The sequence below is a fragment of the Phascolarctos cinereus genome, unplaced genomic scaffold, assembly GCF_003287225.1.
Source record: "Phascolarctos cinereus isolate Bilbo 61053 unplaced genomic scaffold, phaCin_HiC Scaffold_2;HRSCAF=192, whole genome shotgun sequence".
In the NCBI taxonomy this organism is placed as follows: domain Eukaryota; kingdom Metazoa; phylum Chordata; class Mammalia; order Diprotodontia; family Phascolarctidae; genus Phascolarctos; species Phascolarctos cinereus.
Window position 1 is genome coordinate 121,992,355 of NW_027555625.1, and position 259,294 is coordinate 122,251,648.

Below are 259,294 nucleotides of genomic sequence, written 5' to 3' on the forward strand. Positions count from 1 at the left end.
GCGTGGTGGATGGCCAGTAAAAAGGCGTGGCCAAGGGATGGAGTGCCATGTGTGAGGAAAAGAGAAAGAGGGTCAGATCGGCTGGGTTGCAGAATATGTGAGAGGGTGTAATATCCAATGAGCCTGGAAGGATAAGACAATCAGGGGACAGACTGTAGGCTTTAAAAGTGAAACAGAGGAATCTATATTTTATTCTACGTAACAGGAAACCACTGCGGTTGGGTGAGGACAGTCACACGGTCAGGTCTGTGCTTAAGGAAAATCACTTTGGCAGCTGGGTGGAGGATGAACTGGGGTAGGGAGAGACTGGAGGCAGGGAAGGATAGTGGTGCCATGAACAGAAACAGGAAGTTTGGAAGAGGAATAGGTTTGTGGGGGAAAAGACTTAGGTTGGTTTTGATATGCGAGTTTAGGATGTCTCTGGGACATCCAGTTTGAAATGTCTACTAGGTTGTTGACGATACAGAATTGAAACTCTGGGGATATATATACATATACACATGTATATATGTATGTACATTACATGTACGTACAAATACTATTATATATATGCACATATGCACACAGGTACACATATAACTATATGCATATATATACAAATACTCTATATATGCACATGTGAACATACACGTATTTTTGTGAATATATAAAATGTGTGTGTGTGTGTGTGTGTGTGTGTGTGTGTGTGTGTGTGTGTATGAAAGTACAGAGAGAGAAGAGGGCCTAGGACAGAACCTTGGTGAATTTCCATAGTTATGGGCATAATATGATGATTTCCTAGCAAAGGAGACTGAGGAGTGGTTAGACAGGTAGGAAGAGAACTAGGAAAGAATTATGTCCCTGTTTCCTAGGAAGGTGACATGACTTCCCCTCAGGTCAAACAAACAGGTACTAAGGTACCCTGCCTTCTTGCTTTTCATTCCAGTCTGCTGGATACTCAGCTGTCAAGTTGATCTTCCTAAAGTGCACTTCCCAGTTCATTAAAAGCAGTTAGATGGTGAATTGGGTAAAGCTTTGGCCCTGGAATGAGGGAGACAAGTTCAAATTCAGCCTCAGACACTAGCTGTGTGATCCTGACACTTAACTTGTCCTCCTTAATATCCTCAGTTGTAAAATAGGGATCATAATAGTTCTTACCTCAAAGAGTTATTGTAAAGGATCAAATGATATAATTTTTATAAAGTTCTTACTTAACACAGTGCCTGGACTTTTTTGTTGTTCAGTCATTTTTCAGTTGTGTCTGACTCTTCATGACCCCATTTGGGGTTTTCTGGGCAGAGATACTAGGGTGATTTGCTATTTCCTTCTCCAGCTCATTTTATTTTATTTATTTATTTTTTTGGTTAGGCAATGGGGTTAAGTGATTTGCCCAGGGTCACACAGCTATTAAGTGTTATATGTCTGAGGCCAGATCTGAACTCAGGTCCTCCTGAATCCAGGGCCGGTGCTCTATCCACTGCACCACCTCGCTGTCCCCAGCTTATTTTATAAATGAGGAAACTGAGTTAAACAGGGTTAAGTGACTTGCTCAGGGTCACACAACTAGTAAGTATCTGAGGCCAGATTTGATCTCAGGGAGATAAGCCTTCTTGACTCCAGGCCCAGGCACTCTATCCACTTCAACACCTTGCTGTCTGACACTCAGTAGTCACTTAATAAAGACTTGTTACTTGGGGCAGCTAGGTGGTGCAGTGGATAGAGCACCAGCCCTGGATTCAGGAGGACCTGAATTCAAATCTGGCCTCAGACACATAACACTTACTAGCTGTGTGACCCTGGGCAAGTCACTTAACCCCATTGCCTAGCCAATAAATAAATAAATAAATGCTTGTTACTTTCCCCTTTTAATAAACATTACCTCAAACATAAAATCCTCCATTTGGCTTTTTCAGCCCTTGATAACCCGGCCCCTTCTTACCTTTTCAGTCTTTTTACACCATACTTCCTCCCGCATAGTCTGAGATTCAATGACTCTAACATCCTTACTGTTCCTCAAACATAACACTCATCTCTTGATTCCGTGCATTTTCCCTGGGTGTCTGCCCCCCATTCCTGGAATTCTTTCCCTCCTCATTTCTACCGGCTGGCTTTCCTGGCTTCCTTCAAATCTCAGCAAAAATCCAAGCTTCCCAGTCTACAATCTTAGTGTGTCCCTTCTTAGAGGATCTCCAATAGATCATACATGGTTGTTTGCATGCTGTCTCCCCCATTAGACTGTGAGCTCCTCCAGGGCAGGGACTGTCTTTTGCCTTTCTTTGTATCCCCAGTGCTTAGCATTGTGCCTGATACATAGTACATGCTTACAAAATGCTTATTGACTTGATTAAGCATCAGAGGTAGTATTTTAACTCATACCCTTCTTTAACACACATAACACTGTTACATAGCCTTCGAGGGTCCAGTACCACCTCAAAGCATGAGGAGTCATCAAAGGAGCACATTAATGCACAATATACAGTCATGGGAAAAGTTTCTCCCTCTCCTCTGAACTGTACTACGTAGAAATAACCTGAATAAGAAAATAAGAAGGTTGAAGCAAAAAGGGAGAAGAGTATTCTTATGCCTTGGGTTATGTTTCTTTGGTTTTTTTTTGTTTTCAAAATTTGAAACCCCTCCACACAATTCTAACAAAGAACAAAGCTGGAGAGGACCAGTTTGTACAATAACATTTCCCTGAGGAGGCAAGCAATCAACTTCATAAGTACAATATGGGAAGGTGTGTGTAGATAGTTGTTCTTGTGAAAAAGAACAGGGATGGGGGGTCAGTTGGTGGATTGCTAGCTCAGTATGAGTCAATGATGTGATAGGAAAACCAAGAAAGCTAATAGGATCTTGGACTAAATGAAGAGACCAAACATGGAAGGTGACAGCCCGCTAGGTACCTTGCCCTGGTCAGACCATACCTGGAGTGTTGTGTTCAGCTCTAAATACACTTTATTTTAGTGAAGACATTGGTACCCTGGAGAGTATCCAAAAGAAGTCAACCAGGATGGTGAGTGGCCTTTATACCATGCTAAATGAGAATGGATAGAAAAAAACTGGAGAGTTTAGCCTAAAAAGACTTTGTTGGGGTGGGGATTAGAGTTGCATTTAGGTATTTTAAAGCCAGTCTCGTGGAAGGGGAATAGATATTACTTTGTGGCCCCAGAAGGCAGAACCATGAGCCGTGGATGTAGAGTCGGATTTAGCCTTAGACCTCTAAAGAGGAAACAGTTGGAGATATCTCACAGTGAAGTGGGTTGCTTCAGGAGGAAGTGGATCATATTTTTATCATTTTGAGGTCTTCAGGGAAAGACTAGATGACCCCTTGTTGGATATGCTGCAAATTATTTCTTGACCAGATAGGTGTTGTGTTGAGTTTCCTTCCAGTTTTGAGATTATGTGATGGCAGCTAGGTGGCTCAGTCATTAGAATGCTAAACCTGGAGTCAGGAAGACTTGAATTCAAATGCAGCTTCAGACACTTAACTATGTTACCCTGGGAAAGTCACTTAACCTCTGGCTGCCTCAGTTTCTTCAACTACTAAATGGGAATAACAATTCTACCTCTCTCCTAGGGTTCATATGAGGATCAAATGATATCATATTTGTAAAGCCCTTAACACAAAGCCTGGTACATAGAAGGAGCTCAATAAATACTTGTTTCCTTATTCACTTCCTTTCAGACAGAGGAGATAGAATGCATAAAATTGCAAAGGAGTTAAAGTATAAGATATAGGTGGATAAATTACTTGTCCCCTACTATTGATAGGAATTCTCTCCTATTACAATGAAATCATTTTGTTGTGCTAAAATGGTTCACGACAGAATCTAGACTCTTGCTTCTGGAAAATTGGGTAGGAAGGGAGAGATTCTAAGGGATGAGTAGTAATTTAATATATCAAAATACAGGTTGATACTGCATTTTACTGTTTACAAGGTGCTCACAGCATTTTAAAGATAAAGAAACTAAACCTGAAACTTTAAGTGGTTTGTCTAGGGGTCCCACAGCTAATGAGTCTTGGAGTCTGGGAGCAAAAGCCAGGTATCCCCAGTACACAGCCAGTGTTCTTCCCACTGAATCACACGGCATCTACCAAACAACACTGTTTCCCTAGAGGAGCCTAGGTAGACAAAGACTGCCATCTTAGACCAAACTTGAATGGGTATTTCCCAGCCACACAAGCTCACACACAAGGTGAGGAAGGGGCATGATGCTCACAGTAGTGAAAGTGGACCTTCTTGAACTGTCTGCCTGCATTAACTAAAAATAGCCGTTACTATGGTTGCTGCTGCTACTGCTACTACTACACCACCACCACTACTACTACTTACCACTACTACTACTACTACTACTACTACTACTACTACTACTACTACTACTACTACACCACCACCACCACCATTACTACTACTACTACTACTACTACTACTACACCACCACCACCACCATTACTACTACTACTACTACTACTACTACTACTACTACACCACCACCACCACCATTACTACTACTACTACTACTACTACTACTACTACTACTACTACTACTATACACCACCACATAAAACTTTAAGGGTTACAAAGCACTTTATATATTATCTCATTATATCCTCACAACATCCCAGGAAGATAGATGCTATTTTTCGTCCAGTTTTACAGATAAGAAAATAGACAGATTAATCTGAGACAGATTAAGTGACTTTTCCGGCCTCATATAGCTAGTAAGTGTTGAGGCAGGTTTTGCACCCAGGTCTTCCAGATGCCAACTCCATTGTGCCATCTAGCTGCCTAGGTGGCATCACTTCCATGGATGATTTTTTGAGCTTTAGTATTGCCTTTTGCTTTTACATAATAATCATTTTCTTTCAAATTCCTCACCCCAGCCCCTGAACTCTTCTTGTAATAAAGAAAAGCATTTAGGCAAAGGCAACCAAAGCATTGACTGTATCATGGGTAACACATTCCACATGCAGAGTCCTCACCTCTTTGCAGAGAGGGAATCGGTGCTTCATTATGTATTCTCCAAGGCTAAGACTGGTCACCACAATTTATCTGAATTTCGTTCTTTAGCACTGTGTGCATTTACATAATTGTCAGTTTTCGAAAACCACATCGATTTTCCACTCTGCAGAACTTGTCTCAAGGAGGCCTCAGCAAATGGCAAGACTCTAACATGAGTGTCTAAGCATTCGTCCCTGCTGCTGGCTTTCAAGGGTGGGCTCATTTCTTTTAGCAGTGACAACCACTCATGAGAACACATCCAGCCTGCATTCCTTGGGCTGCCAGGTGTGTCTGCTCCAGGCTTGGGCCTCTGCTTTCTTAGCCCCACCGCATGGAACCACGGAGTCTTTCAGCTAGTGCTTATGTCATGGGCAAGGCTTTCACCAACCACACGTGGTCTTTTAACTTCCTGTCGACTGCTTGTGTGTCAGAGCCCTTGTTGTCCACCATGACTTTGTTCCCTGGAGCTCTGACTGTTCTAGGGAAAGAGGAGAACAGTTTGGCTGGAGCAGAGAGGTCAGGAAATGAGTAGTTAGGGATGAAGCTGCAAGATTGTGGACATTATTGAAAACTGAGCATTTCATAATTTTCTTTTGACATAGGATTTATTCATTCAGCATTCAACAGAAGTTGTATCAAGTGTGCATTGTAAACAGTACGCTGTGCTAGGCACTAAGGGGAAACGAAGTTTAGACAAGACATAGCACCTGCCTTCATAAAACTCATCATCTAGTAGGGGGAATAAGATACAAATACAAATAATTAGAGTTAAAGATTTAGAGCCCAAAGAAACATTAGAAGCCAATTAATCCAACCTTCTCATTTTACAGATGAAGACATCAAGTCCCAATGGTTAGGTGATTTGCTCAGGTCACACATAGATAGAGAGATGGGGTTTAAAAAGAAATACTCAGACCACCTCTAAGGCTATTTTCCACTACGATCATAATATGCAGTATTGCATGCCAAGTGTATTAATCAGGGAGGTGTGATGATAACAATAACTAAAATTTGCGTAGCACTTTAAGGATTGCGTAGCTCTTTATAAATATTATCTCATTTGATAATCACAACAACCCTGGGAAGTAGGTGCTATTATTCTCCTTTTTTGGGGGGTGCCTTTTAATTTAGTATTTTATTTTTCCCCAATTACATGTAAAAACAATTTTAACATTCATTTAAAAAAATTTTTGAGTTCCAAATTCTCTTCCTTCCTCCCTTCCCTCTCATTGAGAAGGCAAACAATTTGATATATTCATACATTTATACATTATAATATTTATACATTTTATACATTTATATATACATATTTATACATTATACATCCCTATGTTGGAGTCAAGGTATAGTATGTCTGATTGTGGCTGATCAGACCAATAAGAGTTAAAAGGCCCTACCACAGGTTGGGCACAAATAGACCATATGAACATTTGGAGTGGAGATGTCTCTAAAATTTGTGCATCTCACATCTATTTTTTGAGCTACTGCAATTCTGCTTTGCTCATAGAGTATAACACCTTCTTTGAGGTGGGCATACCGTACTGGGTGGTTCTGTGTCAGTGTCTTCCATGTTAGGCAATTGATTCCAAGGTTCTTCAGAGAGACTTTGAGAGTGTCCTGGTATCGCTTCTTCTGACCACCATGTAAATGCTTGCCCTGTGTGAGTTCTCCATAAAATAGTCTTTTTGGCAAGCAGATGTTCAAACCCATGTACATTTATATATATTTATACATGTTGAGTTATTATTATCCTCGATTTAGAACTGAGAAAACTGAGACAAATGGAAGTTAAGTAACTTTCTTAGGGTCACACAACTAGTAAGTGCCTAAGGCTAGATTTGAACTCAGATCTTCTTGACACCAGGTCCAGAATTCTAGCTACTGCCCTACCTAGCTGAAAAACAAAGTGCTATGTGAAGATCATGAGACAAGGCAGTTTTCGAAAGTGGGAGATCATATTCTTTGGGGTTGATTTTCAAAGAACTGGTAGGAATTCACCAGGGAGAGGAAGAGAGAGAGAGAGAGAGAGAGAGAGAGAGAGAGAGAGAGAGAGAGAGAGAGAGAGAGAGAGAGAGAGAGAGAGCACCTTCCAGTCATAGGGAACAGGTTGAGCCAAGACATAGAGGGGGGTAAGCTCAGAATATGTTGGAAGAGTAGAGTGTAGACCAGTTTAACTTGAGTGCGGAATGCACAGAGTGAAACTAACATGAGATAAGACTGGAAAGGTAAGGTGTCACCAGATTGTGGAAGGCCTTGAATGCCAGGTTAAACAAGCCTCCTCTTAGTGAGTCAGAATTTACTTCCACCAACTTCCTTTAACACCCTGTTTAGAGACTGGTGCTAGTCACTCCCACATGAGTTCTGTCAGTGAGCCAGTAACTCACTCTGGTGCGAATCAGCTTTGACAGTGATACCCACTGTAGAGGAGAACAGAGTGTCTGTTCACTTAACGCTGACCAATCAGCTTAGATTAAAGCAATAGATTTCTTATCTGTGATACTTTATTTAGAAAATGCCTTCCTTGCAGTGATGATCGAACGTAGGGAAAGGAGAATACAGAATATGTATACTAAACTATAATAATGTATAATATAACATTGTGTATAATATATGATGTATATATATAGTATAACATATTGTGTATATGATGTATATATATAGTATAACATATTGTATATAATATATGATGTATATATATGTATATAACATTGTATATAATATAGTATGATGTAATAGTATGATTAATAATAACTGATATTTATGAACTTTATAGGTACAGAATATAGTACAAGTATTATTATCATCCCCATTTTACAGATAAAAAGTAATTGAGACTTAGCAAGTGTCAGAAGCAGAATTGAAACTCAGGTTTCTTGACACTGTGTCCAAAGCTTTCTCCACAAAATACATCGTTACCCAATTTGTTACAACATGGAACTAATGCTTAGGCCAGAGGCATACCTTCAACCTCCATTTGACCTAAACATCTACTTGTGAGTGAATTCACTCCATTCTCCTTCACAGACACTGACACAAGTGCCAATACACCCTGAGCTGTTATGCCACCACTGGGCTCCCCTGATCAGGGGCCACATGAAGGAAGAGCTTGTGGGTGAATGACTTAACCATAAACACTCCTGGAAACACCATTTCTAGGGCAAGCATGTGTCCTGCTGACAGGTGATCCATGTGGTCCAGAACATCAGTACTGAAGAAGGAGAAAATGGCTTACCTAAAGTCACCAGGTGAGATATTCTAAAGAGTAGCTATAACATAGAAGGAATATTTTTTTTAATTGTACCTCCACAATATCTCTCACATCAGATTTCTTCTCACCATTCCCACGGTCACTACTCTTGTTCAGACACTCAAGCCTCTCAACTAGACTATTAATATATATATATGTGTGTGTGTGTGTGTGTGTGTGTGTGTGTGTGTGTGTGTATGTATGTATGTATATAATATACATATTATATATGTATATACATATATTACATATGTATATACATGCATACATACATGTACACACATACAAATACACACACACATAGTTGATTGTTGTCCTTCATTCTTGAAGAGGACCTAAATGACATCCCTATGTTGGAGTCAAGGTATAGTATGTCTGATTGTGGCTGATCAGACCAATAAGAGTTAAAAGGCCCTACCACAGGTTGGGCACAAATAGACCATATGAACATTTGGAGTGGAGATATCTCTAAAATTTGTGCATCTCACATCTATTTTTTGAGCTACTGCAATTCTGCTTTGCTCATAGAGTATAACACCTTCTTTGAGGTGGGCATACCGTACTGGGTGGTTCTGTGTCAGTGTCTTCCATGTTAGGCAATTGATTCCAAGGTTCTTCAGAGAGACTTTGAGAGTGTCCTGGTATCGCTTCTTCTGACCACCATGTGAATGCTTGCCCTGTGTGAGTTCTCCATAAAATAGTCTTTTTGGCAAGCAGATGTTCAAACCCATCAAAGCTACACTCTCTGCAGTAGAGTTTGAATGCTTGGCAGTTTAGCTTGAGAAAGGACCTTAATTTCTGGTATACACACATATACATATACATATACATATACATATACATATACATATACATATACATATACATATACATATACATATACATATACATATACATATACATATACATATACATATACATATATATACACATATATATATACATATACATATACATATACGTATACATGTACATGTATGTGTACCTATATATATATATATATATATATATATACATGTATATGTTCTCCCTGCCTCAAATATCATTCTTCTCCAATTCATCTTAGCTACCAAAGTGATATTCCTAAAGTATTTTACTCCTCAAGAGGCAGCTACGTGGTATAGAGAATAGAGCACTAGTCTTAGAGTCAGGAAGATCTAGCTTCAGACACTTTAGCAAGTCACTTATCTGTTGTCTGCCTCAGTTTCCTCATCTCACAGATGAGGATAACAATAGCACCTCAATAAGATCATTGGAAGAATCAAATGAAATAATATTTGTAAAGTGCTTGGCACATAGTAGGAGTTTAACAAATGCTTGTTTTCTTCCTTCCTTAGACAATATATTCCAGAAATGTCCTACTATCTCTGGAATAAATATTAATAATTATTGATGGGGGCATCTAGGTGGTGCAGTGAATAGAGCTCTGGCCTTGGAGTCAGGAGGACTTGAGTTCAAATCTGGCCTCAGACACTTAACACTTACTAGCTGTGTGATCCTGGACAAGTCACTTAACCCCAATTGCCTCACTAAAAAGCAAAAATAATAATAATAATTATTATTATTATTGATAACAACAACAACAACATTATCGTGCTTTAGGGTTTTCAAAACACATTACAAACATCTCATTTTGTCCTCACAACAATCCTGGGATGTAGGTGCCATTATTGTCCTCATTTGGTATTTAAAGCCCTTCCCAGCCTGGCTCCAACCGACCTTTCCAGTTATTTTATACATTACTTCCCTTCACAAAGACAAATTGACCTTATTCCATAGCTGGAATTGATTCTCTCCTGATCTCTGACTTTTAGAATCCCTTAGTTCCTTTAAAACTCAGTTCTAATACCACCACTGACTAGAGGCCCTTCCTGATCTCTACAGTTATTATGGTTTCCTTCTTGCCACACACAAATTACCTTTTTTTACAAAAAAAAAATTCTTATTCGTATGCTGTACATGTTGTCTCTATATAAAGTAAGCTCCTTGAGGGTAAACACTATTTCATTTTTGTCTTTGCATTCCCAGAAACTAGAGCAGTATTTGGCACATAGCCTGCTTTTATTAAATATTTATTGATTAACTGATTAAAGAATAAATGTGGATATTGTGTTGTAAGAAATGATGAATAGGGAGGTTTCAGGGGACCCTGAGAAGTTGTATGAAATACTGCCAGGTGATGTGAGTAGAATCAGGAGAACAATTTCTACAATAACAATAGCACTGTAAGAACAGATAACTTTGAGAGACTTAGGAAGTCTGATCAACACAACAACCATCCGGAATTCCAGAGGACCGATGATAAAACATGCTATCCACCTCCCAAAAGAGAGGTGATGGGACTCAGAGTGCACAGTGAGCCATTTTGGGATATAGCCAAGATGGGAATTTGTTTTGCTAGACTATACATATTTATGACAGGAGTTTTGTTTTTCTTGCTTTTCAATGGTGGTGGGAGTGAGAGAAGGTGGACCTGAAAATAAAGTAAAATTGAATTTTAAAAAAATAAACAAAAAGAGATAGAAGTAGAGACACCCAGAAATTAATAGGAGCCAAAATCTAAGAAAGGTCTAGCAGTGACCTCTTGTAGAAGGTAAGATCTGAGTTGAGTTTTGAGGGAAGCCAGGAAAGTCATGAGACAGCATTCCAGGCATGGGTGAGCAGCCAGTACAAAGCAATAAAAACCCATGGCCTTAGCTATCTCTATACAAATGCAAAAAGTATGTGTAATAAGCAAGGAGGAGAACTTGAAATCCTAATGCAAGGAGACACATGAAACCTCTTAAATATTGCTGATAATTTATATGATAAGATCTGTAAGTGGAATATGACTCTGGATGCTTAAGCCTTTTTCATAAAGGAACTGGACAGAGAAAGGGGCATGGGGTGGAATAATGTCATATATTGAGAATATATATTCATGTGAAGAAATCCAGGAAACATAAGAGGAATTAATGGTGGAATGCATGGGGGGGGGGGAGGCAATCAGAGACAAATGATTTGTCCATGGTCACACAGTAGCGAATCTCTGAGATCAGATTTGAACTAAGGTCTTTCTGACTTCAGGGCCCATACTTTATCCACTACACCACCTAGCTGCCCCAGAATTCATTCTAACAGAGGTACACACAGAAACAATATGGTCACTTGAGTCTACCACAAAAAGAACTAGATGAGTTTCAGAAACAGATCACAAGCCTAGTATAGGAGTATAACATAATAGTGACATAAAGACTGGAATTAATCAGATATTTTATGGAGCTCTCTCTACAACAAAAAGAGATCAAATAATATATATATATAATATATATATATATATTTTTTTACTTACCTTAATGATAATGTCATTTTTCAAAAGGTAGGGACATCAACAAGTTGAAATTTACTCTGATTCCAATTCTCACCAATAGAAGAAACTTTTTGTTGGAGTGGAAATAATGGAAACCTTTGGAGGAAGTGAGCCCTACCATCTTTGTGACAGAGCAGATGAGGAAAGTGGAAAATTATCTACCATGTCTCCTAGATTTGGAGAAAGCAGATTTCAAAGAGATAGGTAGGGAAGGTACTGCAGACTCAAGTTCTTCAGGAGAAGTCAATGTAGGAAAGATGGGAAGCTCTAAAGAATTAATTTCTAAAGACAAAAACAAACATCTCCAAGGAAAAGGAGGACCTGGTTAAAGAGATCTGTATGGGTATCAAGGGAACACATTAATCAATCTAGATCTTAAAAAACAAAATAAGGAAGCAAAGAACTGGTAAGAAATGATGAATTAAAAAGTATGGCATAGTCTTGTAAGAATAATACCAGAAGTGGTAAAGCTTGGAACGAACTGAGGTAGGAAAGAAAAACTAAGGGCCACAAAAAGAGTGGTTTTAGATACACTGGAGGAAAGAAGGGATGGAATGGCTGCTCAAGGAGAATGGGACTATGGTCACTGGGGATAGAAAGAAAGCAGAGCTGGTCAGAGTTTGTTATACTTGTGTTTTCTCTGCCAAGGAGAACAATCTTTAGACTGGCAAGAACGGAACAAAATTAGCTAGCAATTAATACACAAGAAAAGTAAAGAAACAGAAATCACCAGGTTGCCCTTGATGAGTTCAAGAAGAACAGGCAATTGTGATGGCTGCACCACTGTCTGTGTTTTTTTGACAGATCATGAACAGTGGACAAAGTAGTACAAAATAGAAAAAAACCCCACAAAGATCTTGACTTTAAAAAAAAAGCTGGGGGAACAGAACAGTCTGCAAACTGTGGGCCAGTGAATCAGACTTGGATTCTTGGTAAAATGCTAGAACACGTGATTAAAAGGATAGTGAGTGTGCATTTAGAAATGGAAACAACGATTACAAAGAGCCAGTGTGGCTATATTAAATACAGGTCATGCCAGACTAACCTCATTTCCTTTTGGGACATGGTTACTGCCCTAGTAGATGAGGACAATGCTTTAGAAATAGTTTGTTTAGAATTTAATAAATGATTTGACCAATTCTCTCATGATATTCTTGTGGAACATATGGAGAGATTTGAGACAGCTGATAATTCAGTTTGGTGGTTTAGAGGCTGGTCAAAAAGGCCATAACCAAAGAGCCATTCATAATGGGACACTAGTGTGCAAACAGGTCTCTACACTTGGCCCTCTTCTTTTTAATATTTTGTCAAAGATTCAACAAAGGCATAAATATCATGGTTATATTTTTCAGAATGCAAAAGCTCAGAAGAATGGTTAACATGCTGGATTATAGAATGAAGATCTAAAAAGATCATGATAAGCTACGAGATTTGGCTGAATGTAATAAGATGAAAATTAATAAAGATATTTATAAATTATATATGTGGGTTCAAAAAACAAACTTACATGCAAAAGATTGGGGAGACATGGCTAGACTGCAATTTTTCTGGATAAAAAAATCTGAGAGTTTATTGGACTGCAAACACAAAATAACTCAACAGTTTAATGTCAGCCCCCAAGATTTAGCATTTATGTGGTGCTTTAAGGTAGCAATTTACAAATATTATCTCATTTTATCTCCCAGCAACCCTGGAAAGTAGATATTAGTATTGTCATTCTACTTTTACAGATGAGGAAACTGAGGCACAGAGAGGTTAAGTTATGTGCCTAGAGTCACATAGCTAATCTCCGAGAGCAGATTTGAACTCAAGTCGGTCTGACTTGAAGCCTAACACTGTTTACCTAGCTGCCTAAAGGGCTCCTCTGAAAGGCATAGTATCAAGGACTAGGGAGGGAAGTCTTGCTTGTATTCTGTTCTGATCATACCCTTGGAAAGAAGGGTGTGTGTGTGTGTATGTGTGTGTGTGTGTGTGTGTGTGTGTGTGTGTGTGTGTGTGAGTGAGAGAGAGAGAGAGAGAGAGAGAGAGAGAGAGAGAGAGAGAGAGAGAAAGAGAGAGAATAGTGACATTTATTTGAAGTCAGTTGTCATGTGAAAGGTATTCAATTTATTCTGCTCTGTCCTAGGGACAGGAAGAAGACACAAAGGAAAAATTAAACTTAATGTAAGGAAAAATCTTTTTTTGACAATGAGAATGGGCTGCCTTGGGAAGTAGTGGGTGCTCTTCCAGTAAAGGTTAGAGATCTATCTGCCCATTGGGTACGCTGTAGTGGGGATTCTTGTTCTGTCCCAGATCAGACTTAATGACCTTGATGGTCCCTTTCAACTCTGGGATTCTGGGATTCTTTATCTATGAAGAACAGCACGGAATGTTACATTACATATTACGTTACATATTATCACTCTCGGGCAAAGGTTCCTTCTCCTGGGGATATCGGGAGCAGCAGCATCTAATGGGTTATTTCATGTTTACAAAACATTGGGAGATAGGTCCTGGATTACTGTAACTCAGCGTGCTCTAAACCCCGGGACCTTGTTCCTTTCCTATACCATAAGGCTTCTAATAAACTCATTGATGACTCTTCTTTTCCCACCCTAGTTAAAATTAGAACATTTTGTTTTACTTCTGCCCCTTGTTGCTGATAAAAATTGTGTCCCTTCCCAGTAGTGATATGTTATCCTTGGGCACAATGCAGGGGTTAGCAATAATGCTGAAACTAGACTTATTTTCATTCCTCTCAAACTCACTTCCCCTTCTGATTTCTTGTTTTGTCAGTAACAGCACCATTCATTTAGTTGTTGTTGTTTAGTCATTTTTCAGTCGTGTCTGATTTTCCATGACCCCATTTGGAGTTTTCTTGGTAAAGATACTGGACTGGTTTGCCATCTCCTTCTCCAGCTCATTTTTTTTACAGATGAGGAAACTGAGGCAAACAGGATTAAGTGAGTTGCCCAGGGTCACACAGCTGGTAAGTGTCTATGGCTGAATTTGAACTCAGATCTTCCTAACTCCAGGCCCAGCACTCTATCCACTGCACCATCTAGCTGATCCTGTAGTGATATACTAGATGACAGATGTAAAGTGCTTCGAAAACCATAAAGCACTACATGAAAAGACCCCACCTCCGAAAGAACCCTTGCTTTAGGGTGATTAGTTTCAATTTTGTCAGTTTATCCTCCCATACCCCTTTTCAGATTTTAGGTAAAGGAGGTACCAGGGACATAGTTGTGAGGCCAGTCTCTACCCTGGGGCAAGTTCATTGTCTCAGGCTTCTTCATCTGCAGTTAAGCTATGGAAGCCTCACACCTCTTCTGGGTTGGGGGAGAAGGGGGGGTCTGTCTGCATCTGAGAGCCTTTGTCTTTCTATTTGAATGTCTCCATCTTTTGACCCTGACAGATCTTCAGCTTTTGCTAAAGTTTCATTAGGCCACCTCCTCTTATATGTTGAATCAAATTGAATTGAACTGACTGCCCCAAAGAGCAACCCATCACTTACTAGAGGGCCTGTTAGGGTAAAATGAATCATTTATTCTTTCTTATATAGTGTCACCTCATTGCTTAAGGATCTGTAATTTCCTTGTGTTGGTCCTCCCTCAGCCAACACAGGTCACAACCTGTCTGTAAATTAGTAGATGAACTTTGAGAATTACAGTGGCCAAAAAAAATCCATCCAGAAACATCATTGAGCCCTTGTTCCAAGCCTTTCTAGCCAGAGACTCAGTAGAACCTGCCCAAGCTTGCATTCTGTTGGCATAGACATTAAGAATTCAGGGCTTTCTCCATGCCATGATGGGACATGGGGTAGGAAGGCCTTTTATTGGAAGATGCAGGGAAACAGCCTAGAAAAGATGGTCTACTGCTATAAAAGCTCCACTAGGAAGCTGACCAAAGTCATCACGTTCCTAATATCCTGCTTCAGGCAACCAATGATTGGCCCATCTCTCCAGCCTCCATCTGCCCCCTTGAGGTCAGTTTTCAATCAGTTGTTCCACAACAGTGGTGATGCTCTCTTGAGATGGTAGTAAATCAATTATGAAATTAAGCCCCACCCTTAGTTGTGAAGGTATTGTCACCGGTCTGGAAGCCATCATGGTCTTTGAATGTACTGGCACCAAAAACAAACTAAATGGAGGGTTTTAATCCGGGCCCCATGAACTTATTTTTAAAATATTTTGATAACTGTATTTCATTATAATTGGTTTCCTTTGTAATCCTTTTGTTGTTCATTTGTTTCAGCCATGTGCTACTCTTCGTGACACCATTTGGGGTTTTCTTGGCCAAGATATTGGAGCAGTTTTCCATTTCCTTCTCCAACTCATTTTATAGATGAAGAAACTGAGGCAAACAAGGTTACTGTTAGTAAGTGTCTGAGGCCAGATTTGAACTCAGGGAGATGAATCTTCTTGACTTCAAGCCCAACACTCTATCTACTGTGCTACCCAGCTGCTTGTAATTCTATGTATTTTATTTTATACGTTTAAAAACATGTTTATAAGAAGAGATTCATAGGTTTCACCAGCCTGCCAAAGGTGCCATGACAAAAAAAATTAAGGACCCTTGAGACCATAGAATCCTGATCCTCTTTCTTATAGGAAAATTTCCTGAGCCACTGAGTTTTTAGTATTCTCTCTCTTCCTTCTTAAATTATATTAAATCTAATTAATGACATAATCCCCTTGGAATGCAAGCTTCTTGAAGTCAGGGACAGTTTTCACACAGTCTTTGTGTCTCTAGCCTAGCACAGAGCCTTGCACATAAATGCTAGATGACTTGAATGGAAATTAGTAGAAATGAAATGAAAGGAAGTGACTTATGACTTATGAAAGTGAAGAAAAGTGAAAGAAAAAGTGAAGAAAAAAAAGAAAGTGAAGATGAAATCTTTCTTCTTACCTCCTGGTATATTCACAGTGAATCTGTAGGATTTCTTCCCACTACTGCAATGGTATGAGACCTTCCACATTTTCTTCTCATTGCTACATATGGTGAGAATAGCGGCTCCACCTAAGATTTCCCCTTCTTGGTTGCTAAACATCCTGAAAATCCTTGCTAATTTGTCCTCTTCCCTATACTTGTACATCATACAAAGAAAAAAAATCTAGCAAATTTATCACTTACTCATTCAATAAACATTTATTAAGTATCTACTATATGCCAAGAGCTGTGTGAAGTGCTAGAGATACAAATACAAAAATGAAAGAATCCTTGTCCTCCAAAATCAAAGGTTGTAAATCCTGCAATCAGGCCTCAGTTGTTCAGTCGTGTCTGACTCTTTGTGACCTCGTGGGCTGGAGTCAGGTCCTTCTGCTATCTCCCAAAGTCTATCCGAGCTCATTCAGGCCTTGGTAAAGTAGGGCAATTTGCATTTGATAAGTCTTGTAAATTAGTGCCTGGCTAATTCCAGGTCTCCGTGTCTGAGGGATTAGCCAGAAACCCTTGGTCCATAATTGTATACTTCTTTGGCCTACAGGAATTACCTAGAGCTATATGGCCTTGGGTTCTAAACCTTCCTCATCCCTAACAAAGTTTGTATCAGAGCAGGAGTCCCAGAGCCACCCAGAGGCTCCCTACAAAAGGAACAACTAGAATTGGAATCTTAATGATGAAGCAGTCAGAAGGACAAACCTGCTCCCTTCCTAGTTGTCTGGGGATTCATATACCATCCCCTAAAATCCAATGAGGAGCTTTGTCAGCCTGGAGTACCCTGATCAGCTCTGCAAGGCTCTAACTCCTGCCCCAGCCTGATAAGGTCTGGGCATATGATGGGTTCACATCTGACCCTAGTACAAAGCCCAGGCTTGCTGTGTTAGCTATGGTGAAAGAACAGCTGACATCCAAGGTCCTACAACCTCAGCTGGTACTACATCTACACGGGAGAGAAGGCTTTTTTCCCAGTTGGCCCTACAGAACTGAACCAGGAACAAAGAGTAGGAGTTGCCCGAAGACTAAGTATATCATAGCAATCCCTGACATTACATGATCTGCACAGCTTACAAATTCTGTTACATTTATCTTATTTGAGCCTCTTGACAACCTAGAGAGGTAGATTTTTCAAGTTAATATTCCCATTTTGTGGATGATACTGAAGCTCTGAGAAGTTAGATGAGGTGCCCATCAGGGCATGGCTTGTGGTAGAGACAGGATCTGACACCAGGCTTTCTTGCCCTCAGAATCAGCACTCTGACCACTACATTGACCCTCTGTCTCAACTAAGATGGACCATGGTCCATCAGCCATGGTGAAATGGGAAGAGTTCTGGATTGGGGATCAAAACACCTATGTTTTAAAATCCTGACTGCCTTGAGCAAATATTTAACTTCTCTTGACCTATGTTTCCTCAAGGAAAATGAGGGAGGTGGAGTAGATAATTTAGATAATGGAGGCTATTAGGTAGACCTGAATTCAAATCCTGCCTCAGACACTTTCTAGCTCTGTGACCTTGGACAAGTTGTTTAGCCACTGTCTGCCTCAGTTTCCTCATTTGTAAAAAGGGGATAATAGGACCTACCTCCTAGGGTTGTTGTGAGGATGAAATGAGGTAATGTTTGTAAAGTGCTTTGCAAAACTTAAAGCACCATATAAGTGCTAACTCTTATTTTTATTATCTCTAATGTCTTTTGCAGCTCTAATAAAAATGGCTCAATCTTGTATTCAAAATATTCTGCTGATGCCTAAAAGAATGCCTTCTCCACATCTCTAGCCCCAGTGCTAAAACAGTTCCAGACATTCCTGTTCATCCTTTGTTCTTGAAGAGGACCAATGACATCAGGAGGGTGATGTCTTGATTTGCGCATGAATTGGGCTTGAGTGAGGCAGAGCTGTGCAAAGTCATCAGCCTCACTCTTTCCTCAGGAATCATCAGAGTCCTGTGACAAGACATCAGTCAGGATAACTGGTGATGGCCAGGCAGTTCTAGACCTGTTGCTTACATGGCATAGTGGAAAGAGACTGAAACCTGGAGTCAGGAAGACAAAGGTTCAAATTCCACCTCTAATCTGCACTCTATATGATTATACTTGTATTGTCTCCTTCATTAGAATAAAAGCTCTTTGAGAGCAGGGACTATCTTCCTTTTTTATTTGCATCTCCGGTGCTTACCACAGTGCTTTGTACATAGTAAGTGCTTAATAAATGCTTTATTCATTCATTCATTGTGGACAATTGACCAAGTAGCATTTATTCAGTGCCTGCTATGGGCCAGGCACTATGCTAAGTTTTGGGGTTACAAAGAAAGGCAAGACAGTCCCTGCTTTCAAGGAGCTCAAAGTCAAAACACCAAGTATGTACAAACAAGCTCAGTGGGAAGGTGAAAGGTTAAAAAGAAATGAGAAAGGCTTCTTATAGAAAGTAAAACCTGAGAGAAGCCAGGGAATAGAGATGAGGAGACACACACACACACACACACACACACACACACACACACACACACACAGAGACAGACAGACAGACAGACAGAGGCAGAGAAACAGAGAGACAGAGACAGAAACAGAGATAGAGACAGAGGCAGAGAATGAGAAAAAAATGAGAGACAGACACAGAAAGAGACAGAAAAACAGAGACAGAGAGAGAGACAGAGATAGAGACAGAGAAAGACAGAGACAGAGAGACAAAGAGAGACAGACAGAATGAGAGAGAAAATGAAAGACAGAGAGACAGAAAGAAAGAGAGAGACAGGGAGAGAGATAGAGACAGAGAAAGATAGAGACAGAGAGACAGAAACAAAGAGACAGAAAGAGGGGAGAGAGAGACTGAGAGAGGGGAGAGAGAGACAGAGAGGGGAGAGAGACAGAGACAGAGAGAGATAGAGACAGTGAGAGAAAGAGAGACAAACAGAGAGAGAGAGAGAGAGAGAGAATTTCTATTCCTTCAGTTTTACAACTGGATTAATTTAATGACTTAAAGAAATGAATTTCTTGTTGGTGATGGCCCTCTCTCCATAGGAGTCACCAGTGTGTCACCCCTGAGAAGTGGTCCCCCAGCCTCCACTGAAAGATCTCCCAGAGAAATGGCCGTCTCCCAAGGCAGCCCATTCGACTTATGGACACTTGAACAGCCCCAATTACTAGACAATATTTGGAAACATTTCCCTATAATGAGCTGAAAACTGCTTCTCTGCAAGTTCTGTCTATTTTTCTTTTTTTCTACCATCTAAGGCCAAGAAAAACAGGTCCAATCTTTCTTCTATTCAACAGCTTCTCAAATATGTGAAACAGAATGTGCCATCTAGGTCTTCTCTTCTCCAGGTTGAACATACCTAGTTCTCTTCGTTGAACTGGATTTGGCATGTATTGCAATCCCCTTGTCATCTTGATTCCCCTTTCCAGGATGTCCTTCCTAAAATGTGGCATCTAGAAATAACATACTTTGTGCTCTGACCAGCACAGAGTACAACAGAACTATCACTTCTCTGACTTCCAGCAGTAAATAGAGCTAGGGTTAGGCAACACTCCACCCCACCCACCTTGTGTTAGTGTTGGGACTATCAGTGGAAGGAAGTAAGTAAGGAATGGGGAAACATGTACCACCAGTCTGGGGTCACCTGCTTATAATTACACCTTTAGAGGATAATTACAGGCAGTATAGAAAAGATAGAGCCAGTAATTCACTAGTGATGAGACAGTATAAGTGAGACAGCAGTAGTCTAGTGCTTTAGGTGTGGTAACTTGGGATCTGTTTGAAAACTCGGATTTGCAATGTATATCTATGTTGAGTTGGGTTCCATTCCCTTTTCATTGTTTTTTGTGTGAATTGCAAAGCTCCTCTGTGTTTTTTTCCATGAGGATGGACCATGGGGGTAAGTATCTCAGAGAAAGACAGGAAGGGAAGCACCAGCAGTCTTGTTCTTTGGACTTAGGGAGTACATACCAGGTAAAAGACTAAAGTCAGTTATTATTATTCAGATTTGCCCATGATGATAGACCAGCCCCCAGTTTGGCCAGGTGGAATATAGCTGAGACGTCTCCACTGAGGTATTTAGTGATGGGTAAACAGTATGTAACAAAATCTGTTTCTTGACATTCAGTCTATAAATCCCATTTCCCCCTTTCATTGCCTTACAGGTTTCCCAATTAATATTCTCTTAATATTCCTTCTGACAATCCCTTACCAATCTTTGAGTCTTCCTTTACCATGTGTCATATCTCAAGAAACCTTTCATGGATCATGGAAGACCCTCAGGGGGTTTATCATGGGAATCATGGGATCTAGAATTAGGAGGGATATTACCAATCATTTAGTCTGATCCTGTCATTTAAAGATGAGGAAAATGAGTCCCAAAGAAGCCATAGGATCATAGATCTACAGCTCAAAGGGACCTCAGGGGCCATCATGTTTCCCTACTGCAACATGGGCACATTCTCATTCTCTCTCTCTCTCTCTCTCTCTCTCTCTCTCTCTCTCTCTCTCTCTCTCTCTCTCTCTCTCTCTCTCTCTCTCTCTCTCTCTCTCTCTCTCTCTCTCTCTCTCTCTGTCTCTCTCTCTCTCCCTCCCTCCCTTCCTCTTCTCTCTTTTTCTCTTCTCTCTCTACCTTTTCTCTCTCTCCTCTTTCTCCTCTCTCTCTGTGTCTCTCTCTCCTCTCTCTCTCCCTCTCCCTCTCTTTCCAAATGAGGAAACTGAAACCCAAGGATGTCGCACGTTAGAGATATGATTTGAACACAGGTCCTCTGACTCCAGAGGCAGTGCCCTGTACGATACTACCTCCTGTGAAACAATTTATCTAAGGTCACAGAAGTAATAGTGATTGGAAGAAAAAAGCTTTGAACTCAAATTTTTTGACTCCAAATCCAGTTTTTTTTTCTGCTCCATCACACTTTGGGAAATAGACCTATGACAATGATGTATTGATATTTTTTTGACAGGATCTACATAAAATATTGACCTCCCTCTTTTCCTGCCAGCCTGTTAAATGGGTTGTCTTTTTTCCTTTCTCCATTGTAATACCATTCCAACTTGATCCATCACATTAAAATTCAGATTTTAGAGGTGATGCTTTCAAAGTGATGAGCAACGAAGTGAGATGCTGATTATGAGCCTTCTGATTTTTAATAGTGTTTCTAGTTAGGGCTTGATCTCCATAACTGTTAAAGAAATATTGCAAAGTATATCCTCAGGGTCTTTTCTGAGGCCAACGGAGTTCAACATCGAAGTAGATTGTGGATGTTATTAGGAATGCCCTAGGAACTTTGCCACATAAATGGTACAGACTATGCTGAATTAAAATATAACTAGTTAAGAACAGTTAGTTATCTGGCAGGGTCAGAAAACCCTTTAGGGCAATGGAAAGAGAAGAAGCTCAAATTTAAGTTAAAAAAAATCAGTGAAGTAATTCTTTTCATCTGAGGGAAAAAAATCAGCTCTTATCTGTGATTGATTAATTGCTTCAGTAAGATTTACTGCTCTAACAAATGACTAGTTGAAATTTAACAACTAGGAAAATTAAAAACCATGGGGCTTTTTCTTCAAGGAGGGTAAGGAAATACAGCTGAAAATCTATGACTGCTTCTCATAACAGTGCTGCCAGATGTTAGAGAAAGATAAGGTTTCCAGACTCAAGAGAAAGAAGAATTCTGTTAGGTCAATGATTCACTTTTTAAAAATTCCTACTGATGGTGTTTTTTTCCTGTTAAAGCTGATTTAATCATCTACATTGGAAAAACAAAATGGATGATAATGCATATTGCCCAGATTATGACGTAGAGCTGGAAGGGCAGTCTTTTGAGGAAGTCCATCAAAATATACAAAAACATCTTGGATAAATCCTGAATGTGAACCTAGAACTAGGTAGCAAAAGGATAAAAATAATTTTAACTGACAGTTATATTGCCCTTTAAGGTTTTCAGAGCAGTTTAGGTATTAACTCATTTGATCCTTACAACAACCCAGTGAGATAGATATTTATTATTATACCTACTTTACAGAGGAGGACATTGAGGCACAGAGAAGTTACGTGACTTGCCCAGGGTCACATAGTAAGTGTCTGAGGCAGAATTCAAACTCAGGTCCTTCTGACTCCAGGTACTGCTTAGAGTCTATCTGCTGTGCCACTTTGTTACCTAGAGTAAATGGAGATGGATCAAATCTGAGAAACTGCAGAATTTAATTTACCCCACCCAAATTACTCACTATCACAAGAGTCCATCACTCTCTTTAATGCACATATGCTATGAATCATGAAGGATCTCAGAAGAATCAAAGTTATATGTAATCCAAAAGACAATGGAAATATGTATAGTGGGTTTAAGTAGGCATCAGCATAGTACCAACTGTGACTTGCTTATAGGGAGTATAAAAAATATTATCAAGGAGCAGCTAGGTGGCGCAGTGGATAGAGCACCGGCCCTGGAGTCAGAAGGACCTGAGTTCAAATACGGCCTCAGACACATAATACTCACTAGCTGTGTGACCCTGGGTGATATAGATAGATAGATAGATAGATAGATAGATAGATAGATAGATATAGATATAGATATTATCAAGGACTTGTGTTAGCCACAAAAGATGGAGGACTGATCATATAGCAATAATGAGAGACAACAGATGGTTAGCTCAAGTACTTCTCAGACACTTAATAGCTGTATGACCTGGGTCAAGTCACTTAAGTCCATTTGTCTTAGTTTCCTCATCCGTAAAATAAGCTGGAGAAAGAAATGGCAAACTACTCCAGTATCTTTGCCAAGAAAACCCCAAAAGGGGGTCACAGAGTTGGACACAACTGAAAAACAACTGAACAACAACAAAATAACAATTAGGTGCTAGGAGTAGAGAGACAAAGGCTTGCAGATGAATTTTCTATTGAAGATTTATGGAAAACTTGCATAGGAATCCACAAGATGAGAAGACATGGAAAGGCATGATCTGCATTGGTGGAAAGAATGTTTAAACTGATATAATCCTGGATCCAGTCAGTCAACTAGCAATTATGAAGCACCTAGTATATACCAGGCCCTGTGCCAGGTGCTAGGGAAACAAAGAAAGATAAAAAACAACCACAACAACAATGCCTGCCCTTAATGAGCTCACAGTCTAAAGGGAGAGACAACATGCAAGCAACTATGTGCAAACAAGAGATATGCACAGCAAATTGGAGATACTGTCAGAGGTAAGGCACTTCTGGCAGAAGGTGTGACTTTGGCTGAGATTTAAAGGAATCCAGGAAGTGGAGATAAGGAAGGAAAGCATTCCAGGCATAGGGGCCAGCCACTGAAAATGTTCCGAGACCAGAGATTAGAGTATCAGAGGAGGAACAGCCAGGTAGCCAATGACATTGTATTATTGAATATGTGAAGGGGAAAGTATCAAAATACTAATGCTCTTTATCTTACCAATAACCCACAGAAATCTTGACTAAATATTTAGTACATTTTTAGTGGAGCCCCTGTTATGTAACGAATGTTTAATAAGTTCTTGTTGACTGATTGATTACGGCTATATTGAAAAGGAAAATGCCAGATCTTTCAGGGCAAGAACTATTCCTTTAAATAGGAGCATGCTCTTACTAAACTCTGTAGAGCATCCAGAACCTAGCACAGGCTAATGATTATTGAATAGAATTGAATTATTCAGTGGCCACTAGAAGAAGCCTCCTTAGCAGTAGTTTAAGTGGATGGTCACCTGTCTGGGGTGAACTAAGGAACCTGGCAAGCACCTCCCTCTTGAAGATCTGCATCTTTCATTTTCCGGTGCCCCAATGCTAAATACTCCTTTTGTTTGTAATAATCACTGCCCTCTTTTCTTTGCCCCCTCACATCACCATATCCAGTTAGATTCCTAGTCTTAACAACTCTACTGCCACCACATCTCTCTAATCTGTCCCCTTCGGTCCATTCACATCATCACCACCCTAGCTCCGTTTTCATCACTTCTCACCGAAAGTCTCACAATCGATCTTCCAGCTTCTAATATTTCTCTTCTCTTTATATTCCACAAAGCTGCCAAATTGATATCCCTAAAACAGAATTCAGTCTTAGGCTCAAGAAGCTCCCTATTGCCTCTAGGAAAAAAGACAAACTCTTCTGACATGGAAAATCCTCCACAAACAACTCTGTGATCTAAGAGCTCACTTCAATTCCTTCTTGTGTATTTCTGTCTTTCCACTCCAATCTATCTATCCAAATGGATTTCACACTGTATACTTAAGCCAAACTGACCTGCTTGCTTCACTTATGCCTGGCATGTTTTTTCACCTCTTCTTGCAATCCCTCCCTCTCTTCAAGGGTTAGGTTGGATGCTACCTCCTACTCCAAGTCTTTCTTATTTCCCCCCCGTGGTTAGTGCTCTCCTCTCCCACTAAAATTGATTTATCTTTACTGGAACCATATTTCATATTTATTTTTCTGTGTATACATTGCAACCACCAAGTATGATATATAGAATATCTATCTTGAGGATAGAGATTATTTTTTTTTCTGTGTATGCTCATCACCTAGCATAAGTCCAAGAACATTGTAGGTGTTTAGTAAGTGAATTGTTATCTCATGCAAGGTTTCAAATGTGAGGCTAAAGGATTTAAATTTTATCCCAGAGGCCATTAGGAGACATTTGAAGGGTTCTGAGTAGGAGTGTGACATGATCAGACCTGTACTTTAAGAAAATTAACATGACAATGGTGTGGATGGATTAGAAGAGAGAAAATAATAAATAATAATAAATAATATAATAAAAAATAATAGTGATGATAGCATTTATAAAACCCTTTACGGCTTGCAAAGCATTTTACATATATTATCTCATTATCACATATTATCACAACAACCCAGTGAGAAAGGTGTTGTTATTATCTTCATTTTATGAGGAAGCCAAGATTGAGAACCGTTGAGTGACCTTCCTAGGGTCACTTACATAACTAGTAATTGTCAGATACACAATTTGGACTCAGGTGTTCCTGGCTCCAGCTCCAGTACTCTGTCCACTAAACTAATGTCATGAAACTGAAACAGAAACATGGGCCACTAAACCTATATAAGGATCCTTACTGGCAGCCTATTGACTTAGTAAATGACACAATAACATTAGCTAATGTTCTACTGAATTTTTATTTATTTTGTTAATTATTTCCCAATTACATTTTAAGCTGGTTCAAGCCTCATAAGCCTCCCATCCAGGCCTGTGGACCATGGTTTTGACACTTCAGTATGTTACCACATAATCGCCTAGAAATAATTGAAGGCAAGGAGTTTGGAGGCTGCTACAATAGACTGGGCAGGAGATTCTGAGAATTTGAAGAAGAACGATGATGGTGATAAAAAGAAAGGAGATCGAGTTAGGAGACATTGGATTATGCAGGGAAAATTGCCAGGACTGATTGCATGTGGTGTGAGAGGGAATAGGAAGAATTGAAAATGAGACATTGAGTCTGGGTAACGGGGGGGAGGGGTGCCATTGACAGAAAAAGAGAAATCAGGAAAAGTAGGGATTTTGGAGGGGAAGGGTGAACTTACTTGTGGACTTGGTGCTTTTGGTACATCTAGGTGAGCACATTCAAAATGGATTTGCCCTGAAACTAGGTAGCATGGACCTTGACCTTCAGCAACTCTCAGGAGCCTGGAAGGAAAGGGAGCACAGGATGCCCTGTTTATCACATCTTGGAAAACAATTCTTGTACTTGTCCTCTCCTCAGAATTCCCAGTCACCGCCCTCATTAGCATCTGCCTAGACTATTACAATAGCCTGGTGAGCAGTCTTCACCACTTCCACTCCCTTCTCCCTCTTCTGCATCCTTCATAGTGCTGCTGGACTAATCTGCTTTCCACATTGCTGAATCCTTGACCAGAATCATCACATCATTAAGAGTACCAGTCATTCTGTTCACTTCCCTCCTAATTCACTCTCCAGGTAGGCCACCTACACACTGGCTGCCTTGTGCCTCTAAGAATGACTCCATATCCCCTCCACCTGCTTTCTGCTTCCCCTTTATATGATGCCTTCCCCATTAGAAAGTAAGCTCTTTGGGAACAGGTACTGTCTTGGGGTGGTGTTTTTTTTTTTGTTTTTTGTTTGTTTTTTGCATCCCCAGCACTTGGCACAATGCCTAAAATACAATAGGTGCTTAATAAATGTTCTTTCTATATCTGTCTAGTTCAACCATTTTACTCAGCTCAAAAAGCTTCAGCAGCTCCCTATTGCCTACCAAGAAATAGTCCAGCTTCTTCTTCAATATCCAAGGCCATCCATAATCTCCAGCAAAACTGAATTCCTCTTTGCCCCATAATATACTTGTTGCTGCCTTGAAGTCTTTGCTCATACTATTCCCTGGGTCTGAAGTGTCCTCCACTTCCTATGTGCCTGAAATATTACCCTCTTCTCTGCTGACATCCTATCCTTTCTTTAAAGCATAGCTGAAATGCCTCTAACCTCTAACCCAGTTAGTAACAACATTCCCCTTTCCATCACACATAACATTTTGTTCTATGCCCCTTTAAAACATTGGTCATGTAATGTTGTATATATATTAGCATAATCTGGGTTTATGTACTAGACCCCTGTCAGGCCCTAAGCTTCATGATTGCATCACTCCCAGCACCTAGCCTAGTGTTTTGAATACAGAATAAACTTAATGAATGATTGATGAATGAATGACTGGATGAATGAATGAACCAAATAAGGGACTTTACTTAGGAGTGGAAATTGTCAAGAAAGGCATATCCAAAAAGACAAAAGGTTAAGTGACTTAGTGGTACTGATAAGGCAGTGAATCACTAAAATGGTTAACCATGGATGGAACACAGGCCACATGGGTATGGGAATGGAAAGGAGGTTATTGAAAATCAGGATGATGATGATGATGATGATGATGATGATATTTGATGATGATGAAGAAATGGGTGGATACTGAGGAACTGAGAGGAAGGAGGCAAAGATAAGAGGAAAGGGTAGGTCCTGGGTGAGTAGGAAACATGGAAGAATAAGAGATGTAGTCAGAGAGGTTAATTTCAGAGTTAAAGACAGTGTGAACCTGGGGGTGGAAGAAATTCAGGTATGAGATCAGGGTGGAAAGGTAAGAGAATAAGGGTCTCCAAAATGGGAAGGAGGGTTGGCTGAATACAAATTTCACAATTTAGACTAGGAATGGATATTAATATGTTCTCCCCATCTTCCTTTTCACTTTAGGTATATATTTTCACCATTTCATCAAAATCATTCCATAGTTTAGGAGCTATACATTTTCCTGAGCTAGTAGCAGGAACAGAGATGGCTGGGAAGAAAGAAAAAGAGAGAGGGAGGAAGGGAGGGAGAGACAGAAGGAAAGAAAGAAGACAGAGAGAGAGGGAGGAGGGAGGAAAAGAAAGAGAAAAGGAAATAAAGAGAAAAAGAAAAAGTAAAAAGAAATAAAGAGGTTTAATTCCCTGGCAGACCCAAAATGCCAACTGGGCCCATTTCATACCCTGGAAAAGCCAAAGCTCAGGCTGAGAAATCCTCTCAAACAGGGGTCATTAAGCTTGGATGTCCTTTTAGTTAGGAAAACATTTTTTTAAAATTAAATCTCCTTTGAAATGAGAACTTTTAATTAAGGGGCAAATTTTTTTTCAGCTTGAGAGTTCTGTGAAATATAAACCTGGCCCATCAGCCTCTGGTTGAAACACATGTTTGAGATCAAGGCTCAAATTGGAAGGGAAGTAGAGAGAGTGTGGGAAGGATGGATAATTATACTAACCAATAAGTGATTTTCTCCTGCAACCCTATAATCAAGTCAATATGTATTTTTTTAAAGTGTCTGCTGCGTGCCTAGCACAGGGCTAGGGGATGTGGGGTAAACAAAGACACAGAGCATGGCAACCCTGCCCTTAGGGGTTCCTGCCTCTACCACTTACTCTGTGACCCTGGGTAACTTCACCCCATTAACCCAACTTCTTCATCCACAAGAGAAGGATAATACTACCCCTATTATTTACCTTACAATGTTGTTGAGAGGGAAATACTTTGTAAATATGAGTGTTATTATCATCATTAAGGAACTTCCAGTAAAATTGTGCAAATGAGACATATTTACAAAAAAAAAGTAAGAAACAAGACAAGGAATTCACTCCAAGAACATAGAAGGTAACTTAGGGGCCATCAGGTCAGTTGGACTCATTTATAGATGAGGAAACAAGCCCAGCAAAGCAAGATTTCTCATTGAAATCCACACAATTCAATTTAATAAATTTTTATTTAACACTCACTATGTGCAAGACTGCATTAGATACAGGGGACATAAGACAAATATCCGAATGTAAGAAGGTTACATTCTTCTGAAGGATATAACACCTCCTCAGGTGAGTAAATAAAAGACAGCATGAGGCGGGAGGGAGCACTAAGCATTGGGGGAGAGGGGTTAGGTAGCAAGTAGCAGAGCAAGTCTCTGAACCCTAGTTCTTTGACCCCCAATCCAGCTCTCTTTCCAGTATGCCATGCTGCTTTCTAAGGATGAAGAACTAAGAATGACTAGAATGTCATACATTCCTTGTGCAGGTACTCTCAGTATTCAGCAGAAAGTATCACCTTATACTGAGGAACTTAGGAAGGCTTCATGGAAGAGATTAGGCTTGAGAATCCAACTTGATCAAGTTGGAAAGAAAGGAGAGGAGAGGGTCAGAGGGGAGCAGGGAGAGCAGGCCATAAGGAAGGAGGAGGGAATTGTGGGTGAACAAAGACATTGTACCAGAACTGAATATCACAGTTGATATGGAAGAGAGGGAGGAGACTGACCTGGCACAGAGAGTTTCTGAATTTGCGTGAGTTTTAGTAGCTCAGGCTATTAAGTCACAGAATCATGGAATGGTAGAGCTCAGAGCAACCAGGAGTTCATAGAAACAATTAAAAATATTAGAGAGTTTCGCTTATATTTGACTTTCCACAGGATCATAGATTGAGAGCAGGAATGGGCCTTGGAGTTCATCTAGTCCTCTTACAAATGAGGAAACTCAAGCTCAGAGTGGGAAACCAATGTGACTTTTCACAGGATCATAGATTGAGAGCAGGAATGGGCCTTGGAGTTCATCTAGTCCTCTTAACAAATGATATTACAAATATATTACCACTGGACTTCAGTGACTCTGGAAGAGAGAGTGAGGCTGATGAGTTTGGGCAACTCTGCCTCACTTAAATCTAATTCATGCACAAATCAAGACATCATCCTATAGGCTTCATCAGACTACCAAAGGGGTCCATGACATAAAAATGGTTAAAAATCCCCAATTCTGGTCCAATGGCCTGATCTTACAGAAGAGGACCCTAAGGCTAAGGGAAATGAAGTAACTTGCCCAAGACCATGCAACAGTAGATGTAGTAGAAAAACTGGGACTCAGGCCTACATATTCTTACTTGAAGCCCAAGCCACTGCATGAAATCTCCACTTGGCAGCATCCCATATGCCTCACATGGGATTTGTTGTTCATCCCACTGCTTGATATTTTCCTGGCAGAATTTTATGAAATAGAAAGTCCAGTATCTTCTAGCATGTTGGATAGATATCGTATGGAAGGACAAGGACCAAACAAGAGGATGAGGACTGGCAAACCATGCCTGTGGAGGGAGTATTCATAACAACAAAAACAAGGAATGCTGAAAAGTATCCAAAGGAAGCAGGGTGGCATGGTAGCGAGAGAACTGGGCTTGAAAATCATACCCTAGCTCTGTCACAACTGAGTGACCTTGGGCACATTGGTTTCCCACTCTGAGCTTGAGTTTCCTCATTTGTAAGAGGACTAGATGAACTCCAAGGCCCATTCCTGCTCTCAATCTATGATCCTGTGAAAAGTCAAATACAAGCGAAACTCTCTAATATTTTTAATTGTTTCTACGAGCAATGTTCTGTGATATAAATGGGAAATGTACTCCTCAGTGTCCACAGAGCACCTGAATGGAGTGCAATGGACTGAGGCGGGGAGCCCACTGATGTGGTATGAAGTGGAACCCCTCATGAGTCCTAGGTTGGAGTTCCAGCTTTGCCTCTTACAATTTGGCCTGGAGCAGGTCACTTCCCTGGCCTTAGGTATTTTGAATGAATGGACTCTTGGCACCATCAAGGTCTGCCTTCAGATTCAGCATTGAAAAAACCCTTTTTGCCATCCAGAAGTGGACATTTAGCAAAGTAACTATCTGGTCCGCGTGTTGAGTGACTAACCAAATAATATTCATAGGCTTTAGAACTAGAAGGGATCTTTGAGAGCACTGGACCAACCTTCTTATTTTAAGGATGAGAAAAGTGAAATGACCCACTCAAATAATACAAACCATAAATAATTAGCAAATAATGGAGGAGGATTTGAGCCTAGGTCTCTTCATAGCTCTAAAAATCTAGTGGGCTTTGCTTTATACTACTCTCTTCTAGCAGAATTTCAAACATTAATGTGGAGTTTTGTGCTAAGGTATCAACAACCTTACTGGAAGGTAATTTGGCTGGGGCAATGTTATATGGGGTATGCATACAGGTTGGTGGGAGGTGGGGTCTGGACCTGTGATTTTATCAGTGTAGAGAATAATCAGTGTAGAAATATCCTCCACCCACATGGATCAGAAATTCACCTGTAATTTATAGTCACAGAGTTGCCTGGAGCACTGAGTAGTTGGGTGACTTGCCTAAGATCACAATCCGTGTTAAAGGCAGGACTTGAACCCAGGTTTCCCTGAGTCTCAGTCTGGCCCTCTATCTCCTATGCCATGTTGACTCTTAAATGTGACTTAGGACATGTATCTTTCTTATATACATACATGTAGTAAGGCTGGGTCAGTCTTCTATAAAGCAGGCTGGGAGCCTTCCTATAACTTGATTCAATTTAATAAATGTTTATTAAGCATCTAACCTGTGTCCAACACTGTGGTAACACTGTCAAAGGATTTTTTTTAAAAAAAAGGCTCTTTGAGGAACAATTTCACGCTGGAGATAAGACATAGATAGCAATATGAGAAAACAAATGATTCATTATCTGGTACAGACACTAAGTGCTATAGAAATCCAAATAATTCCATCTTTCCCTTATCCTACAACAGCGTGGTTAACCCCAATTACCTCCTACCAGCATCCAATCCTGAACCACATTGTGGTTGTTTCTTCAATGCTTCAGAGAAATGTCAGTTAAACCATGTAGACATTCCCTCCACAAATGCAGATTGCAGCATCCCTGAGCTTTGGTAGATGGTGTTAATGAGTGGCTCTGAGCACAACAAAACAAAACAAAAAATCAGTTCATTGCCAGGTGGCCAAGCTTCTGGCTGAGAAGCCCTTGCAAACAGCTCAGTTGCTCTTCAGACAACAGACATCTTTTGTAATGGAAAGGGAGCTTGATTTGTATTGGGGATCTATGTCCAAACCCCAGCTCTGGTATTTAAGAACTGTGTGATCTTGGGCAAATCCCTCTGTGGACCTCATCTGCAAAATTACAGAGCTGGACTGGACAGTTTCTAAGCTCCCCTCTATCTCTAAGTCCTATGATTATCCAATGATTATCAGACTATTTGTTGTTGAGTCGTTTCAGTTGTGTCTGACTCTTTGTGACCCCATTTAGGGTTTTCTTGGCAAAGATGCTGGAGTGTTTCCATTTCCTCCTCTAGCTCATTTTTCAGATGAGGAAACTGAGGCAAACAGGGTTAAGTGAGTTGCCCAGGGTCACACAGCTAGTAAATATCTGAGGCTGAATTTGAACTCATGAAGATAAGTCTTTCTGATTCCCAGACCAGTGCTCTATTCACTACATCACCTAGCTGCCCCATCAGACTGGTACTCAAAAGATTTCCAGTGTATAGAACCTGCTATACCTTGGGCTCTGTTGGCATAACCTCCCAGAAGCCCAGGGTCCCTTTCCTGCTCTGCTGAGGCATCAAAGGAGGACTTCAGTGGAGTGCAATGTAGTATTCGGTCAGGATAAGCACAAGGTACAGAGTTATCAACAAAAACAAAGTTATCCTGATTATGGTATGGATTCTTTAGGTGCAGGAAGAGAGGGATGTTGTCCACTTGTCTCAGGATCAACACTTGTTTCTAATAAGAGAGGAGGAGGAGGAAACCCCACCTAGCAGCTCTGGAAGAGATAAATGAAGTAATGACAGGAGTGATCCGGATGAAGATCACACCTCTCACAAAGCAATCAGCCAACAGGCTAATGGAAACCAGACGGAGAAAGGCTCTTTTGATGGACCTGCTCTATTAGTGGGCATGCTGTGGTAGAATCATAGAGCCGGGAAGGACCTTACAGGTCATTTGGTCCAATCAAGGAGGAAGTATGGCTCAGTGGAAAGAACATTACATTTGGACTCAAGAGAGCCTAGATTAGAAACCTAGCTCTGAGACTTATACCTGTGAGACACGTGGAAACACTTGGCATTCCTGGGTCTCAGTTTCCTCATCTGTAAAATAATGGGGTTGAACCAAATTGCCTCTGAAGTCCCTTCCAATTCTAAATTTATGATCCTATGAACCCCATTACATGGGGTAGCAGAATATTAGGGATGGTGGACACACCCAGTGGACTGAAAGCTTTCTCTGTATAAGCTGAAAACCATCTAGCCTCTTCCTTCAGTACCAGCCCTTGGCTAAATTGTGAAGTAGCCAAAGTGGCTACATTGGGGCATCTAGGTTGTACAGTGGATAGAGTGTCAGGCTTGGAGTTGGGAAGACACGAGGTGTGTGACCCTGGGCAAGTCACTTAACCCCGTTTGCCTCAGTTTCCTCATCTGCAAAATGAGCTGGAGAAGGAAATAGCAAACCATTCCAGTATCTTTGCCAAGAAAACCCCAAATGGGGTCAAGAAGAGTCAGACATGACTGAAAAATGACTGAACAACAACAAAGACAAAAGTTTGTCTTCAGTGCCCCTAGCCTCTCCTTTCTATACCCTCTCCCTCACTGCATAGCACACTCCACCTCTCCTCTTCTTTAACATGCCTTCTTATTCTTTCTCCTTCTGCTCCTCTCAAAACTTGTTTTTACAGAAGAATCTATTCAGTATGTCAAGGACATATTGTGACTCTGCAGGTGTATGAACATAATCCACTTATGGAGATCACAACCAACTTGGTGAGTTATAATCTTAGAGAGTCACCTGAGAATCAGAGGAGTCCAGTGACTTTGCCATGGCTATTGAATTAGTCATTGTCAGAGGGAGGATTTGAACCCAGGTCTTTTGGCTTGGTCCAGCAGTCTACTCATCCAGCCATACTGCCTCTCAGATCAGGAAGATACCTTACTGTAAATTCTTGTGTATTTAGATTTTAAATCTTATCTCTAACTATGGTTTGAAAAGTTTATCCCTTGTTAAAACAATTCCTAAGAATTATTAAGCAAGTCTATGGGGTGGTGGTGAATAGGGTACATTTCCCCAATGTCCCTGAAATCCCATATGTGTCGACTCTATCCAAGCAGAAGATTGGTCATATCTTTATTCCATCCGGACTCTACCTGCTGCTGTCACTTATGAACTTTTCAAAAAGTCAAGTACAAATGGACTTAATCCTGAAACAGGTCAAACTGTATAATTAAAAATATATATACCATTATAGTCTGGTGTAGAAAGTGCTGGATTTGAAGGCAAGAGTGAACAGGCTTCAAATCCTGCTTCTGACACAATGTGAGGCCATGGGCTAGTCACTTCCTGACCATTTCTAAACTATGCTACCAAAAGTGGACTGCCTCTCCTCCCTCACCCCCACACATCTACCTCCCCTTTATACATGGTCTTACCACACTTGGATGTTAAGATCCTTGAGGCAGAGACTGGCTGGCTAGTATTTGCATTCTTAGTGCTTAGCACAGTGCCTGACAGAAAGTAAGTGCTTAAAAAATGCTTTCTTATTCACTCAAGTCACGTAACTTCTTTGAGACTCATTTTCCTTATTTGCAAAATGAGGATAATCCCACCTGGGACATCTTTTGTACATGGTTATTGCAAGTACCAAATGTGATCCTGTGTGTAATGTGCTTTGAAATACACAAATCCTTATTAGAAATATCAAGCATCGTATTATATTATAACTGGACAGAAGCATCTAGATCTGTGGGAATCTCTAAATTTAATTTAGCTTTTAAAACTGAGAAAAACTGGAATTGTTGCTTAATCTGTACCTGTAATTGTTTACCATTTACACATTAATTGTAGTGAAGTAGACTTTGTTCTACTCAATATACAGATGACAGGGGCAGGTAGGTGGCCCAGTAGATAGAGCTCCAGCCTTGGAGTGAGGAGGACCTGGGTTTAAATCTGGCCTCAAACACTTGACACTTACTAGCTGTGTGACCCTGGGCAAGTCACTTAACCCCAACTGCCTCACCAAAAACCAAATATACTATCTACCTTACCCTTCACTCAATATGGCACCACATTGTGGTGGTGAGGTGACCCTGGGTTCTCAAAAGTTCTACCAGTACAGCACAATATTGGGTAAGATTCTTCTAGGCTGTCAAAGTGGTAGAGATATAAAATACATACCCTTTGCTCTCAAGGAAATTACTATCTAATTGGAAAATCATGTGCACAAATACAGTTCATTTCTTACCAGGCTACACTCCTGACTTGTCCACCATATCCCATAAATCTTCATCTCTAGAATTCACATCTCAGAGGTACTCTTAGCTGTTAAACCCCTACTTCTGACTGGTTAGCTTCTCCTAGAGACTTGATTCAAGGAAGGTACCCAGGCCAGCCATGTCTTCATTTCTCACCAAGCTGTAATCCAGACTTCTCCATCATGACTCTTTCCCCTCTCCCCTCTCTTTACTTTTCAGCATCCTTTTATGTGTTGTCTCCCCCCTCCCCCATTAGAAGGTGGGGATATTTTTTTTCTGGCTTATAATTATCTTCTCAGGGCTTAGTACAATGGCATATAGGAATCATTCAATAAATGGTTGTTGACTGACACAGTGACACACTGAAGATTGAGACAAGACCCAATAAGAATTCCAGGGAAAGTGCTATGAGAAATTTGAGGAAAGATATATTGTTTTCAACTGAGGAGAGTTGGGGGAGGGCAGAGTCAAGAAACATTTCATGGAAGAGGTAGCACCTGAGCTGTGAAGGAGAGAGGGTTTTCAGGAGATGGAGAGGGCAGTGGGGGGACCCTTCTAATTAAACTAACTTTAATTCAACAAGCATATATGAAAGCCTACTATGTACAAAGCACTGTGTTAGACTCCCAAACAGACTTTTTAAAAAGATATAGTCCCTATTCTTATGCATGGTACACAGACAGGGAATCCCCAAAGGTCATTGCATCAGGCAAAGCACAATGACATTTCATTGGCCATTACCCTTTCAACTGGCTGAGATATAACACATAAAGTGTGAGGGAGATAAAGCAGAGAGCCAGACTCAAATGACAGAGGAAGGCTTGGAGGAGGGGGAGAATACTTTCAGCTGAAGGAAATTGAGAAGACTCAATCAGGAGAGGCACCAGTATTTGATCTGATTCTTGAAGTTAGAGGTAGAGCACTCAAGGAATGGGAAACAATTTGCATGATCCGTGGATGCTGATCAAGCCTGGAAATAGCTACCTGTCCATTCTGGCTGAAAATTAGAAAAATGAAGGGAAGTACTGAAAAATGAGACATGAATGTTAGGTCGTAATCATATTGTGGAAGGCTTTAAATGCCAGGCTGAGGAATTTGACTTTTTCCTACAGGTAATAAATAAAGAGCCACTGAATATTTTTGAGCAGAGGAGTGGGATGGGTATAAGGTACATAAGGAAGACTATTTTGGCAGCTGGGTAAAAGACAGATTAAATAGAGGAGAGATTGGGGGCAAGGAGACTTGTTAGGAAACTATTATGATAGTTTAGGTTCCTGGTCTAGTGTGATAGCTGTGTAAATGGAGAGAAGGGAACAGATATGAAAGACGCTGTTGAGTTAGAATTGGCAGGTCTGGTATGTGTTTGGTTGTAGTGGGTAAGGGAGAGCAAAGAATTAAGAAGGACTCCAAGGTTTTTGAGCTTGAGTAAAAAATGACTTCTCTGAATTGAGGATATTATTCCTAAAAGTAACCCTAAGCTCAAGCTTTTCTTCAAAAGGAGTGAAACCAGATTTCTATTTCACATCTCCTGGGCCTAGCTGGGCTTTCCTTTATAAAAATTATTCTTAGGATATCCCTGTGATATAGATACTTGAGTGCTTGATTCTATAGGCCTAGGTATTCCCATTCTTGGTGCAGAAAAAATGCTCCTCTAAAACTTGGCGGATGAATGTTTAGCCTATGGCCAATAATTCATTATCCTCTAGCTAACCTGGATAGTTGACTCTCTGAACTCAGTGAGGCTTTTCACAGGACATCAGGCATATCACTCATCCCATACTTAAAGTCTTGACAGCCTAGAAGAGTCTTACCCAATATTGTGCTGTACTGGTAGAACTTTTGAGAACCCAGGGTCGCCTCACCACCACAATGTGGTACCATATTGAGTGAAGGGTAAGGTAGATAGTATATTACTACCTCTATTTCAGAGATGAGTAAATCGAGGCTCGGGGCAGCAAGGTGATACAGTAGATAGAGTGCCAGGCCTAGAGTCAAGGAGACTTATCTTCCCAAGTTCAACTCTGGCCTCAGACACACCAAGCTGTGAGACCCTGGGCAAATCACTTAACCCTGTTTGCCTCAGTTTCCTCATCTGTAAAATGAGCAGGGGAAGGAAATGGCAAACCATTCCAATGTCTTTGCCAAAAAAACACCAAATGGGCTCATGAAGAGTCAGACATGACTAAAACAACTGAACATCAACAACAAAAAAAACCCCTGAGGCTCAGATAAGTCAAGTGACTTACCAAAGGTCATACAAAAAGCATTAGCACTGGAGTTCAAGACTAGCCATGTCTTCTGACTCCAAGAATAGTGTTCTGGACTCCATTAGCCCTTAGGTTTATGTTTATAGGTATGGTTATGTTATCTGCCACAAGCAAAGTTACAAAGAGGGGAGCAGGGAGGACAAGAACAGTGCCAGAGTGGTCTAGTTTGGCTAGAACAAAGAGTACACAGAGGAACGTGGAATAGGATGAGTCTGGAAATGTAGGTTAAAACCAGAGAGCCCAGGGCCTCAAATACTAGAGTGAAGGGTTGATCATTTGTTTTCATGAGGCAGTATAAGGAGAAATGGGTAGAAGATGCAGAGGGCTGGATTTAGGCTTGAAATAAGGAAAAATGTCCTAATACTTAGAGTTGTCCAAAATTGAATGGGCTATCTAGAGTTAAAGTGATTTCCCCATCACTGGAAGCCTTCAAGACAAAGGCTTGCCAGTCACATCATGGATATAATAGAGAGAATCCTTCCTTAGGTACAGTTGGACTCAGGTTGGTTTCTGAGATACAAGATGCTATGATTCTGTAATGCTTTGTGAGGCTGGCAAATGGGGAGCCCCTGAAAGATTTTGAATTAAGGCATGTCATGAATAGCTCATGTTCACCTAACACTTTTGAGTTCCTAAAGCCCTTTATATACATTATCTCATAGGGACGCAATATTATACATTGGGAAGTGTACTGGCTCTGAAATCAGAGGACTTGGGTTCATGTCTCATCTCTGACACTACTTGTGTGTGTCCTTGAGTCAGTTATTTAACCTCACTGGACCTCAGTTTCTTCATCTGTGAAAGGAAGGGGTTGGACTAGATGGTCTTTGAGGTTTCTTCTAGCTCTAGACTTCTGACTGAATGAACACAGAGCAATACATTGGGAAGCTTATTAGGGTGTGTGTGTGTGTGTGTGTGTCTGTGTGTGAATCTGTGTGTGATTATGTCCCAGGCACACACATAGGACAGGCTCTAAGCAAAGACACAGGGATGGGAGAAGGAAAGACTAACAGGCAGCAGAGAGAAGAAATTGGAGCCAGAAGGACCAGTTCAAAAACGTTCAAAATAGTCCGTGGCAGAAAAGATGAAAGGGTCTGAACAAGAGTGAGTTAGATGGGACTAGAGTGGAGTGGACAGATGTGAGAGTTTGTCACTCTTGCTCACTTGATCCCAAAGTAGGTATGGGAGATAAGGGAGAAGATGCATTCTGAGGACATAGACAAAGATCTTCAGAGATGGCCCAAGGAAAGGAATCTCTTGCTTACTCAAATACAGGCTGCTTTCAGATAGAGGATCAAATTAACTCCCAGGCTCTGCTCCTGAAGTAGGGTTCACTTCAACCTTGGGTTTATTATGTACAGGAGCCAATAAGGATATTCCCTGAAATGCAGGACATTTTTTTATTGAATGAATACACAGGGAGATGTTTTTTTCTTCTCCCTAGACGGCTGTAACTCCAATCTTTCTTGGCAGCCCAGCAAATAATTTACATAGCTCTTCCAAGACTTTTCTTGTTCTGTTCTGTCAGCTTCTACAAATCCCAGGCAGAAGCAGGGTCATACATCTTCTCCTCACAGAAATTGTCGTTTCCCCTAACACAGCCTTCCTTCTCTAGCCCCCCCGGGCTTTTCACCCCCACTCCAGCAGCCTGACGTCAGATCTCATTGTGGGGGCTCCGTGGAGCCTTAATGAGCGTCTTGTGGCTGAGCTCTGCTCCCCCTCCCCCTTTCAGGAGTTTTAAATGAACATCTTAAAGTGAACGAGACAACAGGCACGGACGTCGTGCCAGCCTGCTCTGGTTGTCTGGCCTGTGAACCCTCAAGGTCGCTGAGCAAAGTGCTGAGTTAGCATGAGCTTCTACAATCCCAGAGGCTGGGGCCTCCATCTGGGGACAATCAACATCTTTGTCTAGGAAACTGATTGGATGGATAACGAGATGCAAGAAGGCTGGTGGCAGGGAGCTCTTGTTATTACCTGACCTCATCTGATTCGGCGTCCAAACAAGGCAAATTCCTTTCTTTTCCTTTCCTCCAGAATAATGATGCTCAGCAAGCTATCCAAGGCAGCTAATAGGGAGATGTTTGCAGAGAGAGCTTATTGGATTATGGATTCAGAGAGACCTTGGAGATTATCTAATGCAAACCTCTCATTTTATAGAAGAGGAAGCAAACTGAGACCCCCTAGAGTTTGTGAGCTGTCCAAGGTCATACAGGCAGTTAGTGGCAGAATTGGGATTTCACCCCAAGTCTTCTGACTCCAAATCCTTCTCTCTGTCTTTCTCTGTCTCTCTGTCTCTGTCTCTCCTCCCTCCCTCCCCTTCTCCCTCTCTTCTCTCTTTCCCTCTCTCTCCACTGTGCTGCCTCCAAACTCTTGATCTTACAGATGAGGAAACTGAGGATAGGTGAAGTAATTTGTCCAAGGGCACACAGCTAATTGGGGCAGCTAGGCTTAGTGGATAAAGTTCCAGGCCTGGAGTCAGGAAGACTCATCCTTCCTGAGCTCAAATCCAGTCTCAGACATTTACTAGCTATGTGACCCTGGGCAAGTCACTTAACCCTGTTTGCCTCAGTTTCCTCATCTGTAAAATGAGCTGGAGAAGGAAATGGCAAACTGCTCCAGTATCTTTGCCAAGAAAACCCCAAAGGTGGTCACAAAGAATCAGACACAACTGAAAAAAGTGACTCAACAACACATAGCTAATGAGAGACAGGTAGGACATTCAAATCCATATATGCTGACCCCAAATCCAATGCTCTGTGTAAATCCAGCACCTAAATCTATATAGTTTATACTAAATTTCCCAGCCCATATTCAAAAGATGAAGAATTCTTCCTGCTCTAATTGACAATGTGATGCCCCTTAAGGCCTATGAGGTTACACCCTAAAAAGAGGCTGGAATTGGGCCAGACACTGCAATGCTTTCAGAAGGGTTGGGAAGATGCCTGGACTAAGGTGGCAATAGGAAATGGAAAATGAAGTTATTATTCTTCCATTAATTATTATCATTATGGTCTCACAATTATAGTGTCTGTCCAGTTTCAGAGGTCCTGTTATTATACTAATGTATGCAAGAAGCCTTTGTGTATTTCTTTGACCCTTTGCACTGGCACATCTCTAAGAGCTTGGAAAACAGGGCAAGTCCCTTTCCTTCCATGAGCCTCAGTTTCTCTATCTGTAAAATAAGGGAGTTGGATTAGATGATTCTTTGAGCTCAAGATCCTATCATCCTATGATCTTGAAGATTTTATCCAGCTCCAAATCCTTTGTTACACTGATTTTGCTTTTGTTATGGTAAGAAGCTGATACTATGTTAGAGGTTCTTTAAGCTCTGGGGGGGACAAGTGTATTCTGTATCATATGTACATTAAGAAAATTACTCTCTAAGTCAATTATAGCATCACCTGTATTATTATGTGCTTTAGACTGGAGCGATGGATTTGGAGTCAGAGAAATTGGGTTTGGTTCCAGTTCTATTTCCTCTGTGATCTTAGGAAATTCATTCCACCTCTCTGCACCTCACTTTCCTGAACTGTAAAATGAAAACATTGGACCAGATAACTTTTATAGCTATGATCCTCTAGGCCAGAGAAAACCCAACATTCCCAACTTCTCTGACTTCGCTATGCTATTTTCTTTTTCTCCCTGGACCCTCAGCTTGCCTTGTAAACCTGTTTTGTTTTTGTTTTTAATTTTTCATCTTTAAATATTTTTCTTGGCTTCTTGGTTTCTTTTTTCAGCCCTCTCTTGACTTTATATTTCTCCTGTCTCTTTTCTTCATAGAATGTAAGCTCCTTGAGGGTAGGAGACTGTTCAATTTTTGTCTTTGTACCCCTAGCACCTGGCACATAGTAGGCACTTCATAAATGTGTATTGATTGACTAATTTGTTATACCGTATGGTTGCTCTGTAGCACCTTGGATTTTTTCCATCCAGCAAGAGAAGTGGGCACAAATGATCACTCCATCTTCCTTCATGATGACATCATGGCTCACCCACCTTTAGAATCTTCAGGAAAGGCCCTTTGAAACATGATTTAGAGAAATGGGCCATCCTTGCCTTTTCCTACCCTTCAAATGACACTGCCTCTGACAGGTTCTCAGGCATGAAGCCAAAATTTTATATTGTGTTGATTGCATTGCTCCTATAATCAGGAAGCAAGCACATTTATCTAGCTGCCCTTGCAGTTTGGAAGCCTATGAAAAGGAAGAAGCACCCAGGCCCATGGAAAAAGCATTTAGGGAGAGAAAGGAGACAGTTAGCTGGACGAGTCAAAAGCAGGGAAGCCTTGTAAAGATTTGCTTGTGAGGCCTGGAATTTAAACTTATGCCCGGGTCAGGAGATCTGAATTCTCACAGTCCCTCAGAGAGGGAGGCCTTGTTATCCTTATTTCCTGAGTATTTAAATTGAGGCAGAGAACCATGAGTGAATTTGCCCTGAGAGGTCACCAGTAAATCTTTCAGTCCCAGGAGCTAATTTCACATTAGGTCTCTCCCCATAGAGATTCGAAAATTTAGAAAAACGCGTTAGTTTCTTAGGATTTCATATCCCAAAAGAGAGCAGATGTTGGTTCTCTGGCACTTTCCAGTTGCACTTTGCAAGAGTCAAGGGGCTGAGGTAATAATAATAATTCACATGTCTCTAGCACTTCAAGGGATACAAACTGTTTTTCATAAGACAACCCTATGAGGTATGTAAGGCAGGCATTATTACCCTTGTTTTACACATGAGGTAACCAAGACTCAAAGAAATTAAGTGGATTACCCAGCTAGTAAGTGTCAGAGGCAAGATTAAAACCTAAATGTCCTGACTCTTTGTACAGTGTCATAAAGCTTAAGAGAGGTTTTCTTCCCAGTGACTGTGTGAAGTTGGTAATAAGAATAATAGCCAACATTTGTCTAATCTTGTCACTTAAGGTTTACAAAGTACACTTTATGTTTTAAACATTTTCCCCTTATAACAAATATGCATTGCCAAGCAAAATAAATCCCCACATTGGCTCTATTTGATGTCTTATTCTCTGCCCAAAGTCCATCACCTCTCTCTATAAAGAAAAGTGTAGCACGCTTGATCATTGGTTCTCTGGAATTGTGATTGATTGTTGCATTAATCAGAATTCTTAAGTCTTTCAAAGTTTATCCGTGTGTGTTTTTATACATATGTACATGCATATATAACACATACATGTTATAATATGAATCATTGTTCTGGTTCTCCTCACTTCACTCTTCATTAACTCATATAGGTCTCACCAGGTTTTGCTGAAATCATCCATTTCAACATTTGTTGTGGTGTAATAGTATTTCATTACATCCATATACCGTAGTTTGTTTAGCCGTTCCCCCCACTGATGGGGGCCCCCTTAGTTTCCGGTTATTTGCCATTGCAAAAAGAGCTGCTGCAATTTCCCCCCCTACATACATGTCCTTTCCCTCTTTTCTTTGATCTGTCTGGGATACAAACCTAGTGTAGGTTATATACGACATATAATAGTATATGTAGTGTTATATAACTGAGTCAAGTAGTGTTATAACTGAGTCAAAGAATATACATGATTTAGTGGATTTGGCAGCATAGTTCCAAATTATAAAGTGTCATTTACATCTATCATCTCATTTGATCCTCACTCTAAACCCAAGTAGTATTTTATCCCTACTTTCCAGATGGGCAAACTGAGGCTCAAAGAAGTTAGTGGCTTGCCCACAGTCATATGAATAATGTCTCCCAAATTCTTAGAATTTTTCTGAATAATCCTCAGAAGACCCTAAATCTTTCCTAGGCTTTTCTCAGTTCTGTCATCGCTGATTTTTCTGAATGAAGAAAGAAAAGGAAAAGCACTCACCACCACACATGCTAGGACACATTTCTGTCTATGAAGAGATACACAGGTAATACTCCTCCCAAGGGGAACACATGCTCATCATTCCTAATTCCCTTAGTCACAAAAGTTTTCCATTGAGTTCTCTTATAGTCTCCCTTCGTTGTAATATATGCAACTATTTGCTCTTTCGGGTTTTTTTTTAAGTCCCTTTCTTTTGCATGCAGGTGGTAATTATCATAAGATGCCTCATCAGGTGGGAGGGCAGGGATAATCCAGAGAGAAGAGAGATTTAAGCCTTGATTAATGATGGTCCCTGGAGGCTCATTTTCATAAATTTCTTTTCCCAGGGATATATCATTTAGCTAATTCCCCTTATCAAGTGGTCTTGCTGGTAATCATGTAACATAATCAAAGAATTTCAGAGTCGGAAGACACCTCAGAGGCCCTAAGGTATAAACCACGTGAAAAAGAATCTACTCTGTAGCATTCCAGACAAATGGTCATCTACCCTTTGCCTAAAGACCTCCAATAAGGGGGAGCCCGATGCTTCCTGAGATAGGCCGATCCACTTATGGGCAGTTAGCAAGTTTCTCCTTCCACCAAGCTTAAATATACCTCTTTGCAATGCCCATGTATTATTTTCAGTTCTGCCTTCTGGGACCAATCAGAACAAGCCTGGTCCCTCTTCCAAGTGACAGTCCTTCAAATACTCTAAAACAGCGGTCCTACCCTCTCAATCTTCTCCAGGATAAAAAATCTCTGTTTTCTTCAGCTGATTGCCTTAAGGCATGACCTTAAGGCTCTTCACCATCACAGCTGCCCATCTCTGGATGCTCTCTAGTTTATCAACATTCTTCCATAAATGTGGCACACAGAACTAGCTGTACACCATACTCAGGATGTGGTTTACTGAGGGAGGGCACAGCACAAAGGGATTATCATATTACTCATGAAAGCCATGTCCTTTTCTTGGGGTATGCCTTTACAAAGAAGAAACACTGGCCACTGATGGGGTTGGTTCACACAATCCTACCATAACATAACTCAACCTGTCAGGAAATCAAACAACAAGCATTCCTTAAGACCCTGGGACGTGCCAGACAGGGGAAGCTAGGTGGTGCTGTGGATTGAGTGCTGGGCCTGGAGTCAGAAAGATCTGAATTCTGACTTCAGACTCAGACACTTACTAGCTGTGTGTGACCATAGACAAGTCAGTTAACCCTGTTTGCCTCAGTTTCCTTATCTGTGAAATGAACTAGAGAAGGAAATGGCAAACTACTCCACGATCTTTGCTAAGAAAACCCCATGGACAAAGTCTTTATTTTTTGTTCTTGTTCAGTCTAAGAGAAGAGTTTAAATTTTAACCTAGAGGCAATAGGGAGCCACTAAAGCTTAAATGGTGAGTGGCTGACCTAGATTTCTAGGATCCTGACTGACTGGCCAGGTTACTTGCCTGGCCCATTATTGGAGGCTTTTATGTATTAGGAACAGTCTGTGGTGGTTGCAGGTTGGGAGACCAGGTTCAACAAGAATCAAACAACTGTTTATTGGTTATTAGACCAGATCCATGGCAGCATTGAAGGAAGGTACATGAGGAAGAGAAAGAGCTTGCTGAAAGAAGAAGCTTACCAACGTACATGCCTATCAGAGCTAAGCCCTGGTTTCCAGGCATTACTAACTGTAGCCTGATTCCTGAATAAAAAGAGAATTATGCCCAGGCTGGGTCTGAATGGGTTTGCAATCGGATTCTGGCAGTGTGCTCAAAAGTCAAAATTAAAGCTTTAAAGCCCTATTGTCTGGAAGCTGGGGGTGGGGTGGGGGTGGAGTGGTGGCAATGAAAAGTAGCTCTCAGATAGGAATATGACAAGGGGGAAGAAGCTTTTCCTAAGTTGGGGTCATTGGGCCAAAGAGGAAAAATCAATAAAGGCCACTGAAAAAAGAAAGGTAACTTAATTTCATTTTGTTTTGAGAGAAACATATTTCCTACTTACTCTCTGAAAATTAAGGACAACTGCTAAGATTACTTTACACTTTCACTTCACATATTCCATATGTACCTAGTTATTTGCATGTTGTCTTCTCCATTAGAAAGCGAAGTCTCTGAGAGCAGGTTACATGCTTTTACCTGTTTTTGTATCCCCGTGCTTAGCATGGTGCCTGACACCTAGTAAATTCTTAATAAATGTTTGTTGATTAACTGAAAGAAATGCACAACAACATTCAATAAAAACAAGTATAAAAAGATATTGTTAGTTTCACACTTTTGTTAGATAAAGAATAGAGATGGAGAGAAATCCCTAGGGGAAGAGAATAAAAGGGGAAAATGTAATGCAACAGATGAAAAAAGAGAGAGTGAAAAGACAGAAGGAGGAAAAAGGAAAAGAAACAGAGCAGGAAAGGAGACCCAGAAGAGAAAAGGACAGAGAGAGAAAGTTCAACTGGTTTTGAGTTAAGTGTATTAAGCAAAAATAAACTGCTCATCGTTTCTATTTGGGCTATGGGCATCAGAAAAAGTTAATACTGCCTTTTGATAGTCTGATCAGTTCTCTACTAGGTTAAAAATAGTCATTTGAGCCCTGGGAAATAACCGTCAGGTTAAAAAACCCAAAACATTGAAAAATCAAAAGTTTCTTTCCTTTTGGAATTCTAAAAGTTTTGCAGTAATTTAGGTTTTGTAATTTTAATTTGGAATCTCAGAGCTGTCAGTCAATTTCCTTATTGTACTATAATCTCTTAGACATCCAAAATTGACTATGTCATCTTTGTTCTTTGAGAGACTGAGACTCCATCATTAAACAATGCCTAAAAGGTTACATTTGGAACTATTACTTCTTTCATTGTTTGGAGCCTTTTCCCCTAAAAAAAAATAAAATCTGGTTTTTGGTTTTTAGTGATGGTAATATATACATATATATGCACACACAAGATATACACCTATGTGTATATAAATACACATATACATATATAAATGTATGTGTGTATGTGTATATGTGTGTATACATGTATGTGTGTGTATCCCAATAAAAACTCAGAGGAAGGGAAAAAAAAACCCAGGGCCAAATATATTAGCTACTGTTCACAGCTCATTGAGGGCACTTACCAAACCTTCAAAGGCTCCACATGAAATGGGATACCTACAGCAGTCGATTTAGGAGAAAATTATTCTCTGAGCTGTTGACTGTGTCCAACAAAAATCACCTTAGATATTTGCCTCTGGATAAAATGAAGCAACAGACTAGATATGACTAGCCAGAGGTTCCACACCCCTGATACAGATAATATAAACTATCATAAGAGAGAACATCAAAGTGTTTTCCTGGAAGCTGTGCTTCTCCACCTATTCTAGAATATGTGCATCCCTTTAGTAAAAAGATACATGCAGCATGCTATAATGGACAAAGAACTGGTCTAGGTGTTTGGAGCCCAGCTCTGTCACACATATACTCATTCTAAGTGACCCTGGGCAGGACACTTAACTCTGTAGGTTCATTTGTTGATTACTCAATACCAAATGAGACAATATTTGTCAAGTATTTATTTAGCCCAGTGCCTGGCACATAGTAAGTGCTTAATAATAAATGTTCATTTCCTTCCTTCCTTTTTTCTTCCTTCCTTTCTTCTTCCTTCCTTCCTTTCTTCTTCCTTCCTTCCTTTCTTCTTCCTTCCTTCCTTCCTTCCTTCCTTCCTTCCTTCCTTCCTTCCTTCCTTCCTTCCTTCCTTCCTTCTTTCCTTCCTTCCATCAAACATTTATTAAGCCCTATTATGTGCAAGGAACTGTGTTAAAAATGGAAAATACAAAGATAATATTTTAAAATAGTTCCTGCCCCTATGGAGTTTACATGGAGGGGCAGGAGAGGAAGAGGGAGAGATACATTTACAAAGATAAATAAAATTTAATTTGAGGGAAGAGAGAGAACTAACACCTACAGGGATCAGGAAAGGCCTCCTGTGGAAGGTGGTACCTGAAATGAATCTTGAAAGAAGGTCAGGATTCTCCAGCCTGGGCTTTAGCTGGTGCCAATATACCTAGAATCCATGAAGGCTCCTACAGATTTGGACAGTTCCTCCAGGAAGCAAACACCCCATGGTACCATGTCTATCTCTGCTCAAACACCTTGACTAGCCAAGATCTGAAAACTCTCAGACTAGTGAATAGCAAGCTTTTAATAAATATCTGTTGACTGACTGATTAAAAAACCTTGCAGGAATAACAACACATATATTTTAGATATGGTCAATGGGAGGATTTGTTTTGCTTGGCTATGCATTTTTGTTACAAGGATGGTTTTGTTTTGCTTTTTTTCTCTTGAGTGGGTAGGGGGAGGGACAGAAAATTAATCCTTGTTAATTGGGAAAAAACCAAAATTTAAAACCTCAAAAAAATTTTTAAATGACCAATTTTCCAAGGAACTCAGAGTTAGAACTGGGGGTGGGGTGGGAATGAGGATCAGGGAAGTGGATGGGAGGTGGGAGGAGATGTAGGGAGAGCAAATCCCTGCCCAGTTCACCCATGTTCCCAGACTGCAATCAACCTCTTTTTTCCCTAAAGGGGAAAGGTCATTTTACCTGACTGCCTCTACTAATAGAAATGCCACTCTTCTGATAAATGAATACTTCATCAGCCAAGTCAGTGCTACTTTTTAACTTTCAGATCATAAATTTTTTAAAAATAAAAATAAACATGGAAAACTGAAGGCTTCGTTGGCTGATCTAAGCTGATTGATTTTCATTCAGCGAAGATGCCAAAAAAACTTGTTAGCTACAATTTGTTTTTGTTTAAAAAACTGAAAGGGGGAAAACTCAAATGTTTTTGCTTTTTCTTATTTGAACATTCACCATCCAAAGTAAACAGGGGATCTATGTCTTTTATGTTGGGCACAGACACACATAGAACCCTTGTTAAATTCTGAACTTTTTAACGGCACAGGAGGAGATTGCCAGTTCAGACTAAATGATCCTGTGTCCAGGGTTGGGGGGAATAAACAGATTGACAGATTGACCCCAAATACTTTCACTCTATGATGGATAAGTGGAAATGGTTGACATTCACCATCTTCCTTTTTCTCATACATTGCTCCCTTTACTTCTGACAGATCCCCCATCCCCTTGACTTGCCCCTTCAATGCCCTCTCTCTCTTGTTCTCAGCTGGGGCTATCTCAAGGACAAACATCAGTCCTTGCTGATTTCAAATCCATCCCTTGCAAACTCTCTGTCATGACTTCATGAACCATACAATTGTCTATGCATCCTCATTTCACAGGATCATAGGATCATGGGTTCATATGTAGAGAGTTAGAAGAGACCTTAGATGTCATTGATTCCAACCCCTCATTTGACAGATAAGGAAACTGGAGGCCAAAGAGGTTTGGTGTCTTGCCCAGTGCTAACATATCAAGCAAATGTCAGAACTTAAGAATCAGAAGACCTGGGTTTAAATCCTGACTGTGACCTGACCTGACCCCTGTGACATGGTGGGAAATGTACTGTATACTTCCCTGGACCTCAGTTTCCTCCTCTGAATGCCAAAATACACCATCAATATCAGCAGTATTGTACAATGAGCAACTATGCCTGACTTAGCTATTCTTAGCAATACAGTGATCAAAGACAATGGTTTTTTTTGGTTCTGTTCACTTCACCTTGCATCAGTTGATGTACAACTTTCCAGGTTTTTCTGAAATCATCATGCTCATCATTTCTAATAGCACGACAGTATTCCATCACAATTATATACTACAACTTGTTTAGCCATTCCTCAATTGATATGAATCCCCTCACTTTCCAATTCTTTACCACCACAAAAAGAGATGCTATAAATATATATATTTTTTTACATATGGGTTTTTTTTCCCTTTTTAAAATCTCTTTGGGATATAGACCTAGTAGTGGTATTTCTGGGTCAAAGGGTTTGCACAGTTTTATTGCTCTTTGGGCATAGTTCCAAATTTCTCTTTAGAATGTTTGGATCAGTTCCCCAATAGTGCATTAGTGTCCCAATTTTCCCACATCCCCTCCAACATTTGTCATTTTCCTTTTCTGTCATATTAGCCAATCTGTAAGGTGGTACCTCAGAGTTGTTTTAATTGACATTTCTCTAATCAATAGTGATTTAGAGCATGTTTTCATGACTATAGATAGCTATGATTTCTTCTTCTGAAAATTGCCTGTTTATATACTTTGACCATTTATCAATTGATGAATGACTCATCTTTATAAATTTGACTCAGTTCTCTCTATAGTTGACAAATGAGGCTTTTATCAGAGAAAATCGCTGTAAAATTTCTCCCCAGTTTTCTGCTTTCCTTCTAATCTTGGCTGCATTAGTTTTGTTTGTCCAAAACTTATTTTAATGTAATTAAAACTATTCATTTTATATCCTGTAATGTTCCCTATCTCTAGTTTGTTCAAAAATTTTTCCCTTATCCATAGATCTGACAGGTAAATTATTCCATGCTCCCCTAATTTGTTTATGGTATCACCCTTTATATCTAAATCATGTAATCTACTTTGTTATCCACTTCTGTTTTGTGGGTGAATTCATCCCATTCACATTCACAGTTATGATTACTGACAGTGTATTTCTCTCTATCCTACTTTCTCTCTCTCTCCCCATTTATCCTTCCCCCCCTTTTCCCTTCTCAATAGTGTTTTCCTTCTGACAACCACCTCCCCCCATCTGCCCTCTTTTTAATCAGCAGCCTCCCCCCTTCTTTTATTTCCTTCCTTTCCTACTTCTCTGTAGGGTAACAAAGATTTATATAGTCAACTGAATGTGTATATTATTTGAATCCTCTTTGAGTAAATTTTGATGACAGTAAGATTCAAATATTGCCCACCCCTCCCCTTTCCCCCTCTGTTGTAAAAGCTCTTTCATGCCTCTTTTATGTGAGATAATTTAGCCCATTTTAACTCTCCCTTTCCCCTTCTCCCAGTGCATTCCTCTTTCTCATCCCTTAATTTTACTTTTTTAGATATCATCCCATTATAATCAACTCACAGTTATGCCCTCTGTTCATGTATATTCCTTCTAACTGCCCTAATAATGATAAAGTTTTTAGGAATTACAAGTATCATCTTCCCACGTAGGAATGTAAACAGTTTAAACTCATTGAATCCTTTATGATTTTTCTTTCCTGTTGACCTTTTTATGCTTCTCTTTAGTCTCATAACTGAAAGTCAAATTTTCTATTCAGCTCTAATCTTTTCATCAGGAATGCTTGAAAGTCCTCTATTTCATTAAATATCCATTTTTCTTCCTGAAGGATTATACCCAGTTTTGCTGGGTGGATGATTCTTTGTTGTAATTCCAGCTCCTTTGCCCTCCAGAATATTATATTACAAGACCTCTGATCTCTTGTATTATTCTGACTGTGATTCCATGATATTTGAATTGTTTCTTTCAGGCAGTTTACAATGTTTTCTCCCTGACTTGGGATCTCTAGAATTGATATTCCTGGGAGTTTTCATTTTGGAATCTCTTTCAGGGGGATTCTTTCAATTCCTATTTTACCCTCTGGTTCTAGGATATCAGGGCTTAATAATTTCTTAATAGATGATGCCTAGGCTCTACTTTTGATCATGGCTTTCAGATAGTCCAATAATTCTTAAATTATCTCTCCTTGATCTATTTTCCAGGTCTGTTGTTTTCCTAATGAAATATTTCTCATTTTCTTCTTTTTTATCATTCTTTTAATTTTATTTGATTGTTTCTTGATGTTCCATGAAGGTATTAGTTTCCACTTGCCCAATTTTAATTTTAGAGGAATTATTTTCTTCAGTGAGGTTTTGTACATCCTTTTCCATTTGGCCAATTCTGCTTTTTAAGAAGTTCTTCCCTTTGGTGGATTTTTGTTCCTCTTTTACCCTTTGGCCTATTCTGTTTTTTAAAGTGTGATTTTCTTTAGTATTTTTTTTTGTTCCTCCTTTACTAAGCTGTTGATTCCATGATTTTCTTGCATCATTCTCATTTCTTTTCCCAATTTTTCTTCCACCTCTTTCATTTGATTTTTAAAACCCTTTCTGAGCTCTTCCAGCAATTCTTAGGGTGGGGTTTGAGACCAATTCACATTTTTCTTTGAAGCTTTGCATGCAGCTGATTTGATATTGCTGTCTTCTGAGTTTGTGTTTTGATCTTCCCTGTCACCATAGTAACTTCTACAGTCTGGTTCTGTTTGTTGTTGTTGTTTGCTCATTTTCTAGCCTATTTGTTGACTTTTTACTTTATGTTAAAGTTGGGGTCTGCTCCTGGAGTGGAGGGTACACTGTCCTAAGCTTCAGGTTTTTCATGACACTGTTTTCAGAGCTAGTTCTGGGGGTCTATAAGTTTAAGTTCTTCCAAGGTGGTATGATCTAAATAGAGATATGATCACTGCTCTCCTGGCCTGTACTCTGGTCTGTGAGTGACCACAAGTACTCTTTTCTGACCTGGAATTGTGACTAGGGTCCATGCTCCTGCTAGTCTTTCTCCTGGCCCTGGGATTGTGACCCAAAACTTTGTATGGGCAATGTCACAAAGTCTTACACCCAGTGCTACCGAAGGGTCCCCTGTAATCTCTTTTTGACCAGTTGTCTGACCCCCTTTCTGTCTGTAGGCTGAAAGCTCTGATACCTGCTGCCCTCAATTAATCATCCCCAAGGCCTGCTGCTGGCTTGCCCAAGCATGGTTTGTATTGGACTGTGCTCCACTCTCACCCTAGTGAGACGGACCTTTCATACCAACCTTCAAAGTTGTATTGGGTTAGAAAATTGTTTCATCCTGTCATTTTGTGGGTTCTGTGGCCTCAGAATTCATTTTGAGGCATCATTTTAATGCTGTTTAGAGAGGAATTTGGGAGAGTTCAAGCAAGTCCCTGCCTTTACTTCATCCCTCTAAGGTTCTTTTGACATTTGAATCAGTTCCTTTCTCCCAATTCTTCTCCTGGAAGATCAAACTAGTAGTATTTCCTGGTGTTATAAGTAGAAGCAGAGCAATGGAAAGAGCCATGCATGAGGAGCAGAAGATATGTGTTCAAGTCCTAGTTCTACTATTTATTTGACTGATTCCAAATAAAATGCTCTTTCTAATGAAGCTGGGGCCAGGCCAATTGCTCTCTCTGTGTATGTATGTATAAATGTATGTATGTATGTATGTAATCTGAGTCCCTATGGGACTTTCTCTTCATTGGTGGAGATCAATGCCTTTAGACTGTGAGGGGCAGGTACCGAGAGTTGGTGAGAGCAAGAGAGATCCATTCTGTCCCATCTCTTTACTCTTTTCAAACTGCTTCAAGTCTCTTCATTTTTCTTTGAGCTTCTGGTGCTTCTGGCTTTCAGCTCTGAGAGTGAAGGTGAAAGAGGCCAATCTCACTTCAGGTTGCTGAAGGAAAAGATATGAGAGGAGCTGGCAGTCTCCAGCATGGTCCCTCTCCCTTGTTTGTTGCACTAGACTTCAGGGACTTCCCCATGGGTGAAATGTGGGTCTCTTGATTTACCTCACTCCCAATAGAAGAGTTCCTTCACTTTGTATTGCATATTCTCCTATGTATACTTTTCCTGACATTTTTTGTTGTTGTTACTAACTTCGATTTATTTAACTTTGATAAATGAGTTTCTTTGCTACTTGCTATGTATGTTCATTGTGAAAGTATGATTTAGTGGGAAGGAAGACAAGCCTTGGATATAAAATTTGAGGTCCAGCTTTCCCTCAATTAATGAAACAGCTATCAGAAGTTAAATTGAACCTGAAAACCACATCCCCTAGATTAATAATAATAGTAATAATTTAAGGGACCAAATAGATATAATTTTAGACCCATAGCCTCTCTCTCTGAAGAGAGCAGAATGGTCAAGCTTATGGGCCCAATCTCTTACTTCTCCTGGCAGGAAATTAAATCTCCCTCAGAGAAGCATTGGGGGAGAAGAGGCTAGAGATAAATAGTCTGTCTCCCTCCCTCCACACAATGACACCCCCTGCTACATGTGGAGGAAAGAGCCCTCACAACATTTACATGTATGTGTATATGTGTGTATAGGTGCCACTACCTTCGCAGTCTCTTAGGCCCACAACCAAGGGGTTAGCCTCAAATCCTCACTCTCGCCTCCTCCATGGTCTATTTCCAAGGTCTGTCATTTTCACCTTTGTAACATCTCTCTTATACAACCCCTTTTCACCTCTGACATTGACACCAGCACCTCTTGGCTAGACTACTGCAATAGCCTACTGGTGGATCTGCCTGTCATAAGTCTCTCCCCACTACAAGCCATCTGCCACTTAGCTGTCAGAATGATCTTCCCAAAACTTAGGTCTGACCGTACAACCTGCCCCAAACTCAATAAATTCCACTGGCTCCCTCTTACCTCTAGAATCAAATGTAAAATTTTCTGTTTGGCATTCAGACCACTTTATAACCTGCCCTCCCCCCCCCCCACCTCTCCAAGTCTTCTTATACCTTACACCCTCATCTCTGCTACTCTGCAATCCAGGGACTCAGGTCTCCCAGCTATTCCTTACACAAGACATACCATCTCCCCACCCTGGGCATTTTTGCCAGCTCTTCCCCTTGCAGGGAATGCTCTTTCTCTTCATTCCTTTCTGGCTTCCTTTAAGTCCAGTTCAATCTCACCTTCTGCCAGAAATCTTTCCTTAATCCTAGTGCCTTTCCTCTGTTGCTCATCTCCAATTTAGTCTGTATACAGGGTGTTGGTACATAGCTGTAAGCATGTTTTCTCCCTCACTAGAGTATGAGCTCCTTGAGAGAAGGGATTGTCTTTTACTGTCCTTTGTAAGTGTTAACACAGTGCTTGGCACATTGTAGGTTCTCAATAAATGTTTATTGGTTGACTTATTGTGTATGTGTTGTTTTCCCTTAGTAGAAGGTTGAGGTTTTATATATCTAACAACAATTTCAGTTTTTCTTTGTAATACCCACTCCTTCCACCCCTAGCACAGGGTTTGGTACATAGTAGGTGTTTAATAAATAATTATTGAATGAATGAATGAATGAATGAAGACTTGCATGGTGAAGTAGAAAGAATAAAGGACTGGGACTTGAAACACCTGTTTTAAGTTCTAGCTCTGTGATTTTGTGGGAGTTATTTATGACTCTCTGTGCCTCAGTTTCCTCATCTATAAAAAAGGGGGGGGAGTTGGACCACAGCAGGGAACTCTTTACTTTTTTTGTATTATGTAGACCACCCTTGGTGGTCTAGTGAAGCCTAAAGACTCCTCTAAATAATTGTTTGTTGTCCACATTCATAATTGAAGGAAATGTTAAATTTCAGTTAGAAGTTAATGAAAATCAAGAGGCATTTTTTTTCCTATCTAAGTTCATGGACCCCTTTGATTAAGGACCGCTGGACTAGCAGATTGCTAAAGTTGAAGTCAGTTCTAATATTCTGGAATATAGGGTGTGGCTACTATTAGACAGGGAGTCTGTTGGTCATAGACTTGGAGATGAAATAGACCTCAGAGGACATCTAGTGCAACTGGCTCATTTGACAAAGGAGGAAACTGAGGCCCAGAGAGGTTAAATCACTTGCTTAGAGAGCTGATAGAATTAGAACTTGTAACCTCTATTTTACCCAGAACATAAGATGGGATAGTTTGGTATTGGTCAAACCAATTCACTTCATTCATTCACTCATTTATTCATTCTTTGTGCTCACACTATAATTCTGGTAGTGCTTGAGACACTAAAGGAAGTCATATTGTTTTAAGACACTTCTGGGTGCTACTTACAAAGTGGGAAATTCAGGGATTATAGTATGCCCTCTGATTTGGGACTACAGGCTTAAGCCAGAGCAATGCTAAGGAAAGGGTTGGGTCACTTTGTGGACAACATGGACAAACACATATACACACACAATGCTGATAATTGAGGCCAAAATAGACCCCTCCCTTGCTGTCCCCTGTGCTTGCTTAATTAGGCTGGTAATTATAGCTATCTAGATGTGATTTCAGCATACCTATTCTCTCTTTCTGTGGCAAGGCTGAAGATAAAAGATCCACTAAAATGAATTGAGAGAGATCTTACCGTGTGATCAATTCTTAGTTTCCCTAGCAACACACACACACACACACACACACACACACACACACACACACACACACACTAATTCACACAGAGCTATTTCTGCATTACAACCTACCTGAATGTTCTCAGTGAGTTTAGTGGTCATCTAGTCTAATCCCTACATTTTATAGATGAGCAAATTGAGGGCCAGGGAATTTAGGTAATTTGCACAAGGTCACAAAGGTAGTAAACATCAGATCCGGGATTTGAACCCAGATATTGTAACTCCAAGGCAGCTAGATGTCTCGGTGGATAGAGTGCTAGGCTTGGAGTCAGGAAGACTTGAATTCAATTCTGACCTCAGACAATGACTGGCTGTGTGACCATGGGCAAGTTACTTAATCTCTGCTTTAATCCATTGGAGAAGGAAATGGAAAACCACTTCAGCATCTTTGCCAAGAAAACCCAATGGACAATACTGGTGTGCTATGCTCTACCAGGTCACAAAAAGTCAGACACTATTGAATGATTGAATAACAAATGAAAACTCCACAGCCAGTATTCTTTCCACTGTGCTATTGGACCAATGCCTTCAACTCAATTCAATTTACATTTGTTAAGTTCTTACTGTGTCTAAACCATTAGCTGGATGACAGACTCCATGGAAAATGTATGTAATATCAGGTCCCTGCCTTCATAGAACTTACAGTCTCCTGGCAGATAAGACCAAACACAAATAACTCGAACGGACAATAACGCATGATAAAGACATTTAAAGGGTTGAAAACAAACTGCTATGTGTAGTCTTGGTGGGTGGAGGATGTTATTGCTGACAGGGAGATCAGGGAAGATTTCCTGAAGGAGGTGGCTATTTATTTAGGCTTTAAAGGATGGGTAGGAATTAAGCTGGCAGCTAGGTGGCGCCACGGTGCATAGAGTGGCAGGCCTGAAGTCAGGAAGACTCATCTTCCTGAGTTCAAATCTGGTCTCAGATACTTACTAGCTGTGTGACCTTGGGCAAGTCACTTAACTAACCCTGTTTGTCTCAGTTTCCTCATCTGTAAAATAAGCTGGAGAAGGAAATGACAATTCACTCCAGTATCTTTGGCAAGAAAACTCCAAAATGGGGTCACAAAGTCAGACATGACTAAAAAATGCCCCAAAACAGGGGCAGCTAGATGGTGCAGTGGATGGAGCACCAGCCGTAGAGTCAGGAGGACCTGAGTTCAAATTCAGCCTCAAGACACATGATACTCACTAGCTATGTGACCCTGAGCAAGTTACTTAACCACAATTGCCTTGCAAGAACAAACAAAACCCAGGAATTCAACAGAAATTAATTGTCTTGCATCTATTTCATTTATATTTAGAGAGGTACATGTTGTCTATTGTAAGCTCCTTGAGGGCAGGGACATTTTTGTTTTTAGAACTTAATACAATACTTGATTCTAACTAAAAACTTGTTGGTAAATTGATTAATCAGGTGAAGACTGAGAGGGAAAAGGTAAAGTGGGGGAGGTGGGAGAGGTATTTCCACCATGTTGAAGCAGAAAGAATAGTGGAATTGTACTGTCAGAAGGACCTGGGTTCAAATCTGGTCTCTGCAATTCACCACCTGTGTGACCTGGAGAATATGGTTGAACATTTTGGTCCCAGTTTCCCGCTCTATAAAATATGGGCATTGGACTAGCGGACCTCTAAGGCTCATTCCACTTCTAGCTCCTTTGACTTGCTAGTTGGACATAGGAAACAACATGAGTAATGGTTAAGAGGCAGAGAAAGCAGATGGCATGAATGTCGGGTTAGGTAGACAGTCCAATCATTTGTTTCATGGATCAGCATCTATGTTGTGCTTTCCGCCCTTTCCTGTCCTCACATTTATGCCCATCAGTGAACTGTGCTTTCTTGGCAGATCTTCTTATAATTTGCTCCAGGCAGAATGTCTACATCTAGCATGGCATAGAGGAAAAAGCCCATGATGCACAGTCAGAGGACTTAGATTCATACCCCAGCTCTGCCACTTGGTGATCCTGGACACCTTACTTCCCCTCCCTGGACCTCAGTTTCCTTCTCTAAAACTGAGGGCAGGATGATTTCTTCAGCCCTTCAAAATCTTATGATTCCACAATCCATTTCAGGAGCCACACACAGCCTGGGCTTGCCTTTTGAAAGTGTAATTCTGTCCACACAGCTACTGATAACTATTGTTCACTCCCTCACAATATCTAGGCTGTTTACTCACTAATATCTAAGTGATCTCCCATCCTAAACAGCCAGCTCAGCTGGCTTGAATCATTCCAGGATGAATCCAGGGCTTGTGGCCTGATAATCACTTCCACAAATGAATCAGGAAGGAGGGGGAGGCTGATTACAGTGAAGAAAGAGTCTATTTAAGCACATGCTTGGTAATAAGCATGTCGAAGAAAGGAAACACAGAAAAATGACAAAGGATTTTACTGGATTCTGAGATGAACAAAACATATTCATCACTCCCAACCCCAAACGAAGAGGATTAGGAAAGACAGGGATGGAAAGAAGTTCTGTTGGGGTTTTCCCAAAGTGATGTTATCAGTTGCAAAGCCCAATAAACAAACATTTACATGATGGAGGTACTTTAAGTAACCAGGGAGAAAGCCACATTATGTGGGCAGCTTGAAGCATGGATTATAACAGGACTTTATGAACCAAAGCAAGACAGCTCGAATGTGCCTCTAGGTGTTCAAACTTACTGAGTCACCACCCAGTTTCCAGGGGCTTTGGCCAGAATCTTGCAAAGTGGGAAAATTAAGTAGGACAAGACATTCCAAACAATTAAAAACCCAGAATGATACCGAGGTTTAAGGAGAAATGGTCTCTTCACCCTAAATCATCTTTTGTGATTTCATCTCTCTCCCTTTATTCTGAAAGCTCGGAAAGAGAGATAATGGCATGTGACTTGTTTATCAATTGCCTCCCCTGAGCTAGCTGTTTTGTGTTTGCCTAAATGAAGTGTTAGCAAACGGCCTTGTTAAGGAACCATAAGGGACAGAAAGGAAGGAAAAATATGTCCCCTGACTGATCAGTAACAGTTTTAAGACCCATCAGATAAATATTTTTTAAAAAGAAAGATTTCTTGGGATTTTTCTCAAGTATAGATAAATGGCAAGATAAAAGTATTTCAGATTGTTATAAGCAGGATATAAAAATAATAGAGTAGCTTAGTGGAAACAATAGACCTTGGAGTCAGGAGACTAGGGTTGAAATCCTCACTACAGCACTTTGGATCTGTGTCACATATGTGAGCCTTAGCTTCCTCATTTATCAAATGGGAATCACCCTGGAGTATGCAGCTCACAGGCTTATTTCTAGGAAAGTGCTATGTAAATATGAATTATTACTCTTTTATTAATATGTGATATAACAAGTAATTATTACTATTACAACCAACTGTTGATTACCCAAACTAAGGAAGAACATTTGCCAAGATAACACAAAACTTGAAATAACTGGAAAAGTAGAGATTGAATACTGACTGAAGCAGACTTATGAAGTAATCATTTTTTCTTTCCCTTTTGATGACTGCTGTCTTTTTAGTTTCTTATTTACCTCAAGAAAAAATGACTTCTTGACTAACAAAAAAACACCCAAGCTACTTTTACCATGAATGAAAGGATAAGGGCGCTAGCTCACTGTTTTGACGTCGTTGCTACTTCCTCCCTTTGCCCTTTTTCTCTCTGACGCCGAAAGTGCCTCACTCAGCTGCAGCCAATTCTTGCCCTGAGAGCAGCCAACATTCTTCCTTCCGTTGTGTGAGTGAGCTCCAAAGAATCAAAGCATTGTCAATCCTGCTTTCCAACCAGTGAGATAGCGATGAGAGCTTAAAGGGTCAGAGGGAGAGCTGAACAAATTCCGAAGGTTTTCCTTCATCCCTATGCTCCTCGAACCGGGAGAGAAAATCAGCCAACAGGCGATTTGTACAAATTCAAGGAAGCAGGGCACAGTCTACCTAGGAAGTGTGTGGGTGGGGAAGTGCCCCCCACCCTAGCCCAGATGTAATCCACAAATCAGATTATTAAAAGGACTATTTTGAAAAGTCAATAAAGCAGGAAAAACGCCCCAAAGAGTTAATGGGGTTTAAATCGCCATCTGAAAAGAATTGTAAAACGTCTCATCAATGCAAGAAGCTTGGAATACTCTCCTTCCATTCCTCCAGCTAACCAAATTCAACCCATCCTTGAAGACTGACCTCAAATCCCACTTCCTCTGTGAAAGCTTCCTTGGTGAGGCACGCAATGCACATTGTAATGATTATATAGAGTGACTTTAGTACTTTATCACATGCTGTATCATTCCTTGATGGCGATGTTCAAGTCAGGACCTTACCTTAAACTTCTCTCTCTCTCTCTCTCTCTCTCTCTCTCTCTCTCTCTCTCTCTCTCTCTCTCTCTCTCTCTCTCTCTCTCTCTCTCTAGCTCTCTCTCTCTGTCTCTCTCTCTCTCTCTCTCTCTCTCTCTCTCTCTCTCTAGCTCTCCTCTCTCTCTCTCTCTCTCTCTCTCTCTCTCTCTCTCTCTCTCTCTCTCCCCTCTCTTTCCCCCTCTCCCCTCACTACACACACACACACACACACACACACACACACAGAGTTTTAACACATTGCTGGGCACAAAGTAACCATATAGAAGCAAAAGGTGGTACCGCTGACAGGGAGAGACCTTAAAGATCTTTTCTCTATTCTATTTCTATTCTATATCTATTCTACAGAAGAAACCCAGGCCTGAAGGGGGGGGGGAGTGGTGGGTGTTAATTTTCTACGGATCACTTAGTAAGTTATATAGCCAGGCATAGCCTCGGCTAGAGTAAAGAGGAGTTCTAACTTAGACCCAGTACCAAAGGACCCTGGCCAAGGCTAGATCCCCTACGTATTTTGCAAAAATTGTGTCTTTTGTTTCATTTCACGCAGCAAAAAGGGACCTTTTAGGGATCATCTGATCCACCTTCCATTTTACAGATAGGGAGACTGAAGCACAGAAAAGCGACAGCACAAGAAAGGGAACCCAGGTCTCCTGGCTGCAGGGCTTTTGCCCCTTCAATAGTACGCATTTTTAAACGAGATCTTAAAGGAGTGAGGAGGGACAGCGCAAGAACCAGAAGCTGGTAAATAGTGGACAAAATAGGAATAACTACGTACTAGCTGTGTGACTACTCCTCTCTGAGCCTCAGTTTCCTCATCTGTAATGCTAAGGAATTAGATGGTCTCTAAGGTGCTTTCCCAGTCTTAACTTTCCTCCAGCTTTCTTTGTGGCCAGCTGCGCAGGTGAAAGAGCCGAACGGCAGCTGTCCGCCTCACTACTGCCGCCTAGAGCCCAGAGGCCGCCAGGGGAAGCTTTGCTCGGGCACTAGGGCAGGCGGAGCAGTCCAGGCTGCCTATCCTGGCCACTGCGCTTTGAGAAAGCCCGCCGTAGCCGTTGGCGTCCCGGGCTGCCGGGAGCCGGAGCCTCCGGGGCTTATCCTCTGTTAAAACAGCTGCTGCTGCTGTTGCAGCAGCAGCTTATGCCCAGGCTGCAGCACTTCCTACTCCTCCAGTTCATACATACAGACCAGTGCGCTGGTGGCCCTTCTCCCGTCTAAGTGTCTCTGGTGTTGCCCTGTTTCCCTGTGTCCTTCTCAGTGTCTTTCCCCCTCTTTGTTTCTGTCTCTCCCTTTCACCTGGGGATCCATGCCGCAGGTAGCCAGCCCCTAAGCGCTCGGACTGGAAGAACGCTCAGTCCCCTCCCCTACCTCCCGCTGACCCATCCCCTGCTGGGCTTCCAGTACGCACCCGGGTGCGCCCAGCTGCTGCTGCGTGCCGCACCTCTGGCCGCAGCCGCCCCGAGATTCCCTCCCACCCCACTCCCACGCCTTCTGTGCGGCCCCCCCCCCGCTCCTCCACCTTCTCCTTCCTCTCCTCTTTCTCCTACTCGCTCAGCCCGCAGTCCCCACCCCCTGTGCCCTCCGGGGGGCACCCCCCAGGCGGTGGGAGGGTGGTCAGCCGTGCCCAGGTCGCCAAGTGGCGGAGAGGTGACGGTAACCGCCTTCCTATTTCCGCTCAGCCGGGTGGTGGGGTGTATGTGTGTGCGCGTGTGTGTCAGAGAGAGCGAGAGCTAGGAGAGACACGGAGAGAGAAAGAGAGCACAGAGAGAGAGGAGTTTCTGCCTCGCTCACTCCTTCTCCCACACACGGGAGCCTTGGAGCAGGGCCTGTCCTCCCGCCCCACTTACTTCCCCCCTCTCCCCCCGCACCGAGCCGCGTCTCAGTCACTTGAGCGCAGCAGGTTGGGGCAGGAGGCTCTAGCGCCTGCCGCCTGCCTGGAAAATGGTTACTCCGGCGGGGGAGCTTGCACTGATCGGGCTAGGTAAGTGCCTTACTTCCTCTCCTTTTCTCTCCCCTGTCCCCTTCTTTCTTTCTCACTCACCTCCCTCCCTCGGCCCCTTCCTCTTTCTCCCATTGCGGGGGTGTGGTAAGAGAAGCTGCAAATACCAAGAGTCGGCCACTTAGGGAGGCGGTGGGCAAGGGAGACCGAGGGTAAGGAGGCAGCCCGCTCCCGGGGGCTGACGTTTCTGCCCTCATTTCCAAAGACAGGCTGCATCGCAGACCCCCCTGTCCACCCACTTCTCCAGGGATGACCCCCTGAAAGGGCTTCTGCAGACCCAGTTGAAAGCTGCCACTGAAGAGGAGGTGGTTTCTAAGGGGTTTAACTTTAAATCTGTGTGCGGGCATCTTTGAATATGCTCACACACACCGACCTACACACCTCCCTCCTTCCCTCTCCTTCTCCCTGGAAGACTGCGTCTTCCCTCCCCTCTTCCCCCGCCGCTCCCGCAAGTGTAGGTAACCAACTGTATGTTGACTCTTTTAATGAACCAAGATAGGGTGCCCTGAACTGGGATCCTGCTGCTAAGGCGGTGGAGACTAGCCCTGGGTTGGGAGGCTAGATTTGGAGCCCAGCTCAGATACTCCCTATTTGTGTGACCTTGGATAAATCCCTTCCCCTTTTGGGGGTTCAGTTTCCCTATCTGTAAGAGAAAATTAGACGAAATGGTCTGCAGGGCCCTCTTCCAGTTCTAGATCCTGAGCAGGTGACATTTTTGCCCCACCCCCACCCGCTTCGTTCTCAGGTAAACTTTTCCCTCCTCCAAGAACTTTAAGAGTCGTAATTGCCTCTGTTTTCGATCTTTTCGTCTCATGCTTTTCATTTGATCTTTCATTTTTGAGACCTCGGAATTTGTGGTGTTTGTAGATCTTTTTCTGCAGATGAGTTTCCTTGGGGAAAAGATTGGTTTGGTGGCGGAACAATGGAGAGGAATGAAACTCTAGAAGGAGCCTGGCTAATTTCCTTTGAGTTTGTTCTTGGAAATAAGCAGGGGGTGGGGTGGGAGTGAGGCGGGGGGCGCCGGGAGAGGAGGAGAAGTTTAAACCCTTCAATTTTAGGAGTTAGGCTGCTGAGAGGTTTTTTGTTTGTTTGTTTGTTTTGTTTTGTTTTTGTTTCTATCTTTCATTGATCTGGTTCTCAAGTCCGTCTCTGGCGATAAGGTATCTGGATAGCAGGGACTGACCGAGAAGTACTGCTCGTTTACTTCTATCCTTTAAAAATACACATATATTCAATTAACTCATTTATTAAGCTTTTGAGGCCATCCAGACCTTTTCACTTTCATTTTACAAATGAGGAAACTAAGGCTCAAATCACTACATTAAGAATATGGGAGAACTTCAAAATTCAGTTAAGACCTGGCCCCTGTTCTCTTGGAGCTCATAGTCTAGTAAACAGATAAGACACCAATAAAGGGTTGTAATACACAATATTGCATGATGCTTGTATTAGATACAAAAGGAACAGACAAGCAAGAGAAGGGGTAAGGGAAGGGTATCTCGGGAGAAGGTGACATCTGACTTAGGCATTTAGAGTGTGGCTAAGAATTCAAAAGGAGCAGTGGGTCCTTTAGAGCTAGAGGTGACTTTAGGGGTTATCTAGTGCAAATCCCTCATTTTACAGCCGAGGAAACTGAGGTCCAGAGAAGTTATGACTCACCTGAGGTCACACAAGTAGTAAATTAGAGTCAGAATCTGAATCTAGGGCCTCTGACTCTAATGGGAGGGAAAGGCATTACATACATAGGGAGGAGCATGGATGTAGAAGAACACAATGCATGTTGGGGGGCAAAGAGAGTTGTCAGGTTTGACTTAAGCATAGAGTTTGTGAAGAGTAGTAAGTCATATAAGAAAAGCTAGAAAAGAGCTTTGCCAGATTGTTAAGGGCATTGGGGTGTGAATTTTGCTTTGTAGACAGTAGGGAATTACTGAAGAAGACTGTGGGGTAGGGAAGTAATGTAACCAAGTCTGAAGGTCAGAAAGATCACTTCTCTAGTGGGATAAAAGATGGTTGGCAGCAGGGAGAGGAGTGACTTTTCCAGTAGGCCAGAAGGAGTGATGAGGACCTGTAATAGGATGGTGACAGTAGCAATGGGGGGGGGTGCATAACCAGAAATGCCAAAAGTTGTTAACAAGCAATGATCTTACATACACAAGAATAAATTGTAGAGGAACTGTTTCTTCTGGGTTTGGAAACAATTAACCTTATAGAGGCACTGATGATTTTAATTGAAAATACTCCACTGAACAGAAGTTTAATGCTGATAAGGCCCTACTCTGGGCAGTGAGGATACAAAAGTTAAAAAAAAATTCCACAGTCTCTGTCCTGGGGTTTACAGTTTATAAAGTTTCACAGGAAAAGAATCTTTAGTTGGAGATCGTAGGTGTAAAAAGTCACCTGGATTCTGGGAGCTGAGAATTCTGTATGTGTCTTGTCTATCTCCAAGGCTCTATTGAAAGGAATGCTCTTTGGGGATTCACCTTACTGCAGGTTTTTATATTGGATTCTAAGAGTCTCAAGGTGATCTTAGAATCTCCAGTAAAAATGTAGATGAGGAATGAAAAAGCTGGGTAATTAATTTACTTTATCATCCACCTTCCAGTGGAAAAGGACCATACAGTTCTTGTTCAGTCCCCTCATTTTACAGATGAACAAACTGGGACTCTGAGAAGGGGAAGTGATTTTGGCAGGGGCATACTTCTATCCCTACCGTGGACACTGTGTGCTTCATATGTTCACACTTATGTATATTTCTTTCTCTTTCGGCCTGTTACAGAATCTTTCTTCAGGTTCATCTTTTTGGCTCCCCCCCCCCCTTCTATTTATGAATGAAAAAAAATAGTGCTCCATCAACACACACACACACACACACACACACACACACACACACACACACACACACAGACCCATTTCTAAAAGAACCAAATTAAAAGGCAGATGGAGAGAGTAAGGAGAAAAGGAAGGAGTGGTTTGCACTAGTGACAAATCTTTCATTTATCTTTTTAAAAACATTTGGAGCAATTAGCTGCACCAGCTAACCCCTTACCTAATTATGGCTGGAGAAGGGAGACCCCTTCCCCACCTTTAAGGAGAAAGCATTCTAGGACTGGGATTTTCAGAAATGTGATTAGTTTTCTCTGATGCCATGAACAAAAAACCAAATGTTTCTTTCTTCTAGCCTGTGGTTAACTGGAAGGGTTTCTTTCATCTGCAAATTTTAAAACCTTCTATGTCTTTCTTGCCCATGGCTGTGCTTAAATTAGTCCTGGGGGATGTCTGAGAGAATGGGATAATGTTCCATTCCTGGCAAGTTTCTGTCTAAGTAAAACTGGGACCTCCCATCCCCCAAGGCAGGGGAAGGGAATCATCATTTTAGAAGCTGGGCTTTATGCCCCCTTTCAGGTACTTTTTCTCATCTGTAAAATGATGTATTGGGACTAGGTGGACCCTAAAATCCATCCCTTCGAGCTCTAAGACTTATGATCCATCTTTGGAGGGTAAGCATCAGTGAAGAAGCTGTTGGAATTGTGTTAAACCTGAGTGTCCTAAATGACCATGCTGGGAAACTGTATACAGTTAACTGTGGTGGTATCTATGCCACTTCAGCCTTACTGTCCTTGACAGACCAACATAAATGTATCTAGCCCTTAGAGACCTGTACCTTTTTCTGTGTCAAAGGAGCACATTATATTAATGAGTAATTGAACTTCATATGATTTTAGATGTCAGGGCAAGTATCCTGATATAACCTTAACCTCTCAGAAAGTCCTTTTTAAAACTTAAAGATTTCTTTTGTTAAAAAATTGTTATTTCTCAAGAGTAAAAAATACAGTCTACTTCTATAAAAACTAAAGTGGAGAAACAGATGAAAAGAATAATGAAAAAGAAGATATGATCCAACCTTGCCTAGATAGAGGTTGAATGCCCTTTTCCTTCCAAGTGGAAAAATATGGCAGCCTCACATTCAATGTATGATGATGCTTCCCCAGTGATGTCCAGTTAATATCCATGTCTCACATAATTCCTCCTCTGATGCCATTTTCATACCATTCGGGTATTCTATCCAGTGAATATTGTTCCATGTCTCCAATGACTCCTCTGATGCCTTGTTTTGTTTTGTTTTGTTGATTTTTGGTGAGGCATTTGGGGATAGATGATTTGCCCAGGGTCACATAGCTAGTAAAGTTTCAAGTGTCTGAGTCCAGATTTGAACTCAGGTCCTCCTGACTCCAAGGCCAGAGCTCCATCTACTGCACCACTTAGCTGCCCCTCTCTGATGCCATTTTCATGGCATGGAGGTGACCCCATATTCTTGATACTGTGCCTGAGACAAACAAGTCCTATGGAAATATAGAGGCGGATAGTGTGCTCTTGGCCGGTGGACTGTGCCTGCAGTCTCTGAGGGGCAGCCTATCATTGTATAGAGAGTGTTAATTTCCAGCAGGGTAGTCTCTTAGACTGCCATAGTCTGGAGACTTTGAGTCCTTCCCTTACATCTTACTGATTTCTTTAATTTTTGTTGTCACATAGGGTTTGATAGCTCTTACTTCCATCAGTCAATAAACAAGTATTTATTAAGGCCGGGGGAAATGGGCAGTAATAGATATAAGGCTGCAGAGAGTTAATAATCTAGTTGAAGAGACAAGGCTAATACACGTGGAATAAGTAACGAACAATGAAAAGTAAGTAAATGACCAAGTAACACATTTCATAGCATTGACGGTGACTACCCATGTAGTTCAGGTTAGGGACAGATTGATGTGATCTGTTATACAGCCTCAGAGAAGATGGAGGACTTGAGTGATGGGCCTTGAATCATAAATAAGAGCTGAACAGGTGAGTTTCTGCTAAGTTTTGGGGGGGAAGGTAGACTTGGGGATCTCAAGATGGAGTTAAAGGTTTACTTTCTCCACTTTTGGAAAGGATGCCATCTTAGACATGCCTTCCCAAGCTCTGTAGATGTATCTGCCTGGTTTAAATATTTTCCTACCATTTTCTTGGTTACAAATATTTAACTTGGTAACATTGAACATAACTTAGAATCTTAAAATTTCTGAACTGGGAGGAGACCTTAGAGATTATTTAGTACAATCCACTCATTTACTGATGAGGAAGCAGAGGCCCATACAAAAGTGACTTATGTAAAGTCACATAGGTAGTGGTTAAGGCAAAGCTAGGGCTCATTTCCCTCCACTCACCCTTGTCTAGTACCTTTTCCACTTTACTACCCTTCTCTTATGATTAGAAAATATCTAATCCTTTTAGAACTTGAAGACTATGTGTGGGTGAGAGGGAACCCAAACCTGACTCTAACCATTAGTTGTTTGAAAAACTCCTGTGTAAGCTCCCAGATTTTTACTTGTGTAAATCGACAACATCACCTTTATCCACAATCAACTTTATATCCATTTGCTTCATGGATAATTTTTTTTTTCTGACTGCCCTATGACTTCCTTGTTATTTCTCACTTCAGTGAGAACACCACCTTTATAGTACATTGACATCTGTTTTGCAATGAGGCAGGGGTAGCTAGATGATAAAGTGAATAGAATACCAGGCCTGGAATCAGAAGGACTCATCTTTGTGAGTTCAAATCTGACCTCAGACACTTATTAGCTCTGTGACCCTGGGCAAGTCACTTAACCCTGTTTGCCTCCGTTTCCTTATCTATAAAATGAGCTGGAGAAGAAAATGGCAAACATCTCCAGTATCTTTGCCAAGAAAACCCCAAATGGGGTCACAAAGAATCAGACACTCAATGAAAGCTAGGTGAAATAGAGGATACATTACGTAAAATATGATAATTAGTTCCAGCCCAATGGAAATTCAGTGAGAATTTGAGTAATGAGAGTATTTCAGGGGAATTTATTATTTGCACTACTCTGATCCACCTGTAGAGTGCTGGACTTGGAATCTAGAAGACCAAATTCAGTCTTGTCTCAGTCACTACCTTTGTAACTTTGGGCAAGTTACTTTACCACACAGTCTTTGTTTCCTTGTTTGTAAAATGGGAATAATAATAGCACCTATCTCATATGGTTATAAGAATCAAATGAATTTATATACTTACATATGTATTTTATGTATGTATATATGTATATTCTTAAAGTGCTATATAAAAGTAAACCATTATTACTTTTATTAATGTATAGTTTCAGAGTTGGCTGGGAACATTGAAAAGTTAAGTGACTTGCCCAGATTCACACAGAGAATGTCAAAATCAGGACTTGAACTCATATCTTTCTGACTTGAGACCAACTCTCCATTCATAATGCCACTCAGCCTTTGGGGAAAAAATATTTCATGGAAATCAGACTTTTATATTCAAAAGAATTAAATGAACAGAAATAAGAAAATGTCCAAGGATTATGAAATCCCTCCCTAAAGTTATACTCAAATTTAATTTACACACAACTCATTTTTCAGTGGAGCCTCTTTTGTGGGGGAGGGTTTGGATTATTCTCTAAATCTTCAATACTTAACATTTGTGAATTTCATTTTAAAGTACATGGTATTTACAGTCCACTATAGTGAGTAGGGAACAAGTTGAGGTTAGGGTTCCCATACTTGGCTTTCTCAAAAATTGGTTTCTCAGGAGGTTCATATATTTACTGGATTCCCACTGCAAAGGTGAAATTCCTAGCCGGCTTAAGTTTGTTGCTAGAGTAACTAAAGACAAAAAGAACACTACAAAGGTTTAGTGAAAACTTTTTTTTTCAAAGAACATTTTACACAATGTTCTATTTTCTTGGGTCTTTATCCAAGGAGATTGGAAATGAGGATTGTGATTCACCAAAATAAATTTCTGTGAATGAAATTATCAAAGTTTTGCCCACTGAACACACCATCCCAATGATTGTTTCATGCTCCAAATCACTGTCATATCCACTATAACAAGGCTTAGTTGCTTTGAGAGAAAGTTTCAAGCTCCATCAATTGTATCTTATTGAAAGTTTGTAGTGTATTTGATAAATGCTGGCATTAGTTTATAATTCATAAAGATGTCTGCCGAACTAGGATATTCTGTGTGTTCTGTGTTCTAAGTTCCCTCCCAGTTTTGACATTCTATGTTCTAAGGTACCTCCCAGCCCTGGCATTCTATGATTCTAATTACATGAGCTTCTGCTATTAAGATACCCTTAACAGGGAATGATTTCTCAATAATCTGGCTGAAAATATTCAAGTCCTCCATTGATGTTTATTCTGTCTGTGTAAAACTGGGAATCTTCCAATCTCCCAAAGGGGATCTTTCGGTGTAGGGGGAAAGAAAAAGAGCAAGGAAGGAGAGAAGGAAAGAGAGGAGAGAGATGTTTATTTTAGAAGTTAGGATTTTGCTGCCCCACCCTTTTAGACACTTTGTTGTTGTTCATTTGTCTTGGTCACGTCCGATTCTTTGTGAGCCCACTTGGGGTTTTCTTGGCAAAGATACTGGAGTGGTTTGCCATTTCCTTCTCCAGCTCATTTTACAAATGAGGAAACTGAGGCAAACAGTGAAGTGACTTGCTTAGGATCACACAGCTATTAAGTGTTTGAAGCCAGATTTGAATTCACAAAGATGAGTCTTGCTGATTCCAAGCCCAGCGCTCTATCCACTGCCCACTTAGCTGTAAAATGAGAGGGATATACTACTTTAACTCTAAAAATCTCTTCTAGCTTGAAATCCTAAGTCTTTGATATTTCAAAGGATCACAGGATTTTAGAAGTAAAAGCGACTTCATTAGAAGTCATTTCAATCCATCTCCTTAATTTTCAGATCAGGAATTTAGGGCTTATTGTAATGGAGAATGACCTATTTGTTGACCTAATTGTTCACCTCTATTAGTCTTGGTGTTGTTCCAAGTCAAGTTTTTCTTCATATGAAGTTTATCCTATATATAAATAATTCCAATAAATAGTGAATTTTTTAATATTTAGTATAAATTTTCCTTTTACATGCTTTCTCCCTACCCCTTTTTCCACTTCACTTTGAAGCATTGTTTTTAATGCCTTTGTGTTTACACTTTTCAAATTTTGATAAATGGTTTTAGTGTTTCATACTAAGTCCTGTGTATGTGTGTGTGTGTGTGTGTGTGTGTGTGTGTGTGTGTGTGTTCTTTAATCTCACCCTTTCCTCCATTCAAGTTCTCTTCCTAAGTCTCATTGTGGTATAGAAGACATCCTGACCTCTTGGAGTCTAAGCCAGTGAAGTGTAAATTCTGCCAGTATATGGGCCCAGGGTTGGGATGTTTGTTTTCTATGGATCAGGCTAGCAAAGAGAGGTATGGTTCTTCATGAGATTGACCACCAGGTGATGAATTGTCAAAGCAATTCAAGAAGACTCTGAATTGAAAGAAGTGTAACCTATATCAATGGAAGGAGCCATACCCCCACTGATGAAGAAGTGAAATAATCTCACCCATAGTCCTTTGTCACCCTAATTAGGATATAAGCTCTTTGAGGGCAGACCTTTTTTTTTTTCCTTTCTTGTATCTCAGCCCAACTTAACACAATGCTGAGAACATAAGAAGCTCTTAATTAAGGCTTATTGACTGGATGACTAGCCTTTTCTGTCTTTTTTTCTCTCTTTTTTTTAAATTTTAGGAATTCCTCAGTACCCAAACCTTCTGATATAGAGGCAACCAAAGCACACTTTGCAATTACAAACCTCAATTGGCAAGCCTCTAGTTATGTGGTTGTTGTCAAATGTAATAAACTTTGAAATGGGACAAGGTGATAGGTGTAGTACAGACTATAAATGGGGGGTTTGATTTGATTCTGTGGTCAAATCAAGAAGCATTTTTAGGTGCCTGGCACTGTGCTAAGCAGTGATGATACAAAGGAAGGCAAAAACAATCCCTAATGTGAAAGAGCTACAGTCTAATGGCAGAGACAACAAGATATAGACATACACATATAAATGCATGTATATATATATATATATATATATGTATGTCTATATCTATCCATATATCTATATATACAGAGAGAAAGAGGGAGAGAAAGACAGAGAAAGAAAGAGATGAAATAATTTTAGAGGAAATACACTAGAATTAAGAGAACCAGGAAAGCATTCTATAGAAGATGGGATTTTAGATGGGACTTGAAGAAGAACATTCCAAGCATGGAGGACAATCAGTGAAAATGTATAGAATCATCATGAAGTGTACTATAAGCTTCTAACATAGCAGATTAGGGCTTTTTTTTAAGACCATAGAGAGATTTTAGTACATGATTTAGATATAAAGGCTGATAGTAAGAAGCAAAGTAAGAGAGCAAGGAATAGTTTACCTGTCAGATTCATGGAGAATGGAAGAATTTATGACCAAACAAGAAATAGAGAACATTATGAAATGCAAAATGGATATTTTTGTTACATTAAATTGAAAAGTTTTTGCACAGACAAAGCCAATGCAATTAAGATTAGAAAGGAAGCAGAAAGCTGGGAAACAATTTTTACAACCAATATCTCTGATAAAGGCCTCATTTCTAAAATATAGTGAGAACTGAGTCAAATTTATAAGAATACAAGTCATTCCCCAATTGAAGGATATGAACAGAGAGTTTTCAGAGGAAGAAATTAAAGCTATCTATAGTCATTGAAAAATACTCTAAATCACTATTGATTAGAGAAATGTAAATCAAACAAAACTCTGAGGTACCGCATCGCACCTGTCATATTGGCTAACATGGCAAAACAGGAAAATGATAAATGTTGGAGAATATGTGGGAAAATTGAAACCCTGATGCATTGTTGGTGGAGTTACAAATTTATCCAACCATTCTGGAGAGCAATTTGGAATTATGCTCAACGGGTTATAAAATTGTGCATACCCTTTGACCCAGCAATACCACTTCTAGGTCTGTATCCCAAAGAGATCATAAAAATGGGAAAAGGACCCACATGTACGAAAATATTTATAGCAGCTCTTTTATGTGGTGGCCAAGAATTAGAAATTGAGGAGGTGCCCATCAATTGTGGAATGGCTGAGCAAGTTGTGGTAAATGAATGTAATGGAACTATTGTTCCATAAGCAATGATGAGCAGGCAGACTTCAGAAAAACCTGGAAAGACTTACATGAACTGATGCTGAGTGAAGTGAGCAGAACCAGGAGAACATCATACACAGCAATAGCCACCTTGTGCAATGACTAACTTTGATAGACTTAGCTCTTCTCAGTAATGCAAGGATCTAAGACAACTCCAAAAGACTCATGATGGAAAATGCTATCCACATCCACACAAAGAACTATGGAGTCTAAATGCAGATCGAAGCATACTATTTGCTCTCTTTTTTGTTGTTTGTTTCTTCTTTCTTGTGGTTCCTCCCATTGGTTCTAATTCTTCTTTATAACTTGACTAATGTGAAAATATGTTTGATATTAATGTATATGTAGAGCCTATATCATATTGTATGCCATCTTGAGGAAGGAGGAAGGGACAAAGGGGGAGAAAATTTAGAACTCAAAATCTTATGTAAGTGAATGTTGAAAACTAAAAATTAATTAATGATTAAAAACCATAGAGAGATTTGAAACTAGTATTTGAACTTTTAAAATGCTGTTACATCAGGTATTTGGACTATTTATGTGTGTGTTTGTGTATATATACATATGTACATATATATGTGTATATATATATGCATATATATATGTGTGTGTGTGTGTGTGTGTATATATATATATATATATGTGTGTGTGTGTGTGTGTGTGTCCAAAAAAACCCCATAAGTAGTGACATCACCACTTTTACAGTGGGGCTAAATTCTCACTGTTCAATTAGGAATTTTTACTTTAGAGGTAGTTTTAAAGTTTCCTGTGAAAGGTAACCTTGACTTGGAGATATTACTAAAAATCTCCACTCTAGATCCTGTTGATATGACTTTATCAAATTTGAAACAAAAAGAGTTCCCAAAGTAAAGGCTATTTACAATTTCTTTTATTACATTTCTTGGCAGTGATCTTAAAAAAAAAAAACTTTGCAAAATCAATAAACTGAATACCACTGGAGATTTTGTGCTTGTTGTAGTTTCTGCAAACCTGTGTCATAACTTTATTTTGCCATTGTAAATTCATGTGCCAAGATTGTGACACTGTTTCTGAAGAATAGGACAGATGACATTGTTATAAATGTCGGAGACTCCAAAGCAGCTAAGTGACGGTTTATTGAGCTTTAAAAACCTCCCAAGTGCTGTGTTTTGTTTCACTAAGATACCACTATGGTATCTGAAACCATGATAACCCTGGATCAGAGAGGTGATTCATCTGTAGAGATGGAATGAATATTTGAGTTTCAGTTCCTGAACCTCAGTTGGAAAGAGGGTAGTAAACAATTAGGTTGTAACCCTTTTGTGATGATTACTTTGGTACCATTTGGGGCCTGTTGCATCATCTCTCACCTCTTTTTAATGACTCTACTTCCAAAAAGGTACAGGAGATGAACAGGTTTAATGTATAACACAGCTGCAGCGGAAGCTGATAAGTACTAAGAGGTCAGTTGGGGTGATACTCTGGTTTCCTCTCACTCTGGCAGCTCTTGATGTGCTGTGGTGGGAAGAATGCTTGACCTGGAGTCAAATCCAGGTTCTGCCATTTACAACTTGTGTGACCTTGGGCAAGGCGCTTCATGCTCTGTGGGCCTCAGTTTCCTCCCTTGTAAAATGAAGGTATGGGACTAGATGATCTATCTCAAAGGTCCCTTCTGGGTCTAAATACCTTACACCTGAGTTATTCGTCCAGGAAAACCTAGTGTTCTACTAAATTGTTGTAGTGGGAATGTGCAGAAAAAGATAAGTCTTAAGGAAGATTAGCCCTTGTAACTCTGGTAGAATTCAGATTTAGGAACAGAGGGGTAAAACTCATCCCCTTAATTATGCTACTGAATGTCTTTACTTTGGCCTGCCAGGGCTGTAATTTTATCACCTCCATGCAGTGTTCTGCGTGACAATTTTAGCACAAGAGGAGAATATTTTCGTGCACGTATACAAGCAGTCCGCAGACACTGCAAGTGAATGTGAACCATGACAAATGTTTTTCGTCGGCATAGCAGGCCTTTGGGTGTTATAATTAGGGCTTTCAGGGTATGATTCATAGGACCTGGACTAGAGAGACAAGCAAAGCAAATCTTGAGCCTGGGCATTTTTTTCTGGTTGTGAGGCAAGTTCGTGGAACAACCAATACCATGGTAAACAGTGTGGTTTGGAAGACCGTTTATAGGAGGGAAGGGGAAATATTGTGGTGCTAGTCTGACCCCGTGTTGTTCTAGCTGTAAACTTGAGGGTCTGATGAGAAGATAGTTCAGCGAATCTGTGAGTTGGTTGGCATGGAGGCAGCTCCCACAGGCGCACATCGCAGCCCCTCCACAGCACCTTGACCTGGCCAGTCCTCCTCTGTCTTTCCATAAAGCCTCCATAGAGCCTGAAAGCTTGTCTTCAATTCCTCTACTATTTAAAAGGCACCTTGTGGCATGCTTGGACTGTTTATCTGTTATTCTTTCAGTGCATCACAGGAATGTATTTATGAATTGTCTAGTACATGTGTCAGAAGGGAGAAGTATGACATGCTGCATAGAAGACTGACTTTGGAGTGAGGAGGACCATGGTTCAGATCCTGCCTTGGATGCACTTACACTATGACCATGGGCATGTCAGCGGATGCCTCTCAGGGCCCCACACACCTTTCTAACATTGTAAGTGACAGACCAGGTGCTGATCTGTGTAGATGGAGGGTGTCTCCACATTGGGAGTTTCCCATAATGATGAAATGACAAGTCTGGAGGAAAAAATGTACAACAAAGAATACTAAACCCTGGGGATGCAAATGAAAAATTACACAGTCCCCGTCAGCCCTGAGGGAGTTTACAATCTAGCAGAGGCATGTAATATTAGATACCATTAGAATAGAAGCTTCTTGAGGGTAAGAACTATTTCACTTTTGTCTTTGTATTCCCACACAGTGGGAATGTTGGCCGGGAGATTGGGCATGTATATATTCAGTCAGTACAAAAGTATTAAATGCCAATGATGTACCAGGTAGGGGTAGCTAGGTGGTGCAATGAATAGAGTGCCCAGCCTGGAATCAGAAAGACCTGAGTTCAAATCCGGCCTCAGACACTTACTAGCTGGGCAAGTCACTTAACCCTGTTTACCTCAGTTTCCTCATCTACAAAATGAACTGGAGAAGGAATTGGCAAACCACTCCAGTGTCTTTGCCAAGAAACATCAGGTGGGGTCACGAAGAGTCAGACTTGACTGAAACAACTCAGCAATGACATGTGCCAGGTAATGTGCCAAACACTGATTTATGCTACCTCTTGTACACAGGTCATTGTTGGCAACATGCTGAGGGCTTCTTTTATCCACAACTGCATCTTTTGATTGCCCTTTGGGACACCTGCAATTTTGATTTTTATGAGATCGTGATGTTCTATGATTCACGGGCATATAACATCATTAGGAGAATATCCATATAAGGGAGAAAGATAGAAAGCAAATAATGTAAAATTTTCCATTCTCTAACCTATGTTCTGTCTTTGTCATTTGTGATTTGAAAATATTTTACTTTTTATGTCATTGGATTGTTTTGATTCAGTTCCTTTAAACCCATCATAAATAATGTTTCAAGCTCTTTTATAGGCCCAGTGGTTATCAAGTGATAGCTTTTGATTAATTGAAACAGTATACACTGAATTAAAATTACACTTTTTCATCTTTTTTTATGATTTAGAGCAGTGGTTCTCAAAGTATTGTCCAGTCCTGAATCTCTTTTAGGGGGGTCTTTGAGTTCAAAACTATTTTCATAATAATGCTAAGATGTTTTAAATTTCTAATTTGGAAAATAGTAATAGATATAATCCACATAAGCAAAAGCTCTTTAAGGGTCTTCATTAATTTTTAAGAATGTGAAGGGGTCTTGAGACCAACAAGTTTGAGAACCACTGATTTAGATTATATTTCAGGAACTTGGGGCAGTTCCAGGTAGTCATTATAACCATCAGTTATCATTGCACAGAACTATAGATATATAGTAAAACCTTCATTAACTTGAATGTTTGGGGAATGAGATATTCTTATTCATTTGTTTTCTTGCATAAGGGTTAACCAATACTTTTGTTTCAACTTTTTTTGGAAAATATTAATAAAATGCATTGGTTCACTTTAATGCCTTACTCAGTATTGTTGGGATAATGGAATCTTTAATGATTGAACATTCCCAGGGCTATTGTCCTTAAAAGAATGTTTCATTGCAGAGTATTCTGCATGTAGCCAGTATAAGCAATTGGGCTGAATATACTTTGAAAGGTTTATTTTTTTTTCTTTAACTAAATATATTATGTGGTCTTGTATTTTTGCTAAAAGAAGAACAAAAGATGACCAGTTGTTTAAGGTTTATGTTTGGATTTTGGATAACAGTGACTTTAATCTTGCTTTAGTCACAAAAATAAATGTTTCTGAAACACCATAGACTTCATACTATATGTGTCAAAGCAGCTGTGATTTTATCCTGCTACCCATGCAAATAGAAACCTTTGTGTACCTTAGTAGAAGGTTTCATGAAATGCTATGGCCGCCAAATAAGTTGACCACCTGGTGGACAACTCTTGTGGCCAAGAACTAAGTGTTCGTCTTTGCACACTTAGCTAAGTTGGTCCTTGGCTGAAAGTCCATTATTTGACCCTTTCTTAAAGTGGGGCCAAAGAGCATGGTAATGAAGAAAAACGACTAGGTTTTAAATATGAAGACTCACTCCAAATCCTAGCTGTAAGATTTGCTACTTTTGTGACTTTTGAGTCTTGAGTTCATCTGTAAATTGAGAGGATTAGACTAGATGTTTATAATCCCTCCAGAAGTCATCAAATAGTTTGTGATGATTTCATTTTATGAAAAACGCACAACTTCATGACCAGAACTTACATTTGGTTCCTAACTCAATCAAATAAACAATGATGGAATGCTGAGCGAATTGAGTAGACCTTTGGTCATGGGACCAAAGAAGTGAATGAGATATCAGCTGGAATGCAATTGTGTTATTGGAGCTCTTATTTTAAAAATAAAAACTCTGAAGCATGAGGCAAATCCACATGCTAAAATCAGACATCTGTGCTAAAAGTAGTCTAACTTTCAGACAGCCTTTCATAAATATTTGCCATATAAAATCCTAGTTAAAAATAAATACTATAAGCTGTTGGGAAATGGTAGCAACATAAAGAAATGTAATGTAAAATTACATTACATGTAACCCAACTTTCACCAATAATTTATTTACAAACATTGGTCCTAGATCGTCAGTTATGGCACATGTTATTTCCATCGAGTTTATAGACTAGTCTGTAATTAAAAATAAATATGGCATTGTCTGTTTCCCCTAGTATGCAGGAGCTATCTTCTTTGTACTTTCGAATAAAGTTATCTACTCTTCATGAAAGATGAAGTCAGTGGCCAAAGGGCATTGAAGAGAGTAATGTTGTGACCCCATTTAGGGTTTTCTTGGCAGAAGTACTAGAGTGGTTTGCCATCTCCTTCCCCAGCTCATTTTACAGATGAGGAAACTGAGGCAAACAGGGTTAAGTGATTTGCCTAGGGTCACATAGCTACTGTTTGAGGCAGGATTTGAACTCGAGTGTTCCTTATTCCAGGCCCAGCACTCTGTGTACTATAGTGCCACCTAATTGCATAGTGAGCATAAGTATCTTAAAGCATATTGCCAACAAAGAATTGCATACAAAATGCATCATAAAAAATATCCTCAAAGAGATGTATGACTGGAAAATGAGTTGGGCCTGTCATATATTGAGTAAGGGATAACAAATTCCCATCCTCTGGGCTCCATTGAACTCTTACAGACTCCACAATGTTAATAGAAATAGAAGGATGTTCCTATTGTGGTTTGTAGAAGCCCTATGGAAGACTTACCAGAAAACCAGAGAATCACAGATTTAGAGCTAAAAGGGACCTTAGACGTCATCTAGGCCTATCTCATCCTCGTATGGATGAAGCAGCTGAGACACAGGGAAGTTTAAGTTGCCTAAGATGATACAGATAGTAAGTGGCAAACCCAGGTCTCCTAACTTCAAATCTAACACGTGTATAGGACGTTGCCCCAAGTCTTGAGGCATGAAAATCCATGCTGCACATTCTGCTCTGTACCCACATTGATGAGATCTTGGCGCCACTGAAGTATCTAAGCTATTTAAAAAGGTGTGTTTTCAACTAATGGGGAAGGTATCTTTCACCCACTGACAATTACTATTCTACCAGGAAACATGAAAGAGCAAATGTGGTTGAATGGAAGTCTTTGTTTTGCAAGCTATGAAAGAATAGGAAAAATATCTTTGTATTTTCAACACATATCATTTTTTGGACCTTCTAGGACAGGGGTGGGGAAGCTATGGCCTTGAGGCTATATGAGGCCCTCTAGGTCCTCAAGTGCTGTTTTTTGACTGAATCCAAACTTCACAGAATGAATCCCCTTCATAAAAGGATTTGTTCTGCAAAACTTGGACTCAGGCAGAAGGCTGCACCTGAGGACCTAGAAGGCCATATGTGGCCTCCAGGCCACAGGTTCCCAACCCCTGTTCTAGGATCATAGTATTTAGAGCAAGAAGAGACTTCATGTCATCTAGTCTCCACATTTTAGAGATGAAGAAACCAAGGTCCAGAGAGGGGAAGGGACTTGACCGATGTCACAGAGCTTGGATTTGAAATCAAATTCTTTGATTTGAAATCCCATGTTCTTTCTGTTATACCAATGTTGATGTGTACACTCGTGAACAGTCGTGGGATTTTGTCAGTTGAGTGCTTTGTGGAGTTTAGGGGAATTTTAAATTTATTAGACAGATGTATTATTAAAAGGAATTTTAAAAGCCGATAATCACTCTTTGATCAGTTTTATCATGGCTTTATATTTTATTTTTTTGAATAGGAGTATACTCATGTAACATCTTCCACTTGATGGGTAAATTCAATTCATTTCATTTGGATAATGATGAGGGAACCAATACAGTGAATGTTGGAGGGAATCAGAAGTTTGAACTATCCCTCTGGTTATTTAATCCTGATCTCCTTGATGAAAATCCTCCTGGAGTCTGAGCAAAGATCACTCTTGCATTTTCCATGTTTCAATATTCTATTTCTAATAATTGTACATTTGACTTGATGTTCATTTTGATCCCTGTTATACATCTCCATGACCCAGTCAGTGATGTTTAATAATAACAATAATAACAATTAGCGTTTATATAAAACCTACTATGTGCCAGGCATTGTGCTGAGTGCTTTTACAGATAATATCTCATTTGATCCTCACGACAACCCTGGGAGGTAGATGTTATCATTATCCTAGTTTTACTATTGAGGAAACAGGCAAACAGAGGTTAAGTGACTTGCTTAAGATCACACAGCTGATGAGTTTGTCTGAGGATGGATTTGAACTTGGATCTTCCTGGCTCCAGGCTCAGTGCCCTATCCACCATACTACCCAGCTGCCTTTTTAAAAACCTTTTCCAACTGGGAGAAAAAAGAAAATTAAACCTTTGGAGACAGACATTCTGTCTTCCTGACTGGCCTTTTCTGTTCTCCTCCTAATTCCATTTGAACAGATTAGGCAGGTACAGTTACCTAGCCAAGCAGTGCTGTTTATATTGTTTTTCTATTGTTCAGTTGTAGTGAACTCTTCATGCCCACATGGCCCACCATACCATGCCAATACTGTTGATGGGGGTTTCTTGGCAAAGATACTATTTTCTTCCCTGCTAGAGTAAGGCAAACAGGTTAAGTGACTTTTGCCCAGGGTCACACAGTTGGTAAGTATCTGAGGCCTAATTTGAACTCAGGTCTTCCAGACTCCAAGCCCAACACTCTTCCACCAAGCCACATATTGGCTTCCAGTGCTGTTTATATATGATTAGGGAAAAAAAGATGGAGCAGTTACCTAGAAAGAGTGAGATCTGATTCAAGCAATCAATAAACATAGATTAAGTGCCTACTATGTGCCTACTAAGTGCTGGGGATAGAAAGAGAGGCAAAAGATAGTCCCTGCCCTCATGGAGCTTACAGCCTAAAGAAGGAGACAATATGCAAACAAATATATACAAAGCAAGCTATATACAGATAAATAGGAAATAACAGAGGGAAGACACTGGAACTCAGAGGGGAAGGTTTCCTGTAGAAGGCTGGCTTTTAGTTGGGACTTAAAGAAAGTTGGGAGGTCAGTAGTGGATAACCTTCATACTCCGTTGTTCTCCTTACCCTGTTTGAAGAACCTTGTTCGAACTAGACTGACACGATGCACTTCCTTTTGTCCTGCAAAGAAATAGATATAAACGTATGCAGACCAGAACGGTTTCCTTGGAAGTGATACTAGGCGTTCTAGTGGATGAGAGAAGGAATGTTGGGCTGTATTCCTTTTGTTAAAGTGACATAATCTCAGCAGAGCTCAGAAAAGCCTCCACATGGAAAAGAGATTGGCCTGAGAGTCCATAGTCCTTGGTTTAGATCTCAGCTAGGTCAGCAAGTCACTTAATTTCTCAGGGCCTCAGATTGCCCATCTGTAAACCGAGCCAGTCGGACAAGATGACTTTTCAGCTTGCTTCTGGCTCTAGTACCCTGTGATTGTATTTTCTGCAGAGGGCTGTTGGTTGCCTTTGGGCATGTGGTAACATTTATTTGATTCTGCCTTATATAGCGAAAATGACATGGGCAGATCTGAAGAAGGGTACCACTGTTTGCCTTCGGTACCTGATTCATTGGCAGAATGCAAGGTCCTGGAGAGGAAGGACTATTTTTTGTTTGTTTTGTTTGTAAGTTTTGCCTCATATTCCCAGTGCTTCCCATGGTGGCCTGACGTGGTGAGTGCTTAATAAAGGCTTATTGGGATGGATTTGATTTGTGAAAAATTGGATTCCAAATAAGAAAACCAAAGAGAATTCAATTAATAGGGATTTGCATTTTCTTGCATTTTCACCAGCATTATATTCTTAGTTTTTAAGACAAGGTATACTGAAAGAGGGGTAGCTAGGTGGCGCCATAGTGCATAGAGTGCTGGGCTTGGAATTGGTAAGACTCCTCTTTCTGAGTTCAAATCCCACCTCAGATACTTACTATCTGTGTGACCCAGGGCAAGTCACTTAACCTTGTTTGCCTCAGTTTCCTCATCTGCAAAATAAGCCAGAGAAAGAAATGGCAAACCACTCCACTATCTTTGCCAAGAAATGCCCAAATGGGGTCACGAAGAGTCAGACACAATTGAAACAACTAAACAACAACAAATACTGAAGAACTCCAGAACAAAGGTTGGTGAAACACGAGTCTGAATCTTGTAACTAGCTGTGTCCTTGAGCTATTCGCTTCACCAGACTTCAGTTTCTTCCTCCTTAATGAGAGGATTGAACTAGATAGATTCTTAGGATCATAGACTTAGAGCTGGATGAGATCTTAGAGGCCAGTGATTCTAACCCCCCTCCTTTTATAGATGAGGGAACTGATGCCCAGAGAGGTTAAGTGCTTTACCCAGGGTCACCCAGCTGATGTTTGAGGTGGGATTTGAATTCAGGTCTTTCTACTCCAAGTCCTTTGCTGGATCCCCTACACTGCCCACAGTCTACATGTTGTTCTCAGTCCTGTGCACTGTTACAAGCTTTGGGTTCAGCTCAGTTATTTCCTTCACCTGGGCTATGGTTTCCTCCTTTGCAGTGGTATTTTTTGAGGTTCTTGGTTTCTGCACAGATTGCTGTTGATAGTTTCAGGAAACCCTGGGGCTTTTCAGTCTTGAGCTTTTGCCTCATTAATGCTCTTTGAATGCTTCCTTACTTTTCTCTTGTAGTGGAGAAAAAGTCTGGAATTATGAAAGACCTGTTCTATAGACCATCTTGACTTCAATAAATCAGCATGTGTTTGAGAACCCACTGCAGAAAGCATAGAATTACTCGTTAAATAAGACCCCTTTCCTGCCCCCACAGAGCTTACAGTCTAGTAAGGAGAATAAGATATCTTTCTTTATTCTTGAACTTTTGTTTCCAACTAACTTTCCCTTCCCTTTCTTGCCCCATTTTCTTCTCCATCTTCTCCCTACTTCTAGCCTTCATAATTCGAAGTTTAGATCCATACACACAATGGATGATCAGTAAACATTTGCTGCTGAGTTAGAATTCACTCTTAGGTTTGATTCAAACCAACCCATGGGCTTGTAACTTTACTTTAGCTACTTTCTTTTCCTTTTTCTCCTTAAGTGTGTGTTACAAAGGGTAACTTGCTGGGTGGGGGATGGGAATATATTCAATCAAACAATAAACATTTATTAAGCATCTACTGTGTGCCAGGCACTGTGCTAAACACTGGGGATACAAAAGGAGGTAAAAGACAGTTCCTGCCCTCAAAAAACTTACAATCTAATGGGGGAGACAAGAAGTAAACAAATATGTACAAACAAGCTATATGCAGGATAAATGGGAAATAATTAACAGATGGAAAGCACTAGAATTAAGAGGGCTTGGCAAAGGGCTTCCTATAAAAGATGGGATTTTAGTTGAGACTTCAAGAAGTATGGAAGTTAGTAGCCAGAGTTGAAAAGGGAGAAGATTCCAAGCATTGAGGATAGCCAGAGGAAATTCACTGAGCTGAGAGATTGGCATGTCTCGTTCATGGAACAGCCAGGAGGCCACAGTCACTGGAATGAAGAGAACCTGCTGGGGGAGTAAGGTGTAAGGAAAAGTAGGAGGAAGCTATGTTACACTGGGCTTTGGATACCAAGCAGGGCATTTTGTGTTTGATCGTGGAGGCAACAGGGCAGCACTGGAGTTTATTGAGTTGGGAGGTAACATAGTCAGAACCAGGCTTTAGGAAAAATCACTCTGGTGGCTGAATGGAGGATGGATTGGAGAGGGGAGACTTGAGGCAGGCAGACCCACCACCAGGCTGTTGCAATAGTCCAGGTGTGAGGGGATGAGGGCCTGCACTAGAGTCTTTCTGGCATCACAGGAGAGAAGGGAATATATTTAAAAGATGTTGCAAAGATGAAATCAACAGGTTCTGGCATGGTGGGTGGATAAGGTGACTCCTAGATTGAGCATTTGAGGGGCAAGGGGGATGTTATTGCATTCTACAGTAACAGGGAAGGTAGGAGAAGGAATGAGATTAGGGGGGAAGATGAGTTCAGTTTTGCATATATTGAATTTAAGATGTCTATTGGATATCCAGTTCAAGATGTTTGAAAGGCAGTTAAAGACATAAAATTGGAGGTCTGAAGAGAGTTTGGATAAACAGATTTGTCAGCAGAGAGATGCTGATTAAATCCATGATGGGGTCACCAAGTGAAGTAGTTTAGAGAAAGAAGAGAAGAAGGCCCAGGACAGGATCCTGAGGGACATCTATGATTAGAGGACATGATCTGGATGAGGATCTAGGAAAAGGGACTGAGAAGGAATGGTAAGATAGGTAGAAGGAGAACTGAGAGAGAAAGGGGCAGGGTATCCCAAAAACCTAGAGAAAAGAGAGTATCAAAGAAGAGAGTGTTATCAATAGTGTCAAAAGCTACAGAGTCAAGGAGAATGAGGATTGAGAAGAGGCCTTTGGATTCGGCAAATGAGAGATCATTGGTATCTTTGGAGAGAGAAGTTTCAGTGGAATGATAAGGTTGGAAGCCGGATTGTAAGGGGTTAAGGAGAGAATGAGAGGAGAGAAAGTGAAGGTACTTATTGTAGATGACCTTTTGGAGGAGGTTAGCTAAAAAGGGCAGAAGAGATTTAGGACAAGGATAGAAGGGTCAGGTGAGGGATTTTTCAGAATATTAATGTTTGTAAGCAGTAGGGAATAAGCCAGTAGACAGGGAGAGACAGAAAATGAATGAGAGAATGAGGATGACAGAGGAGGCAATCTGTTGGAGGAGATGGGTTGGAATGGGATCACTTGAGCAGCTAGAGGATAAAGCCTTGAAAAGGGGTAAAGCCATCTCATCATGTGAGACAGAGGTGAATGAGGAAGATTATTGTAGAAGGTATCTAAGTGATAGGAGATGAGGAAGTGGAGAGAAGGAGCTCATGGCAAATGGCCTCAATTTTTTTCTGTAAAATATGGGGCAAAATTCTCAGCTGAGAGGGTAGGGACAGAAAACCATAGGAGGTTTGAGGAGGAATAAAAAAGTTTGGAAGCATTGAAGTGGAAGTTGGAGTAGGGAGTTGATAGGTATAGAAGGATTGCCTAGCAGCAGTGAGAGCCCAATTGAGATTGTATAGCAAATTGTAGTGGATTCAATCAGAACAATTGTGTGATTTTCTCCCACTTTGTTTGGCAGTGAATGATAGGAGTGATCCAAGGCTGAGGCTTGTCAGGGTGTAATTGGTGAAATGATGGTGATGGGGTTAGGGTTTCAAGGGAGAAGTAGAGTTGAATTGGTTCACCAAGTGGTCAAGGTGGGGAAAAGAGAAGAGAGTGACTGGTGCTGGGAAGATGGCCTGGGAAAGAAATGAATATTCTTTTGCCTGAGTTTACCTTCCATTAACACAGTATATCTCTTATGTGTACATTGTTATTTACATACTGTCTTCCTCATTATAATGAAAGTTCCTTGAGGATGAGAACTGGTTTTGATTTTTTTTAATCCTTTTAGCACAATGTCTGGCACATAGTAAACAGTAAGTGCTTAATACATGCTTGTTGACTGATTAATTAAATGCATCTTTTTCATCTTCCCACTCTTTTTTAAATACAGCAACAATAATGATGATGATAACACATCACTCAAAATTGTTTTTCAGGAATAGGGGTTTTACCCATGAGGTAGAGAAATGATAAGTTTTACAAGGCAAGTGAAGGCTTCAATTCATGCTTTTTCTTAAATCCTTTTTTTTAAAAATATGGTCCATGAAACAAATACCACAGACATGTGAACCAACAGATCTGGCATGGGGCCACAACAGAGGCTTGTTAGGTAGGATCAGCTCCCCAGCAAAGAGAGGAGCTAGTGAGGGAGTAGACCAGTGTGCCAATGTGTTCTGTCATTGTGCAGGGTACACTGGGAAACATGCCACCCTGGAACAGTAGTTATGGTTTCCTGCTGCTTAATGACTGCATGATGAGGCTCTCCAGCTGCTCCCATCTATGCCTTGGGCCCTGCATTTGGGGCGCTCAGGTACATGTGTGTTCCAACACTGTCTTGGGTGATAGATGACCACTGACTTTGGTTACAGTGATTTCTGTCTCTCTAGGAGGGAATGATGCATTCCATAATATGATTGTAGACTGAGAGACACACGTTGGCATAGCATGTATCCCTGTAGCCATCCATGAATGCCATGAGGGTGTTATTCTAGGGTGGGGATGGACTGTATCTGTTAAACACCACCATTATTTAAGGAATCCTACAAAATCCAGTCATTTAAGTGCCAACTGTGTGCTAAATGTTGTAGAAGGTATCAAAGAAGTAGAATCCCAGAATCATTAGAATTTCAGATCTAGAAGGGCCCTCAGAGGTCACCTCTCTAGTACTACCCATACTTTCCACCTATTCCTCCTTCACATATGGTCATTCATCCAGTGTGTTTGACGATCTGCAGTGAGGGGGAACTCACTGCCTCCCAAATCTCTTCATTCCTCTTTTGGACACCTCTAATTGCTGTGAAGATTTCCCTGATATGAATGCGAAATATGCCACTTTGCAACTTCTCATTGTTTTTAGTTCTGCCTTCTGGGGCCAGGCAGATCAAATCTAATCCTCTTTTCACATGACAATTCTTCACATATTTGGAGACAAATGATCGTATTCTGGCTAAGTGTACTTTTCTGTAGGCAAAGCATCCCTAGTTTATTCAATTTATCCTTCTACAACAATATCCAGTTCCCCTAACCCCATCCTTCTTGCCTTCTGGCCAGTGTCCTCCTTAAACTGTGGCACCCACTATGACCATGGTACCCCAGATGTACTTTGACTAGAACAGTACAGCCAAACAACCCTTCCCTTCTTCTGGATACACTATGTCTCTATTAATGTAGCCAAGTGTAAGACTCAACCCTGCCTTCAAGTAGCTTCCAGTCTTGTTTGAGAGATAAGATCTGTAGATTAAATAATTAATGTAGTTGGAGAACAACACAGAGATAGATGTAACTTGCACTTTTCACTTTTTTAGGCCTTTTTAGAGCTTCAGCATGTTCTGATCAAAGAATTCTAATTTCAAGACTCTTCAAACAAGGATTCTTATGCATCTTCTGTTTTAGAGACTGGTTTTCCATCAAGCTTTGGGGGTACTGCTGTGAGGTATTCATTATGGAGCATCCTGGGAAGGTCTGGCCTGGCCTCCTGAACAGTTCTCATATGTAACACTTCTAGGAAGTCAAGAAGTTTGTATGACTTTGGGCCATCCATTTAACCTCAGTGGATCTCAGTTTCCATCACTCTATTTTTTTTCTTTCTTTCTTTTAAGGCAATTGGGGTTAAGTGACTTGTCCAGGGTCACACAGCTAATAAGTATCTGAGGCTAGATTTGAACTCAGGTCTTCCTGACTCCAGGGCTGGTGCTCTATCTACTGCACCATCTAGCTGCCCCAGTTCCCATCACTCTAAAGAAAGAAGGTTGCTAAAATCTCTTCTCCCTTTAACATACTATGATTCTACGGTTCATTAGTAGATGAGTAGCAATCTTTTGGTCAAATAGTCTAATTTATTTATTCTGGGGCATTTGAGTCTATTTCAAGGCAAGCCTGGGGTCCAAGTTTGAATTAAAACTTTTAGAAATAGCCAAGAGATCATTTGATCTTCTTGAGGTCCTTTAGATTCCAAATTACTATGATTTAGAACAAATTCTCATATATTAGGTATACCCACTAATAGTCCCAGCCCCTAAAGAGGTGGTGAGTGACAATTCATATCTAGTCAAAAGGCTGGACCTCTCCAGAAGGAAAAAGGTGATTGTTGATTGGACTTCAAATGGGAAAACCAAAGTAAGGCATTTGGTGTGTAGTGAAAAGAACAGCTGCTGCTGCTCTCTCATTTTGTTAAATCAGTCAAGCATTTATTAAGCTGCCATGATGTGCCAGGCACTGGGCTAACGGTTGGAGATACAAAGACAAAAATGAAAGAGTCCCTGCCTTCAAAGAACTTCTATTCTGTCAGCAGCATGGCTTAGTGGAAAGAGTAACAGTTTTCAGAGTTAGGAGACCCAAATTCAAACCCTGGTTCTGCCACTTAATACTTATGTGACTTATGGTGAGTCACTTAACTTCTCTGGGCCTCTGTTTGTTCATCTGTAAAATGGGGTTGGAGTTGAACTATATGACCTCTAAATTCAAGCTCTAAATTCAAAGATCTTTTAATTTTATTATACTTTTAGCTCTAAATTCAAACATCTTTTAATTTTATTATACTTTTAGGGGAGAATACATTTACACACACATGCAAAATAAATATAAAGTAATTTCAGGAGGGAGACAATAGCAGCTGTGGGGGATCAGGAAAAAGTTCTGATTCTGGAGAGCCGGGGCTAATCTCTGTGCACAGTAGGAATTCTATATGTTTCTTTAATCAAAGAAAGAAAGAATGAATGAATTAACTGGAGATCACCGGTGCCATTTTTTAATATGTTTGCATGTACACATTTATTGAAAGGACATTAGAGTAGAAATAAAAGGGTATACTCCTACCTGTTGCCTTTTCGCCAAGAGTGGGTGAGGAAGGGTACAGGGCTATGTGGACAGAAAAGAATTCTCTATAGCTTTGGCTTCATTTTGCTTTTGAAGGGGTTGTATTTGAGGTTTATCTATGTTAGCTGGAGGTGGAAATTCAAGATGACTGATAATCTCACTTTTACACCATGTCACTAAGCTATACACCAGGTCAAAGGGGAACCTATGGTTATCTCTAAATCGCTTTATCCATTGTGGAGAGAGGCACTCAGTCCTAGGATGTTGCAACTGTCTCTCCAGTAGAGCTAATTCTGAAACTATAGGAGGGAGGCCAGTTGGCATGTGATCAGAATGCTGAAATTTAAAGGCCAATTTGCTAATCTTTAAATCAGAGGCTCTTAACCTGGCTTCCATGACCTTGTATTTTATAGTTGAGTTCCAAAGGAATTCTATGTATTGTATTTTATTTAAAAACACAATTCAGAAAAGGGGGTCCATAGGTTTCACCAGTCTGCCAAAGGAGATCCGTGACATAATAAAGCTTAAGGATCACTGCTTTACATGGTTCTTTTGACTTCTCTGAGAAACCATGGCCAAAATCTTTATTGGTGGAAAGGCCTAGAAGACCAGTTTCTCCTATATCTACCTTCCTTTTCTAATGCCCCTTTTTTATAATAATAAGCATATCTGTAAATGTGTTGAGACATACCAAGTGTCTTCCTCTCAACTCTGTGAAATACACAGGGAAAATATTATTATTTCTACTTTTTTAATTAGGAAACAGAGTTAATTAAGTACGGTGAAGAGGAATGAGTACTATATTTGTAATCTGAAAAATTAGGTTCAAACCTTGCCCTTGTGGGACCCAATTTCTTCACAATTGAAGCTGAGCAGAGGTGGACTAGATGATCATAATAAGTAATAGTTATATAGCATTTTAATGTTTGCAAAGTACTCTGAATAGACTATTTAGTTTATTCCTCACAACAATCCTATGAGGTGAGCACTTAGCCCTGTTTTCAGATGAGAAAATAGGCTTAGTGAGAGGAAGTGGCTTGACAATGAAGATTTGAACTTTGCTCTCACTGACTCCAAGTTCAGCTGACTTGCATGTGCCCTACTGACTCAGTTTCTCTCTTGCTCTTATACCTATAATCCTGGGAATTGGCCAAGATCATTCAAACAACTTAAAGGTAGCTGAACCAAAACGGAAATGTAGGTCTTCTAAGTCTGTATCCAGGGTCGTTACCCACCTTATCCTTATCTAAGTCCTTATTCACCAGACCACCCTGCCTCCACATACTGTCAGAGGATTGGTACATCCATCAGGAGGACATGGTTCAACTGCCAGGTCCTGATTAGTGCAAATAATGAATCCCACAGAGTGGTCCACATTATTTAAATTTGTACTGTTTGGAGCAGTGGATAGAGCACTGGCCCTGGAGTCAGGAGGACCTGAGTTCAAATGTAGGCTTAGACAATTGACACAAACTAATTGTGTGACCCTGGGCAAGTCACTTAACCCCAATTGCACCCCCCAAAAGAAATCATACTGTTTGAAGTTATAATTATATATAAAATATGATTACTGATTCCAGCCTGGTGGAATTAGGCAGTGCAGATTCAAAGAATGAGACCAATTGACAGGATTCCTTATTGGCATTAGTTGGGATTTTGCTGTATTTTACCACAACCCCATCTGAAAATCTTCTCACCTTAGTTCATCTGTCATGAGACAAAGCCTTCTGGTTAAATAAGGTCAGGAACTGCACAAGAATCTTCATTTCTCCTCCTTTGGAGCTTAATTACTCAGTAAACATTTACTGCGGCTTTACAAAATAGATCCTGATGTTGATATTAAATATTTCATGTATATGATAAGGAGCCTGCATAGTTTTCAGTCTAATCAAATTAATAGTAAAGTCTAAGGTATGTTGAGGAGCATCTTGCATGGCCTGCCTTGACAGTCAAGTATCTCTGTCCTTAAGGATGAACCCCTTTCTACCTAAAGGGCAAATGGAAATCCTTTGAGCTTTGCAAAAAAAAAAAAATTGAATTTCAAGCCATGAGTAACCTCCGATCATAGATTTAGAGCTAGTAGTGAGCCTAGAGGCCGTATGGCCTGAGCTTCTCATCCTATAGATGAGCAAACTAGGGGACCCAAAGATATTAAGGGCCTTATCCAAGTTTACAGAAGTAGCAAGCAGCACAGTAGGAATTTGAATCCAGGTCTTAGATTCCGTATCTACTTCCTGCTGTTTCCAGAAGGAAACATTCCTTGAACTTGCCAGCAAATCATTTGGCTTTAAAATCTTAACTCTATCTTAGAGCAGTTTAGCTCCATGCTGGCATATATGTACATGAAGGGTCATGTTTTATGCCCATATAGTGCTTACTTGGTTGGGGAAGCTAGGTAGCAAAGTGGTTAGGGCACTGGGTTTGGAATCAGACAGACTCATCTTCATGAGTTCAAATCTGGCCTCAGATACTTCCTAGCTGTGTGACCCTGGGCAACTCACTTAACCCTGTTTGCCTCAATTTCCTCATTTATAAAATGAGCTGGAGAAGGAGATGGAAAACCATGCTAGCAGCTTTGCCAAGAAAACCCCTAATAGGGTCACAGAGACTCCAATACAACTGAAAAGATTCAACAACAACAGCACTAACTTAGTGTTTAGACTGTTTCATTCTGGATGTTGTCTGTCAGCTATTTTTGACTTTAAAATAGTTTGCATTGGTCAGAATCTGATAGTATCTGGGCCTTGCCTCCTGAATACGTACAATGCTAACAAGTCAAAAAAAGCTCTTTGTTTATTAGAATCTTTCTCAGGAATCATTACAGTTTAGGAGGCTGAATTCCGATCTCCCTATCCTGTGATATAGTAAGAGAGAGGGCTGGCCTGGAAGCCAGGAGAAGTGGGTTCTAGTCTGTGATTCTGGTCAGATGCTACTGGTCTGGAGGATCTTCTCAAGTTCAACAAGTCATTTCATTTCTTTTCTTTTCTTTCTTTTCTTTCTTTCTTTTTTTTTTAAAGCAGTTGGGGTTAAGGGACTTGCCTAAGGTCTCACAGCTAGTAAGTGTCTGAAGCCAGATTGGAACTCAGGTCCTCCTGACTCCAGGGTTGGTGCTTTATCTACCATACCACCTAGCTGCCCCTCAACAAGTCATTTCCTCTTTCTCAGCCTCAATTTCCTCCTCTGGAAAATGAGAGATTGGTCTAGATTATCACCAAAGTCCTTTTGGGCTTGAAATCCTGTGATCCAATCACTTTCCACTTGTCTTCTCCCATGTTTTCTTTCCTTTACCATTGGCTTAAGCTTACATCTTCATCCTTTTCCTGTTCCCCATCCAAGCCCAGCATGGTGGACAGTGGAATAGAGGAGATACACAAATCTCAGGCTGGTCCAAAAAGAAACAGCCCACTGGTGTGTTACTGTATTTTTTCCCTCAGAATCTCAAGCCTTAGCTTTCCCTTTCCCAGTTGGTTTTTCTTTATATAATTTCCCTTTCACAAGAACAAAGAAAACTCAATGCCCTTTGGACCAAGCCAGTCTGAATTGAGTCTGACTGATACCTTGCTCTTTGATCTGTCTTCATCATTAGTAATTTCTGTCGAATTGGGACATCTTATGTAAGATTCACCTTGGTTCATACAACTAAATGTGGTTAAGACTTTCACTAAACTAGTGGATTAAATATGCTTTGCACAATCACAAAAATGGCACTGTTATCAAAACTCCAGCCCCCCCCCAAAAACCCAAATCCTGCAAACATTAATTAGAAGCAATCAGCATTTGTAATAAGATACTGACCGAATCGATCATCAATAAAAAGAAACATTTATTGAGGTCCTATTATGTAATGTATACTCTGGTAGGTCCTAGGAATACCAAAAAAGGCCCCTCCCCCCAAAAAGTCCCTGCCCTCAAGATGTTCATAATCAAATCATCAAATACTGTCCTATAAGTCAAATTTTAAGTGACCCTCACATCTAAGACCCAACAGAAATATGGCAACAGTCCTAATCCAAATCAGGCAATAATTTAATTGAACAAATATTTATTGAGCTCCTGGAGGGTATAATGTTCTGTGCTAGGCAGGACATGCAAAATCTGAGGCTCAGGTTTTTTGGGATTTTTGATTTGCCTCATCCCAGACTGAGTTGTCTAGCTCTTGCACTCAACTATAAACCTCTGCTATAAAACCATCTCATCTTTGGAACTTTCTTTACTGCTGTTTCTTATGCCTTAAATGACCTTTTCCCCTGTTTTCACCTGTTGAGTTCCTAAAGCTCAAAACAGATGACACTTCCTTTATAGAACCTTCCTTCATATTTGGTTGGTTGATGATGATTGCAAGTCATGTTTTGAGTGTAACCATAGGGCTGTAGAGATGGAGGTTGGTCTTGTAGCCTGAGTGAGCACAGAGAATAGTGACACTAGTAGAAACTTTCCTTACCAGATGGGCTATGGATAGAGCACTGGGCTTTGAGTCAGGAAGACTCATTTTCATGAGTTCAAATGTGGCCTCAGACACTTCCTAGCTGTGTGATCCTGGGCAAGTCACTTAACCCTGTTTGCCTCAGTTCCTCATCTGTAAAATGAGATGGAAAAGGAAATGGCAAACCACTCCAGTATCTTTGCCAAGAAAACCCCAAATGGAGTCACAAAGAGTCCTATATAACTAAATAATGACTGATTTCCTTACCCAGGCCATGTGAGTTAAAGAGTGTAACTTTCATCATCCCCATCTGTAGATGAAGAAACCAAGGCTGAGGTGAAGAGGGAGGGAGCGTGAAGTAACCTGCACAAAGTTATTCTAGAAAAGTCAGGATTTCAATTCAGGTCTTCTTTTTCTACATCCAGTTTTCTTCCTACTATTCCATGCTTCTAGGGTGCTTCTGAGCACCTTTGGAAGTAAGCACTGGATCTGGAATCAGGAGCATCTGAGTTCAAATACAGACTTATTAGCTGTGTGACCTGGGTAAGTCACTTAACCTCTATTTGCCTCAGTTTCCTCAACTGTAAATTGGACATAATGATAATACCTACTTCCCAGGGTTGTTGTGAGGATAAAATGAGATGATATCTGTGAAGAGAGAGAGAGAGGGAGAGAGAGAAAGAATGCTCAGCGTAGTGCTGGCACATAGTAGGCATTATATAAATGCTTATTCCCTTCCCTTTTGAGCAGGTGGAAAGTGAACCATGGAGGCAGAGCCAAAGCATCTGTGAAGGTCTGTAGGGAAGTTTAACAGCCAAGTTTGTATTCTTCTAGGACTTGGAATTTGATTCCTGAAACAAAGCCAACATCTTTTCATTCCACAGTAGTTAGATGCCCCCGGCAATGGCTCACCAAAAAATGAGGGTCAGGTCACTTTATGTCGTTGAATCCCTTTTATTTATTTTTTTAAAGAAAAAAAGGACCTTGAGTCTCTCTGGGTACTCTGACCTCTCTCTCTCTCTCTCTCTCTCTCTCTCTCTCTCTCTGTCTTCCTTCCTTCCTTCCTTCCTTCCTTCCTTCCTTCCTTCCTTTTCCTTCTTTCCTTCCTTCCTTCCTTTCTTTTTTTGTTTTCTGGGACTCCAAGGAAAGCATATGAAACTTACCTCTCTTTCCTTCTTTTTTTTCTTTTCCTTCCTTCTCACTTTCTTATAAAGTTAACAATCAGATAAACAAGATGAGGAATAAAGTAATTTGTAAAACCAAACATTCTAAATAATTTTTCATTTTGATAACAGGAAAATGTAGAAAGAAACAAAATCTGGCCATTCGTATCTTATTTATTCTAAGCTCCTTTCTGATCTAGTTTCTGTTTCTGTACTTATCTGATTCACAGAATCTCATTGCTGAAAGGGAACAACCTTCTAGGACATCTAGTTCAGCCTGTACTTGAGCAAGACTCTCTTCTACAAAATCCTGAACCAGTGTTCATGTAGCTCTGTTTCAACACTTCCAATGATGGGAAACTCATTACCTTATGAGGCAGTCCTTTCAACTCCGGGGGCAGCTGTACTCAGCCTTGTTGCTAGGGATTTTTTTTTTTATATAGAATTATAGTCCCTGTATGCAAGGCTTTGATTCTGCTTTCTTTGCTTGTTTCCTTATATTCTTTATATTTATTCTTTTTCTGACACTGCAATATTTTGTTACATCCACATATACTATTCATCCATTCGATTGTTGTTCATGTAGATTTTTGAGAGATACTGGGATCTAATGGATGGAACACTGTTATAGTGGACCTGAAGTTAGGAGACTAAGGTGTAAGTTCAAGGCCTACCACTTAAAACTTGTGTTACCTGGGTAACCTCGGGAAGCTTACTTCTCCCTGAATCTCAGTTTCCTCACTTATAAAATAAGTGGATTAGATTCAATAAAAATCTAATGTCCATTCCAGCTCTTAAGATTTTACAATTTTCCATTTGAAGTTAATACAAATGAAGCCGCTATGCATTTTTTGTGTATACACTTCAAACAGTAGTTCAATGCCTTTACCTTCTTTATTGTTCACCATGGTATAGAGATGAGCTTGGTTTCTCAATCTCTGTACTCTAAGAGCATAACCCTCCTTAGTCCCTATCCAGCTGGCACAGCTTAGGATATGGACCACAGTAACAAACTGTGTGCATGGAAGAACACAGCTAAGTGTAGAACAGCTTAGGATATGGACCACAGTAACATGCTGTGTGTGCGTAGAAGAACACAGCTAAGTGTAGAGAGAGTAATCTCAGATTGCCATAGGGAGATGAGTTTTTCGAGCATAGCACCTATCAAAGAATATCTACCATGGAATGGAGGGGAGGTGGTAGCAATGAAATGACAGATCCATGAATTATTAGTGTAATATCCATAGGCTATTTCCCCAGAAGTGAGATTTATGGCTTAAAGGACAGGATCTGTTTTCTAAATTTTACTGTTGAGGATCTTGCTAGAAAATCAAAATTATATCAGATCGCAGAGTACATGGACCAGGTTTTTTGAGTGTCGAGGCTTGGCAGCAAAGCCTCTTCATACTAGGAGAGCCTTATGACTCAGTCCTCAGAGAACTTGTCAGTGAGTGATTCAGTTTTGGGGAAGCACCAGTCCAATCCCCCTGTTGCATACATGGAGATACCAGTCCTTCTAGGAAATAGAATTGGGATTCCCCTCCCCACCCCCCTTCCCCCCTTCTCCAACCCCAGCCAGTTCCTGGAGAGGTTTCTGACTAAGGGAATGGATAGTTGTAATTCTGCACATAACTTCCCCCTCCCCCTGCTGAGATCATTTGATTAAAACTTATTTCTGCAGAGAGGGCAATTTCATCCTAGACTGGAGGGTATAGATGTGGATCTGTGTAGAGACCTTAATAAATATTGATTGATTGTTTACTGTGATTTGCAAGAGAAGGCCTTTTCTTTATATTGGCAGAGTAGCTAGCTGGAAGCTAGCTGAACTATGAAACTAATACTCTGGAGAAGGGAAAGAAACATATAACAATAACAACAACGATTTAATGCATCCATAATGCTTTCAAGTTTACCAGGCATAACTCACGAAAACTACATTAGTGGAGGGAGTGGCTACATGAGTGAAATCATAGAACATTGAAATCTTAGAGTGTCCTCTTTATAGTCTTATGGGAATCGGTTTAAGACATAGAGTTTACTAGTTATAGGAAAAGTCCTCTATTCTTTTGTAGATGACTCAGAGGGCAGAACAACTAAATGGATTAAAGGGTTGTAAAAAATTAATGCTCCAAGGAATTGTTAAAGGAGTTGCGATTGCTGATCCTGGAGAAGTAAAGGCTGAGGTCAGCAATAATGTAGAATCCTCTTAGAGCATCATTGTTAAGTGACATGCATGATACCCATCTTAAGTCTTACATGTGATATATAGGGACAATGCTATGTACATGGAGGCTTCGTTTGGGGACCTGCCATAGCACATCAGAGTGTAAGGCAGGACAGATGCTTTATTGAGGCATTCATATGATTATAAATCTAAAGTTGGAAGGGACCCCTAAATATATTATATTTATATATATAAATTATAAATCTAAAGTTTAGAAGGGACTTCCAGTCCAACCCTCTCATGTTATAGCTGAGAAGACTGAAGCTCTTAGTGGTTCAGTGATTTGCCTAAGACCACAGAGAGGTGGTAAACATCAGAATCAGGATTTGAACCTGGGTCCTCTGACTTCAGAGTTAGTGTCCTTTCCACTGTGCCATGCTTAAGTAGGTGCTTGTTACAGCTTTTGTCTTATCTCCACTGAGATTACAACAAGAAAATGGACTTACTATGCAATAAGGTTACAAAGGAGGATAGTAAGATATCAGAAAATAACAAGGTTGATCAAGTCTGAAAGCAGATTCTAATTTCTTATCTGTCTCATCCTGATTGCGCCCAGCTGCCCTTACCTAACTTTGGTCAGCCGTGTCACAGAAGGGACCAGCTTAAGGCTGTCTTTAGCTACTAAAAAGGGCAGCTAGGTGGTGAAGTGGATAGAGGGCTGGTCCTCAGGAAGACCTGAGTTCAAATGTCACCTTAGACACTTACTAGCTGTGTGACCCTGGGCAAGTCACTTAACCCTGTTTACCTCAGTTCCTCAACTATAAAATGAGCTAGTGAAGGAAATGGCAAACCACTCCAATATCTTTGCCAAGAAAACCCCAAATGGGGTCATGAAGAGTCGGACATTAAAAACGATTAAACAACAAGCTATTGAAGCTCACAACTGCAGTAAGACTTTTAGGACACTCTGTATAAAGGTAAACTGAAAAACCATCCTTGCCTGTTACATGTAAGCTGTATTTATTAGGCATAGGACCATAGGTTTAGAGTTGGAAGGTACATTAGAGACCAGCTAGTACAAGCCTGTTTTTACAAATGAGGAACTAGATCTAGAGAGGTTGAGTGATTTGATAATGCCTGGTACACAGTTGGTGTTTAATGAATGCTTATTGATTGATTGTTCAAGGACAAACAGATGATAGATGTCACAGCTAGAATCTGAACTCAGGTCCTCTGATTTCAAATCCAACATTCATTTTCCTACACCATGCTAGTGTCCATTATCTATTGTGACTTGGTTGGGTATTTCAGCAAGTGGGTTGGTAAACATTCTAAAAATCAGAAATTGTTAGCAAAGAAGTAGCTTATTTTTTGGTATGTCTCCCCTTTCTCCTACCTTCTACCTCCCCCACTTTTATTACAATTAAAGCCAGACTTCAAGGGAGTGTCTGAGGGGAGGCTTGGCTTTGAAGATGGCAAACAATGGAGGAAAATAGCATTTCTTATGCAATCCCTGAAAATGTGTCACTGAGTATGAGGTCATCTTTAGCTGGGAGGAAAATTAAAAGACAATTTTACCCTAGTAAGAGAGGGGAACCTTAGCCAGAAGCCCTCCCCGCTGATCAATATTTCCGTAACTGTCAAGAACATGACACCAAACAGCCAGAGGGTTATAGAGTGAGAGCAACAGGAAATTAGGAAAAGAGGAAGTTTATCAAATCAAAATGTTCTTGGCCCAGAGAACAAACCTATTTTGGGCTAAAATTAACCAGCTGGAATTTCATTTTTAAAAACACCATCCTACTCAACTTTGCAAAGAAAAGTTTTGCCTTTTATTGAGAAATCAGATTTTATCAGAAAGATGGAATCCGTTGTGCTTTGTCAACAACAGTTTCAATCAAGGATCTGATCAGTGAAAAGCAGGCCCTGTGGCCAGTTACTGTAGTAAAAAGCATAGAAAGCCCTTAAGGAATTCACAGTCTAATTAGGAGTCAGGACAAACATAAACCATCAAGCATGGACAAAGAAACATTGCAAACTTAGAGTGCAATGTAAGGCAGCTGGGCTGGAAGAATCATGAAATCTCCATTCAAATCCCACTTACTTTACTAGCTGGGTGACATTGGGCAAGTAACCTAATCTGTCTGAGTCTTCAGGGACATTGTTAGGAAAATACTTTGTAAAGCTTAAAGTGCTTTACAAACATGAGTTATGGGTGGTGGTGGTGGTGGTGGCAGTGGTGGTGATAGTAGTAGCAGTAGTAGTAGTAGTTATAGCAGTAGGTGGTAATAGTAGTGGTGGTACTAGTAGTTATTGTCTGAGATGATGTTTTATGCTTAGGCTACATAATATAGAAAACTTTTATCTGAAATGCCATGAGAAAATACCATGTTCTTCCATGTGCTGAATGATAAATAAAGAAACTCTTGGAGGTGATATCGCTAAACCTGCATTTTACAATATTGAAAAAATGGATTTAAAATGTAATGATATCTTGCTACAAATATCACTCATATAGAAAGTATGTAACTGATATTACAAACCACATGGTGCCTTTTTCAGCCCTAAGAAAGCCAATTTTATAACAAATAAGTTCTGATGAGAATCATGGTTTAAAAAAAAAGCAAAAACAAAAAACTTAGCATCTTGAAGAGAAGCCTGGAGATACAGGCCTTTAAGAGAATAAACCAAAGGGAATTTTAATCTTTGAAACTTTTTTTTTGTTGTTTTGTTTTTTTCTCTCAAAGACCAGCCTTAACCCCAGATCTCTCCAGTGGAAGACCAAGCCCTACTTGATCACTGTTTGAGCCCTGATTGGGCTCAATATAACTGTTTCTGTTTTGGCCAGAAACCCTGGGGGTCTTCCCCTCCCAGATCTATTTTTTTTTAAGGAGGCCGTTCTTTGCCTCATTTTTATTAAGCCTTAATCACTGAATGGGCACTGCCTCAGTCAAGCTGAGTCCTGTTAAACTTGAAAAGGCTAAGGTCCCCCACTGCATCCTGGGCCATCTCCAATTGTCCTGATGCATATCTGGCCACTGGACCCAGCTGGCTCCAGAGGAGAAAATGAGGCTGGTGACTTTGCACAGCCCTCCCTCACTTAAATTCAATTCACTTGCATGTCATGGTGTCACCTCCCTGATGTCATCATCTTCTTTAAGCGTGAAGGACAAACAGTAACAACAGAGATATAGGCCAATCTTGGATCAGATTGAAAGAAATTTAACCAACGGACAATGTCCTTTGATACAAACTAAGTCAGAAAAAGACTAAATTGTGAAGTATTTGAGGGCAGAAGCAGTGTTTTTTTTTAAATTTCCTCACTTCTTTGCATACTTAGTAAATTTTTGTTGAATCAGATTGAAGAGGAAGAAGGAAGCCAATCTGGATTCAGAGACCTGGGTTCAAATTCTGTCTGACTCTGCCATTCCCAAACTAGCTATGTGACTAAGAAATACACTTTCCCCTCTCTGACCTTATTTCTTCCCATGTAAAAGGAGGCCGTTGAACAGCACTTTCTCTGAGGAACCTTCCAGTTTTATGATTCCATAATGTAAAAGTGACTGAACCAAAGTTATTGAATAGTCCTTATAATTCTTCAAGGTGCTTGCTATTGGACAGGCACTGGATCTGTGTTTTCATTATTATAGGAGAGGTGAGGAAACTCCCTCTACTAATACACATTCTCTGCAAATGACAGCCTTACTAGATTACCTAGAGGTCGTGGTCTTAACCTAGGATCACACAGCCAGTATATGTTAGAAGTGGGACTTGAACCAAGGTCTTCCTGTGTTCAAGGTCGCCTCTCTATTAAGCCATGATGCCCGAGAGACTGAGATGCTTTGTAACCTCTAATAACCTCTAATGGCCCTTCCAGCAGTAACATTCTGTGTTTCTATGAATCATTACCTATGCTGAGCTGCAGGTTGTCCTAAAATGTACTTGTGTGGTATTGTAGAATCAGTCAGATCTGTGTCCTTTGTCCTTAAAAATGCTACTTACAATCTTGACTTTTGAAAAATATCGCTCCTGCACAGGAAAAGTAGAATCATAGACTTCACAGCTGAAAGAGACACGAAAGTCCCCTGGTTTTACACTTTTGGACAGCCCTGAGTCAAGACTGATCGAAGAAGCCTCCCAAAGGGTGTGATTATTTTAAGCCATGCACCTTGGAAATCAATAAGCATTTTTAAATGCCATTTTTTCCTCCTTTAAAAAAAACTGTGACTTCATTAGTATAGTAAATAGACCCTACTATTATAGATAACTGTTGTGCAACTTATGGTCTTAGAGATTTTCCTAGGAAGACTGTGAGGAGTTATGTGTTTTGTGCGGCTACAGCCAGGTTGGCATCAGCTGGACTTGAACCCCAGTGGTCCTGACTCGCCAGGCTTCCTCCCAAATGTCAGTTGCTAACATTATTATCACTAATAATTAAAACGTTGATTATTATTCTGGGATTGTATAATAGATAGATAACATTAAGTACTTACTCTGTGCCAGGCACTGTGCTAAGGTTGAAATACAAGCAAACAAGATAGTTCCTAACTCTTAGGTGAGGGAAGACTACATGGAAAGGGAAGCCAGAAAAGGGAGAGGGAGAGCATATGCAAGCATAGGCATAGACTGGAGATGTCCTGGAAGGTATGTGGGGGACAAGTTCTGGGCAATATAAGCTCATCTATCCTATCAGAAATCTCAAGAATAGAGATTCAAGGTTTCAAAGGGAAACTATTATGTTTGGCATCTCTTTAGAATCAGTCAGTCCAAAAAAAAATCATTTATTAAGCACCTACTCTGTGCAGGTCCCGTGTTAAGTGACAGGGATACAAAGAAAGGCAAAAGACAGTTCCTGCCCTCAAGAAACTCAGTCTAAATGGGGAGAGAACATGAAAAACAACCTTGTACAAACAAGGATATATACAGCATAAACTGGAGATCCTTAACAGAGAGGAGGCACTAAAATTAATAGGGATCAGGAAAAAATAGGATTTTAGTTGGGACTGGAAGGAAGCCAAGAGGCAGACACGGGGAGGGAAAGTATTCCAGGCGTGGTAAATGGCTAGTGAAAATGCCCAGTCATGAGATGGGCTGTCTTGTTCAAGAAATAGCCAGGAGCTCAATGTCACTGGATTGCAGAGTACAGGGGAGTAAAGTATTAATTTGTAAGCTCCTTGAGGGCAGGGACTGTCTTTTGCCTCTTTGTGTATCCCCAGCACTTAGCACAGTGCCTGGCACACAGAAGGTGCTTAATAAATGTTTATTGAATTGAATTGAGTTCCCTTAGTCAGCCATTGTCCTCTTCCTGCTCATGGGATGCTCAGTAGGTTGGACTTTGAGGGAGGTTATTATTATTAGTAATAATAATCAATGTAAAGATGATTTTTATATTGGAAAGGATACTAGATTTGTTATCAGAGGACCTGAGTTTAAAGTCCAAGCTCTACTCACAGGGTTGTTGCTATTGTCTGTCCTTCATTCTCAGAGGACCATGACGTCATGGGCTGTTACTATTCACAAGCTGTGTGACTTTGAACAAGTCTCCAAACACCTCCTCCACCATGTCCTTTTCCCTTCAGTGATGGTGCTGGAATAATCTCTGTGCTTCCCTCTAATGCTGAATCCTGCCATCCTGTTCCTCTATTTCTTTTGCATCCCAGGCAAGGCCTAGCATAGTAGATGATCAAAAGATGCTTGTTAAGTCAGTTGATGCAATTGGGCATTTGCTGTAATTTGCTGAATTATAAGATTTTTGAATGTAAGACCTTATGGAGCTCTTCCAGTATGGTTGTATTGGAAAATATAAATGGTGGGGGCATAAGAACTGTTAAATTCTTCTCAATTGCAAACTCATGAGAATAATAGAAAATTAGAGCTGGAAGGGACTTCTTGGACCATCTACAGGTCATTAATGTCTGTAATTTTTTCAGATTGGGAAACTGAACCCCAGGAAGGAATAGTGACTTCCCTAGTATCACACAGTGGCAAAGCTAGGATTTGAACTCATATCTTTTGACTCAAAATCCAGTGCTATTTCCATGATAATATTAGCTAGGGCAGCTAGGTGGCACAGTGGTTAGAGTGCCAGGCCTGGAGTCAGGAAGACCTGGGTTGAAATATGACCTCAGACACTAACTGTGACACTGAGTTAGTCACTTAACCTTGTTTGCCTCAGCTTCCTCATCTGTAAAATGAGTTGGAGAAGAAAATTGCAAACTTCTGCCAAGAAAACCCCAAATGGGGTCACAAAGAGGCAGACATGACTGCACAACTGAACAGTACCATCCTTTTATACTTTTGTCCAAAGGACAAAACCTTAACACTAGAGGTATAGTTAGGAAATAGCTGGACCCTGGGAGAGATGTCCAACAAATGTGCATTTTAAGCCCAAGCAGCTACCTGTAGGTATCTTGCCTCTCTTTTATCACAGAGGAAGAACTGGGCAGAACTCTACCCCACAGTTTTGTATCACCTTCAGATTTGATAAGCACACTTGGTCATTAGATAGACCTTCATCCAAATCATTGATAAAAATGTTTAAATGAGGACAAGGTCAGATCTCTGTCCATTAGACATCATCTGAATTGATACCAATCGCAATTCTTTGGTTTTGGTCACTCAGCCACTTTCTGAATCCATCTTACCACCAAGCCCACATTTTACCATCTTGTCCACAAGCATACCATACATGACTTTTGTAAATGATTTGCTGAACTTCAGGTTTTCTATGGCCTGTATCATTCCCCTGATCTACCAGTCTAGTAACCCTGTCAACAAAGGAAATGAGGTTAGGCTGGCATTACTTGTTCTTGATGAACCCATGTTCACATTGAACATCGCTTCCCTTTCTATGTGCTCACAAACCATCCCTTGAAAAATATGTTCAAAAATTATGCTGGGAATTGAAATCAAGCTCACTAGTCAACTATGGGAAGAATATAGGTTCTCTCTGATTAAAAAAAATTGGATTATTTTCTCTCCACTATTTCTGTTGTATCTTTCTTATTTAATGTGATTTTTTTGGAAATCACTAGCAATGACTCTAACAATCATACTCATAATTTCTTTCAGTAAATTCACATGGGCCAGGTAAAATGAACACATTTGGGGCAACTAGAAGCTCTTATATTTATCTCAGATTTTAAATTCCTAGTTCATCATTTTTCTTCTATCCTACTTAATCTAAATATCATATTCCATTGTAGCAAAACCAAGCAAGACAGAGGCCAAATGTATCTGCCTTCTTTTTGTCCTCCCTTATCATCCCATCTACCCCAAGCAGTGATTTTATCCCTTCTTTAATCTTCTTTTTTGCCTTAGTACAGTATTATTATCCATAAATCTGAATCTCAGCTCTTTCTGGCTTTTAGTGTTCCTGCTACTTTTAAAAGAGCTATTCTTTTGTATTCATCTTTAATTATCATTCAAAAGAGCATTTGTTACCCTGCCTTATGTCTTTTTAAAACTTGAGTTGATAAATACTACCTTTGTAGCCACATTTTTTTTTGGACCCTTCTCCACTTTTACTCATTGGAATAATTTATTTACCAACCTAGTTCTCACAGATAATTCTTCTCTCCTCTACAGGCCTTAAAGTCTTTACCATGTTTTGATATTTAATGATGTCCTGACTCATTTACTATCATTTATACCCAGCATAGAGTAGATACTCAGTATTTGTTGATTGAGTGAGTAAACGAGAATGTCTTGTCTCCCTAGCAGACTATAGGCCCCTTGAAGGCAGAGGTGATAGGCCATCTTGTACTTCCTGTATCCCCCTTAGTTCTAGTACAGTGCTAAGGGCAAGTCATATGAAGCTGATCAGCATTTGGGGATTGGATAGTTGATGTATCCTGCCCTTGATATCTCTCCTTTGTACTGAGATCTGCTGGACCAGACTGGATTTCATAGTAAATACTCAGGCTGCTTCCACCTTCAGACACTGTACATTCCTAGAGATAGGGTCTTAAAAAGAATCACTGTAAGACAAAATTCTGCCTCTGAGTGCTACCTGCTTCCCTTCGTGCCAACCTCAGCGGAAGCTAGCCAATGAGCAGAAAGATTCAAAGAGAATATAAGAGTAGGACTTAATCAGATAGCACTGGGTGAGGGGAAGAGTGGTTACTTTGGAGTAGATAAAGCTACAAGAAACACCTGGCCCAGTGGAACGAGCAATGCCCGCAGGGAAGACCCAGGTTCAGTCAATCAGCAAGCGTGTGCTCACTGTGTGCCAGGATAGCAAGAAAAGTGAAAGATACAAAAACATGATCCCTCAAGGAGCTCAGAAGAGACAACAACCACATAATAGCTATCATGTACTTAACTTTGCCTAAGTTATCTGTTTGGTCCTCACAAGAAACAATCCAGTAAAGTAGATGCTATTATTATACCCATTTTACAGATGAGGAAACTAAGGCTGAAAGAGGCTCAGTGACTTGCCCAGGTTCATGTAGGTACTAAGTTGTCTGAGGCAGTATTTGAACTCAGGACTTCCTAACTCCAAATGCAGCACTCTGTCCACTGCATAACCTAGCACATGAATAATTATGTAGGAGCAGCTAGGTGGTACAGTGGATAGAGCACTGGCCCTGGAGTCATGAGGACCTGAGTTCAAATACAGCCTCAGATACTTATCAGCTGTGTGACCCTAGGCAAGTCACTTAACCCCTATTGCCTCAAAAAAAACCAAAACAAAACTATGTACCCACAGTATAAATGGAAGGTAATCTCAGAGGAAAGGCACTAGCAATTGTGAAATCTGAAAAGGCCTCCTGTAGGAGGTTAGAGCTGAATTGAGCTGAATCTTGAAGGAGATCAAGAAATCCAGGAGGTGGAGATGGGGTATTCCACACATGAGAGGCAACCATTGGTGAAACAAGGAGTCTGCTGATGTTGTGCTGTGTTCAACGACCAGCCAGAAAATCACTGATCACTGGATCATAGAGTACATAGAGAGCTATAAAGAAGAAGACTGGAAATAGACAAGTTTTATATTTGATCCTGGAGGTAGTAGGGAGCTACTGGAGTTTATTGAGTAAGAGTGGTGACATGATTAGACCTGTGTTCAAATCCTACCTCTGACACTTAACTACATGTGTGATCTCAGGCAAGTTGTTTAACTTTTCTGAGCTTCGGTTTCCTTGTCTGTAAAAATGAAGAGTTTAGGCTAGGCAGCCTTGGGGAGGGGGTTCCTCCTCAACTCTCTCTATATATTAAGGCATTATGGCACGGTGGGTAGAGTGTTGGACTTGCAGTTAGTAAGATCTGAGTTTGACTCTTTCCTCAGACACTTCTCCAGCTATGTGACCCTTGGCAAGTCACTTAGCCTCCTTAAGCCTCAGTTTCCTCATCTGTAAAATGGGAATAATGATAGCACTCACATCGTAGGGTTGTTTTTAGGATCAAATGAGACTATATGTATAAAGTGCTCTGCAAACTTTAGTGTGATATAGAAATACTAGCTATTATTGTAACATGATCATAGGATTCTAAGTGGAGAGTACTTGAAATAATATTTTTAGTTATCTCAATAGAGTGGGAAATTATGTTACACTCAGTAATAGGCATTTGATAATTTTTAAATCTAGTATTATTACACACACTTTCAGGGCAGAGATTGGGTCTCATTCACCTTCTATTACCCCCCCCCCCATTACCTGGCATGGTGAATGGCACATAGCTGTTTTTACTTCAGTGCTTCACAGATCAATGGTTTCATCAATATAGAGGGAATTCCCTCCATTGATACAGATTGTGACTCTTCTCTGCCCAAGGAAATGATTAATTTTCTTCAAATCTGCATCTCTAACTATTAGACTATGAGCTCCTTGAAAGGAGGGGTTATTTTTTTGCCTATTTTTGTACCCTCCAGTACTTAGTGGAGTGCCTGGCACATAGTAGGGCTTAATGGATGGACTAATGATGCCAATAAGACATGACCACCTGGATATTCCCACAACACCTCAATCTTGGCATATCCCAAGTCAAACTCATCATCTTGTCCCTGAGACGTGCTGCTTCTGACTTTACTGCTTCTGTTGATAGCACTACAATTTACCCAGTCTCTCCAATTTGAAACCTTGATGCTATCTGGACATTCTTAGTCACATTGTCCCTTTTCTGAGAGTACTGGTCTACTATTTGAGATGTCATGGCTACCAGCCATAATTGAGTCTTAGTCCTTGGTGATCCTAATCACCTTTTCCTGAGGTGCCTGTTACCCCCTAAAACTGGTTCTGGAAATTTTGTGGTGGCCCCATGGCTTTCACCTTTCACTGCTTACTGAACACTAACCGATCACTGAACCCTTTGCTTGAGGCACTGATTGGCCCTTGAGTCTGTTTGGCTCCCTGAGTTTTGAGTCTGCCACAACCCAGCAACCCATCCCTAATTATCTTTTCCCCTCTTCTGCCACTGTAATTGTCTAAATCTGGCCTCTGCTCCTTGGCCTGCTCACCCCTGCCACACACTGTGAACTTTAAGACTGGGTTTGCCAGGGTTTATTTGCAAAGGGAGAAAGACTATACAAAAGCACAAATAATATACTAGGATAAAGTCATTAGAAGTATATAAAAGAAAACTACCCAGTTTCAGACTGAATGGTGCCCAAGGTTTCTAACCAAATCTTTAACTAAAGTTCTTCAGGCCTAGCCTTTGATATGTTTTCTAAGCTGGAAAACCAGCCATTTCCCCCTTGGCTCCAAAAAAAGATGACAAATCCCCCCTTCCTTGCCTCCTACCCTTACATGGAATTGTTTGGAATTTGCCCACCTGGGTACACTAGTTCAAGCTGATTTGCTACCTCCATCTAAAATCCCAGGCTCACTCCCAGCCAGTCAGGAAGTCTCCTGATTACATGGTGGGTTTCGGGGTATTTTGCACATTCTTTATATAACTACTGGCTTTCTAGTTTCCCTCCCTTCTCCCCTCCCCCTAACAAGAGAAAATCAAGGGAAAAAAAAACAACAGGTAACTATTACTGTTAGCAGCACCTCAGTGGGGCCGGGGGTGGGGGGCGCCTTGAAGAAGGCTGTCCATTGTAATCTCATCCTCTCTATTCCCATTGTCACCACACTAATTCAGATCTGTATCACCTCCTTCCTGAAATAGTGTTAGTCTTCTAACAGCTCTTCCCACCTCCACTTTCACACTCCCTCCAATCCATCCTTCACACTAATCCTCCTTATTTATAGACCTAATCATGCTACCTCTCTGTTCTCAACCTTCTTGTTTATCGAGGAAAACTGAAAGCCCTAAGCCTAGGATTCAAGTTCTCCACAATCCTGTACTTCCTTATTTTTGTAGTCTTGCCTCAATTGCCCTGTACCATATATTCTGTTCTTTATATAGACGATTTACCAATTCCCATACATTCTCTAAAATTTCCCACTTCTTTGCACGATCTACTGTGCCTGCAATATCCTTCGTGCCTTGAACTCCCTTCCTCATTGCTGCTACCTGACTTTCCTCAAGTCTCAGCTAAAGTCTTTCTACAAGAAGCCTCTCCCAGTCCTCCTTAATCTTAGTGCCTTTCCTCCAACATTATCTGTTGATTCAGAGTTGTTGACATGTTATCTTTTTCTTGGGAGCAAGAATCGTCCCTTGCCTTTTTTTGTATCACCAATGCTTAGCATGGTACCTGGCACATAATGGACACTTAATTAATGTTTGTTGACTTGACTTGGAATTCTATCCAATTCCCCCTTTCTGCCCATCTGAATTCTCCTCTTATTCTTTTTTTGTCTGTTTTTTTGGAGGTAATTGGGGTTAAGTGACTTGCTTAGGGTCACAGGGCTAATAAGTGTCAAGTATCTGAAGCCACATTTGAATTCAAGTCCACCTGACTCCAGGGCCAATTCTCTGTCCACTGAGCCACCTACCTGCCCCACTTATTCTTTAAAACCTAAATTAAGTATTGCCTCCTCCATAAACCCCAGTGCCGGCTAAACAATGTTTGTTGATTTTTTAGTTTCTTCTGATCCCATTAGAACTTCACCTTGAACTTTGTATAATACAGTCAGTTTTGCTGTAACACAGCATGCAGTTTCAAAAAGCATCCCACTGTGTGAAATCATGCAAGAAAAACCACAGGACTTATAGGAAAAATGGGGTTAAGGAACATAGTACTCAAAAGCTTCCTCAGTGACACATAAAAAATAAAGATAAATCTAATAAAAATGGTAGCACAGTTTAGTGCATGTTCAATGGTGAAGAATACACAAATGCTACAATACAGTGAATAGTGTCAGCATCCGAAGCCTCAGCAGCTCCAATTCTGGGCCTCAGAGGGGATATGGACCAATCAGCCTGCTGCATGAAAAGATATAAAATAAGCATGGCACTTGCCTTGAAGAAGACCTGAAGTTTTCATGTGGAAGTGGGCTTCAGAAGGATCATAGAGTGTGAATTATTGTGAAATGGTTGTTTTCTACATTCTCACTGTTTCTCAAGGAAGAAAGTGTGAATAAACAAATTCTAAATTTTAATTACACTCATGTTGTTCCCTAATCTATCAGTTGCATTGGAACAAACTCATTTACAAAACAAGCATTATAATAGAACCAACGGTATATATTTGCTCTCGTGGACTTAAATGTTATCATTATTATTACTGTAGGTATCTGATTTATCATATCTCTTTACCACATAGTACACTCCTAAAGGGTAGGAACTGTGTCTCGGCCAAAGTCTATCATTTCCCACACCTAGCTAGCAGCACTCAGAATGAAGAAGGTGCTTACTGTGTGTTTGTTTAGTTGAGTTGAATTTACCCAGTAACGGAGACAAGTTTCTATCCAATGCCAGAATGACAAAATAAATGCCTCTGTGTTGTGTAGGCAGTTCATGACTTGTGTAGGATTTGTTTTCATATGTGCAAGGCAGTGCAGTGATGTGCATCTTGGGAGTCAGACAACCTGGTTTCCAGTCTTCGTTCAGGTACTGTGTAATGCACTAGCAAGTCATAGAATAATAGAATGTCAGAGCTGGAAACGTCCTTAGAGATCATCTAATCTCTCTTCTACACAATCAATGTGGAAATGAACTTTTGAAACATGAACCATTTATAAGACAAGAAATTACTTGTATTCATTACTTCAATGGATCCATGATTTCATCAGCATAGTACCTTCCTTTCCATAAACCTTCCAAAGAGGGTTTTTTTCCAAAGCAAAAAACAAAAAAACAACAACAGACTCCTTCCTCTGGTTCTTTGAATGTTTCACCAATAGTGGTGAAGTTCTCAATCTATCCATATTGCTACATGACTGGCCCATCTCTATTATGTCCTGGATGACATCTTTGACGCTACTTCTTGTATTCAAGTCTTTGTTGGTAATGTACTGAGCATGACTGTACCCACCATGCCTGTTGCCTTGATCTTTTGGCCATCTACAGTTTTGACGGTTTTTAAATTGTGAGGTTCAGTGGTTTACAGGGGTCATAGATGTAGAACAGAAAGGGTGAACATCTAGTCTAAACCCCTCAGGTTACAGATGAGAAAATGAAGGCCCAGACATTCCTCTATTCTTACTCCATTTTTATTTAGGATTATAATTTCAGGTTTTTATTTCTGATTTTCCTTTCTTAAATAAGACAGCATAATTTCATGTATTCTGAAGATTTCCCATTATCCTTTCTCAGATGTATCTTCAGGATAATGTTTGTCTTTGGCTGAGCCATGTTTCACGGAGGAGCTTGTTCAGACACCATAGAGTCTGTATTTCACCAAGCCCAACTGCTGGGTAGCCATGTTTGCCCCTTTAAGTCCAGCTTAACTTGAACACATTGGATAACATGCCAACCTAGAAATTTGGAATTTTGCTGTCCACTATCCCTTCATCATGTCTAGAGGGCTGCCTAGTAGAGAGGAAATTAGGAGAATTAGGAGAAATGGATTTGAGTCCTAATTCCACTACATTCTAGACCTGTGACCAGAAGTAAATGCTCTGTGATGTCATGGAGTAGTAGCTAGACTTAGAGTCAATGCTTGGAGTTCACCTTCCAGCTCTCCTTTTTTTTATGATTCTTTGGGGCAAATCACTCTGCCTCTCTGGGCCTCTGTTTCCCCATCTTGAAAAGGAAATAATTTTGAATAAAAATGGAGTAAGAATAGAGGAATGTCTGGGCCTTCATTTTTTCATCTGTAACCTGAGGGGTTTAGACTTGAAGTTCACCCTTCCCATTCTACATCTATGACCCCTGTAAACCACAGAACCTCACAATTTAACTAAATGATTTCTATGATTTCTCCCTACTCTCAAACTCATGATGATAACAATCACTTCTTCGCTATAAGCCTTAAATTTCCTCACCTGTAAAATGGGGAAAACAATGCTTGTACTATCCACCTCAAAAAGTACTTAGGAGAAAAGCATTTCTATAAATATTAAAATACTATAGAATTGTGTGTGATTATTATTAGGTTGGAGGTAATGATAAGAAAGTGTCCAATTACATCAGGAACCCCACTGGATTTAAAATGAGAGAGCCTGTGTTTGAACCTTGACTCTGCAATCTGTGTTACTCTGGGCAAATCATTTCACTTAGCCCTCAGTTTCCTCGTCTATAAAAGGAAGGGATTGGACTAGATAATTTTTTTTGGATTGTCCTTTATTTTTATTTTTTTCACATTTTATTTTCATATATTTGTCTACTTTCTTTTTAAAAAATTATTTATTTATTTTTAGTTTTCAACATTTACTTTTATAAGATTTTGAGTTCTGAATTTCCCCCCACTCCCTTCCCTACCTCCTCCCCAAGATGGAATGCAATCTGATATAGGCTATATGTGTATAATCATATTAAACATATTTCCACATTGGTCTAGATAATTTTTGAAGTCTCCTTTCCAGTTCTAAATCCTATCATAGTATAAAGACTCCTCATGTCCTGAGTATTCTGGGTGGGGAGTTCATCTATTCATTCATTCACGAAACATTTATTAAAGTCATTATTGTATGCAGAGCACTGTGCTGCTTCTTGTTAGGAGGAAATTTGAAGCTTAGGTGAGACAAGCTCGCAAGCCTATGGTCCAGTAGAGGAATAAGACACAAACACAAATAACCCTAATATGATCTCATCCAGGATGAGAGGATTCTGCATTTTATTGTGGTTTGCTAATTTGCTATATTGAGCCTGTGTTTCGGGATCTGTTGCTCGCCTGGGTACACATCTGCCACCATTTTCTCACTTGGCCTTCAAGTGAGATCTCCTTACTGGAGAACTCACTTTGTCTGGTGGTGGTAAATCACCTAGAAAGGGAGGGAAGCAAGCTCATAAGCAAAGTAGAGGAAATCCAAGGCAAGGTGGTTTTCATTAAGGAAATTGATACCATGTGCTTACACCTCTACTCCCTGTTTGTTCCTACGACTCACTCTGGAAGGCCCAACAGGCAGGGGTGGTCTTCTTCCCCAGCCTTGCATCAGCTCCTGAGTCTGTGGTGTTAGCTGAGGCCAGACTTCCAAAGGGAGTTCAGCAGGCATGGCTCACGAATGAGGCTTACAGAGTCAAGCCAGAGTCATTAAGTAGCTGCTTTTCTATGGGAATGCAAAGAAATAGTCTTCCTATATTGTTCGCATTATGAATAATAACCCAGTGCCTTTCATCTGTAGGACTGAATGGTTTTACAAACATTAATTAATTCCTGGGGCACCTTTATGAGTTAGGCAGCTATTATTATCCTCATCTTTAGAGATGAAGAAACAGAAGGGGTAAAGTAACTTGCCTTAAGGCCAGGGACCTAAACCATGATGAAATCTACCAGAGTGCCCAACTCGTTCTTAGCTTCTTGACCCTACAACATTTCTATATTGCATCATTCCAGTCTGGAAGTATAATTTCTTATATCGGTTTATTTCTTATATTGGCATCTCTTATATTCTCTTGCTCCTGACTTCCCCCTTTCTTGACTCAAAAAAAAAATTGTCCTCATTGAACCAAAGAACTCTTCTTTGCTATATTCACGTTGATGTAGGCTATGGGGAGGAAGAGTTGAAGTGGGAGTGGATTATTCTTTTGTGCTGAGAGAAACTATGAATAGGCCAATTAGAATCACTCAAGGGAGGCATGCAAAGCATTCCACTGTTAGGCTCTATCTTCTTTTGACATAATTATGGGTCATAGTCTGGCTTTCCTCCAGGGTGATTTGTGGAGGTGCCAGCAAATGTCAAAACATGAACACTTCCTCCAATTGACAGCCCTAAACCATTAAGAGATTTCCCAGATCTGGGGAGGAATGTCCTGCTTTTAACCATTTGTGCTCAGATTACAAAAATAGCCCTTTCAAAGCCATCCTATCTGATTGAATTCTGAGAGCTGTGGCCAAAATTAGGTGGCTGACTGGCACAAGCAAAGTATGTTTAGACAGCAAGAGGGAACTGCATGATCAGAATGAGTACTTGCAATGCTCAACACGTACACAATTAGCTCACTTTGCTTATTTTGCCAGCATCTGGTTCAGGAGTTTGGAGGCTCTGCAGGTGACTGAGTTGAACAGCCCATAACGCTGGTTCAGATGTCATTCTGATGCCTCCTGTTAGAAATATCTGCTTGTTGCTCTGTCATTTCATAAAAGGAAAGTCACATGGTGAGCACGATTGTCTAACTGAGTCTACCCTTACAAGTTAAGTTTTTTTCTAGTGTATCCAGGTTAGAAAAGGAAGGTCTCCTGAATATGAAATGAAAAGGAACCTGCTTTTGTTTTTATTCTAATTGAAATTAGAATAACAAAATAGAATTTCTCTTTGAACACTTTAAATTCATTCATTGAACTTATTGTTTCAACTAATATACAATTCAGACTTTTTGCATTATCATGATTAATATTAATCATTTGCCAAACTCTTCCTCTAATGTCTGATTGTGGTGTAGGGACGATCTGGCATCCTCTAAGGCAGTGACCGCAGAGCATATGCTCTGGTAGTGCCTACCAATTCAGGGAAGCTTCAAGTGCAGACCCATAGTGGCAGGACCGGATGACTGTCTTGCAAAGATTTGTCTGGCTAAATTCAAAAAGGCTTGCCACCAGGCCGAACACAAGGTGGTGGGCTTCCTGCCCTAGTGACTCTCAAAGAACAAGCTATAGAGGGTTTTTAATCAGCCTTAGTGGAAGGATCAGGGACTCACAGACTTAGAGTCAGAGAAAATATTAAATCCAGTCTAATCCAATGTCCTTCGTTGACTAATCAAGTTAACAAGTATTCATGTTAAGCCCTTACTTTGTGTCAGGAACAGGGGCATCAAGGTGGCATAATGGGATAGAGTGCTTGGCTTAGAGTCAGGAGGACTAGAGTTCAAATTCGGCCTTAGACACTTGACACTAGCTGTGTGACCCTGTGCAAGTCATTTAACCCTGATTGGCTCACCAAAAAACAAACAAACAAACAAACAAAAATAACCAGTAGAGCCAAGACAAGTCTAAATCTTCGTAATCTTTACTCCCAGGTTCATTCCATTGAGCCATGATGATGATGATGATGATGATGATCATAATCATAGCTTACAACAATAGAAGAAGAAGAATAACAATTGACATCTTTTAAAAGACCTTATGGTTACAAAGCACTTTTGATATCAAGTTTTCACTCAATTGTTCCTAGGCAGCTAGGTGGTACAGTGTATATAGCACTGGGCCTGGCATCAGGAAGACCTGAATTCAAATAGGACTTCAGATACTTACTAACTATATGACCCTGGGCAAGTCATTTAACCTTGGTGTGCTTCAGTTTCCTCATCCATAACTAGAGATCTACCTCCCAGGGTTGTTGTAGCAATCAAATGAGGTAGTGTTTGTAAAGTCCTTTGTAAACTTTAAAGGCACTATATAAATGCTAGGTCGTTTTATTTACCATGCCAACTTTTTTAAACTATCAGATGTTTGCCATTTTACAAGCTTGTTTCTGAAGACTTAGTCCTTTAAGATTGTTATATTTTGTTTAGTTTGCTTATTTGACCTTGTTTTGAGTTGCTTGCTTACCTTTTCTTTCTTATCTCCATAGGTATTTTATTAGCCGTGTGCCAGGCTTTGGAGAATACAACATCTGCCTTGAGTGGTGAGTTGTTAAATCTTCTGTATTAAGTTCATTTCATAGAGGTAATAAAAAGGAAAGCTTTCCCTACAAACTAACTCAAGTCTGAACTCTGAACACCCCACAGCTTCTTCCTGAGATTAATTTCCCCCTTCCCTTCTCAAGTCCAGTGGTTGTCCTCAAGTGCATCACATGCTCTGATTTAACTATGTCAGTATTTGAAAGATGCTTTATTTCATTGATCACTCCCACCAGCAATGTAGATTGTAACCTTGGTTTCTTTGTAGATGGTCTTTATGAGTGTCATTTGGTAAAGAAAATTTCCTTTTTCTCATAGCCACCCCTCTGGTGATCCACCTCTCTGTATTCAGCAAGGCTGAACCTTCAAAGACAGATTCTCAATTTTTTACTGAGCATATAGAGCTAGGTCCCAATTAGTGTGAGAACAGAATCTTGTGAAGTTATTGCATTATTCAGATTCAAATGATTTGAAGTTACATGAAAAATATGATCATTGGTTCTAACCACTGGAAATTGTTAGTTCTAGTTGTAGCAATGGAAATATGCTATGGGAATTCAAATAATAGGATTATTTCAAGGGATTTCTTATTCATGCTAATATAAGACAACACCAATATAAGATCTAGCTGTACACGCTAAGCCTTGGTGACGTATTAGAGGAGGATTTTAGTGGAGGGATTGTACTAGACCCTTCGGGGGGGTTTTCTTCTTGAGATTCCATTACCAGAGAGAGTATTCCCTAGCCACCTTCCCCTTTTATCACCCCTTATGTAGCCGCAGAGTTGGTAGTGGGAGTGAGAGGAGGAATACAGGCCCGTGCCAGGAAAAAACTCTGCTTTTAGAATAATTTAATCCAATCCAACTAGCATTTATTAAAGGCATACAATGTGTAAGACAGGGCAGCTAGGTGGCTCAGTGGATAAAATTCTGGATCTGGAGTCAGGAAGACTCATCTTCCTGAGTTCAAATCTGGCCTCAGACACTTGCTGGCTGTGTGGCCTGGGCAAGTCACTTAACTAACCCTGTTTGCCTCAGTTTTCTCACCTGTCAAATGAGCTAGAGAAGAAAATGGCAAACCACTCTAGTATCTTTGCCAAGAAAATCCCAAGTGGGGTCATGAAGAGTTGGACATGACTGAAAAAGAACTGAACTGAGCAATGTTCAAAAGAATATTCATCATCTTGTGTTTCTAGCTCCTGTTCCCCAGCTCCCATAAATTCCTTCTAAGCTGTAATGATCTTTCTGGCCATCATCTTGTTCAAGGACTCCTAGAGCATTAAAAACCTAGGACCCTATTTTAACATTTGAAGGAAAGTAGTCTCAGGACAAATAAAAGGATGTACAGTGTTACCTTACCCATGGGGTAGTAAAAGAGACATGAGTGGAAATTTAAAATTGGGTCAAGGTAAATTTAGATAAATTACTCAATGATAAATCCTTGACTTGCCTTTGGTAATTAGTGATGAATATTTCGAGTTCAGGGTACAACCCTAACCTTCTGAGGGATGACATCATGGAAAGTCTAACATGTACTCTGCCGTCATCCAATGGAGAGGTCAAAACTTCCTTAATTAGAACTCCCCCAAGATAGAATGGGCTGCCGAAGGAGGGAGTGAGTTCCCCATCACTGGAGATCTACTAGGGGAGGTCAGATGACTACTTGTCAGAAATGTTGTAGAACAGATTCCATTTTGGGTAATGATTAAAGACTAAGTAACATCCAAGGGCCCTACTATATTTTTCAGTTTTATCATCCAGGATGGTATTTTTTATAATACACTTTCAAAACCTCCATGGTTCTAAGATTCTGTCCCTTCCCTTCTCTTCCCTCCAGTTTTCCTGTTCAGGTGACAGCTGTTCTTTCTGCCTGTTCTTCTGTTTAAACCCCACAGAGAGGGAATGAGGTCTTCACCAACAAACATTTACTGAATCCTTGGTAGATTGTTATTAAGTAGTTTTCAGTCATGTCTGACCCTTCATGATCCCATTTGGGGTTTTCTTGGTAGAGATGTTGGAGTGATTTGCTATTTCTTTCTCCACCTCATTTTACAGATGAGGAAGCTGAGGCAAACAGGCCAAAGTGACTTGCCCAAGGTCACACAGCTAGTGCTAGCTAGGTATTGCAAAGGTAATGGGGTAAAAAAAGGAGTGCTGTGGCTTGGGAGTCGGGAAGCCCGAGTTTTAGCCCCAGCTCTGTCTCTAATTCATTGTCTATCTTTAGGTGAGCAATTTAATTTTGGCAGAAATTTCTGCATCCATTAGAAGTTAGACTAGATGATTTCCAACGGCCCATCCAGCTATGAAATTTGGAGATTCTAAGTGCTAGACTCTAGAGGAGCAAATAGATTTCAGCCATGATTCTTTCCCTCAAGTGATCTGCAGTCTACCTGGGAAGGCAGGCCATGCTTCCAAAAAGATAAATAATAACAGTGTAGTATACATTAGAAAGTAATGTGGCATAAGGGAAAGGACACCTAGATTTGGAGTCTGAGGACCTGGGTTTGAATCCTGGTTCTGCTCCTTAGCAGCCTGTGTGGCCCTAGGCAAATCCCTTCCTCTCTCTGGGCCTTTCCTCCAAGATTACCATCATTTTATCCTATCCATATCTTATTTGTGTATAGTTGTTTGTTTTCAGGTTGTCTCCCCTATTAGATTGTAAGCTCCTTGAGGGCAAGGTCTGTCTTTTGCCATTCTGTTTATAGTACATTGCCTGGCACCTAGAGGGTGCTCAGTGAGTGCTTGCTAACTTGCCTTGCCTTGACTGGTCCCAGTTTCCTCATCCCATCACAATGAGGGCTGTGGGCCAGGTGGTCTCTATGGCTTCTTCCACCTCCAGATCCTCTAAACCAAGTGCTGATGTATATAGATGATAAAATGATGCAGGAGAAGAAACAAGGTCATGGGGTTTAGTACATAAAGTCACTTCTGGGTGTGTATGTGAGGGGTATTTTTGGGGGGGGGTGAGGGAGGGGTTGATAATTTTTAAGGATCATGGGATCATCAATTGAGAGATGAATTTAATTCAACCCTCTTATTGTACAGATGAGGAAACTGAGGCCCAGAGAGATTCACTCACTTGTTTAAGGTACCTAGAATAGAAAGTTGTAATCAGTGCTTGAGTCAGGGTTCTTTGACTAAATCTACCATACCAATATGGAGGGAAACAGCACCTTGAGGATGGGATGGGGGGATGCAGCACCCAAGAACAGCAAGTGATCCCTCCCTCCTATGTATTGTTCCCTATCTCTTAAAAGGCACATTTTAAGGTAGCTTGGGAGGGACAGAATCACTGTGATTACAAAGATGTTAGGTTGATGCTTACCTAAGCCTTAGGAACATTACATAGCTCGCAGGCTGCTGGGCTGGTTCTCATATTTTAATAAGCCTAAGTGTAATGATTGAGAGGGGGTGTGGTCAGGGGCCTAGGAGATGACACTCCACTCTTCCTGGTGGTGTGCTTCGTGTTCTGGGCAGAGGTCTTTCTAGCCAAGTGTCCCCTGTCACTCCCCTGTAAAATCCAGTGATACACAGCTATGTCTGGGGAGCTCTTAGGAGGGTTGATTAATTTACCATGAGCTTTTTTTTGTTGTTCTTTTAAAAGCAGCTGCTGAAGGGAGCCAAAGAAATTACTGAGTGTGATTCTTCATTGACATTTCGATTTTTAATTATCTTAGTGGTAGTGGTGGAGGAGATTGGAACGAGATCGGTGGTAGGACCTGGGGAAATCAATTGAGTTTGATAAAAGGAGAACCTGAATCAGGAAAAACCTCTTTGGAGGTTGTGCTTGTTTGGAAATCAGGAGAATATGGGTCAGCCAGCCAGCCAGCCAGCCAGTCCTCTGTTTATTGGGCATCTTGCTCAACAAAAGCTTTTTAGAACCATGAGGCTCTTCCCCATTCCATTGTCTGGGGACAAAGAAATGAGCTGAAGTCATTCTAAAATTAGAAGACTCACGTGCCCTACCCAGGTACATGGTTCACCTGCTCTGAATCTGGGAATAAAGCACAATATGCAAGAAACTTGGCAAGCTGCATCTGGAGGATAAAGCTACTTTTTTTAAAAAAAAAAGCATTAGAGGGCTGGGACAGATGGGCAGTGGAAAAGGGCTGCCTAGAGAAAGGGGAAATTCCTCAAATCTCTATTCCAATTAATAATAGGAATATTTTTCTTATATTTTCTCATAACAGAAGTATAGGTTTTAGCTGCATGTGTGATAAGTACCTTTTGATATAACCATAGAATTTCAATTTAGTCCAACCCTGATTATACAGAGAGTAAAACTGAGCTCAGCTCAAAGATGAGAAGGATTGGTTAAGATCAAGCTAGTAAGGAGTAAGTCAAGATTCAAACCCAGGAGTTCTGATTCCAAATTCAGTATTCTTTCTATATTCCCGGTGCCAGATCAACTACTCTTTGCAAGAAAAAGATGCTTTGTAGTGGAAAACAAAAACAAACACAAACACTGGCCTGGAACTTTGGACAACTAAATGTGAATTTTGGCTCCTTGGGATTTAATTTCCTTATCCAGAAAATAAAGGGGTTGTATTAGATGGTCACTCAATAAATGTTCACTTTAAATACCTACTAGGTGTCTGACACTGTTCTGGGTATTACTACAGAGTCAAAAATAAGGCAATGATTCTTCAAGGAGATGACATTCTATTGGGGGAAACAGTACATGACCATAATAAATAAATATGAAATATAGGCAGAGTAATTTTGGTGAGCAGACACTAGCAACTGGGTGGATCCATAAAGTTTCCCCGACCCCTAACTCTAATATTCTGTGATTCAAAATAAGTTTACTCGTTGCAGTAAACCCAAAACAGAAGCAGCAAGGGACAGAATGGTGTCATATGTTTCTTTTTCCCCAAACTCATGAATCCTTTCAATCTTATTCTCATACTTTATATTTAAGGAATCTCATAGGTACAGATACGAGGCAGGTCTTACAAAAGGGTCACAAGCTACATAATAATAATCATAATTATAGCTTACCTTTCTATTAACAGCACTTTGTTTGCAAAACATTTTATATACATTTTTTATTTGATCTTTACAATAACCCCATGAAATGAGTGCTATTTTAGTTCTACTTTATAGATGATAAAACCAAGACACAGAGAACTCAAGAGACTTGTTGGAGTCATTGTCTTACAGTCCATATTAACCGGTGCCCTCAGAGGAGAATTTTCTGGTAGTTTTTGTTTGCACAATTTTCTACTAGTTTTGCAAATTATAGGTAGGTCCTAAAAGAAATCAGTTTGGATCTTGTGGAAATTAGACAGTAAGTTTACTCTTTAATATTTACTCTTTTGTTTGGTACTTACTTTTTTGTTCGTTTTGTTTTGGTTTTGGTTTTCCTGAAAAAAAAATCTGCATTTGGAATATCTTCATGTCCCTGTTATACTAAGATGTATAAAGTCTCTTTGTAATAGTGAAATTAGGGGTGGGAGAGAAGGGTAGGTTTGAGGAAAAAGACATACTATTGGTGTATGTTACTAGATTCATTTCTTTTACATTTCATGAGACAAGTAATTTTTAAATGTCATTTTGTAGCAGCAATTTTATTTTGCAAGATTATATATTATAGTCTGGATGAAGAGAACAACCCATGCTTATCTGGGAAGGGTCAGCACTATTAAGTGTCCGAGCTGTCACATTAATGCAGGGCTTCCAAACCTTGGGTTCATGAACTTTAAAAAACTATTTTGTTACCTGTATTGCAATATAATTGGTTTCCTTAATAGTCCTATGTATTTAATTTTGTGTATTTAAAAAACATTATTCTGAGAAGAGATCCATAGGCTTTACCAGACTCTCAAAGGGGGTCTATGATACAAAAACAATGACACAAGAACCTTGATTTAGAACCTTCATTATCTTTATTCCTTGTCTAAGGACTGAGCTAAGCATAATAGGCATTCTTTTGCCAAGGGGAGCTAGTCAATTTGTCATTTTGTCTTTCAAAGTCATCAAGGCAAAAATTAGCAGAGCTGAATAAATGCCTTCTGATATTATCATATAATCTAAGAGTTGAAAGGAGCCTTAGAGGTCCCCTAGGTTAACTTCTTGCCCCTGAATCTCTTCTGTGATATCTCTAACAAATTGTCATCTGGCTTTTGCTACGATACTTTCAGTGATAGAGAGTTTACTGCTAACAAGGCAGAGTGTTTCATTTTTGCACCCCTCCAATTATTAGAAATTCCTCCTTCTCTTCACTTAAAATCTCTATAACTTCTGTCATTGATCCTAGTTTGGCTTTCTGAGTTTAAGTTGAATAAGTCCAATCCCTCTTTCAGATGACATCCATCTCTGCAAAAAGTGGGAGACAGAAATCAGATCTCTCCCAAGCCTTCTCTTCTCTAAGTTGACCATCCCCAGTTTCTTTGGCTCTTTGTATGATGGGATTTCCTGACCCTTCTTGATCTACCTCTGCTGAATCCTCTCCAGCATTGTCACCATTCTTACTAAACTACAGTATGTAGATCTCAGAACAATTACCCAGATGTGGTCTGACCTGCACAAAAATATAACACATCATTACCACATTTAATCTAGATACTCTGTTTCTTTTTCTAAATTTTTATTTAATTTTTTAAAATGAATTTATTTATTTATTTTAGTTTTCAGTGTTCACTTTTATAAGATGTTGAGTTCCAAATTGTTTTCTCCTTCCCTCCCTCCCCTTTTCTCTCCCCAAATGGCAAGCAATCTGATGTAGGCTGTACGTGTACAATCATATTAAACATATTTCCACATTAGTCATGTTGTAAAAAAAAAATGAAAACAAAAAGGGAAAACCACAAGAAAAAAAAGTGAAAATAGTATGCTTGGATCTGCATTCAGCCTCCATAGTTCTTTCTCGGGATGTGGATAGCATTTTCCATCACGGGTCTTTTGGAATTTAGATACCCTATTTCTAATAATGCTGCCTAACATGATGCTAGCTCTATTTTTCTCCCTAGCCTAATCAGACTTGTGGCTCATGCTGAGCTTATAGGCATCTAAACCCCTGGATCTTTTCATTTGAATTGTAGTTGGTCCACATTCCACCACTTCCACACCCCATTGTGCATTGCTATGGATGATTTTTGGACCTTCTTGGCAAGAATTTACCTTTATTCTTATCCATCTTCATCATCTTAGTTTAGGCCCATTGTTTTGGTCTGTCAAGATCTTGTTGACTGCCAGTTCTGGTATGCAATATGTTAACTACCTCTCCCCAGCTTTGTGCTCTCTGTTGCCTGGAGGCAGAATGTTGTAATGGAAAGAGAACTGAACTTGGGGTCTGGAGAGATCTGGATTCAAATCTTGCCTCTGAGAGTCAACTATCTGACTGAGTATAAGTCTGTTTACCACTGCGGAGCCTATGTTTCTTCTTCTTGCAAAATGGGACTAATGATAAGTGTAGTACTACCTCATAGCAATCACAGGATTGTTGTGATGATGAAATGAAATAATGAATACAAAAGCTTTTTAACTCTTAAGGTGCTTTTAAAATGTTAGCTTTTATTTTTATTTAAAAATTTGATTATGCCATTATGTTGTCAAGTCATTGAAACCACTGAGCATTAGTTTAGAGATATCCATCAAAGGCTATGGAGATTCATTGTTCAACACTGGTTGATTACAGTTTTTTCCCCTATTTATGATATGATGTTAATAATAAAATAATAATAGCTATCATTTATAAAGCACAAAGGTTTGCAAAGCATTTACAGACTAACATTTTCTCATTTGAGCCTCACTACAATCCTCCCATTTTACAGATGAGGAAACCAAGGTGGGTAGCAATAAAATGACTTGCCCAGGATCACATAGCTCATCAGCGTCAGAGGTCTTCAGGACTCTGATCCGAAGACCTGTATGTACCCTATCCACTGTACCACCTAGCTTCCTCTAAGAATCCACCACATTGTCATCTAACCATCAAGCAAGAGAGATTAGAGTTTCTATCTTGATTTGTTTTGCTTGATTTAAGGGACAGCTATACCAAGGGACAATGTTGTATAATGGATTTGGAGATAAGGACCTGTGTTTCTTCTGTTCTTTGGTGGTAGTTAAATGTGAGGGACTGCCTTGTGATGAGCTCTTGTCAACATGGCCATGTCAACATGGGTCAGAGCCTAAGTCAGCAGTTGGAATTTGCTGAGGCAGATTTGACCTTTTAAATAACAGGAACAATTCCCTAACAATTAGAGATATCCAAAAGTGGGATGAGCTGTTTTGGGAGGTGTTACTTTCCAAAGGTAAACCAGCTTTGGGTTCACCTTCATTGGAGGCCTTCAAGCTACAGACAAAAAAAATCACTTCTTGTCAGGATTGTGGTAAATGGACTTGTCTAGTGTGGATTGGATGAGATCAGTGTTTCCTCAAACTTTTTGGTCTCAGGACCACTTTATACCCTTAAATTTATTGAGGACCCCACCTCAAGAGTTGTTAATGTGGGTTGTATCTGTTGATATTTACCATATTGGAAATTAAAACATCTTAGTATTATTATAAAAATAGTTTTGACTTCTCAGATTCCCCTGAAAGGGGGAAGTTTCCAGGGGCCACTGGACCACATTTTGAAAACCACTGAATAAGTGGCCTTGGAGGTCCCTTTCTGAGTTTCTATGATTCTGGGTCAGAACTCAGGTTTGTACAGAGAGGAGATTATTACTCTTGTAAATATATGAGAAGGAACATGACTGGTTCCATGATTCTCTCCCCCACCCCCCGCCCAATTTCTTTCGTCCTTTAAAAAAAGAGTTTCATGTACCTGCCTGCAAATCGGAGAGGAGGTTTAGGGCTTGTTAGACAATCAGTTTATTTTCCAATTTGTAGAAAGTTTAGAGAGACCTCTAGAGTTATGGAAAAAGAGAAACAAATGGCAAGGATATCAAAGATCATGTAACTGACTTAAGTGGAGGTCGCTGCTGCTCTATGCCTCGTTTTCATCTAGGAAATGAAATGGTTGGTTTAGACAATCTCCAACATCCTTCCCAACTTTAAAACCATCTGATCTTTCAAGTAACTGTAAGAGTAGATCATATTTTTTTATAGTTCTTTAGGGTCTGCAAATTATTTCTGCCATAACAATATTATCCCCATTTTGCAGATGAGGAGACTGAGGCTCAGAGAAGTTTAAATGGCATTACACATCTGGATATTCAAAATGTCAGAGCAGGGATTCAAGCCCAAGTCTCCTGATTTCCAATCCAAATCTTTCCATTATACCATTCTGTCAGTACTTGGTGACTTTACCAACAATACTGGTGTACTTTTGGGGACAGCTAAGTAGCAATAGAGTGTTGGGCCTGAAGTCAGGAAGACTCATCTTCCTAAGTTAAAATCTGGCCTCAGACACTTACTAGCTGTGTGATCCTGGGCAAGTCACTTTAGCATGTTTGCTTCAGTTTCTTCATCTGTAAAATGAGCTGCAGAAGGAAATGGCAAACCACTCCAGTCTCTTTGCCAAAAAAATCCCAGATGGGGGTCATGAAAAGTTGGACATGACCAAACAACAACAAATATATATATTTTTAGGTGCTAAGAGAAAGTTTGTCCAGTTAGGTATATTCCCTTGCAGCTTGGTATAATAGCAAGACTACTTCATTTAATGGATTCAGATGTCTCCTCTTCTGTATGGCTGGGAGCAAGTCTCTTTCCCTCTTTCCCTGGGCCTCAGTTCCCACTTCTCCATGACCTTCCAGTTCTTGTCTAATCCTAAACACAGGATCTATGAAGGGGCTCTGCTTTATCAACATAACTGAGAATCCAATCCATATTGGATCATAATATTGAGGACTGGTAGTGAATGTGGAGGTTACCTAGTTCAACTCCTCCATCTTAGTAGGGGCCTATAGGTAGTAAGTAACAGACAAAACTGGAACCCACGTTTTCTGACTCCAAATTTAGCAATGTTTCCATTGCACCTATCTCTGAAGACATCTATTCCAACTTATCCCTGTGCAGAATCCACAACGGTTGGTTATCCAGCCTTTACTTGAATACTTCAAGCAAGGGGAAATCTCTCTACCTACCAGAAGCAGCCTTTCCATTTTCAGGCTGGCCTAGTTGTTAGGAAGGTTGCCTAAAATCTGTCTCCCTATACTTTTGCTCTTTGCTTCTGTTTCTTCTCCCTTTAGCCAAAGGAGGAGTCTAACCCTTCTCCCTGACATTCTTGCATAGGCATCATACATATCCTCCTTAAATCTTCTCAATGCTAAACATTCCCAGTTCTTAATTTTGTATATTTCCAAAACCAAATGAGATAACATCTAAAGTGCTTTGCATTTCTTACAGTACTATATAAACACTAGCAATTGTTATTATGATGTCCTCCTTATTTATAGGATTATCATGGTACACTTCTGTTTGATATGTTCTGGTTCCTTAAGACATAAGGTCCAGATTGAATAGAATACTTCCCCCACCCTCTACCTTCCACTGTTCCTCGACTCTTTGACCTGCTTAGACGGAGCAAGAGGCAGCTCTGACTAGAAGTCGGGAAGGTTAAAGCTGTTGGAACACTCTGAAAGTTGCCAGTCTATTGTAGGCTTTAAAGAAACCCTGATACGTTGATATTTACTACAAGGTAAGGTCAAATCAAGTCGGGGGCTGGGATCTTGGGGGGAGTGATTTTGCAAGAGGCAACTTAGATGTCATCTAGGATAACTCTTGTTTTATAAATGAGAAAACTGAGGCACAGTAAGCTTCAGTGATTTGCTCAGGTCACACCCATAGCTTGTGTAGGAGTTAGGAGTTGAAACTAGTCGCTCTGCCTCTTAAAACAAGGACTTTTTCCACTAAGGGAACCCAGAAAAAGACCGCAGTCATTTTATTTCATTAGGTAACATAAAAATCTCCTCAGCTTGTAAAAGATGCATCAGCGGTGAAGAGGCAGGACAATGAAAGGAAGGATTACTGGACTCAGTGTTGGGATAGCAGCATTATAGTCCTGGTTCTACCACTGTGTGACCTTGAGCAAGTGATTTAACATCCCTGAGCCTCCATTTTCTCCCCTGTAAAATGAGGATGACACCTGCTTATGTACTTCACAGAGCTGTTGTGAGGTACAAAGTACTTTGTAGACTGTAAGTCATTAGGTGCTGTTATTATTATCATTAAGCCCACATCTCTTAAATGTTGGTCCAGTTACCTGTATTTTTATTGCTCAATACTTAGCAGTAAAGGTGTAAAGGATCTGAGAGGAATCAGTAACTTGAACGTCTGGTCCGTCTGGGTTTCCATGGAGAGTATGTCCTTAGCTCTTGGCTTTTTCCAAACCCCTGCCCAGCAGGACAAATCTGTACGTAGTTATAACCATTATTAAGCTAGGGCTGGAAGTTAGGGATTTTTTTTATTATGTTTTTTTTTTCCTTTCAATTGAAATTGTGTCTTAAGGGCTTCCTCAGCAAGGGTGAAAAGGAAGCTGAGTTCTAATGAAGTTGGGTTTGGCACCTTCCACTGGGAACCAAAACCAGAGTTGCTTCATCTGAGATAATAGCACTTCCTCTGTGCCCTAAACATTTCTCTGAAACTTGAGCCTGGTAGTGTTGAGGGAATAGATGAAGAGAATTTTTCTTTACCTGAATTTCAGGATTCATGGGATCTCAGGAAAAAAAATTTCTATTAATTAGAATTGTCCAAAAGCAAAATGAACTGCTTCAGAAGGCAATGAGATTCAGAATGAGAAGGGACCTCAGAAGTAACTGAGTCCTATCCTCACCTGAAGAAGAAAGCCCTCTAAGCGGAGCAAATAGTCCTGTGGATGTTTCTTCAGGACCTCCAACAAGGAGGGCCTACTACTTCCCAGGGCAGGATCACACAATCTGAGAATTAGAAAGAACGGCAGGGGCCAACTAGTCTAACACCCCCGCCAAAGGAATACCCACTGTAATGTCAATCAAACAGCAAGTATTAAGTGCAGACTCCATGCCTGGATCTGGGGGTTCAAGTACAAATAAAATACAAAAATACTGGAGAAGAGCTTCTGTTGTAATAGGAGAGACAACAAGTACATATATAAACATATACAACAAAAATATAAAGTAAATAAATACAAATATAGGGAAAGCTAAATACAAGATAAGGGAGGGCATCAATGATAATTGGAGGGATCAGGAAAGGCTTTGTACAGAATTTAGTGCCTGAGATGCATCTGAAAAGAAGAGGCCCTTCTAGGAGGGAGAGATGAGGAGAGTGCATTAGAAGCATGCGAGATGGCCAGTCCAAAGGTATTGAGAGCAATGAAGAATAATAAATAGTATAAATAATAGAGAATAATTCATTATAATCCAGCCTCTGCTTGAAGACCCCCAATGAAAGTGAGCCCACCAACTTTTAAAGCAACCCATTACCCTTTGTAAAGGAGGCACACTGTCACCCAGACTTTAAACCCTTCTCAGATGCTACATGTATGATGCTCAGCAGATCCCTTAACCACTGTAAGACTTAATTTACTGAGCTATAAAAAAAAAAGGAGGGGATTAGATTCCGTGGCTTCCCTTCTGGTTTCAAATCTGTGATTCTATACTTGCTAGATTGTTGTTTATTTTTCCCCTCATGTTAAGCCTAAATGTGCCCCTTTGAACTTTCACCCCATTATTCCTAGTTCTTCCCTCTGGCATCTAGCAAAATGTGTCTAAACAATCTTCACATAATAGTCCTTTATATGTGAAGATCTGCTAAGTGCCCCCTAGGTGTTCTTTGTGAAGCTCTTGTTGCTGAGCCTGGAGTCAGGAGGATCTGAATTCACATCCAGCCCCAGATGCTTACTAATTGTTGTGACCCTGGGCAAGTTACTGTTTGCCTTAGTTTCCTCAGTTGTAAAATGAGAATAATAACAGTTGTGAGATAATATTTGTAAAAAAGCACTTAGCTAAGTGCCTAGAACATAGTAGGCACTCTATCAATGCTTATTGCTTTCCTTTCTCTTCCCATCTCTCAGAATGTGCATGGAAAGAAAACCTTGCCTTGGCAACCTGGGCCATAAATTCCAGGCATCTTATTTCTTTATAGCCTTATATATTTCTTTGATACTGGAGTTTTTCAAATATGTTTGTTGGCTTCTGTTTAGGAGACTTCTTAATAGCATCTGATATGGCCTTTTGGTATTCCCATCACTGGATAGGGTCACAAATGATTCCCACATAGTTTTTTTTTTATAGATGTTATGTTTAAATTTATTGATACATTTTTAGATACTTCCCCACAAAACACAAGCAAACCCTTTACAAAGTATATCCCCCAAGAAAACAGTTTAGCAGTTATTAGCAGAAAGAAGGCATGTGTCCTTTAACTTTAGCAATATGGCATTTGACTTATAATTTAATAGAGTTTTGTTGCCTGTTTACAACTGATCAGAATTTTCTTGCTTCTTCTATACATCGTTGAGGCCCTTGTATATAGTTTTCAGGGTTGTAATTTCTTCATTCTTCATCCCTTTATACCAGTCTTCCTGTACTTCTGATTTTTTTTTGTATCTGTCCTTTGTTACAATGCAGTAATAATCAGTTACATTGATAATGAATTTGGCCATTCCCCAATTCTTGGGCACATTCTTTCTTTTTGCTACTATAAATAACTCTTTGATGAATGTTTTTGTGTGTATATCTATCTATCTATCTATCTATCTATCTATCTATCTATCTATCTATCTATATACATATGTCTTTTCTTGATGTCTGTAACTTCCTTTAGAGAATGATTTACATAATGGCCATGGTAATATACAGGAGAATTATGTTGAAAGAATGCAGAACTCTGTTCAATGTAGCATTCAGTCGTAACTTCCAATGGCTAATGTTTCAGCCTCTGTCTCATTGGAGAAATGATGAACTACATTTTCAGACATGGCCAATGTATCAATTTGTTTGCTTAACTGTAGTTATCTGTTACAAAGAAGGGTTCTGTTGGGAGTAAGGGAATCACTGGAAAGTGACAATGGTATAAAATAAAATTATATCCATAAGACATTTTAAAAGGAAAAAACAAAATCTCCCTGGGATATAATCATTCAACACAGACTTATTAAGTACTGACCATGGGCCAAGCATTGTGCTGAATGTTGAGGATACAAAGAAAAGGCAAAAACAGACCCTGTCCTCAAAGAGCTTACATTTTTAAATGGGAAAGACAGCAGGTAAATAACAAGATTCATTGATGGAGGGCAATTAGAGAGGGAAAGGCCTCTTGCAGGGGTGGAATTGGAACTGAGTCTTTCAGGAAGCCAGGGAACCAAGAGGCAGAGGTGGGGAGGTGGGGAAGCAGAGCGCTCCCGTTATGGGGGACCACCTGGAGAAAGACGCAGACATGGCACATGATGTGTCCTGTTCAAGGAACTGCAAGTCAGCCAGTATTGCCAGAGCATAGGTTGAGTGGAAGGGAGTGAAGTATAAGAAGACTGGAAAAGATGGGAAAGGGTCCGGTTATGAAGAGCTGTAAGCATCAAACAGAGGAGTTCATGTTCGTGGATCCTGGAGGCAATAGTGAACATTGGCAGCTCATTAAGCAGGAGGCTGCTGTGGTCCGACCTGCGCTTTGGAAAAATCACCTTGGCAGTTGAGTGGAGAGAGGATGGATTGAAATAGGGGGTATTTTGAGAAAGGAGACTAGTTAGAAGGCTATGGCAGTGATCCAGGTGAGAAGTGAAGAGGACCTGAATGAGGGTTATGGCTGTATAAGTAGAGAGAAGGACAGAGGAGTAGAATCCGTCTCTCTACACACAGATGTAGATATGTGTATGTGTTTACCTATATGCATGTGTACATACACAGATACATATACATATAATACATTATATATATAACATGCACGTATGTGTAATATATATACATCTCTTAGATATACCATATGTGTATGTGTGTATACATACGTGTGTGTACATATATATGTATATATATATGCATATATTTATTTGTTGTTCAGTCATATCTGACTTTTTGTGACCTGATCTGTTGTTTTCTTGGCAAAGATAATGAAATGGTTTGTCATTTCCTTCTCCAGTTCATTTCACAGTTGAGGAAACTGAAGCTAACAAGTTTAAATGACTTGCCCAGGGTCACACAGCTAGTAAATGTCAGAGACTGGATTTAAACTCAGATCTTTCTGACTCCAGGCCTGGTGCTCTATCTGCTGCACCACCTGGCTGCCATATATATACACATACATATACACACATACTACATATAGCACACATACACATATATAAATACATACATTTATACACACATGTGCATGTGTGTGTGTATGTATGTATGTATATGTATGTGTGTGTATTCATTCTGTGAAGGTATAAACAACCAGATTTGGCACAGTGGATCAGATGTATTGAGTGAATAAGAGTAAAAAGTTGAAATTGACAATGAGGCTTTAAGCCTGGGCGATTGGGAAAGACAGGGTACTCTTAAACAGTAGTGTGGAAGTTGGAAAGAGGAGAGAGTTTGGGGAGAAAAATCATGAGTTCTGTTTTGAACATGTTGAGTTTGAGATGCCAACAGGACTTCCCATTTGAAGTGACAAAAAGACAGTTGGTGATGGGTCACTGTAGCTCAGAACAAAGGCTAGAACTGAATTCATAAATCTGTGAAGTGTCGAACTAAGTGTATTGTCATAGACCCTCTGAGTTCAAGGGTTTGTACGTACAGCAGGTTTTTAACTTGGTTTCGAAGTTCATCTCATGCCTTTTTTTGGTTTCCTGACCTGAAGGTTGCAGCATGACTTCCCTATAGCATTGGGCAATGGGGGATAACTTCGCACAGCCTTTGCTTCATTTCACCACTGAGGCTGATGCAGAAAGCTTCTTAAAAGCCAATGGCTTACCAGAAGCATTAGTTCCTAGCACCAGAAGGGGGGGAAATGAGAATATGTATTCATATGCATATACAATACTCATCATATATAGAAAAAAGACAGAGAATATAAATGTAAGCATCTTGAGAGTAGGGATTGTTTTATGTGTGTATACATACTTATGTGCATGTATACACACATATGTGTTTGTGTGTGTTTATATATGTATATATATAATGTGTGTTCTGGTAGAGGAAGGTTCTATATTAAGAGTTCCTTTCATGGATGAAATCATACATCTTGTCCTCCCTCCCTTATCCACAATAAAAATAAAATAAACCAGAGTAGACTGAGTTTCATATATTAGCTTGGGTTGCAGAACTTTGTGGATGAGTTTTACTTTCATACTCATCTACTCACAGTCTATGACTTTGTTTTTTGGAGGACATGATAGTTTAATTTAATGCCATATTTTAAAATGCCAGTATGTATCTACTGCATTTTTAAACATTTAAGTGAAAGGTGGTACCTAAACTATATGCATACTTGTCTTTCCATGGCAGTGAAGAGTAACACTTTATGTCCAGTCATTTCAAGTACAGGCAGTCCTCAACCTACCTAACTAGGCTCTGCCTTTCCCAATCCTCCTCCCCTTACTGTTAGTGCCTTCCTTTTGAAATATGCCCAGTATGTTTTGCATGTACATAGTTCTTTTCATGTCATCTCCCCCTGTTAGAATGTAAGCTCCTTGAGGGTTGGGGCCATTTTTGCCATTCTGTGTTTCCTCGGTGCTTAGCATAGTGCCTGGCACATAGTAGGCACATAACAAATGTCCATTTACTGACTAAGGAGGGGATATAGGCAGGAAGACCTGTTAGGAGACTATTACAGTATTCCAGCCCTGTGGCAAATAAAGGTCTATGCTTAGCTAATGGCAAAACTGGTGTGGGTGACAGAAATTGGCTCAAGATGAGAAGATACCAGAGGTTTTGCTTTGCATCAGTACGGCACCTGCAACAATAAATCAAGGACCTCTATTTTTTAAAAGTGTTGACCTCCTTAGTTTTTGTATCACTTTCATTTCTAAAGATTTTCTTACTCTTCCCCTCCTTAGAGAACCTATTTCTTATAATAAAAAAATGAAAAAGAAAGGGAGAAAAGAGTAATTCTGTTAAATTAATCAATAAACTGTGTCTGAAAGTATGTAAAATGTTCCATACCCATTGTCTCCCATTACTGCAAAGAAGGGATGAAAGGGAGATACATTTTCTCCTCACTTCTTTGGTGCCTGGCTTGGTCATTACCCAGGAATTCACTTCTGTTTTCAAATCAAGGATTATTCAAAGCCTCTGAGTAAATAATGTCATTCGATACCAATTAGAAATGGTATTAAGTTTTAGTGTTTCAGAAAGAGCCCAGGAATCAGGACGCTTGTGATCCAGTCCTGACTCTGCTGATCACGTCTTGGCTCTGAGATAGCACTAACTGTTGTCCAGTCCTGGCTCTGAGGTCGCACAAGTTGTATATCCTCCCCTAAGTCTTATCCCCTCTCTGGGCCTCAGTTTCGTGATGTGAAAATGCAGAGACTGAAGGAGATGATATCTAAGAAGATCTGAGTTCACTTTATAATTCTCCGGGCTGTTTTTATTTTTCCTCATAGCCCTCAGGTTCCCAGGGTATTACATAATTGGTAAATGTGGGTGCGTCTGTTGCAAATTTTGTCAAGTCAGTAGATTTTTGTTTGCTTGTTTTGTAACTGGACTTATTGTTGATAACTCGGGGCTCTGGCATCTCAGTTCTGCCCAGAACAAAAGACGCAGGTCGAGCCACCAAAGCCCCAAGCACTCAGGATTACCATGGATGACAGCAGTGTTCAAAGATAAAGCCTGGCATCACTGACTGTGTAGAGGTCCCAGGACTCTCTGGATAAACTTCCTGAAAGGGAAGAGTCTCATATTTCTACTATAGCCCCCCAAAGTTATAAATTTTTTTTAAATTAACATTTTTTTCTCTCACTCACAATTTAAAAGAAAAATTAAAACTCTTGTGACAAATCTGCATCATCATTCAAAACAAATTGTAGCATTGGTCATGTCCAAAAATGTAAGTCTACTCTGTACAGTTCTGAGTTCATCACCCCTTTGTCAGGAAGTGGGTAGCATGTTTCTTCATTGTCTTGTGGAATCATGGTTCATCATTGCATTGAACAGAATTGTAAGTCTTTCAGAGTTGTTAGTTTTTACAAAATGTTGTATGAATTTGTCCTGGTTCTGCTCATTTTACTATGCATTAGTCTATATGAGCCTTCCTTTTCAAGTTTTTCTATCCCTTTGGTCATTTCTTACAGACCAATACTATTCCATTACATTCACATGACATAATTTGTTCAACCATTCATCAATTGATGGGCACCCCCATTAGTTTCCAGTTCTTTGCTATTACTGGAGCAAAGAGATGCTAGATATAGTTTTTGTGCATTAAAAAGTCCCTTTCCTCTTTGATTTCTTTGAGGTATAGGCATAATAGTTGTATTACTGGGTCAAAGGGTATGCACAATTCAGATTCTCTTTAGACCCCCTGTATTTATGATAGCAGGATCAGGATCATAGCTCTTCTTCCCTACTTATAATTACATAGAATCTCAGAACTGGACAGAACCTTAGAGATCATTTCCAATCTTTACCTACAGCATGACCCAGTTTCCCCCACTAACTCCCCAAATAAACACTACACAAGAACAAAAGAGAGCACAGGAGGGTGAAAAGAAAACTAGAGTAACAGGTTGTTTAAAAACAAAAACACTCCCCCCCCCACCTAAAAGAAAAAAAGGTATGGAATTAAGAGCCTGCAATATAACCAATCTGAGTGAATGGATTCAGATGCAGGGAGATGAGGAGACAATCACGAGGTGCTGACTTTTTAAATGTTCTTTTCCCTTTAAGTAGGACAGAAAAAAAACAGTATGAGTGGAGAATTGGAGTTAGTAGGACCTGAGTTAGATTCTTGCCTGAGACATTATTAGGTTTGTGACCTGGGCAAGTCATTTAACCTCTTTTGCCTTAGTTTCTTCATCTATGAAATGGGAATAATAATAGCACTCACCTCCCAGGTGGTTGTAAGAATAAAATGAGATAATATTTGTAAAGCATTTTGTATAAAATGCCATATAAATGCTATTAGCATTACACTTTTTTAAATAGGATTTTAGAATTGTAAGGGATGATAAAGATCCTTTACTAGCTGTATGGCCATGGACCAATCATTTCAATTCTTTCAGCCTCAGTTTCCACATCTGTAAAAATGGGATTAGTAGGATGAGCCAATACTTGCTTTATAAGGTATGTAAAGTGCTTTACACATCTTAAAGCCCCATGTGAATGTTGGTCATATGTGTTTTTATTTAGTCTAACCCCTTCTAGTTGAAATATAAGAAAAGGAAGACTAGATTTGGAGGTGAGAGACCTCAGCTTCCAAATCTGTCATATGGTTACAATAGTACTTTCACTACCTGCCTGGAAAGCCTTAAAGACCCATGTGAATATATTATTCTTTTATAGATGAAGAAACTGACCCTCAGAGGAGTTAAGTGACTAGGCCAGGGTCCCACAGTTAGCTCTTGGAGTGGCAGAGCCAGGGCTAAATCTAGGCGTCCTGCCTGACTCCACATCCCATCTGTTATGCCACATTGACTCACATAATATTCAAATTCAGTGACTGAATGCCAGAGAAACAGGGACATTTTTCAAGGAGCAGAAGGTTCCTTTTCAGATTGATTGCTAAGCTTATGGTGACCTTTTGCTCTGATTGCCACCTAATCAGTGGTGTGTCTTATTTATCATGATAGTATACATATGAATTCAGTTTTCTGTATCTAATGCACACAGTCCCCATCATTAGGGGAGCTATTTCCACTTTCCAGCCTAGCAAAAGGTCTAGAATCAATCCTCATAATTGTTTTAGAGCCCAAGTGTTAAAGTATCAAGAATTCTTCTCTCTCAAAAACCTAAGGAAATAGCTTAGGAAAATAAGCCTAGAACAAGCTCTGTATTTCAGTTTGAATATTTGGCTTCAAATTCCAGGACTTATTACCTTTGTGACCTCGTATGATTTACCTCACCTATCTAGGTCTTAGTTTCATCATTTGTAAAAGGATGGTTTTGGTCCAATGACCTCTTGAAGTCTCTTCTGGAACAAGATCCTATGAACTTTGTCCCTAGGAACTATATTTCAGTCTATTCTGGCATAACAGCTGATTCCCCCTAAGAACCACCCTTCAACAGCAAATCCCCAAGGGACCATCATTCAACAGCCTATAACCCGAGTGTGTGTACATAGGGGTCTATACATATACATATACTCATGTATACATATATACATCCATATGTATTATACATGTGCATGCATAATTGTACACATGATATTCCATTTCGTATATTTGCGCTGAGACTTCCGCAGGCATTAATGACCCATATAAATAAAAATGAACCACAACTAAAATGAACAAATGTTATTCATGATTAGAAGACAGTGAGGCCAAACTGTAACTGAAGTTAGCATTCCTATTCCTCAGTGAAGGTGTTTTATCGGGGAATGACTTGAAAGACACTTTTGTTTTTCAGGGCAGATTATGTGAGATCTAAATATGGGTCATGGCTGTGACTTATACCAATCTGTGGTAAGGTAGAAAGTTAGAACTTAGGATTTGAATATGTACTGATTAAGGATGAAAATGGGTAATAATAAAAATGATAGCTAACATTTATATAGTGCCTACTATGTGTTAGACACTATGCTGATCACTTTATGAAAATTTATCTCGTTTGATCCTCACAATGGCCCTGAGAGTTAGAGGCTGCCATTATCCCCATTTTACAGGTAAGGGAATTGAGGCAAACAAGTTAAATGACTTGCCCAGGGTCACACAGCCAATAAGTCTCTGAGGCCAGATTTGGACTCAGGTCTTCTTACTTTAGGCCCAGACTCTAACCATTGTACCACCTACCTTCCCCAAATAATAATAGCCAACATGTATATATCACATTAATGTTTGCAGAATTTTTTATGTATTGCCATTTGATCCTCACAACAACCCTCTGAAATGGATGCTGCTATTATCTTTATTTTACAGAAGAGGAAATAATAGTTAATTAATAGATGATAGCATTCATATAGCACTTTAAGGTTTACAGAGTGCCTTATACTTATGTTCACACTTTACATTTTATCTTCACAATCCTGGGAGGTAGGTGTTATTATATTCCCAGGAAACTGAGGCAAAGAGAGTTAAACAGCTTGCCCAAGGTCACAGAGCTAATCAGTGTCTGAGGTAGGATTTGAACTCAGGACCTTCTAATTTCAAGTTCAACACTGTAGCCCCTACACCAAGCTGTCTAACAGAGGTCCATGTTTTCCTGTCATCACTCCCTCTCTACTCTGGAATTCCGTGAATGTGGCTATTCCTTATCCTCTCTCTGTACTACTATCACCCCATCCCTTGCAGCTAGTTGTGGACATTTGTCACCTGGTACACTGCATCATCGGATTCCATGTTCTGGAGAGTTGTTAGAATGAAAGGACATTATTTTCAATTCAACTCAAATTAGGAATTTAATTTCTAATTCAGAAATTCAGTGGAGGAGTAAGAACCCTGGATTTGAAGCCACAGGACTTGAGTTCAAATTCCAACTCTGGTTCCTAGTCCCTGTATGACTTTGAACAAATCATTGAACCTCTTGGACCCTCAATTTTCTCTTCTGTCAAATGAGGTTAAGTTAAATAATTCCTGAGCTCCTTTCTAGTGCTGACTTTATTATCCTAAGAACGTTTTTTTTGAGCCTCTGCTGTGTTTTTAACAATCTTTGAGTGGGAATTAAATAATTGACACAAGAAATGATCTCTTCTCATAAGGATCCTGAATTTTCTTGCTTGAGTGGCCAATGTTCAGTGTCTTGGTCTCCTCATGCAGTACTATGTTGGAGATACTTGGCTTCATTCATTGGTGATTCAGAAGGTCTTGGAGTAAGCCATTGCCAGAGCATGGGCAGCTAAGAGAGCTATAGTCTTGCTCTTTATGAGTTCTTTTCCATGATGGCCAAGAAGAGAAGAAGATGATGTAGTGGAAGAGATGAAATTGTGAAGCAGCCTGCGTTAGTGGAAAAATCACTGGCTTTGGAGGCCACAGACCTGGACTAGAGCCCAGGCTCCCCTACTTCTGACTGTTTGACCTCAAGGAAGTTACTTCCCCTCTCTGGGCCTTAGTATCTTCAACTGTAAAATAAGAGGGTTGAACTAGATCTCTAAAGGTAGTTTCAGCTCTGAATCCTATGATCCTATGAAAAATAGAGCCTTTTCATTGGTCATAGTGAAGGTCATTAAAAGCCCTTTTGGAAAGAAAGGGTAGCCATGTGTGGGAGATGTTGTAAAGGTGGTTCATATTTGGGTATGGATTGGACTAGATGCTCTCTGAGGACTCTGCCTACTATGAGATTTTCTAATTATTCAAGCATCTGCTCTAATGCTTTGGAAGGCCACCTGAATGATCTATTTGAGAATGATCCCAAAGGCAGATAAATCATTGCTGGGGGAGAGGGGTGGTGGCCGCCAGCATGGGCTAGGATGTGAACTCTCTGTTGCTTCTGGGCTTGGAAGTGAACTCTGGCTGTTTTTTCTTGTCAGTTACCACTCAGTATAGCTCATTTGATAGATAAAACCAGATATGATGATTGGTGAAACCTGAGACAGCCACTCTAAGTTTCCTGTTTGATAGACCCTTGACTGGGTTTTATGAATGGGTAGAATTGAAGGGAATGGAGTTAAAAGGTATACAAACATGTCAACACTTTCTTTTTTCTAGCTGGCTAAATGAGCGGGGCAGGGCATAGAAAGTACATATGTAGAGACTTGTTCTTGGGATGATCCATTGCTGAGATGGCTGGGACGTTGAGGCGGATGTTGTCTCATGGCTTACCTGTGTTCAAAGCAAAGTGAGTTGGGAGGTTAGTGAGAGACCAATTCATACCACCTCAATTATTTACTCAGGGTGACGCTGAAAGGCATTTGTGTCTTTTGGAAGTTCTCTTCATAAATAACAGCCCTGGCAATGAAATAAAACCTCCTTTCTAGACTGGAGGGGGCAGATGCCCAACTCCATTAAAACAGCATTTGAGTAAAAGAAAACTCTGTATTCTGCAAGTGAATGAGAGAATGCTTATGTAACCTTACTGTAAAGCTCACTGTCAGCCCTGAAATCTGCAAACTGAAAAGCAAATTGTGCTGGAAGAAAGAGAATGCAACATAGCCACAAAAATCATTGCCTTTGTGACATGATTTGGAAATGGACGTATACTTTTTTCCAAATTAAAATGGCATGAATGTGTGATTCTCCTCTCCTTAGGGAGAGATAGAATGCAGCATTATTTTTCTGTATTTTTAATGATTTTACTTAAAGTTCCATAGCAGAGACCTTTTAACCCAATACTTATATATTGAGCTGATTCTTAAAAGGGTGATTGTGTTATTTGTTAAGCCTCCAAAACTGGGATTTATATTACTGGTCAGAAGTCAAAGTTTGTAATTGATTTCCATAATCATTATTATCAATAGAAATATCTCTCATTTCTATTTCATTTTCAGGTTTAAAGAGCACAACTATTCATCTTATTCTCATTTTAGAAATGATGAAACTGAAGATCAGAGAGGTCTCTAGGGTCACATGCTTAATCTCAGAGGCAGGATTCAAAGCCATGTCCCGTGGCTCTCAATCTAGTGCTTCTTCTACTATGTCATACTTATTCATTTACATGTATGATACAATAACCAGTATATGGGAATATATACCTAGTTAAGATGTCCTTACAGTAAACCTAACGCATCATACAAGTTTTCACTTGTCCTATGATTGCTATCCCATGCTTATAAACAAAGACACTAGAGTCCTTTTAGACGCTGCTCAAAGTATTTTTTCAGACTCAAGGAAAAGGTTACTTTTCCTTAAACATCTGAGGATAATAACGCCTCATATTTCTAAGGGGCTTTAAGATTAGGTTTACAAAGTGTTTTCCTCACAATAGCCCTGTGAGTTTGATATGATGTGTTTATTGCTCCTGCCTTCATAGGTTTTGTGGGATAGAGTTAGAAGGTACTTTTGAAATCAAGAGTTCCTTTAAGTCCATTTTTTATACTGCTCTAGAAACTGAGTCAAACATGTCATATGATTTGCCCATGTTTCTATATAACTAGCAAATGCTGGATCCAGAACCAGAACTCCCTGGGATCATAGAACTGTATCTGGAAGGTACTTTAGATGTCACCCAGCCCAACCCCCTCCTTTTACAGATGGGGAAACTGAAGCCCAAAAGGTCAAGTGATTTGCCCCAAGTCATGGGTCTTCTGTCTCTAGCATCAGCATTCTTTCCATTATACTATCCATTGTACCATGCTGAATGCTAATCTTCTGCTTCCAAGGCCAGCTTACCTTCTACTACACTGATTTGCCTCATAATTGACCTTCTAAAAGTCAGCAGCACCAGTTATGGAAGATAGGAATTGATTATCCTTTGTGGGTGAAAGGGCCCAACTCTGAGTTTAAATGAAAGCCTTCTCTGGCCATGAAGAAGCAACAGAGGGCTCTGAGAGTGCTGTGGTTTGCAAGATAGCAACACTGCCAGGTCTCTCACAGCATCTGTCCCAGCTGTGGGAACCTTCCTTTGTAGGACTAGCTAGCGTCATTTGGTGGGGAGGAGAGATTTTGGTAAACACTGTGTAGGAGGAGGAATGAAATGGGTAGAGAATGAGGTTAAGAAATGGGTGTGTGAAAAGCAAGGGTTGAGTGAGGCCAGAGTGCCTCAGAGCAACATTCCAACTCCCACCTTTTTCTAACAGGTGGTCGGGGACTACAGGCACCTGTCCAAAGAGCCCGTGCCCCAAGCCCACTGAGCCAAAGTGCTCCCTTTGCCCTGGGAGCAGACTAGGGAGGCAGAAACCCCAGAACACAGAGTGACTGAAGAGGGATGACATCAGAGCCTCCCTCTATGCTATTAGGAGCCTGGTGTCAGTCTGGTGGCTTTAGGATGTGTGGGAAGCTAAGACCTATTGGAGCCATCTCTCCTCACTCAACTTAGCCCTCTGGGGCTGAGGTGGAGTGATTGAACAGTGTACAAAAGTGCCTTTCAAAAGATAATTTCTCCTCACTGCATATCTTAATAACTAGATTCAGGTCTCAACACTTTTTTAAGCTTCTTTCCTACCCACCACCTCCCAAAAAGTCTTATGGATTTGGTACCAGAGTTAGGACATAGGAGGATAGCAAGTCCTGCCTAGATTTTAGCAAAGACCTAAGTTAAGCGGTATAGTCCCTGAGTTAGAAGATTATAGGGTCATCTATTTAGAACTAGAAGGAACTCTAGAGATCATGTAGTTCAAGTACCATTTTACAGACTAGGACATGGGATAATAAAGGAAAGCTTGAGGTCTTACATGTAGTAAATAAAAGAATCAGGATTTAAACCCAGGTCTTCTCCTAAACCTGGCATGTTCAGTTTCTTATACCATCAACAGGTAAATATGTGACTACTGTCCCCTCCCTGTGACTAGCAATGTCCTCAAATAAGGACCAAGAGAGATTAGTGCCTATAAGCTGTGTCTTGTGGTATCATTTTCCAGACCTGTTAGCTGGTACTAGTCCCTGTCTCCTGTTCTGGTCAGACCATATCTGGAGTATTGTGTGCAATTCTTGGTATCTCGTTTTCACTAGGACACAGACAAATGGAAGCATGACCCTGTACATTTCATGGGAACTAACAGTAGTTCCCCCTTTTTGGATACTATTTAATTGCCCGATATAAAGAGTACAGAACTCTGACTTCCAGTGTCAGACTCCTGAGGCCCATAGTGGTGGTTGGTGACCTCTGGCTGAGTGATAGTGAGAAGCCAAAACTGGACCTGAAAAGGTTATTTGAGGAGTTTGCCGCCTACTCTTAGCCTACATCCAAGATGAGACTGAGAACCTGCTGAGAATCCTGAAACCCGCAGACCCATTTCTGTTCATCCACATGGAAATTCATGATAAAGCCCAAAGAAACCAGGAACATATCACAGGTGATGTTATTTCTCTTCCTCTAGTTGAAGGTCATGACTTTGGAAGAGGAAAGAAGGAAGGATGTGGGAAGTAAACAGATGGCATCCAAGAACAGAAGTTGGTTTGCTAGAGCATGACTTATAATATCAAAATAATGGGCTGCTGGCAAGGAATACAGACAAGAAAAACTGTGTTTGGCAGGAAACTTCCTGACCTAGTCTGAAGTACTTTAAACTGAAATATGAAGGAGAGGGAGACAAATGCCCAGATAAAATTGGTAAACTCAGTATTATGGGGGGAAAGTATTAATACAGAAAGAAAAATAGTGGAGAACAAACCCAAGTAATCATAAGGAGAAAGTAACAGGAAAGAAGATAAGGAACAATACTTATGGGCCATGTACCAAAACCAAAGAAAAAGTACACTTGAAATTCTAAGAAAAAGAGGTAAATATGATCTCATGAGTATCACCAAGACTTGGGGAGATGAGGCTAATAACTAAAATTTAGGAATGAAATTGAATGAGAGTGTACCTTGGCATATGACATCACAGCCAAGAATGCTGTAGTGATCATAGACTCCACTTAGGAGGATGCTATACAGAAGGGGAGCTGGGATAGCCCGCTTGTCCAATGCTCCAATCAGACCATCTCTAGAATATCTTGTGCATTTCTTGGCACCTTGTTCTTAGTTTTACTTAACCAGGATGATAAGGAAACTGGAAACTGTTACTGAGGATCATTTGAGAGAACTGGGAATGCTTAACCTAGAGAAAAGAAGACTTAGGAGAAATGTGAGAGCCATCCTCGAGTACTTGAAGTGGTATCATGTGAAAAGAGTATTAAATTAGTTATACTTTGTCCCAAAGGGAGAAGTAAGAACATTTGGTAGACATAGTAGAAAGACACGTTTAGGGTCAGTGTAAGAAAAAAACTTCCTAGCGATTAGTTGCCCTAAAGTGAAATGCAGTGCTTCAGAAGGCATTCCCTGGCAAATTCCTTGTCACTGGAGGTGTTCAAGTGGAGGCTGGGTAACCTGTTATCAGGAATACTGTAGAAGGGACACCTGTGCAGGTACAGATTAAACGTAGGTGGCCCCTGAGATCAGAGGAAGCATCACAGTAGAAAGTACTGACTCTGGAGACAGAAGCCCAGATTTAAAATCCATCCACCACCCCACATTCCCCACCACAAACACACACACACACACACACACACACACCCCTTCTACTGGTGTGACCTTGGATGAGTCATTTTCCTGGCACTCAGTTTCTTAATCTGTAGAATTAGGAGTTAAACTAGATGGCCTCTGAGGTCCTTTATAGTTCTAAATTTATGATTCTGTCAACTCTTAAGATTCTGTTAGTCAGGAAGTAGCATTATGTGATAATATATAGAAATCCACAAACCTGAGGGTAGATGCATTGGAAAAGATTTGGGAAAGAGAAGAAAAAAGGAGTAATGTTGGGGAGTCTGCCTTCCCTCTTCACCTCTGGTTCTTACCATCTGCTTGCTAGCTCCCTCAATGCTCAGCTTCTGAGCCAGTCCCTTCAAGAGGCCTTTCCTGCTTCCCCCAGTAATTAATGCCCCCAATTGCTTTGAATTTGTTTTGTGTTAGGGACAGCTATGTGGTATAGTGAATAAAGCACCAGGCCTGGAGTCAGGAAGACCTGAGTTCAAATCCAGACTCAGACACTTCAATATTTTTGTACAAATAGGTCCTTTTACTTTTTTTTTTTATTTCTTTGGAGTATAGACCTAGTAGTGGTATGTCTGGGTCAAAGGGCATGCATAGTTTTACAATGCTTTGGTCATAGTTTAGATTTGATAGCTATTGAGGTTCCTCTCAACTCTAAAATTCTGTAATTCTTAGTGGAGAAAAAGTGTTGGCACTACTGGCTTGCCTCTCCCTCCTTCCTAAAATCCCAACAAACTCAGACAATAGATAGTGGTAACCAAAATAGAGAATTTTCTCCATCTTTGCGATTTACTTAAGTTCTAGTCTATTAGCTGGAGCTTCCTAGTTTAAAGTTACACAGTGGACCTTTGGAGAAGGAACAGATTCGTAGAACTGGAAGAGACTTTAGAAACATCTAACCCAAACTTTCATTGCTTTTCTTAAAAAAAAAACTTTAAAAAAAGCCATAATCTTCATTTCCATATCCTTCCATGCTCTTCTCTGCCCCAGAACCATCCCTTGTAGTAAAGGGGAAAAAAGGCGGGGGGTGGGGGAGTGGGTAGAGTTCAATACAATTTAACATAGCAGTTCATTCTAACAGTGTATATACAGTGTTGCATACTTATAGCCCCCATCTCTGCAAGGAATGGAGAGAAGTATGTTTTCTCAACTCTTAATAGCCATTATAATCACACAAGGTTCAGTTTCATTTTTTTGTTGTTCTTTTCATTTATATTTTGCAGTCATTTTACATATTGTCTTCCTGTTTGCTTCACTTTGTATCAATTAATAGAAACCTCATGCTTTTCTGTATTATTTATTTTCATTATCTATTGTATAATAAGTAATCATTCCATTACCATTATGTGCCACAATTTGTTTCTATCCCTAAGTTTGTAGGCATTAACTTTATGTCTAATTTTTTGCTTCTACAAAAAAGCACTACTATAAATATTTTGGTATATATAGGACCCTTCTTTTTCTATTTTTAACTTCCTGGGTTAAGCCTGCCTAGCACTGGAATCTCTGGGACAAAATGTTTGGACATTTTAGTCACCTTCTTAGTCTAATTCCAACTCCTTCCTTTTACAAAAGATGAAACCAAAGCTCCAAGAAGAGAAACAATTTACTCAAGGTCACTCTATTAGATAGTAGCAGAGCTCTTCCACTAAATCCCAGATCTCTTGATTATTAATCTGATGCTCTCTTCTACTATTCTGTACTGGCTAAGAATGAAATTGTATTTTTTTTTAATTAAAGGTAGTTCTGGAGAGATTTGCAGGTGGTAAGCCAGGGTCACTTGGACAGCATATGCACACAGTTAGATCAAGTCTACATTGAACAGAGAAACGCAAATGAAAATAATTCATGGGTTCCACTTCACATCCATCAGATTTGCAGAGATAACAAAAAAGGAAAATGGCAGTTTTTGGAAAGGCTGTGAGAGGACAGACACACTTATACACTCTTGGAGCTGAGATATCCAGCCATTCTGGAAAGTATTATTATCCAGTCATTTCAGTCATATCTGACTCTTTGTGACCCCATAAAGGTCCTGATGCTATTGGCTATCCATCTCCCAAAGAAACCATCACTATTCCCCTGTGCTATGGAGTACATTTTGTTCATTTGGAACTGTACCCTGATTTATACTCTGAAGAAATCAAAGAAAGAGGGAGAGGACCCATATGTACAAAAAAAAATCTGTTATAGCAAAAACGAAGCAAAATGCAACAAGGTAGTTCCCCATCAATTGGGGAATGGCTGAACAAATTACAGTATATGAATGTAATGGAATAATGTTGCAAATAAGAAATGATGAAAGGGAAGGATTCAGAGAAACCTGGGAAAACTTGTACAAACTGATAACAGAGTGAAATGAACAGATGTAACAGAACCATTTATACAGTAATTATAACATTTTAAAGGAAAACAACTGCAGGAGCCTTAAGATCTCCAATCAGCATAATGGCCAATCAGGATGCCAGAAGGCTGATAGTGAATCATGCTTATTTATTACCTCTTGGCAGAGAGATGATGGACTAAAGGTGCAGAATGAGATCCATGCTTTTCAGACACAGCTAATGTGTGGGTATTACCACATTTTCTCTAGAGAATTTCATGAGTATTGATTCTGAGTTCCCAACTATGAGAAATTAAATTGATGCAACTTTGGAAAAATAAAAGATTCTTGTCCTTTGTTTCGTGAGGTTGACGTTATTGAGCATCATGCTTCTTCATTGGCTTTGTAAAAAAAATTTTAAAGTTTCTAACAACATCATCAACACTATTATAGAGAGGATACCTGTGCTGGGTAGGAGTTTGAGCTATCTGACCTCCAAGGGCCTTCCCAATGGTTATTGTGATATAGTCAAATGAGAAGTACCTGACTCTTTACTACAAGTGTGACTTTAAATAACTTAACTGCCTTGTATCTCAGTTTCCTCATCCACATAAGGGGATTAGAATAGACAGCCTCTGAAGTTCCTTCCAAATTTAAAGATATCCAATGATCGCCTGAATCTGTCTTCTGCTAGTTTTACTGGTGCTCAGTATTGCTTTTTGTTCTTTGTAAGCTTTCATTTAAATTGTCAGTTATATAGGAAACTAGTAGAGGACTTGCAGTTTTTCTACATCTATAATTTGTCATATGATAAACACGAATCTCATGCAAAGTAAGCATGGGCAACTGGATTTTCCCTATGAAAGAGACTGTGAAACTCCAGTAGCATCTAACTAGTGAGAGCAGATTTGCTGTGGAATAGAGAATGGTGAGATGCTGGGATAAGAAATCTTACTAGAGAGCAGATGTTCTCAAGGTGGGACCCTTTGGGTCCTTGAGGTGGTGTATGTGTGGCCCTAAAATGCAGGAGAGATATATTGATGTGATAACAGTGCCTAGATGAGGTTTCTTGTCAACACCAAGAAAAAAGAAGGAAAGAGAAAATCAGGGAGAATTATTTACTCTTTTTTTAACTCCTGTTGGAAATTTGCCAATGCCAAAGGTTGCTGGTTTTGATCTTGCTCTTCCCACCCCACCCATGACCCATCATCATCATCACCAAGAGACAACTCTTTTACCCTTCACTTGGTGTGAAGCAACAAGGGTCAGATGATTGAGATTAAAAAGGATCAAATATCATATATGGAGGGCTTTGTTTTCCTCTTTTTTTTTCTTTTTACATTGAGGAGTTTGGGAGTTGTCTGCTGAATCTCTCACCTGGTTAATTAGACTGGCTACCAAGAAGCTTGAGGATCGCTCCTTTACAGTATTATTTGTCAGAGGACACCATTTAAATACACAAAGGATTCATGATTTTTGTCACTGTGGATATTCTTTCTACCAACATAGATTGTTTTGTTAGACCACCTTGTAAGTTGGTGTGGTTTAAACACATTCATCACCTTGGTGCCCAACCTTCTTGTGACAAGGTGCTCCAAATTAAGAAAGGCTGATCCTCAGATGGCCCTCATGTAGAGCTACACAATGCTACCAGGCCCATCCTCAGTGGAAAGAGCTCTGGATTTAGAATGAGGACCTTGGGTTCCATTCTAGGTATCTGTCCCCTTGCTACTCACATGACCTTGGGCAATCACTTAACCTCTCTGGGCATCAATTTCCTTATCTGCAAAGTGGATGGCAGCATGGACTAAATGACAAGGTCACTTCTAGCCCTAAAGATAAAATCCTTTTAAACATAGTAAGGTCAGCCAGAGTATAAGATCTTCTTGAAGGAATGTCTTGATTGGTAAATATTATTACCATCCATTCCATCTTCTTTTAAAAAATAAACATAAATGGGTAATGTGAGTTGTCTTACATAGTGAGATTAAAGTATAGGCCATGAGACTATTAAATTACTATTCAATACACATCTACCTTCTTACCCATTCGTATTGTTGTGATAAAAGGTATTAATTTGAGTTCAGTGGAAAATCATCATTCTGAGACCCCGGGTGGCCCTGGAAAGATAGTCATTCTTGTGCCAATAGACAAAACGTCAGCCCAAGATCTGGAGATTTTAACAGTCGTGAAAAATGAATAGATACAAAGAGAGGCTATCAAATATCCCATAGATATAAAGTTATAGGGAAACTCTGTCACAGTTTTGTTGTGATGAAAAACTGCAAACCTCAAAGTACCACAGAAATATGAGCCATTGTTTTCAATTCTTGTTGCCTGGGCAGACACAGAGCCTTTCTAGCTGCATGGGTGTCTCCTTGCAAATGTAAATTCATATGATCATAAGATTTTAGAGGTAAAAGAGATCTTAGAAGTCATCTGGTGCAACCCCTTCATTTTATGGATGACGAAATGGTGACATTCTCTTTGACTGCCTACCGTTCCTGGAATGTTTTTCCTTCTCCACTCCAACTATTGACCTCTCTGGCTTCCTTTAAGTCTCAGTGAAATCCCTTCCTCTTACAGGAAGCTTTCCCCATCCTCTCTGAAGTCTAGGACCTTCCCTCTGTTAATGATTTCCTCTTCATCCTGTATGTAGCTTGCTTCGTATATATGTGTTTGCATACTGTTTCCTGGGTTAGATCATAAGCTCCTTGAGGACAAGGACTATCTTTTGCCTCTTTTTGTATCCCCAGCACTTAGTATAGTGCCTGGCACATAGTAGATACTTAATAAATATTTATTGAATTGAATTAAAGGCTCCAAAGGAGTGTGGTAAAGTAAAAAGTGTGCTAGGTTTGGAGGTAGACCTGGTTTCTAAAACGTGCTTTGCCATTTATTTCCTATGTATTCGATCCTGGGCAGATCATTTCTAGATCTCAGTTTTTCCTTCTCTGTCAGATAAGGGGGTAGTACTAGATGATCTCTGAGATTCTAGTTCCAAATCTATGACTCTGTGATCTTAGTGGACAAGATTTCTCTGGTCACTTAGTAGCAGAGCTGGGTTTTGAGCTCTTTTAACTCCGGGTCCAAATGCTCTTCCTGCTATAAAGCCAACACACATTTAGGTGTGTGTTCTATGCAAGGCAAGATCCAAAGATGAACAAAACACAGTGTCTGCCCTCCAGGAACTTATAGGGTAAATGAAGGCTAACACACCAACACAGATAAGGATTCAGATATAAATTAGAAGAGAATAGGTGAATGGAAGAATAGGTCCCTACAAAGTGCCAAGAGAGATCCCAAGAAGGAAAGAGACATTTGTGACGGTTTATAGTTCAAAGAAATAATAAAGAGATGTGTTGTCCCCACCCCATCTACACACACATACACACACCACACACACGCACACGCACACGCACACACACACACACACACACACGCACTCCCTACGGGCAAACTGTGAATTTCTTTCTTACCACTTTACCCCCCAGGGTAACAGTTTTGATTATGAATAAAAGGAGAACCCAGACACACAGGTACTGCTAAGCCATAGCCTTGGGCTTTAACGGGGCCAGTCCCCTGGGACACTGCCAGCCCAGCTCCCCTTCCAAAGGGACAACGTTCCCAGTTCTCAAAGAATAATTCATCTGCAATGTAGTTCAAAGCAGGCGAGTTGAGGGTGTGTTAATTAATTTCTTTGAAAGCTCTAATTGACAGAGAATAATTTCAAAGCCCTGGGTGATCTCCAAGAGGATATGATCAGAGAGGGGGAAGGGACCCTCTGGTTTAGAGACACAAAAGAAAAGGCTTTAACTCTTTGAAATCAGACCTTAAAATATTAAAAGGTGAGAGAGGTTTAGCTTTCCATCCTCAAAGACAAATCATTGCTACGAGTTCTCTGGCGAGCACCAAATTGTGTTGCGGGGCAGGGGGGAGGAATCTGGGGGGGGAGCGGTGAGCAGAGAGAGGTTATACTCGTAAGAAGGAGTTCTAGAAAATAGACACCTGGGAAGACAATTTTTTTGGTTGAGGCTTTTCCCTCTTGTTATTTAGTGAACTAAAACTCAGATGAAATCTGAATCATAGTTGTTGCAGTGAATCTAAGGTATGACCACTCCATTTGTGGTTTTTCTTCTTCGTATCCTTTTCTTTTATTTCTCAGAAAATGTGTCTGAGATGAGAGACATGTTAAAGTAATAATTTTATATGTGTGTGTGGGAGGGAGGGAGGAAGGGGGAAAGAGAGAGAGAGAGAAGGAGAGGGAAAGAGGGGGAGAGGAGGAAGGAGGACGGGGAGCAGGAGAGAGAAAGAACCAGAACACGAGTGAATTTTAAGCACTTTGGGAAATCTTTTTACCTCTCTAGGTAAAATGAGGTGTTTGGACTATGTAAACCCTAAGGTTTTCTTCCAGCTTTAAATCATATGGTTTTAACGAAAAGGAAAGTGAATGCTGAGTCAAATTGTAGTGACAAATCATGGTCTCCAAGAACAATGGATGAAACATTCTTCTTTGGAGAGGTGAAGGAATGTGTATTCAGAACCTGGGATTCACTGTCAAGTTTAGTCTGTGCATAGATTAGTTTTGCTTAACTATTTTTTTTCTTTTGTTACAAAGAAGGGCTTATCTGGAGGGAGGCTATATTGGTAATGACTATAAAGTTAAAAAAAAAAAAGAAAGCATCAAGAAAATTTATTTTTAAAAAAAATAATAAATCCTAACATGTGGCTTACAAAGCACTTTGTCCACAAATGCCCTTATGTAGTCAGCTGTGCAAGTATTATTATCCCCATTTGACAGATGAGGAAACTGAGGCTCAGAGAGGTGAGCTAACCACTTATGACCGAAAAGTGATTATGGGCTTTAAAGCTGGAGAGGGATCAGAAATCATTTACTCCAACCCTCTCATTTTTATAGGTTCAGAAACAGGGCCACAATTTGACCTCTGATTCCCTAACTCCAAAACCAGCTCTATTTCCCTGAGACCACATGACTTCCTGATTACTTTCTATTATAATGCTGTACCTGGGCTTTAGAAAGATACCCAGAGGTATTCCCATCTTCCCTGACATCTCAAATAATCCCATTGAGGTTTTCTGTTCCACAGTTAGATTGTGAATTAAGGCTGTTTAGCCGTGGGATTCTTACTCTCTTTTATCTGTAAAATGCCCCTAAGAATTTCAAGGGAATATGGATTTCTAAATCCAGATTTGTTTATCCTCACAATGAAAGAACTGTCTGGGCTGTCCAGGATGCCTTCAGGGGTTCTCTTAAGCCTCCCTGCCCCAAGCCTGTCTTACCAAAAGCTGCAAGTAGCTGGTGGTATGCAAAGGGGAAACAAAGGCAGCCCCAGAAAGTTCAAGTTAGTTTGAAGTCCATGCATTTTTGGACTAGATTCAAACCTGGCAAAGTATTTTCCCACATTCTTGTTATCTGGCTTTATGTGATTCATGTGAACAAAGAGGATATGGGGCAAAGCACAAAAAGCAAACCGAGCATATCCACCCTCAAAACAAATACAAACAGAATGGGTATTTGTGTGACTAAATAGCCCATGAGGTTTTTCCTTATCTCTTCATGACTGTCTGTGTGCTTATGCCCCCTCCCGTGTTCCATTTCTCTCCCGTGATCTTTCAAATGCTCTACTTGCAACTTAGACCTTGTGTATCTGGATAACAGTACATATTAGAAACTTTTGAAGGAAGAATTTTTAAAAATATATTATGCAATAGTCTGTGCCTTCCTTTTAATTAATTTTTATCTCCTTTTATAAACCCATAGATTTTGCACAAAGCAAGTGCTAACAGAGAGGTATTAAATTACTATCATTATCATAGGTCTGTAGATTGTAATAGCTGGAAGGGACCTTAGAGATCAGAGGGTCCAAAGCCTTCGTTTTACAGAGGATCTTTTTCATCATTATTATCATCACTTACATTCATATATTACAATATAAGCTCCCTGCAAGCACTGACCATTACTTTTTTGTTTATGTATCCAATGTACAATGTACTTTGCACTTAAGCAATTCTATTCTTTTGATCTGTTAGATTGGATTGCTTTACAATTTACAAAGCATCTTCCTCATGACCCTTTTGTGAGAGGCCCTGATTATTTTGTGACTATTTTAATTACTATTGCTATTATTTAGCTGTACAGGTTAGAAGACTAATCAGGGCTGAAAGAAATTAGGCAGGACAGGTAAGAAACAAAATAGCAATACAAATGTTTTTAGTAAAATTATGGAGTTGACATATATGAATTAGGGCTGTTGAAAAGTGGGATGGGGTGCTGCAGCAGACAGAGAGTGCTTTATCTCTGGAGGTCTCAAAGCAGAAAATGGGATACCCACTTGTTAGGTATATCGTAGAGGGTCAGAGTTGGACTAGAATGGGATAGGGAACCTGTAGCCTAGAGGCCACATGTGGCTCTCTGAGTCCTAAAGTGTGGCCCTTTGACTTGGCCTCAGGGCCACAGTTTTGCTGCCCTTGGACTAGATGACCTCTGAGGTCCCTCTGAACTCAAAGGCTCAAATTCCATGAATTAGTGTTCTCAACACCCTTTAGTGAAACTCAGCAGCAATGGTGGGATGTGTCTGTGTTCCATATTTATAAGTGCAAGTGACTATGTTGGCTTATGACAATCTTGTTGGAACAAGAGTGATGGCCACTATTTTTCCATAGTGCTTCAAGGTTTATAAACTGCTTTCCCTAAGGCAGGTTTAATGTGGTAGATAGTACAAGGATTATCATCTCCATTTTACATATGAAGAAAATGAGGCTCATTGTGGTTAAACAATGACTCCCTCCACCAGTAGAAAATTTGATGGCTTATTGTTTTGGCTATATCATTATATTCTCAGTTCCTAGAACAATGTCTTGCAAGAATTATCTCAGAGGTAAACAATATAAGGAACTCCCTGTGTGAGAACTCCTTTTACCCACACAGATTTCAACCAGTCTATGACTTAAGACAGAGGTCAGCAAAAAAATAAAAATATTAGCTCAAAACACATACAAAAATAGGCAGTGAGCTGAATTTGGCCTTTGGTTTTCTGGTCCCTGGCTTAGGAGATAAGTCTTATGGAACTGCTTGAAACATGTAGGTTAAGTGACTTACCCAGGGTCACATGGCTGTTTACATCAGAGATGGAGTTTGAACCCAAGTCTTCCTGACTTCAAGCCTAGCATTCACTCCTGCTGCCTTGCCTTGCACATATTAGGTACTTAATAAGCATTCGTTGCATTGAATTGACCTAGTCACATGGCTGGTTAGTGGCAGAGCCACCAGGATTCAAACTGAGGTCTTCCAACGACAAATCCCCCACGTTATTCTAACAGGATCACATAGATGCATGGGCCACCACCATTTTAATGCTCAAAAGAAGCATTAAGTATGGATTCTATTTTACCTAATTTGTTAGAGAAGGAGCTCAAAAATTCTCAATCCTGGAATAAGAACATATGTTGGGTCCATCCACACTCCAGATTTTATTTCTGATGGTGACACATTACATGGGAGAGTGTGGTGGTTGTCTCACATCATATCCACAAGCTTATAGACCTACCTTCCTATTTACTCTCCAAATTCCTGATTTCACTGGACAATCCATTATGGGATCTGATACCAATGAATTTTTACTAAGCCTTTTCTGCCTGTACTTCCACTTGGGGTAACAAGTTCCATATGCTTTCTTAATGAAGCAACACTTGCTTGTATTTGTTCTCCCACCCCCTGCCTCTGTCACCTTCCAAGCAGTACCCCCTAAGCTCTAATATCTTGAGATCTGGCGAACAAGTCTTAGAACCTTCTCCATTTTTACCATGGTCCTTAGACTTTGATCACATTCCGTACTTAAAAAGTCCTCATCTTTAGCCTGTTTTCATGCCAAACCACTTCCTGCCCCACTCCCACCCCTACTTTCGCCTTTAAGACTTTTCATAGAATGAAAAGGAAAACTTGGGTTCAACATTTTATATGACACATTATAGTCCCAGAATTGAATCATTTCTCCTTTTCCACCTCCTCAGTACAGACCTACCAGGGATCATAGGATTCTAGATTTTGAGAAGGAAGGGATTTTGGAAATCATCTAGTCTAGGATCATTATTCTACCATTGAATAAACAGAGGCCAAGAGAGATTAAGTAATTAGGTGAAGACTATATAGATAGTAAATGATGTGGATAGATTTCCAACTCTAGTCTTTTGGCTCCAAACCCAGTACTTTCTCCTATATAATGCTGGGATTTTGAACGATGATTGGATGTTTGAAATGTATTTTTCCATTGCTGTTTCTGAAGATGTCCAGCCATACTTGGGCATAGTTATACACATGACCAAGGACATTCCAAGTAACTCCCTAATTGTTCACATTCATAGGATTTGGAAGCCACCTTTGAGACCATTCAGTCCAACTTTTCCTTTTTACAGATGAGGAAATTGAGGCACAGAGAGACTATGCTACTTATCTAGATTTACACAAGTAGTAATTTTATCAAGCAGTGGAACCAACTGTATTCCTTGAATTTTCTTACCTCTCTAATTTTGTCTAGAATAAAAATGAGAACTGTTTATCCATGATACTCCCAAAGAAAAACTCTGGTTGCCCAGCTGTAGGTCATTTCTTTAGTCTTCTAGTCTAAAATTCCCTAACAGCAGTCTCCCCTACCTCTTTTACTTCTTCAGTCTCCTAATTCCTCTCCTCATTGTGTTTTGTATGTATCTATTTAATTGTTCTGCATCTTCTCTTTCCTGTTCTCCCCTATTCATTTCCTCTTGCTTTTTCTCTCCTTTCCTGAGAACCTGGGTTTAAATCCCTCCTCTGATATCAGTTCACCTCTGTGGTTTCCTCATTTTCCCAATTTGGTAAATGAGAAGGGTTTAGGCTAGACAACCTTGGAGATCCCTTGTAGCACTAGATTTCTGATCCTCTTCCTCATGCTTCCCTTCCCCTCATCCCTCTCTCTCTCTCTCTGTCTCTTGCCGTCATGCTATGAAGTTGATATAGATATTTTTGGTTTTGTGTTTATTGAAAAAAAAGTTTTATGTTGATTGTTCTTATGAAAGTTACGTGAATGAGAAAGCAGCATATGGAGTAGGAAAAGTATTGGCTTTGGTGGCCAAAGACCTGGTTTGAATTCTAGTGCTCCCATTTTGGAGTCGGTAATCATAGGCTGAATGCTTCCTCTCTCTGGGGTTCTATTTTCTCATCTGTAAAATGTGGGAGTGGATGAAATGATGTCTAGTTTTCCTTTCAACTCTAAATCCTATGATCTTCCAGGATATGTACCCAGTGCATAAAACTGAATTAAGCAGCTTTTCATTTGTGTGTGGCCCCCAAAAGAGCCCTAAATGCATAGTCAGAGGACTGATGTTTGGATTCCACCTGTATCCCCCTACTACTTGTGTGACCTTAAGCAAGTCTTTCCACCTCTGAATTTCCCTATTCTGTAAACTGAACATCTGTAAAGTGGGTAAGGTCATCTCTAAAGTTCCTTCCAGCTCCATGTACTATAACCTTTTGTTTTAACTTCTCAGTGACTTTTTTGAGTCTCTATCCGTCCTCCCTTTTTTCTTGAGATTAAGTGCTTTGCTCACAGTCACATGACCAATAAGTAGCAGGATCACATTAGTAAATGGCAAAGAAAAATTTGAACCTCCATCTTCAAAATCCAAGTCCAAACCTTTTCCGTGAGACTGCAGTTGCCTTCATTTTTACCAATTGCTCCAGTCAGTATCTAGATTTAGGAAAGTAACTTGGAGGCTTCTTCAATAAGATGAGGCTACTAACGCAATGGTACCAACTGTAATGGAACCTACTGAAGTATGGATGGCGTGGGTTGTAGAATATAGTCCCAAGTCTTTGGTTACTTAGGAGAAGCCTGGCTCCACTGTTTAAAACCTGCATAACCATACACAGGTTGGGTTACCTCTCTTGGCCTGAGGTTCTCCATTTGCAAAATGAGAGGGTTGAACTAAATGATCCCCAAAGTGCCTCCCTCTCGGTTGAGTGTTCCTAAGCACCAGTATACAGATTTTGACTTTAAAACTCCCTGCCCCTCCAAATCTGGCAGCTAGGTGGCACAGTGGATAGAGTGTTGGACTTGGAGTCAAGAAGACAGGAGTTCAAATCCAGTCTCAGACACTTACTAGTTGTATGACCCTAGGCAAGTCACTTAACCCTGTTTGCCTCAGTTTCCTTGTCTGTCAAATGAGCTGGAGAAAGAAATGGCAAGCTATTACAGTATCTTTGCCAAGAAAACCCCAAATGAGTTGGACACAATTAAAATGACTAACAGCCCCTCCAAACCTGTACTGCAGAGGTGCTTAACCGTTTTTGTGTCATGGCTCCATATGGCAGTCTGGGGAAGCCTATGGATTCTTTCTCAGGAAAAAGTGTTTTTACATATGTAAAGTAAAATATACAAGCTTACATAGGAAACCAATTATATAGAAACACAGTCATCAAAATATTAAAAATAAAAACGGAACAACAAAAAACCAAGTTCACAGACCCTAGGTTAAGAATTCCTACTCTCCGGCAAGATTCTATGTGTTCCTTTCTTTGTGAGGTTTACCTCTGTGTTTTCTTTCTTCTCAAGAAGTCAAGCTACAACCTTGACCATCTCAGATGTATGTATGAACGATGCAGAATAAAGAAAGCCTGAGGGATGAAGTGCTTTGGCTGAAGGTCCCTGCAAAGGGTAGCATAGGCTGTTATGTCATTGTGACATGCTGGAGGGAAGACAGCCAAGTGTTGTGAAAGATGAGTGTAGTGTAGTAGAAAGAACACTTCACTCTGGAGTTGGAGGACTTGGGTTCAAATTCTGCCCCTCTCATTTACTCCCTCTTCCAGAATGTGAGACATGCAAATTTAGAGACATCTCCACTCCAAATGTTGATAGGACTATTTATGCCCAACCTGTGGTAGAGCCTTCCAAGCTTGTATTGCTCTGATCAGACACAGTCAGACACACTGTACCTTGACCCCAACATGGTGATGCCATTTTGGTCTTCTTTGAGAGCAAAGGACAACAACCAACTGACTGACCAACCTCTGCCATCTTGGACAAGGAACAACCCCCCTGAGCCTTAGTTTCCTTATTTGTAAAATGAGGACATTGGACTTGATGGCTCCTGGGACCCTTTTTATCCCTGTATTGGTGATCCTGTCATCCTGACATCGTAAAATTATTCAAGTTGTATACAACTGCATAACTTCAAAGGTAGGAAGGAATGAGTTGGGGAGCTGTCTCTGAATACTAACTGTCCATCCTGTCTCCTTCATCAGGATGTTCATTTGTGGCTGCTCTTAAATAGGAATGATTGTTTCTAGAGGTCCAGACACTTTCTTTTTGATTCAACTCACATTTATTAGAGAAGCACCTAGTAGACAAGCTGCATGTTCCACCAATATCCTTAAGATGACAGGAGAAAGCAAAACCCCCTCCACATATTGTGCAGACCCCCTATAATGAACATAGGAGTAGAGGCGGACAAAGGTCATATAGGATGGGCAGGCATGGATGAGTCATGGTCTGCATCATTGAAGGCAACACGCAAATTGGTGAGACCACAGAACTATTTGAATATTTTAGATGTACAAGAGAATTTCCTGACCTCTGGGGATTAATACAAAGATAAAAAAAAAAGATAAACCTTGCCCTTAGGACCTTATATTTTCCTAGTGGTTGGATGGAACACCATTGTTCACAGATAAGAACATGTCAAGATAAGATTATGTTAGGGGTAAATGAGAGATCTAGGCAAAGAAAAGTGCTCAAAGGAAATTTGAGGAGGGAGAAAGTATTTTTAATGGAGACAGGAAAAAGTGGGCAGTCAAGAAAGGGTTCATTAAGAGAGTGATCCTGAGTTCAACATTGAAGGAAAAGAAGAATTTCAAGAAGTGGAGCCAAAGAAGGTATACCTTCTAGGGGCAAACTTGCACAAGTGCATGGAGGTAAGAGACAACAGGATGAGCTCCTAGAACAGCATTTTGGGTCTTTAACAAGAGCTCATAGTATACGAAGGAGAATAATGTGAAATAATTCAGGGAAAGTAAGTGCCAGATATTTGTGGAGGGCCTCAAATACAGGCTAAGGCGTTTGTATTTTTAAACACAGATGACAGGGAACCACTGAAGGGCTGGCTTCTTAGAACCTGGATTATCCAACATATATGAGCTATATAGCTTTCTCCACCTGTGGATTGAATCTGTGATTTCTTTGCAGGGCAGGATAGACTTTTACCCCCTACTCTCCCTAAATTACTACACCAGGTCCCATCTAACTTCTCCTGTGCCCATGAGTTGACCCCAAATGCTGAGACTACGGGTCTTCATGTATACGTCTCACAGTCATGGCCTCCCCAGAGAACAAGAGTGTTTGCAAGATGTGGATTTAATCAACACTTTGGAAGAGCCTGCCATAATTTTCATGGAAACAGGAACTGTACAAGCTTTGAAGCTTCAATTGCTGATGGTCTCAGTATGGGGTCTGTTCAGAAAACCAGAATATTTGCTTTTCATATCAGCTTTGAGCGATAATGGAAAACAGTACCAGACGTAATAGAAAGCAGTGGAGTCATGATCTAGGGAATTGAGAGAGTTGGGCCCTCTCCATAATGGAAGTAATATTTCTATAGCTCTTTATTTACTACATTGTATTTTCTGTTTTCTGCCTAAAGAGAAGGCCATATATGGAGTTCCCCAAGTCAGATCTTCTACCTTTTTTTACTCCTTCCCTTAAATGAGAAAAACAAAAGTATATGAGGCCCTCTTCCTTCTTTCCCTGGGTACTGGCATATGTGTTCAAAGAAAATGAATTACTGTTTAGGAAACTGAGGATAGTAGGGGAATTCCTTGGAATGCCCCTTTATGATTATTGTGCCACTTTGCCCAGATGAAAGATTTGGGCTGTAAGCCACTAATCAAATTTATGGAGCCATAAAGGCTAACTTTAAATGTACAGGTGCAGCAGTTTATAAGTGGCTGCCCTCTATTCTTGATGTCTGGAGGACTGAAGCAAACTAGACATCCCACCCCTCTTAAAGTCCCTAATAACAGTGACAAACTATAATGCTCACCAACACAAACACCCCCCCCCAACACTCACCAGTGTACTTTTACTAATAATTGTCTGATCCTGAAGTACTTAAGCATAGGATTAAACCTTTGGCAAAATTAACTTCTTGGACCCTCAGTTTTCTCATCTGTAAAATGATTGGATTAGATTAGAGGATTGGCATAGATGAGTTCCAAGGTCCCTTCCATCTGTGAAAACTTAATATCATGATATATATAATGACCAGAAGAATGAGACAGTAAATGCTCTCAACAGTCCTGTGAGGTAAGCAGAAAGTTCGTTATTAGTCCTACTTTACAGATCAGGAAGTATCAAAACATTTCCTTCAAATGGAAAGAGCAGCAGACTTGGAGTCTCTAGCCTTTGATCAAGTCCCACCTCCGCTATTTACTAGGGACACGTTTAACAAGTCACTTCCCCTTTTGGGGTCTCTGTTCTCTCAGCTGTAAAATGAGGGAGCTGGCCAAGATGAACCATCCAGCTCTAAGCCTTGTGGTCCTATAAACTGGGATTCAGAAAAGATGAAGTGACTAGGCCAGCAGCACAGTTACTGCTCACCCAGGTGACCTCACTCCCACCCCAGGGATCTGTTACAGTACACTGACTAACAGAACAAAGTCACCCCCAAAAGTGAGATTTCATCATTGAGTTTCTAAAATATACTCTCCTACAATCCTTCCAAATCCATCCTACTGTTTCTACCTGGTTTCTAAGGTTCAGGTGGACCTATCTGAATCAGAACTCCACAGTGATCCCAAAGCTGATGGATGAGTCTGTAGGTAGATGATAGGACAAAGTCAGTCATATCTGAGGTGATGCGTTCCCCGAGGGTCATATTCATTAACCCATTTTATAGCCCTCAACACCGTGTCACAGGGCTCCACCTATCACTTAGTGATTGCTCTTAATGTTGATGACCACCAAGTGATTATCCATATGCATTATCATCTGTTCTAGTAGGAGTCAAACAGATGGTAAATGAATAACCAGAAACTTTCGTGTTCCAGCACTGGACATTTCATTTTGAGTAGCTGCTAGATGAAAGAGAATAGAACCAAATCTATCGTTTTACATTACACTGATTTTGAAAGATCTATAAGTTCATGTGGGTACTTCCTCTAGTGAGGTAGGTTACAAGTCTTCCACATTCAATGAGTTTCCATAGCCAAAAATATTCTGGAATTTAGACTCTGTATTTTATTAGGCTAGTCTTCAGACAAGAGATATATGGTTCATTACCTGGATCAGGGGTGGGGACCTGCTGCCTCAAGCCCCATGTGGCTCTCCAGGTCTTCAAGTGTGGCCCTTTGACTGTGAATTTGTTCTGTGAAGTTTGGATTCAGTCAAAGGACCGGCACCTAGAGGGTCACATGTGGCCTCAAGGCCACAGGTTCCACATCCCTGAGTCCTGGACAGTTTGAGAAGTCTTTCCAACTTAAAAGCCTAGTAGACTAGTTTTCAAGAATCCAGTGAAACCTCCATGCCACAATAAGGCTTTTGCTGGGCATGAAAAACTGGAGCAGGTCTATGAAGAGTGTCTAGGACAAAGAAGGGACTGAAGATTATGCCATTTGAGGATTTGTTCAAGGAAGCAGAGATGTCTAACCTAAAATATACATATACATATATATATATATATATATTGACATTGTAACTCTATGTAACCTCCATTTCACTATACTCGTACACAGGGACTATAGATTCTATACTGTATCTGTAAGAGCTAACTGGAATGTTGATGAAGTTAGTTTGGGGTGGCATTTTGGAGTTATGATTATAACTATCACTATTAGGTTTGATTTGTTAGATATAACTTTTATAGCATCACTATTTTAAAGATGGATATTGACATGCTTAATAGTAGTGCAATGTTTTTGGACTGGAAAATCATAAGAGTCTTTAATTTTAGCAGGAGACCCAGAGGATAAAAATAAAGGACATTATAAGAATCTTGCAAAAAGAAATGTCCAAGAACTGAGATATTGCAAATTAATTCATAGTAAGGTTAGGTCTAGGAAGTCCACCAAGTCAGTTTTCCATGAATTGCCTGATGTATTCAAGCATTCAAAAACACTAGAGACCTTAATAGGAAGGAATAATACCTGGGACCTGATTTGTGCACCTCCACCTGAGGAAGAGGAATGTTTGGTTGGTAGAAATGGTATAACTGGTCAGACAGAGGTAAGAAGGTCCAAGCCACCAAGGGGCACTTGCCTCAGAAAGATTCAGTCTTAACCAATTCTGGGACATCTCCTCCTGTGGGCCACAAAAACAAAGCAAAGGAGATGAAGATTCAAAAATACAAGCTCTCAGGAAACATTTGGGGGGGGGAACTATGGACAAAGCTATTGTACCTGGAATGACAGTGCCACAAGGAAATGAGGCCAACAACAACAACAACAACAACAACAAAGAGCAGGAATTACAGGACCAGCTGTTCATAGTTTTGAGCAGAAGCATAGAGTAGAATAGCTTGAGAAGAATTTCCAAGAGAAGAGAAGCAGCTAGAGAATTTAAAGAAACAATGAGAGAGAAGTCTTAAAGGGGCAGCTAGAATATGCTATGCAAGAGCATCATGCTCTAATGGAATAATGAAGTTGGAGCAAGAAGAGTTTTGAAGCAGTCATTCGAGCCAGGGAATGAGGGTTAGAAAAGACCAAGACAAAGAAAGAGAAGGTGAGAGAAGAGAAGGAAAAGACTGTCAAACTGATGAATTATGTGCTGGAGCAGAGGTGTCAAATACACACTGGAACCACATTAAAATATAATTGGGAAATATTTAACAAAATAAATAAAAAAACAGTAAAACATAAATAATGATTTGTGCTTTTCTAAGTCAATATACAACCCCAGGGATCCTTAACAGGTTTAGCAGCCTGTTTCTATTTGAGTTTGACACCACCATGCTAGAGAACCAGCTCCAAAATATCATTTTTTGAGGCTGCCTCTTTGTACCCAGTTTCTGCTCATCTTGTATCAGCAGACAGATGGAGTGGAAGGTAGATTGTCCCATTTGTTAATGGGATATTGAATCAAAGACCATACACTCCCTGGTCCTGAACAACTGCCTCAACAAGATGGTTGAGAAACTAAGTTCAAAAATGCAAGACATGTTGTTTTCATTAGAGAAAGAAAAGCCAACCCCCTGCTCTGAACACCAAGCTCCAGGTAACATGTGACCGAGATGCAAGGAGACTTCAACATGAATCTGGAAAGACATAGTGCAGGAGTTGACCTGCTCTGGTATATGGTAGCTGTAGCCCTTTGGGAATGAAACCTAGGCAAATTAAACTGGACTTTTACCAACTTGGCAAACTTCTGCCTCCATTATTGGGCTTAATACTACCTTGTTTGCCATAGCAGCACCCCAACTTTGGGTGTGATTTCTACTTGTCACTTTTAACTACTATGCCTTCATCATATGATGAATGGAGTGGGGATTGGTGCCACCCCCCACCTATAAAACATACACATTGACATTTTGTAAGGAAGCTGGGAATTGAGGAAACTGGATGGCTAAGATATCTTACTGCAGGAGAAAGATATGGTTTATCTTTTTTAGGTGGATTTAAAAGTCATCTTGAAGATAAGATGTCTTTTCCTAGAAATAAAATATATCAGCTGCTCAGCTGGGTGTTTTTTTGTTTTTTTTTTCACTTTCTTTCCTTTTCAGCTCCAAGAAAGCTTCACAAAACAAACCATAGCAGCTCACATTGATTGAAGCAGAGAAAGCGGCTGAATCCAGGAGCACATGATGCACCATTAGTAAACATCAATCAGGAAGGCCAAATCAGATCTCCCTGTCTCCCTGCAGATGTGCTATGCTAAGACCTCACCCAATCATGGTTTCCTTTGTGCACTGATTCAGGCTGCCTAGTGCCTTAGCTGTAAAGACTCCTAGGGTACAGACACACCTCAGAGTATAGTTACATTGCTAGCCCATCTGAACCCTCAAATTGTTTAGGTTTAGGTAGATAGGACTAGAGTTCTGATGAGAATTATGATCAGTCCATACCATTTACCTGGATCAGGTATAAGAACAGACAGGTCAAGGGGCTGGAAGAGAGCCAGGACTATTCAACTAGCAATCAGACCAATTTACAATGTCCCAGGGAACACTGGACAAGTTGTTACTCAAGTGACTGGGCATAATTCCTGTTAATGAATGACATGGGCAATGTTGCTGTTTTTATTTATAAATGCTATTACATGTATTTTTGTTTTCTTTATTACTATTACTATTCTTAGTATTTTATTGATTTCTTCCATATTGAAGGCAGCCTATGAAGTGGTTATCAGCACAGATTTAAGAAAAGGGGAATTTTGCTTACTAAAGGAAAATAAGCTAGTTTGATCTCCCTTATCCTTTGGTGGTGAGACAAGTTATCACTGCTTAGCTCCCGATGCTTGTCATTTCAGAGGTCAGGAAAAATATTAGCATGAACAAGTTGGATTGGATATCCTATAAAGTCCCATTGAGCTCTAAATCAATGATCCTTTGAATGCCTGGTTCTTGGTGATCTATGTGAAATGTTTTATTGGCAATGCATCTGTTAGCTGGAGCATGACTGGACAATGTCTCCAAACAAAGAACTTCACTTCTACAAATAATCAGGTATCCAAATGAGGAACCCATGAAGTCAGACACTTTGCCTTGGAAGAGTACCATATGGTTCTTAAGATTTTATGATCCCAGAATCACCAGGGTTCAGGATGTTCCCATTCATTTGGGAAGAAGGCTCAAGCTGTTGTACCGTATTATGATAGAAGATCAAATTGTATGAATAGGATAGAAAATCAAATAATCAAATAGAAACAGGCTCATTGATATCTTACCCTTGCCCATACTCATCTACATGAACCTCGTCTGGTACTTTTAATTCATTCATGCAGCTCTGATATGTACATCTTCCTTTACTTTATAACTCACTGATATGGTATTTCACTACCTAGAATAGCTTGGAGGTCTCTGTGTATAGTTACTCTCATAGATAACTTCTAAAAAGATCAAAGAAGACAATCCCAACAAAAGTCCCTCTGGAGACCCCACTATTTATATTTCTCCACCCAGGGAGGTATTCTTTTATATCTACCCTTTGTTCCTTATCTCTAAGGCAGTCCCCTATCCGAGATACAAACATTCCCTAAAATCTCATGGTGTCCCAGTTGTTTTAATAGTCTTTTTGTGAAGCCTTATCAAAGGTTCTTGGGGAAATCCAAATAAATTATGTTTACTGATTTCATCTGTCCATATTATTTGCCCCTCAGGAAGTGTAGTAGGTAACTGAGAAGCAATGTAGATATACAGAGAAGCAATGCAGACATTGTTGTTCATTCATTTCAGTTGTGTCTGACTCTTTGTGACCCCATCTGGGGTTTTCTTGGCAAAGATACCAGATTGCTTTGCCATTTTTCATTCTCCAGTTCATTTTACAGATGAGGGAACTGAGGCAAACAGGGTGAAATGATTTGCCCAAGGTCACACAGCTAGTAAGTGTCTGAGGTTGGATTTGAATTGAGGAAGATGAGTCTTCCTGATTCGCAGAGCAGTGTTTTACCCACTAAACCACCTAGCAGACATACAGAGATGCAATGCAGAGGGGTTGTGTGTTGAGCCACCTCTTTTTCTACATGAATTGTGGAATTTCACTTCCACAGCTAACTTGCCCAACCAGTCATATAGCTAATCAGTAACTGAACCAAAATTAGAATTGAATTTCATTCAGGCTATCTTTTAAAAGCATAATGGGAGAACAGATCCAGTAATTGGGGAGGTGACTAGCACCCCTACAATTTGGACTTTAATGACCCTTTAGAGATGATAAAGGATCCAGGCTCATACTGTTAGCCAGATACTGAAAGTGAAGGACTTACACCTCCCCAAATACACCATGAAAGGTCCAGAGCACAAGATAGAAAGAGGTCATAGGAAAATCACAAGGAAGGACTTCTTAAAATGTTTATCTATTGTGTTTCAAATGTTTCTTATGCAAGAAATGAATTTGTAGGAAGTTGTTGGTGCCAGATTTAGTGCTAGCTGTAGTCCTACTGCTGCTCAGAACTCCTAAGCTGAAGTGATCCACCAGCTTCAGACTTTTTAGTAATACAAACTCCAAGCAGGTATCACTGTGCCTGGATAGACCATAGCTCTTAATACTCTATATGCACTGCCGTTCAGAGTTGTGAGAAACAAACAAAATGAGAGTGCTTAGAGTAGTAGGAAGTATTAATAATTTACCCTGCATTTTTAAAATCAGCCACTCTAGTGTCTTGGCCAAGAAAGCCCCAAATGGGGTCACAAAGAGTTGGGTATGATGAAACAACTGAGCAGCAAACAATAACAATATGAGATAGAGTAGGTATTATTATTATTATTCCTATATGAGGATCCCCCTCCCTCCCTCCTGTGAAAACTAAGTCACTTGACCACTTGACCTGTCATATAGCTAATTAGTGTCAAAACTGAGCCTATGGTAAAAATCAAGGCTCTTTGCTTCTGTTCCTGTGTTATTTCCCTTACATCATAATACTTTATAGTACTTGTGATAATTAAAACTGTTTTTTCTTTAAAAACTTTATTAATAAAATATATAAAGTGAAATAAGGTAGAAGGGGATAGCAGAACACTAGGGGAGTTTGTTACTTAGAAGAATCCTGCCTCCTCTATTTACCACCTGTGTGACAAGGGGAAAATCATTTTCCCTTTCTGGCCTAAATTTTCATCATCTATAAAATGAGAAAATTAGATCAAATGCTCTCTAACATCCATTCCAACTTTTAGATACTGTGATCTCATGTATACCTGAGAGTAGGAGCCACAGGTAATCAGCAGAACAAGTAATGCTGGAGAGTGAGGTCTCTGGTCCATTGACACACCCTCACCAGTCACCATCCCATCACATGAGGTAATGGATGGGAAAGCACTTTTTAAAAAGTAGTTATCCAGACCATGTTTGTAATCATCACTGTTATCTGAACCTATATCTTAATCGTACAATTTGATCCTAAATTCTACTTTGACACATTGCAAGAGTATGACTCTACCATGAGCTTGTAGGCATTCTAAATGTGCAGGGCCTGTGAGAGGTGTCTTTTGTGTTCTTGGGGAAGTTGCTTCTCCTCTTTGGGCCTATTCTGCAGTGTTTGGGACTGGGAGGAAGGGGGTAGTTACAGAAGAATTAGACTTACCACTCAACCCTGAAATCAAGAAGGAAGTTGTTCAACACTCACCAGTCAAAGGTGGCAGCAAAGAAGATGAAATGGGCAACAAGGGAAGGGTTGCTGTTTATGTGTTCGAAATAGGACATGGACTTACGGGAAAGAGACTAGTTTACTAGACCTTTGAGCATGGTGTTCTTCAATCTACAGTGGGAAGAAGAAGTCCGTGATGATCATGAAAAAGGCCACTCCTTGGTCTTGGTGCACCATTACACGGAGCTATTATCAACCCAGATAGAACTCTTAGATTTGTAGTCATTCCATACATTAGGGCAGCTTGGAAGGGGTGGGTGAAGGTTAGGGGGTTTTGCTAGGAAGGAGAATGGATTCTTACTTATTTGTTTTCATATTTCAGCTATCATGAGTATGAACAAGCCAATCAATGAAGGCATACGGGAGACGAAAATTTCTAGATGGAAGATTCCAGAAATGGAGAGAGGGTAGGCAGGCAGGAAGAAGACATGTGTCTAGATCAGAGACAGAGAGCCTGTCATAAAAAAAAAGTCTCAGCCTAGAAATGCTTCCTGGCTATCCCACAGGGATCTCAGTTTCTTTATCAAATGAGATTTTTATATATATAGTGACTGAAATCCAGATGCCCTGAACTGTTTATATATATATATATATATATAATATATATAATATATCTATATAATATATATATTATATATATATATATAATGTGTGTGTATAAATGTATGTATGTTTATATGTACATATATATATAAATGTGTGTATATGTGTATACACACACACACACACGTGTGTATGTACAAAGTGCTTTGCCAAGCTTAAAGCCCTATCCAAATGTTAACTATTATCATTATTATTATTATCTGTCAATATAATATCCAATCTACTTATGAGCTAATAGATTGGAAAGTGCTTTGGTAAGTAAAAAACTCTTTAGAACTGGAAGTTTGTTATTGCCTGGATCTCTACCAGGCTCAGCTCTCTCGGAGTGATTTTGTGGCTTTAAGGCAGTAGGTTTGTTATTGTTGTTAATTAATTCAATCAGCAAGCATTTATTAAGCCTCCATGGATCCAGGGCTCAGGATGCAAATGTAACCATGAGACAGACCCTATCCTCAGGAAGCTCATATTCTATCAAGTATAATTTTTCCTTCAGAATCACATGTACTTTTCTGATGCTGATGAGGTTAGGGGCAGGCCCTGAGGATTGGGTCAGAATGGAATCATGGGTGTCTGGATTTGTTAGTTTTAAGGTGGTAGTTGTGGGAGAGAGGATGGAAACGGAACAGTCAAGCTAGCTGTGGTGTGGGAAGGGGGTATGTAGTCCAAGGAACATTGGGAGTCTTAAAGCCAAAGACAAAGATTCTTGACCCTTTTTTTTCTTTAAATCTGAAATGTGGTCCCTGAAGAAGGCGCAGGGTAGGGGAAGAGAGGAGAATAAGTATTTATAGTATTTATTTAGTGCCTTACACAGACACTGTGTTAAGCGCTTTACAAATATTATCTCATTTGATCCTCACAATAGCTCTACAAAATGGGTGCTCTTATCTCCATTTTTACGGTTGAAAAACCTGGGGCAAACAGAAGTTAAATGACTTGCCCAGGGTCACCCAGCTAGTAAGTGACTGAGGTTGGATCTGAATTCAGATTTTCCTGACTCTAGACCCAGTGCTCTATCCACCGTGCCATGAGCTGCCTCAGTGGTAGGTAACCACAAAAGTACCTGGTCTGGGAGTGAGATCTGCATTCAACCACGTCCTGGCTCTGTCACATACTAACTATGTATAATTTTACAACTAAAAGGAACCTTAGAGATTATCTAGACTACATGCTTTCATTTTACAGATGAAGAAATATGGTCTTAGAGAGGGGAAAAATAATTTGCCTTGGATTCCACAGATACTAGATAGATGAGCCAAGATTCAAACCCAGTTCTTGAAGGTAATTTGGAATTTAGAGGTGTTCATGAAAGTGACCAACTGGCCAATAAACTTGAAAGCTCCCTTATTTCAGACATTTTAACTTACACAAGGAAAGGCATCAGATATAACCTAAGATAGGAATAGGAGTCAAGGGAAAAACAGTTCAAGGCATCTGGATTTCAGTCACCTAAGACAGGTACTTGGGTGTGATCATCCTGAGATTGTAGCAGCAGCAGCACAAAGTGGGGCAGGGATGGTCCTCTGAGAAACTCCTCTTGACACTTGACACAACCAAGTGATAGGAAATACCTGTCATTTCTCTGAGTTCTACAGAGGATGCCTAGGTTCTGTGAATGCAGGTAAGAGACAAGAGTTTGTTTCACAGAGAGGGTGGGGTCCACTGAGGAATGTCTGATTGATTCTCATCTCAGTAGGGAGATCCCAGGGATTGACCAGTGAGGCCCAGTTGAGTACAGCATGAGACACATAGTTTCTAGTATGAACCATTTCAGATTCAGAATATTAGAGAAAAGAGGCAGGCTAGGGGATGCCAGGAAGCAGGAGGGGATGTATCTGGAATGGAGACAACCTGTCACAAATAAACCTTATATAGATCTCAAACTGAGTCTTAGGGAGAGTGACTTGCTAAGAGCCAAAATTCAAAATTACATCTTCTGATTTCAAATCCAGTTCTTTTTCCACTGCTTCTAGTGACCATGAATCTTCTCTAAGCCTCAGTCTCCTCATTTGTAAAAATGAGAAAAAATTGTTTTCAAAGGACTTTTCAACTCTGACATACTGTGTATAAGACAGGTGTGATGCTAGCAATGTTGTCACAGGCATGTGACTTGATTCCAAGCTCTTAAGAGACAGTGTGGGTGGCAGTCAGAGTGACACAGCTGTTTCTGAACTTAGGCCAATGACTTTTATGCCAGCTGTGCCTGAAACTTGCAATGAGACATTAAATACATGTCTTAAACTCCTTTCTTGCTCTTCAGTTCCCTTACTTATAAAATGAGTTGTGAGGAATAGCTAATAAAATTGATGTTGGTTTTCAAGTGGAAAATGGTGTAGCATCCTGGCAACTTCTAATAACCCTTAATCCTTCCCCAACCCCACCTCCCCAATAAAGAGGCTGAAAATGTCATCCTAAAGCAGCTGAAATTTATATGGTGAACATCACCCCCATCTCTTCCAAGAATGTTTAAATTCACTATTAAATGTGTATAATAATAATGTACATTTACTTAGTGCTTTAAAGTCAGCAAAGTCCTTTATAAACATTAACTCATTTGAATCATACAACAGCCTTCCAAGGTAGGTGTTGCAAGTATCATCCCTATTTTGCAGATGAGCATACTGAGGCTTGGCAAGTTTAAGTCACTGGTAGAATCAGGATTCAAATCCTGTTGTCTTATAAATCTAATGTACTTTCCATTACATCGTGATGCCTCACAGATGGCTCAAATAACCTGTGTTTCATTCAGGATTTCCAACAAGTTTGGCATTCTCTCCTCAAAATTTACCATCAAGTAACATTTGCCCACGATCATTCCTTTGTGGGCAATGGGATGATACATCATCAGTGTTCTGCACAGAGCAAACACTTAGTAAGTGTTTCCTGAATGAATGATCGAAGTGCATTCTACCTAATGTCTAATTCCTTTCCTTTTCTTGTCCCAGCAGGTCCCCCAATGGCAGCCGCAGTGGTTTCACATTTTAATGACTGTCCAGATTCCCACAGTCAGTTCTGCTTTCATGGAACCTGTAGGTTTTTGGTGGAAGAGGAGAAGCCAGCGTGTAAGTAAGTATCTCCTGGTCTCTGGACCTCTGAATCACCATGTGCAGGTGTGGTTCTGTCAACCAACATGAAATAGTTGACCTGATAGGTCATTTCCCACAAAATGAGATGGCTCCAAAGGTCTTTAACAGCTGGTAATGAAGAAGGATCAATTCATCAAGATTTATCAAAGCACTGTACTGGGTACAGTAGGGGATATCAAGAAGAATGAGATATGGGTTGTTCCCTTTAAGGTGTTTACTGTCTAACTGGGGAAATAATATATATGCATATAAAGATAACAGCATGTCTCTCCCTCTCCTCTCTTCTCTCTCTTTCCCTTTTCCTTCTCCCCATCTCCATCTCCCCCTTCTTCCTTTCTCCCTTTTGTCCCTCTCCCTTCTTCCCTCTTTCCTTCTCCCTTCTCCTTTCTCTCTCCTCCCCCTCTCCCTACCTCCTTTCTTCCTTCTGTCCCTTCCCCTGTCTCTGCTCCTTTCCCCTTTCTCTTTCCCTCTCCTTCCTTGTCTCTGTTCCTCTCTCCTTCTCCCTTTCTTCTTTTCTCTTTCTCTCTCCCTCTTCTTCCCTGCAATTCTATAGCTCAATGGTATCAAACTCATATAGAAACAGGGGCCGCCAATCCAAGAATAAGGATTGCTGTGGGCCACATATTGACTTAATTTTAAGCTGTAATATTATCTATGTTTTGTTTGTTTTTTGTTAATTTTGTTAAATATTTCCCAGTTACATTTTAATCTGGTTCAGGCTGCACTTGGGAGTGCTATCGGCTAATATGGTTTAGATCACAGCCCTCCATGTCTTATTAGATGGCTAATTGTTGTTGCTTTTTAAAAAAAAATGCATCACTTGATAGTTCACATTCTATTTCTATTCTGTTCACATTCTATTCTAACTCAAGCTAGAAGGGAATCCAAAAGAGATCTAGTCCACTACCCTCACCTTCCAAATTAAGAAGTTGAAGCCTAGTCTGGTTAAGAGATTTGCCCAGGGTCATTCAGGTAGCAAGGGACAAAGGCAGGAATTGAATCCAGGTCCTCTGACTCCAGAGTCCCCAGATCTCTTTGCACTCACTGTGTTATGCTGCCTCTAAATGTCATCATTCCATATTCAATCAGGTCCGTATTCAAAGTTGTCCCAACTCACCAGGACCTGACAGAACCTCCATTTCATTGGCATGGCCACGGTTACCTCCATGATACTAGGCATGGGACTTGAGAAGAATCTGGTTGCAATGAATATCAAGGTCATCCTAATTGAACAAGATTTATTGAATTGGTCTTGGGGATCCCAAGATAAACTGTACAGAAAATTAAATAGATGACCAAGAAGCCTCTAAAAAGTAGCCTTGAGGGTGTTTGCGTGAGGGTGCGTCAGAGAAGGACTTTGGTGCCACTAGGCAGTATCTGATTAGTAGTACATACGATAAGTACCATTGGAGGCCCAAGAAGGCTGTGCAGAAGAGATTAGATCATAGAAACAGTAAAATTAGGAGCAGAAAACACTGAATTTTGAGTCAGAAGATCGGGGTTTGAATTCTGGTTCTGCTATTCACTAGCCAGGCCTCAGTTTCATCATCTATAAAATCAAGGGTGTGGACTAAGATCTTTAAAATCCTTCCATCTCTAAAGCGTGATTACATGAAACTTTTTTTTTTCAATAATAGATAGGGTTTGAAAAGGTACAGAGAAGGTAGGGAGAGTAGTCCATGTGAAAGATTCAAAGAGATGAGAACACAAGGCATTCTCAAGGGGCTGTGAGGAGCCCACTTTGACTGACATGGGTTTATTTAGAGTAGAGGAACAGCAGAAGGTAAATGTTTGTCATTTTGAAAAGGAAAATTGGGGCCAGTTTTTGGAGGTCTGTGGAAGGCACAGTGCTAAACGGATAAGTTTGGATTTTATTCTAAAATCAGTGGGTAGCCACTGAATACTTTTGAGCCTAGGTGGGGAGGCATGACCAAAATGATGTTTAGAGGGTATTTATTGACTAGCGGATTGATTAGAAAGGAGTTGAAGGCAGGGACATCAGTCTTGGGTCTTCTTGGGCAAGTAATTTCCTCTCTCTCATTCTTCTGTTTTCTCGGTTGTAAAATGAGAAGTTTAGATCAGATAAACTGTGAGGTCCGGTCTAGACCTAAGTTTCTGTGTTTCTGTGATTTGGAAGCTAGTCTGATAACCTAAGAATTAAATGATAAATTTAAAGTTTTCTTCTTGTATTCTGTGTTTGTGATTTGAATTGAGGCCTTCCCCTTTCCAGAGCTTTTGACTGAGGTCATAGCCCAACCACCTCCCTCTCTCTTAGAAATTATGCAAGGTTTAGGAAGCCAACCTTTGCAAAGCACGGTGACATTCTCAGAAGAAAGGTTCTGCATAATTTTTTTAAATAGCCATTATCATTACTTATCATCATCATTAGCATTACTAAAATACCAATTAGGTCACTCATTAACTGGGAGCTGGACAGGATTGTGTCCAGTGGTTCTCTAGATGAATGTGGTATCCAGACACCCACAATCTGACCAGGAAGGAAATGTTTTGTCTTACATTCTAAAACATGAGAGAGTTTTACTGTATTACTGAGATAGACAAGTGATATTCTGACCAGGAAGGAAATTTTTTGTCTTTCATTCTAAAACATGAGAGAGTTTCACTGAATTACTATGAGATAGACAAGTGACATTCTTTCTTTCCTTGGGCCACAGAAGAGATTTAGTTGGCAAGAAAGGATGGCTTTGGCCTAAGTTGGGGGTGGGAATCTCTGAGCTCCTGATAAAACAGGCTGCCCCACTAAAATGAGCTCTTTCTGAGTAGTAAGAAATAGATAGGTATATACTGAAAAACAACACTGATTATAGGCCATAATCAGGTTTTATACGAGCCAGACTTAGGGGGTGGGGTAGAATACAGCCTATATTTGGACCAATGTGGTAATTGGGGAGACAAGATAGGAGTTCATGTAAATATTTATATGTCTGAGTGACAAAATATTGAAGCAAGCCTTGGCCAGCCAGTCATAGCCATAGAGAGTAAAACACATGAATGTACCACTCTTTTGAATTCTTCTAGGATTATAGCCCTAGAAATGTGAGCTTTATCAAAACAATATTACTCGGAGCCAAATTTTCCACAGGTACAACGCTCTAATTAGGGATTAGATTTCTAGAGAAAGCCAAAATGGTTTTTGATACTGTAAAGCACAGGAGGGAAAAAAAAGTTAAAATTGACTTGGGAATATATAGATAATTCTCAACAAAGATGTCCAATGATAATAATATTTATTGTTGACAATTTATATCTAAGGTTAGCCCTCTGGTTGTCCACTGCCTCTATGTATCTCCCTGCTAGCTTCTATCTATATTAGAAAACTTGATTTGAAAAATATCTATTCCAGGACAGTAACAAATAAATAAAGTCGTGGGAAACATAAAACTAGAAATGGTCACAGTTCAGTACTTTTGCCCTGAGAGCAATGACATCACCAAGTGGGGAATCAGTATGGTTGGAATATTTCTATCCTAAAGACATGTCCAAGTTCCTTAGGTTATTTGTACCCCAAAGCTACCTGTATAAAACCTGAAGAAACCTTTGGGGGGGGAAACTTTTTTCTAAAGGTAACCAAAATTTTAAGCATGTTAATCTCAGCTATCAGTGACATAGTTTGAAATTTCATACCTGTTCAAAATACTTCTAGGTAATTGAGCATCCCAGAATCTGCCTCCCACCAAAAGGTATGAGACCAAGTTACCAAAAAGCCAAGAAAAACACTCTTAATCCGTTACCTCATTTCATTTCTGCGAAACTTAGAAAAGTGTTTCTAAGTGGGGAAGGTTTTTTGTTTTCTTTTTTCTGATTTTTAGTTGCATGGAAGTCTCTTTTCTGAGTATGTTTAAGCAGAGGCTGGATCACTGGGAGATGTTAGAAGGGACTTTTCTGAGGCTTACAAGCTTGTGTGGAGCTCTTGGTGATTTTAAGTCCGATGAATAATTGAGGGAACCCAAAAATGGGAACAAAGAAACAGATACACATTCATTTCACTTTTAACAGACATTTATTAAGCAACCACTACATGTATGGCCTATGCTAGACTTTCAGGATAAAAAGATGAAACCAGACAGTCCCTGACCTCAAGCAGCTTTCAGTCTAGTTGAGGGAAACAAGTAAGCTAAGATACACTGATCACAACTATTTAAATTAGAATATAATCAGCATCTCCTAATCCTGTTTGTCCTCTGAACTTTACTGTTTATGTTGAGGGACTAAGACAGGGGTGGGGAATCTTCGGCCTCTAGGCCACATGTGGCCCTCTAGGTCCTCAAGTGCAGCCCTTTGACTGAATCCAAACTTCACAGAACAAATCCTTTTATTAAGGGGATTAGTCACTAAGAAGACCAGGGCCTTTCCCTAGAAGCCAATATCCAGGAGGATATTTTTCCCCTTAGGTAGAACATTGGCTACCCTGAGCTATCACCCTCCAGGGTCCAATGGGTCTTGACCATCATGTTCCTCTGTCAGAATCCACTTTCCCACCAAGACTGTCTACCTTCAGCTCACCTCTTTGCCTGGGGACCTTCCTTCAGACTGCTAACACTCATACCGAAAAATAAACCCAGGTCTAGCTTTCCTCAGTTCCTCTACCTTATTTTCCACTGTGTGCCCTAGCAGCCTTGTAAATTGTTAACAAATTCTCCTTCATCCTAGACCCCTTCCTCTCACATTCCTTCAATCTTCTGGTACTCACTGAAACCCTAGGTTTTTACTGAACACAGCATGTAGCATCTTCTCCAAAGCTAGCTGCTTTCTCTCTCACACTGCCTGACAAACAGGCCTAGCTGGCAGAATTGGAAAATTACTTTTTACTTACTGCCCCTTTCAGACCCTCCTTCTACCACTATCCTGAAGCAGCCACTTCTCTAAAGTTCAATATTTTCCGTTTTTTGTGGCCCTGCCCACTTCAAACATCCTGACCTTCTGGCTCCACAGTCATGACCTCCAGTCTGCTTCAGCCAAACACAAGAATGGTCATTTCTTTACCCACCCCTTGTTGCTGCCACCTAACCCAAACCCTAGAAAACTGAATCTATCCCAGGTGCCAGAATGCCTAAATAAGGTTCTGGAAAGGCACCATCATCCTTCCTGTGTTCTAGGGTCACAGCCTCAGAATCATCTTTGACTCTGCCCTCTCCCTAGTCTTATCTAATTTGCCCTCACAATGTTTTTCACATCTTTTCCCTTCTCCCAGCTCCCAGTCCAAGCCATTATCACCTCTAATCTAAACTAGCTCCATAGCCTCCTAATTGGTCTCCTTGCTTCTAGTCTCTCTCCTTTCCAAGCCACGGTCTACACATCTGCCAGAATCATCTTAAAGCACAGATCTGACCATGCTGAAATATCCATAGGGACTCTTAACTGACTCTGTGATAAATAAAACCCAAACTTCTCAACCCGACAGTTAAAGCCCTCCAGAATCTGACTCCAACCTCTTGGGATCATGGAAAGTGAATTCAAACTTCGCATAACAGTGGCAGGAATGTCCCGAAGTCCTTTTCAGCCCTATGGAAGCAGTCCCACCTTTTCCACACGTTTTTCATAATAGTGTATTCCTCTTCACACACTGTTCCCTGAACTCATTTTCCATCTCCTGCCTCCCTGTCTTTGTTCAGACCCCCATATCCTAGACTACACTCTCTCTTCAGTTTAAACTCTTAGACCCCCTAGTCCTATGCTCTCTCTTCACTTTAAACTCTTAGACCCCCTAGTCCTACCTTTTCCAGGAAGTCTTCTTTGATCCCTCAGTCATGGCTGTCCTCTCCCGTCTTTCATTAACTTATATTTACTTATTTATGTACATGCTAAAAAATGTAAACTTCTCTGAGGGCACAGTTTTTTTTTCTCATTGAAATCTCAGCCCCTTACATTGTGCCTTGCCCATATTCAGCACTTAATAAATGTCAGCTAGCTGTGATTGAGAATAACATTATAGTAGAGGCTAGAATTATTATGGAGAAGTGACGAAGATCTCAGAGAAGGCGGTATAATCTAAAGCTGTGAACTTCAAAGGAGAAAGTCATGTTGGCAGAACAAAGGTCTCGATGTGGTAATAGGGAACAGGGATTACCTTGTGAATTGGGAGTGGGGGGAGCTTAAGAGAAGGGGCAGACTTTTGAAAGAGCCCAAGTAGCAAAGAGTACCCTGAATTCTTTACACTCAATTTGCCTTTCTATGAACCTGGCAATTCTGGGGGAATTTAACCATACTCTAGATTTCTATAGGCACAGGAGTCTGTCATGTTATAAAATCCTGTTAAAATAAAGAGGATAGCTCACAGTTCCATATATCATTTTAAGATTACAAAATACCTTACACATGGTATATATACCTGTTTTACAAATGAAAACATGGAGATGATTTGCCCAGGACCAAGCACTTGAACCTAGGTCTTCCTAGACTTCCTAGACCTAGACTTGTAGAGTAGCCATTGACAGATCTCTTGACTTCTTTGATACTCTGGATCCTCATCCAGTTCCTGCCCTCTAGCCGAATGTGGTCTCCCCCACCCCTTGGGCTCTATCCTGGGCCCTCTTCTCTTTTCCCTCTGTGCTGCTTCATTAGATGATCTCATCAGTTCCCATGGATTTAATTCATCTCTATGCTGATGATTCTTAAATCTACCTATCCTGCCCCAACACTCTGCTGACCTCTAATCTTGCATCTCCAATTGCCTTCAGACATCTCAAACTGGATGTCCAGTAGATATCTGAAATGTAATATGTCCTAAACCAAACTCATCTTTTCCTGTAAGCCCTCCCAGACTCCTAACTTTACGATAAAAGGAAATGCCATCCTTCTAGTCCCCTCCTACCTTTCCAGTCTCCTTACACCTTACTCCCTAAGATGTACTCTTCAATCCAGTAACCTAGCCTCCTGGCTGTCCCCCAAACAAGACCCTCCATCTCTGTGCTCTGGGCATTTTTTTTTGGCTGTCCCTAGGCCTAGAATGCTCTCCCTCCTTTCCATGTACTGACCTCCCTAGCTTCCTTTAATCTCAATTAAAATCCCATCTTCTATAGAAAGCCTTCCCCAACCCCTCTTAATCTTATATCTTTCCCTCCATTAATTATTTACTATTTATCCTGTATATAGCTTGTTTTGTATGTATTTGTTTTCATGTTGTCTCCCACATTAGTTATAAGCTTCTTGAGGGCAGGGACTGTCTTTTGCCTCTTTTTCTATCCCCAGCACTTAGCACAGTGCCTGGCATATAGTAGGTGCTTAATAAATGTCTATTGACCGACTGTTATATCAGCTTCATGTTCAAGATCCCTTCCAGCCCTGACATCCAATTCTCTGAATCTCAGTCTATTAGGGAGTAGAGGAAGAGTAGAAATTTTGGAAATGAGATCAATTCCTGATTGAAAACCTATCCATAGATTGAGTTCTAAGGTCCTTGTGATACTGAGCTCTTCCTCTCTGGCCCCACAACAATCACTTTGTTGATTGGGGATTGGGCCACGGGGTCCTGGGTTCCCCAACTTGGCCCTGCTCATCAGGTAGAACATTTAGAAAGCTGAGAAGCTCCAACTGGGTTTTCTGACCAGGGGCCAAACTCCCCCACTGTGCAGCCTGTGTTGGCAGTTTGCCTGGGAGCCTGGAGGGGCCCTGCTTACTTCATAGACATTATAATTCTTCTTTTTTTAAATGGAAATACACCCAGCCGCAATGTTTGCTCCTAGGGAAACACCAAAGCATCCTTGTGGTCTTAGAGTTTAATCATCAACTGCAGGGGGGAAGAAAAAGGAAGAAGGTGGGGACATAGGGGGAGGGGAGGACCTGGGGGAAAGCGTACACCTGGCTGGAATGCTTAGACTGTTTTGCCTTTCATCCAGCTACACTAGGCTCTTTATGTGGATCAGTTAATTCTCATTAACCTTCCTCTGATGGAAATCAGGTGAGCCCCATTTTTTACAAACTTGTAAGGGAAGCCGAGACTTTGTCCCACATAGCTGTAGGCCTATGATGAAATGGAAAGAACACTAAATTTTGAGTCAAAAGAGCCTGGGCTTGTATCCTGGTTTTTGCTATTTAATTAAGTTCATTTTTAATTCAACTAGCACTTACTAAACAGTTACCCACAGCTGGGAATTGCACTGGATGCTAGGGATAGAAAAGACAACAATGAAACAAACAGCCCCTGCCCTCAAGGAGCTTACATTCCACACTCAATTTACTGCTGGCGTGAGCTTGGTTAGACTCCTCACCCCTTTTCTTTTGAAAATAAGGAGTTGGACTAGAAGGTCTTTAAGGTTCCTTTCAGTACTAAACCCTATGATCTCATGAGCCTATGACTTGTGCTAATAATAACCCAGGTTTGACCTGAGGAAGTCTTGCCTAAGTGGGAGAATTTACTCCTCATGCCTTCCATCCACAAAAAAATTTGCTTAGCTTCTTTCATATGTTACAATAAGTAGGAGCACATTGTTGCTCAGTTGTATCTGACTCTTCATGGCCTCCTTCTGGGGTTTTCTTGGCTTAGATGCAGGAGTGGTTTGCCATTTCCTTCTCTAGCTGATTTGACAGATGAGGAAACTGAGGCCAACAGAGTTAAGTGACTTGCCCAGGCTAGATTTGAACTGGGGAAGATGAGTCTTCCTGATTCCAAGCCCAGTGCTCTATGCACTATGTGTCCACCTAACTGCTTAATAAATGCTTATTCTTCCACCCCCACACCTCCACTCTAGTATATTTTCCAGTCAGCTGCCAAAGTGATCTTCCTAAAGCTCAGATCTGAGTATGTCACACTCTCCCACTACTCCTTCCCCTCTCTGGGTCTCAGTGACTCATTGTTCATAAAAAGGCGATCAAAACTTATATCTTGGGATCTGAAGCTTTTTTAAGTTTTGAAATTTAGCCCCAAATAAACACAAGCACTTTTGTGTATTCATGAACCAATCCCCGCTTTAACACGGCCGTGATGTTAAAGGTTTGAATCTTACCAGTTTCCTTAGGCGTCGACATGTTCCACAGCCCTCTGGACTTCCTGCAATCATCTCTTTCCATAGGAAAATTGGTTCCTCAAATATATAAATGACCCAAGGGCCTTTGTGGCATACTCAGAAATCTTGTTTTTCCAGGCTAGAGGTTGAATCAAAATTCTTCCTTGCTTAAAGGTTTCATTCATGACACCTCATCCTCTTGCCTGTTTCCTTAAAAGATTTAAAATCTAAAATGAGAAAGTAAAGGAGCTATCTTTATGTATAGAAGTAGTGACTACCAAGTAACTGTCATTTTATTGCCATAAATAAGGAAAAGAAAAAGTTGAATGATGTTTTTATCCTGAGTTTAAAAAGAAAGAACATCGGGGAAAGGGTGTGAATGTATATAGTGGACAGAATAGTTGGCATGTCATAAATGTGCCAAACAGTGTTCACTTTCTTAGCCAGGTCATGCTTTTACAGAATTTTCAAGGAAAAATCCCCTAGTGCAATAGATATATACAGAGTTGTATATGTGCTTGTGTGTTCATTAAGGGACTTCTGGATAGAAATAAACATTGTCTGGATGGAAAATGTCCAAGGTGGGAGATTTTTGTTTGGGTAAGAAAGTGCATAATCCTGGAGTGGCAAGTTAGGGCTGGAGGCTTCCTTAATAAGTCCCTTTGTTGATTTTTATACTGTCAGAGTAGGTGGGGGAGACTTTCATACCCAAGAAACTGACTTCTGCTACTTAAATTATCACTGTAAAGGAATTTAAAAATCTAGAGTCATTGAATATTAAAACTGGGAATGGATCTTAGAGACTAACCAAGCTCCCTTATTTTACAAAGGAGGAAACTGAGGTTCAGAAATTCAAGGATCAGGGTAGCTAGGTGGTGCAGTGGGTAGAGCACTGGCCCTGGATTCAGGAGGACCTGAGTTCAAATCCAGCCTCAGACACATAACACTTACTAGCTGGGTGACCCTGGGCAAGCCACTTAACCCCCTTGCCTAGCCAAAAAAAAAAAATTCAAGGATCATAAATTTAAAGCTGAGATAGTCCCTAAAAGCCATCTAGTCCAACCCCCCTCCTCTTACAGATGAGGAAACTGAGGCTCAGTGAGAGTGACCTGTCCAGAACTCCACAGGGAGTAAATAGCAAAGCCAGAATTGAACCTAGGTACACCAGCTCCACATGCACCACTCCTTCCACGTACATCCAAGGACATGCCCAAGGTCATTCAGAATGTTATTATATAGTGACAATCACTCTGGGTTGATCTTAGAGCATAGTATCATAGATTTTTATATCTGGAAGGGAGCTTAGAGGTTATTGAGTCCAGAAGCCCTCATTTTAGAGAAGTGAAAACTGAGGTCCCAAGAACTGAAAGGGTGACTTGCCCAAGGTCACACAGCTAGTAAGTACATTGGATGAGATTCAAAACTAGGTCTTCTGGAGTAACTCCAGGTCCAGCACTTATTGTACACCACCTCTTGAATCCATTGTGGTTTGGATTAGTTTTTGAAGGTGTGGTTTAAGAGAAAATAAAATTAATTCACGTCTGTCACTCCAGGTTTGATTGAAGGTAGCACAATTATTTTATCTCATCTTCTTCATAAATTCTTCATTCAAAAAAAAAAGTACCTGGCTCTCATGGAATATTAAAGTGCACTTTCATCTTCGGCATCTTAGTCTTTTTTCTTCATTTGCAATGCTTGGCCAAGGAGCAGCATAATCCTTGAGGAGCCCCTTTCATCCTAGAATCATAAAATTAGTTATCCCTAATGAATTCTTCCAGTTGTTTTGTGAAGTAGATGTGTTTGAATTATGATGGCCATCTGCGTGCATTTAGAGGTAAGATCTCTGCCCTGGGTCATGTAACAGAACTGAGAAGGTCACTCTAGAAGGTCACTCGTGAGCCTTCACTCATAAACTTGCAGGATTTAGATGTAGAAGAGCCCTTAAAGATTGCCTAATTCACTACCACTAACTCCTCCCCTCTCCTTCTCAATTTACAGATAAAAAAGCTGATGCTGTCTCTGTGGGAAAGTGAGTCACACAGGTGATAAAGAACAGAGCCAGTATTCAGTCCTCTGACCTCTCTGTCCAGGGCTCTTTTTCTTCTGCTCTGCTTCCCTTTCGGTCTTTAGCCTCTCCATCCCATCGCCACTCAAGAAGGATGAGGCGTCCTCACAGAGCATTGCTGACTTTGCCTTTCTCCACAGATGCCATTCTGGCTATGTCGGGGCACGATGTGAACATGCAGACCTTCTTGCCGTGGTGGCAGCCAATCAGAAGAAACAGACCATCACTGCCCTGGTGGTGGTTTCCATAGTAGCCTTGGTTGTCCTCATTGGGATCTGTGTACTAATACAGTAAGTATCAACTTTATTCATCTGTTAGACCAAGGGTTCTTACACTAGGTTCTATGAACTTTTTTTTTAGTAGCTGTGTTTCAATTTAGTATGATATGTAATCATAGGATCTGGAGTTGGGAGGGACTTTATAAATCACCTAATGCACCCCATTTGTTTTACAAATGCTAAAACTGAGGCTCAGAGGCATTAATTGATTTGCCCAAGGTCACACAGTTGATAAGTAGCAGAGCTGGAAGTCCTCTTGACTCCTTCCTGGTCAATCAGATCCATCCTGAGATTAAGTTACTCCTTAAAATACTTTAGATGTTTTATTAATTTTTTTGGATCACTGAAGCATATGTTTTTAGAGCTGGAAGAGATCCTAGGGGTCATGCTATTCCATCCCTTCAGCTTAAAAATAAAAAAAAAACCAAGACCTAGTAAGTTCAGTACCATGCCTGAAGTCACAACACTGAGGCAACAAGAGAATGAGAAATGAAAACCAAGTTCTTCTAATTCCAAGGCCAAGACTCTTTCCGCTGTACAAGGAGGCCTCTCTGTAAGTGAACAGCCCGGGACTTCTGGGTTACATGAACAACAAGATGGAGGACCAGACATTTTTTCTGATCCTCCCAATCTCTCAAACCTTTGCAAAATAACAATTATGCGCAAGAATTATAGCTGTCTCCATGGTCTAACTCAGGTAACAGCCTGATGAATTAAGAGCAGAGAAAGCTAATTCCTAACTCACTCAGTACCCCCTCCTCCACTGGCTTCCATGGTGTGGTGGGACAACCCTACCCAACCCATAGGCTTGTGGTCTGGGATCCACTTGGTGGTCTCTTTGCTGCTGCTACACTGTCTGATGGCACACAGTCCCCCCTCCCTGGCCCTGGCCCTGGCCCTGGCCCTGCCCTCACTCCACCATTCCGAGGCAACAAATAATAGAATTTAACTCACAACTCACCTCTTTCCCTCATTATGTTCAGAGGAGGTAGAGATACAGGAAAACAGAAGCTTGCTTTGCCTGGGGTAGCAGTTTCCTTGATGCAGTGTATCAGTTCTCAGCAAGAGAACTATGGAACAGAGTGAGCTGGAGCAAGGCACCAACATGTGTGTGGGGGGCTCCCCCATACCTGAAAGAAAGGGAATTGGCACCCAGCTAAGACCAGTTCTGCTCCACCCCCCCCCCCCAAGAAGTCACTTGAGGTAGATACTGAGCCTAGTAAAACATGAATTACCCACTGGGGGAAGAGGTGAGTTCTCAGCTTCAGAGAAATGGCCATAGAAGGGGAAGTCATCAGAAAGTTAATGATAGGGGAATATAAGGGCAGGAAAAGACAGAAATTGCCAAAGATCTCAGGAGTAAGATAACTCAGTTAAAAACCTTGAGTACAATTAAATAAGAACAGGGAAGATCACCTCCAGATCATCTAAATGAGTCCAAACATCTCTGAATAAATATCATAGGACAAAGGAAAATGAATATTCAGAGGACCCTGTGGATTCCCAAAAGAGTATGGAACCACACAGCAGGATGTTTCTGAAAGGTTCAAGAGAGAAATAAGAATCACGATAGCATAACTTATGGCCTCACAATAGAAAAAATTAATAGTATCTCACCAAAGAAAGAACACCTGATTGGGAATGGCTATACACAGAAATAAAGGACAGTCTGGAAGAAGAGAAAATAAAAAGCAATAACATTAAAAGAAAACATGACCATTATATAAGAAAAACACATATGTAGAGACAATTTAAAAGTAATAGGTCTCCCAAAAAAACATGACAGATCACAAAAGCTGAACACCAAAATGCAAGAAATACTACATGAAAACTAGCCAGAATATCTGAACATAGAAAACAAAGTGCCTATTGAAAGAATCTACAGATTGCCTCCAGAAAAGAACCCTGTGGTACAAACTAAAAGACAGTTATCATTAAATTTAACAGTTCAATTCTTCAACTGACTTGGAGAAAGAGAGAAAGATTTTCAAATGTAAAGGGAAGAAAATTTGAATAATACAAGATTATTCTGTGCCCACCAGAAACTACAGAAGATAATGAAATAATGTGTTCCAAAGGGCAAAGGCACTCCAGATGCAATCCAAGGTGATATATCCGACAAACCTGAACCTAATTATCCATGAAAAAATATGGGTGTTCAATAAAAAGGTGACATTTGAAGCATTTCAACAAAGAAAGCCAACATGAGCAAATAATTTGCTTTTCAAATACCTAAGACAACAGAAATATAAGAAAAGTAAACAAATTCAGCAAGCAAGGAAGGCACAAAAGTAACTAAATAAATTAACCTATGGGGAAAAACACCCTAGAAAGAGAAAGACACTTATGGGGTTAAAAACAACATAACTATGTAGCCCAGACTATATTGCTGCAGACATTCAGGTGGAGAGCAATAGGAACTAGAATCTCCAAAAAACACTTCACAGGTGACTCAGAATCTGAGCTGAACCCCTAAATACAGAAGGTATGGATTGATAGAGAACAGACTATATACCCTATATTGGAATCATGAAACTGGTCTTTACTTTCAGCCATGGACACTTTTTGTTCCACAGGAATCTTTTCTATAAACTACAGAAACATTCTCAGACAACTTTCAGCATAGTCTGATCTTCTTCAGATAAAATGGATTAATGTACCCATTCATCTTAGTTGTTCTTATTTTTAGCCAGAGTTAGCTTTAGTAACCCATTTCATTTTCCCACTGAGCACCTCATCTCTTCTTTCTTCCTCTCAGCTGCTCCTGTAAATCCTGCTCACACATCATCAATAGAGACAGATGTGGTGTAATGGAAAGAGCACAGGACCAGAAAGGAGATGAGGGATGAAGGTCTTGCCTCTACCCTAAGCTCACTGGGACTTTGGAGGATTCTCTTTCCTTCTCTGGGACTCAGTTTTCTGATCTGTAAAATGAGATAATCTGATGCTCAATGAATGAAATTCTCTTTCCAACTTTAATTAATCAGGCCATGCTATGAGCAGTTAAAGGAGCTGGATTTGAATCCTGACCCTTCTACTAAGAGCCATTGTGAATTAGGGCAGGTCGTTTATTTCCCTTCTCTGGGTCACAGCTTCCTCAACTGTTAAATGAGAGGGCTTGACTGAATAGGGGGTTCTTAACCTGGGATCCATAAATTCAGTTTAAGAAATACATTTTGATAACTATTTCAATATACTAGATTTCTTTTAAAATCCTGTGTGTTTTATTTTGTATATTTAAAATCATTATTCTGAGAAGGGGGTTTATAAGCTTCACCAGACTACCAAAGGGGGGGTCCATGACATGGAAAAGGTTAAGAATCTGTGAACCAGGCAAATTCTAATATCCCTTCTTCTACCTCTAGATTCTGTAACAATTGATTGATTTTTCAAGCCTGGGGCTTTGTACATCAGGACTTCACATACTAATAAGTACCTTTTTCTAGCTGATCCCAGGAAGCCATTCATTCATTCATATCATATTCAAAGAATAAGCCAGTTTAAATGTACAGGAGCAGTAGGCTGACCCTGTATCTATCATTTGTAACTCTGACCTTGCAGTACTATGGTGCTGACATATGCCCACAAATATGTTAAGCTTTCAGTGACCTGATAGTTTGGGTCATCAGGATCTCTTAGGAGTCCAGTTTACAAAGCTGTGACTCATTTCCCTCTCTCCACCTCCCACCCCAACCAAGTTTTTCCCATGGGTTATGTCATGCTTTCCAAATTCCTTTCTCAGCTTCATTCATTTCACCTTCCTCAGATCTTCAAAGAGGTATGGCATGGATGCTATCGGGATGGCTGCTTAGTCTCAGCCTTAACAACTGTTTCTTAATGTGGTGCTCTGTTTAAAAAGGGTCTTTTGACTTCATCCACAGGACTTTAGGAATATTCATTCATAAACACAATTCTCTTGTCTGGGAGGCAGCTAGGTATGAAGCCCTCTGGGGAAAATAGAGGAGGCCGGGGTTCAGGGGAAGAGTTCAAAGGATTCTGTAAATGCAGTTATAGAAAGGAGAAAGGGATTCTAATACTCCCAGAAAACTGGCAAAAGTGTGTTTGCAACTGGAGGGAACAGAAGTGTCACTAAATCTTAGGGTTAGAAAAAACTCCAGGGGTCATTCTAGCCCAACATGTTTGCAGCTCAAAATGGCCTCTTCACCATCTCTGACAGGGATCATTCTAACTCTACTTAAAGAGGTGAACTCTCTAACTCCGTGGGCAACCCATTGCAACATGGGACTTTTCCTTATTTTGAACTGTAATCTGCCTCTATCTCCTCTCCCATGTGCCCACTGGCCCTAAAATACAGGTATGTTAAGGTTCTCGTAATGCCCGTGTGCTCTCAGCCCCTGTCTGGAGGGAGATAACGTCGAGGCATTCCCTTTGTGTGGCAAGCTCAGACATGGCTTTTGGCTGCTGTTAATAGCTAAGTCCGTGTTCAATTCTCTTCTTGCCCCTCTTGTGTTCCAGCTGCTGTCGGATAAGGAGGCCTTGTGAGTGGTGCCGGGGCTTCGTCTGTCAGCATGAGAAGCCCAGTGACCTCTTGAAGGGAGGAACAGCCTGTTGTCGCTCGGAGACAGGTGAGCACAGATGTCCTGGGGGTGTATTGTCTTTGGAGGTTCTAACAACCAGCTTCTTTCTTGGAAGGGAAATAGAGGTGAGACAGTGGAAGGAAGGTTGACTTCTATTTTTTTTTAACCAAGTTGATCCTGATTTGTTTTTGCATTACTTAGATGAGAGTTGAAAGTGTTTGGCAGCTTTTATGAACCTGTATCATTAGTTAGCCAATGAACATTAAGTATCTACTACGTGCAGAACACTCGACTCTGCTGTAGGAGATACAGAGTTTAGAAATGTCTCTACGCTCAAGGAACTTACAGTGTAATAAGAAGCTAAGACACTGACACAAATAACTAAGTCACAATGCTATATAAGTGCCTTAAAGAGGTGCACACAAAATTCTCTGTGAAGTTTGGAGGGAGAAGCTATTGTCCACCGGGGCTCAGGGATTTTGTGACATTTGAATGGCCTTTGAGTTGAATTTTAAAGGATGGGTAGAATTTCAATAGGTTAAAAGGGAGAGGAAGGTTATTCCAGGTGTAGAAAGCAGCAAAAGCAAAAGTCTAGCCACACAAGCATGAGACCATTTTGGCTGGAGTATAAAGTACATGGAGGGGACTAATGTGACATAAATTTGCGTAGTTCTAGATTGTGAGGAGCCCTGAATGTCAGGGAGAGGAATTTGGCCTTCAATCGGTGGGCAAATAGAAAGCTGTGGATGATTTTAAAATGCCACTGAAGGACGGGAGGAATAGACAATAAGGCCAGTCCTCCAGGGATTTACAATCTAGGTCCTTCATTTTAGGCAGCGAGGTAGCTTAGTGGATAGGGTGCCAGGCCTGAAGTCCAGAAGACTCATCTTCCTGATTTCAAATCTGGCTTCAGATACTTACTGTGCATGACCCTGGGCAAGTCACTTAACCCTGTTTACCTCAGTTTCCTCATCAGTAAAATGAGCTAAAGAAGGAAATAGCAAACCACTCCAGTATCTTTACCAAGGAAAACCCCAGCTGGGGTCATGAAGAGTAAGACATGACTAAAATGACTGAATAACAACAAACCTTCCATTGAGTCAGTCCCACCAGTGTTGAAATACTGACCCCAACCATTTTAGAATTTGAAATTCCATTTATCTGAAAAAAATAAACTCTCAAAGTCCTCCCCAACATCAACTAAGGTTTTGAAAATGAAGTTTTGATGAGAGACCTGTTGGCTAATTCAATTGCAAGCACATAATTTAAAAGTGCTTTTGAAATTTTACTTCTAAATCACAGAACAATAGAAGAGAGATTTGCCCAGGGACAGATCAGAGACTCGGGATTTTCCGAAGCCTGGCAACCCAAACCCTTTCCTCTGTGTGGTTTACATATTCCCTCCACATGTCCTTCTAGTAAGCTGAGCTGAATGAAGGAATGTCAGGCTAAGCTTTAACTACAGTGAAGTCTATTGTATGTAAGGCAAGCATTTTCAAATAGGGAATATGGAGGTAGTTGGAGAAAGCTGAAGAATATTTGTTACCCATGAGTATATTCCCTTGTGTGTATAGTACATGCAGAAATATTCACATTCCTTTTGGGAAAGGCTGACTTTTTCATCCTCGCAGTACCATTAAGAGGAAAGTGAGTGGTAAATGATGCTCACTCTTTGTCTAAAGTGTGGGCAACTGAGGCTGTGAAGTGGCATGCCTCAAGTCATGCCATTGTGGTAGGACGGCGTCACAGAAAAACCTGTTAAAAGCTGGAAGGAACCTCAGTGTTCCCTCCCCTTCATTTTATTGATCCCAAAGAAGGTGAATGACTTCTCTAAGGTCACACAGCTAGGAACTATCAAAGCCAGAACTCCAATCTAGCTCTCTTGAGCCTTCTGTCTCCAGGGCCAGTACTCTTTCCACCATCTTATGCTTCTGTCCTGGGAAGAAAACCCAGGACTGACATACAAACCCTACCCCCTCATAGACATACCTCCACTAACCCACTGGGACAACCCACTGAGTAAGTGAATGAACTAGTGAAGGTAAATGTTTCCCCACCAGTTGGACCCAACACCCTATATAGACCTCAAACTATTAGTTTGAGGAAGACTGGGTGTTCATTGCAATTGTTTAGAATGCATGGTATCCCATTCCTTTTTGGTGCCCACTATCGTCTCCTTGGTTTTGTTGAAAGGAATAACATTATAGTGAGAAGAATACTAGAGTTAGAGTCCAAAAATCTGGGTTCAGATCCTGCATTTACTACCTGTGTGACCTTGGGAAAACAAATGCCTCTCACTCTCTGAACACCCTAGGCTCCTAAATCTAGAGATGGAAGGGACCTTCAAGGCCATCTAGTTCAACACCCTCATTTTAAAGATGAGAAACAGAGATCAGAGGTTCAGTGCCTTATCTAAAGTCACACATATAGTGAGAAGTAGAATTTAAACCTGGGCCTCTAGCTCTCAGTCCAGTGCTCTTTTCCACAATACGATGCTGCCTCATTTCCAAATCTATAAAATAAGGATGTTGATGCAAATGCCATCCAAGCTCTAACCTTTAGCTCTAAAAGTCCCATTAGCACTAACATGTACTAAGATTCTTCCCAATCTTAGTAATCTAGATTCTGTGCATCCTCAAGTCCCTTCCAGCTCCGGAATTCAGTGTTCTAGGCTTTAACCTTCCTTTCCACCTCCAAATCTTTTTACTAATGACTGAATTATGTGGCTTTTCAGGGAAGGCCAAACGTGAACTACGGTAGGCAGCAGAAATGTCCCATCCCCAAACCTCCAACCTGTTGTAGATGCCATGTGCTGCCAAAGGCAGGAACCACGATGCCCTGTTCCCTCCCTCTCTCTGATGGTGGGTGGCCAAGCAGAAAATAGTCACTGGAATGGACACACAAGAGTAGGCAGGATGAATCCAGGGGAGATGAAGACCAAATACACATTACCTGATTTCTATGAGTTCTCGGATCTTTGGAAGATAGACAAAGAAAGAGGGTGTAGCTCATTTCCTATGGGTGTAGTGGCCTTGCAGAGACCCCCACAACTGGAAGCAGACCTCAGGAAACCTTGGACCTGGTAGTATAGTGTCAGAAACACTAGATCTGGTGTTAGGGGTCAAGTCCTGATTCTGATGGTTGCTAGCTATGACTTTGGAAGATTGCTTCTATTCCCTGGTCCTCTGTTTCTCTGTCTCTGAATTGAGGTTAAATGTAAATCCTATGTATCCTGGTAATCAGATGTAAATCCTATGCTCTTATAAGTTGGGCATCCAACTTAGAATGTTGAGCACTTGGCAAGCCTAGGAGGCCACCAGGTTGGCTGCTGAGCACTACCGGCTTAAAGGGAAGACCAAGATGATGGATGGCCCCTTTGTTCTTATGTGTTCAATTTATTTTTTCAGTCCAGCATTTAAGAGGGTTTTTCTGCTTTCCTAGTTTCATTCTTCTTCTTCTTCATCTTCTTCTTCTTCTTCTTCTTCTTCTTCTTCTTCTTCTTCTTCATCTTCTTCTTCTTTCTTCTTCTTTTTCTTTCTTTCTTCTTCTTCTTCTTCTCTTCCTCCTCTTTCTCCTTCTCTCCCTTTCCCCTTCTTCCCTTCCCCCTCTCCCTCTTCTCCCCTTCTTCCACTCCCATTTTTCCTCCTCCATCCTCTCCATAATAATCATAATCATGATAGCTTGCTGTTACATAGCATGGTTTGCAAATATTTTTATGTAAATTCTCACTCTATCCTCTCAACAACCTCCTGAAGATGGACACAGCAAAAATTGGACTTAAGCCTAACAGCCTGCAAGTGTAATAGTGATGACAAATTGAGAGCTTTTTAATGTCTGTTCCAAATTTCTGTTTTGAAAGTCATCTCCTTCCTGATGACTCCCCATTTGGGATGCCAACTGGAATGGAGAGCTCCAAGCTCACAGTAATGGAGCCTTTCTCTTTTCTTACAGTGGTCTGAAGGAAGGACTCCAGGGATACAGCCAGTTGGACTGCTGCTGCCTGATAAAGGAGAAAGGACTTTTCTAAAGAAGTGCATTTTCCATGGAAGCAAGTATTGCTGGGGACATACTAGCAAACATTTTTTTTCCCCTGCATTGCCTCAAAAACTCCTGTGCATCCTCTTTCTTATTTGCTGGGCTTTCAGAACTCGTCGAGACTTCCATTTGCTTGGGGTTACTTGGTGTGAACTGAGGATGAAAATCGGCAGACCACGTAACCCTTAAGACTGTGTTGTTGGAACTGGATGACGGATGGTCCTGGGAGGAACTGCAAAGAGGGTTGGCTTCTTGTTTACGTAGCAGAGTTGGGTACAGGTGTGGAGGTGTTTGAGTTCAGTGTAGATGTGAGTGTGTGTGTGTGTGTGTGTGTGTGTGTGTGTGTGTGTGTGTGTGCTGCCAGGGACAAATTTCAATCCGAAGTTCTTCCTCTGTTTTCCCCCCTCATCCATCTGTGCTTCATTTTTGTCTTTGGATGAAATTGTCGATCTGTACCCATGACCTCCTTGTGGTGTTTGGGAATCTACCTGGAACCATGAGTTTCCTTCAAGTTGTTACAGTTCTGTCTCGTTTGTTTGATGGGGGAAGGGGGTAAAATGGGGTCACTGCTTACATTATGGAAAGTTCTAAGCTCTAAGAAGAATTGTCTTTTCTAGCTACAGAACCTTTAACACTTTAACCCCCTGAGCCCTCTGGCTGTGTCCACCAATAGAAAGATATTGTAAACTCTCTATTGATAGTTTTTTTTCCAATAGTGGTAATTTCTAATTTATTAAATAGCGAAAGAATTTCATTTTTCATCTCTTAAATCAGTGTGAAACACACACACACACATATACATACACACACAACCTCTTTAGATTTTCTACTTCTGTTTAGTTACAGAGTAAAGTTTTAGCTCATAAAAATATATTTGCATTTTTTGATCAAGGGAGGCATTTTCAGCATCCTAATCATTAGTCTCTGGGGAGGAAGACCATGGACCATATCACAGGAAAAAAATGCACAACTGAAATTTTAAAGCTGAGCCTTGAGACACTAAGCCATCCCTTGGGTTCAGTCTTATTCCAAGTGGGATAATTGGCAAGTAGCAAACAGAAAGCTCATCCCCTCTGGAAAGAGACCGAGTAGGCAGATAGATCTGTGCCTGTGTGTGTAGGAGAAGTAAGCTCTGTTATGTGTATAGAAAATTACTCATTTGTTAAAAAAAAAATAACATGTTGACAGCCCATGGGGAGAAATCTTCTAGGTTGTATTTGGAAACTGATGGTTAGCCGAACATCCTTGAAATTTCAGGCCAGATCTAGGAAAAGGAGAGCCAGTCACTTACGTTTCATGTGTAACTCAGTTAGTTTGTTGCTTTATTTTAAAATTGGGAACCTTTACTTTTCCTATTTATTTTCAAGCTATTAACCAAAACATTCTAGTGATTTTTCTGTTTTCCATTAAGGATAACTTTTTTTAAAAAATAAATAAATAAATGTCAGATAAGCCTCCTCTCTCCTTCTAGGCCAGATCTTCTCCTCAGAAGACAAACAGCAAGGTACTTTTGGCTTAGGATACAGTTACCATCCCTGAATGAACAGTGGTAGATATCTTGTATATCACTAGACTTTGTTAGTTAAAGTTTCAAGATAGAATTATAATGAGTAGATATATATACATATATATAAATTTACTGTACCATATACAAGGATACTATTTATTCATTAGTCTTTGAAAAATGAGAGACTCATACTCTTCAATACATTCTGCTCCTCAGATGTTGAAAGGACTCTATTAAATGAGTGTAGTTTGAAATTCTCCTATCACAGACTCCTCCCTTGCCCTCATTCCCTTTCCCTCTCCAGTCTCCCATCCTCATCTCAGTTTACTTCTGTTTGTTTTTTTAAGAACTGAAATAATAATACCATCACCCATGTCTTAACCTTGGAGCATCGATTTTTTCCTTTATTAGCATAACTTGGAATCTCTGAAATTGAGGATGAGGATCCAATCTGTTCTCTACCCTAACCTTCTTAATTCTCCATGTGATCCAAAAGATATATGTCCTAAAGGCAGAACTTGGGGGATGGGGGTTGGAACTTTTGCTATACTAGGAGCTCCCAACTCTAGGTTACCTTCTCCCTACCTTTACCCTAGAATTGTAAAATAAAACATCAGCTTCAAATTTCCAGGCAAGCACCCTGAGCCTTCCTATGAGCCATGAGTGTAATGAGCTGAGGAACAATGACGGCATCTTTACTCAAAACCATGGTTCCTCCCCATTCTAGAAACATGCTAGGAAGTTAAGATTTCTGTGCAGAGGAGAGACGCATAAAAGTGCAGGTATTTTTTTGAGTTATAATTTGAAAATAGATTTATAATAGTGGTTTTAACTTGGGCCACCATTTTCATTTTAAGGCAAATTTGTCTCCTCATAGTTTAGCAGAGGCTATTTGAGTTCTATTTTCCTTTTTAAATATTTTTTCAAATACCGGTATGAAGTATTTGTTTTCTAAGATGGACTAACTAAAATCTAGTCTGTGGGATTTGGTGGTTTTGCTTGTAAGTAGCCTTTCCCTGCGTGTAATTCTATTCCCATTATCTGTATGTTCTCTGATGAACATCTGCATGCCTTCCTGATAGCGGGTGTGAGTTGCCATTCAAAGTCAGCCATGTGCATTCAGGCAGTGAAACCAGGTGAAACTTTCATGGCTCTCCATAAAGGTGTTCTGGCTTGCAATAAGTCAACACTTTGATTCTCATGTCATGCCATTGCCCTTATCCTGAATCATGATAGAACGTCCATTCACCCCATGGTTTTGATTTGTCCCCTAGATGTGCTAGGCTTACAATAAGCACTCTCTAATAAATTGTGTGATGATATCTGAAAAGGCTGTAGTAAAGAAATGATTTAGATGAGTAAGAACTTGAGGCTTTTTCACGGAGAGGGATTCAGATGTCTTTCCTCTCTATGACTCTTTAAAGAACCTGGAGCTGAACTAATAGCTTTCTCCCCCAATTTGGATTCATTAGTTGGTGATTCCTTACTTAGCAATGGGATGGCTGATGAGCATTTGGCTAATGTACCATTTTGGGCAATGATACTTATGTCTTTGACTGTAAAAATGTTATGTTGGTATTTTCTCCACCAATTGGGGTTAAAATTTGTCCATTCTGTGCCCTGCTGCCAACCTCTACAGGTTCTATACTACTAGTTTCAGAAGATCAACTATCCATTAGGGTTTTCTTGAGTTGAATCCTCAAGGCCACTTAGCTAATGAGTTGAACAGAATCAATATTTGGGTCCATAGAGCCCCAATATGTGATTGGGGAGCTAATGAAAACTTACCAGGCAAAAAAGCTTAAAGATTCCTGGAAAACAGAGCCCAATTATCCAGCACAGACCAATGGCAAAATTTCTTCTTCCTACTCATAAAATATGGTATAACCCGAGTGATACATTGGCCTGATTTGGTGTTTCAACTCAGATGAGAATCCTGACCCATTAGAGAGGTACCTTCTTTGGCACGTGGACCAAGGAACAGGATTGTAATTTGACCTCAGTCAGGGAGTTGGAATATTTAAGCCTTTTTCTAAAAGATAATCTAGATATATAGGACCAAAAAGGCTTTTGATAGCTGACATTTCCTGCTTCCACACTGGGCTTAAGAAGTCTGTCTTTACTGCTTCTTTTGGGGAGACTTTCCATATTCCGTTGTAGGAAGGGCATTGCATCAATAAGCTAGTCTTCTGGGGACAGTGTTTTCAGTGTGTGTATGGGCTGTTTGTTATTTACCCACACAATGTTGCCAGGGACAGACATCAAGTTTCCAGGCCTTGATGTCTCCCACCCTGCCTAGCCAAGGGAGTTGGGAATATTCAAAGGCCCAGAGAGACCCAAGTTCCATTTGCAGAAATGATGTAAGCACTTATGTTAATGTTTAAATGTTCTCAAAGGCAAACCATAGTTCTTCCAAGTAACTGATGAAGCCAGTCTTTCTGAAAGATCCTAATAGTATCCAGACAGACAGAAAGACCAATAGATGCCCACACTCAGAACTAAGAACTACCCATTGTAACTTTTTACTAACCCATCATGAAAATGTTCAACTTATCATTGTCTTTATTAAGTTTATTTAACCAGCCTGATGCTTTTTAGTCATGGTTACTCTCTCTTCTGTATATGTTGCACTGAAAAAGTTAATATTTAATGTTTTAATTTATTTTGTGTGATAAATTAATTTTGATCTCTGTAATATGTTAATGTGATTGGCAGTTCTTTTCCTCAATATCCAAGTTAGTTATTTAAAGAGGAGCAAGTAATATAAAATACAGTTGTTTGTGTTTTTCCAGAAATGTGCACTGTGGTTTGATTGTACTGTATCTTGTTTTGAAGGATGAAGGAATGAACTCTTTTTTTCTAAAATATGACTGGGACTTTTTTTTAAAAATAATTTTAGGATATCATTGCAATGATGTTGAATTTTTACTGTACAAATATTAATGTAAACATAAGTAAAATGATCATCGCTGAATTACAAGGATTCTAAAAATTGACAAGGAATGCTGCCTACTCCCTAGATCAATGAAATAATTCTGGCAAAGGGGACTTTTGCCAACCACCACATTCTTCATGCCCAGCACTGTACTAACTCATCATGGGAGAAGTATAAAACACAGCCTCCTACCCTATAGGAGCTTAAGGTGGGGAGACAAACATATATGCACACAAACATAAGTGTAGACCATTAGGAACACCCTGTCATTAAGCAGTATGGAATGACAAGACACAGGTAAGGAGCTTGGACATCAAAGAGAGTAACATGAACAGTAGGAATCAGGAAAAGCTTCTCGAGAAAGGTGGGACAATAGGATTTTTCCATTGTTCACTTCCCAATTTAATCCTACTAAGGATGGTCTTTGGATTTGAAATATTTGGGGGATGTTGGTGTTATAGTGAATTTGGAGTCTTGGGGACCTGGGTTTGAATCTTGGCTTTTCTGCTTACTAGTTGAGTGACCCTGCTCAAGTCACATCACCTCTATAGGCCCACCCTATAAGGGAAGAAGCTTAGACTAGATTATTTCAAAGGTCCTCTTTAGTAGTGGCTCTATGAGCCTATGATTTTCTCCTTGAAGTCTAGATAGTCTTCTGTATTCCCCAGTGTCTCCTTTAAGATAAACATAATAATGAGAGCTGGCATTTTTCAAAAGGCAGCATGGATGGTCCATTAGAAAGTTTTCAATTTGAAGTCAGAGAACCTGAGTTCAAATCCTAGCTATATGACCTCAGTCAATTCACTTTAATCCCTCTGGGTCTCAGTTCCCTCATCTGTAAAATGGGGGGTTGGACTAAAGGTCCCTTGTGGCTTCAAATCTATGATTTTAAAATCTCCAAAATACTTTGAAAATATTGGTCTTTTTTATGTAATCTCATTTGGAGCATAAAGTTTTCTTGGAACCACAGAATGTTAGAGCTGGATGGGGCCTTCAAGATTATTCAGTTCTAATCCAGTTTGCATTTCACACCCATTTTGAAGAGGAGAAAGCTGAGACGCAGAGAGGCAAAGATCCTCATTTGGTCATCCCAAATGTTAGCTATGTTAATATGTTGCTTTTATGTCCTCCACAAACATAACAAGCATACCATCTATGCCTTCATCATTCAAGACATTAATAAAAGTGTCCACAGAGGGAAGTGGCAGAGCCAAGACTTGAACTCATGTCTTTTGATTTTAAGTGTAACATTTTCCCCTTGACCCCCTGGACTGTGAAGGGAGCTCCTGGCTAAGCCAGAAAACTTGCCTCTGTCTCTCTGCCCCCTTTTTCCTGTCCTCTTTCGTGCCTGGCAGTTGACCAGCACCCTTACCTTGCCCAGTTGTACCTTCCTGGTTCTTTATCGTCTGCCTGTTCTCCAACCGTTTGCTCTAATTTTCTATCTTTCTTTCTTCCACTGTTGCCTTTGCCCGCTGGGTCTTCAAGACATAACTTTTTACATGTTCCTTGCAAGCTCTAATGCCACAAGGAAGGGGATCTAAAAGCACTGAAGCCTCTGAACTCCCCCAAAACAACTGAGAACCAACTGGTTAGGATGTTGGGACCAAGTGAAAGAGATCTTTTCATTTTCACTCACTGACTCCAGGCAGGCAAGCAAGCAGAAATCAGGAGATCAATAGGGAACCTAGAGGCAGAGCAAAATCATATGGGACAGATTGTAGATATCAAGACCTTGATGAATAAGGCAAAGTTCCGACTCATCCGAGAGCTTACATACTTTCTTTTAGGGCAAAAATCAGGGTGCCCCAAAGGCCCAAGGTAAAAACAGGCAAAACTTCAACAGATTTTCCCTAGTTTGTCATTGTTATTTAAGGAAAATAGACCAGTCAGGGTAATGCCTCACAATAATACAATACTACTTTACTTTCGTTTGGTTTTATTTTTTTTCCTCTTTTAGAAAGAGCTTTCCCATTTATTATTTCTTTTTTGGCCTCAGCTATGAGGTATGCTTATTATCTCCATTTTACAGATGAGAAAACTGAGGCATAGAAAAGTAAAATGACTTGCACAAGGTCAAACAGTGAGTTTTTAAAATGCATTTTTATTGATTGCTTTTGCTTTTACATCACTTCAATTTCTCCCATTACCCATCCTAGAAAGCCATCTCTGATAACAAAGAATTTTCACATAATGAGTTAGTGATAAAGACAGACATTTTAGAAGGAGGGAAAGGGACCAGAGCCTGACTTCCTCCAGATATTTTGGGTATTTTCGAGACTCTGGTAGGTCCAGATACCATAAGACCCAGAGCTTTCAACCCAAACCTACTCTGTGGGCATCAGCCTTCCATGTGTTTTTCCTTTAGTGCCCTCTGGCTCTTGGTATTTTGCTGGGGATATCACACATAGACACATGCAGAGTAATTCAGGGCAGCTGTAACCAGGAGCTGAAGTTCAGCCATACTGATATTGGTACATTCCTGCCTCATGAAGTCACTTTACACTCTCACCCTCATTTCATAGGCCAACAAGGAGAGCACTACCCATAGAGGGGAAGGAGAAGGAGTCGTAGAGATAGTCAAGGGTCTTCTGCTGCCATCCAAGCAGCAGCAAAGAAGGGCTAACGCTAAGGTGGGAGTCTTACAGCTAGTCTCTCTTGGGCTGTCTATTACTCCAGGTCTGAACCTTACCAGAATGAGGTCCTGAATTCTTAGATGTGGAGATGAATGAGGCCCCAGAGTCTATCTGCTACAATTTCTTTACTTTACAGACTAGGAGATGGAGGCCCAGGAATTTTAAGTGACTTGTCTGTGGTCATCCAGAGAGTAAGAGGCAGAGACAAGGGCTCAGATGATTTGTGTTCAAATCCTACTTCTGACTCTTAAGCCACAGATGCCCATAGGCAAGTCATTTAGCTCCCTGGGTTTCCCTTTCCTCATCTGCGAAAGAGAGCTGAAGTAAATGACCTCTGAGGATCTTTCTAGCACTAAATCTGTAATCCCATGAAAGCCTGAGCAATTAAGATACCTGCCACATGTGTCCCATGCTGCTAGCTCAGAATCTTGGTCCTATTTTCTGGCGTTTCAAATGACAAAAATAACAGCTTGATCCCTCCCAGGTATTTGATGTCTACAAGGCCCTTGGGAAGATTTTACCCCCAAAAAAGAGGCCAGCATGGAAATTTGTCTTCGTTGATGCTTCCGTTATGGAAGAAATAATAGGAAAAGCCTTCTGCCTCACTGCCCCTACATTTGATGAAGTGCTAGAGAACTGAGGGAATTAATGAAATTTAGAAGAGGGGGGGGCTCTGCACTATTTCTTGAAGGAGCATCTCCCCCTACCAGAAATGAGGATGAATAAGAAACAGGCCAGGAACACGCAGCTAAGTACAGAGACCAAAGTCCACGTTAGGCATGGACTGTTGGCAAAAACAAAGTAACAATGGTCAAGATGTTCGTTTTATGTAACACGGCATGACATAGCAGGAGCGCGGGGCCCAGAGCGTAACTCTGGAGTCAGAGGCTGGAGTTCAAAGCCTAGTTCTTCCTCTCTTGTGTGATCATAATTAAGTCACTACCCTCCTCTGGGCCTCAGCTTCCTCATATCTAAAACATAAGGGGGCTGGACGAAATGAAATCTCATCTTTTCCGGTTACAAATCTTACAATCCCAGGTTCCAGTTCTCAATAATTATATGACATTGAGTAATTCACTTTAACAAACTTCCTGAACCTCTGTTTCCTCATTGGTAAAATGGGGATAATCCTGTTCTATCTACCTCAGAGAGGCTTTGTGAGGTTCAAATGAGATACTGGAAATGAAAGAGCTTTCCAAAGGTTTAAGGTTCTGATTATACAGGTTAGGCTACATCATGGTCATGCTCAAAAGCTTTCAGTAGCTCCCTGTCGTCGGATAAAATACAAACTTCTTAACCTGGCACTTAAGATCCTCTGTAATTCGGATCCACTACAACTCACTCTTCCAGACAAATTTGGCTACTAGCTGTTTCCCAGATCTCTTCTTTCCCTCCCCTTACCTACACACATCTGTACAAGTTGTCCCCCATGCTTGGAACACACCTCAACCTCCACACAGCAGCCAAAACAAATTGTTCACTAAAGTATTCACCTTCTCCACGAAGCTTTTTCTATTCCCTCACCCCACCCATTTCAAAACGATCTTTTCCTTCTTAAATTTCCCTAGGGCACTTTGTTTGAATCTCTGTGTTCCTTCCCTACATTATATTTCCCCTCTGAGATTATCCCTCATATACTCTCTCTATATATGTATCTTGTCTATCTATACCTAGTAATTTACATGTCTCCCCAATTAGAATGTGAGCTCCTTGAGGGCAGGGACTGTTTTTACATTTCTTTGTATCCTTAGTGCTTAGCACAGTGCACCTAATAAATGCTTTTTAATTGATTGCTTATGCATGTGTTCTATTTTGTCTTCCCCACTGCTTATTCAGTTGTAAGCACCTTGAGGTCAAGATTGTGTCCTTTTTCTTTCTTTTCTTTTTTTTTTTTTTTGCTAGGCAATGGGATTAAGTGACTTGCCCAGTGTCACACAGCTAGGAAGTGTTATGTGTCTAAGGCCACATTTGAACTCAGGTCCTCCTGAATCCAGGGCCGGTGCTCTCTCCACTTGCCCCAATGGTGTCCTTTTTCACCATTGTATTCCTGGCACCTAGTTCTGTGGCTGACACATAGAGTTCATATTTTCCCACTTAAAAACAGAAACAAAATGAGTTTTCTTGCCAAGAAAGAAAACAAAAACCAAATGTGCTATACCTTCTTTCCCAGAACCAAGCTGCAATGTTGGAATTTTTCCCAAGCTTCTGCATATCCCTAATTGAACAAAAGCCATAGATTTGAGGAAGGAGTGGAAGGATGCCCCATCTACATTTCCAAACAGGGCCCCAGTCCTGCCCTGTAAAGATCCAGGCTCAAGGCAGCCTCACTTAGAGTGACACAGTCCAGGTGAGACAAGGCTGGGCCAAAGCTCAAGCTGCAGAAATTGTAATCAAGTTCAAGGTGAACGGGAAGGGGGTCAGTGACCCCTATCTGAGGCTGAACTCTGGGCTGATAAAATACCATCCACATTCCTTGGAGGGAACTCCTTCTAGCGCTGAAAATCTGACATCATGGAAAAAAATGTACTGCCCCGGAGTACTTGTAAGCTTAACCCTTGCTTAAACAGAACCAAGCAAAGCAGCTACCATTCTTCCTCCTAGATTTCTGGCTGTTCAAGTGAAGAAACTAGCTCCCAGCCAGCCACCCATCCACCACCAGTTATACATCCAGACTCAGCTCTGTCTTGATCAAAGGAGGCTAGAACCTTCACACTAGTGAGAGTTTAGCTTCGTTCCGACTTTGTTTAACCATTCCACCTTGGACTGCAGTTATCAAAGTTTAGCATCTAGAACCAAAAAGTTATAGTCCCACTGTGCTCTGCCCTAATCAGACTACCCCTGGGATATTGGATTAATAGGATATAAACTCCTTGAGATTAGAGACTTCATTTTTGTCTATGTATCCCTAATGCCCAGCACAATGCAGCACATGGTACAAATATAAGGGCTTAAGAAATGCCAATAGATTAATTGGGTTCAGCACTACATTTTAAGGACCTTGACAGACTAGAGTGGGGGTTCATAACTTAGAGTCCATGACTTGATTTTTAAACATATTTGATAACTTTATCTCAATATAATTTGTTTCCTTTGTAATGCTGAGTCTTTTGTGCATTTAAAAACATTATTCTGAGCGTGGGGTCCATATGCTTGACTAGACCACCAAAGGGGATCTGTAGAGCAGAAAAAATTAAAGGATTCCTGAACTAGAATGTATTCAAAAGTAGCTAAGCATTGGATAGAGAGTTGGAAGAGACTTCAGAAGACTTAGTCCCAACGCCCTCCTTTTAGCAGATAAGAAAATGGAGCCTCATAGAGGCTAAGTGACTCATCCGGATCCAGTTTTCTTTCCACTAAGATTGTCGAGATGACTGGAAATCATGTCATACAAAGATCATTTGAAGAGGGAGGAGACATCTTCTGCTGCTCCAGGGGTTGAAATTAGGAACAGGAACAGGGAAGGGGAGTTTCAGCAGAAGAAGATTTCAGCTTGATATAAGAAAGAACTATAAATTCACCCCTAGCCAAGGACTTGCTAATGATCTCTCTTTGCTATAAATAAGGTCCTTCTCTAAACTGACCCCTAGAAAAACATTCACCTTTGGCTCAAGACAGAAATCACCGTACTCTAAGCTGAGCTGACCAAAGCTTGATATCTAGGCTCTGAACCTCCTTCATGCCCCCCCAAAAGAATATCTGAGGGCTCTGGTACCCAATCCTTCCTTTCTTCCTTTGTCCCCTACCACATACTCAAGACATTTATTTACAAAGGAAAGAAATAATAACATAAAGTTCAAATCATCAGAAGGGCAGCTGAAAAAATTCTCCCTCAGAACAGATTTTTGAAAATAGAACTGGAAATATGCCCTTGGAAATCATCTACTCCAACCCCCTCTTATGTGTGATGAGCCTGGAACTCAGAGGGGGAAGATTCCCATTCTGTCACCCCGAACGTTGGCTCTCCTCCTCAGCTCCAAGTCATCCACAAATTGAAAAGCACCCCCCGCCTTTGCACTCATCCAAATTACCGATTAAAAATATATTAAAATAAGGCCAAGACAAATCTCAATTTCTCTTTATTAAAGAACTCCGTCCAGTTTGGCATCAATTTATTAATCACCATTTCTGGATGCCACCATTCAACTGGTAGCCAGATTTACTTAGCTAGTATCAGCCAGCAAACCCACATCTCTTGGTATGGTAAGGTACTGTACCGTACCTCAAATACTTTCCCAACATATGTGCATATTATTCTGAAGCATTTCCCTCATCTACCAGTCCAATAACTTTGTCAAAAAAAAGTAAGATCAGTATCACTTGACTTGTTTTTGATCCCACCTTCTACAGGAAGCTTTCCCTTTTTTAATTATTTTCTAGTTATCCTGTCTATAGCTTGCTTCATATATATTTGTTTATGTGTTGTCCCCTCCCCCTCCATTAGATGGTAAGCTCTTTGAGCTCTGGGTCTCTCTCTCTCTCTCTCTCTCTCTCTCTTTTTTTTTTTTGCTAGGCAATGGGGTTAAGTGACTTGCCCAGGGTCACACAGCTAGTAAGTGTCAAGTGTCTGAGGCTGGATTTGAACTCAGGTACTCCTGAATTCAGGGCTGGTGCTCTATCCACTGCGCCACCTAGCTGCCCCCTCTGGGTCTCTCTTTTGCCTCTTTTTGTATCCCTAGTACTTTGCACAGTGTCTGGTATATAACAAGCACTTAATAAATATTGATTGATTATTGATATCTCTTAGTGATCACCACTTCCCTTTCTAAATGCTCACAAATTTTAATAACTCCTAGAATATTTGCAGGAATTGAAATCAAGCTCACTAACCTATCATTCACAGATTTCAGGGAAAAAAATCAAGACATTAACCTTTCTCCAGTTCTCCATCATCTTTCAGAGATCACTAACAATATCTTAACAATCTCACGTTCTATCAGTTCCCTGTAACAGAGCTTGCCTATGCCTGGTGACTTCACTTCAGTGAAGACAGCTACCTGCTCCTCTTACCTGCTTCTCATTTATTTTCTGATTTTACTCCCTGTTAAACACTTTTGTTCTCTCCTTAGCCTGGAGACCATTCTCCATGGTAAAGAAAACAGAAATAGTAGTCAAAGGATAAGGCTAGGCAATTTTCAAAAGAAATCCAAGATATCCTTAGTCATAATAATAATAAAAAAAAAACCCACACACTTCAAATCGCTAATGATAAGAGAAATTCTGAAACAACTCCGAAGTTCCACCTCATATGATCACATTGTCAAGAAGATAAAATAAGGAAAATGATGTTGGAGAGGTTGTGGAAGGGCAGGCACATTAATGCACTATTAATGGAGCTATGGACTTGGGCAATATTTTCTGGGGAGTAATGTGGAACTATACCCCCAAATCACTAAACTTTCACCTTGCAGTAACATTTTTTTTGTACTGAAAGAACTAGAAACAGTTGAAGAATGGCTGACAAATTATGGTATATGCATGTAATAGAATATTATTACAACATATAAACTTATGAAAGGGGCAGATTCAGAGAAACCTGGAAGACTTAGGGGAACTGATAGAAAGCAAAGTGTGCAGAAGCACATCTGTTTTTACAACTGCAATATTGTGAGGGAAAACAACTTTGAAAAATCTTGAAAAACCTTGATGAATGCAATGAGCACTAATTACTCCAACAGACTGATAATGATGCACGTCTTAGAAGAAAGGTTATGTACAGGTACAGAATGAGACATTTTCAAGCACAACCAATATGTGAATATGGTAGGGTGGGGTGTTAAGTTGTTCAATCACTCAATTTTGCCCCTTTTACTGTACTACTGGCAGTTAGGTGGTGCTGTAGATAGAGAGCTTAGAGTCAGGAAGCTCTAAGTTCAAATCTGGCAACACACATTTGCTAGCTGTGTGACCCTGGGCAAGTCACTTAACCCCTATTTCCTTCTGTTTCTTCATCTGTAAAAAGGTGATAAAATAATACTTACCTTTCAGGGTTGTTGTGAAGATCAAATGAGATAATTGTAATGTGCTTAGAGTAAGTGCTAAATAAATAAATCATCATTACTTAAATGAGTTTCATGGTATAAATAGCCCTCCACTGGCTCAGGGAAATTGTATCAAAGGATCTGTAATTCTATCTTTTTTTTTTTTAAAGCTGTGAGTGCTATCCAGAAAGAGAGCCCTCACAAAACACCTCTGTATTAGATACCACTTTTTTCTCACTCTCCCTTGAACTACTTATTTCCAATAAGTGCACCCATACTTAGCAATAGCCTCTGACTAACACAGTTTATAGAGAGTCCGAACCATATTTTCACTCTCTTAGCGCCACTCTCTTCACAGCTTGCCTTTCTCCAGCTCCATTCAGTTTTTAAAAAAATATTAATTATTTATTTATTTTTAGGTTTTTATATTATATTTTAGTTTATATATTATATATTATATTTTTATATATAATATATTATATTTTAGTTTTCACTTTCATAAGATTTTGAGTTCCAAATTTTCTTCCCCCTCTGTCCCCTCCCCCACCCCAAGATTGATATAGGCTATACACGTCCAAGCATATTAAACATACTTTCACGTTAATCATTTTATAAAGAAGAATTAGAACCAACAAGAAAGAAGAAACAAAAAATAAAAAAAGAGAGAAAATAGGACTCTTTGATCTGCATTCAGACTCCATGTTTCTTTCTCTGGATGTGGATAGCATTTTCCATCATAAGTCTTTTGGAGTTGTCTTAGACCCTTGCATTGCTGAGAAGAGCTAAGTCTATCAGAGTTAGTTATCGCACAGTGTGGCTGTTACTGCATATAACACTCTCTCCATTCATCTTTTGGGGTCTTGTCAGTAGCCGGGTTCCTCTCCAAGACTCTGCCTCTCTGTGTTTGTCTGCCTGGTGTGTGTATCTCTGCTCCCTTAACTCTACCTCAAACTCTCCAACTATTGGATATGGTATTTCCTTCTGGGTGAATAGCTTTGCCACTGGACACCTTGGTGGATGGGGGAGAAGGAGAGAAAAATCCGCTTCTCCTTGCCCCCTTGCCTCCATAGGCAGCCCCTGTCCTGCACTCAACAGAACTGTTGAACCCATCTAGGGCTTAGTTACTGAAAGCTCTTCTGTCATGTCCAATGAAGTTGCTCCCTTCAATTCTGGAGAAAGGTATGTGTTCATATGTCATTAATGGATCGGCAGTTATTAACACCTTGTTAACACATTAACACCTCATTACCCCTTTTATCTATTCTTTGCATTCTATAACTGGGGGCCATCTCCAGTAGTCTTGATCTATATCTTGCCACTGGACCCAAATTGCTCTGGAGGAGACCTTGGTGTGGTGTGGTGTGGTGACCTTGCACAGCCCTCCCTCATTTACATCTAATTCACTTGCAAGTCATGGAATCCCTTTCTTGAGGTCATGGTCCTCTTTGAGAATGAAGGACAAACAACGACAACAGCTTCCTATGACTATATCAAGGAGTTCTTTTATTAGGAAGGGGAATAATGGTCCTAGGGAGCCATGTGGGTGATTGAGATGCAAAAAAAAATAAATAAAATAAAGAGTATCAATGAAATGTTTTAGAAATACACGGAAAAAGGAAGTCCAGAAGGGAACACAGACAAGAGTAATGCTGGTGATACTATGTTAAATTTTGTGTATACTTTAAAAGATTGGGGGTGCAGATAGGTATTGGAATCAGACCTGTGATTTCACTGATATAGGGAACTCCCAGGTGAGAAAACTCCCTCTGCCAATGAAGGTCAGCAATTTTTCTGCAACATATAGTCTTCAATTTTTTTAATATTTTACCTAATTTTTTCCAATTACGTGTAAAAATGTTTAACATTTGTATTTTAAAGTTGAGTTCTAAATTCTCTCCCTTTCTCCCTTCCTTCCCCACTCCTTGAGAAGGCAAACAATTTGATGTAGATCATGCATGTACAGTCATGCAAAATACATTTCCATGTTAGCAACATTGTGAAAGAAAACACATATGAAAAAAATAAAGTTAAAAAGTTAAAAAAAAGTATGCTGTTTTCAGACACCACCAGTTCTTTCTCTGGAGGTAGATAGCATTTTTCATCACAAGTCCTTCAGAATTATCTTGGGTCATTGTATTGCTGAGAATAGCTAAGTCATTCACAGTTGATCATCATACAGTATTGCTGTTACTGTGTACAGTGCTCTTCTGGTTCTGCTCACTTCACCTTGTTTTTGTTGTTGTTGTTGTTTTGTTTTGGCTAGGCAGTGGGGCTAAGTGACTTGCCCAGGGTCGCACAGCTAGTAAGTGTCAAGTGTCTGAGGCTGGATTTGAACTCAGGTACTCCTGAATCCAGGGCTGGTGCTCCATCTATTCCTCCACCTAGCTGTCCTTCACTTCATTTTGCATCAGTTCATATAAGTCTTCCCAGATTTTTTTCTGAAAGCATTCTGCTCATCATTTCTTATAGCACAACAGTACCCCATCACAATCACATACCACAACTTGTTCAGCCATTCCCCAATTGAGAGTTATCACCTCAATTTTCAATACTTCGCCACCACAAAATATTTTTGTACATATAGGTCCTTTTCCTTTTTTAATCTCTTTAGTACACAGATCTAGCAGAGGTATTTCTGAGTCAAAAGTACACACAATTTTATAGCCCTTGGGTGTAGTGCTAGTCTTAGAGAGTTCCCTAGAGCCTCATGCCCAGCACGATATAGGCAGTAAAGGACAAACAAATTATAGGTAAGAGAGATTCAGTTTTGCATACAATCCTTTTCTGTCCTTCATATGTGGAAATGTTTACATTTATTGATACTTGTCAAGTTCATGAAAGAAAAGGAAAGAAGGAAGGAAGGAAGGAAGGAAGGAAGGAAGGAAGGAAGGAAGGAAGGAAGGAAGGGAGGGAGGGAGGGAGGGAGGGAGGGAGAGAGAGAGAGAGAGAGAAAGAAAGAGAGAGAGAGAGAAAGAGAGAGAGAAAGAAAGAAAGAGAGAGAGAAAGAAAGAAAGAGAGAGAGAAAGAAAGAAAGAAAGAAAGAAAGAAAGAAAGAAAGAAAGAAAGAAAGAAAGAAAGAAAGAAAGAAAGAAAGAAAGGAGGAAGGGAGGGAGGGAGAGAGAGAGAGAGAGGGAGAGAGAAAGAAAGAGAAAGAAAGGAAAGGAAAGGAAAAAGAAAGAAAGAATGATGAGCAGAATGCTTTCAGAAAGAAAGGAAAATTTGGGGGAAAATTATTATTCGCTTGGAAATTAGAGGATTTGGGTTCAAATCTTTCCTCTGATGCTTACTGCCTCTGTAACTTTGGGGAAGCGATTTAAATTCTCTGGATCTCAGTTTCCTCATCTATAAAATGGGCAGGGGTCAGGGGAGAACAGACTTGGATGGACTCTGAGGTCTCTTCTAGCTCCAGATCTAGAATCCCAAGATCTTCTCCCCTCATCCCTGTCCCTCATCTCTACAATCTTATGGATCTTGAAAAGATAGTCCATAAAAATATTTTTTTCCTGCACATGTGCCTCTCTATCACACACTGAAATAGCCTCTGCTATTCCTCTGAAATAGTCACCTCACCATTCACAGAAGTTCTAAATTCAGAACTTCCTTTGTCTCCATATATGCTAACACAAGGTTCACCCTAATTCTAACCACCATCTCAGTATCAGCATCTTGGCCCCCAAACTTCACAATTAGCCTTTAGTTCAGGTAAGAGCTGGCTATGGCTTATCTCCCCATTGGCCCACACCAAGCCCTTCAGGCTGAAATGGCATTCCCAGCTGCTGATCTACTCAGCTGTAGAAAATACCTTTTAAAATTTCCTTTAAACCGAGGCATTGCATTTCCCTAGATTGTTGGTGCCTGTTTCAATGACCCTCTGCCCCTGCAGCCACCCAAGGTGTGGAGTTCTCACTCAGCCCCTCAGGGGATAAAGCCAAGGAATGAGTTCAGACTGGAAACTCCAGCGCCCCTTATCAGATGCTCTGGGCTCTGATGCCTGAAACTGACCAGAGTATCTCAAGCCCAGTTCCATCCCTTTCAAAAGGCCTATTGGAGAGGAAAGATCTGTGAGATGCTAGTTCTCAGAGAGCAACCCATAACATTTTTTTCCTAATCTTTTTTACTCTTTATTATAAGGTATGGTTCTCTGAGAGGGGCAAGGGGAGGGATTCATTGGGAAATGTGGGTGATGTAAAAAAACTAAATAATCAGTAAAATTTGTTTTTTTAAAAACAGTTGGTCTATATAATATGTTATATATTATATGTGTGTGTGTATATATATAAAATTCTGTACATACTTCATCTCAAAACACTCCTGTGAGGTAAGCCTTATAGGTACATCATTTTAAAGATGAGAAGGCTAAATGATTTGTGATGAGTCACCCAGCTAATAAGTGTGAGAGGCCATTTGTGAACCCAAATCTTTCCTGACTCAAAGGCCAGCAGCTTTGTCACTATCTAGATGTCATGGGGGCAGTGTGATATAGGAGAGAAAGACCTGGGTCCCTAACTCTGTCCCACATCATCTCTCTGGGCACCAAATATCTGACAATATTTACAAACACTTGCACTCTCTACTCACAGGGTCATTGTGATTACAGTACTTTGTAAACCTCTAAGCCCCAGAGAAGTAGGAATTTTGGGGGCAGGCAAGTGGCACAGTGGATAGAGCACCAGCCCGGAAGTCAGGAGGACCTGAGTTCAAATCTGACCTCAGAGAAAACACTTGACACTTATTAGCTGTGTGACCCTGGGCAAGTCACTTAATCCCAATTGCCAAAAAATAAAAAAATAGGGATTTTTGCCATCATTGAACAGTACCTACTTTGGCTAAATCATCTAAACTTTCAAGGAGCACCCATTCGTTCATGGTCATTCATTATACTTTTGAGGCCCCACAGGAATGGGGATGACCCCTAGTGGGAAGTCAACATGAACTGGTTCTATGAATTTTTTTTCCAAACCCACACCAAGCCATTAATTAAGGCAGCCTCCCTTGCTTATATATGAGCATGATGTGGCTTTCTCTTGTGACAAATCCTTCTGATCCAATACCTTGTATTTTATACATGAAGAAACTGGGACCCAGAGAGGTGGTGTTGTGTCCAAGGTCGTACAGGTAATAAGTATCAGAGGTAGGATTTGAATCCAGGTCCTCTAAACCTGGCACCATGGTATAATGGATAGGGACTTAACATTAGGAAGACCTGGGTTCAAATCCTGTCTCAGATAGCTGTGTGACTCTGGGCAAGTCATTTAACCTCTGTCCTTCTGTTTCCTCATCTATAAAATGAGGGGGGTTGAACTAGTTGGCCTCTCTGGTCACTTCCAGCTCTAAATCTATGATCCTGTGATGTCTCTGGGTCTTGGTTTACTCATCTGTAAAATGGAGTTCTGGGGGCTGGACTCAATGACCTCTACGCTCTAGGCACCTATGACTTCTCTGTATCTTTTTCCTTGTCTATAAAATGAGCAGCAGCTAGGGGGCACCTTAAGTGCGCAGAGTGCCAGGCCTGGGGTCAGGAAGACTCTTCATGAGTTCAAATCCAGCTCAGACACTTAGTTACTGTGTGACCCTGGGCAAGTCACTTAAACCTGTTTACCTCAGTTTCCTCATCTATAAAATGAGCTGGAGAAGGAAATGGCAAGCCGCTCTGGAATCTCTGCCAAGGAAATCCCCAAAAGGGTCAGACAATTGAAAAATAACAACAAAAAATGAGGGAATTAGACACAATGACCCCTGAGTTCCCTAACAGCTCTTAGGTCCATGATCCTATTCCCTCTGTACCAGACAGCTGAATTCAGGGGGTACAGGGCCTTAGAGTTCAGATAAGGAGGGTTTGGTTTTGGAGAGCACAGTCTAACCCAGAAAATAGTGGTTTGAATGAGGTTCTATGTTGGGCAAAATGAAGAAGGAATTCTAGAGGATGGGGAAAGGGAAAAAGTATGGGGATAGTAGAAGGAAGAAAATAAACATTCATTAAACACCTATGGTGCACCAGGTAAGCGCTTTACAAGTACTATCTCATCTGATCCTATCCTAGGATGTAAGTGCTATTATTATCCTTATATTACAGTCGAGGAAACTGAGAAAAACAAGTCAAGTGACTTGCCCAGAGTTATATAAGCTAGTAAGTGTCTGAGGCTGGATTTGAACTTAGCTCTTCCTGACTCCAGGCTCAGCCCTCTATCTACTGCACTACCTAGCCGCCTATAGACCACATTTAGGTTTTGTGCAAGCCTGATTTGGTAGAAAAGTAGAGCTGATAATTAAATTAAAATTACATTGTGCTAGCTCTTTGATGCTAACAATTCATCCACCTAGTGATAGAATACCGGAAATCTGAAGACAGATATGCCCCTCTTCTTCTTCCCTCTGACATTCACTAATTTAACAAAAGAAGAACCCAGACTGCCTCAGTCTAAAGGCTGAATGGCAGCACTTGCTATTCTAGAAAAGTTTACAGCAACAGGGGACAGAACTGCGGCTGTGCATTACTGCTCAGCAACATTCTTGCCAACTCATAGTAACCAGGAGAGGAAAGCCTATTACTCGCTGAGAATTTGTTACTGTTGTTATTGTTGTTCAGTCTTTTTAGTCGTGTCCAACTCTTCATGATCCCATTTGGGGTTTTCTTGGCATTTGCCATTTCCTTCTCCAGTTCATTTTACAGATGAGGAAACTGAGGCAAACAGGGTTAAGTGACTTGGCCGGGGTCACACAGCTAATGAGTGCCTGAGGTCAAATTTGAACTCAGTTCTTCCTGACTCCAGGCCCAGAGTTCTGTCCACTGAGTCACCCAGCTGCCCAATGCATCCCCAAATGAGGTACTGACATCAGATGTCCAACCCTGCCATAAAAATTTCCAACTCTCTGAGTCACCATAAAATTAGAGAACTTTCAAGTTGGAAAGCATATTAGATGTCATCTGGTCACAAAATCATAGAACTTTAGAGTTGGTAGGGACCTGGATGGAAGCTCATCTCACACCCCCCCCCAAGGATTCTCCATAAACAAATGCCCAACAAGAAGTCAACCAGCATCTGGTTAAAGACTCCCAGTGAAGGGACATCCACTCTCCACTGAAGCCATTCATCTCACTTTCAGATAGCTTTAATTATTAGACGGTTCTTCCTCCTATCAAGCCTAAATTTGCCTCTTTATAACTGCTACCCATGGCTACAGAGTCTGCCCTTTGGGGCCAAACAGAACAAGTCTACTCCTCTTTCAAATGAGTCCTTAAAATACTTGAAGCTAGCTATCTTCTCTTTTCCAGATGAAACAACACAAATTCCTTCAACCGAGCCTCACAAGATGTAGACACATGGTCTCTACCTCTTGTTTGGCCTCCTCTGAACCCCTTCCAACCAATCAATGTCCTTCTTAAAATGTGGTGTCTAGAACGAAATACAATACACTAGCTGTATTCTGACGTGGACAGCAGAAGACAGAAGGACTATCACATCCTTGTTCCTGGAAGCTCTGTTGTTTAGTCATTTTCCAATCTGTCCAATTCTTCATCACCCCATTTGGAGTTTCCTTGGCAAAGATACTGGATGGTCTTCCTGACTCTAGGCCCAGTACTCTATCCACTATGCCTTCTAGCCACCCGTTCCTGTAAGCTATATTTCCCTTGATGTTGCTCAATGTCATATGAATTTTTGATTGCCATCTAGGAGGCCTGACCCATATTGAGCTTACAGTTCACTAAGACCCCCAGATCTACTTAACTCAGATTTGGTCTAACTGTGCCTCCACCATCCTGTATTTATTGAGTTGATTGTATGAACCCAAGTAAAAACTCACTTTTATATCTATATTGTATTTCATCTTACCAGATATGGCCCCATTTTCCACAATGTCAGGCTCTTACTTTATCCCGAGTCTGTCATCCTGTATATTACCTATCCCTCCCACCCCAGATTTGTGCTGCCTGCAGATTGGATAAGCATGCCTTCTATGCTTTTATCCAAATCATTGATAAAAAATGTCCAATTCCTCTGAGCCTCAGTTTCCTCAATTGTCAATTGAGGGGATTAGACTAGATGGTGTCTGAGATCCTTTCCAGTTCTATATCTATGATCTTATGTTGAACAGAACAGGGCTGAGGACATATTCCTGAAGACATATTCTGGAGACCTACACCCACACCCACACCCACACACACACACACTCTTCACAGTTAGGGAAACTGAGGCATTCAGAAGAAAAATACTTTATCCAAATGTAAAAGTTCGAAGTCCAAGTCAAGGTTAATTATCATCCTGCTGTACTTAGCCTAAAACAGCTGCTTCTAGACTATTGTCTGCATTTATGGGTGCCATATTTTAAGAGTGTCAAATTCAAGATCTTACAAGAGGGGAACTAAGACAGGAGTGAGAAATATGGAAACTTCTTCCTATGAGAACTTGCTGAAGGAACTGGGGATGCTTAGCCTGATAAGGGGAACTTGGAGACCAGAGATAGGGGAAAGACATGTTGACAGTTTTAACAGATCTGAAGGGCTGTCAAGTGGAAAGGTGATTAGACATTGTCTTTGTAGCTCTAGAGGGCAGAGGCAGGTCTAATAGCTGGAAACTACAGGAAAATTGATTTGGGTTTGATCAAAGGAAGAATTTGCCACTAATTAGAATTGCTTAACACTGAAATGAGCTGTCTTAGTCTCTAGCAAGGCACCTACCACTGGAATTATTCAAGGAAAAGATATGAAGAACATTACAGGTGAGATTCTTACTAGGGGTGGGAGATCAGATTAGAAGACTTCTGAGGGCATTTCTCATTCTCACAATTCTACAGTTGCACAACTAATCTGTGGCAAAATCGGGACTGGAACCCAGCTCTAGTCACTCAATTAACTTCCCTCTTCCTCCTCAATTAGCAAAGAATTGCTTCTTTGCCAGCCCAGAAATTTTGCAATCTTCAGCTCAAACTATTGCTTAATAGAATCAAAGCTTCCCCACCCCCCACCTCAAATATTTGAAACACACTTGAATGAGCAGATCAGAATAGATTTTTAATGTGGTCCTTTTGAGTGGGTATTCTCTACATGTAGCCAATGCTATTGTTAAAAATACACTTTGACATTTAAATGCTTCCATCTAGAGTATTCATGCTAATTCACCTCTAGTTACCATTAGTGGACAAAATGATCTCTAAATTCCCTTTAAATTCTAAAAAATTATACAAGAAATCTGAGAACTTTTTTCCTTCATTTTAATATCTTTCTAAAACAGGTGTGCACTCTATATATACATATATATATTTGTGTGTGTGTATATATACATATATACATATATATATATATATTTCTTTTAAAGTAGAATAAAGAAATAGAGTAGAAGAGAGTGCAGAAGTGTAAGAAGCCCTGCTGGGTACAACAAAATAGGTCTCTGTGCCCACTCCCTCTCTCTAAGGGACTCCAGCTCTGGATTCAGGCATGCCATATAGTCAGGTTCATGGGGGCAGCTAGGTGGCACAGTGGATAGAGCACTAGCCCTGAAGTCAGGAGAACCTGAGTTCAAATCCGGCCTCAGACCAAACACTTGACACTTACTAGATGTGTGACCCTGGGCAAGTCACTTAACCCCAATTGCCTAGAAGAAAAAATGCAATATAGTCAGGTTCAGTGCTGGTTCTAATGAAAAGAGAGTGAGGCTCCCTTTTCTAGTACTCTTTCATTTAAAATTTAGGCTTGAGCTCATATCAGCTCTCCCTAAAGGGAGTTTAGGGAACTCAATGTATACTACAAATCAGGTATGGGACCAGTATTTATATACTACATGCAAAAGAAATGCTAAATGCCAATGTGATTAGACTGTGAGCTCCCTGAATTTAGAGACTGTCTTTTGCTCTTTTCTGTATCCTCATGGCTTAGCCTAGTGCCTGATATATATTAGAGGCTTAATAAATGTTGATTGAATGACTAATAGACATGAAAAACTCAGTACACATTGACAGAATAACTTCAAAGAGGATTCATTAACTTAGCTTATAAATACTATTATAATCTTTCAGGAATCTAACAGTTAAATCTCATCCTAATACTTAAATCTCATCAGAGCATAACACAATTTGTAGGCTGATGATTAGGCATTTTACATTTCACCCCAGTTCTGCATTATCCAAATTTCCAATCTATGTCTTCTGGCCAAACGGGTCAGGAATGAGGTATTCTTCTGAAGAAGGAAAGAAGGAGGGAAGGAAGGAAGAAAGGATGGAAGGAAGGAAGGAAGGAAGGAAGGAAGGAAGGAAGGAAGGAAGGAAGGAAGGAAGGAAGGAAGGAAAAGAAGGAGGGAAGGAAGAAAGGAATGAGGGAAGTCAGGAAAAGAAGGAGGGGAAAAAGGAAGGAAATAGAGGAAAAGAAGGATGGAGAAAGGAAAAGGTAAAGGGAAGGAAGGTAGGAATGGTAGGAACCCTCTCAGCTACCACATAACAACTGGAAAGAAAAACAGATGAGATCACAAGAGATGACTCAGCATTCAGCTCCCTGGAAACCAGTATTGTGCGCCATAGTTCAAGGTAATAAAGTATAAGCTGGGACAGATTTCATAGATAAAAGAATTCGAACCAGCCCGAGAAAGAAATGTCAGTGGATTTCAGTTCTTCCAGAAAGTTAAGAGAAGAGAGAATGCCAATTCAACTAAATATAACTCAGGGAGACTCCCGGAATAGAGAGCCAGCTGCAGCCCTAGCACCCTCTTAGAATCATTCAGCAGCTGTGGGGAAAAGCAAGCCCAAAGTGCCGCGGAGTGCCCTGGGGGCCGGGCCAAGCTGGCCAGCCTCTCCTAAGACTCTGGCCCCAACGGGAAAGGGCGGGCATCATAGAAGTACAGAACGTCAGAGCTGGGCCAGACCTTAGGGGCCAGTAAGCCCAACTCACACCTGAATAGGAATCCTTTCTACAACATACCCAAACCAGCGGTACACGCTTCCTCCTGGTAGCTCATCCTAGTAGCTCTAATTGTTAGGAACCTCACCAAAACCAACCCTCCCCCTCCTCTCCCAGCCGCCATGCTTGTACTTGGTTCTGCCCTCCAGGGCAAACAAATGTAACTGCTTTCTCAAATGACGACATTTCAAATACTCCCAGGAGGTCACATCATGACCCCCAAGTCTTCTCTTTGTTGGACTGATACAGAAAATGGCCAAGGATGTCACCTCTACAAAAGCAAGAAGAAAGAGAGTCGAACTTGTCTGTAGTGTCTGAAGTTGAGGTTGACAAAAAAAGTAAGGGCCCCTAGAAGACAGAAGGGTGACATTTAATGGCATGAAGTTCCTCATCCAAGTTAACTTTCCACTCTATACTATTGGTATCCTCATCAATTCAATACAACAAGCATTTGTTAAAAACTTACTATGTGGAAAGCAGTGTGCTAGGCCTTGTGGATATAGAAACAAAAAAGAAACAGCCCCTGCCTTCAGGGTGCTCATTTCTATTGGGAGTGGGCTGGGTGGGTACAACTGCACCCAGATAAATAAACACAAGGTAATCTAAAGAGGGAGAAAGTACTACCCACTGAGGGGATCAAGAAAGTTTTTCAAAAAGACCTGAGAGAAAAAGATGAGGAAGAGGGCAGGGAGCAGTCCAGATTAGCTCCTCCTAATCCCCTAGGCTCCTCCTCTTCTGCCTTGTTCTCCCCTTCCTGTCCTTTGCCCCACCCCCATCTACTTCCCATACCTGCCCTTCCATTCTCATTCCCACCGCCCTGATTCAGGCCTAGTTGCCCCTGATCCACACAATTGTAATAGTCTCCTAACTCCTCTTTCAGAATCTTGGAAGGCACACTGGAGATTATCTAGTTTAATTGCCTTCTTTAACAAAGAAGGAAACAAAGACCCAGACAAGAGAAATGCTCCCCACAAAGTCATACAACAAGGTAACAGCAGAGCAGGGATTAAAACCCTCTTCTGATCCTGATTCTGCTTGGAGGACACTAGTAAGTCCGTTCCCTTTCACACATGTCAACTCTTAAGTGAACTTCAAACTCCCTGACTACCAAGGGGTACTACCAGAGACCCACTGGCTCGAGCTAGAGCTACTTGCAGACTGAGGGGCATCTGGGGACTTTATGAACATAGCCCTACTCCATTGGGAATGAGTTCTGATGGTAATCTAGGCCATGCATAGGTCCCTTGGCAATTGGTACCACAATCACGAAGATTGTTCTGGCTGCAAGTTTAGTATTCTTGTCTCTATACCAGAGCCATAAAGAGCAATTCTTGCCAGGAAAGTGATACAAAATCCCTCCAATCAACTTTCAAAGACAAATTCAATTAAGCAAGGACACCATGAGGCTAAGGTTGTGTGGGACTGGGTCAGGATTTGAAGGGGAGAGGAAAGATAGGAGAAATGCCATCTCCTAGCTTCCTATTTTAACTTTTCCTAATAATTAGGTACTCAACTCCATTATTTTTATAGTTAAGAAGATGTCTAAATTCTTGTCAATACCCACTAAATGTTGATAGCCTGGACAAAGCCCTGATCACCTCATCCTAGTTACTGTTCTGCTCTATGTCACACTTTCTCCAGCCCTTTTCCCTTCCAACTCTTCCTACACTCTCTTCTCATCACTGCCTCTTAGATCCTGAGCTTCTTTCAAAATAAAGATCAAGCAATACCTCCTACATGAAACCTTTCCTAATCCCCCAGCTTCTAGTGCCTCACCCCCCAAAAAAATTAAGTTGTACTTATTTTGTGTGAGTGTATATATATATATATATATATATATATATATATGTATGTATGTATATATTTGTATATACTTATATGTGTACATGTTGTCTCCCCAAATAGAATGTAATCTCCTAGAGAGTAGGAACTGTTTCATATTTGTCTTTGTATCCCCAGTGACTAGCATAATGCCTCACACATAGTAGTAGATTCTTAAATATTTGTTGATTGGTGGATTGATTGACCGATTACAGACACAAAAGTATCTGAGAACTTCATGGACGTACTGTTGATCCAGTGGGAATAAGCCTTGTTTGAAGCCCTAAGCATCAATAGTTCTGGTTGGAGCCATCAATGGCGGCCCCTAGGGGTAAGCACTGGTAATCTATGAAATTTACCCCTTACAAACCAGAGTGAAGGAAGAACCACTCTCACCTCAGAATCACTTGTTTCCTCATTGCTCCTAATAGTGATTGGGGAACCAGTTGTTAGATTTCTATCACCTTGAAGACATGCAACTTAAAGACCCCAGAAAGAACTCTCTGACTCCCTCTACTATGCCCATCACAGGTATCTCCCAGAAGGGATTTCGTGGATTTCTTTTTTCATAGATTCATAGGTTAAAGTTAGAAGGGACCTTAGAAACCATTGAGTCCTATCCTATTTGATGGAAATACCCTTTAAATACATCCAGCTTGGAACCAGAGACTGCTGGAGCTGGTAGGGACTTTGCTCATAGAGACCATTTATCTGGTGTTCTTAACCTGGGGCTCAGGAACTTGTTTTTCACAATATTTTAATAACTATATTTCAACATAACTGATTTTTTTATGCCTAGGTATTTTTTTCATATATTTAAAAACGTTATTCTGAAAAAGGGTCCACAGGCTTCAACAGACTCCCAAAGGGGTCCATGACACACAAGAAAGTTAATAACCTTTGATTTGATCCAATATTTCCATTTGAAAAATGAGGAAACTTTTTACAGACAAGGAATTAAGACTCAGAGAGATTTAGTAATTAGCGCCCAGGGGCACACAGCTAATAAGTGTCTGAGGCAGGATGGGAATTCTAGTCTTACTGACTGGAAACATTAAGAAAAAGAAAGCAAAGAGTCTTCCCAAGCCACAGAACTAAATGGGAAGAGAGGTGGAGATGGTTTATCCAGGGATAGAGAGGGTTGGACTGACAGGAAAAGAGGAGATGTCGGTAATACCAACCTAGTCTGAACCAGACCTTTCACTTAGCCCATTTCTCTGTGTTCAACAGAGGGGTTTTTTAAATGCTTATTATCCCTTACTCCTCTTCACATGCCTTACAATTTAGTTGAATGGTCCTTCTTGCTAATTTTTTTTTTTGGTTAGGAAGTCAGGGTTAAGTGACTTACCCAGAGCCACACAGCTTGACCCCAAGGCCTGTGCTCTATTTACTGCACTACCTAGCTGCCCCTTTCTTGCTATTTCTCATACACGATTCTCCATTACCTATCTCCATGCTCCTGTGCATTAACCAGCTAGGTGGCATGCATGGTGGATAGAGTGCTGGGCCTGGAGTCAAGAAGACTCATCTTCTTGAATTCAAATCCAGCCTCAGATACTTATTAGCTGTGTGACCCTGGGCAAGTCACTTAACCCTGTTTACCTCAGTTTCCTCATCTATGAAATGAACTGGAGAAGGAAACTGCTCTAGTATAAGAAAATCCCAAAAAGGGTCGTGAAGAGTTGAACACAACTAAAATGACTGAACAGAAACAATAACAAAATGCTTTTGTATAAGCTCCGCCACTTACTAACTTATGACCTTGGCCAGATCATTTCCCTTCCCTGGGATTCAGTTTCCTCATTTTTCAAATGGAAATATTGGATCAAATCAAAGGTTATTAACTTTTTTGTGTGTCATGGACCCCTTTGGGAGTCTGTTGAAGCCTGTGGACCCTTTTTCAGAATAACGTTTTTAAATATATGAAAAAAATACCTAGGCATAAAAAAATCAGTTATGTTGAAATATAGTTATTAAAATATTGTGAAAAACAAGTTCCTGAGCCCCAGGTTAAGAACACCAGATAAATGGTCTCTATGAGCAAAGTCCCTACCAGCTCCAGCAGTCTCTGGTTCCAAGTTGGATGTATTTAAAGGGTGTTCTATCTAGCAAGGTTGTCAGAGTAGCCCTTTTCTTTTCTATAAAGATTTTTGCCTAGCTAATTGAGCTAATCTCCCCCTTAGTCAGTCGTGGGCACAAGTCTGACAACTTTCCTTATCTCTTACCGTCCTTTTTCATTTTAAATTTTTAGGTGCTGAAGCTTCTGTCGTTATGACTCATCCCCATGACTGACATACCACTATTTCCAAGATTATAGTTGATATTTCAATAGTTATATTTAAAATGTATTTTGCAGAGGTACAAAGTTTATACATGGCACAGTTGCTGTCTTCATTGAGTTTATTGTCTAGAAAGGAAACAAACAGAAAATTGTACAAATTATTATTCGTAATTAATTGTAATACACAATAGTTCATGATAAATATATTGGAGAGGTAGTGTTATGTGAAGTCTAAGAGGGAAGGTCATTATCACCTGACAGGATCAGGTCAGAGATGGGCTTAGACTGGTGAGAGAGAAGAAAAATAGGTGATGGAAAAGGCTAATTGCAAAATGGATGTTAGGAGAACTTCCTTTAAGTACAGTTGGTCTTTGGATTCCGTAGAGTAGAGGAAAAACCCTTCCTCCCTTCCTCCCTACCTCATTCCCTTCCTTCCTTCATTTCTTCCTTCATCTTGCCTTCCTTCTTTCTTTCCTTCTTTTTTTCTTTCTTTCCTTTCTTCTTTCATTCCTTTCTTCCTTCCTCTCAAGGGGGCTTACATTCTATTAGCAGATAAAACATGTACACATATAAATATATTCAAATGTCTAGGTCTCCAGGTCAAGGGGTACGATGGCCACAAAACCCTCTGGGATTTGTAGTTCTTACCAGTTTTGGAAGAAAGGAAACTAATTTGTGATGAGCCCTTGAATGGGGGACGAAGGGGTGGAGTTTTTCAAGTACAGTAATGGCAGATCATGGGAGAAGAGAAGAGTGAAGGACAGAGAGGTGGTAGTCATTTGATGTCAGCAGTGCAACCATGGAAGCCAATGACCAGAACACTGGCCATTCCCTTTTTTCAGAACCCTGAGAGAAGACTTCTTCACAAACAGGCGAAGAGTTGTGTGACTGTGAAGGGTTTTGCTACGTAGTTATTCCAGTAACAGGAAAACCAAATAAGAGAAAAGGCAGCCTTACCCCACCTTTGCTTTACTTCCACTGTGCTTCCATTGAATCTGTATTTTTAAAACTTTCTTATTAGAAAACTACATTTACCAGATCTTTATATTAATTATATAAATACCTGTGACTGATCTTGACTTTAAGTTGCCTGGTGCCATTTGTTTACAATAGGAAGGCATGGGAGAGTATTGGAATCCTCTTAAGAAAGAGGGGTCTTTCTTAGCACAACACTGGAATCTCAAGCCCCCACCCAATGTTAAAGAGTTCTACTGTCTAACTGTCTCTAATTGGGAGCATAAGCACAAGCCATTTCAAAAACACAGAATTGCTACAAATCTAAGCCCTATTGCAAAAGTATACCTCATATGGGATTCCCATCAATTGGGGAATGGCTGAACAAGTTGTGGTATATGAATGTAATGGAATATTATTGTGCTATAAGAAATGATGAGCAGGCTGACTTCAGAAAAACCTGGAAAGACTTGTATGGACTGATGCTGAGTGAAGTGAGCAGAACCAGGAGAATGTTGTACACAGTAACAGCCACATTGTGCGATGACTAACATTGATAGACTTAGCCCTTTTCAGCAATGCAAGGATCTAAGACATCTCCAAAGGTCTCATGATGGAAAATGTTATCCACATCCAAAGAAAGTACTATGGAGTTTGAATGCAGATCAAAGATATTTGCAGTTTTTTTCTTCTTTTTTGTTTTGTTTTCTTTTTCTTGTGTTTCCTCCTATTGGTTCTAATTCTTACTTACAACACCACTAACGTGAAAATGTGTTTAATAGGAACATATATGTATAGCCTATATCAGATTGTGTGCCATCTTAGGGAGGGAGGAGGGGAAGGAGGGGAAGAAAAATTTAAAACTCAAAAGCTTATGGAAGTGATTGTTGATAAATCAAAATAAATTAATTTTTAAAAAATTAAAAATAAAAAAGTGATTAGGGAAACCATTAAACAAAATAAATGCAGAAATTTTTAAAAGTCAAAAAAAAATTACCTCATACATATGAGCCAAGGCTATGTTGTAAGAATCTCCTCCAGGATCAATTTTCTTCCTTCTCCCCCCTCTAATTTTCCCCAAAATTACCCAAAAATTCATGATATCAATATTATCCAGATTTGCTTCTCATCTTGATTTTAACCAATTGGTTGATACAATTTTACAATCAATATTATTCATTTTATCAACCGAATTGAATTCAACTCAACAGTGGCTAATTTTGAGGAGAATTTTATATATCAATTGTCATTGATATATAGCAATGGCTGTTTGGGTTTTTCTTCTGAGACAGAATAATTGTTTTTTTAACAATATGTTTAACAATAACAGAGTAAGTGTTTTTTCTGCTGGTTTTGGAATTGATTTGTTTTCAAATACTATTTAGTGGGACACATGCCCCACTCAAAGCATTTAGAAAGGGTAATACTTGTTATTTGGTGCCACCAATGAGAGCGCCTCCTGTTTGGTGACTGCTTTGAGTATTAGAGCTATGACTGAACTGTTATTTGCTGATGTCTGAGCTGGCCGCTTGTTATCACTGCTTATGAGCTATGTTGAATTTGACTAAATTCCTTGGCCAGTTGTGTATTGTTCTTTGGTAACTGGTTAAACATCGGCATTATGGAGCTTCATTGTGATGTTATGATAATGTTATTGGCAAAACATGATCAACTTGCAAATATTGCTGTATGGAAAGGTATACTGATACTTGGAGCAGACCTTGTGACAAAAAGCTACCCATACGCTGGACATATTGAAGTGACTTTAGAATATCCTGAAGATATTGCTGGTGTCAACAAGGAAATGCACAGTCTTGCCCTGGTCTGTCAGGACCTTTGATGTGAAAATTGACTTTTAGTACTAATTAGAACCAACTCCAATTAGTTCAAAATGGTAGCTGAATATTGGAAGCAACAAGCTGGAACTCAATCACTGTGCATTTTGATCATCCATGTAATTTACACAGAGACATATGGAAAGATTGAGTCAAGTGGTAACTATGATCATTATAAGGGCTTGCCTAAGTCTTCAGATATTGAAGTAGAACCCAAGTAATTTGACTTTGGAATGGAAGGAGTAGCTGAAATTTAGCAAGAGGTCAGTTGTGTTTTCACTGCATAAGGGGAATGTGACATATACACAGCAAACAATCCACAAAATCTATCTCGCTGGTATTCATAGACTTCCCGGGAAAGATTTAGAAAGATCTCTTTAGGTGTAACAGATGACTTCAGAGAACACTCAAGAATCTACTGGTAAATGGTATCACAGAGTCTAACAGTCCCTACGCTTCACCCACAGTGGTAGTAACCCCCCCCCACAAAAAAAATGGAAAGATTCACATGTTTGTAAACAACTAGAGTCTAGTCTAGTCTAAAAAGTCACTAGTCACTAGACTTTGAACAAAAGAACCAAATTAGAACAATTCACCATGCCAAAGATTAAAGATGCCCCGGATTGACTATTAGGCTATTATCTGATTCCTATGGCAGAAGATAAAAGACTGCTTTTATCTGTCCAACTGGATTCTACCAGTTTGAACATATGTCCCAAGGCATTTCGTGGGCACCTGCAGCCTTCCAAAGACTGATGTAGAAAGTCACTGGCATGAATTACCTGCAAATGTTGTGGTAAGTCTTGATGATTTAATCGTCTTTGGAAAGATCCTAGGGGAGCATGAAGAAAGACTAATGAGATCATCTAGAGGAAAATAGCCTGAAACTTTCAATTGTCAAATGTCAGTTTTGTAGAGCATATGTTAAACATGTAAAGCACAATGTGTCACAAGAGGCTGTAAGCACTGACCCAGGAAAAATAGAGATACTCCTAACTTGGCTACAGCCAAAGAGTACTTGAGATATTGGGCTTAAAGGTTAATATAAAAAAATTGTTAAAACCATACTGTTATTGCTAAACCACTGAACAAATGTGATTGAATAGGCACAAGGCAACAAGATAAGAAGCACAAAGTTGTTTTGAAACCAACAAATCCTTTTGGGAGCCATTAAACAGATATGTGAACAAGTATTTAAAGACTTGGTTGACTGCCTTACATGTGAAACAGTATTAGCCTATGCTGACCCAAGCAAGCTTTTTGCTCTGCATAAAAATGACAACATGGAGAATTTGGGAGCACTTCAGTACCAAGTGAGTGATGGTTGCATGAAACCAGTTATAATTGCCAGCAGAAGTTTGAGTGACAGTGCAACATGCTATCCCATTCACAAGCTGGAATTTCTGGCTCTAAAATGGGCTGTCACTGAGAAATCCAGAGATTGTGTATGAAGCAAAGAAGCAAGTGTGAACTGATAGCAGTCCGTTGACATAGTCTAACAAGTGCCAAGTTGGATGCTCCTTGCCAAACATGGGTGGCAGCACTAGCTAACTATGAATTCAATATTCACTACCAGCCAGGAAAGAATAATGTGGATGCATATGAATTTTCTAGAAGACCACAGGACAACAAAGCTGTGGTGATACCTAAAGAAGGAGTATAAGCTATATTGAACAACCAAAGGACTGGACGACAAGCAGATGGCAGTACAGCTGAAAGTTTGGGACTTCTGCCAGACTCTTTGGTGGCAGCACACACAAATCTCCCTTCATTAAACCAACTTTCATTGCCTCAGTTGTCTGTGGATGACTGGCAAAGAGGGCAGATGGCTGACAAGGGGCTATGTGAAGTGATGCAAATCATGAAATGTGGTGGTAATGGCAAACAACCCTAGTGTCAGTCTTCTGAATACTCTTTACTATAGAGACAATGGCAGAAGCTGGAGCTGTGCAGTGGAGTACTTACGGGATAGTTTTACCAGTGCTACTTTGGGTATGAGGAAGCAGTTGGGCTGCTCAGGGCATATCACTCTATGTCTATGAAAGTTCTTTAGGATGATTTTGGACATACGGGCCAGGAAAGGACCCCAGAGCTAGCAAGAAATAGATTTTACTGGCCCAAGATGGCTGTGGATATCACCAAGAAGTGTGAGACTTGTGTCTGTTGTGTGAAAAGTACTGCAGACAACTGCTACTTACTTGAGCATATAAATATTAAAAAACTTTTGGAACCGGTTTGAATTTACTTTGTATCTCTAGAAAGATGTAGCAAAACCATATTATATATTAATGGCAATGGACCACTTTACTCTGAATGCCCATTTCACAAGGAACCAGAAAGCCTCCACAGTTGCCAAAATTTTGGAGAAAAGTGTTTCTCATTGTGTAGACTTCCTGTCAGGATCCATTCAGATCAAGGTAGAGACTTTGTAAGTACAATGTACAAACAGATATTGGCTCTGGCTAGCATGAAGAAGTCTAGAACAGGGTGTGGAACCAAGATGGCAGACTACAGATAGCAATCCATCTGCATTCTCCCAACATTCCCCCTCAAACAACTTTAAAATAATGCCTCCAATCAAATTTTGGAGTGGCAGAGCCAGCAAAAGGCCAAGGCAAGACATTTTTTCCAGTGTAAGATTAACTTATGAGGTTGGCTGGAGAGGTCTATGACACCAAGGTGGAGGCCTGTCTGGAGGGCAGCCGCATAGTGGCAGAACCAGTGGTGGGCTTTGGAAGCAGTAACAGAAGCAATAGTTTCAGGAGCTCTCAGCCCAGAGAAAATAAGGGGGTTGGACAAGCAGTCAGAAAAAGATTTATTGAGGCCCCTTTTCTGGCACTGGGTGCAGCTTGTACTGATTGCCAACTTTATGGCCCACATGCAGTTCTGGGTCACAGTTACAGGGTGGAGAGGTTATGCTTTTGGTCAGTCACAAGGGATCAGGGGCCCTGCTCACAGCTCCAAAGCCAAGAGGAGTGCTAGTGCTTGTAGATGCAGGAAAGCAGGGGATTTTCATGGGAAAAGCCCAGAGTACAGACCAGGAAAGCGGTGACCGCACCTCTACACCCATCACTCATCTTAAAAAGCACCGAAAAGTTGCATATCCTCCAGAACTAGTTCTGAAAACAGTAGCATGAAAAAGTCTGAGGCTTGGCATTGTGCCTCCCCAGCCCCGAGTGAGCAGAGCCCAACTTTAACATAAAGTTCAAAGTTAAAAAACAGGCTGGGAAAATGAACAAACAACAAAAAAAGAACTTGATCATGAAAGGCTACTATGGTGGCAGGAAAGACCAAGACACAAACTCAGAAGAAGAAGACAATGTGAAAACATCTACAACAAAAGCCTCAAAGAAACATACTAATTGGACCCAAGCTCAACAAGAATTCTTAGAAGAGTTAAAGAAAGAGATAAAAGTAGTAGAGGAAAAACGGGGGAAAGAAATGAGAGTGATGCAGGAAAATTATGAAAGGAGAGTTAACAGCACAAAAAAAATTACTGAAGAAAATAATACCTCAAAAAACAGAATTGACCAAATGGGAAAGTAGGTACAAAAGCTCACTGAAGAAAATAATTCCTTAAAAATTAGAATTGGGCAACTGGAAGCTAATGACTCCATGAGACATCAAGAAACCATAAAAACAAAGTCAAAAGAATGAAAAAATAGAAGAAAATATAAAATCTCATTGGAAAAATAACTGACCTGGAAAATAGATTGAAAACAGATAATTTAAGGATTATTGGACCATCTGAAAGCCATGAACAAAGTAAGAGCCTAGACATCATATTTTAAGAAATTATCAAGAAAAATTGTCCTTAGATACGGAGGGTAAAATAGAAATTGAAAGAATCCACCAATCACTTCCCAAAAGAGATCCCACAATGAAAATGCCCAAGAATATGATAACCAAATTCCAGGGTTCCCAAGTCAAGGAGAAAATATTGCAAGTAGCCAGAAAGAAACAATTCAAATATTGTGGAACCACTGTCAGGATCACACAAGATATAGCAGCTTCCATGTTTTAGGAGCAGAGGGGTTGGAATATGATATTCTGGAAGGCAAAGGAGCTAGGGTGACAACCAAGAATAACCTATGGAGCAAAACTGAGTATAATTTTTCAAGGGGAAGAATGGATATTTATTGAAATAGAAGACTTTCAAGCATTGCTGATAGACCAGAGCTGAACATGTGAACACAAGACTCCAGAGAAGCATAAAAACTAAATATCAAAGAGAAATCATAAGGGGCTTAATATGTTTAACCTGTTTTCATTCCTATATGAGAAAATGATACTTGTAACTCCTAAGAACTTTAGATTATTAGGGACCTACATAGGCAGAGGACATGAGTATGAGTCAATTATTTTGAGATGATCAAAAAATAAATAAAAGAGTGAGAAAGAAGGATGCACTGGAAGAAAGGGAAAGGGAAAAACAGAATAGGACATTTTTCTCACATAAAAGAGGCATGTAAGGAAGAGCTTTTATAGTAGAGGGGAAATGGAGGGCAATGCTTGAAACTTGCTGTCATCAGAATTAGTTCATAAAGGGAAGAATACATGTTCAGTTGGGTATAGAAATCTATCTGACTCAATAGAGAAATAAGAGGGGAAGGGGATAAGAGACATGAGGAAGAAAGTGATAAAAGGAAGGGTGGATTAAGGGAAGAAATGGTCAGAAGAAAAACAGATTTTTGAAGAAGTACAGGGTGAGAGAGAGAGAGAGAGGGAGAGAGAGAGAGGAGAGAGAGAGAGAGAGAGAGAGAGAGAGACAGAGAGAAGGATAAACATAAGAAAATAGGTTAAGAGGGAAATACAGTTAGTCATCAAAACTGTGAATATGAATAGGATGAGCTCACCCACAGAACAGGAGTGGATAGCAGAATGGATTAAAAACCAGAATCCAACAATATGTTGTTTACAAGAGACATCCTTGAAACAGAAAGACACATATAGAGTTCAAATAAAGGGCTAGAGCAGAATCTATTATAGTTCAGCCAAAGCAATAAAGACAGGGGTAATAATCTCTGACAAAGCAAAAGCAAAAATAAACCTAATTAAAAGAGGTAATCAGGGAAACTATATTTTGCTAAAAGCTACCGTAGACAATGAAGCAATAGAAATTTTTTTACAAGTTTCCCTGATAAAGGCTTTATTTCTCAAATTTGTGAAAATGAAAGCCATTCTCCAACTGATAAATGGACAATAGATATGAACAGGCAGCTTTCAGAAGAAATCAAAGCTGTCTTTAGTCATACACAATAGTGATCTGTCATATTCATGTGCCATAATGTGTTCAGTCATTTTCCAATTGATGGGCAACCTCTCCCCATAGGTATTTTATTAAACTCAACATATCTAAACAAAGCCCACTCATCCAAACCTTCTTTCCAACTCCCTTATTTCTGTTAAAAGCTCTTCCAACTTTCTACTCAGCCAGGTTTGTAACTTCAGTCATCCTTTATTCTTTCCTCTTCCTCACCCCTAATATCCAATCAGTTGTCAATTCTTGTTGACTCCACCTCCTTAACATCTCCCACATCTGCCCCCTTCTCTCCACTCACACAGCCACCACCCCCTATTTTAGGTCATCATCACCTCTCTCCTGGACTATTACAAAAGCCTCTTCATGGGTCTCCCTGACTTCAGTCTCTCCCCTTTCCAATCTCTCCTCCCACAGTTGCCAAAATTGCATTCCTTGATCACGCACCTGTCACTCTCTCCCTCAAAAACTTTCCTATTGCTCCTGGGATCAAATACTAATTCCTCTCTATGGCCTTTTAAGCCTTTTGTCATCTGGTTCCAAGCTACCTTTCCAAGATCATCAATGAATACATTGCCCCTCTTCACTCATTCCTTCTCTCATCTCCTTGCCTTTATACATAGGCTGCAATACACTTTCCTTACCTTTTTGTTTTCAGTTGTGTCTGACTCTTCATTACCCCATTTGGGGTTTTCTTGGCAAAGATACTAGAGCAGTTTGCCATTTCCTTTTCCAGTTCATTTTACAGATGAGGAAACTGAGGCAAAGAAGGGTAAGTGACTTGCCTAGGGTCACATAACTAGGCCACATTTGAATTTAGGTCCTCCTGACTTCGGGGCTGTACTCTGTCCACTGTACCTCCTAGCTGCCCCATACCTCATCTCTACCTCCATAGAATCCAAAGCTTCCTTCAAGGTCTAGCTCAAGGGTCTATCCCAATCAATGAGGTCTATCCCAATCCTTCCCAATTGTTAATGCCATTCCCACCTGGGAAATTACTTTATTTTTGTTTATATTTTGTATTTACTTACCTGTGTTCAGAATGCAATAGAATGTAGGCTTCTTGTGGATAAGAGGAAACTCTTTCATTTATGTCTATATCCAGTACCTGAGATGTAATAAATGCTTCATAAATTCTTGTTGAATGGATAAATGATTGTAGTTATTTATGTAGTTATTTGCCTTATCCCACTACTAGACTACATGCTCTATGAAGCATTCCCCTAGCACCTAGTATACCATGGGTGCTTAATACATGTTGTTGAATTGGATTGTATTCTATTGTAAGACAAAACTAGAAATTTTAGATTTAATTTTAATTTCTACAGAAATGACAGAAAAATATATTCTTTACAAACACCTTTATATTAGCCAATAGACAACCCACCTAGTTTCCTACTTGATAAAATGCCAGAGACACAGGGAAAAAATCTATGCCTCAGATTCAAATTTAATTAGTTCAATCCAAGAGAATGGGACTCAAGATGATCAGCTACTATTTTCATCATAGAATCATAATCATTTTATCCTAGAAGGGATCTTAGAGATCATCAAGTCTAATCCCCTTATTTAAAAGATGAAGAACCTGAGAGTAAATCACTTATTCAAGGCTACATAGCTAGTTAGTGGCAGACTCTGGACAAGAGCCCATGTCTCCTCCTAAACCACCCTGCCTGGTAGCATTGTAACAGTACAGAGAACAATGTCATTCCTGTTGGAGTGCTGAGGCTGGTCCATTCAGGACAGAACTTTTTTAAGCTTAATAAAAGCAATAGAAAAACTGTAAACAGCAATTAGCCATTTAGTTATTCCTAAGGAACTCCCACTATATATTTTCCCACCATGCTAGAATTAGACATCTCTTCCCTTAAATGGGAACTAATTCAGAGGACAAAAGCTTAGAACAATTATATAATGTTGGGTTCAAAGATAACCTTCAGATATCTCTCAGCAAGTTCGTGTGATATAGAAAAGAGTCCTGGACTTCGAGTCAGGGAACCTGGTTCCAAAGTCTGGCTCTGCCACCTACTAGCTTAATTTAACTCTGTGACCTTGGATAAGTTAACAATTCTTAGCTTTGTTTTCCTTGTTGGAAAATAAAATGGGGCAATAACAGTTTCACTTATCTGCTTCAAAGGGTTTTGAAAAGAGTGATTAGCAAACCCTGAAGTGCTATAAAAATATAAGCTATTGTCATTATTCATGAGCCAGACCTAGCAGATTATGACAAAAGAAGTCTCTCTGTTTCTCTCCATTTCTTTCTCCTTTTACTGGACATAACATAGGACCACAGTATTTTTGTGTGTGTGCGATTTGTCATATCTGTTGCATAGAGGTTCATGTTTCTTGTTCTTGATTTAATGGGTGAGGAAAACATTTTGTATTTAACACCTAAAACCCACTCCCAAATAAACTGCTTTTCACTTGAGTGTAGCCTTCAATTGAGAGGAGCTAGGTGGCACAGTGGGTAGAGTGCCAGGCCTGGAGTCAGGAAGGCCTGACCTCCATCTGGCCTCAGACATTTACTAGCTGTGTGAGCCTGGGCGGGTCACTTAACCCTGTCTGCCTGAGTTTCCTCGTCTATAAAATGATCTGGAGAAGGAAATGACAAACCACTTCAGTGTCTTTGCCAAGAAAACCTCAAAAGGGGTCACAAAGAATCATACATAACTGAAAAACAACTAAACAAAGTCCATACCAACCCTCAATGGAATTTGGTCCCCCTGTGAATAAACATTACCAGAACTTGCTATAGAATGAGATGAAAATCCAACCTGGAGGTTGAAAATTATAATTTATTCCCTCCTTTCCCCATTTCCAACCTCCAGATTTTGGGGAAAATTTCCTGTTACAGAATTAATTAGTTTCTAGCAAGAGACAGGACTGAAACTGGATAAACTATCAGCCTAGAAGAAAATAAGCCCCAGTTTATCACGGCCAAACTGGGACATCTGGTTGCATTCATCTTGTATGTATCGCATCCTCTGTCTCTGGTCTTCAGGTCATTTGCACTGTCAGAATTCTTCCCCACCAGGAAGGGTGCTGACTTCTGGCTCAAGTCCACCCCTTTCCATGGGGCTCCTGGAAACCCTGATGAGTGAAAACAAAGCAACAGTCTTTGGACATCACCATTCTAAGCACATGACAGGATGCTGGGTTCTAATGTTGCGATAGCATTTCAGATTGGATGACAGGTACTGAAACAGTGCCCACTTGCAGGACCATGAGTAAGTCTCAGTGGCTCAGATGCTATGTATTAGCTAGGAATGCAGGCTTAGATGCTATCATCGAGATATCTCTTACTTACAGAATCATCATTATGTTCTTACATAGTATTGTCCTGTTGTAGGTCAGCAACATCTATGGGGCACGCATCCGGTGCAAGTTACTTTGTCAGCTACTGTGGAGAGACGCAAAGAAAAAACAGGAGGAGGCCAAGCCCTGTTTCCTGTTTCAGAGGGGACTCGCTTGCTAGATCCTGTTAATTCCATCTGTCAGAATTAGCTTCCATTCAGAAGTCTCCTTGCTGAGCTGTCAATTAAATCAATAAAGCACAAATTTCAAACATCATGGAAGTGGGATAGGGACCTTCCAAGGGCTGAGGAGCAACTTCAAGAACTTTTAATCAAGTGAAATTGATCTAATTTATTACTTCCATCAATATTCAAAGACCCTGTGATTTAATCACAATTTTTCCTTGTTTTAGTAGTTGCTCGTCTTGAGTTGCTAAGACCAAAATAAAAGCTTTTCCTGATTCCACTCTCTTCCAACTCATATATTTCTAGGGCTCTCCCTCTCAAACTACCTTCTGTTCAACTATTTTATGTGTATATACTTACATATGTGTTTATAAACTTAACATTTATGATACATATGTATTTAAATGTACTTATTTTCTCCTTTATTAGAATGTAGACTTATTTAGAGATCCAAGAAAGAGAAAAAGGACCCAAATGTACAAAAATATTCATAGCAACTCTTTCTTATGGTAGCAAAGAATTGGGTGGTCCTCAGTGATTGGGAAATAGGTGAAGAAATTATGGTACATGAACGTTGTTGTGTTATAATGGAATGTTATTGAACCATAAAAATGATGAGAGGGACAGTTTTAGTGAATCCTGAGATTTGGATGACCTGCAGAATGGAGGGAACAGAACCAGATCCATTTGTCCAACAACTGCCACAGTATAAAAAACAAACAACTTTGAAAACCTTAGAAACTCTAATCAATTTAATGATCAACCATGATTCCAAATGACCAATGATAAAGCATGCTACCCAGTGTCTTGGTAGACTCAGGATACAAGTTCAGAGGTATGTTTTGGTGATCTGGACCCAGGCGAATGTGTTTTGCTTGATTATGCATATTTTCACAAGTATTTTGTTTTGTTTCCAAAGAAGATGGGTGGGAGGAAGAGAAAATCAATTTTTATTCATTAAAAAAAAAAACTAAAATTCAATTGAAAAAAGAATGTAAGCTCATTGTGAGTAGGAATTGTTTCATTGGTTATACGTGTATTTCCAGCACCTGGGATATAATAGGTGCTTTTAAAATGCTTGTAGATTGATTGAATGATTGACCTGGTGTCGGCCTCCAGAGGGAGAAACTTTCTCTGTACTTAGCCAGGTTGTATGTATCTGGGTCTCATGCTCATAGCCTTTCCAGCTTGGTAAGACCTGTAAGAGCTTGTACTCTGTTGACATAGATAGCCTTGGGAAATGCAGAAACCTATGACAAATAATTTAAATTTTTTTCTCTAACTGGGGAGGCAGTGTGGTACAGTTGAAAGAGCACTCATCCTCAAGAGCTGAATTTGGAGTCGCTGGACCTGAATTCAAATTCTAGCTTTGCTATTTACTACCTATGTGACCTTTGGCAAGTCAAATCAAGTCAATGAGTATTTGTTGAGAACCCACCATGTGCCAAGTACTGTGCTTAAGTGCCAGGGATATCAGAAAGTCAATGTAGTAACTGATAATGAGAGCTATGTCTGACATAAAAACCAGAATAAGACCCCTGTGAAAGATACTCTGTTTGTTGGTGGGTTGGTTTCTTGGAAGGCCATTTAAGCAATTAGAAGGTAAGCATGAAAACAGACAGAGTGGCCTGGATCAGAGGTATGAAACTCCCAGCCTACTGCAAAATGCTGGAATAAGGAGGAACCAGATTAAAGCATGATTGGGAAATGCTTAACAAAATAGGTAGAAATAAAATACAACAAAGATGATGTTAATCTGTGGTTTTCTAAGTCACTATGCAGCCTGCAGGGATTCATTTCTATTTGATTTTGACACCAAGTACTTGGATCGTTGGATCATAAATTTAGAGATGAGGAGACCTTAGGCATCATCTAGGTCAACTGTCTCATTCTACATTGAAGCTAATAGAGGTCATGTCCAGCATCACACAGGAAGTGGCAAGCCGAGATTCAAACTCAAGTCCTTGGATGCCCAATCCAGTATTCTTATTCTTTAAGGATATTTCCATGAGGCAAAGGATGCCCCAAGCATTGCCGTTTTACACTATAGCACTATTTCTCTCTGAGAATACAGAGCTAGTTGTCACAAATTGGAGAAGCATCTTCCTGAACCTGCGGAACCTGAAAGTGCGGAAAAACCTGCTCACAGCTTTCAAATTTTTCTTTGTTATCTCTTTTCGGGCACCAAAAGCACCAGCCCTTCCAACACTTCCTCATGACAGATGTATTACAGTTTCTAAAATTATAGCAGATCTTCCATTCGTTACATTTTAAGTGGATGCTCTTCCTTTTAGGAAACCTTTCCAGGCTCCCTTCTAAGATAAGAAGCAATATGGTCTCACTGGTAACCTGCTAACCAAACATCTTTTAAGCAAGTCTACCCTTTGCAAAGTACTGATCTTATCCATTTCTTTAGATTTTTATAACCTTTTAGGAAACCTTTGCAGGATCCCTTCTGAGAGAGGAAATAATTCAGTCTCACTAGTAACCTGCTAACCAAGGCTGCCTTCTGCAAAGAACTGATCTTTTCTATTTCTTCAGATTCTTACTGTAATCACAACTGCCATTTCTTTTTTTTAACTAATTTTTTTCAATGAACAAAAATCTATTTTCTCTCCCCCAGTCACCCTTGACAAAAAAAAGAAAAAATTCTTGTAACAAATAAGCAGAGTCAAGTGAAAAAAAATCCTGGGTCTGCCATGTCCAACAAATGTATATCTCATTCTTTCCCTGCATCCACCACCTCTCTGTCAGGAGGTAAAGATGCTTTGTCATCTGGCCTCTGTTCCAGAGGTTGTTCATTGTACAACTGAGTTAAGGTTTAGAAAATACGACACCACCCTCTAATGACCCTATGTGGTAAGTAGTATCAGCACTGGCTCTATTTTTCAGAAGAAGAAACTGAATACCAAAGAAGTAAAGTAATTTTACCCAGGATTCCACAGCAGTCAAAGCTAGAACTCAAATCCAGAACTCCTTGGCTCCAAGTTCAGTGCTGTAGCCACTGCACCAGAAAATGTCACCTTCTGAAAATGAAGTAGGTGATTTTGTTTTTTCTGACCTTGCCTCCAATTCCTGAAATGTTCCTTCTATGGAACCTTCAGCCCCCTTTGTACAGATTCCATTAGGCTGATTATGTGTCAGACTCAATGGTTGGGAAAGACCATATGTAAATTCCTGTCAGGAAGAAGGGGTAAATGCCTCAGAATAGGAAGTGCAGGACAGCCTATGCTGATGCCTGACCCCTATAATCAGAAGCTCTTCCTCCTGTCTAAACTGAGGTCTTCCTATTACACATCAAACTAGTTTCCTCTGGGGTGTTCAAGGAAAAGAAGAAGAGCTGGTTCTCCCAGTAAACCCTTCAAGGATTGGAAGACATTCTGTCCTCTCTGCACCCACTTCAGGCTTCTCTTCTCTGGATTAAATCATCTCGAGCCTTCTAGCCTTTCTTCACTGTGTGACTCTTTTCATCATTTTCTTTGTACCATTTCCTGTTTCTCTCTTGCCAACCCTCCACATTGTTTATACTACTGAACAGAATTGGAATGATGTCAAATCAAATGAGGAAATCATCATCATCATCATCCTGATAAGGATAATAATAATAACAACAATAATAGCTACTAGCACTGCACAAGAGATCATTTGATACTTACAACAATTCTCTGAGGGAGGTGCTATTCCTGCCTACATTTGATTATGTATGGTTCTGTTTTGTTGTTGTTGTTTGTCCTTTGTTCTCAAAGAGGACCATGACATCAGGGAGGTGATGCCATGACATGCTAGTGAATTAAATTTAAGTGAGGGCTGTGCACAGTCACCAGCCTCACTTTCTCCTCCAAGGCCATCTGAGTTCAGTGGCAAGATATAGATCAGGAGATGGAGATATAGATCAGACTGGAGATGGCCCCGGATGCAGTGGGAGACCTTGGCCTTTTTGAGCTAAGGTCTTTCCCAGATCTCAGTTTGTCTGAGGCAACACCCATCCCGTTTTGTTAGCCCTTTCCTAAAAATACTGGGAGGGTAAGCAACGTACCCAAAGTCATACCAGTAGAAGTGCCTAAGGTGGAATTCGAATTCAAATCTTCCTGATTCCAGGTTCAATGCACCAGTCCAAAATGCACCACCTCACTGCCTCTTACCCTGGCTTTGTTTCTTTAAATACTATACTCCCTATTGATATGTCCCATTATCACCTTCACTTGACCCCACCCCTGCCATGGATTTTACTGCTTATTCAGATTATAGTCCAACATTAAGAGGTGGCACAGCGGATGAAGAACTGAGCCTGTAGTCAGGAAGTTGTTATTCAGTCACGACCCACACTTTGTGACCCATTTGGGGTTTTCTTGGCAAATATAATGGAGTGATTTGCCATTTTTCCTTTCTGTTTGACAGATGAAGAAACTGAGGCAAACAGGGTTAAGTCACTTACCCAGGGTCACATAGCTAGTAAATGTCTGAGGCTGGATTTGAGCTCAGGCTTTCCAGACTCCAAGTCCTACCATTTATCCTCTGTGCCACCTAGCTGCAGTCAGGAAGACTTGAGTTCAGATCTAGCCTCAGATACTTACTAGTTGTAAGACCCTGGCCAAGTCACTTAACTTCTGTTTGTCTCAGTTTCCTCATCTATAAATGGGAATAATTAACAGCACTTACTTCTCAGAGTTGTTGAGAGAATCAAATGAAGTAATAATTGTAAATCATTTAGCACAGCACTTGGCAAAAAGTTAAGTGCTATATAAATGTTAGTGATGATGATGGTGGTGGTGGTGGTGGTGGTGATAGTGATGATGATGATGATGAGGAGGAGGAGGAGGAGGAGGAGGAGGAGGAGGATGGTAGTAGAGGTAGTAGAACCAGCCCAAGATTAGAACCAGAGGATCAGAGCACAAGTCCCAGTTCTACCACTTATAACATATGTTCTGAAGCAACTTATTTCATCTCTCCAGGCCTCAGAGTATCAGAATGGCAGTTGGAAGGCACCTCAAAGGCCAACTAGTCCAACTCATATCTGACCAAGAATCTCTTCTATAACATCACCAACAAGCGACCATACAGGCTTTGTTACAAGAACTCTAGTGACTAGAAACCCACTACCTCCCAAGGCAGTCCATTCTCCTTCAGATAGCTTCAATTCTTAGGATGTATGTCCTTTTATCAAACTTAAATTGTCCTTTCTAAAATGTCAGTCAATGAGCACTTACTAAGCCCCTACTATGCGCTGAGCATTGTGCTAGCAGCTGGGGATTCAGAGACAAAAATGAAACAGCCCTTGCCCTCAAGGAGAGGTTACATGACTTGCCCAGAGTCACTCAGTCAAGAAGTATTACTTAATCACCATAGCCCTGCCTTTCTGCTTCGAGGTGCTGAATGATGCCATGGAGACTAGAGCAGTAAGCAACCAGCACTCTGGATTTGAGGGAGATACTGGCCCATTCCTATTTGTACCAAACACTGATTTTTCCATATACCCACCAGCAACTACTGGAGGAGCTAATATATATATATATATATATATTTTTTTTTTAGGCAATTGGAGTTAAGTGACTTGCCCAGGATCACACAGCTAGTAAGTGTCAAGTATTTGGTCTGAGGCTGAATTTGAACTCAGGTGCTCCTGACTTCAGGGCCAGTGCTCTATCCACTGCATCACCTAGCTGCCCCCCAAGAGCTAATACATTTTAGAAACACCCGTAGTGTTCCAGAAGTATGATAAGTTCTGGGGATATAAAAAAAAAAAGGAAAAAGTAATGAAAATAGTACCTGCCCTCGAGGAGCTCACCGTCTAATGGGGAAGACAACACACAAACAACTATTTATAAACAAGCAGCATACAGGATAAATTGGAGATCATCAGCAGAAGGAAGGCGCTAGCACTAAGCAGATCAAGAAAAGGAATTGTATAAGTGTGGAATCCAACCAAGAGTCTCCAAAAGGAGCCGCCGGCTCTTTTTAGCTAATACCTAGCTTTTTTCTTCCTGCCTTCAGACATAGGTATAAATATTCTCTTAAAAAAAAAACCTGTCTAAGGGCAGCTAGGTGGTGAAGTGGATAGAGCAGTGGTCCAGGAGTCAGGAGGACCTGAGTTCAAATCCAGCCTCAGACACATAACACTCACTAGCTGTGTACTCTGGGCAAGTCACTTAACCCGAATTGCCTCACAAAAAAAAAAAAACCTTGTCCAGAACTGACTCCTTGGAAGGAGAAATGAATCCTAGTGCTAGATATACCTCAAGATCTTCCCATCTTGTGGCCTAATATTTGCATTTATGTTTCTTTTCCAAAGGAATTTTCAGTGTGGGGTAGAGGGTGGAGATCATGTTAGATACAATAAGACAGTTGAGGCAACCTGGAAATTGATCTCACTCACAAAACTTCCCTCCTAATTAATATTTTGCAGTGGGGATGGAGTGCAGGGGAAGCAGTAAAAGAAGCTCATTTCAAGCCCCAGTAAATCAAAGGGTTTAGGAGCAGCTAGGTGGTACAGTGGATAGAGTGATGAGCCTGGAATTAAGAAGACCCATCTTCCTGAGTTCAAATCTGGCCTCAGACACTTACTGAACAAGTCATTTAACCCTGTTTGCCTCAGTTTCCTCATCTATAAAATGAGCTGGAGAAGGAAATGGCAAACTGCTCTATTATCGTTGCCAAGAATAGCCCAAATGGGGTCATGAAAAGTCATACATGACTGAAAGCAACTGAAAAACAACAACAACAAAAAACAAAGGATGAAAATGAAGGCTTATTATACCATTTAGAACTCAGCTGGAGCAGTGATTTCATCATTATGAGCATTCTATCCACTCACACAAACTGCAACCTTCCCACCCTTTGCGATTCTTATTTATTTTTCTCCTATAAATCATGAGATAGTTTCATAATCTTGGATTTAGGTCTAGAAGGTAGGCCGTGTGGTCCAACTCCTAATTTTACAGATGAGAAAAATGAAGACCTTGGAGGTTAAGTGACTTGCTTGTGGTCACACAGGTAGGAAGCAGCACTGTCAAGATTTGAACCAAGGTCCTCTGACTCAAACATTCAGTGTTCTTTTCCACTGTCTAACATTTCCTTAGGATCGAGAAAAATCCTTCTTAAAATATCAACCCAATGTTCTTCTTTCAATATCTCAGCAGTGCCAACATACTGTTAAAGTTGTTCACCTGTTATCTTAGATTTTTGTTGCATAACTGGCCCACCTCCTTTCCCAGTTTATACACACACACACACACACACACACACACACACACACACACATTCTTGACGAAATGTTGTTGAGTCATTTTTCAGTTGTATCTGACTCTTTATGACCTCATTTTGGGTTTTCTTGGCAAAGATATGAGAGTGATTTGTCATTTCGTTCTCCAGCTCATTTTACAGATGAGGAGCAGGGTCATGTGACTTACCCAGGATCACACAGCTAGTAAGTGTCTGAGATTAGATTTGAACTCCAGAAGAGCACATTATCCACTGAAGTATGGTGGCCCTTGGCTGGGGAGGGATGTGGGAAAGAGAAAGGGGAGAGAGGGAGAGGAGAGACAGAGAGAGGTGGTAAAGAGGGCAAAAGAAAGATAGGGAGAGAAAGAAGGAGAGGAAGAAAAAGAGTAGTTGAGAGAAGAGAGAGAGGAAGAAAGTAGAGAAAGGGAAGGAGGAAGAAGGTTGGAGAGGGGGAGGTGAGAAAAAAAGACAAGGAAAGTAGAAGGAGGAGGAAGAGGAGGAGGGGAGAGAAAGAGAGCGAGAGAGAGAGAGAGAGAGAGAGAGAGAGAGAGAGAGAGAGAGAGAGATTTGTCACACCAGACACAGATTTGAATAATACTAATTAATTGTGTCAATCAATATATGTATGTGTCAAAGACATATACATATAAATATATGTATATATATATATACACCTATATAAGGATCACGAGATTTTTAGACCTAAAAGGTCTCTTTGATCCTACAATTCTTCATCAAGTTGAACCTCATCATTTTACAGATAAAGAAGCTGAGGCAGTTGTGAGAAATAAACAGGTGAAGTGACTGATTTAGAATCAATGCTCTTTCCAAACACTCCTGCTCCGACTGGTTTTCAACATTGAGTGGAAAAACCCACCAAACTAAATTCTACTAAATTAAGGGTTCCTTGAAAGCAGTGGCCCCCATCTTATTTGGTTTTTCATTTCCTTCTCTCCTCTCTTCTATTGAAGTATCCAGTTGCAATATCCGACACATGTGACGCAGAACACATATTTAATTGAATGAATGAATGAATGAATGAATGAATGAATGAATGAATACATATCTACTCTGTCTTGGCATTGTCTTATGGGTGTCTTTGGCCAAGATGATCCCCTCTGTGTATTCAGTTTTTCTTCTCTCCTCAACTATGACTTTCCTAATGAAACAGAGGATCTCATTGTGAGAGCTTTTTTATCTGAGATAGCAAAATATATTGCTGTTTACAGTGGGTAATACCATCCCAACCAGACCTAAGAAGCCAGGTTAAATGCAAGTTGTCTTAAGAATACTGTGTTTCCCCTTTCTGTGGAAGTGTCTCATGCCCTTTTCCTCTTCAACTCCTACCTGTTGAAAACATTTATACAGCCAATGTTAGTTGCATCGTGATAATAATAGCTCATATTTGCATAACATTAGCAGTTTTTAAAGTAGTTTCTTTTTAACTCCATGTTAATATTTGATATTTGCATAGCACTTTACATTTATTGTCTCATTTTGGTAGCTAGGAGATGCAGTGGATGGAACACTAGGCCTGGAGTCAGGAATATCTAAACTTCAATCCAGTCTCAGATATTTACTAGCTGGGTGACCTTGGGCAAGTAGTTTGATTTCTGTTTGCCTCAGTTTCCTCATCTGTAAAATGGGAATAATAATAGTCCCTACTTCCTGGAGTCATTGTGAGGATCAGTGGAGATAATATGGGTCAAGCACTTAGCATGGTCTCTGACACAATCATAGGCGCTACTTGTTATTGTTATTAATTAATGTTTTTATTAAATAATCACTATTATTTAAATGAGGATCATAATAGCACCTACTTCCCAGAGTTGTTGTGAGGTAATGACTATAAAGTTCTTAGCACAGTGCCTGGCGTGTGTTGCTGTGCAGTCGTTTCAGTTGTGACTGACTCTTCGTGACCGCATTTGGGGTTTTCTTGGCAAAGATACTAGAGTGGTTTGCCATTTCCTTCTCCAGTTCATTTTACAGATGAGGAAACTGAGGCAAGCAAAGGTTAAACGACTGTCTCAGGGTCATACTGCTAGTAAATATCTGAGGCCAGACTTGAATCCAGGTCCTAAGATTGTAAGGTCTTCATATTCCACAGGTACACCTAGCAAGTATCAGAGCTAAGACCCAGGTCTTCCTATCTAGCCTCCTGTGCTCTTTCCATTGTACTCTGCTGCTTCTAATGATCAGCATCCCAGTAATGAAGCAGTTAAAGGTGATGCAACACAAACAGAAATTAGCTTTTGTTGTTTGGGGTTTTTTTTTAAGCTCTTTGCAGAAGTCCCCTTGGCTAATATCAATTGCATAAAGGGCTTCCCAGAAATGATACCTTGAAAAGGGAAACCAGCTCTAGTCCCAATACACACCCACCCACACCCCCCACCCCCCACCCCCCATCCCCCAATCCATCCATCAAACCTTATCTAGCCTCAAGATTTCCCCAAATCCCCAACCAATTACCAAATACCAGTACCCCTCCCCCACAAAAAAAAAGTAAAAACAAAAAAACACATCCTTCCTGTTCTTAACAGTTGAGGCCTCCTGAGGGATTAAGGAACAACTCAATCAAGACTTTCAGCTTTGATAGTATCCACTTCACCAGACCCTAAGTGAACATTCTGGATAAACCTCATGATGACCCTGATCCTGAAAGAAACAAGCCCCTTACCCACTCCCGTTCCCCAAATGATATATCTCTTACAATCTCAGAGTTTTCAAAGCATAAGAATTGTCATACCCAAAAGTCCAAGGAAGAAGATGGCAATAAAACCTACCGCCTTGCGTGTCTATACACCAATGTACAAAGTATAGGTCATAAGCTAGAATTAAAGGTCCTCAAACAAGAGAGCAAAATGGACTTTCACTGAGGAGCGGTTTGTGGGAGGAGAGCCAGGTACTGGAGTAGATCTCTGAAAGGCTTTACCCTATTTCAAAGAAATGAGTAAAGGGGGAAAAGACGTGGTGGCATGATATATGAAGAAACTATATTCATGGCAAGAAATCTAGGAAGCAGAAGGAAGAAGAATGATGAAGACTACTTGGGTGAAGACCAATGAAGGCACAAATAGCAATGATCTTGTCACTGGTGTATACCTCCTGGACAGAATGAAATAGATGAGGAGCTTGGGGAAACACCACCAGCCTGGCACAGAATTGATCTTGAGGTAATGGGAGACTTTAATGATCCATCTGTCTTCTAAAGTGTTTCTCTCTCTCTCTCTCTCTCTCTCTCTCTCTCTCTCTCTCTCTCTCTCTCTCTCTCTCTCTCATTCTCTTTTTTTAATAGTATATTCTTTTTTTAATTATATGTAAAGACAATTTTAACATTCTTTTTTAAAAAATTTAGAGTTCCAAATTATCTCCCTCCTTCCCTCACCACCCCCTGTCTAAGATGGTAAGCAGTTTGATGTAGGTTATATATGTGTGATCATGTAAAACACATTTCCATATTAGTCACATTGCTCCCTCCCTCCCTCTCTCTCTCTCTCTTTCTCTCTCTCTCTCTTCCTACCCCTGCCTCTGCCTCTGTCTCTGTCTCTGTCTCTCTGTCTCTATCTCCTCTCTCTGTGTCTTGCTGTCTCCAAAAGCAGAGCAGCTAATAATTTCTTGCCTCCATGACAATTTCACCCTCCTAAAGATGGAAGAGCCAACAAGGGGGAAACTATTCTGGGTATGATTCTCACCAACAGATAGAAGTAGAAATGAGAAGAACCTTAAAGGAAAGTGACCATTCCATCTTAAATTTTTTTTCTGATTTTTAGTGAGGCAATCAGGGTTAAGTGACTTGCCTAGGGTCACACAGCTAGCAAGTATCATGTGTCTGAGGTCAGATTTGAAGTCAGATCCTCCTCACTCCAGGGCTGGTGTTCTATCCACTCCTCCCCCCTTAAAAATTTTTATAGCATCAGAGAGGAAAGCTAGGAGCAGACCAGTGTCCACCCTCGATCCTAGAGGAACAGATTTCCACGTGTTCAGAGAAAAGGTAGATCTTATCCTATGGAATGAAGTTCTATAGGGGAAATCAGTCTAGGAAGAATGAGAAGCTCTATTCCAAAGACACAAAAGCAGTCAATTCTGATGAGGGAAAAAAAAGGAGAGCTTTATAAATAGGTTAATAATGGTAGCTCAGTGATTTTACCAACCAACTTAGATTTTTAAAGGCATGAACAGAAGAAAGAAGCCAGGGTGGGCAATGGAAAATAAATACAATGATGTTAAACTGAGGTTGGCTAGGAAAGATAAGAATAACAAAAGGAGTATTTTTTGTTTTTTTCTTTTTGCTATACTAAGGGAAAGAGGAGGATAAAGAAGGGAGAGTAGGACCACCGCTCATGGTTGATTCAGGCTAGGATAACTGATGACAGAGTGAAAATAGATCTGCTGAATCCTTAATTTGCTTGATTTCTCTGCCACTAAGAATGGTCTTTGAACTAGAAAGGACAAAATAAAGTAACTAATAGGGGATTCATACCCCAGGTAAATAAAGAGATGGTAAAAGAACCTCAGATGAGTTCAGATCACCAACTCAGATGCACTACATCCTTGGGTCCTGAAATAAAGGGAAGATGTAATTGCTGGGCCATTCTCAGAGATCTCTAAGGGATGATAGAGAATTGGAGAGACATTACAGGCCTGGAGAAGGACAAATACCTTGTAAAAGTGGGGGAGGGAGAAATGCAATCTGTAAAGTATAGAATCAGATTAACTCTGATTCTTGGTGAATTTTTTAGAATTTATTAATAAAGAGATAGTTGTTGAATGTATGGAAAAGAAAGTGATCACAAAAACTGTATAACTTCATCAAGAACAGGTCATCCCAAACCAGCCTTACTTGTTTTGTGGATAAGATCACCAAAATGGCAGGTAAGAATAGTGTACTTATAGTTTACCTACATTCTAGCAAAACTTTTCAGAAAATCTTTTAAGCTTTCTTTCAGAAAAGCTTAAGATATGTGGAGTTCTTAATTTGTTGTGTGTCACAGACCCTTTTGGTAGAATAGTGCTTTTGAGTAATTGAAAGGAAATGCTAAATTTCAGTTAGAGGTTAATGGAAATAAATATATGTATATTATATATATATATGTGTGTGTGTGTGTGTGTGTGTGTGTGTGTATGTGTGTGTGTGTATATATATGTGTGTGTGTGTGTGTGCGTATATATATATACACATATATGTATATATATATGTGTGTGTGTGTGTGTGTGTGTGTGCATATATATATATATATATATGTTGTCCTTCCCACTTCACGGAAGCCTTAAATCTGTTCATGGTTCACTTGAGGGATTTGTGGACCTAGGACAGGAACCTATGGTTTATAGTGAAGCTTTTTTTTTCAGGTCTGCATTGGACTCGAATTCAGCACTTTTTAAAGAAATTTTAGGCTATTGGGGTTAAGTAACTTGCCCAGGGTCACACAGCTAGTAAGTGTCAAGTGTTTGGTCTGAGGTCAGATTTGAACTCAGGTCCTCCTGACTTCAGGGCTGGTGCTCTCTATCCACTGTGCCACCTAGCTGCCCCCAAATTCAGCACTTCTTAAACTGTGGGTCATGACCTCATATGCGGGTTGCAAAAATTTTGACAACAGTAAAAGGTTTCTGAACATACAACAACCAAAAATTAATTAGAAATCAAACACATAATGAATCCGAGGTGCTTCTGGCAGCGCTTGGCCATGCAACTTCACTGCAGCCTTGGTTCTGAACACATAGCCATGTGCACTGTGCACGCCATCACCCCGTACATCACTGATGAACACTGCCAAAAAGTAAAAAGGGGTTGCTAGTGGCAAAAGTTTAAGGAGCCTGCACTAGATGACTCCTCAAGTCCCTTCTAAGCAGTCCATTCTGCTTCGGGATAACTCTGCTTATGTGATGCAGAGGTGAAATCGGTTTCTCTGCTACTTCCATCCATCGCTCCCAGTTCTGTCTTCTGGGACCAAGCAGGATGCTGGGTTTGGGTCCTGGGCTCAGCTCTGACATTTGCCAGCTATGCAACCGTGGGAAAATTACGTAATTTCTTGAAGTCTCAGTTTCTCCATCTATAAAATAGAAGGGTAAAGATCTTTATTGTCCCTACCTCCCCATATTGTCGTGAGAATCGGATAAAATGATGTCTGTAAAACACTTTGCAAGTTTCCAAGGGCCATATTATTATATCTTTCATACATATGCTACCATTTTTCTTTTTTTTCTGTTGTTCTACACAATTGCCTTTCCAACACTTAAAATGGAAATCATGATGTCTTTCCCCCACCCTCAAGCCTTCTCAGAAAGGTGAGCTGCTCTTCTCCAATCAACAAGCATTTATTAAGTGCCTACTATGTGTATAAGGCACTATGCTAGGTACTGGGTCTCTGATGATAAAAATGGAGCAGCATCTACACTCCAGGAGCTTGCATTTCCAGTTACGCTGACTTAAACCTCATGGCACTAGCACATCAATGATTCTCATAGTTTCATCAATGAGCAACAGCGCCAAAAATTGAATTCAACTTCCCAAAATATAACCTACTTTGCTAATTGTCCAGTAGTCATATTAGGTTTCCAAAAAGCAATCCACTGTTCTCTCCTCCTGCCTCATACCAGGCCCAAATAATTGTCCAACATTCACACGCTGATGCTTCATCGGCAGTAGGCTGGCCACTTCATGATGAAACCTCTGGCCATGGCAACCTATTGAATATATAAAAAAAAAAATTTATGATCTCATTGATGTGAGGGCTCCAGAAACGAGCATTAGAATCCATCCATGCCTTTGTGGATGAGCCTTTGTGAATTTTTATGACTAAAAAAATCATCACCTGGTAGCCAGCCTTCTAGCAAGGACCTTCCCTTAACTTGGCTTGCTAGATTAGGCCCTGGATGAGAAGCATACAGTCCATTGGAGATTAGCAGCCAAAACCTTTTCAACTTGAAATATGCTTGTTGGGCTGGATTCAGTTGAATGAAGTGGAACCTTGGGATGTAAAAAACAAGTCCTGATTATTAGAGGGACACAGGAGAACAGTCATACTAAAACAATATTGATGGAGCTGTGAACCTTTATAGCTATTCTGAAAGGTAATTTAGAATTATGTTACCAAAATCTCCAAAGTATACATCTAGTTGTCCCAGCAATACCACTACTAGCTAGGCTTATACACCAAAGAGGGAAAGGATCTATATATACAAAGGAGTAAAAGCTGAAAACTAGAGGTAACCATCAGATGGGTAATAATGAAATAAAATACGGTAATAAAATGATGTAATGGAATATTATTGTGATGTAATAAGTGATGAAACTGATTTGGTACTAACATGAAGAATGTATTTTATATCTAAAAACAAGCTGTTTTTAGTGGAGATTCATGGTTTCATATACAATCCACTTTTTTCTGTTCTTTGTAGATGCAAATACTCATTTCCTGGTGTTTGCCAAATTCAGAATAATAAAAAAAAATATTATAAATGGTGCTGAATTTGTGAAAGAGGAGAGTTAATTGTTTTAAACCAAATTCATACAGTCAAATGAAGTCTAAATGACTTTCTTGTATGTAAACTTCCTCTTCCTTTGTCTGCTTCCTTCCTGGATACCCCGATTCCAAGGCCTTTGAAAGATTCTGATGCTATTGTACAACATGGAATCAAAAGTCGTTAATATATGTTCATCTCATGTTAAAATTTCCTCTGCCTTTGGCACTACTCTCAACAGATATTCCTTGGGAGTTGAAAAACAGCATCCAGTGTCACAAGATGTCAGCCAATTGAGCCTAATTTCTAAACGATATCTATTGTAACACAATTTTTTTTTCTGATGCTTAGTTTTATTTATATGTAACCAATAGTTGTATCCTACATTTTACATCATTTTAAACATCTGTAAAATTAAATTGCATATTATCCTGCAAATAAATACTACTTTTTCATCCAAAAAAAAGCAGGTCTTTCTTTCTGTATCAAATATTGAAAGGCTTAGATAAGCTAGTAAGGAAGGGCAAATTAGTGTTATTGCTGTCTATGTACAAGCCCGTCAGCCCGACTGCTCCAGCCCTGACCCTGGGCTGTGTCTGGATCTCTGGTTTGTGACCAAAGCCCTATTCTCCTTGCAGCTTCAGCTGGAGTTCCTCAGACAACAAAGTAAGCCTTTCTACTTGCCTAAAATGTTTGTTGCTGTCTCGGTCCATGAGAAAATACAGAGTAGGAAGATAATGTGCCACTTCTTTCTCCTTCAATAAAATTAATAACAATAATAGCAATAATAATGTTATGAAACTCAGGCCTGAGGCCAAAGCAGGTTCTTTGTCATCTGTTTTTGCAAAAGGAATAGTTTATGTAAGAGAAGCTTTAGAATGCAAGTTGTTGGGGAGAAAGCTGTAAACAAGCCAGTATAGTTCATGCTATGGAAACTAGGCCTTTCATGAGGCCTTCTAAGAGGGAAGGAGAGAGCATTTTTGGCCAGTGATCAAACAGTACCCCTTCACACTCTGCTGCCACCTTAACTTTCTAATCTCACACTACCCATTTCCATGAACTGGTCTCTGGTCAAACTTGGTGATTCATCTTGCTGCAAACACATTCCCATTTTCCCAACCTCTTTTTCTTTGTTAATGCCATCCATACTGAATTCTTACCATCTAAAACCTTTAATGTCACCTCCTTCATGAAGCCTTACCTGATCCCCCATTTGTTAATGATCTGTCTGTCCACCCTGGGACTTCACCTTTAAAACTTATCACCTATATTATGAGAAGTATCATGGCACGCTAGAATGAGGGCCTTTGAGGCAAGAAGACCTGAGTGCAAGTGCCAACTTAGACACATACTGCATAACCTAAGAGCAAGTCATTTAATCTCTGAGTGTCCCCAGGTAACTCTCTAAGGCTATAATTTACGAGTGAGCTGTTGATATACAGTGGTGGAAGGATTTTCCATACCAGGAGTCTGATACATTAATAAAGTCACAGGGGTTTTTTTTTCTCTAGAATCCTGAAAAACTCTTTTTTATTAGCATTCTCATTATCTATGTGAGTCTTAAACACACAGTATCACACAGAATGAGTTAGCATAGAAAAAATGTAGTCTGTGTCAGTGAAGGAAATACTGCCTTCCGTAGATGGGTAGGTGTCACATCCTGAACTTAGGATCTGGGAGATTACTAAACCAACTGTAAGTATACATGCACATGAAGGTTCCAACGACATAATTCCCTGGAACTCCAGAATATCTCCAAGCAGACCTAAAGAGCCATGAGTAAGCAGAAGAAGAGTTTTCAACGTGGCCAACATGTCTAATTCATGTCTGTTGCATTTTCTTTACTTTCTCTTCTCATTCAAGCATGACAGTAAGTTATGAGGTTTCAGAGCTCAAGACACAACTCAACCAGAATGTTTGGAAAACCATCGAAAGAGGGTTTAAAAAAAAGTTCTTTTTTGTCTCCTATAATACTGCAGAGCTCCTGGAACTAACTATGTAACCTAAAGAAATTCATTTTCCCTTTCTTTGCTTCAGTTTTCTCACTGATAAAAATGAAAGAATCTGACCGCATGATCTCTGAGGTCCTCTGTAGCTCTAATGTTTTTTGACTGGGAGAAAGAAGAAACAGACTTCATTTGAGGGAGATGGGAGAGAAAATGAAGGAGGCTGTGTCACACTGGAGGCAGCTCAAACCAGCTTAGCAAATGCTACAGATCATGGCTTGATTTAATGATTTGTTGATTAGACTTAAGAAAGTTATTGAGAAAATGTCAATGATCCAGATTAAATTCAAGTGTGCCATGTGTACTTTTTCCTTTTTTTCAGGATTTTGGGATTGTTAAACATTTACCAGCATACCCCTGGAGCTGGGTCATAAAGAAGAGTACTGGAGACAGAGGTTTTGAGATAAAGTAAAGAAAACAGGAAGAATTATCTTTGTCTTTGTATCCTCAGTGCTTAGAATGGTGCCTGTAACTTAATAGGCGTTTAATAATCATTTCCTGATTGTTTATTGAAACGCTTCCAAAGAAGGACTTTGCATGTAGCAGAGAATCATAGAATCTCAGGATTTGGAAGGGATCTCAAAGACCATGCGGACCAATCCATACTTGAACGCGACTATCCTTTATAACACTCCCAACTACTGGCCGTCCTGGGGTCTAGAGTAGAGAGGAGAGAAGGAGGATGCACCAGTGGTGTCAACTAAATAGAAATGGATCCCTTGGATCCATCAACTTAGAAAACCACAAATTAATATTATCTATGTTGCATTGCATTTCTACTTATTTTGTTAAACATTTCCCAATTCCATTTTAATCTGGTTAAGCCTGCACTCTGGGTTTTGCCTCTGCCTTCGAACTTGACACCTCTGGAGTTCACCATCTTGGAGGCAGCCCGTATTAATTTTGGAGAGTTCTCATTCTTACCGAGTTATTCTTTCCATCAAACATAAAATAGCTTCTTTGCAGCTTCTACCCATCGCTCCCAATTCTACTCTCTGAGGTCAAGCAAAGGAAGCCCAATGCCCTTGCCTCAGGACAGTCTTTCAAATAATTGAAAATAGCTAGCAGCAAACCCCACCCCCACCACCAAATTCCACTTTTCCAGGTAAAACATCCTTATTTTCTTTAACCAAGTCTCATAGGGCGTTAACTCTAAGCCCTTTATCATCTTTGTTAGCCTCTTTTAAACATTCTCTAGCTTATTGATATCCTTCCTAAAACATGGTACCCCAAACTGAACACCATATTTGAGATATGCTCTGAGCAAGGTAAAGTAAGACTGGCACCTCCCCAGTACTGAATAATGTGCCTCTCTTAAGGAAGCCTAAATCTCACTGGAGGCAGCGAGGTAGCTCAGTGGATAGAGTGCTGGGCCTGGAGTCAGGAAGACCTGAGTTCAAATGTGGCCTCAGACACTCACTTGCTCTGTGACCCTGGACAAGTCACTTAATCTCTCCACAAACTACTCCCCAAGAAAATCCCATACAGGATCACAAAGAGTCGGACGCGACTTAACGATTGAACAACAACAAAAACACCATTTGCTTTTCTGGTTTCTATATCACGCATCTGACTCATATTAAGCTTGTGAGCTACTAAAACTCTCAGGTCTCTTTCAGGTGAACTGCTGTCTAACCATGACCTACTCTATCTTATACTTATGAAAAAAGATTTTTAAAAAATACAAATGTAACACTTTGTCTTTATCCCTATTCAATTATATTTTATTGGATTCTGGCCAATATTCTAAACTGTCTTTAAGACCTTCTTGACTCCTGATTCAGATATCTATTGGGTTGGCTATCCCTCCCAGCTTTATGTCAATGGCAAAGTTGATCAGCATGCTATTTATGCCTTAATCCCTTTATAAAAATGTTAAGCCACATAGGGCCAAGCAGAGGTTACAGGGAAGTCCATTGGAGACCTCATTCTCAATTGACATTTGAACCATTAATGTCTACTCTTCAGGGTTGGCCATTCAATCAGTTCAGAATTCACTTAACAGTACTGGTCTACTCCAGCAGTTCTTAAGACTTTTGAACTTGGGAAGGAATAAAGGAAGGAAGGAAGGAAGGAAGGAAGGAAGGAAGGAAGGAAGGAAGGAAGGAAGGAAGGAAGGAAGGAAGGAAGGAAGGAAGGAGGGAAGGAGGGAAGGAAAGAAGGAAGGAGGGAAGGAGGGAAGGAGGGGAGGAAGGAAGGAAAGAGGGAAGGAAGGAAGGAAGGAAGGCAGGAAGGAAGGAAGAAAGGAAGGAAGGAAAGAAGGAAGGAAGGAAGGAAGGAAGGAAGGAAGGAAGGAAGGAAGGAAGAAAGGAAGGAAGGAAAGAAGGCAGGAAGGAAGGAAGGAAGGAAGGAAGGAAGGAAGGAAGGAAGGAAGGAAGGAAGGAAAGAAGGAAGGAAGGAAGGAAAGAAGGCAGGAAGGAAGGAAAGAAGGAAGGAAGGAAAGAAGGAAATGAGTATTTATTAACTACCTATTATGTGCCAACCACTGTGCTAAGTGCTAAGTGCTTTATAAATATTATCTTATTTTATTCTTGTAACAACCCTGGAAAGTAGGTGCTATTGTTAACATTCTCCATTTTATATTTAAGGAAACTGAGGCAGACAGAGGTTAAGTGACTTGCTAAGGGTTACACAGCTAGTGTCTGAGACTGAATTTGAACTCATGTTCCTGATGCTATGCCCAGCATTTTATACATTGTGCTACCTAGCTGCTTCTAGAGGATCTCCCAGGCATCCTCAAACTTTATTTTGAGAACTGCTGGTCTAGCTTACATGTCTCCATTTGTCCACAAGAAAAGACTTTGTCAAATGCTAGTAAGTTATATCTGCAGCATTTTCCTCATCTCCAGGTTAAATAACCCTGTTGATAAGGCAAATGAGGCCAGTCTGGCTGCATGGTTTCTTCTTTTTTTTAAGGTCCCCCACTATTAAGTTTTACTGTCTATTTTCTCTTATAACTCATTTAACTTTTTCTCTAGGAATTTGTATTATATGTCATTTGTTGCACTTATGTTCAGTTTTAATATTAATTGTTGTTTATGATATCATTCAGCAAAATGTAGTTTCCTTGATAATCTCTTTTAATTAGGTATATTTTTGCTTTTGCTTTGTCTGAGATCATGATTGCGTCCTCTGCTATTTTTTACTTCAACTAAAATATAGTAGATTCTAATCTAGCCCCTTACTTTATCTCTGTGTTTATCTTTCCATCTCAAGTGTGTTTCTTGTGAACAACACATTATTGGATTCCGATTTCTAATCCATTCTGCTACCCTCTTCCATTTGGAGGGTGAGTTCATCTCATGTACATTTACAGTTATGATTACTAACCGTATTTCCTTCCATCCTATTCTCTTATACTTATCCTTCTTTCTTTTATACTGTCCCCTCCTCAAGAGTCTGTCTTGCTTCTGACTACTGCCTTCTTTAATCTACTTGTATTCCCCTCTTTCTCTCCTATTCCCTGTTGGATAAGATAAATTTTTGTACCCAACTGTGTGTGTGTACATGTTCTTCCCTCCTTGAACCAGGTCAAATCAGAGGAAAGTTCAAGTGTTGCCCATTTCCCCTGACCATGCTCCCTTTCAATGTATAAACTCTTCCTTGGGTGGCCTATTTATTTGAGATAATTTTCCCCATTCTTCCTCCCCCTTCGCATTTTCCAATGCATCTCTCTTTTTCACCCTTCCATTCTTCTTTTGAGATCATCCCAACATAATAAAATTATACTCATACCCTCTAAGTAGACTCCTTCTAACAGCCCTAATAACAGCCCTGATAAAATTTTGATGGGGTTACATATCTCATCTTTCCATATAGGAGTATAAACAGTTTAATATTGTTTATTCCCTTATGATTTTTCTTTCATGTTTAGATTTTTATGTATTATGTTTGAATGTCAAATTTTCTGTTCAACTCTGCTCTTTTCATCAGGAATGCCTGAAAATCCTCTAATTCATTAAATATTCGTTTTCCCTCACAGGGGAAATACTCAGTTTTGCTGGGTAACTTATTCTTGGTTGTGGTTCCTAGCTCCTTTGCTTTCTGAAATATCATATTCCAAGTTCTCTGCTCCTTTATAGTGGTAGCTACAAAATCTTGTATGATGACCCCTTAATCCAGCAATACCCCTGCTACATCTATATCCAAAGACATCTAAAAAAATGGAAAAGGACCTATTTGTATGAAAATATATATAGCAGCTTTTTTTGTGGTGGCTAAGAATTGGAAATCAAAGAGATGCCCATCAATTGGGGAATGGCTAAACAAGCTGTGGTATAGATTGTAACAGAATGTCATTGTGCTATAAGAAATGACAGGCAGGATGATTTCAGAAAAACCTGAAAAGACTTACATGAACTAATGCATAGTGATGTGAACAAAACCAGGAGAATGTTCTACACAGTAATAGCAATATTATTAGATGAAGAATTGTGAGTGACTTAGATATTCTTAGCCAGACAATGATCCAAGACAATTGCAAAAGAGTAATGATGAAGCATCCTATTCACCTCCAGAGAAAGAACTGAGATTGATTGAATATGGACTGAAGCATGCTATTTTTCCGTTTCTTTTTTTCCTTTTTTTTGTTTTATTCAAATCTTGTACAAAATGACTAATATGGAAATATTTGATATAATTGCACATGTATAACTTGTATCTGATTACTTATCATATCAGGAAAGGGGGAGGGGAAGGAGGGAAGGAGCAATACAATGTGGAACTCAAAACTTTAAATTAAAATGTTAAAAAATTAGAGAAAAAAATCTTGCATGATCCTGATTGTGACTTCATAGTATTTGAATAATTTCTTTCTGTCTGCCAGTAGTATTTTCCTCTTGACCTGAGAGCTCTGGATTTTGGCTATAATACTCCCAGGATTTTTCATTTTCGGATTTCTTTCAGGGTTTGACGAGTGGATTCTTTCAGTCTCTACTTTACCCTTTGGTTCTGAGATGTCTGGACAGTTTTCCTTTATAATTTCTTGAAATATGATGCCTAAGCTCTTTTTTTCTGCTCATGGCTTTCAGGTAGTCCAATGATTCTTAAATTATATCTCTCCAATCTATTTTCTAGCTCAGTTTTTTCCTATGAGATTTTCTTCTATTCTTTTTAGTCTTTTGATTTTGTTTTCTTGTTTCATGAAGTCTCATGGAGTCATTAGATTCCACTTGTCCAATTCTGCTTGTTAAGGAGTTATTTTCTTCAGTGAGATTTGGGACCTCTTTTCACCAATTATCCAATTCTGATTTCTAAGGAATCGTTTTCTTCAATATTTTTTGGTACTTCTTTTACCAAGCTGTTAATTCTCTTTTCATTATTTTCTTGCATAGCTCTCCTTTCTTTTCCTAATTTTTTCTCTACCATTCATTTGATTCTTAAAATCTTTTTTTTGTTGTTTTTCTTTTTTAAAGAATCTCTTTATCTCTTCTGATACTCTTATTGGCCCAATCTGCATTTTCCTTGAGACCACTTGTAAATGCTTTCAATTCATTGTCTTCTGTGTTTATGACTTGAGCTTTCCTGTCACCTTGGTAGCTTTATATGGTCAGGTTCTTTTTTTGGTTTGCCCATGTTTCTAGCCTACTTCTTCACTTTTATTATATTTTGTATTATTATAGTTATATATTATTTATATTAATGTTGTATTCTGCTCACCCTGGGGGTATGGGAGGAGAGGAAGAGATGTCTCGCCTGAACTTTCTGTCCTACTGCTTTCAACTTGATCTGCAATTAGGGGGCCTGTAACTTTTTGAAGTTTCCAAAGTGATGAGATCTAGGGAGAGGTTACTGCCCTCCTGGTTTGAAAATTCCTGGCCTGGTTTGGGTCTGTTGGCTTGCGTATGGTTGCATGTCCATAGACTGCTGCTGGATTCAGTCACAGTTAGCCCACTGGGGGGTTCTTCAGGTTCACAGTGCTGGCTCCCCTTTGATTTTGATCTCCTGCCCTGGATTATTTATCTGCAAGCTTATGCTCAAGGCCAAAGGTTAGAACTGAGTCTCCACTCTGTTCTTGGGTCCAGAGCCACACAGCTATGGTTCTGGAATTTGTTCCTTGCTCCTTACACACTTAAAAAAAAACAGGGATATTTGTTCTTCTCTAATCCCACAAGAGCACTCCAATTCTCTGCATTCTTTCAAAGGTCTCTGAAATAGCAAAACTGATCATAACACATAGGCCAATTCTTTTAATACTACAGGATATAGGTCAAAGTTATGACTGCCTTTCACTGAAAGAAACTATAATGGTCCCATTTCAGCCACAGTCTCCATCAGACTCTAAAATCCATAAGATGCTCTGAATAAGAGAAGCATCCCTCTTCTTTCTCAATTACGTCATCAAAAGTAAAAGAGACAACATAATATCATGGCAAAAAAAATTGGATTTGGAGTCAAAGGTATATATGTCAAGTCATTTTCCCTCTAGGCCTCAGTTTCCCCACCTATACAATGAAAGTATTGGAGTCCATAATCTCCAATGTCCCTTTTGACCCTAAATGCCACTCTCTGTAACCACCTGCCTGAGGCTCCTGGAATATCTGACCACTGGCATTGTTAGTCTAGCCTAATTCTCTTGGGAGCAAAGACCTCCCCAAGGGCCTCCTTTCTCCTTTGCTATCTCCCTCCCCATAGAGAGGACAGAAAGCCACTCATGTGGGTTGGTTATTCAGAAGGGAAGGCTCACAGTGAGCCTCTGTACCCCATACAGGCTACCTACTGTCTGAGCCTGTTGGCTTTTCATATACCCAGAAAGGGAAAACCTCACTCACACAAGAATTACTAGCATGGGACGTGTTAGCCCATCACAGTCCTATAATGTATAAACTACTGACTCCTCCCTCCAAGCTTAAATAGATGCTTTGACTTGAGCTCACAAACTAGCCAAAGGTTAGGAAGCTTCTGGCTTCTAAGATGTGGCTTTTTTTTTGGCCACATTAATAAGCTGGTTTCTTTGACCAAGGCCCAATCAGTCAATCAGTAAGTACTTAACAAGAGCCTTCTATGTTTCTAGCTCTGTGCTAGGCACCACGTGAAATGATAATTGATAAAACAGAATCCAAAAGCTTACAGATGGAAAGGACTTTCCAAATGACTTAGTCCAACCTTATTTAACAAATGAGGTCGTTTGAAGCCCAAAGAGGGAAATTTATTTGCCCAAAGTCACATAGCCAGTAAATAACAGAGCTAAGATTGAAACCCAGGTCTTCAGACTCCAAATCCAGCACTCCACGTGACAATACTTGTGGATCATGGGATTTAGATATGGGAAGGACCTTAGAGATTAGCTAAGCTATAATTTACCTCTTATAGATGGAGACACGAAATCCAGAAACTGGGAGTGACTTACCTGAGTTCTCACTGCTGGTGGAGGCATTGGGACTAGAACTCATATCTTTCAACAACCAATCTAATGTTCTTCAATTAAATATTATCAGATGAGTTAATATTCAGAAAGTGCTTAGCACACCGCCTGACAAATGTGTTCACTTAATAAATATTTGTCCCTTTCCCTTTCCCCCATTACATATCTTCAGCACTATGACCTTCAGACTCTTTTATTCCAAGGCACTCTCCCCTTTTCCCCTGCTTGCCTTACACCTGCCCGGAAGCTATACTTCGCAGTTGACTTCCTCTTTTTCAGGATGCTTTCATCATGTAGAATGAGGGATGACTATTCTTTCCACAATTTCATCTCCCAAGAGAGACTACTCTCAGAGGTGTTCTGAAGACTGATGAGATTGAGTCATAGAAGACATACTAAACACTTAATATGTTGCTGGATTGAAATAAATTAAATTGAATTGGAGCTAAGAATTACAAACCAACCTTATGATAAGCCTTTTAATTTGCTGCTGAGTTGTACTTAAGTACACATTTTAAAGAACAGAACTCTTCCTTGGTACCTTTTGAATTAAAAGATTCAGTCTCAGTTCAAACCCATTCAATTCAGCTCAAACAAGTTTAAACTTGTTCTGGTCATTTTAATTTGATTCAAATTGGTTTATTTCATTTTAATCTGGTTTGAACCAGTTTAATCCAGGTCAAACCAATTCAAAATAAGTAGGAAGGGCACTGTGAAAAGAAAAGGGAGTTAGGAGGCTTGAGGGGATGAGGTTGTCCACCTTGATGTCATTAGGTGCTAATTTTAGTGGGCTAGAACTGGTTTCCAGAGGCATGGAGGAGTATGTGGTTTCCAGTTCCTCCTCTTGCACACTCTCCTTTATGAACATGCATTGAGGGTTTGGTAGGGGTATTTCTATCTGAGATTTTCCTTTTGTTCCCCCATGGGATCTTTCATTAGTGACATGGCAAGAGGAAAGTAGAGGATTTTGGTGCTTAGATAAAGGGAGGAGGGAAGAAGCATAGAGTGAGTCAGTGGTAGTGAGGGTTATGGGGAGCATCCTTTTGTTTCAAAGATGCTCTAGGGGGAAAGAAACAATTTCAGGATGGGGAGGAGTGGGGAAGAATCTTGCCTATGGCATTGCAGCTGAGGTGCCCCATTTCTTGGGCCAGGTCTCATGGCTGAGTAGGGTTTTGCAACAGCTGGTGCAGACTGGGTTCAGTTTCATTGGGGAAAGAAGGGATTGGTATCCAGTTGGGGTGGTGGGATGCAGCAGCAGAAGGTACACAGGACTTGTGATACAGGATTTCTGCAACACAAAACCAAAGGCACTACTATGATTATGCTTCAGTTTTGCTGAAACATGCACTCAACCCTGCCATAGACCCATCAAACAACATGGCCATCCAGATAGTTTAACTAATCCAATGTGATTTCCTGGAAAATGCACATTTGTGCAAAGACATTACATTGCTTCTTCTCAATTGAAAGGCAATTTTATTCACCCTAGACCACATAATATATCCACTGAATAACAGGTTATGAAGATTCCCCCCTCCCAAAAGAACCTCACAGTTTAATTGAGTTTAAACTGATTCAAACCAGTTTAATCCGATTCACACCAGTTTAATCTGATTCAAACCATTTTAATTGTATTCAATCCAGTTCAAAATGGTTCTCAAACCAGTTCAAACTGCTTCAATCCAATAAGAGAAGGTCCCTTCCGATATACATTCCTGGAAGCAGGCTCACCAAATCTCTAGGTGTTGGATTGTAGCAGATAAAGAAATTTGTGTACATTTTAAGGAAGGTGGCCTCATTGGCTAGTCCCTCCATTATATCAGTGAGAAAGCTCAGTGAAGAAATAGCTAGTATTTATATGGTGCTTAAGGTTTGCAAAACTTTTTACAAATACTATCTCATTTTATCCTTTCTACAACTCAGGAAGTAGATGCTATTATTATCCCAATTTTACAGGAAATAGGAAACTGAGGCAGACAGAGGTTAAGTGAGTCGCCTAGGGTCAGATCTTGCTGATTTCATGCCCAACACTCTATCTACTACACCACTGAGCTGCTTCTAAAATTTGTCATCAAAGAAATGTGAGATAAGAAGAGAAAAAGAGCCAATGGCCTGGCAAGAATGAGGGATGACAGATTGAGAGCCAAAGTGCTCCACTGGTACCCTCCAGATGTCATGAGAAAACAAAAAGGAGCTCCTGTACATTGGAGAGATCCTCCATAAGGAATTCTGCAGAGGACATGCACAACAGTTGCACAGGGTAGACAGGCATGGCAGAACTGGAGAGAACTCCAAAATTAGTGAGATCACAGATGCATTTGAGTATTTGAGTATGATTATTGTTGTTGTTGTTGTTGTTGTTATCAATATTATTGGTTTTGGCTGTGGAAACTCATAAAAAACCGTTTTCTCATAGCCTTTGCCATGATCCACTGCCCACCCTCATCCCTTCACAGATTTTTTGAGGTAGACAGGAGCATACATTCCAACAAGTAAGCATCCAGCCTGCGCTTGAGTATATGACATAATTATTATTATTATCATCATTGTTATTATTGTTGTCACAGTGGGTTGGGGCTTTAGGCCTATAAGATGATAAGTAAATATCCCCAAAGATGGCCACAGGGAGCTCCAGCACCAAGGTAACCACAGGGCAAGGTTTATAAGTCTTCCTCCAAACAAGCAATGTCATCTGTGATGTAGCTGTCCCCAGCAGGCCGAGCAGTGTCAAGGTAGGGTGGAGTTGGAAAAGAAGGGGGGGGAAAATAGGCTGAGAACAGCTGTGATTAACCCCTGGCTTTCATTCCCATAGCCACTCAGCCAAACCACCTCATCTGTACACAGGCGTCCTACCCCACCCTGCCTGGGACGTGCCTGGGAAGTCCTTGTAACCAGGGTTCTCCTTAGTGCCTCATGCCAGCTCCTGGCAGGGGGAACACAGTGTCCTTCTGTAGCTGCCATTCATGGATAAGGCATCCTATGGTTATTTTCCCCTGCAGAGCCCTCCTCCCACCGCAGATGAGGGCAAACAACAGCTGTGTCACAGCCACACCCATAGTTAAGTTTTAGATGTAAATCTTTACATGAAGCACTCAAGACCCCACCTTGCCCTTGGTATGTAGTTGAGCTTCTTTGTAGAGACCTAGACACTTGTGAGTTTCCCCCCAATGTCCTCTACATATCCCCTGGAGAGTCATACTACCCAAAGGGAGGTCAGTGCCTTGCCTCATCAGCAAGCAGCATCTTTATAAGCTAATCCTTGAAAAAATCTCTCATCTGTGGACTCTTCCTGAGCAAAGGATTGAGCTTGCTCAGAAGTATGCTGGAGATAGCTTCAATTGGTTCCTGACAGCTGATTATTAAATTTTCAGTGTGAACATCTACACCTCAGGAAATTGGCAAATGCTAAAATCAGGGCTTGTCTGGTTATTTTGTTGATTGTCTAGACTTAAGAAAGTGATGGGAAAATATTAATAATGCAGATTAAACTTAAAAATTTGTCCAGCATACCTTTTGTTTTTTGAGAACTGGTCATTAAGCATTTACTAGCAAACCTCTGTGAGATTATTTCTTCACGGTGCCAGAGGACAGAACAAAGAACAATAGATAGCAGTTGTAGAGAGGAAGATTTTAACTCAAACTCAGGATAAATTCCCTATTGGTACGAGTTCTCCCAAAATGGACTTGGTTGCTTTAGAAAATCATGAGTTCCTTATCCCTAGAGGTTTTTTTTGAGCAGAGGTCAACATGTTATCAAGGCTCTCATAGATGGAGTTCTTGCTTGAGCTGGGCTACAAATGGAAGACCCCTTCCAACTTGGTTGGAACTGGATAGTAAATAAGGAACTGAGATTCTATGTTTTGGTGGTGTTCAAAAAAAATTGACTCCCTATGTTCCATTCCCTAAAAAAAGAATTCCTGATACAATTCCCATCATCCCAAGGAGACTTGTACGGCTGAAGTTTCCTAACTGGCCCTACGGCTGTCCAAGTCAACCACTGAAAACTCTCACCATACTGATTATCTTTGAGATTTGGAGGGACAATGAGATACATCTTGGATTTCCTTAAGGTCTTAAATTGAAAGAAGTTAAGAAAAAGTAGAGTAGGATTTTCCAGATCATACAAGAACCACAATAATGGCCATAGACAGAGTCATGAGATTGCCATCTTGAGGTCCCATATTTGGTAAGGAAGGAATAGTACTGGCTCTAGAGTCAGAAGATTTGGGTTCAAATACTGTCTCTGACACTATCTGTGTGGCCTTGAGCAAATCACCAAACCTCTCTAAGCTTCCGTTTCCTCAATCATAAACTGAGGCTGTTGAACTAGATAGTCACTGAGGTCCCTCCCAGGGCAAGTTTTATGATTCTTTGAACTCTGAAGTTCTATGATCCTAAGTGTCAACTGAGATTACAGATGTCATGGAAGCAATCTCTCCCATCTCCATCTTTGGGCATCCAGCCAGATCATGGTGGGGAGATACTGGAGGGATGATTGAGCTAGGCACAGAAATAAATATTATCAAACTTTTCCCGAGTAATATCTCAAAAGTTTTGATCAGTGATTTGGGCAAGGTCTCAGAGTAAGTTGACTCACCATCCTAGCAGACAGGTTCATGAGTCTACCTCTCAAATAGTACTGAATATCAGAGAATCTCCCCACCTTCTTATAGACTTAGCTCAAAGATTATGATTAATGGAGCCCTGAATGTTCCAAAGTTTGATCATAGCAATAATGGCTCCCATTTTTATAGCACTTCAAGGTCTGCAAAGAATTTTCTTCTTAAGTGCATTGCAAAGTTAAGTATGCAAACATTATTATCCCCCATTTTATACCTGGAGATGTGCAGAAAGGTTAAATGTTCAAGGTCACAAATAATAATGATGATGATGACAATAAAAATTATATCCAGTATTTACCTAGCAATTTAAGGTTTACAAGGCACTTTTGCATAGGTTAATAAATTTGATAAATGTTCTGTCTGCGATTTGAACCCAAGTCTCTCTTGACTCTATAGCGAGCACTTTTTCTGCCATGTCCTTTTTCAGAGTCTGTTCCTTTGTTCTCTCAACATCTTGTTCTCACACTCTCCTGCTCTATGGAAACAGACTGGAACTCCCTGTGCAGTCAGATGAGCCGCACCCACTGGTGCCCAGCGAATGTGTAGACTCTTACAGCTGGAAAGGAATTTGAGCAGTCATTTCTTCTAGCCCTTTCCCTTCAGGCCAGATGAAATTTTAAACCAGAGACTTCATTCGACTAGTTCTAAGGACCTCTTTCATCTCCAAAACTTCATGGACAATCCTAGAAGCAAATATAAAAGGGATGAGAAAGGGGTTCAGTGTGGAGATTGCCAATAAAATAACAAAAAAATCCAAAGATATTACTCAGTCAAAATAAAATTAATTGGATTAATTATAATACATTGCAGTTGTAATTTATTATTGATTATAATAATGATATTGATTATAACACATTATGGCAATTGCTAATAATGCATCTATCTCTAGATTACAAAGCACTTTCCTCACAATAGTAGTTGGTATAAATACTACTATTCTCATTTTTGTTGTTGTTCAGTTGTTTCAGTCATGTCTAACTCTTCATGACCCTGTTCAGGGCTTTCTTGGAAAAGATATTGGAACGGTTTGCCATTTCTTTCTCATTTGACAGATGAAGGAAACTGAGGCAAGCAGGGTTAAGTGACTTGCTCAGGGTCACCCAGCTAGTAAATATCTGAGGCCAGACTTGAACTCAGGAAGAGAAGTCTTCCTGACTTCAGTCCCAGGACCCTATCCACTATGCCACCTAGCTGCCCCTTATTCCCATTTTACAGAAGAGAACATTGAAGTTCACAAAGATGAAGAGATTTGCTCAAAGTCGCCTCATTAGTGAGAATCAGGACTGAGATTCAAACTAGGTCTCTTATAACTCCAAAACCAGCACTTTTTTTTCTACTGCACTATAAATAAATAAATGGATGACTAATATAAACGGTTGTTAGTTCTGAATAGTGTAATCCTCCACCTAAGTCCTTCTCTGATACATGGGAATGACCCTGGATCTATAGGCTATACCAGCAGAGTGAATCCACCAGCAGATCCTACAAGGGCAGAAAGGATTCAAGTACAGATCCAATTGTATAACTACAAATGGATTGTAGTCATCTGGGAATCAGTCTAGCAAAGTGCATAGAGACTCCTCATCAGAGAGCTATCCATCAGCTGATGGATATCTACCAGCTTTGGTCCATAGCAACTCCTGAAACCATTTGCTAAAGCATGGAGCAGCTGAGAAGTATATCAATGGAAGGATCCCCACACCAACAGAACCATGGATGGAAGTAATAAAGGGGCTGAATACTAAATACATACATACATATATGTATATATATGTAGACACACATATATACACATACACACATTATAACAGAATCATAACAGAATCATGGATGGAAGCAACATATATATATATATATATATTATATATATATATATATATATATATATACACATATACATATACATATATATATATGTGTATATATACACACACACACACACACACACCCATGTATAGATATATGAAAAACATGGTAGGGGCAGCTAGGTGGCGCAGTGGATAGAGCACTGACCCTGGAGTCTTGAGGACCTGAGTTCAAATCTGGCCTCAGACACATGATACTTACTAGCTGTGTTGACTCTGGGCAAGTCACTTAATCCCAATTGCGTCACCAAAAAAAAAACAACAACAACAACAACATGTAGTCTTTTCTTTGACATTGATAACAATCCAGGTCATGTTGACCACCTCTGATCTGAACCACACAGGACAGTTGGTTGTTCATTGTTCTCTTAAAGATCCCCAAGGGAGGCAATTCAACACCTTCCCTTAGTAACACACTCCAGTGTTTAATATAAAATCACAGGATTTAGAGCTGGAAGATGACCTTGGAAAATAACTAATCCAAGGACTCAACTTTTTTATGTCATGGATCCCTTTGGCAGTCTCGTGAAGCCTATGGACTCATCAGAAAAAAAGTTTGTTGCCTATGTTCATAAGTGAAGGAAATACTATAATTTCAGTCAGAGGTTACTGAAAACACACATGTCATATTCTTCCCATCCAAGTTCCCAGACCCCCTGATGTCTATCACTTGGACTGCAGGTGGTAGAGAGGGGTGTCCCATGAATCCTAGGTATAGAACTGGTGATCTACTCCAACTCATTTTACAAATGAAGAAATTGTGGCCCAGAGATAAAATGTGAATTGCCTCAGGTCACACTAGTAGTAAGTAACAGAGACAGGATTCTACTGGGGAGGAAGGATTCTATTGCGCCATGTTGCCTTCTTAAAAGTGACTTGCCAAAGAATTGGAAATTGAGGGGATGCTCATCAATTGAGGCATGGCTGAACAAGTTGTGGTGCATGAATGTAATGGAATACTATTGTTCCATAAGAAAAGATGAGCAGGTGGACTTCAGAAAAACCTGGAAAGACGTACATGAATTGATGTTGAGTGAAGTGAGTAGAACCAAGAGAACATTGTACGCAGTAACAACACTGTGCTATGACTAACTTTGATAGACTTAGCTCTTCTCAGCAACACAATGATCTGAAACAGTTCCAAGGGAATCATGATGGAAAACACTATCCACATCCAGAAAAAGAACTATGGAGTCTGAATGCAGATCTAAGCATAGTATTTTCTCTTTTTGTTTTGTTTTTTCTTTCCCATGGTTTTTCCCTTTTGTTCTGATTATTCTTTCACAACATGACTAATGTGGGAATGTGTTTAATATAATAATAATAAACTAATAACGATAGTACTCACATAGCCTATATAAGATTGTATGCTGTCTTGGGGAGGGGGAAGGGGAAGGAGGGAGAAAAAAATTTGGAACTCACAATCTTGTAAAAGTGAATGTTGAAAACTATCTTTGCATGTGATTGGAAAAAATAAGATACGATTAAGTGAAAAAAAAGTGACTTGTCAGAGTGATTTTCCTTTTCCCCCATCACCTAGCCTGGTACATAATAGTTATTTAATAATTGTTTATTGAATTGACTTGGATTGAATCCCTTATATCCAGCTATAACCTCACCTGTTTTAATTTCAGTCTACTTCCTCTTCTTTAGCCTTGTTCAGACATGGATCTGTGTGTGTGTGTGTGTGTGTGTGTGTGTGTGTGTGTGTGTGTGTGTGTGTGTGTTTATACGTGGGCAAACATAATAATACTTCTGGAAATCAGCTGCACAGTGACCTCATCTAACCAGGAAATGGCCAAGAGCCACAAAGGTAGCAAAAATGACCTCTAAGCAACCAAAACATGTCATGGAGTCCATGCACTGAAATTAATCAACTTTATTCTTAGAATAGAAAAGCTCCTCATAGCCTCATTCATAGCCTATTCACTCTTATTTATATGCAATTTTAATAAACAAGGTTATCAAGTTAAACAAGTCTACAGTAGATAGGAAGCAATCAATTGCAAGGACTGCTAGAATAAAAAATACCTGTTCACAATTGTGAGAAAGTGACTTGTCAGAAAAGAACAAGACAGGGGAAAAAATGTAAGAAAGAGTCACAAGAATTAAAAACAAACCACAGTCTAGAACCATTTAATTTATGGGCATATATAGTTACATGCCTAAACAACCCCTCAGGGCATGTCTCTTTTAAAATACATTAAGACCACAGAATTTTAGAGCTAGGACTTTGGTCCTTTATAGTTCTTTCTAATCCAATCCCCTCATTTTCCAATGAGGAAACTGAGGTCCCAAGACAAGTGTTTTTTACAAATGTCATACAGGTAATAAGTAGGAGAGGTGTAATTGAAACCAACATTTTCTAACTCCAAATCTAGTGTTTTTTCAGCTACACTGATATGTTCCCTGTGATGGCCCTGAGTTATCAAGAAAAGTTTTTCACATTCAGTATTCTCTTTATAAAAAAGCAGGGAATTGTGTACTGCATTTTAAGAAGGTTTCTGTCTACCTATTTCTATCCTCAAAATATCTATTTCTATCTATATTCCTTCTATTTCTAACCTTCTATCTAGGTTAACATAAAAAAAATCTTGATATTTAAAGAGGATAAACCCTAAGTTCATTGGAAAATTTAACAATTAGTGACTGTGCAGTGAAATGATCCCATACTTAGTGGTAGGAAGCCTAGCTTTGGATACTGGTGTTGACACCTCCTAATTGTGTGTGGGCAACTAGGTGGCACAATGGATAGGGTGCTGGGCCTAGAGTTCAAATCTAGCCTTTACTAGCTATGTGACCCTGAGTAACATAGTCACTTAACCTTGCTTGCCTCAGTTTCCTCATCTGGAAAATAAGCTGGAGAAGGAAATGGCAAACCATTCCAGTATCTTTGTCCAGACAGCCCCAAATAGAGTCACAAAGAGTTGGACACAATTAAAACAACTGAACAACAACAAAAACTATGTTTCTGGGAATATATTACTGAACCTCTCAGAACTC

At 40.2% G+C, this 259,294-nt stretch overlaps 1 protein-coding gene across 2 annotated transcripts; it reads left to right on the forward strand.

Moving 5' to 3' along the window:
• Window positions 1–61,364: 61,364 nt before the first annotated feature.
• TGFA (transforming growth factor alpha) lies at window positions 61,365–188,076 on the forward strand. Of its 2 annotated transcripts, none has more exons than XM_020985339.2 (6): window positions 61,365–61,493; window positions 112,859–112,912; window positions 166,169–166,289; window positions 177,478–177,627; window positions 182,092–182,201; window positions 186,105–188,076. In XM_020985339.2, exons 1-6 carry the CDS (start codon window positions 61,454–61,456, stop codon window positions 186,110–186,112), a joined length of 483 nt encoding a protein of 160 aa, XP_020840998.1. In that variant the 5' UTR covers window positions 61,365–61,453; the 3' UTR covers window positions 186,113–188,076. The 2 variants fall into 2 exon arrangements, with proteins under 2 accessions (XP_020840998.1, XP_020841000.1); XM_020985341.2 differs by having other exon boundaries at window positions 166,172–166,289.
• The last annotated feature ends 71,218 nt before the right edge of the window (window positions 188,077–259,294 follow it).

Coding starts and splice junctions, on each gene's coding strand:
- TGFA (XM_020985339.2), top strand. CDS start 61,454: ATGGTTACTCCGGCGGGGGAGCTTGCACTGATCGGGCTAG. Junction 112,913..166,168: donor TACAACATCTGCCTTGAGTG/GTGAGTTGTTAA, acceptor TTCTTGTCCCAG/CAGGTCCCCCAATGGCAGCC. Junction 166,290..177,477: donor GAGGAGAAGCCAGCGTGTAA/GTAAGTATCTCC, acceptor CTTTCTCCACAG/ATGCCATTCTGGCTATGTCG.